Source organism: Pongo abelii, chromosome 7 (assembly GCF_028885655.2).
Source record: "Pongo abelii isolate AG06213 chromosome 7, NHGRI_mPonAbe1-v2.0_pri, whole genome shotgun sequence".
Lineage (NCBI taxonomy): Eukaryota > Metazoa > Chordata > Mammalia > Primates > Hominidae > Pongo > Pongo abelii.
Window position 1 is genome coordinate 29,076,826 of NC_071992.2, and position 257,777 is coordinate 29,334,602.

Consider the following 257,777-nt stretch of genomic DNA (forward strand, 5'->3'; position numbering starts at 1 on the left):
TCAGGGAAATCCAAGGGCCCTTTTCTGTATACATTCTTCCTGGATGATGAGTTCACTCACTCCTGTGGCTGCAGCCACTGCCTTAATGCCCGTTCCGATGTCCACTCCTGCGTCTCCAACCCTGCCTCTCCCTTTGTGCCTATTCAAAGTCTGCTCATCCTCCAAGGCCCAGCTCAGATTCTGCCTACTCCCCTAAGGCTCCTCCGAGGATTTCAGCTGACAGTGACCTGTCCCTCCTCTTGCCCTTGGAGACACTGCCTAAGGCTTAGTTCTTAATTGTACAGAACTCATCAAACTGTGGTCATGATGGGCCTCCAAAAACCTGTGATTAGATTTAGTCATTCCACAATGTATATCTATGTGAAAGCATCATGTCATACACAATACATATGTATAATTTTATCTGCCAACGTTCATATATAAATAAGATGTTTAACAACCAATTGGAATGGATGCCACTCATAGTGAAACTGCCTTTGCAAAGATTATGGCAGTGAGAGAAATCTACCATCACTAACTCCATTTTGCTTCTAACTTCATAAGCTAACTGCCCTGGGTGTAGGTCAAACTAACTATGGGAGGGATTCAGTTTAGTTTAACTTTTAAAGCAAGAATGATAACAGTTCCTTCCTGAAACTAACCCCCTCCTTGTTCAGGACCAAAACTGCCTTTGTGAAACTAATGAAGGGCCACAACATTAGAATCATGATAGGAGCCTGAACTCTGCATAGTTAAGTTATAACCAGCCATTGTTCCCTGGCTTGCTGACTGCTCAGAAGTCAAGTAGCTGGAGGTCACAGGATTTGTGACTTCCCCACTTGCCCCTATAGATAACATCACTATTGTAAAACCTAAGACTGGCCTTTGAAACATTTTCCAGACTTTTGCATTCAGGCAGACCAACGGACACCACCCCGACCTGAACCTGAGACTCGTGCCAAACAGCTGACTCAACAGGGCCTGTGACCCCCCACCCAGAAGCTGACTCAATGTGTGAAGACAATTCCAACACTACTATGATTTCATCCCCCATCCAGTTTGCAGCATCCCTTCCCTAGCCACCTGCCCACCAAATTATCCTTAAAAAACCCTAGCCTCCAAGCTCCTGGGGAGGTGAATTTGAGAACTATCTCCCATCCTGCTTCTGGGCTGCCTTGTGATAATTAAATCTTTTCTCTGCTGCCACACGCCTGCTGTCTCAGTGTATTGGCTTTATCTGTGCAGCAGGCAAGAAGAACCCACTGTACTATGGCAACCATGAAGTGAGGGTTTGAGGGGCCCTGTGGCACCAAGCTTGAATCCTGTAGTCTTTCTGGATTGTGGGGAGGCACAGAGACTCCCAGGGGAGGAGCTGCACAGCTGGAATGGCAAGGTCACCAGCCAAGCAGAAGGGACATTGGATGAATCAAGACCGACAATAGCTGTAAACCACTAGTTTGCCAACCCTGGCAATATACCAACTTGACATAATTCTGCCAATGACCAAAAATAATTGAAAATGAGGTTAAAGCTTATTAAATCTTTAAAAGAAAAAAAACCCAGGGAATGACTTGCTAAAATGTAGGGTCCAGGGCAACACCCTCAAAGGATACTATAACTCTGGGTGATTATTTCCATTCCCGAACACCCAAAGCAAAGAAATCTACACTTTAACAAGCTCTCAGAGGGATTCTGATGTGAATTGAAATTTTAAGAGCCATGACATGACTTTGGTACTTTCACGTGTGTCTCAACTGATTTGTCAACTCTTTCAGTGCAAGAATTGCTTTTTAATGCTTGGAAGCTAGCCCCATGCTGAGCGCATAATTAGAGTTTTCAGTTTTTAGTGTCAGGAGCTGGGGATTATTCCAGTTCTGGGGCTGTCTTGGATGTGGGTTTTAGTCTCCTGTATAATCTTCATCAGCCATCTCCACTCTCAGTCTTACATTCAGTGCTGCAGTAAAGTCCTCACAAATGAAGCTTCCAGATAAGACCCTCGACCTCTCTTTCAACAGAAATGCTGCTCCTAATCCCATCCTATATGGTAATTCTGGAGTAGTCACTGCCTGGACATGAAGATTAATAAATCTGATTTCTGTTTTCAAGGGACATCAAGTCTAAGAGATGAGAGGGATAGGTACATAAACAATTACACCATAATCTAAGCATATAAGAAATATAGAAACACTGGCAGAGTCAGGAAACTTAATATCTGGGCTGAGTTTAAAAAAATGAATAGTAATTAATTCAACCAGGCAGCTAAGAGCAAGCCTAGCAAGGGAACTGCATGGGCAAAGGATGGGAGTGTCAGTCAATGTGGTTTATCAGAGAATGAATGGCCAAGGGCAGGAGATGGATGAGAGAGAGCACTGGGAACAAGGCTTCCTCTTGGCCCTGGGTATTCCAGTGGGGAAATGCAGATGCTATGGGTAAATTTGTGAAAATAGACTCTTGAGCCCATCCAAGTGCTTGTCTCTGTTTGCTCAGAAAAAGTTGATTCTTGATGGAAAGGCCACAGCCTCTCTTGCTTTCTCAACCACAGCAGCTTCCTAAAGCCTCCTGTGCTGCAGCCTGGATGTCCTGGCTCTGTCTCCATGTTGATTCTAAGGCAGTAACCTTCAAAGGGTTTTGACAGTCACCTCCCATAAGAAATGCACTTTATGCTGCGATCAACACATACATACACAAAATATAAAATTGAAACACAATTTCCATGAAATAATGTCTCCATTATCACCTGTCATCCATTTTGATGTTTTGTTTTTCTATTCTAATCCACTTAAAAAAGAAAAGAAAGGTTGGGTGGGATCCACTAAGTTGATGTCAAGATCCAGTGAGTCACCACTCACAGCTTGAGAAACCCTATTCTGGGACTCAGATGCTAGTTTGGAGGTGTCAAGAAGCAGCACACTCCAGTGGCTAAGAATACGGACTCTGGGAGCAAACCGCCCAATTCAAGTCCCTGTTCTCCCATTTACTCCGTGTGTGACCTTGCCAAGTTACTTACCCTTTCTAGACCTCAATTTTTTTGTCTGCAAAATGGGATGATAAGAGTACCTACCTCCTACAGGTGGTGTGAAGATAAGTGAGATAATATAGATGTAAAAGTCCAGAAAAGTGCAGGACATCTAGTAAGTGCTGCCTAAGTTAGCTGCTGCCATCATCATCATTACCATCATCATCATTATCATCATCAACATCTTCATCTTTGATCCTCCTGTTATCTTATTTTAAAATAAAGCTAAATTATAGTACCACTAGTGAGAAGAAAGAAAAAAAGGCTATACCAAAGGGTTTATTTGCAAAGCTGTAAAAAACTACACAGTGTGCAGAGCAGAGTGGGAAGAGGTCCTGGGATCCAGTTAACACAGGCAGCCCCTGCACTCATGTTTGCAGGGGAAGGGAGGAGGAGAGTTTCTTTTCCAGCCATGGTTCAGTGTCCTGGAGACCAAGACTGCTGGGTCTGGATGCCTCCTTTGCCTTCTACTAGCAAACACTTTATTTCCTTGCTCGCATTTTCTAACCTACCTAGAATCTCAAACCCCCAAAGCATGGAGGACTTCTGCTATGGTGTGAATGTTGCTGTCTCCCCCAATTCACAGGTTGAATCCTAATCCCGACACTACAGAATTAAGAGATAGGGCCTTAAGAGGTGAGATCATGAGGACTCCACCTTCATGAATGGGATTAGTTCCTTAAAGAAAAGGCTCAAGGAAGCCCTTTTGCCCTTCCCTTCTGCCATGGGAGGATGCAGCAAAAAGGCATCATCTTTGAAGCAGATGGCAAGCCCTCACCAGACACTGAATCTGCTGGTGCCTTGATATTGGACTTCCCAGCCTCCAAAACTGTGAGCAATCAATTTCTGTTATCAATTACTTAGTCTAAGTTATTTTGTTATAGCAGTCTGAACAGTTGTGACTAAGACAACTTCCTTCTTGCAATGCATCTTGGGGACCATATTAGGATGTCAGTTCGTTGAAAGGAAGATTGAGTTTCTTTTCTCATCAATTTAGTGCATGCTATCCAATCAAGATTAGCCCACAGAGGGGATTTTAAAAAACAGAAGAGAAAACCTTTCAATTATGCCAAAGGCTGGCATGATTCAACCCACCTCACCCAGGCTCCAGATGCTTGAATGGCAGAATTAAGGAAGCAAAGGGGCATCTGCCATCAGATGGATGAAAGCCAGGTTTCAAGAACTTTTTAACAATTACCCAAAGGACACATTTGGGAAATAAAGAACTGGACACTTGGAGTCAATGTTTCATTGGTCATGATGATCAAAAAATGATGGTTCACACACACACATAGACCTCATCCCACCTGCTGCAGGGCGGAAGCAACACCTCTGGTCCTCACACCCCCTCTGGCTGGGTTCTCTGGTGCGCCCTGCAGCCACTGCCCCACCCAGGGCTCTGTCCTTCACCCTGAAGTTCTACTGCCCTGGTTTTCATCTCTCCTCAACATGGTGCCTGGAGGCTCAATGTCCAGGTAGAGATGTGAAAATCAGATCTGCGCCGGGCAGGGTTGCAACGTCCTTGAGTTCTTCTCCATCTCCCTTTCCCAAACTCTCTCCTCTCCCCTCTCCCACCCCATCATTGTTCCCCGGAAACAAATAGGATGGCTTCACTGGTCAATTCTTAACATGTACAAACACCAAAAGCAGAGGAAACGCCCCTTGGCCACCCCCCTCCCCCCAAACCCCAGTGCTGGGAGCGCAGCCGGCGGGCGAGGCTGCCTGGAACGTGGAGCTGCTGGAGCTGTCCGGCTGACCTGGAAAGTTCTTTGGCCTCTAGGCTTTACCTGGAGGCCTCTTCCTTCAGCTCCTTGTTTTTCCGTACCTCCTCGGCGTGCTTGTCCTGGAAAGGAAGGGAGGGAAAAGGGCAGGTCACACAAGGCTGCCCTGGGACAAAAAGGGAGGCCAAGGGGCAAGAGAACCAAAAGCAAAGAGTGGCCACCACAGGCAGTGAAGAGCTGTGTCTGCGAAGGCGTCCCGAGAGGGGGAGAAGGTGGCAGGTGAGGCTGGCAGGAGGCAGGGGGTGAGCCTACTGGTGCTGCCCCAGTGAGCTCAGGGTCCTGTGGGTGCCAAACTGTGGAAGGGGCCCACCTTACAGTGACCTGGGACCCCCTAGCCTCTCCCTCCCTCACCTCACAGGCCATTCTGTGGTTTGGATTAGATTGTATGGTTTGACTTAATATAAGGAGCTGCTGGGGGTAGTTTGTGCCAGAGGAGCAGGCAGAACAGACAGGCCTCACTGCAAGTATCCCCTACAAATCACATGCACCTGCCTACTGCTTCTAGTTATCATCCATCTCCTTTGCGAGAATTGCCTTAACCCTCTTGGTGAAAGATGAGGACTCTTTGATTTTCCTTTGTTATTATTTAAACAAAAATAGAGATGGGATCTTGCTATGTTGCCCAGGCTGTTCTCTAACTCCTGGCCTCAAATGACCCTCCCATCTCTGTCTCCCAAAGTGCTGGGATTATAGATGTGAGCCACTGTGCCCAGGTGTGGACTCTTAAAGTGCAAATCGACAGAAGAATTTTGAAAATGTTGCCCAACTCCAAAAAGTGGACTTTCTTACACCTATCATAAGAGAACCTTCTTTTATTTCACAGGGTAGTGCAGCCAAAAGATGGTATCTGCCTTCCAAGGCCCATCTGCAGGAGGATCTTGGCTGGCTTACTTCTCCAACCAGGCCTCAGTTCTCTGATCTTTAAAGAGAAGGGCATAGACAGGGGGTCTCTCACCCCTCAAGTTCTGTGATGTTTAGTGTTCACCTGCTCACTGTGCAGATTGCTGGGTTCTCTATTAGACGGTGACTTTCCTGTGGGCAGGGACCACATCTTCTCTTCTACTATGGTGCCTTACACACAGCAAGCGCTCAACAAATTTTGTCCCTCCCAGAGCCTGGCACTGTCACATCCAGATGACAGAATCATCCTGAAGTAGACCCGCTGAGGCACCCAGGTTTTCAGGATAAACTATAAACTACAAATCTGTCCCTGCAGACACCCTAGAACTTTCTGTGGCCTAGGAGTGAGGAGTGGTGTGCACAGGGCAGGGGTTCCCAAACTTTGGTCCGTATCAGCATGACCTAGGAAGCACCATCCCTAGACAGCCAGGGTTAGTGTTCTGGGGAATGATCCAAGAATCTGTATTTTTGAATTTTATACCAAGCGACGCTTGTACATGGGGTCAGTGACCCACACAAACACTGGCACGGCAGGCATTGTTGAAGGTGTCCCTGGCCTGGTGCACAGGTGGACAGGGCAGAAAACATACACCCAACTCTCACCCAACCTCCTGCCTCCACCAGTAGGTAAAGGGGAGTAGGGGCTGAGGTCCCAAAGGGATGCTGCCCCCTCAAATGTCTGCTCTGACCTCACACCTCTTTGAGTCTACCCAACCTCCACAACCATCACTCTACAATATGGACCTTTCCAGTCTCTCTGCCTCTGAATCTACCGATCTCTCTGCCTCTGAATCTACCTCCGTTCTTGGGTGAGCTCACTGGGCAGAGCCTGAGGTTCTGAACTCCCTTTCCTTGGCCTCCAAAGTCCCTCTTGATGACAAAAGGCTGGCAGGACAATCACAGGCTGGTCTCCCTGAACCACTTGGACTTGGAGCCAAAGAGCTGGGTGCTAGTCCTAGCTCCACTGCTTATTAGTTTCGTGACCCTGGGCAAGTCATTTGACCTTTGTTGACATGTTTTTCTCATCTGCAAAATAAGGATAACACCTGTCCAGCTTGCCTCAGGGACTCGTTGTGAGGACAGTGGTGAGAGGAAATGAAAGTATTTTGCAGAGTCTCTCAAGTGCTATATCCTGGGTCGAGCCTCAGTGATTTGTTTTGGGTCTGACCTCAGGGCCATGACCATCTTAGCCCAACCCCAGGTTTTTGTTAAGAGTTTGCTCCAAGTCATCCCTCCATAACTGGAGAAGCCTGAGGGCCGACCCAGATCACCTCCCTCCCATGTGACGCTTGGTGGAGGCCCTGCCAAGCTTTGCAGGCTGGTGCATCAGAGCACAGGGGCTGCCTCGTGCTGGCCAGCTCCAGGGCCTATGCAACATTCAGACAACTCGTGAAGAAACCAGATCCTTCTAGGACCTGTTGCCAAGGGCCTGAGACCCTAGGTGGATGGGCAGGAAGGAGCGGGGACCACGCTGCTCACCATGGGACGAGGCCACCGATCAGGTCCCGGGAGTCACCGCGCAGCAGGCGGTTCCTGGAAATAAAACACAGAGCTGGAGCTCTCCCAGGAGCTGCAGGAGAAACTGGGGCGGCCTTGAGACTCAGGAAATGAGGCCAGCATGTTCTTAGCAGAACGGGCCGGTATTCTGCTGACACACAGAACCAACCCTGGCCTCATGTTTCTCATATTTAGGTGACACCGTTCCATTTATTGACAAAAGGCAACATATTGGAAAGACCTGTGACTCACTGGGTCTGTGTCAAGAGGTTTAGAGAGAATCATGTTTCCTGCTCAGTGGGAATCTCAGCTCATCATACCTGTGACTTAGAGCCAAGAGCTCAAGAAAGCATCTTTCCTTCCATCGAATCAGTCCATTCAGGGATGAAGCTAGGAATGCATACCTGCTTGTCTATCTCTACTCCTTTGTATTAGACAGGCTTCTTCTAGAAAATCAGACATATACCCTCCCTAAGGCAATGAAGGATTTTAATTGTGTAACTGTGCAGAATATCCCCCAAGGAAACCCTGAGTCTGGTTCCTGTTTCTTGCCTCTGACTTCCCTGATCATCCCTCAGAACTCTCTAAGGATCCTGCCTAAGAAAAAGATCCTGATTTTTGCCCGAGGCTGCTTCCTCCCTGAGATGATCAGTAGGTCCCCACATACTTGCTGCAGAAGGAAAACAGGGTGTCCCAGGAACCTCCTCTCTAGCCAGGGACCCCTCACCTTCTCTTGCAGCCGTTCCAACATGGCGGCGAGGTGGGCCTCCCTGTTCTCCTTGTTGGATTCCATCTTCTGGGCCAGTTTTTCCTTAGCCATCTTGATGAAGTTGTTGTTTTCCTCAATGGCTTTTTGGATCACCTCTCTCTCATGTTCCCGTTTCTCTGCTAGGTGTTTCAGGAGCTCCGCTTCCTGGTACTGGGGAAGCATAAAGGCAGAAGGAGGCCCTTCACAGTGAGTGTGCCAGGGTTTATTTTCACCATTGTGGCTGAAAAGCTGCACACTCAGAACACTCACCTCCCTGGGCCTGGTCCCCAGCCCATTAGCAGGAAGCAAGGACACTTCCTAAATTCTCCCCACCACTTTCAGAGCCTTCCACATTCTTTGATTTTTTTCCCCAGCCTTTTCCTAAATACCTTCATGGCCCTTTTGTTCATTGCCATCATTCATTCATTCATTCATTCATTCACAAACACTAAATGATCTTATACTATGTGCCAGTCACTGGTCTAACAGCTTGGGGTAAAAAAAAGTCTCACAGAGATAGGACATATATAAATCACTAAAATCCAGACTAGTGTAGGCATATGCCCTAAGGTATAGACAGGATGCACTGAAGGAATTCACGATAGGGGATTATTTTCTTTTCGAACGATGAAGAAAAGTCACACGTAGAAGATGGCATCAGAATCAAGCCATGAGAATCCATAGAAGGCATCCCGGGCCTCGAGATGCACTACACCATGATCTTCTCTCCCTCCTTCAAGGAAGAAGCTCTTTCCTTAATTCCCCAGGCCTTCCCTAAATCCTTAGTATTTGTCAGTCTTATTTTTGCCACCGTGCATATAGGGCCACCTCTTGGAGGAACGTAGTGCAATGTCCTATCCCCCTAACCAAACTGTGAGCTGCAAGAGGCCAAGGGTGTTTAGTTCTTTGTTTCCCTCAATGGTGTCTCACTCTCCACCGCACACTCGGGAGATGTTCCCTAAATATTGCAGATTGGTGATGAGCTTACCCCCAGCTCAGGTCCACCACCTGTCTTCTCCACCTCCCTCCCCTTTATGCTGACAGGGAGGAAAGAAGGAAAGGGCAGCATTTACCTTCCTTCGCTCCTCAGCCGCTTCTAGTTTCTTCTGGATCTCTTCCAGGGATGGGTCTCGCCGCCTGGGCAGGGAGGCGTTGAACTCGGGCACCCCATCAAAGGAGGGTGGCTTCAGGATGACTTCAAAGGACTGGCCCGAGGTGCATTTGTTCAGCTCAATGACTTCCATGTCGGAAATGACGCACCAATTCAGGTCCACCGTGTCTGCTACAGAGGGCAGAGAAGGGGCTGCTCACGTCCTGAAGAATGCACAGACACCCAGCAAGCACGCGGCGCATGCACACGGGAGTAGGAGAGCTGGGGCCCCAAGCAAGCTGGAGACTGGGGTCTGGCTCAGTCCTGCAACCTAGTACCTAAGGGCAATGGCCTCTGACGGGGCTGAAGGAGTTTGTAGCAACCCTGAGGCTTCAGCCCGCAAGAGTAGGGGGCCCCAGGCAATGTGATTTCCTACGACACTGGCTGCTTTCGCCTTTGCTTCCCCCACCAGCCTCCTCTGACTGCTGAGCTGCTCAATTTATCCTCTGTGGTGACACGCAGGGGTGCGTTTCAGCCCCCGCCCACCCCCGGCCACTGCCCATCTGACGCTCGGCCTGCGGAATCCCTCCGCTGCCTCCCTCCTACCCTGCGCTCTTCTTTCTCTCCAGTCAGCACTGTCTTTCCGCTGGCTTTCATCCTTCCTCCTACACTGTCTCCCACACCAGCCTAGACAGAAAAAACCACCTCAGGTCATCCGAGCATGCCTGTTCCTTGGTGCCAGACCAAACCAAACCCATCCCTGCTTCTAACCAGGACATTAGGAGGTCACCTGGTCCCCGAGCACCCCTGGTGAGGACGTGGCCACCCAGTGCTCCCTGCTGGTGTCTTGGGGCTGTCCCGGCTACAGGCCCCACACAGCATGGCTGCTACAGAACCTCCTCTTCCCACCTCTAGACTCTCCCAGAGCATTCTCTACCCTTCCCAGAGGAGACCTGTTGACCTGGAAACTGACTCACATCGTCTCATCTTCTCTTCTGGTCTAGATGTTCCCCACAGGCAGAATCTCTGTCTGGCTCACCTTTGCATACCCCCCAGTCTCGATTTGCTGGATGCATGCACAGAGGTGACAAGATCGAGTGCACTCTGGGGGCGCCTGATGCAGACCTTCATGGCCTCGCCCTAGTGCTCAGGCTGGACCACTGCAGCTCAGACCCTCAGGCTCCTGTGATTTCATCGGCACTGGGAAGGAAACCGTCTCGGGAGGAGAGATTCACTGAACTGGGGTCGGGGTGCAGGACCCATGAGGACAGGACACAGGGATCCCCCTGCCCCTCACTTTCCTGGCTGAGCCTTCACTGACCTTCATATTTGTAGGACGACTTATTCAGGGGATCCGCCAGGAAGCAGGAGCAGAACAAGGACACCAGCGGGAGCTCCTTCATCTTCTCTTTGTAGGCTGCGGAAACACCCAGTCAGGTGAGGATGGTGCCTCTTTTAGCCTCAGAAGCCAGTGTGCCCGCGGGTCTGGGGCTCTGAGCAGCCCAGGGTTCCACAAAGGCACTCAAACCACTCAGACACACTCCAAGGCTGGGGATCCAGGCCTTTTGCCCTGAGCCCTACTGTTCAGGATCCCTGTGTGGGATTCGAATCCACTCCTATCTCCTATGGAAACCTAAGCCTTCCAGAGCATCAGATCCTTCTCCACAGTATGTCTCCTCCCCTTGCAGACCAGAAAGCAAAATGCCCTCATGGAAAGGTCCCAAGCACCAGTGCCTCAGCTCTCCATCCCCCAACATCTGCCCCAGGACATTCCGATTCTTTTTCTCCAGGACACAGGAGACCCACACTCCATTCTACTCCAAATACCTGGCAGCGCTGGCCTGCAGGGTTAAGGAGCTGGATAGGAGGGGACCGTCCTCACCACCATTCCTCTCGTCTGCCCCTCATAAGGTCAGGCTATGAGCCTTCTCTGACCTTTCCAACACAGTGCACAGAGCCTGGGGGTCACTGGTGTCCCCAAAAGCTGGAGCATATCCCCGCCACCCTCTAGTCTATCTGTGTTTGGGATGTCAGGGGCCAGAGCTGCCCTGGCTCCTGAAAGTCCCTCTCCTTACCGCCTTGGGGCCCGTGTGTCTGGCTGCTCAGGCTGCAGCCCTTAGCTGACCCCTAGCACAGCGCAGGTGTTCCCCCATCCTCATTCGCTTGTACAATTTTTTGTTGAGATGAGAGTCTCAATATGTTGCCCAGGCTGGACTCAAACTCCTGGGCTCAAGCGATCCTGATATTGGGGACTACAGGCATATGCCACTACACCTAGCTTCCTTTTACAGATTTGAAAATACGTGTAAATGCAAAAATAATATATAGGCATCATAAAAACTTTAAAAAAACACACACATATACAGATGAGCAAAGGAAGAAAATCTCAGCTGTGACACACCCCCCACCACTTGCTCAACTTGTCGCCTGTGGTGACAGGCAGTGGTGTGCCTCCCATCACTACCTGCACCCCCGCCACACACCCCGTGTGCCTCCTGCCAGCTGTGTGCTTCCCTGCTTCTGTGAGTCCATGTTGGGTGAGGACGGGGGGAATGGCCTATGCCCCATCACACATGGTTTTTGTACCTACCAGCAAGGGTCATGTTTCTGGGATCTGGTGGCTGAATCTAGCTGAAAGTTACAGAGTGGGTCTGTTACCAGCTCGGGACGCTGTCACCAACCTGAGAAAAGGGGAGGACAGGATTTTACCATCAATGGATTAGACAGGTTATTCTCATAAGAAAGGTCTTTATACACTGGGGAGGGAATCTCAGGGGTACCTCATTTGCTCTTCCTCCAGGCCCTCTCCCCACCAACTCTCCCTGGGGGTCCCCCACCCCGATCTCCCTCCCACATGACGCTAAACAAGCTCAGATTCCATGCACTAATGATACTTCATAATTGGCTTTCCAGTCTCAATCCCCACAGCACATGCAAGCATGGGTTTCCCAAAAACGTATGGATCAAGGGGTGCTCATCTGTCTCCCTCCATAGCTCAAGAACCTGGCCCAATTCAAGGGTTAGGGTGACAGGCAAATCCTCCTGCAGAATCAGCTGGGAGGCATTCATAAAATAACTGTGTGTCCTGAACTTCTCCCCGCACACGCCCCAGAAGTCTTTGGGCCAATTCTGATATGGGATGAGAGGGAATTGGACATAGGATGTTAACAGGCCTCTTCAGATAGCTCTCACCTTCCCTTTCCCAAGACGACTGACCTAAGCTGTGTTTGACCCTATTTAAGACAATCCGGGACACAGGAAAGAAAAACATTAAGGAATCATGTCGTCATCACAGGGCCAGCCAGCGCACCACCAGAAATCAGCATGAGGAATTGCTGTGGGACACAGAGATAGGGCTCCACACCCCCAGCATGAGCCAGGGAGCCTGGAAGGAGTCCCTGGTGTCGGTAGCACCTGAGCGGTGCCTTGAAGGATGAGTTAGAATCAGACAGGAGCTGGCAGGAGGGCATTCTGCAAGGGAACATCACAGCCAAGGGTCAGGGTGAGAACGCCGCTCAGTGTCCACGGGATCAGGTCAAGCTGGTTGACGCTAGATCAGAAAATGAGAAGAGGAGGGGGCGGGGCAGGAGACAAAACAGGAGAGTCAGGGAAGGAGCAGATCTGGGAGGATCAGAGGGGTGGAGGTGATGGGAGCCCATGAAGGCTACTACCAAGAGAGTGAGGAGCGGCCAGCAGTGAGTGGCCATTCTCAGGACCATTTGATCCTCGGTCACCCTCTGTGGTCACTGTGCCAGGGGAGGGTGGCGAGAGCCAGCAGGCTCACTGCCTGCATCCTCGCCAGCCAAAGAGACTGAGACCCACTTCAAGCCCCTTGCCTTTCTGTGCTGGCTGGGGACTGGCAGGAGGAGGCAATGGGGCAGTGAACTCAGCTCTGGCTTTAGGGCTAGACCAGTGTGGGGTCAAATACAAGCATCACCTCTCTTACCAGCTCTCACTAGTCTCTTTCTCCATCTTAATCCTGCACAGAGCTGTACAAATTAAATGAGAAAAACCCATGCGTAGCATCCAGCAGACAGGAAGCGCTGAATAAATGTTAGTCTCTTTGCCCTGTCTTTTGCATCAGGACAGCTATCAGGTGCCACATGCCTGCTTCAGAGCCATTACCTCTGGCCCCGCAAGTAAGGACTGTTGTTTCCATGTGCGGATGGGGAAACTGAGGTTCAGAGGGTTTATGTGCCTGCTCAGGGCGATGCAGCTAGCAAGTTAGAGTGCCCATTTGAACCGAGGTCCAGCTGGACTTAAAGTGCTTTGTTCTCCTTGTTCTTGTTGTTGTGCTTTGGAGCCAGAGGCCCCTGTCATTGCAGCACAATGGGTCTTCTCTCTGCAGAACTAAGCTGGTCCTGACGGCACCAGTGAGTCCCTGAACAGAGAGGCAGGCCTGGTGCCTGCATGCGACTTCCCTGATCATGACACCCCATCCCAGTCTCTGCTCATGGCCAGGCTGACTGACAAGTCACTGGCAGAGTGAGTAAGCCCTTGCCAGAGAGGCAGTGGCCTTGGACTTCTACCCGGGGAAAGGATCAGAAGTGGAAGCCCGAATAGGTGGAGGGGAGGCAGAGAGGGATGCCTGAGAAAGAAGGCAGACGGAGTAGGAGCAGACAGTTGGAGTCATGGAATGTGCCCCCAGCCTGAGCTAGAAATGATGATAGGACCCTGTGCTCAGGGGGCACTCGATACCCACCACATTATCCTAGTCTAACTTTGCATGAAGCTGGCTTAGACTGACAAGACAGGCATCATCAGCTTTGCTTTCAGATGAAGAACCTGGGGTTCAGAGAAGTTAAGACGCTTGCCTGAGGTCACACAGCTCTAAGGGTGCAGAGCTGGGTCTAGTCTCCAGGTCTCTCGACTTGTAACCTCTTCCATTGTAACCAGCGAAAGAACTACATACTCACTAATGCTTCCTCTATGGTCCTGAGGACTCACAGAAAGCCAGCCTGGCCTGGGGATATGAGTTAACTTTAAAATATGTGGTAAGCGCTTTCTACATGGAAGGAAATGGGCTAGGAGTTTTAGGAATGCAGAGAAGGTCAGAAAGCCAGAAGAGGAAAACCAGGGCAGGAAACGAGATGTTGTAGAGGGGGGCAGGGGTGTGCCTGGTCACGGTCAAAGGGTTTGCAATGGAGACCTCTCAGTGTTAAAAATGTGTGCTTACCGAGCAGCTGCTATGTGACAAACTCACTTTAATTTTCATAATAGCCTCGTAAGGTAGGAATTACTATCCCCATTTTATAGAGAATGAAATCGAGGCTCAGGGAAGCTAAGTGCCTTTTCAAGGCCATTCAATACAGTAGGTTAAATAATGTCCCCTACATGCATACATCCTCATCCTAACCCCTACAACCTATGAATGTGAGCTTATTCGGAAAAAAGGGCTTAATGAAGGATCTCAAGAAGAGATCATTCCTGCTTGCCTGAGAAAGCCTTAAACCCAATGGCAAGTGTCCTCATAAGACAGACTGAGAGAAAAGGCCATGTGCAGACGGAGGCAGAGATGGGAGTAAGGCAGCCACAAGCCAAGGAATCTTTGGGGCCGCCAGAACCTGCAAGAGACAAGGACAGATCCTCCCCTGGAGTCTTCAGCAGAGTTCAGTCCATTGACATCTCAGCTTTGAACTTCCCCTCCCGGTTAGTGTAATGTGATGCAGTAGCCCCGGGGAAACTAATGTCCTCAGGAAGTGACAAAGCCAGCGCTCAAACCCATGGTTTTTTTCACCTCAGGTACCAGCATTCATACATGGGCTGATTTGTTCCTGAAGATGATCTATTGGCCGGGCATGGTGCCTCGTGCTGTAATCCCAGCACTTTGGGAGGCTGAGGTGGGCGGATCACTTTGAGGTCAGCAGTTTGAGACCAGCCTGGCCAATGGTGAAACCCCATCTCTACTAAAAATACAAAAATTAGCCAGGCGTGGTGGTACATGCCTGTAATCTCAGCTACTAGGGAAGCTGAGGCAGGAGAATCACTTGAGCCTGGCAGGCGAAGGTTGCAGTGAGCCGAGATCGCGCTACTGAACTCCGGCCTGGGTGAGAGGGCGAGACTTTGTCTCAAAAAAAAAAAAAAAAAAGATGATCTATTTACTTGTGCCTGTGGGTCCATGGGGCCCTTATAAATCCTCATGCCAACAGTCACATCATTTCTTTTGCACTCAAGACCCAAAAGATATGCCCAGGGAACATTCTGAGAAAGGACACAGAAGATAAAAAGGTGGGAAGCAGAGGGCACAGCGATGGAAGGAGTCTGCCACTGGGTGGCGCCAGCCATGGCAGGAAACCCAACTTTATCCCTAATAACCTGTGGCATCTGCGCCCAGTGGTGCCGGTCACATGTGCCTCCCCAGCACCTGGCCTGGTTGTGTGATGCTAGGTTGTCTTGTGGGGTTTGTTAAATGGCCGTGGTCATGTTATGCCACAGCAAAATACAGCCTGTAATGGAGCGAGGGCCACCAAATGTCTCCTGGAACTGTCAAAGAAGGACAGTAAAGGTGTTATGCTCAAGGTCAGAGCCCACAGAGTGCCAGGGATTCAGGTGGCATGATGAAGATGAAGAGACAATAGAGGCCATAGGAAGCATGAGGCAAGGAATGCAAATCCTCAATGGGAGATTCTATCCGAGTCAGACAGCAGAGCAATGTAAGGCAAAACTCAGTGCAGAAGCAAACCTCCATCCCCATCCCTCAGAGGCTCCTTACGTGTTTTCTGTTAGGTGAAAGCCAATCCTAGCCCTTCGATTGCCCCTAAGGAAGACCAGGAAATTCATTGCACCCAGCAGCAACAAAGATCAAAGGAGCCCCAGACAGAAGGTCAATGTGGCAGTCATTCAGCCAATATCCAGAACCAGAGCTAGAGCTCAGGATGGCAGGCCCTCCAGCTCCTGCCTGGTGGTCACTGTCAAGCACCTCTGATGGACACAAACTGGTTGGTCAAGAGCCAAGGCCTCCCTGGGCAGCTGAGCCCCTGTGCTGGCAGGGATTGATCCAGTAGAGCAGGTAGAGACAGGACCCAATTTATTTATTTATTTATTTATTTATTTATTTATTTATTTAGTATATAATCCTGTGCCAAGCCCTCTGCTAGATCTTCAGATGGCAAAGGTTTGAGTGTGGCCTCATCCCAGACTGTGATGAGGTTACTATGCAATTGAGGTTCTGCAGTGCCTATCACCTTGCAATGACTTTGAACCTGACTATGTGCTGGGGATGTGGACTGGGTTTACTCAGGAACACAGGAGGCCCACTGGGCTGCATGCAGGGTGCAGTGGGACAGAATGCTAGAATAGGAACTGGAAGATTGCAGAGACCTCCGGACCAGTGAAGGACTTTGTGCTTTATCTCCCACCCAGTAGGAAGCCACCGACATATTTTGAATGAGGGGAGAAGACAGCAGTGATGCTGATAATAATAGCAATAATAACAACTACCATTCTTGGGCAGGAAAAGCACAGCTGTTATCTCATTTTTCTATTAGGTTCTTTGAGAATGAGGACATTGAATCTCAGCAGTTAAATAAATTATACCATCGTCACACAGGTAGGTAGCGGCAGAGCTGGGATTTGAGTCCTCATGTGTTTCATTGGAAAGCCTCTCTGTCTTTAGGTTCTGCTGAGAGTGTAAAAAGATTCATCTGGCAGCATTCGTTTGGGGAAAAATTAGGAGGGATGGGCTGGAAGCCAAATAGCAGTCTGGGTACAAAGTGTGGGTTGGACCTGCTGGATTGAGTTCCACTCTGGAGTTTTCACATCTCACCCAGCACTATTTTTCCATTTACAAACTGATCCATACATTTCTCCCAGCACCAGCATCTAAGAGTCTGTACAGAAAAGCAAGGAACCAGAGCTTTTTGTTGATGGCTTGAACCATTAGCATAATTGTTAAAAAAATAAATCAGTGAGTGATAACCCCCCCAAGCACAGAGCCAGCCATAAGGAAACACGGAATGAGTAAGTTTTGATTGGAGGCAGACGTGGCTGAGAGTGAAGTTGTAGGCTGTTGACTGAGGAGAGATCTCATGGTGTGATAGTGGGGAGAAAAAGGTGGTTAAAGTGAAGAGATCAGAGCTCTCGATTTCACCCAGAACATTTGAATGTCAGAGATGGAGAGAACAGGCAATCACAAGCCCATGGTTCTCAACTCAGTGCAGTCTCACTCCCGGGAACTACACGGGACTTTTCAATGGTCATGAGACTGAGGATGCATTTAGTGGGCAGGGGCTGGGGAGTCTAAATGTCTTGCATTGTACACATCAGTTCCACACAATAAACAACTGTCCCTTCCAAATTCCAATAGCCTCATTCCTGGGGACCAAAGATTCTGAGGTCACGCAGAGAACTCCTGGCAGAGATGGGATGGATTCCAGTGTCAATGCCCTTCTCCTTTATACTTGTTCCTTCTCTGCCCCTAAACACCATCCTGGATGAGAGGGGACAGCCCACATGGTCACCAGAGCCGCTCTGAATGAGAAGATGGATACACAGAAGGGAGACCCCAGCAGGACACTTTCATGCAACCCACACTTCCAGGCTTTCCATAATTCAGCTGATGTCCAGGGGGCAAACAGAAAAGCACCAAGTTCTCAGATGACACGTGTCCACCTACTGGGTGTATGCCTGACCTCTTAGTGCCTCTGACTGACCATACAACACAGTGAACAAGCATTTTATTGGTCACTGTAAGAAATGCCCCAAGAATGCTTGCAGGATGTGTCAAATTCCATCTGGACTATTTTTGAGGGATAAGCAGATAATGCATGTCCCAGTGGCTTGAACAGAGTTGTACCTGGCAAGGCTTTCAGAAGACAAATCTAGAAACTCTGGCCAAGAATCAGGATGAATACCTCATGGCTGTGGGGGCAATGAATTCTGACTAAGGTCCTCTAACCACAAGCAGTACAGGAAGGTGGTTCTTTAAATCTGTGCCCTATTGCCAATCTTCTTCAAAATCTAGTTGAGGTTATATATTTACCCAAAATTAGCTGCATAAGCTATCTAAATGCCACATTTATTTGCTTTGGGATGAATCATGTCAGCTCAGAACAGTGGCCCTGGTTATTTCATGCTGATCAAAAGGCTCTGATTGGCAGCCATGTGTCTTCTTCTGGTTTAAAATCAAAAGGAGATAAATTATTTTTTCATGAATGTGGTTTTCATTCTTTCTACAGTATTTATTGAGTATTTAATTATGTGCCAAGCCCTCTGCTAGATCCTAAAATAACCGCGGGAGTTTTTGTTGGTGGAAAAGTAAAACAGGTCCCTGGATGGGTATCTAGAGCCATTGGAGCCTTTGGAGGCTCTGCAGATGCTCTGCAGGCCTCAGCATGGTCTTCTGCGATAATGTGGGCCATGCCATAAAGGGAGGAGTGGGAATTAGAGAGCAGACCAAGAAGGAACCAGTGAGACCTACGGAGGGAAACTGGGCAAAACAGAACAGTGTGTGATTCACCGGGTCTGGGGAAACTGGCATTGTTTAATCACCTCTTAGGCTCTTGCTTCCAACAGCATCAAGAGGAAGAGATGATGGGGACCTGGACAAGGGCAACTCCCAGAGGGTGCCCAACAGGCATAGGCTTCTAGGAAATAAGCACCTATGACAAAAGCAGAACTCTGAAGGCCTGAATCCGAGGAGTCCTTCTTAGCACTAACAGCTATGTTGAGAGGCAAGTCAGAGAAGGAAAATTAAACTGGAAAAGTGACAGCCCCAAACAATCCACAATGATGGGATTTTCTGGGCAATTTTTATTTCCAATTTAATATATGCAGAAGCGGCCGGGTGTGATGGCTCATGCCTGTAATCCCAAAACTGTGGGAGGCCGAGGCAGGCAAATCACGAGGTCAGGAGTTCGAGACCAGCCTGGCCAACATGGTGAAACCCCGTCTCTACTAAAAATACAAACATTAGCCCAGCATGGTGGTGCATGCCTGTAGTCCCAGTCCCAGCTACTCGGGAGGCTATGGCAGGAGAATCACTTGAACACAGGAGGCGCAGGTTGCAGTGACCTGAGATCATGTCACTGCACTTCAGCCTGGGTGACAGAGTGAGACTTCATCTCAAAAAATAAATATATATATACACATATATTTATATATATATATGCAGAAGAATCAGCATCACAGAAGTCAAGTTCAGGGGCATGGACTTCCATTCTGGGCTGCTGGAGAGTGTGCGAGGCATGTAACCCAGGAATTCTGTGAGGTCCTGGGTTAAAAGCACATGAAGGCATCAATATATAGGGCAAGCCCTTTTAATCTTACTCCCAATAACAACAATGTGATTGAATATTGCTTTATGATTACATCTATAGGCATATGTGCATCTTATAAATAATGCTTTAATTACAAACATATTCACATTATATTTTAGAAATTCTATGTAACAGAAAAACAGAAAATAAATCCTTGTAGTCTTGCTACTTTATGCTATTGGCATTTTCGTCTAGGTTTTTTTCCCTCTGTCTACTATTTTTACATAAGCCAGGAACCAGGGATTTTACAAAAGCAAGGGAATCTACATTTTAAAAAAATTTTTTTAAAGGTAGAAATGGGGTCTCACTGTGTTGCCCAGGTTAGCCTCAAGCTCCTGTGCTTAAGTGATCCTCTGGCCTCAGTCTCCCAAAGTGCTAGAATGACAGGCATGAGCCACCGTGCCTGGCCAGGGCATACATATTTTATCATTTTATTCCCCACACCAAATCCTATACACACTTAATAGATCATCAGTTTAGGTAAGTGACTTGATTTGCCCAAAGTCATACAAGTAGAAAGTGGTAAACATGGTATTTGAATTGAAATCTTCTTATATCAAAGCTCATGCAATTTCTGATAAAGCTCCATGCTATGTCCTCATATCCAAGGCCACCCTAGATGTAGGTGCAATGGATGATTGCTGATGGCATGTGATTGAAGGGCAGGCAAATACCCCATATCAGCCTCCCTTCTATGGGTGCATTCCATGCTTAAAATTCTCACCATTATATCTATCCTTTGGCTCAGGCATTGCCTCAGAGAGTCCCTGTTAAAATGCACACACCTGACCTATCAAGTGTACTAAATTAACTCATTTTCATATCAGCAGAGGACAACCAATGGACCTTGTAGAAATTCCCAGAGGTCAAGCTCTCTGCCCATTCTGCAGTCCCAGAGTTAGTAGCGGCCATGGAGCTCTCTAGAGTTTTCATTCCTACCTCTTTTCAGAGGAGGAGACAGGGAGCCCAAGTGCCTTACCTGAGATTTCAGAGAGAACAGAGCCAAGCTTCTGGCCCACATTCAACTACGCTGAAAGAAATTCCTTATCTTTTGCAATATTGCTCTTGTTTTCTTTATTCTTTCATTCTCCAATGCTTTGTAAATTTTACATATTACTTTTAATTTTAGCTTTATGTTAAAATATTTTATGTCTATATTTCACTACATTAAGAATATTAAGAATAAAAGAGTATCTAATGATTTTATTTGTGTGAGATGAGAGGTTTAGCAACAAACCTCTCTGTACAAACCTGGTTTTGTCAGAATGATCTGGATTTTCAGTTCTGGATTATCGTTATTGAGTTCTTTCTTACATTATTCATCCAACAAATATTTATTGAGGATCTACTATGTGCATTATGCAAAGCACTAGGGATCCAGTGATGATCTTACAAACACATCCCCTAGCCTCAAGATGTTTGACATTTGCATTTAGCTTTATAAATATGCCAATTATAACTAGACAATGGCTCTAAATTCTGGTGTTTTCTTTGCTTATGACCATCATTGATATCATGTGATTTTTTTTTGTATATGATTTCTTTAATTTGATAATTTTTTTTGATTAGCTAGAGTACTTCTTGGAGTAATTGTTTTTCAGAAAGGAATTTTTTTTTTTTTTTTTTTTTTTTTTTTTTTTTGTTAAGATGGAGTCTTGCTCTGTCACCCAGGGTGGAGTTCAGTGGTGCAACCTTGGCTCACTGCAACCTCCGTCTCCTGGGTTCAAGCGATTCTCCTGCCTCAGCCTCCCGAGGAGCTGGAATTACATGCGTGCACCACCATGCCCAGCTAATTTTTGCATTTGCAGTAGAGATGAAATTTCACCATATTGGCCAGGCTGGTCTTGAATTCCTGACCTCAAGTGATTTGCCCACCTCAGCCATGTGGGCATCGTGTGAGCCATCATGCCCAGCCCATGGTATGTTTCTTAAGTCCTTATGCATCTGGTTTGATGGCAGATGCAGATGCTAGACAACCCTCTCCAGGATCAATAGTTGAATTGTGTTTGTGTTGTGGGCAGACAGAGCCTGCCTGAAAGGTGCTACTCCCTATCCAACTCTTTCCGCAGGCTCAGTGTGAATTTTTCTCCCTCTAGTCTGGCTGTCTAGGCACAGACTCCCACATGGTCCACTGACACTCTGCTCATCCTCCCCCTCTAGGTCTTTCATCCTAGATCCACGCTCAGCTCCTTTCTCTGGATTCATATTCTCCAGTTTGTTATCCAAACTCCTGAGTTGCCTAAAGCCCATCATGAATCAGGTCAACCAGCCCCAGGTTCCCAGCTTTTCTGATCTGTTCTGTTCTCCTGCCTCCTACCACCTGCCTCTGACAGCAGGATCCTAGGGGAGTGGACATGCAGCTCTCAGTTTTAACTGATGGAAAGGCCAGCAAGCTTTGGGCTTCGGTGGGGAGGGATAGGTATGCCTATGTGTGTGTAGGGGATGGAGTGGGAGCACTCATGTGTGTGTAGGGGGTGGGGTGGGAGTGCTCAGATATGGGGGTTCATGTGTGTGTAGGGGATGGAGTGGGAGCACTCACATGTGTGTGTAGGGGATGGAGTGGGAGCACGCACATGTGTGTGTAGGGGATGGAGTGGGAGCACGCACATGTGTGTGTAGGGGATGGAGTGGGAGCACACGCATGTGTGTGTAGGGGATGGAGTGGGAGCACTCACATGTGTGTGAAGGGGGTGGGGTGGGAGCACTCATATGTGTGTGTAGGGGATGGAGTGGGAGTGTTCAGATGTGGGGGTTCATGTGTGTGCATGCATATGTAGGTGGGAAGGGCGCAGGTGTGCATGTATTCATTTGTCTTCCTAGAGGGACTAGAGATGTAAAACTCTGGAAAAAAAAACAATTTTTAAATGGCAGGGAAGAATTTTTGGTATCCATCCCTCTCTAAAGAAAAACAGAAAAAGCAAACTTTCCCAGGCTGTCACATCTCTAAATATAGCAAATGCTAATTTAATAAGCAAATTGAATTATACATGATGCATGTTTATTTCTCAAGCTTAAAAAAATGGATTTGTTCCCCAAGTGGCATTACAAAAATTACACTTTACATGTTGTACAATTCCCCAAAATGTCTATCCCTCCTCCCACAAAAGAAGTTTCATTTCTCCCCATCCGTGTCAACAAAATCTCCGGGAACTCTATGTTTCCAGATGAGAATCTCCAGGTAAGTATGAAATAATATAAAGATATCAGAGGGGGCAGGGGAGACAATCTGAAGTGTTCTTGAAAAATTAAACCTTTCTTTGATTATTATCTTGATACTTAAATATCCTATTATTTAAAAGCAAGAACACAAAATATCTGAATTTTTCCAATCCTTCTATACAGTTGGTTTAATATAGACACAATTCTCCTCCTTTCTTTATCTCTCTCTTACCTTCCTAATTTATTTGCCCCATGTTCCTTTTTCCTGCTCAAGTACCCTATTTTCTGAACCTCAGTTTGTCAATCTTTGTTGCTCTATTTTAAAAGTTATCAATCAGCCCACATCCCCCTACAGGAAAAATGTAGTTAAAATGGCCTAGTCCAGTAAAACAAGATAGCCACTTGGACTTTGGGTTTCTTTTATTGAACCAAAGTGAAATCTAGCTATTAAGCAGCCATCCAAGCAAAAACGCAGGACACTTCTACCATCCCTCCACCTCTAGTCGACAACCTGGCCACTACGGACAGTATTAGACCAAACTTCTCCATCTTTGATAGGTCCTTTAGAATGAAGTAACTCACTAAAGAAGGACAGCTTCCCATAAAAAAAAAAATTTAGATTTAATTGCAACTTAAAGGCACTTATTTTTTACCTGGGAATAGGGACACACAGTGTACAACATGGATGAGGCTTGAGGACATTACACTCAGCAAAATAAGCCAATCACAAAAAGACAAGTACTGTATGATTCCACTTATCTGAGGTACCTAGAGGAGTTAAATTTATAGAGAAAGAATATAGGATGGAGTTTCCCAGGGGCTGGGGCACAGGAGAATGGGAAGTTAGTGTTTAATGGGTATGGAGTTTCAGTTTTGCAAGACGAAAAGAGTTCTGAAGATTGGATACACAACAATGTAAATCTTAATACTACTGATTTGTACACTTAAAAATAGAATGGCATATTTTATGTTATGTGTATTTACCACAGTTAAAAATTTAAAAAAAAGGTTGACTATCTATTGGGAGTTTTTCATAGGCTTGTAGTCTTAGGGTTAGGAGAGGTAATTAGAGGTCACTTAGCCTAATGTTTCTCAAACTTTTTTGACTGAAACTCACAAAAGGTGCTACATTTTATATTATGATCCAGTATGTATTTGTCATTATATGGACATATACACACATATGTGATTACGGATACAGACATATATGTACATTTGTACACACAAATATACACATAACTGATATGTAACTAAAGACAGCATAGGAAGCATTAATTATCCCATTAAATGAGATGTGCTCTAATTATTTTCTACTGTTATTTCATTTTATTAAAACAAAATACCATTTACAATCCATAAATTGATTTCACAATGTACTAACGGGTCTCAGCCTTCAGTTAAAACACTAACCTAGACCAATCCCTAACATAATGCAAAAATCTCCTCCAAAGCCTCCCTGCTGGGTGGCCATCCAACTTCTGCTTGAATGCCTTCAGTGATAGGGAACTCACTCCCTACAGGGCAGCATGCTCTATGGTAGACCCATCTAGCACTTACAGATCCTGCTCACTCCAAAGCTGTTCCAGGAGTGGCCTGGGTGGAGCTAAGAATGCCAGGAGGGCTGGGACCAGCTGACAGGTGCTCAGTGGTTTCCAAGAGGGGTGAAAGTACAGCTCCTAGCAGCAAAGCGGAGGGTTGGGGTGAGCCAGAGACTAGGGCAGCATTGCTGGGAGACTCTGGCTTCCTTCTGTGGAGCTGCTGATCAGACCTTTTCCCCTCTGCCTTCTCACTGCTCCAGCACTGTGATTATTTCCTCATCTGAAGGATGATCTCATTCCCCTAGCACCCGCCTGTGGGAGAGGTTTCCTCCCCCTGGGAGGCGGGGGCTCAGCCTCAGGTTGAGACAGATTCCCTCATCTTCCCTCTCAACCTCCCACCCATCCCTCGAGCCTCAGCAGGCCACCTCTGGCCATCTCACCTTGTATTCTTTTGGTCTTGAGACAAGGGTATCCCTTTCCAGGGTATTCAGACAAGGGTGCCTGAACATTCCTGACCTCTCCCTCCTACCCCCATACAAACACACACACACACACACACACACACACACACACACACACACACACAGTATTCTAGAGACCTGCTCATGTTCAGGACAACAAGACTCCACCACACCTGATTGTGTCTTCCTGGGAGAAATAAAACAAAGACAGCACCGCCACGTGGGGACAGCTGGCTGCTGGACATCAAAACCCTGAGTCCCAGGATGAGAAATGAATGATGCCTAAACTCCTGGCGAGCGTGGTGGGCTGAATAAGGAGGGGGGCTGGCCAGGGCCCCAGTCAACGACCAGGGCGTGGCAGTTCTGGGTGTCTGCAGTTTTCAGCTTTGGAGCCAGCCACCTCTGGCCAGGTAGGATTAGGCTGACCTCAGGGTGGGGCGGGGCCAAGAGGAGGTGATGATCTCATTGCATCCTTAGAACCAAGAGAAAAAAGTAACCCGTGCATAGAGCCGAAGGAAAAGATGGGTGATCAAAATGGGAATGGGAGACAAGAAAAGCTGTGTCTGAGGAAGAAAAGGTAAAAACACAGGAGAGCTTCCCACTTGAAAGGGATCTTCAGGTCACAGCCAGCTGCAGGGGCAACCAGACTCGGCACAAAACCTTTCTCCTTAAGCAACAAAACATGTTTATGCAGAAATAACTCACCGCAGCATCTGACAATTCCCACCCATCCTGCCTCTCCTGAGCTCTGGAATAAAAGTGGCACCCGGAGCCCACCCTCACCCCTTGGCCGAGCACCATTCTTTCTGCCTCACCCCCTTTCCCCCAAGATCTGACAAAGTTTAAATGATTGAGTAAAACCAAAGGTGACACAATAAGTGCTAGGCCCCTCGCTTCTCCCCACTGTAGCTGCTGTCTTGTTTTTTCTTTTGCCTGAAAAGCCTCAAATTAGTTGCATTTTATTTCTACTTACGTGCAGTCCAGTTAGAAGGGAGCTGCTCTCTTCCTCACTCCCTCAATTAGTGGTACCCTGGGCTTCTCTCAACATCAGCACCACTGCTCGCTCTCACCATGACATCACCTCCAAGCTCTGTGATTGGCCACCAGTGGGTTGCTTGGCAATTGGACAGTCTCCTCTGGTGGAGCAGGGATTGCCTGAGTGAGTAACTCTTAGCAGGCCAGGGAGTGAAAGATGATGTCAGACAAAGAGCCTGCTTTCTCTGCTGCCTGTGGAGCCGGAGAACCAGAGGGGTGAGGGCGGAGAGGAAGAAAGAAAGAGGGAGTGGTACAGGGAAGGTTGGGGAGAAGGCACAGCTTGTGAGCTGGGGGGTATAATGAATGATTTCCAGAATCTTTAGGTCCTTTAAATCTGGGGGTAAGAGAATATGGAATCCAGAGAAGAAATAAAAAAGAACAGATGAACCCTAAAAATAGCTTCCTGGAGGGCTTGGTGCCTGTTTCCAGCTCTGTCAGAAGGGCTGGTGGGTTTGAGTGATGACTCAGAAGACGGGGGGTTGCGGGGACTGCAAAAACCCCAGGATTGGGAGCTGATGAGGGCCCAGCACTGGAGTCTCTGGAGAGTAAGGCTTCCCTCTGGCCACCTTTGCAAAGGTATCAGCTACATCTCTGCTGACACTAGTGGGTCCTCACTACCCCTCCCATCTAGCCCTCCTGGGCCTTCCAGAGGGAGCCACAGGTAGGAAGATGGACTGGTCATTACACTGGTGATTCCTAAATATGGTGGATTTTTTAAATTTTTCAATAAGTTTTTGGGAAACAGGTGGTGTTTGGTTACATGAATAAGTTCTTTAGTGGTGATTTCTGAGATTTTGGTACACCATCACCCGAGCAGTGTACACTGTCCCCAGTGTGTAGTCTTTTATCCTTCACTCTCCTCCCACTCTTTCCCCCAAGTCTCCTAAGTCCATTGTATCATTCTTATGCCTTCGCACCCTCATAGCTTAGCTCCCACTTATGAGTGAGAACATATGATGTTTGGTTTTCCATTCCTGAGTTACTTCACTTAGAATAATGGTCTCCAATTCCACCCAGGTTGCTGCAAATGCCATTATTTCATTGCTTTTTATGGCTGAGTAGTATTCCATGGTGTGTGTGTGTGTGTGTGTGTGTGTGTGTGTATTACATTTTCTTTATCCACTTGTTAATTGGTGGGCACCTGGGCTGGTTCTATATTTTTGCAATTGTGAATCATGCTGCTATAAGCATGTATGTGCAAGTATCTTTTTTGTACAATAACTTCTTTTTCTCTGGGTAGCTACCCAGGAGTAGGATTGGTGGATCAAATGGTAGATTTACTTTCAGTTCTTTAAAAAATTTTTCACACTGTTTTCCATAGTGGTTGTACTAGTTTACATTTCCATACGGTGGAATCTTGAGGGGAGGTGACGGGTCAGCGATGGTGGCTTCTGTAGTTCTCTCAGGGAATGAGGGAGCCACTAACATAACCTTCACGGGCTGCTGCCCTCAGCCAGTGAGGTGGAGAGGGCAGGGTGAGGCAGGAGAGGAGCCAGGCAGCTGTGGAGTGAGACCCCCTCCTCCAGAACACCTCTCCAGATTAAAGCTCCCCAAGATGTGTCCATCATCCCCACATTCCACCGTCCAGCCTTGCCTCGTCTGTTCTTCTTGGAGGGGAGGGGTAATTTTTTTTCTTTTCTTTTTGAGACAGAGTCTCGCTCTGTCACCCAGGGTGGAGTGTAATGGCATGATCTCGGCTCACTGCAACCTCCACCTCCCAAATTCAAGAGATTCTCCTGCCTCAGCCTCCTGAGTCGCTGGGACTACAGGCACGCACCACCACACCTGGCTAATTTTTGTATTTTTAGTAGAGCTGGGGTTTCACCATATTGGTCAGGCTGGACTTGAACTCCTGACCTCGTGATCTGCCTGCCTCAGCCTCCCAAAGTGCTGGGATTATAGGCATGAGCCACCACGCCCGGGCGGGGGGGTGGGTAATTTTATTGTGGCCGAACATGTACAACATAACACTCACCATTTTCACTATTTTGAAGTGTACAGCTCACTGGCCTCATGTGCACACACATTGCTGTGTAGCCATCACAGCTTTCCATCTCCAGAACATTGGCATCTTCCCCAATATTCATATGTAACCAGTAAGCAATAACACCCCTTTCCAGCTAACCCCAAACTACTTTCTGTCTCTATGAATTTGCCTATTCTAGGCACCTCGTATCCATGAAATCAAACAGTATTGTCCTTTTGTATCTGGCTTCATTCTCTTGGCATGTCTTCAAGGAGCATCCATGTTGTAGCCTGTGTGATAATTCCATCACCTTGCTCCCCCCTCCTTTTTTTTTTTTTTTTTACAAAGTCTTGCTTTGTCATTGAGACTGGAGTGCAGTGATGTGATCATGGCTCACTACAACCTCTGCCTCCAAGACTCAAGTGATACTCCCACCTCAGCCTCCCCAGTAGCTGGGACTACAGGCATGCGCCACCACACCCAGCTAATTTTTTGTAGAATCAGGTTTTCACCATGTTGCCCAGGCAGGTCTCAAACTCCTGGGCTCCCACCTGCCTTGGCCTCCCAAAGTGCTGGGATTATAGGCATGAACCACCACGCCTGGCACCTCACCCTATTTTAGGAGGGTTTGTTCACCCTCTACCACCACGCCCCTATTGACTGAGAACATGAATAATGACAAAAGTTGCCTTGAATTCAGCCCATGCTTTTAAGTTATTATTTTAAAACTACAATAGCATCAACGAGCATTTGAAAATCATAGTTAATGCATGGATGTCACGTGTTCACCCTGCAGACTGTGCTGGGGATTAAGTAGATTCTCAAGCCCTGGCATGAACCCCTGACCTGCACCCCACTGCCAGGACCTGCAGGCTGGCATCTCACCACCGCACCCCGTGTGGTTCTCCAGGAGGCCCCATGTAGACACACATCTCCAAGCCCCCACTTCACATCAGGAGGGGAGGGCTCCAGTTAGGTTGCCAGCCCCTGGCCAAGGGGTGGCCAGGATGAGGAATGAGCCCTGACAGGCTTTGGGGTTTTCAAAGAACACCAGGGCTGAATCTATGGCATAATCCCTTCAGCAGGGCTGCAAGGACCGCAGGACGAACACTGTACTGTTTGACATTCAGTGAGTGTCATTGAACAACACACTTATCATTCATGCCACATGCCACCAACCCAGGACCCTCAGCCATCAAGCTGAGCCTTTTCAGAGGGAATCAGGACAACTAAGGATATCAGAAAGTCATTCCCTCAACATGTGGAGACAGGAGAGGCCACACTGCATACCAGGCTGGAATTTGGAGTCCAAGCAAACCCCAAATGCATGGCTGTCCTAGCTATGAAAGGGGCCTCTCTGTCCTCCCCTAGTATCTTCCCTCCCAGCCCTGAGAAGTCTGGAACTCCACAAATCTGCTGGCTCTGGAAAGTGAGGGATGGGGAGAGAAGGCAGTGGGTTGCCATGGTGATGGCAGCCAATCAGAGATCCTCTGCTGCTAGGGGAGGAGCAAGTTCGGTCTGAGTCCCCCTCACTGACTGTGAAGGAGGGTGGGGCTGGAACAGGGGGTGGGGGAGAAAGAAACAGGACATCACTGCCTGACAGCAGAGACCACGGTTGGGGAGAAGGGTCACGGGGAGGGCAGCTTTATTTCTAGGATTACCTAGTTTCCATTTGGTACTAGGCTGTGATGGTTACACACACACACACACACACACACTCAGTACATCTCACAACTGCCCTGTGAGAAAGGGATTACCCACCTCATTTATAAAAGAAACAGACTCCGATAGGAAAGGTAACCTCAAACAGCCTACCTGTTATGCAGCGAGGCCTGGATTTGAACTCTGGGGAACAGGATGCAGGAGACACTGGCAAGAGAGTGAGTAAGGTAAGCAAGGTAGAGCCATGGTCCCAAAGACCTACTGGGTGGGAGAGTCCCTGGGACTTCCCTGAGATGGCATAAAGCAATATGTTGATAAAACAAGAAACACAGTGATGGTAAGAAAATGTACCAAACAGCAAGTCAATAGAACAAAGGGTGAGGAGAGACCAAAATCAGAAAAGAAATCAGCAAGGCCAAAACTAGGAGGCTCAGAAGGACAGGATGGTGATCAGGGAGCAGGTGGAGGGGAAGGTGAGGTGGGCACTCTGTTCCTCACACCGCAATATGGAAAGCCCCTGTGAGCCTTGTTGAGAAAGATGGGCTGGCCCTGGACCTGCCAAGTCAACTTTGGGTTAGACCTGTTGCTTGTGATCAATCCACCCAAATGCTGGACTTTAGTCAAAGGGGCATGGGACCCACAACGCACAGATCAGCAACATCACCTCTGCAGACACCACCTCTCGCAGCCCAAGTTGCACTACAGCAACAATACTAGGATGGAGTGTGTGTGGCCATTCCCTGAATCCCCACGCATTGCCTGGCTGCACCACGTGGACCCGATTCCTATATCTCTGCCCAGGAATCCCAGGGCAGCCACTGCTTGGTGACTTGACTCACACTCACAGCCTCTCAGGCACAAAGGAAGGGGCCCCTGCCCTTCTCGGAGGTAGTTCTATCATAGGACCAGCTGGGAAGTCACTCTGGGGACCCTCATGGAGCCTGAGATCTCTTCCCAACCCTCGGAAAAAGTGGACCTAGTCTCACATGGGAATTCAGAATATCTAATCCATACATGCGTGCCTCTTCCACTCACACTGATGTGGTTTGTAAAAACTATAGAACATCAATGGGAATTTATCAATGGGAAATTGCAGTTTGTGGGATTTTCTTCTGTAGAATTTGTTGAATTGAACATTATCAGTTATTGACTTGAAACAAGTAAAAACATGTTTGCACTATGTCATTTTAAAAATGTGAACTCTGTTATTTCACCTGAAGAGTGGCTGTCCTGACTCACATGCTCTGGAGTCACTAGTGGCTTAGATTTTCCTTCAACCAATTAAAACACAAATCGATTCAATCAATTTGAATCCAAGCAAAGCCGGATTGCTAGAGCTGTTTGTTTATGCCCCTGATTAAATTTGTTAACTAAATTGTAATGGTGGTTAATATTTATGACCACAACATATGATGTTTATAGAAGCAATATTTATCAAGTGAGCTAAAACCTGTAAATCACTTAGAATAGTGCCTGGCACAAAGCATGGGCTCAGTACATTTTAGCTATTATTATGATGTCATTAAATACAAGAGCAGACTGTGAATGAGTCTTAGGTTTGCAAGTAACAGAAGCACATTCCAAGGTTGTTTATTTAAAAAAAAAGACAATTCATATTAAAATCTAACAGTAAAACAAATTTTAAATACTCACTAGGCACGGTGGCTCTCACCTATAATCCGAACACTTTGGGAGGCCAAAGGGGGAGGACTGCTGAGCCCAGGAGTTCAAGACCAGCCTGGGCAACATAGCGAGACCCCATCTCAACAATAACAAAAATATTTAACAAAAAAAAATTTAAAAAATTTGGTTCACAAAAACAAACAAAAGCCATTCAATCCAATTAGAAAAGGGGCAAAAGATATGAACAGATGTTTCACCAATGAGGATATACAGATAGCAAACATATGCATGACAAAATATTCAACATTACTATGATAAGGCAAGTGCAATTTAAGATCATGATGAGGCCTTAGTACACACCTGTGAAAAAAGCTAAAATAAAAAACAGTAGGCCAGGCGCAGTGAACTCACACCTGTAATCCCAGCACTTTGGGAGGTCAAGATGGGCTGGATCACTTGAGGTCAGGAGTATGAGACCAGCCTGGCCAACATGGCAAAACCCCATCTCTACTAAAAATAAAAAATTAACCAGGTGTGGTGGCACGTGCCTATAACCTCAACTAATTGGGAGGCTGAGGCAGGAGAATCGCTTGAAGCTAGGAGTCAGAGGTTGCAGTGAGCCAATATCATGCCACTGCACTCCAGCCTGAGAAACAGACAAGATTCAGTCTCAAAAAAAACAACAAACAACAAACAAACAAACAAAAAAACAGTAGTCCAAGCGTGGTGGTTCACACCTGTCATCCTGTCATCCCAGCACTTTGGGAGGCCTAGGAAGGCAGATCATTTGATCTCAGGAGTTCAAGACCAGCCTGGGCAACATAGTGAGACCCCTGTCTCTATTCATTAAAAGAAAAAACAATAGTGACAATACCAAATGCTGGTGAAAATGCACAGAAACTAGATAGCTCATGCATTGCTGGTGGCAATGGAAAATGGTACAGCCATTCTGGAAAGTCGTTTGGGGGTTTCTTAACTAAACATATACTTGCCAGATCACCAAGCAATTGCATTCCTAGGCATGATTCCAAGAGAAATGAAAATATATTCACACAAAAATCTGTACACAAATATTCATCACAGTTTTATTCATAATAACCCCAAACTGGAAACAACCAACATGTCCCTCAATAGGTGAATGGATAAACAAACTGTGGTTCCTCCGTACCATGGAATGCTATTTGGTAATAAAAAAGGATGAACTGCTGATACACACAGCAACTTGAGTGGATCTCAAGGGAATCACACTGAGAAAAAAAAAAAGCCAGTCTCAAAAGGTCACAAAGTGTATGATTCCATTGATAGAATATTCACAAAAGGACAAGATTATAGAGATGGAGAACAGACTGGTAGTTGCCAGGAGCTAGGAGTGGTGGAAAGAAGGAAGGATGACTCTAAAAGGGGTAGCAAAAAGAAAATCTTTGTGGGATGGAACAGTTGTGTGTCTTGATTGTGGTGGTAGTTACACCAGTCTACACGTGGGATAAAATGACACAGGACTGTAGACACACATTGCACCCATTTCCTGGTTTGATACAGTACCACAGTTATGTAAAGTGTAACCATGGGAGGAACTGAGTAGAGGGTAGGTGGGACCTCTCTATACTATCTTTGCAACTTCTTCTGAATCTGTAATTATTTCAAAATAAACAGTTACTAGAAAAGAAAAGGGGAGAAAAGGGGAGTTGGGAATTCTTTATTTAACCCAAAGCAGAGGGTTCCTCCCAAAAAAGAAGAGTCAGGAAAGCAATCATGAGTCAGTTCTTTCTTTCTCTCTCTCTCCCTCTTTTGTTCTCTCTCCCTCTTTCTCTCTCACCCTCTTTCTCCCTCTCCCTTTCTCTTTCCCTCTTTCTTTCTCTCTCCCTTTTTCTCTCTCTCCCTCTTTCTCTCTTGCTCTTTCTCTTTCTCTCCCTCTTTCTCTCTCTCCCTCTCTCTCTCCCTCTCTTTCTCTCTCTCCCTCTTTCTCTCTCCCTTTCTTTCTCTCTCTCCTTCTTTCTCTCTCTACCTCTTTCTCTCTCTCCCTTTCTCTCTCTCCCTCTTTCTCTCTCCCTCTCTTTCTCTCTCTCCCTTTCTCTCTCCCTCTTTCTCTCTCTCCCTCTTCCTCTCTCCATCTTTCACTCTCCCTCTCTTTCTCTCTCTCCCTTTCTCTCTCCCTCTTTCTCTCTCTCCCTCTTCCTCTCTCCCTCTTTCACTCTCTCCCTCTTTCTCTCTCCCTCTTTCTCTCTCCCTCTTTCTCTCTCCCTCTTTCTCTCTCTCCCTCTTTCTCTCTCCCTCTCTTTCTCTCTCTCCCTCTTTCTCTTTCCATTTCTCTCTCTCCCTCTTTCTCTCTCTCCCTCTTTCTCTCTCCCTCTTTCTCTCTTTCCCTTTCTTTCTCTCTCTCTCCCTCTTTCTCTCTCTTCCTCTTTCTCTCTCTTCCTCTTTCTCTCTCTCCCTTTCTTTCTCTTTCTCCTTCTCTCTCTCTCTCTCTCTCTTTATTTCTCTGCATCTGTCTCCTCTCTCTGCAAGGCTGCGTCATTCATCTTTGCAGACCACCTTCTGTGCTGCTCATGTGTGTGGCTGCCTCACAGCCATGAAGGATACCAGTGCTTTTTGGTGGTGCTAGCGTTTGTTGTAGTCGGGCCACACAGAGAAACCCATTAGCCCTCTCTTAGATTCAGTTTAAAGCTCTCAGGAAAACAAAATCCACTAACCCTGCCTGAGCCTGGAGTCCATGCCTCTTCCCATGGCAGTGGGGTCACACAGTACAGATATAACTGCCTCCGGGACTATGGTCACTTCCTCCTTTCTACACAGAGGTGAGGTCCTGATCCCAGGCAATGCCCCTTTCTCCTCCAGATCGGTCCCAGATGGATGGGTCTATAAAGCAAATGACAAAAACCCACCATCTATAGCCTACCTGATATAGAACACTGGGAGAAAGGCTGACCAGTAGCCATAAAGCTTTCCCACTTAAACACAAAGAAGGAAGGACCCTCAAGACAGCAGCCCCTGGGCAGGCTACTGGTGTTTAAACCACCTTTCCAAAAATTATACACTGAGAAAATGATGGCAGTGGGAGAGATCTGATCTAGCCAAACCCCATCTTGCCTTTGGCCTTCAAGCTGCCCTTAATTATTTCTGGGTTTAGGACAAGCTAACTTTAGGAGAGATTTAATTTATAGTTTAAATAATAATCAATAAATAATAAATAAAGTTTAATAATAGCCCTTCCCCAAAACTTTAGCCTTTGTAAAGTTAATGAGAGATCGCCAGGCTAGGAGGAGGAGAGGAGGCTGAATTCGGCTAAGGTGCAGACATAAACAACTGCCAGCCATTATTTTGGAGGTCACACGATATGCAATGTCCCCAGTCACTCCTGCAAGTAACATCACTATTGAAGAACCTAAGATTGGCCTTTTGAGATATCTCTTCAAGTTTTTTGCACGTTTGATGACCAGTGGCTCCATCTGGGCCCTCCAACTGCTCCTGTGGCCCCACCCAGTAGCAACTCAGTGTGCAGGAGGAACACTTCCCATGCCCCATGATTGCGCCCCCAACCAATCAGCAGCAACCACCCATTGCCTTGCTACCTCCACCCCTTCCTTCAAACTGTCTTTGATAAACCCTAGCCTCTAAATGCTCAGGAAGATTGATTTGAGTAATAACTCTGTCTCCCCCATGGCATGACAGGCCTCATGTCAATTAAACTCCATGGTCTCCATGAATTGGTTTTGTCTGTGCATTGGGAAGGAAGAACTCATCAGGTGGTTACAGTGTAAAGTGTGGACTGCCTCCCACGGGACACACGATGAAGCTTGTGGCCCCCTGCATGGTGACTCCAGCTGACACCCAAGAGAGTTCCTTGGTGAGCCAGTAAACCACTTTAGGCACTGCCCACAGGGATACTGTCCTTGTCCAGGGTCCTCCGGGCCCACCTCGGAAGGAGACTGAGAAGAAACTGACTGTGGTCATGTGATGTCTTCTGAAGGCAGCTGGCAGTCTTTGGGCTTGGCCCACAGCTTGCCTGAGGGATGAAGATGCCCTGTGTGTGGTTGGTTTGTGTTGATCTAAAGACCCTGTTCTCCAGGCTTGAGGTTTTTTTTTGGCAGCACAGCACCTATAAAACCTTAACTGGAAGCCTGTTGATTTAATTTAGGGAGACTGCATTTGTTGAAAGCTGTTTCTAGACAGCTTGTGAAGCTGAGCAGCTGAGCTGGGCCCTGCCTGTGGGGCTGCAGTTTCTTAGAAGGAAGCCCGAGGGCTCCGGTTCTCTGCTTAATGGATTTAGCCTTAGGGTGCGCAGGGCAGTTGAGAAAGTCCACCTTCACCTTGTTAGTTTGTAGATCATCCCAAACCTGGTTCCAAAGGGTGCTTCACAGTGGGAGGCACCCCCCATCTTGTCCAGCAAGAGGGTGCAGAAAAATGGACCGGAAGAAGTTTGGAAGATTCAGGGTTTCCCAGCTCCCCTGGCCTTTCCTGAATGTCCTTATTCCAAGTGCCAGAACCTCACTGTTTCATAATTGGTGCACCAAATTTAGTTCTCGATGTAGGTTGCTGCAGAGTGTAACTGCTGCAGCTCTGTAAGTCCTGTGATTAACTTCGAGAATTGACTCTAAGTGGTCTCAGATCCTATACTATGAGCAGAAAGGACTTCAGGAGCAGGGTTTGCATAACTGACCTAGTTTTCCTGTTTTTCCCATCCACTTTAAGCCCAACAGCCTCAGACTTGACCCCATGCACTTTACTGAAATCCCAGAGAGTAAACAGCATGGCCTGACATCCTTCAACATGGCCTTACAATCCCCTAAAGCCTCAGTCTCAGTAGAAAAACTGTCCAAGTTCCAAAAACCAGCAACACTGATTTCACCAGCTGTTTCTGTTTGTATATCACTGACAGGCAGCCAGCTTCCCCAGTCCTAGAATGATGGGATCCTATTGTCTCCATGCCCTGAAACGGGGCAGTTATGTGGTTTTGTGTGGCTTCATTTCCTAGTACCAGGTTGCATCTTATTTAGAGTTCATTTGGCTGCAAATTAACAGGAATCTACTCCAGATTACCATAAGCAAAAACAGGAAATTCATTCAGGTTTAGAAAGATATCACAAAGAAACCAACACAAAAAGACAGCTGGCTGGAACCAGGAATCAGCAGCAGCAGCAGCACCTGGGAAGTCTGTCTCTCTCTCTCTCTCTCTCTTTCTCTCGCCCCCACCTTATTCTGCATCTGCATCTCCCATCTCCAAGACAGACACCCTCTCTGCTTCCAAGCAGTGACCAGCCCACGATTATTGGGGTGACAGAGAGACAGACTAGCCTTCTCTTCATCCTGATTTCAGCATGTCCAGGCAAGAGAATCTGTCTGGCTCACTTTAGGTCAGGTGTGTTTGTCTGGTGCCAAGGATTTTGACCAGGGGGTGGGCTGCATTGTGCAAATCTGTATGGGGTAGGGGTCCTGTTCTGGGGGGAGGTTAATGGAGAGCCCAGCAGACACTCCACATGTGTGCTCCATCAGGGTCAGCAACTAACAAGCAAAAAATAATATTGTGTTCATTACAAAAATGCCTGAACCTAAGTTCATTGCCAGTGGTGGAACATTTTAATTGGGTTAGGCAAGCTGGGGATGGGAAAACGATTTCCCTTATGAGTATCCTGACCTCTAGCACTACAGCTGCCTCTCCCTACTGCAGAATCCCCAGGGGCTGAACATCCCTAGAGATGTCAGAGCAGGGTGTGAACAAATGAGTCTTTTAACATGGGTTGTCAAAAGGGCCAGAGACTGGGAGGGAAGGAAAGGGGGCCACCTTTTCTCCAGCTGTCCAATTCTATCTGCTGCATGCTTTTGTGTGCCGAAGGTGCTGGAAACAGGGAGCTGGAATCAGCTCTGGAGTCACCCTGCACATTCCCTCCCTGCTGCACTCAGGAGCACACAGAGATTGACGAGGAAGGGGCTGGACTGGCCCACCTTCCCCAGCCCCCTAGAATTTAGATTTAAGGACAGTAGGGACTTGCAAAATCATAAAGTAGGTTTTAAAAAGGGGTGGAATAGGAAGAAATGCATACAGTCCTCTGCGGCTGCTAAGAAAACGCTGCTGTGACTCTCATGCCTCTTCCTTTGTAGTTTAGGGTCAGCCTCATTCTGCTCAATGGGTTCAAAACCAATTTCAGACATACATACACCAAATTCAAGCACAGCAATTTTTTTTTTGAGACAGAGTCTCTTGCTCTGTTGCCCAGGCTGGAGTGCAGTGGCAGGATCACGCTCATTGCAGCCTCAACCTCCTGGGCTCACGCAAGCCTCCTGCCTCAGTCTCTCAAGTAGCTGGGACTAGAAGTGCACACCACCATGCCCAGCTAATTTTTGTATTTTTCTTTATTTTTTTTTTTTAGACAGAGTCTCGCTCTGTCTCCCAGGCTGGAGTGCAGTGGCATGATCTCGGCTCACTGCAAGCTGGGCCTCCCAGGTTCACGCCATTCTCCTGCCTCAGCCTCCCGAGTAGCTGGACTACAGGTGCCCACCACCACCCCCGGCGAATTTGTTGTATTTTTAGTAGAGATGGAGTTTCATCCTGTTAGCCAGGATGATCTTGATCTCCTGACCTCGCGATCTGCCCGCCTCGGCCTCCCAAAGTGCTGGGATTACAGGCGTGAGCCACCGCGCCCGGCCAATTTTTGTATTTTTTGTAGAGACAGGGTCCCACTTAGTTGCTTAGGCTAGTCTTCAACTCCTGGGTTAAAGTAATCCTCCTGCCTTGGCCTCCCGGAATGTTGGGACTATAGGGGTGAGCCACCATGCCTGGCCTGCCTGACTCTTCTTGTTTCACTCAGATAATAGAATATCCTTTTTTCAGTCCCCCAGACAGCTTCAGTTCAATGATCGATATGTCCCATGGAAACTTTCGACTTTGATGTTACCACTCTGGCCTCCCTCCAGCCTGGGCATGTTTGGGGCTGGGGTCAGCTCCTTTTTTCTGCCCCTCCTGCCCCATCTGCCAGAATGGGGATACAGGAGAAAGGGAGGAAAGTGAGGGAAAGAAAGGTCGTCCAAGGCTGTGATGGTCATGATGATGACCTTGGCATTCTCTGGGCATTGTAGGTGTTTAGAGCTTACTTTTCCCCTTGTAGCACTTTGGAGAGTTCTTCAAAGAGCCTCCCTCCACCTGACACCCATTTCTTATTTTCGTTTACTTAAAAAAATTTTTTTTAGAGACAGGGTCTCGCACTGTCATGCAGGCTAGAGTGCAGTGGTGTGATCATCACTTACTGCAGCCTCGAACTCCTGGCCTCAAGTGATCCTCCCACCTCAACCTCCCAAAGTGCTGGGATTACACACAAGCTACATCTGGTCCTCAGGGCATTGTCACATGCCCTTTGTGGCAGACTGGCAGACTGTCCCTGATGCAGCAGCCTCCCTTTCCTCTGCCATCAGAGCAGTCAGCCAAGCGTGGACTCTCTCTGTTGAATTCCTCAAGCAATGGTCAGATGGTGGTCCACTGTGACCTCCCAGCTCCAGGGGTCACATAGCAAGTATTCTGGTAGTTCATTCATGTTGGAGGAACAGAAAGACATGTCCTTCATTCTCCATGGCTGAGGAAGCTTGGGCTTAGGGTGGGAAGGAATTGGAATGCTGGGATTGGGAGGAAGGGTGGGAACACAGCATACCAACAACACCCTTGCCACGCCTATAATCCCAGCACTTTGGAAGGCCGAAGCAGGCAGATCACCTGAGGTCAGGAGTTCAAGACCAGCTTGGCCTACACGATGAAACCCCATCTCTACTAAAAATACAAAAATTAGCTGGGCTTGGTGGTGTGTGCCTGTAATCCCAGCTACTCGGGAGGCTGAAGTAGGAGAATCACTTGAACCCTGTAGGCAGAGGTTGCAGTGAGCCAAGATCGCGCCATTGCACTCCAGCCTGGGAGACAGAGTGAGACTCCTTCTCAAAAAAAAAGAAAAAAAATAAAAAAAGAAAAGAAAAGAAATCTGCCCTCTAACCTCAGCTCTGCCTTTGATTTTCCAACTTCTTATAGGCTGAAGGAGGGAAGTCCACTGAGGTTTGCAAAACAGGCTGTCAGCTTCCTTGAATACCCTACTTTGGGGTCCCACTCCTCACTTTAGACTGTAAGAGAGGTGGGCCCTGTTTTCTTAGAATCTTAGCCTGAAACAATAACAACAATAGCTGTTAGACACCGATTCTTGCACAGGCCAGGTCCTCTGGTAAGTTCTTAACAAAGATTTTCCACAATAAACCTATCTATCTGGTGGGAATGACTGTTACCAGTTTACAGATGAGGAAGCTGAGCCTCAGGGAGGTTAACTAACTTGGCCAAGGTCACATGGCTGTATGGTGGGGGCAAATGATGAACTGGAGTTTTCTGACTGCAAGACTCTATGTTGCGCTGGACCCAGGAGTAAATACTTTACGTCGCTTGATATTATGAAAGTAAAATCCACGGTTTTGTGTCAGCCTTCAGGGAGTGTACAGTCTAGATGGGGCAGACGTTACCCCATGCTCCTTCTTTTCTACTCATCCTGACTTCCTCCTCACAGGAAGCCCTGCCTTCCCCACTCCACCCCACTGCTCCTTTCAGTTCTTGAACTGAATGTTGTCCCTGCACTTGCACAATATATTTTACTCCCATTAGACTATGAGCTTCTCAAGTTCAAGGACCATGTCCTGTTATCCTCTTATCCTCTGCATGTATCTCAGTACCTGGCAGAGGCTCAAACACAGCGAAATGTGAGAAGTCATGAAAAAAGAAAAAAACATAAACAAACACATAAATAAACAGGAAACAGACTGCCCTTGGCTATCCCAACCTGGGCCTGAGGATTTGGCCGCAGAACATGATGTCCTAGGTGTTGTCTGGGATGGAGAAAGGCAGTGAGTTTCATGCTCCCAGACTGTAAGATGACGGGGCTGATCATATCAAAGGCCCCTTTCAAGGACGATCACCATAGCTCTTCAAAAGTCCAAAGAGAAGAAAGAAGGAAGACAGTGCATTGTCTCTGTCTGCTTCATTTTTTTCCTTGGACTGGGTGGAGCATTTCAACAGAAACCCATGTGCAGTGCAGGTATCAAGGATTCATCCAGCAGGTTCTGAGCCCAGAATGTAGGAAACATCCCAGGAAGAAGGAAACAAAGAAGAGTACTCTTGGGGACAAAAGCGGTAGATGGAGTTATTCTGCAGTAATATAGAATCAAACTTACTATTTCCTGGGTAATGCATCTCAAGTTTTGAACACTTATCCCCCAGATGAACTGTTAGAACCCAGACCACTGTAATTTAAGATCCACCTTCATGGACTCTGAGGGAGGTTATACAGGATTCTGTAGAGGAGGAGCCTACAGTGCTGAGGACCTATTTCATGTTGGGTCTCTGTTTCTTAGAGAGATTATGAAAATTGACCAGAATCAGAAAAAGGCATTGTCAAATTTCTTCCCCATCATGGTCCATTGACTTTGTTGTTGTGGGTTTATAACTTTACTAACATTGTTATGGTGTCTCAGAAAGAGGAGGGAAACCTGGGCGCAGTCTACCATCTTGGACAGAAGGGCCTAACATTTATTTTCCTCTTTAACACAGGAGTTTTCTTTCTAGGAATTTATCCTATTGAATAGGACTCCTAAAATACAATGTATATACAAGTGTGTAAGTGTGTCCATTGCAGTATTGCTTATAATAGTGACCTGGGGATTTTTTTTTTTTTTTTTTTTTTTTTTGAGATGGGGTGTTGCTTTGTCAACCAGGCTGGAGTGCAGTAGTGCAATCTCAGCTCACTGCCACCTCCACCTCCCAGGTTCAAGCGATTCTCCTGCCTCAGCCTCCCAAGGAGCTGGGATTACAGGCACATGTCACCATGCCCAGCTAATTTTTGTATTTTTAGTAGAGATGGGGTTTCACCATGTTGGCCAGGCTGGTCTCGAACTCCTGCCCTCAAGTGATCCACCTGCCTCAGCCTCCCAAAGTGCTGGGATTATAGGTGTGAGCCACTGTACCCAGACTTGTCCTGGAAATTTTAGAAGTCAATTATGATATACTCAGCACAAATCATTGGAGCCAGTAAAACTGATGCCATAGATTTCCATAAAGGAAAATGGTACACTTATGGAATGTCTATTTAGTTGAAAAGGTTTACAGCCACTAAATCCTATACATTTGAAGATATTTAATAGCAAAGAAAACAGTAAGTGAATAAAAAGGGCTACAAAAATGTAGTTTGATCTAATTTCTGTACAAATCTCCCACTTTTGAGTTTAAACATATAAAAAGAAACTGCATAAAAATGTTTAATAGTATTAACTCTGGATAGTGGAATTCTGGGTGATTCCTTATACGTATTTCTGAATCAACATACATTACTTTATGTATAAATATATGGTATATATTATATATGGTATATTATAATGTATATATGGTATATGGTATATTTTTATATATGGTTTATATAGTATGTATATTTAACAATACTTATATAGTTAAATATATTTATATAAATTATATATAAATTTATATATGGCACATGTAAATATATATTTGTATAAATTATATATAAATTTATATATGTATGTATGTAAATATATATACACCATGTAAAAATATATTTATATAGATTTAAGGTATATATGTGTATATATGTGCACATATACACACGTGTGTGTGTGTGTATATATATATATACACCTATATCTATAAAACCTGCCAGTCTGCTCTTACTCAGTTTACTTCCATTTCCACCTTCTTACTCCTCTGTCTGGCAAAGTACAGCCAAAGAGTTGAGGAGGGTTGTTTTTGTTGCCCCTATGGCTTAGGAAGAGTTAATTAACTCCTAATTAACGCATTAGACTGGGAGGAGCAACTGAGTTCAGATTGGATGACAGTGACATCATGCCAGTCACGGGAGCCAATAGCAACGCCCCTGCCGCTGAAGTTTCTTAAGCCCCGGATGCCTTAATGAGCCTCCTGCACCCGCTGCGTAGTAGTAGTTGCCGTTCTATACGCGGCCGGCTGAGCTCCGCGGGCGCCCGCCCTGCATACCCGGACCTTCTGGGCTGTGGCTAGCGGGGGCCCCTTCCCACTCTAGTTCCTCCCCCAGCCCCTCTCTTTCAGGGCGTCACCAGTTTCTCTCCGGGGAACTTCGCCACTTGTTTCTTAGCAGGTGACTGCTTCCTGCTAATGAGTCAAGGCGGCGACTTTCCTTTGTCCCCATATTTTTCTCTTCCTCTCTGTCAGCCCAGGGGTTACGCCCGCTTTCGCTTGTGGTGAGGCTTCCTCATAGCCTCGCAACTCTTAAAAGAAAACCCTGTGTCCAGGGCACCGAGAAGCACCTACTAAACCAAACCCAGCAGACTGGCGTTTTCATACCGCGACCCTTTCTCACTGTAAATGTCACGCTAAAACAGAAGAGGAGGAGGAGTCGGGGGGTGGGGGGTAGGGGTCAACAAACCTGTAAACAGCATCCAAAGATATCCATGGCTAACAATATCTAAAATATGATCGATTTACAAATTTGGCATCGCACTGACTACAGTTTTAGGTTTGGCTTTAGTCAAGTAAGCTTTTCCTCATGTCTGTAAATATTCTTGTTTTTTTAATTTTGTTTTTTAAGTGGCTTCGTTGCATTCCAGCATATGGAATAATGTACTGAACTCTTCCCCTATTGTTGGATATTTAGATTATGTTCGACTATTTTCTATTTTAAATAATTCCATGATGAACGATGGATCTTTTGTATATATTTTCTTGTCCTAATATCTGAATATTTCCTTAAGATAAATCTTAGTGAAATTATCATTTTGTTTTTCTAAAAATATTTTGCTTAACTTTTTTCTTGTTATTCCAAATTAAATAAAAATCCCTTTGTCTAATTTCAAAACCAGACCTCTAGGTATTTTGAGTTATGACTGTCTGCTTATTCTAATTAGTTTTTTAGATTTCAGTAAAGTTTTATAGTTCTGTTTTAAAATTTAACTCAAGGTAGTTTTATATTTCAGTTGCTATTATGAATGGAGTCTTATTTCCAGTATATTTTCTTCCTGGATATTGCTGATATCAAGAGTGTTCCTATTTATAAATTAATGTCATTTGAATTCACTTCACCAAGTCTTTTATTATCAATTGATTCTTTTGAGTTTCTAGGTAATCATTATGCCACCAAACTTTCAGTGTATATCAAAGAACTTGCCTTATGTATTTGATGGCTTTTTTTTTCCAGGAAAAAAGATCTCTTTATATCTCATTTTGCCCTTTTCCTTTGAATTCCTGCCTGAAATTATCACCATCCTGTTTTCTGTTTGGATCTGTTTTGTTAGAAACCAGACTCCTTGGTACTGTGATTCAGTTGGTCATTTAGTTTGAGATATTTTTTATCAGAAGCTGATTATAGGGTTTTTAAAATTTAATTTGAGAATCTTAGTTTTTAATAAGAATATTTAGATAATGTGTATCTGCTGGATAGCAATGATGACATTTTCTTTTATGACTATTTCATTTGTTGTCATTCTTTCTGCATAGACTTTTTTCCTTCTCTATTTTTTCATGTTTTGGAAGAAATGTATGCATGCTGTTTTAAAAGTCTCCTAGTGTTTTAGTGGTCCCTGAAAGCAATCTTTCAACATATACTTGTTTCAATATCAGAAATACATAATAAAACAATATTTTAAAAAACAATTCTGTTCCTTCCCACCTCTTTTCCTCCATATGGGGATTTAAGAAACTTTACTTCCCTTGCCTCCAAATTTTCTGGGTTTGGTTACTATAATCTGGGGTTATATAACATGATCACTGTTATTAAATTCTATTTAACATTATATATCATCTCTTCCAAGAACAACTTTTGACATTTGCAATATAACACATATTCAATCAAATTATTCCAAGTGGGGTTCATTTATGGCATATTTTCTGAATCCTTGCGTTTTGAAAATGTCATTTATTTTACCTTTGCACAACTTGTCTGGATATAAAATTCCAGATGATTCACAATCTTTGCTCAAAATCCTGTACATATTTTCCCATTATTTGTCTTTTGGCAAAGCAGACTGATTTTTATACCTTGGTAATTGCTAGGTTTTTGTTGTGTTGTTTTGCTTTGTAGTCCTGGATGTTATTATAATTTATTTTGTAGCCTATAATTCAAAGTATTTGCCGTGAATTTGTTTGGAATGTGACAAGCACTTCCAATCTTCAATTCTATCAGTCATTTCAGTTTTAATTTGTTCTTATTCTTTCTTATAATTTTTGTTAGACTTTAATCCTCCCCCTCCCCTCCCTCTCCTCCCCTTCCCTCTCCTCCTCTTTATTTTTCCCCTCTCCCTGTCTTCTGGCAATGTTTCTCAAATTTGTCTTCTATGTTGCTTACTCCATTTTTCTCAGTCTTGGTTACAGCTCTGTTCTTGACTGTCTCTTCTATGAGTTTCAAGTCCACTGTGATCTTCTCAGTTTCCTTGCAGTTTTGATCTCACTCACTCCCTTCTCATACTCAGCCTCCTGTCCTCTTCCTCCCTCTGTTCCTGCTTAAAGAGACGACTCCTTATTAAGGATGCCAAAGCTTCCTTCCAGGGACTGCAGATGGCCTTTTAAAGAGATTATTTTCTTCCACAGAATCTTCAGGATAATTCCTCCCCTTTGTTCTGTGGTATTTTGTCATGCCCCCATGTTGTTTTTATTTTATTTATGTTAAGAGACAGAGTCTCACTGTCACCCAGGCTGGAGTCCAGTGGTGTAATCACAGTTCACTGCAGCCTTGAACTCCTGGGCTCAAGAGATCCTCCCACCTCAGCCTCTCATGTAGCTGGGACTACAGACACACACCACCATGCCCAGCTAATTTTTTTTTTTTTTTTTTTTTTTTTTTTTGGAGACAGAGTGCAGTGGCGCTATCTTGGCTCACTGCAAGCTCCACCTCCAGGGTTCACACCATTCTCCTGCCTCAGCCTCCCAAGTATCTGGTGCCCGAGTGCCCGAGTGCCCGCCACCATGCCCGGCTAATTTTTTTGTATTTTTAGTAGAGACGGGGTTTCACCGTGTTAGCTAGGATGGTCTTGATCTCTTGACCTCGTGATCCACCCGGTTCGGCCTCCCAAAGTGCTGGGATTACAGGCATGAGCCAACGCGCCTGGCCCATGCCCAGCTAATTTTTTAAAAATTTTTTGGAAAGACAGGGTCTCCCTTGTTGCCCAGGTTGGTCTGGAATGCCTGGGCTCAAGTGATCCTCCCTCCTTGGCCCTCCCAAGGTGTTGGCATTACAGGCATGAGCCAGTGCACCCAGCCTGTTGTTTTTAATTAATAGACTCAACACCAAAGGAGGTGAAATCTAAATCCTAGATTCCCTCAGCTCCATATAAAACCCACACAAGAGATGAGACGGGTACAACGAACAGCAGTTGGGGTAACCCAGCTGCCAGCACCCTCCCAGCCTCCCTCAGCATCAAAGCGGGTGGCTCTGCTGTCTGGAGGCAAAAATCTTCTATGCCTATAGCACTCCTGAAACTATGAAAATGAGGATGACAAAAACACAGAACAATAAACTACAAACCCACATACACACCGGAAAAGGTGCTTCCTATCCCTGCCACACCGTCCTGTAGGAATTCCACCTCCCAGGATGCACCATGTTGCCACTAGTTCCCCCTTCTCTCTGCCCAGTTGCTTCCTGGAGCTTGCAGTCGCTACGATGGTGCTGTAGGATGAAGGACAGAAGAAAACAGGATTCCTGGTCACTTCAAAAAGCAGCTGGAGAACAGTAAAGAGTTAGGACATGTCAGAAAACTCCCTTAATTAAAATAATGCCCTGATGCTCAGGAGAATGGCTAGATCTCACAGCTCAATTTTTGTTTCTGTGAACTTCGAAAATCTGAGACAGGTCTCAGTTAATTTAAAAGCTTATTTTGCCAAGGTTGAGGATGTGCGCCTGTGACACAGCCTCAAGAGGTCCTGACGACATGTGCCCAAGGTGATCAGGGCACAGCTTGGTTTTATCCATTTTAGGGAGCTATAAGACATCAATCAGTGTATGGAAGGTGTACATTGGTTCTGTCTGGAAAGGCGGGACAACTCAAGCAGGGAGGGGGCTTCCCGGTCACGGGTAGATGAGAGAAAAACAGCTGCATTCTTTTGAGTTTCTGATTAGCCTCTCCAAAGTAGGCAATCAGATACGCATTTATCTCAGTGAGCAGAGGGATGACTTTGAATGGAGTGTGAGGCAGGTTGGCCGTAAGCACTTTCCAGCTAGACTTTTCCCTTTAGCTTGGTGATTTGGGGGCCCCAATATTTATTTCCCTTTCACATTTCCCAAATTCACTTTCTCCCTGGGGGTTGATTCAATTGTTTAGGCATTCACTCAACAAATATCAAGCTCAGTAAGTGCCCCTGTCACATGCTGCAGATGTTCCTGGAGCCCCAGAGTGGGAGTCCTCCCTTAATTCCTACAGCTGAGACCCAGCTCTCAGAGAGCAAAAGGGCATGCTGCAAGGAGTAACCCAGGAGCACGACTCTGCAGCACCCAGACCACCTCTTTGGACCCCAAAGGTCCAACATCGGAAACTCAGTGGCGTCTGATCCTCAGGGTGTAGACGTGGGAGAGGGAGGAAGGGACAAAGCAGCTTTTGATGTGTCTGGGTGGCTGCTGGAACTCAGGCTCCATGGGCTTCATAGTTAGGGGAAATCCTCCCCAATTTCTGCCAGTAGGCTGGTCATCCATCACTTTTTATTGGTCATCGGTGTTTTCGTCTTTGCTTCTGTCTTCCCTGGTACTGGGCAAAGCCATGCTGGGGGCTGCAGGCTGTATGCCGCCTTAAACGAGTCGATGTGTTACTTTCCATCCCCCTTATACCTGAATTCGGGGTCTTTTGGCACCACTGTTCAACGTATTTGTATTTGCATCTGTTAACGCCGCCTTCCTTTGGTTGCACTTCTGCCTCTATTCACTCCTCATAGGTCTTTAACCTGAATCCTCAGCCCCCCTCTAAAATGTGCCCGTGCCGCACGACTCCGTATCTCCCGTGCAGATCCTGCACTCCAGAGCTCTCTAATGGCCTTGAGCTCTCTAATGGCCTTCCCTGTGCTTCCACCCAATGTCCCCAAACACTGCACTGACCTCACCACGCCACAGTGACCAGCACCAGTCATTCAGGCCAGAAACCTGGCAGCCCCCTTTCTTCACCCGGTCCAGTCTGTACACGGTCTGCCTGGTAATCCCACCTCCTCCAGGATTTCTAATCGCCCACTTCTCCCCACACCCCCTGCCTTACCCCCACACCCCCATCTTAGTTCAGCCCCTCATCAACTGAACTGCCTGGATTATACCACATTTACTGCTGCAAACCCAGAAGTTTTGAGATCTAGGGACAGTAACACCAGGAGACTAGGGTCTGAGGTTCAGCTCTGTCACTGATTAGTCCTGTGACCTTGAACAAGCCCCCTGACCTTTTTTTTAAGCCTATCTCACACAGTGCTCAGGTAGTAGGGATTAAAATAGAGCCTACATGAGATGCTTTATTAAGTAAACAAGGGAGGTTTCGCACGCCCATAGCCAACTTAAGAGGGGGTAGAGAGTAAAAAGCACCAATATTTGTTGAGCCCCAAGTATGTGCCATACCCCAGTTGGGACACTGCTCACACACCACCTCCCTCCATCCTCAGGGCTCCACACTGCTGCCTATCCAGAGAACAGGGGAAGATACAGATTCATGTCCCTAGAAGGGGGCTGTATGCAACCTGGCTGCCCAGACCCTCCAACTCGTTTCCATGTGCCTTTATGTTCCTCCTGGGTCCACATTGTTCCCAGACTGTCTGTTCTCTGAACTGTTATGCAAATCCCAGCTAGTCCAGTATCCATAGAAACCAGAATCTCCCATCTTCCTCAGCTTATTCCCTGGCAGAAGAATCCCACCCAGGTGACACCCACAAACAAGGACAAACAGCACCCCAGAGAAGGGGAGCTTCCCCCTGCCCTGGGCCATCAGACTTCAGTACTTATTGTTTAGTAGTTCCTGAAGGCATTTGTCAGGTCCTCCAGTCATGGCTGGGAGAAGGAGTGAGTGGCACAGGCCAGTTACAAGCAGCTGCATTTTCGTTTTGAATTCTGGAAGGGAGATGCTGTAATCCCAGCATCTCACATCGCTAACAATCATTTTTGTCCAACCCAAATAGCTCCACTGCTACTGGAAGTTAAGGTCACCTTCACAGTGGACATGAGTCAGTATTTGTCGTCATCTTTAATCTCATATATACAAGTACATATGTCATCTCTGGAACATAATGACATGATTTCATTGTGCATAATCAATTACTAATTTTATGAACATTTTTTAAAGATCTCACTCCTCTCCAGAATAACCTTTCTTATGCCTAAAACATCATGACTCATTAGTCTTTTTTTTTTTTTTGCTAGGGTCAAAACATGAGACAAAAGTTTCTGCTCCCAATCCCAGGTTCTGGAATACTGGCCGGCAGCAGCACCCTTGAGTCAGCAATCCCTACTGCGCACAAGACATAGGCTTTTGCTAGTGACATAAATTATGAATCACAGGATGCTAGAATTGGAATGACCTGGAAAACACATGCAAATGCCCACATTTCCCTGTTTACAGAAAAATACTTCAATGGCTGTATCAGTCCTGCAGCTATTTAAATAGCAGAGCCAGGTAAGACAACAGTAAACTCTCAACTGTGCCAGATCCTCTTCTAAGTTTTTCACACATTTGCTCATTTAACCTCATATCCACCCTATGAGGTAGGAACTCTTACTATCTTCATTTTCCTCACGATGAAACTAAGGCACAGAGAGGTTAAGTAACTCCCCCAAGGTCACACAGTGGTTGAGTCAGGGTTTAGGTCCAGGTTGTCCAATCTGGTATCCCAGCCTCTTAACCACTAGAAACCTTTGTAAGGGTTCTAGTGAATTGAGATTTTAAAAATGTACATTGAGGCTGGGCACAGTGGCTCATGCCTGTAATCCCACCACTTTGGGAAGCCAAGGTGGGTGGATCACCTGAGGTCAGAGATTTGAGATCAGCCTGGCGAAACCCCATCGCTACTGAAAATACAAAAATTAGCCAGGTGTGGTGGCACATGCATCCCAGCTACTCAGGAGGCTGAGGCAGGAGAATTGCTCGAATCCAGAAGGCGGAGGTTGCAGTGAGCTGAGATCACACCACTGCACTTCAGCCTGGGCGACATGTATATTGAGGTCTCAGGTTTAAGGTTTCTGCTTGGCTTTTTCTCTTTGTTTTAAAACCTTAAGGTGAAATATTTAAACACGAACAAAAAGTAAAATCTATCCACTGAATGGACTGCATGAAAACAGCTGTACAAACCTCCCCCTTGAGAGAAAAGGATTTTAATAACATCTTTGGGGTTTTTGCCTCTTGGTTGGGTTGCTTAGGGATGAGAGCTAGAGTTGTCTGCTCTACATTATAATGTATTGGGGTGAACAGAATATACCCATCAACAGGATATGTGCTATGCATAAAATATCTCTGGGAAGATTAAAAAAACTAGTAGTATATGTCACCTACCAGGGAGGTTGCTGAGTGTTTGGGCAGAAGAAGGAGACAGACTGTTCTAGTACATTTTGTACCTTTGGAATTCACAGCCATGTAAATGGATTATCTAATCAAACAACACAAATTAAAGACAGGCTCCTGCTTGTCTTGTTGTGAGTATGTTGCATGCCTGTACTTACTGCTTTGAATCCTATTTTTTTGGTTCTTACAACATAACCATTTTCTCATGCTACTGAAAGTTTTTCATGAACATGAGTTTTATGCAAACATTCTTGTTAAAAATCTGAAGAAATCGGAGGACTCCCAAAACAGGTAACTTCAATTTCTCAATCTCTCACTTTTCTTTGGGATTTGTCATTATTGGGAATCACAATTTCTACATTCAGAATCTCCCATTTCTGAAGAATTCACCAAAGTGTATCAATCCTATCCTAGGTTTAGAACACAATACTTGGCATTTTTACCGTCATTTTCTTCATCGAATCCCCACAAGTGCCTGAGGTAGATATTATCATCTTCGTTCTGTGTGAGGGAGCAAAGGCTCAGGAGATTCGGGCAGCCCAGAAACCACAGGGCTTGCATCTGGATCCAGAATCTGGACTGTGGGCTTCATGCCACTTTCTCCTTACCAAAATGCCACCAGTTGGTCTGTGGCACTTTCAAAGGCAGCTTTCCTGCCCCACAGTGCACGTCTCTAACCATACATGCACTCAACAATCATTTATTTATTTTTTATTTTTATTATTTTTTTTTTGAGATAGAGTTTCACTCTTGTTGCCCAGGGTGGAGTGCAATGGCACAATCTCGGCTCACTGCAACCTCCGCCTCCTGGGTTCAAGCGATTCTCCTTCCTCAGCCTCCCAAGTAGCTGGGATTACAGGCATGCGCCACCACGCATGGCTAACTTTGTATTTAGTAGAGACAGAGTTTCACCATGTTGGTCAGGCTGGCCTCAAACTCCCAACCTCAGGTGATCCACCCATCTCGGCCTCCCAAAGTGCTGGGATTACAGGCATGAGCCACCGCACGCGGCCTCAACAATCATTTATTATGGTCCAGCAACATCCACAGATTTGGGACCTGAAAGAGGAAGATGACATGCTTCCTGCACTCCCAGGTCTGCAAGCAGAAAAGACAGCAAGGTGCTCTTCCACAAAACAGGTGGCATGCAGTGGCAGCCCAGGGAGCCCCGGGCAGGTCTGGGAAGGCACCTCTGAGCTGAGAAGGGGGACTGAGGGACAATAAAGGGAGGGCGACAGGCACTGCAGGCAGGAGGAACAATGGGACCCCGCACCCAGGAAGACGGGACAGGGTCTTTGTAAACAGTAGTGACTGTGGTAGCAGAAGTCAGCCGGGGAGGGGTCTCGAATATCACTCTGGAGCTGGGAAAACTCCCGCCACTGCCCCATTACTCACCACAAGGGTCACGAAAGACTTCCACTGTTGTGATATTGAGCAATCAAATACTGTTGAGAGAAATTTCATCCCCCACAAGCAAGAGGAAGCAAAAAAGGAACTGGGCCCTGTGCACCTAATTCTGACCAACTGATACCTGGTGGCTGATGTGGACATGACTGGGAGCCTGGAGGTTACTGAGGCTCTTGTGTGCTCTGAGACTCCAGTTTCTGAGGTGCTCACGCTGCTCAGACATTCAGGAGGTGGGGAGGGGCCCCACTTCTATAGATGAGGAAATAAGCTCAGGCAGGCGGTGTGTGCCCCAGGAGATATCACGTAAAGCGGCAGAGCCAATAGGATCAGGAGAGCCAGAGCAACCAAGGTCAGCACATTCCAGTGACAACGGGCCCCTGGCGAGGACAGGTGGCCTGTTTCAAGGGTAACAGGAGCCTGGTCCGGCTGGAGCCATGTGTGACGGGACTGAGAAGACTCCGGGTATAAAGGCAGAGCACAGTGACAACATGCCCTGAGAGCTGCCCTGGAGAAATGCACTGCAGTGGGTTGGAAATGGGGTCCCTCCAGGTGACGGGAACATGAACGATGGTGCATGTGGAATGGATGCAAAAGTGGGAGAAACTGGAGAACGGGGGCCTTCCCAGGGAGCTGCTGCTTTGAGCCTGGACACAGTAATGAGAAGGAGAGTGACAGAGGGTGAGTGGAAGGCAAGGGCAGGAGAGGGGCTTCAGGGAAGAATTAATGAACTCATGGACTAGGGCTTCCTGCCAACAGAACAACTGCTCCATCCCTGAGCCAAAACCCAGAACTTACATGGACCTAAGGGCAGTATCAAAAGTGCGATTTCTAGGATACATGTACAACAAAAGAAAAAATAAATAAAAACTGGACATCATCAAAATTAAAAGCTTTAGTATTTCAAAGGACATCATCAAGGAAATGAAACAGCTCACGGAGAAAAATGTTATAATCATATACCAGTCAAAGGGACTTGTGCCAGGCTATAAAAGGACTCTTAGAACTCAATAATGAAAAGACAAATAACCCAATTAAAAAATGAGCAAGTGATCTAAAGATAGCTGTCCTAAGAAGATATGCAAATGGCCAATAAGCTCATGAAAAGATGCTCAATATCATTCGCCATCAGGGAAATGCAAACCAAAATCACAATGAGATGCCGCATTACCCCTACTAGGATGGCGAAGTTAAAAGATAGATAATAAAAAGCACTGAGGGATGTGGAGTCATCAGAACCCTCATGCCCTGTTGATGGGATAGAAGATTGTGTCACCACACTGGAAAACAGTTTGGGAGTCCCTTAAGGGTTCAACAGAGTTCCCATATGATCCAGCAAATCTGCTCCCAGGCATATACCAAAGAGAAATGAAAACATATCTCCACACAAAAACTCATACACAAAAGTTCCTAGCAGCATTATGTATAATAGTCAAGAAGTAGAAACAATCCAAATGTCCACCAATCGATGCATGATAAATAAAATGTAGTACTACCATTCCATACAATGGAATATTACCCGATGAAAAAATAAAGTTGAACACATGCTACAACATGAACTTTGCTTATAAGAACATTAAAAAGAAAATGCCAAAAGAAAAATGAGTTTTAGCTCAAATATTTTTTTAAGAGGCCTAGCCTGCTCAAATTATCCTGTTAAAAAAAAAAAAAAAAAAACTCTTCCCATATCTAAGGTGAAAATAAAAAACATTTTTAAAAGTTTAATATAAAGAATGAAATAATTTCAGGTCAAGTTTATTATACAGAAATTATATTAATGGGTGGGATAAATACTTTACAGGAGAGGGTCACACTCTCAGATGCTTTGGCTCCCAAAGGGCTTGGAGCTTTTGTGAGGCTGAGCATCTTCCAACCAGGTGCATGCACTGTTTGCCAACATCCTCGCCACGCCCAATCCAGCCCCTTCACACACTGACATCGCCTACCTGGGCCCTCCTTGTGGCCGTAAGTTTTATCTAACCAGTGTACACAACATATTTATAACCAATTAATAGGTGTGAGTCATGATTTGTTTAAAATGTCAGCTTTTGTGAACTGAAGGGGATGGGCAGAAGGCAAGATGCTGTTCTTGGTCAGGAATGTGACCCAGATTTTAACACTGCTCCTAGGAAAAGAAAATATTTCCTTTTATGATGTCACTTCCTGGAACATGATGACGATTAAAAACTCTCTTCAGATATGTGGGAGAAAAAACAAGCCCAGGGAAAAGTCTGCAGGCATGGTGGAGGAAGAAATTAGGGATGAAATCGCAAGTAGCAGAGCAAGCATGACCAGGCTGAAGTCAGCAGAGACAAGAGGGCAGCGAGGCCCAGCCTCCTCTTCCCTCTCCCACAGCGTTTAGGGCCACGTCCATGGTGCCACCCCTCTCCTTTCTTCCCAACTGAAAAGGGTGCCCTCTTTCCTTCCTTTCTGCAGACGCTGATGAGAATTAACCGGAGGAATTTCCTCCACAGCAGCTATAACAGGACATCCTCATCCAGTCCTCCTATCTCATTTCCTGGTGGGGAAACGGGCCTGGCAAGGAAATAGGCCAAAACCATGATTTAAAAAATGTTGTGTTTAAGTGCTCTGGAACCCTGTGTTCAGAAGAAATTGTGCAAGGATAGATCAATCAGAGCTGATCTGATGGAGACAGGGGATCCAGCCACACAGAGGCCTTGCATTAACTGTATTTCCTGTACTCTTGATGCTCTGGTATCTGGGGCCTCGCTGACCTGGACAGACTGATCCTCCCAGGCTAGCCAATCCCCCAATCCCTAGAGATGGCAAGCATCTGGCTGAAAGCATGCCTTTCCTATGGAAACCAACTAATCTGGAGCGATGGCACCAGCTGCCTCCTTCACATGGCTCTCCCAGGGCCGTCACACCCCAGGCCAACATTCACCTGTCCTGACTATCCCGGGGCCAGGTATCAGACAAAAAGGGCAGCCCCTATCCTGAGACCCACTGAAATTACTCAAGCCAGCTACCCTTAAACCTGTCTCCCCTGCTTACTCTGCCTTGCCCATTTCCTCCTGAGGAAACCAGAGGAAGTCTCTTGCCCACATATTCCCCTCCCTCCTTCCGCCTTCTGACCCACCGTGGGGCTTTCCTATGTGGCCCCTCCCCTCGGAACCCTAAGTAACAAACTCTCCTTTCCATGGCAGTCCCCTCCTCATCCAATGGCTTTACCACACCTGGATGAGATGGTTTTCAACAGGCCCATTCTAGAAGTAAACATTATTCCCAGAAATCCTGGAATGGGGATTCAGAAAATTCACATTGTGGAGGTGCCACAACTCGGGAGAGCCTGGCCAGCGAGGTGCCACCCGAATAGCTCCTGACCGTGGGCACAGAAGGGACCAAACATGGAGAGAGGCACAGTCTGGAGTCATGGAAAAGGACCAGGCGGGACAAGAGGAAGAGCCTGGCAAGGAGGCAGGGGTGCAATAGTGCCCAAGCAGTGTGGGCATTAGGAAGAGGGCAGAAAGAAAACAGTGCTGTGGCACAAGACCAGGGCAGCCCCGGGCCAGCTCAGCCATCCAGTTCTTCCTTGACACTGATGTGCAAGGGGCAGATGCGCAAAGGCTCTGGAGGCCCAGCGCCCCGCGCACCCCCCAGGTAGAAGTAGGGGCGAACCTCCCCAAAGCGGGCGTGGAAGGTGTATAGGTGGCAGTGGCGCTCCGCATCATAGAAAGACAGCTCGCCCTCCTCACACTCCAGCTCCACACGCAGGCGGCGTGGGATAGCCAGGACCAGGGGCGACGTGGCTGGGTCCGAGGTCACGCAGTGGTCCCCCTCCACGCCCTGTGTGCGGCAGACATACCAGAAGCCCGAGCGTGTGTCGTGGTAGCAGCTGTGCGAGTGGCCCTCAGCACCCGAGTCCTGGCGCACACGTACCACGCCCACCCGCCAGCTCTGCAGCCCCCCAAGGGCCACCTCCCAGGCGTGCGAGCCCTGCGAGAAGACACGGGAGCCCAGCAGGCAGGGCGCCGAGGAGAAGCGTTCCGGGTTCTCCACCTGCACGCGGTAGCCGTGATTGGTGACGCTGGTGAGGTCGTCAGAGACGGAGAGCCAGCCGGCTGCGGTGTTGGGGTCAAAGCTGAAGGGTACTATGAGCAGAGGCGGAAATGGGGAATCAGCAAACCTGAGGTCCCTTAGGCCACACGTGGATATCTCCAGCCCCACAAACCAACTACTGTGTCCCACGTGGCCCCAAGTCCATGCAAGGAGTGGCCCAGGGCTGGAGCGGTGGCAGGGGTTGGGCTGTATCCCCCAGAAGATATGCAGCAGTCCCAACCCCTGGTACCTCCGAGTGTGACCTTATTTGGGAATGGGGTGGTTGTACATGTATTAGTTAAGATGAAGACTGGAGGAGGGTCCCCAATCCAATATGACCCGTGTCCTTATAATAAAGAGGAGACAGACACAGATACACAGGGGAGAATGCTGTGTGATGATGGAGGTGAGGATCAAAGTGCTGAGGGGGAGCCAATAAGGCCAAGAATGGCCAGGAGACACCAGGAGACGGAAGAGGAAATGAAGACTCTCCTCTACAGGTTTCAGAGGGGGCCTGGTCCTGCCAACATCTGGATTTTGGATTTCTAGCCTCCAGAACTGTAAGAGAGTCAACTTCTGTCATTTTCCAGTTTGCAGTCCTTCGTTATGGCAGCCACAGGAACTCATACAGGCAGAGACTCTTAACACTCACACGACCAAGGGATGTTAGGACAGCATGGCCCATTCCCTGAGTCAGTGATATTCCTCCCTGTAAAACCAGGACACTGTGGCTCATGTGGGCTGCAGTCGCCTTGGGAGAGGCGATCCCAGATGCAGGAGGTCTTTTATCATACAAAACACAGTTCTGAATAGACAAGAAAGCCAGTTTCCCTCTCTGAAGAAGGGACCAAGTGTCAGGGCCCTGAGAGAAGGCATTCTACCGGGAGGGTTGGAGGTGTTGGGCAGACTGGAAAAGACCAGGGTACAGGAACCTGCCTGCGAGGGACTGGCAGAGGATCAGCTGAGAGAGGAGGGGAGCTCTGAGGAGGTGGGAGGTGGGCCCGGCAGAGACCAGCCCTGGTGCCTCTTTGCTAACACGAAGGGCTTCCACCCATGCTTGGGACACCTGCCTGCACCCCTGCTCACCACATTCCACAGATGCAAGCATCTTCTTCCAGACGCGGTACTGCAGGGAGCCCAGGTACTTGCAGACATCGATAAGCATGCCGGGCTGGACTGGCTCTGGCTCCATGGTGCAGAAGAGTCTGGAAAAGTACAATGGGTGTGGTGGGCAGGGCCAGAGCCATGCAACCTGGGCCAAACTGGGCCAACTGGAAACCAGCAATAGGACTCATTCCCTTCCCTCAGGCCCAAGTTTCCTGGCCACCTTCCCCAAGACAAGACTGGACTGGGCCATGATGGGAGATGGGCCAAGGCCAAAAGGGCTGCTACCTCCCTTCACCATTCAATCCGAGGGCTCACCCTGCCCCAACTAGGAGAAATACAAACAGGAGGTTCTCCAACATGGCTGCCATCCTTGCAGGCAGAAATCACACATACACATCCGGCTCACGGGATGTCTGAGTTGGAAGGGACCCTAAGAATGCTCTAGTCCAACAATCCCAAGATGTCCTCTGGCCTTTGCTTGCACACTGCCAGTGGGAAGTGAGCACAGGGAACTCATTCCCTCCAAAAGCACTCTATTCCATCTTTGGACAGCTCTGACTGGGAAACAGCTTTTCCTCATTCATCCCTGTGAACCCAACAACCATCAACACAAACCACCATGGCCTAAGGCTCTCAGAGGGAGGGGGCTGATCAAGAAAGAAGCCTGACATTGAGTGGCCCCGAGAAATGCAAGCCACATGCAAGACAGTGTTCTCCTTCCCTGCACAGCAGGTGGGGACCCTCCACACTCAGGAGAACAACACTGCCCCAGAGCCAACTGGAACTGGATACTGTGAGAGGGCTCTCTCCACCTGGCCATTGTCCACCTCTCCCTCTAAAACCAGGGCCAGCAGCTCATATAGGCTGGTGCACCCAGCTGGCTGTTACCTGCTTGCCCCGGGGCCACTGGAGTTTGCACCCCTGGTATTTCTGCCGACTCTTCCCCTCCCCTCCACCAGCTTTGGCAACTTACCGGCGTTTTCGGCTCTTGTGTTTCTGAAAAAAAATAAAAATAAAGAATAACAACACAGAGACACAGATGTAGAGGAAATGTATACGTTTCTGACCTCAAAAGAAGTCATGCATTCCACGGATCATAAGTCTTAATAGTGTCAAGATGTTAACAATAACATCCCTGCTGTGATTTGAACATATTATCCAAAACTTCATGTGTTAAACACTGAATCCCCAATGCAACAGTGTTGGGAGATAAGGCCTAAAAAGAGGTGACTGGGTCATGAGGGCAGAGCCCTCACAAATGGATTAATATCATTATTGTGAAGTGGTTTAGTTGTCATGAGACTGAGTTGCTATAAAGCAATGAGCAACTACTCTGTCTTACACTCATTTCCTCCTTCTGCCATGAGATGACCCACACCAAATGCCAGAGCCATCATGCTCCTGGACTTCCTGGCCTCACCCAGAACACTGAGCTGAATAAACTTGTATTGTTTTATAATTTACCCAGTCTGTGATATTCTGTCACAGCAACAGAAAACATAAGAAGAGACTCCTTAAGTTGATCTAGTGATTCAGTACAATCCCTTATCCTAGCTGGCTTCTTTGCAGAAACTAAAAAACTGATCCTAAAATTCACACGAAATTTCAAGGGACCCAGAATAGCCAAAACCATCTTGAAAAAGAACATTGGAAGACTCATAATCTCCAATTTCAAGACTTACTACAAATCAACAGTAATCAAGATAGTATGGTACTAATATAAAAACAGGTGCTGAGATCAATGGAATAGAATTGAAAGTTTCCAACAAATGGTACTGGGAAAACTGTATGTTGACATGCAAAAAAAAAAAAAAAAATGAAGTTGGACTAACTCTTACTATACCATATACAAAAAAAAAACTCAAAATGCATCAAAGACCCACATGAACAGCTAAAACCGATAAAGAACTTATATCTAGACTATATAAAGAACTCTTACAACTCAACAATAAAAAGACAACCCACATTAAAAATGGGCAAAGGATCTGAATAGACATTTGTCCAAGGAAGATCTACTAATGATCAAAAAGCCCATGAAAAGATGTTCCAGGTCATTAGCCATCAGGGATGTGATGACATGCAATACACAAGGAGATCGCACTTCACACCTATAAGGATGGTTATAATTTTTAAAAAAACAAATTTTGGCAAAAATATGGAGAAACTGGAATCCACATACACTCCTGATGGGAATATAAAATGATACAGCTGCTCTGAATAGTGGCCTGGCCGTTCTTCCAATAGTTAAACCTAGAGTTACCATTTGATCCAGCAAATCTACTCCCAGACATATTTCCAAGAAAAATGAAAACATGTCCACATAAAAATTGCTACCTGAATGTTTACAGTCATATTATTCATAATAGCCAAAATAGAAACAACCCAAATGACCACTGTCTTAGTTCATTTTGTGTTGCTGTAACAAAATACCACAGACTGGGTAAATACACAATAGTTTATTTCACTTGTGGTTCTGAAGCTGGGAAGTCCAAGAGCATGGCACCAGCATCTGATGAGAGCCCTCATGCTGTGTCATCCCATGGCAGAAGGAAGAAGGGCAAGAGACCACACATAAGACCAGGAGCAAGAGAGCAAGAGGGGCCCAAACTCACTTTTATAACAAGCCCACTCTCTCAATAACTAACCCACTCTGCCAGTAACAACATTAACCCATTCATGAGGGCTCTCATGACCCAATCACTTCTTATTAGGCTCCACCACGCAACACTGTTGCATTGGGGATTAAGTTTGTAACACGTAAATTTTGGGGAACATATTTAAACCACAGCAACCACCAACTGATAAATCATAAATAAAATGTAATATAGCCATGTGCAACGTAACGATGTTTCAGTCAACAAGGAACCACATATATGACTATGGTCCCATGAGATTATATCACTGTATTTTTACTGTACTTTTTCTATGTTTAGATACACAAATACTTAATAGTGGGCTCCAGTTGCCTACAGTATTCAGTACAGCAACATGCTGTACAGGTCTGTAGCCTAGGAGCAAAAGGCTATTCCATATAATCTAGGTGTGCAGTAGGCTACACCATGTAGGCTTGTGTAAGCACACTCCATGACATTTGCATAATGAAGAAACTGCCTAATAATACATTTCTCAGAACATATCCCCATCACTAAGCAGTGCATGATTGTATATCTATGCCATGGAATATTATTTGGCCATAAAAAATAATGAAGTACTGATAGATGCTACAACATGAATGATGTTTCAAAATATGCTGACTGAAAGAAGGCAGTCACAAAAGGTTACATGTTATATAATTCCATGCATTTGGAATGTCTAGAATAGGTAAATCTATATAGATAGTATGTAGATTAGGGGTTGCCAGGGGCTGCTAATTCTAGTAATTACCACTCTGTTAGACTCAATTTAGGTAGCAGTTTTTATGTGGGAGGAGGAACTGGGGAGTGACAGCTAAAGCAGGGCTGCTTTTGGAGGCATGAAATGTTCTAAAATTGTCTTGATGGTTGCACAACTCTGTATATACTAAAAATCACTGAGTGGTACGTTTTAAATGGGTGAATTGTTTAGCATGTAAATTATAATTCAATAAAGTTGTTAATAAAAAATAAAAAGGAGTCACAAACCAAAATCATCCGTGAAAGCACCCTGGGTACTGGGCAGACAATACTCCCAATTCCCTAAACAGAATCCTCAAGACACACAGCTTTTAGATCCCACAAAATGATTTTTCTTTTTCTTTTTTTTTTTTCTTCATTTTTCTTTTTAGAGACAGCTCTGAACACAGAATGATCTCATAATCAGGGACATTTTGGAGACAGGAGACTTCATGGTTCCAGGCTTTGAGTGAGGTGGAAAACTCCTAAAGGACCCACCCAGGAGATGACACTGCCCGAACAGATAACTGTCCCTGTCGCCTCCCACTCTGATCTACAGCGACACCCCTTCCACAGCAGTCAGCTGTTTTCCAGGTACAGGAGACACCTCTCCACCCTGGCCAGTTTACAGACCAGCTTTCAAGCCCAGAAATTTCCCTGTAGGAAATTTGTAAGGACCAATGGCTCACGGGGAGGAAATAAATCAATACAAGGAAGAAAAAATGAATAATATTGTTTTTTTTTAAAGAGAGAATGGAATCATCCTTTTCTTAAGAAGACAGAAAGCCAAGGCATTATATTTAAATAAAAAATTTAAATACGTGAATGTTTTTAAAAGAATTCATTTTGTTAAAAGGTAGAGACAGGAAAAAAACGAGAGTAAGAGAGAGGGCAAGAGAAAGGAAGAAAGAAGAGACAGGAGCTGGGCACAGTGGTGCGCCGTAGTCCAAGTACCTGGGAGGCCAAGGTGGAAGCATCACTTGAGGCCAGGGATTCAAGACCAGCTTGGGCAACATAGTGAGACCCCCTCACCCCTACCTGACTGTTAAATGAAAAACATTAGCTGGGCATGGTGGCTCGTGCCTGTAGTCCCAGCTACTCAGGAGGCTAAGGAGAGAGGATCACTTGAGCCCATAACTTTGAGGTTACACTGAGCTATAATCACCCACTGTACTCCAGCCTGGGTGACAGAGCAAGACCCTGTCTCTAAAAAAAAGAAGAGTGAGGAAGAAATAAGAGGGTTTCAAGGAACTCCGCCCTGATAAGTCTTTTTAGTTTCATTACACAAGCAGAGCAGGTCACTTGTGAGCTCCTCCAGGCCAATACCCAGGAAGCTCCAGGTAGATGAGGTTGGCCAGGGCTGGTGGGCTATGGCTCCCAGCTGGTCCCGGAACATCTGGCCCTGTCACTGAATCCAGACGCTGAGCTCCTTACCATGAGAAAAGAAACGTCGTCCTCCTTCATCTCCATCTGCAGTCGCTCGATCTCATGTGCCAGCACCTCTGTCTCCTCTGTGAGCTGCTTCATCTTCTCATCGGCCAGAAGTTGCTTCTGCCTTGTCTCCTCGGCCATGGCATCCAGAATGGCCTGCTCCTCCACTCTCAAGAACTCGCGAAGCTTATCAAACTCCTGCCGGATCCGGCCTTCCAGCCATGCAGCCTCCACCTACAGAAGACAGCAGGAGGGATTCAGGGGTCAGATGTGGAGAGAACATCCATAGCCCAGCAACTTTCCCATTTTTAGCAAAGGAACTTTATGTTCAAATAAATCATGTATAGAACCCCTACAGATAAAATATCAACATAATAGTTTATAAGCACAAATTTCTAAGTTCAGATTTCAAATGGGAAAGTCCAACAACCTAATACTAGATTGTTTTGACAGGGTTTTTAAAAATAAAATCAGAGCTTATATAGACGGCAACTGTAGTACTATAATCTCATCTACATACAATGTTCAGTTCCTTCTTTAGGTTGCACCATAACAAGGGAAGTCCTGAATCATAGAAATGAATGGCTACAAATAGCAATGATTTTTTTTTAAGTATTTACCTTCCAATCTTAGGACTTAAAATTGTCTGATCCAGAGGCTTTACCAAAAGAGCAGTAGGAAGCATTCATTTTAAAACAATCATTAAAATAATATACACACTCCAAATCACAACCACAAAAAGTTTGTTTTTTTTTTTTATTTTTGAGACTGAGTCTCGCTCTTTCACCTAGGCTGGAGTGCAGTGGTGTGATCTTGGCTCACTGCAACCTCTGCCTCCTGGGTTCAAGCAATTTTCCCTGCCTCAGCCTCCAAAATAGCTGGGACTACAGGCAGACGCCACCACGCCCAGCTAATTTTTGTATTTTTTAATAGAGATGGGGTTTTGCCATGTTGGTCAGGCTAGTCTCGAACTCCTGACTTAAGATGATCCGCCCACCTCGGCCTCCCAAAGTGCTGGGATTACAAGCGTGAGCCACCGTGCCCAGCCTCACAAAAAGTTTTTTAAAAGGGAAGATAAAACCATAAATGTACTTAAAGAAAAAGCAAATAAATATTTCTCAGCTTGGAACAAGAAAGACATTCCTTGGCACAGTATGAAACTGAGAAGCCTCGAAGAAAGAATGAGATAACTGAATACACAGAAAAATAAGAGGTGTGTATGGCAACAGATTATCATAAAGTTAAACACAAAAATACAATTCCATGGCAACTGTTAGAAAAACCATTCAAAATGTGTGCTGTGGCAATGGCAGGTTAGTAATCTCATCTTTGGAATGAAAGTTAAATATAGATGCTCCTCAACTTATGATGGGGTTACATCCCAATAAACCCATCATAAGTTGAAAAATAGTTAAGTCAAAGCAATGAATACACCTAACCTACTAAAAACATCATAGGTTAGCCTAGCCTACCTTAAACGTGCCCAGGACACTCACATTAGCCTACACTTGGGCAGAATCATCCAACACAAAGCCTATGTCATAATAAAGCACTGAGTGTCTCATGTAATTTATTGAATACTGTACTGAAGGGGAAAAACAGAATGGTTGTATGGGTACTCAAAGTACAGTTTCTACTGAATGCATATTGCTTTCGTACCACAGTAAAGTCAAAAAATCGTAAGCCAGGGACTGTTTGTATGTTTACAGCTCTGAAAATATATGAAAAGGATTCACTGAAAAAATGAAAATGGCCAAAAAAATTGAAAATGATCCACTGAAAAAGAAATGACAAACTAGGAAATATATTTGCAACATTTATGACAAACGGCTATTATTCTTAATGTACAAAGCACTCTTACAAATCCACTAAGAGAAAAGACAAATATTCCAAGGGAAAAAAAGAATGTGAATTAAAATTCACAGAAGAAGCATAAATGGCTATTATGCTTGTGAAAAGATGTACAAACTTACCAATAATCAAAGAAATGCAAATGAGGACAAACAGCATGGTTAACCTATCAGGCTGAAAAGACTGATAATGTCTGCATTGGAGAGAGTAGAATCCAGGGTGATTCTCTTTTTTTTTTTTTTTTTTTTCCACATTTAAGTTCCAGGATACATGTGCAGGACATGCAGGTTTGTTACATAGGTAAATGTGCGCCATGGTGGTCTGCTGCACCTGTTAACCCATCACCTAGGTATTAAGCCCCGCATGCATTAGCTATTTATCCTGATGCTCTCCTCTCCCCAGTAATTCTTATCACACAAAAACATCAAGAACACAGCATGGCAGGAAAAACCAGCAAGTGCAAGGTCAACTCCTGCCCACTCACCATGGGTAATCACGGCCTCACTGTAAAGGAACAAACACCAGAACTTTCACTTTTCTCATCGACCTGATTAACTGAATTTAATAGAAAAAGTATTAATCAGGCTGGAATCCTAGGGGCTTCCCATGTGACCTCATTACCCTCAGCCTCAGCAAAAAAGCTCAGGACTCCGACACTCCCTGGGATGCGCAGGCAATGCCACCACACGGACAGACAGATACTCCCTAAGTATCCCCAACCCAGTCCTGTACAAGGCAAGCCAGTCATATGGCTTTAGTCACAAAAGGAAATCAAGTAAGAGAACAATGATAAAGCTACATGACTCCACCATGACTACTGGAAAAACAACTCAACAAACTCCAGCAGCAGCAGGTTCGTAATCGCTATTTGGAGTTGGAATTTCAACATGTATTTATGGCTCTGACATCAGATGACAAAATAACCTACTGAAAAAAGTGAAAACTCTCTCTCACCAGTTTGTTGGTCTATTAGACATCAGAAATGTTAATGACTTGTCTCTGTTAGGCACTTATATGCATTATCTGATCTAAATTTTTTTTTAAAAATCCTAGTAAAAGGGAATTGCCCTCTTTTTACAGAGGAGGGGATTAGCTTGGAGGGGGTTGAGGGATTTGCTGGGGAACTGGGCTTAAATTTGGAAATAGGTCTGCTTTGCGGTTACTGCCCTGGTGCCCAGTGTGTCACATAATCCTTTCTTCCACACTGTTCCACCAGCTCTGTGGCTCAGGGTAAACTCCACAGCCAGATGTTAATGAGGCTCTTTCCTGGGACTAATCCTCACCTATGGACACATGGTGGAGGGGACCGCAGGCTCCTGAGGACAGCGCCCAGCAACCTGGACCAGGCATGGCTCAGCTGTGACTAAGATGAGTCTAACAGAGTGGTAATTACTAGAAGCAACCACTTCAGAAAGCCAAAGACCAGAGCCAAGATCAACAGTCAGAAACAAGGTTGCCAATCCACACAGGACCTGGAAGAAGAGAGAGTGCCAGGCAGAACAACCAGAATGCGGACAGAGGGAGCCCATTCATTCATTTGATTAACAGTTATTGGTCACCTACCCACTTCACTCATTCAATCAACAAACATTTTTATTGGTCACCTATTGTGTGCCAAGAACTCCTCTAGATAACTGGCAATAGTGTGCCCCGTTTTCATTACATTTCGACAGGAGGGGATAAAAAGCAAATAGAAAACAAAAGGTAATTACAGGTAATGAAGTGTCATCAAGAAAATAAACCAGGAAATTATGCCATCGAGTAAAAGAGGAGGATGATCAGGAAAAGCTTCTTTAAGGGAACATCTGAGCTGAGATTTTAATGGCAAAGATGCTGGGCGTGTGTTCTGGGGAGAAGACTTAGTTTGCTTAAGGGACAGAAAGAAGGTGAGGCAGAGAAGTAAATGGGGTTGAGGATAGGCAGAGTCAGGCGATGGCCTTGGAGGCCATGGTAAGGAATCTGGGTGGTACTGAGGGTGACTGGAAGCCACTGGCAGTTTTAAGCAGAGGAGAGGCACAGCTGGTGTTTTTCTCTAAACGATCACCCCAGTCCATGGAAAGGAGAATGCACAAGAATGAAAGCATGAGGCCCAGGCAGGAGGCCCAGTGAAAGACGATGATGACCTGGACCAGAGGGTGGAGGGTTTTACAGAAATAATGTACTTTGGAGATAGGGGAATAGGACTGCTGATGGAGTGGATGTGGGAACTGAAAGAAAACAAGAAATTACATGAGTCCCAGGTCATCATTGAACACACAGGTGGCGGTGATACGATGCATGTGCCATAGTGCAGATGGTGTTGGTAGCTTTTTAAGTCACTCCTGTGGCTGCTGGCATGACCACACCTGGGTCTTTAGAGGGGCCAAGGCAGAGAAGCCACAGTCAGCATCCAGGACGTGGCTGCACAGGACCATCAGAGGTAAGGCAGCCCACCTCTACCCAGCGGGTTATGTGAGCCAAAGCCACGGCTGACACATCTTCACTCCTCCCCCCGACTGCCCTGAGTGGACCCAATCTTCCCACTTGGCCCCATCGTTCGCTCACCTGATTGTGCTTGGCGATGGCCTCGTAGGAGCGCCGCATGGCCCAGAAGGCCTTGGCCTTCTCCCGCAGCGCATGCTCCATGTTCCTGCACTTGGCCTGACGTGGGAATGAGAGAGAGGGAGAAAGACAGGTTAGGGCTGGAGGCTGGGCAGATAGGGCAGACACATCACAGTTACAACTGGGACTCCACTTCAACACAAGTGTAACTCAACTGCATTTGCCGAACCCCATCCACGCCAAGTGCTCTGGGCACAAATGGTAAGTAGGGTCCTGATCCTGAATCAGGGATAAAGGGCCTGCAGACATCCTCTAGCCCAGCCTGGTACAGACTGGGAGATGGGGCTGAGAAGAAGCAAGCTGCTCTCTCTCATGTTGGTCACAGCACAGGCCAGAAGAGTGTCCCATGTGGGCCAAAAGCTGGTTCATGCTGGGTCTGAATCCCTGAGCTGTGTGGATAACTGCAGAGAGTGTGGTCACAGGTTCCCTTTGCAATTTCCTAAACTGAATGGGTCTGCAATCTCTAACGTGAGGCGACTGACAACGGGGGTGGAGCCAGTCATTTCCCACGGGGTTCAGTTGCCTCCCATGAGGCCTTACCTCAACATGCCCAACATGCCCCTCCATACCCCTCCTGTATCCTGACATTCTAACACTGCTTGTATCGCACGGAATACTTTAATCAGCAGGCACAAATACTTTTTCTTTAGTAGTTTTTGTTTCTTAAACTTTAATGATTATTTCTTATGTCCTTGGACAACTTGAAGAACCACTAGAGTGTTTTAGGTTGGATTCCTGCCTCTTGTATCTTAGGCCTATCACTTTTTCTCCCTCATTATCCTTTTCGATCTACATTCTCAGAAAGCTTCTCAAGTTTTTTCTTAAGAAAAATAATTCAAATAATTATAAATGGTTATCATTTATTCAGCACTTACTCTGTGCCAGGGACTACACCAATTACTTGAGAAATTATGTCATTTAATCATTACTTCTCCCTAGTAGATAAGTTATATTATTGGCCCCATTTATAGATGAGAAAGTGAGGCACAGAAGGGAAATGACCAGCCCAAGGGCACACAGCTAGTATGTGGAAGGACGTGAACCTGGACAGCTACGGAGGCAGCTGCCGAGACAGCACCCAGTGATCCCTCCCTCCTGTGAGATGAGAGTGTTTTAAGCTGCTAAATGTTGGGGTGACTGGTTATGCAGCAACAAATTATACAGATGTGTCCCCCAAAGCCTCATTCCCATCTGGACCCGATTTAGATGACAAATCTGGACTTTGGGCTGATGCTATAAAGCGATGAGATGTTTGGGGAGCTTGGGAGAGGGCCAGTGCATTTTGCATGTGGGAGGGACATGACTCCTTATGGGGCAAAGGGCAGATTCAGGCAGGCAGCCTCTAAAGTGGCCCCAATGACCCTCGCCTCCCGGTACTCATGCCCTTGTGAAATCCCCTCCTCTGTGGGCTAGTGACTTGCTTCTAACCAAAAGAATGTGGCAAGTGATACTAAGTCACCTCTGAGGTTAGGTGACAAAGGCTGTGCACACCCTGCCTTGCTCTCTCTAGCTTGCTCACTGGGATGGTAGCCAGCTGCCCATGTGGTAATTTGCCCTGGGAGTGATGGCTGGGGCAAGAAACTGAGAGTGGCTTCTGACCTACAGCCAGTGAGGGACTCAGGCTCTCAGGCCAACAGCCCGTGAAGACCTGAATCCTGCCAACAACTACACATGTGAGTGTAAATAAGGATCCTGCCCTAGCTGAGCCTTTAGATGAGACCACAGCTCCGTACCTACAGCCCCTCATGACAGACCTTGAGGCAGAGGCACCTAGAGCTAAGGCAGGCCCAATTCCTGACGCACAGAAAATCAAAGATAATAAATGTTTGTTTTAAGGCACTAAGTTTTGGGCAATTTGCTAGGAAATAGAGAACTAGCCCATTGGTTAGAACTAGCCCACAGAACCCTGACTGCAGCCCCTCATGAGACACCTTGAGGCAGAGGCACCCAGAGCTAAGGCAGGCCCAATTCCTAACCCAAAGAAACTCAAAGATAATTAATGTTTGTTTTAAGGCACTAAGTTTTGGGGCAATTTGCTAGGAAATAGAGAACTAGCCCATTGGTCCCACTCAGTAGCCCATTCCTTTAAGTCTTACACTACAGAAAACAAAATGGTTACTGATTTCATTTTCTGTAGTTCTGTTTTATTTTCAACTCATTTTGATCTTTTCATCTTAAGTGACAATATTTAAGATTTTTAAACGTTGTTTTCTGTAGTATATCATCTCTAATTTGCATGAGTGCCCCCACGAAATCACTGAAATGTCATTCTAATGTTTTATTTTATACAATGAGATTTTTGATACAAAATCATGTAATAGAGTTCAAAAGGAAAATTTAGTGATTTGCCAAATTAGTTAAGTGACAGGAGTGAAGCAGCTGTCCATACGCATTACCCAAAGGTGTGCAGGCCCCAAAACAACACAGTTCAGCCCCTGCCCTTCAACCCTGGCCCTTAGGAATTTATGGGACAATAAGGATGGGAAGGGGATAGTCCCTTGATCTTCTCAAACTTTTCAATCACTTAGAGAGTTCTGGTTTCCTTCAGAAAAGACCAATCCTAAAATGGCCCTTCTCTGAGATGTCAGCTGATGAGACTAACCAACAATTATATTACTATTGCTAGCAAGCAGTTACTATTAAGCATGCACTAGACACAAGGCACTAAATTATGCACTTTACAAACATTCTATTTAATTCAATTATTTAATTCGAATTCTCCCTATAAGGTTAAGCACTGTGAGTCCCATTATACAGAGGATCAAGTTAGACCCAGAGGAGGTAACCCTCTTGTACATGTCTCCTGGGGACACATGGGAACTCGTTTCTCCATAATATATTCCTGGGGATAAAACTGCTGGGCCACCAGATGTGTCTTCACTTTAGTAGGTAATGCCAAACTGTTTTCCAAAGCAGTGGTACCAATTTTTACAGCAAGAGCAATGTTAATAGAAAATGTTTATTGACCACTTCGATGTTTATTTTTAAGTACTCAGTAAAGTACTGTCCATTTTTCCATTGCGTTGCCTGCCATTTTCCTAACTGGTTTGTGGGAATTTATTATACATACACAATGTATGTCCTTGATTAGTTAGAGGTGTAATGGATATTTTCTACTTCATCATTTATCTTTCCTAATTGAAATATGGCCAAATTTATTAGTCTTTTCCTTTCGGATTAGTACACTAGTTTTAAGAAACACCTCCCTACAATGAGATCACAAAAACAACTGTATTATTTCCTCAAAGCTTTATAGCTTTGTATTATTATTGTACAGCTCTGTATTATTTTCTCAAAGCTTTATAGCTTTCCTTTCACATTTAGGTCTGATGTGGATACCTGGAGTTTATTTTTGTACATAGTGTGACCAGGTAGCTCATTGACTCAGCACCATTGTTTAAAAAGACCATCACTGCTCACTGGTCTACAGAGCCACCTCTGTCTTAAATCAAACACAGATCTGTTTCTTGGTTCTCTCCATATGTTTCTCTGGCCCATCTCTTTATCCTTGTGCCGACATCACACAGCCATAATTTCTGTAGCTGTAAAAAAAAAAAAGAGGATTTCTGATAGGTTTCTCTTCAAGAATGTCTTGGCAATTTTTGGCCCTTTGAGGGTCATATAAATTTTAGAATCTGTGAAGTTACATAAAAATAATCATGTTGAGATTTAGATTAGTACAATATTGTCTCTATAGATCAATTTGGGGAAAACTGAAAGGCTTAAATACTGACTCTACTAATCCACGAACATAATATATGTCACCAGTTACTTAATGTTCTTTGATAGCTCTCAATGAAGTATATTTTTCCCTATCAGAGTTTTGCATATCTTTTGTTAATTTCTTCCCAGATATCTTATTTTTTATATTATTGTAAACATATTTTTAAATTTAAAAAACCCAAAACAGTGTCCCCCTCTGTCACCGAGGCTGCAGTGCAGTAGTAGTGCAATCATAGCTCACTGCAGCCTCTTGTGCTCAAGTGATCCTCCCACCACCTCAGCCTCCCAAGTAGCTGGGACTACAAGCATACACCACCACACCTGGCTAATTTGTTTTAACTTTTTATAGAGACAGGCCAGACTATGTTGTGCAAGCTGGTCTGAAACTCCTAGGCTCAAACGATCCTCCTGCCTTAGCCTCCCAAAGTGCTGGGATTACAGGTGTAAAACTCCATGCCTATATTTTATTTTCTATTTGCTAGTGATACATAGAAATACAACTGGTTTTGCATCTTGATTTTGGATTCAGCATTCACCTAAACTTATTAATACTCATGATTTCACTGTAGAATCTTTATTTTCTACACATAGAAATCTCAGTGCAAAAATATGCAACCATATTATCTACACATGCTAGTTTTGCTTCCCTTCTTTCCAAACCTTACATCTTTTATTTATAATTCTCAGCTTACTTCATTGACAAGGCTATCCTGCACAAAACTGAATAGAGTTGGTCATAATGGGCATTCCTGTCTTTTTCTCGATCTCAATAAGAAAGCTTTCAATGTGTTGCCATTAAATGTGATATTTGCTCTAAGTTTTTTTGCTAGATATCCTTAATCAAACTAATAAAATTCCTTCCATTCCTAGTTTCCTGTTTTTTTATCACAAAAAGATAGTAAATTTTATCAAATGTTTTTTCACCGAGTGAGATAATTATATTAAGCAACACAGAATTAAGTTTCGTTTTCTTATTCCGTCAGATCAACTTTTCATTTAACTGGAGCATTTAACACATAATTACCGATATGTTTGCATTTAAATCTGCCACCTTGTTCTCAGCTATTTGTCTTGCTTATTCTATTTTTCATCTTCTTCCTTTCCTTTTTTAAAATTTACTACACATTTTTTATTCCATTTTCCCCTTCTGTCCATCTAGTGGTTAACCTAGGAAATATGACATGCAAGAAGTGTGAATTTGAATGCATCTAAACAATATTATTTTGTTTGCTTTTGGTATTAATTTTAACCCTAAATATGCTTGGATTACAAATAGAACTACCACTCATGGGGCCTGCCTGTAGCCCAAGGAGCACATGAATGAGCAGAGATGGGCAGTAGCAGGGGCCCACGACAGATCTGGAGCATCCCCCAGCCCAAGCTCAGGAGAGCAAACAAGCTTCGATGTTAGCATCACATTATAACATTAAAGATTTTATTTTAATTTTATTTTATTTTATTTTATTTTATTTTTTTGAGATGGAGTCTCACTCTTGCAGTCCAGGCTAGAGTGTAGTGGCGCAATTTTGGCTCACTGCAACCTCTGTCTCCCAGATTCAAGTAATTCTCTTGCCTCAGCCTCCCAAGTAGCTGGGATTACAAGTGCCTGCCACCGTGCCCAGCTAATTTTTGTATTTTTAGTAGAGACAGGGTTTCACCATGTTGGCCAGGCTGGTCTTGAACTCCTGATCTCAGGTGATCTGCCCGCCTTGGCCTCCCAAAGTGCTGGGATTACAGGTGTGAGCCCCCGCGTCCGGCCTACGTTAAAGATTAGTTATAAACACACATAAAATAGGTTTTTATTCATACTAAAGGATCCAGAATGTGATCATACAGACTACATAATTTCCCAAAAATGACAAGTTGATTCCTTAAGCAACAAATTTCAATTGCATATTGAAGACCTTAAGCACTTTACAAAATCAGGTTACCCACAATTTTCATTAATAGGACAGGTGCTCTGTGGTATAGCTGGAAGCAGGAAGGTAGGGGCGAGGGAAAGAATGAGTATCACTGCACAAGATATTCACAGCCCCTTTGCAAGGACTTACCGAAGTGCTAGAGTTGCATTTAAAACCAGCTCTGTCTGGCCCCAGCCAGGTTTTGTCTTGTGAGACTCGATACACACTGTTGCTCTGCCTGGTTCCCACCTGCTTCCTTCCCCCAACTAACCCAACATCACCTTGAAAACTCGGTTCTAATACCCCTCATTTCCTCCAGGAAGCCCCCGATCTTGCCAGCTCAGGTTCCATTCCAGGGCCTCACAGCACCCTGGCCACCTCTGTCTCAGCACTCACTATCCAGGGTAATAGCTTCTCTTTCCTGAGGGCAAGTCTTAACCTCCAGGTCCTCTCTACCTCGCATAGTGGTGCTCGGTACACTTCTGCAGAAGGAATGCTTGCTCTGCAAGGTGAGAGACTTTGTTTTGTCCCCTGCATGTCCAATTCCCTGCACAAAGTAGATGTTCAGTTAACCACCTGCCCAGTCAACGAGTACATGGAATGCCTGTGTTTTTTCTGCTATACCACCTTGCCTCCTGGACTGAAGATTAGGAGGGCTGGTTTGGAGCCTTGTCTTTGTCACTACTCACTGGTGAGTTGGTAAAAAGTTCCTTCTTTCTTCGGCTATCAGGCTCCTCACCTTAAAAATGAAGGCAGAGAAGTCTCTACAGTCTCTCAAATTTCACCATTTGTTTTCAGGCAGATTGATGTAGCAGCCAAGAGTTCTGGCACCTGGCTGTCCAGGTTCAAATCCCAGCACTTCCACCTAGTAGCAGGTGATCTTGAACATATTCCTTCACTTCTCTGCACCTCCATTTCCTCATCTGGATAAGAGGGATAAAAAATACTACCAAGCTCAAAGGACTGCTGTGAGGACTCCACGAATCAATCCCTGTAAGATGCTCACATGAGAGTGGCAGGCACATGCTGTGCATTCCGCATAGCTCTTAAGTGCCACCTACATGCCAGGTAACCTAACTCTCCTGCTGAATATGGTCCAGGTTTCATAAATGAACAGCAAAAATGCATGGAGCTTTCTTATGCAACTCCAACTCAGTCTCCTAGATCTGTCTTTCCCCTTTGTGTTCAGACCTCGTTCCAAAGCAGGTGTCTGCCATGGAGCCCACTGCTGGAGGCCATCACTCAGGAGCCTCAGCATGCAGGGTCTAGTGAGACACCCCCCACTGCCCCCCACTTCCAATACCACTGTGCACAGGCCTGGACAAGCAAGCAACAAACAATGTCCTCTGGTGCAACCGAAGAGCTGGTAAGTCCTCACCTAAAAGCTGGGGATCAGGATGGAGGTGAGTGGTTAGGAAATGGGGAAAAGCATTGGAAGGGGGAAGACCTGGAATGTGGCTTAAGAGGTATCGAGAGTACCCTCAGGTTAGATCCAGCCAGATGGACTCTAAGATGTTGACGCCAGAAGGGGAGAGAGGGCAGGAGCTGGGACAGGGAGAGGCTGGTGGCAAAGAATGCTCATCATGCCAGTCCTGCAGGATGGATAAGACAAGGGCCTGGACAAGGCAGCTCAGCACAGGGCTGCTGTTGAAGATGCAAGCTGGAGAGTGCTGGACTGGGAGGCAGGAAACCTGAGCTCTGATCCTAGAACTTTATTTATTTATTTATTTATTTATTTATTTAAGAGACAGGGTCTCACACTGTTGCCCAGGCTGGAGTGCAGTGGCCCAGTCATAGCTCACTGCAGCCTCGAATGCCCAGCCTCAAGCAATCCTCCCATCTCAGCCCCTCGAGTAGCTGGGACTACAGGTATGTGCAACCACACCCAGCTAATTTTTTTCTGCTTTGGTGCAGGATCTTGAACTCCTGGCCTCAAGCAATCCTCCTGCTTCAGCCTCCCCAAGCACTGGGATTACAGGCACGAAACACACTGGCCTTGATCCACTTCTCATTACTGAGATGTAACCATTTCCTCACAGATGTAACCATTCCGTCACAATGGAATGACACACGGTCTGTGTCTGAGGATGTTTTCATTTAATGGTAACCTAAACCAAACCTAAGACAATCCTACTCCAAGTCACGACATAAACAGCTCTGACACATGCTTTCAGTTCACAACTTCAGCACCAGCATTCGTATTTTATTTTATTTTCTTTTTTTTTTTTTTTTTTTTTTTGAGACAGAGTCTTGCTCTGTTGTCCAGGATAGAGGGCAGTGGCATGATCTCGGCTCACTGCAACCTCCATCTCCCGGGTTTAAGCGATTCTCCTGCCTCAGCCTCCCAAGTAGCTGGGATTACAGGTACCTGCCACCATGCCTGGTTAATTTTTGCATTTTTAGTAGAGATGGGGTTTCACCATACTGGCCAGGCTGGTCTCGAACTCCTGACCTCGTGATCTGCCCGCCTTGGCCTCCCAAAGTGCTGGGATTACAGGCATAAGCCACCACGCCTGACCACCATTCGTATTTTCTTAACAGCTTATTTGATATCAAGACATACGACTTTCATCGTCTTGTCCTGATGTGGAAAGAAGAGAAATACACATAGCAGGTAAAGAATGTGCCTGACCCAAATGAAGGCCAATCCCGTAACAAGAAAGCTCCAGAGCTCTTCACAGAAATTTGGGTGGATTAAGAAGTCACTTGGAACAGAGTAATGGGAGAATCAGAAGTATCTTGGCCAGGAGTAGAGATTTTGTTCCACCAAAATAAAACTTTAGAATTAATATTTTAAGTGGAATGTTATTGATTATAGTTTTATATTCAATCTGTTCACTTCCTTTGGTTTTATTGCTTATATGTGGCGTGAGCAAGTGCTATTTATACCAGGTTTGCGTTCGTATGCATGTAAATAGTAACATAATTTAACTCTCACTGCAGGACTATTTTTTCCTTTAAGAATGCATACTTGTTCAAGTTTGAGAAACGCCACACTAGGATTTCTGAAGGTCCTTCTAAGCACTGTTCCTTGTTACAGTTCTGCTGAAAGCATGATGCCAGGCTCCCAAATCTCATCAGTCCTTCCATCATGCACCACTGCACCTACGACAAAAATCCCAGCTCCTTAGCAGGGCCCTCTGTGTCCTGTGGGATCTGTACTGCAGTCCCTCGTCCCCACGTGAAACATCTCTCAGTCACTGCACACCCCCACGCTGTGCCCCGCCGCCACACCCCCGCCACACACACACACTGCTTGCCGCCCCTCAATCAGCTCCTCTCAGCGAAATCACTTCCTTGGAGACTCCTTCCCACGCCCCACCAAACAAGAGCAGCCTCCCTCTTACAATCTCCCACCACATCCTGTACTGTCCTTCACAGGAACGTCGAGCTGAAACTATGTAATTATTAGTGAGATGATACAACCACGCCCACAAAGGCAAGGTCTAGGACTGTCCGGTCCTGTCCTGGACACGCAGTACTGGCACACAACCAGTACCTTCTGCCATCCCTGACAGAGGTCAACTCAAACCCCTAACACACAGTCAGCTGCCCACTGAAGTCTGAGATGAGAGAAACCTCTCTCAAAGTCCAGGACCAGTGTGTGAACTGAACAAGGCTCCAGGTGATCTTTAGAGCTACTTGCTCTGTGACTTTGGACAAGTTTCTTACCCTCTCTATGATTCTATCATTGTCTATAAAATGGGGATAACAGTACCTAACTGTAGCAAGCTGAATAATTATTTCCCCCAAAAGATGTCCCCATTCTAATCCCCAGAATCTAGTATGGCAAAAGGCATTGTGCAGATGATTAAATTAAGGATCTTGCTGTGGGGAGGTTATCCTGGATTACCTGGGTGGGCCCAATGTCATCACAGGGTCCTTATGAGAGGGAGGTAGTAGAATTGGTCAGAGGGAGGTAGTAGAACTGGTCAAAGAAGTCAAAGTGACAACGGACGCAGAATGGAATGACACACTTCAGAGCTGGAAGAAAGGGCCTCTGCAAGCTGGAGAAGGCAAGGAAATAAATTCTCCCTGGAGCCTCCAAAAGGAATGTAGCCCTACAGACACCTCGATTTTAGGACTTCTGACCTCCAGAACCATAAGAGAACAAACTTGTGCTATTTTAAACCACCACATTTATTACGCAGTAACAGGAAACACAGGACCTGAAAATAAGTTTTTGTGAGCATTAAATTTGTTGACGTGTGAACACTGAAAAGCATCTAGCACACAGTGAGCACTGAAATGTGTTAGCTGGGATGATTTTGACTTTGCTGTTCCTCACATGGTTAGCAAAGTAATCTTTTTCTAAAACACACATCCCATCACAAACTCCCCTGTTTAGAATCTTTCAGAGCTCCCCACAGCACACAATGGAAAACCCCCTCAGCAAGGCACACAGCTTCTTACCCAGTCCCTTCTTACCAAGTGGTGGAGGGAATCTTCCCATACCGCTCCCCCATAACCACCTACCTTGAATCACACAGAACTACATCTTGTCTATTGACTGTCTATGCCCCTTGCTCAAATAAGAATTCCATGAAGCTAAGAAGAGGCCACAGCACACAACAGCCATCAGTACCCATTTGTCTAGTAAATGAGTGATTTGCACCCTGCATCAGGCTGACCACACTTGGCTCTCATTCTTCTCAGATCCATTTGGGACTAGACTACTCAGCCCCTGACATCATCCTGAGTGTCCACTATTGACACCATCATTCTTCTGCTAAAACCCCCAGCTGCTCTTCACAGCAAGGGTGAGCCACAGGCCTCCTGGATCCTCCTGCACGTCCCTCCTCATTCTAACTACACTTAAATTCCCTCGATGCCTGGAAAGTCAGGCTTTCCCACTTCTGGACCCTTCCAAATGCTGCTGCCTCTATCTGAAATACCCTCTTTCACCTGGCTAACACCTCCTCTTCCCTCGGGTCTCTGCTGGAAGCTCCTTGAGGCTGGAAATGGTCTATCTTGTCTCCTGCAGTATCCCTGGGACCTTGCAGTACAAGGCATCTGCTGGCGTGTGGCTCTCTGCTCTTGAATCCTGGCTTGGCCCCAGCCTGGGGGCTCTGCCTGGGTGTTCTCAGCCTTGACCCCTGCCCATCTCCTGATCAGCACCTCGGCCAGCCAAATAGGGATCAGTCATGACCTGAACCATGATCCCTCCTTTACCTGGGCCTCAGACCCCTGGCTGGCCAGCACTTATTCCAGCTGTCCCAAATCAGGATCTGCCACTTCTGCCAGTGGAAACAGGAAAAGCATTGACATGGACCCATGTTAAGCAAAAAAGATGACAGGAGTAACAGGGTTACTCATTGAGACATGCGTACTGACAGCATCCTTATGTGTCCAGAATTGATGCGTTCTTGGTCTCTCACTGACTTCAAGAATGAAGCTGCGGACCCTCGCGGTGAGTGTTACAGCTCTTAAGGTGGCACGTCTGCAGTTTGTTCCTTCTGATGTTCAGATGTGTTCGGAGTTTCTTCCTTCTGGTGGGTTCGTAGTCTCGCTGGCTCAGGAGTGAAGCTGCAGACCTTTGCGGTGAGTGTTACCGCTCTTAAGGCAGCGCGTCTGGAGTTGTTCGTTCTTCCTGGTGGGCTCGTGGTCTCGCTGGGTTCAGGAGTGTAGCTGCAGATCTTCGCGGTGACTGTTACAGCTCATAAAAGCAGCGTGGCCCCAAAGAGTGAGCAGTAGCAAGATTTATTGCAAAGAGCGAAGGAACAAAGCTTCCACAGTGTGGAAGGGGACCCCAGCGGGTTGCCAATGCTGGCTCAGGCAGCCTGCTTTTATTCTCTTATCTGGCCCCACCCACATCCTGCTGATTGGTAGAGCTGAGTGGCCTGATTTGACAGGGTGCTGATTGGTGCGTTTACAATCCCTGAGCTAGATACAAAGGTTCTCCATGTCCCCATCAGATTAGCTAGATACAGAGTTTAGACACACAGGCTCTCCAAGGCCCCACCAGAGCAGCTAGATACAGAGTGTCGATTGGTGCACTCACAGACCTTGAGCTAAACACAGAGTGCCGATTGGTGTGTTTACAATCCCTGAGCTAGACATAAAGGTTCTCCAAGGCCCCACCAGGGCAGCTAGCTACAGTGTCGATTGGTGCACTCACAGACCTTGAGCTAAATACAGAGTGCCGATTGGTGTGTTTACAATCCCTGAGCTAGATATAAAGACTCACCACGTCCTCACCAGACTCAGGAGCCCAGCTGGCTTCACCTAGTGGATCCCGCACCGGGGCTGCAGGTTGAGCTGCCTGCCAGTCCCGCGCCGTGTGCTGGCACTCCTCAGCCCTTGGGTGGTCGATGGGACTGGGCGCCATGGAGCAGGGGGCGGCGCTCGTCGGGGAGGCTCGGGCTGCACAGGAACCCACGGAGGCGAGGGAAGGCTCAGGCATGGCAGGCTGCAGTCCCGAGGCCTGCCCCGCGGGAAAGCAGCTAAGGCCCGGCGAGAAATCGAGCGCAGCGCCGGTGGACTGGCACTGCTGGGGGACCCAGTATACCCTCCACAGCCGCTGGCCCGGGTGCTAAGTCCCTCATTGCTCGGGGCCGGCAGGGCCGGCCGGCTGCTCCAAGTGCGGGGCCCGCCAAGCTCACGCCCACCCGGAACTCCAGCTGGCCCACAAGCACCGCACGCAACCCCGGTTCCTGCTCGCGCCTCTCCCTCCACACCTCCCTGCAAGCTGAGGGAGTGGGCTCCGGCCATGACCAGCCCAGAAAGGGGCTCCCACAGTGCAGCGGTGGGCTGAAGGCCTCCTCAAGTGCCGCCAAAATGGTAGTCCAGGCAGAGGAGGTGCCGAGAGCGAGCGAGGGCTGTGAGGACTGCCAGCACGGTGTCACCTCTCACTTACATTCCCCTTCAATTAAACTTTGTCAAATGCATTTGGAGCGGAACAGACTTCTGTATTTAAAAAGGTATTGCAAAAAAAGAAGGCAGGGCCACAGAGGGGCCCAGAAACCAGGCAAAGGGGACTCGGGCAGCTCCTCCTCTCCAGTCCATGCAGCTTCGGGCCAGCTACCCAGAGTTCTCCCAATTGGGGCTCTGACTCATGCATTAGCAGGTGATGAAATAAATTCAATGTTTCACATTCTGGGTAATTTTTAAAAGAAACAGAGGCCAGGCGGAGTGGCTCACCCTGTAATCCCAGTAGTTTGGGAGGCAGAGGAGGGCAGATCACTTGAAGCCAGGAGTTCCAGACCAGCCTGGCCAACATGGTGAAACCCTGTCTCTACTAGAAATTAAAAAAAAAAAAAAAAAAATTAGCCAGGCGTGTGGGTACATGCCTGTAATCTCAGCTACTCGGGAGGCTGAGGCACCAGAATCGCTTGAACCCAGGAGGCGGAAGTTGCAGTGAGCTGAGAGCACACCACTGCACTCTAGCCTGGGCGACAGAGGTCTCAAAACAAACAAACAAACAAACAAAAACAAAAGGAAGTAACAGAAAATACCAGAGTGCCATGGACATGTTCAGAAAACTTTTGTTTCAACTGATACATATGTTCTGGGTCACAAGGGAAAATGTATTGCTTCCTGTGGGCTAAGATTAAACGTTTTGGAAAATGCTGAGTTAGACTAACCCTTATTTTCTGTTCATTTTTCCTTCCTATATCAAAGAATTCTCCATGTTAGTTTTGCCCTGTAAGTTGCTCCTGGGTTTATGTATAGCCACTAGAACTCTAGATATGGAGATGCTGGTTTATAAACCAGAATAGGCCAGCCAGCCAGGGTCAGAGGCCTCTCCCCCAAATAATACAAACCGTGGGATCAGCTTGGCAAGTAGGTGACTGGTTTGGGGGAAATCTTAAGGCTCCACACCCCTGGCCAGGTCTGTGGCTCCTCCTCCACTTCTAAATTGAGTGTGCCAAGCTACAGGGCTCGTGGGCTGCACCCACATCCGTGCCGCTTAAATGGACCTGGGCCACACCCGGCTGGCACAAGGAGTGCATGGCCTGGACCCTTCAGAAGCAAGTGTCGCTGTCTTGGGAACATCATGTAACCTCGTCTCACTTTCCGTTCGCATTCTCTTCTCCCAGCACGGGCCCCTGGGCCGACCTTGAAGAAGCGGCCAGCCCTGGGAACCTGGGTCGGAGAGGTGGGGTCCTGCATGCTGGGAGCGAGACGCGGACACACTGGGCTCTGGCAGACAGGAGGGGCGGGAGCCGCAGAGCCAAGGGGTTCCGGGTTCCAGACCCGGCTCGGCCGCCTCGTGCAAATCGCTGCTCTTACCCGAAAGTCGTGGGCAGTGTCCTTCACCGGCTGCACGCGGTGCCCCTGGTGTCGGGGGTCTGCCTGGCAGGAGCAGCACAGCAGCTCCTTGTCCTCGAGGCAGAAGAGGCTGAGCTGTCCGCGGTGCAGGCGGCAGACGCGCGAGAAGCGGTAGCTGGTCCAGCGCGCGCCCTCAGCCTCCTCGCGCAGCAGCTTCTCCACCAGGTTGTTGAGGGTGTGGTTGGTGCGCAGGTCAGCGGGTGACGCCCGGTCTTTGCACACCGGGCAGGTGGGCGACACCTGCACCTCCCAGCAGCGGCTCACGCACCCGCGGCAGAAGTTGTGGCCGCAGCGCAGAGTGACTGCGTCGCGGAAGGGGTCGTAGCAGACGGCGCAGAGCAACTCCTCCTTGAAGGAGCGGGAAGGCCCGGGGGACACGTCGGGGCTCCGCTCCATGGCACGGGCAGCCGGCTCGGGCGCCCGGAACTTTTGCTCCGGCCCCTCCCACCCGCCTGGCTGCCAGCGCCCGCGACCCGAGTGCTGGGAATCGCCCAGTCCCTTCCCCTAGAACGCTGAGAGACAGCGGCGCTGGCCAATCGTGCGGGGGGGAAGGCGAGGGGGGGAGGGGGGCGTCCGGAGGAGCCCCACCCACTTCCGGTGTGCACGGGAAATCCTGGGAGAGTGGGGCGGGCCTTGTGCCAGCAGTTCCCGCCTCCTCAGGTCTGGGCGGGTCCGTGGCCGGGATAGCACGGAAGGGTCTCCCAGGCGGCGCAGTAGGGCTTCCGTGTCACTGGAAACCTACTTCCGGCTGGAAATGGGAAAAGGAGCCTCTTCCTTAACCAATCCCGGGGAACCTCAGGCTCGCGGATGGGAGAAACCAGAGATCCCAACTTCCTGCTTCCGAAGCAGTGGCTGGGTCTTAAAGCACCGTGAGTGCAATCACCACTTAAGTTTGCAGCGCCTGTTTGAGGACTTATGCCACTCTTGCATTAGTCGTTTACTTATTTTGGCCAGTCTTCTTCTGGCCCACCGCGGTAAGGAGAAACAAGAGAGGGGAGGCGGCAGAAGAGCTCCGAGAAAACCTGATTCTTGTCCTGTGGTTGAAAAAGTGAACAGGTCATCATGTTTCAAAGTCCATTTACTCATGAGTACAATGGCTGTAATATCTCTGTTTCCATGAAATGTGAGGATAAAGTGAAATAAATCTGGAAAGTGCTCATGACAAGCACTGTTTCAATGGGCAAATGCCCATTAAAACAGTGAAATTGAGGACTTCTGCAAAATTTAGCTGAGATAACTAGAGTTCATGCTCAATTCTTGCCAGGTACAGTAGGCCTGGATGGTTCCTTCAAATCTTCATTCCTACTTCAGTTTGATCACTTTACAGCCTCCAGATGCAGAATACTTTTCACACGATGCACTTTCATTCCTTTTCTATTGGGAGACAATTCACATGTGTCATGTTCCTGCATGTCTTGAGAGAGCAAGAGGCACTGACTGCCTTTTTCCGACTATGTTTTCAAGGATGTTTCTGCATTGAATAGCCCTGGAAGACAGAATTCTTGTCTCTCCAAAGATGTGGCAGACTTATTCCCAATTATAAGATATGTGAGTTTCCTAAACCTGGGGCCCCTCTCCTGTAATGCAACGTGCTGTGGCCTTCATCACATAGTCTTGCAAGAATTAGGGCTCAGAAAATGGCCCAATGACAATACTGTGACTACTATTATTGCTGTTAGTATTGTCCTTTGTCTCTGTCCCAGGAGTTTCATCTTTTACTAGTATTCATGAAATTTTGGCATGCAAACTTGTTAGTGTTGAAACTCAGAAAATAATACCCCAAAATGGCCTCAAAAGCAGAAATTTTTCTCTGCCCTCCTATCTCAGTCCCCCAAGGATAGCCATAGAAATTAGAATTCCTTTTCCCCAAGGCAGGTCATAGAAACCAGAACCCCTTTTTCCTAAAGCCAGTCTTGAAACCTTAAAATATTACTCTTTCTCTCTGCCTTTCTGTGGAAAAACTGGCCATAAAGAAATTATCTGACCTACCTTGTTTGACTGTAGGCCATAAGATCCCGATTCCGGAGAGGGTCCTACCCCATACCTGTTAGGGGTAGAAGGTGTCTGAGTTAACAGCAGTGAATCTGTATGGGTCTGCAGCAACCTCAATTCTTGCCGCCTTAGAAGAATTAGACTGAGGGGCACGATATGGTTTGGCTGTGTCCCCACCCCAAATCTCATCTTGAATTGTAATCCCCATAATTCCCACGTGTCAAGGGATAGACCAGGTGGAGGTAATTGAATCACGGGGGTGGTTTCCCCCATGCTATGCTACTGATAGTGAGTTCTCACGAGATCTGATGGTTTTGTTAAGTGTTTGGTAATTCCTCCTGTGTTCATTCTCCTTCCTGCAGCCTTGCAAAGGAGGTGTCTTGCTTCGCCTTCACCTTCCACTGTGATTGTAAGTTTTCTGAGGCCTTCCCAGCCATGCGGAACTGAGTCAAGTAAACCTCTTTCCTTTATAAATTACCCAGTCGGTCTAAGGCAGTTCTTTATAGCAATGTGAAAATGGACTAATACAAGGCATAAGGCAGAAAAAGAAACTGAGGCAAGTTTCAGAGCAAGAGTGGAAGTTTAAAAAGTTTGGGACAGGAAAGGAAGTACACTTGGAAGAGACCCAAGCAGGCAACTTGAGGGACAAGTGTGGCATTTAACCCTGATCCTGGGACTTCATATGCTGGGCCACTTCTGGAGTCTTGCTGCCCTCTCCCTTCATTCTTCCCTCAGTGTGAGCTGCCCGAATGCACAGTGCCCTCCCTATGCTTGGGAGGTGAGCATGCACCATGTGCTTAGGAATTTGTACACATGCCCATCTGAGGCTTTCTTCCCTTTTCCAGTGGAATGCCCCCGGAAGGTCATACTCCACTCTTTTGTCTCTTAATGTGCATGCCCAAGCTCGCTCACCCAATTTCTGAAATTTTATTGGAAGCTGATCACCAATCTCAAGTGTTTTTATCTGTTTGGGAAATTGCCTATGCCTAGCACCTGCTTTAATATCAATTAACATCAATTAACACTTTAGTGACAGCTGTGGACCATCAGGGACTTGTCTCTCTCTCTCTGGCCCATCTGCCAAATTATCCATTTTAGAAAGGCAGTGTGATAACTGCAAAACCATCACCTGGCATTCTTGCTTGAGGGAACTGGGGAGGGTAGAGTCCTCTCATGCCCTGCTCATGCCTGTCTGACTACCTGTAACATACCCGGAAGGAAGAAATGCGTGTTCGTAGAGGCCAAGAAAAATCTAGACAGACAGGCCTAGGTTCCCCACTCAGTTTATTAACATTAGCTCATACCCTTTTGTCCAATCATATTTCTACACAGCTACTCATACTTTGCTGAGCCTAAGCATGAAAATGAGCCATTTCCCCTGTATCTTTAGGTCTTCATTCTGAAGGCTCCCATGTCACGTAAAACTATGATCAGGCCAGGCATGGCGGATCGGGCCAGGTGCCGGTGGTGGCTCACACCTGTAACCCCAGCACTTTGGGAGGTCGAAGAAGGCCTTGAGCTCACAAGTTCAAAACCAACCTAGGCAACATAGCAAAACCCCGTCTCTGCAAAAAATACAACGAGCGCGTGTGGTGGTGTGCATCTATAGCGTGAGGCAGGAAAATAGGGTCTGGAGGCAGAGAACATAAGGCCAATTCACACTTCAGCTGCGACAGCAAATATCCTCCCCATAGGGCGTAGGCCAAGTAAATGACTTTGTAACTTTACCTCATCCTCTCCATTTACATAGGGCGTACCCCAAGTAACCAATGGAGTCCTCTAGAGGGTATTTAAACTCCCAAAAGTTCTGTAATGGGGCCTTTGAGCCCCTATGCTCAGGCCGGTTCCCACACTGTGAAGTGTACTTTCATTTTCCATAAAACCCTTCATGCCTTCCCTGCTTAGTTGATGCGTTTTTTCCAATTCTTTGTTCAAGATGCCAAGAACCTGGACACCCTCCACCATTAACAGTCCCAGCTACTCTGGAGGCTGAGGTGGGAGAATCGCTTGAATCCGGGAGGTGGCAGTGAGTCAAGATTGTGCCAGTGCACTCCAGCCCAGGTGACAGAGCCAGACCCTGTCTCAAAAAAATAAATTTCTATCCCTTTCCTCTTCTTAACCTTTTTGTCAGTGATTTGCAGTGAAACTTCAAGGGGCGAAGGAGATGTTTTCCCTTGGCCCACACATTAGCTTGCAAGTAGGGTAAAATCTCAGACCTTTAAAGTTCTTAACAATTTCCTTCCACACTTTTCCTCAGCATAGTCCTTTCCTCACAATGACAAGGGATGAATACCACTAACTCTAATTGCCTTCAGTGTTTCTTAAATGTGGTTCATGGTTCTCCTGCAATTACCTGGGGAGTTTTCTAAAAGCAGTTTCCTGGGCCCACTTTAATCTACTCATCTCTCTTGTGGAAAGTGAGGCCCAGGAATCTTCATTTTCGCTTGCATGCTAGGTGATTCTGAGGTGCAAGAAAGTTTGAAAGCAATTATCCTAGATCTATTCACCCAACAATTTGTTGGGTCTCCAGCTATGGTTAGTGGTTCAAAAATTAACCTTAGAGGCAATATCCAAAAAAGCCACAAGATGGGGCTAACAACGCTACACTCCAGATAGCCCTCTCCCCTCCCCCAATGCAGAATCTCATGTCGTCTCATTCTCTTTCATTGTGTTCTCTTATCTATGTGTCCCAGTTGTGTTGTGAATCGACATGTGTTGTTGTCTATGTGTTTCATTCTGTTCTTACCTGATCTTTCTTATTTTGTTGGTTTTTTTTTTTTTCTCATATTCTGAATGCGGCCACAAATCAAAAACAAGAAGGAAGAGTAGAAATTGTATCCTTTAAACTACAATACAAAGGTTAACATTAAACCAATAAGGCTCTTCAATCATTCTGGAAATCCAGAAAGGACTTAGTTCTAGTCCAAGCTCCACCACTACCCAGGGGCAGGACCTGGGGCATATTATTTCACTTTTCTAACTTGCTTTTCCTCCACTATAAAAGAAAAGATGGAACTAATTGCTCCAAGTTCTGACCAACTTAGACACTCTGAAATTGTTTTATTCTTTGCATATGGTGGGGGGGTGGGTAAGGGTGACTAAGACTTAGCCAGAGACCAGGAAAGAGAAATCTTGGTGACTAGAACCAATCTGTCACCAATTTATATTTCTCCTTTCAATACAAACGACCTTATTCAGAGGTCTTTATTGATGTTCAAGTCCTATGTATACTAGCTAATCTTCTGCAAGTGCTTACTCAAAAGTTCTCATAATCTCTAATTTCCTGCATCCCACCTCCCAAATGCCCTGCCAAGCACTGCCAGATTTCCAAACCCCTTGCCATCACCATATAAATTTGTGTAAGGAATGACTTTTTAAATTGTTAAGAAAATAAATTCCCAGGTGCAGAGAGTAAAGGAGGAAATTGCCTTGGTTTTTCTTTTTGAAACAGTGAACTAGAAAGTGGCTACTGCAAATAAAGGCAGAGATTGTTAGATTACATAAAAAGGCAAGACTCAACTATACGCTGGCTACAAGGAACTTACTTTAAATGTAAGCATACAGATTGAACTAACAGGATGGAAAAAGATATGCCACGCTAATGCTAATAAAAAGAAAGCTGGTATGACTATGTTAATATCAGACAAAGTAGATTTCAGATAACAAAATATTGCGATAAGGACAATAGTTGCTAAATAAAGTCAGCCACAGGGCTGGCAGCTGCATCTTCAGAAACAGGCATCCTGGCACTGCAGACATGATTGACCTTGTTCATCAGTAAATCTTTGAGGAAATCACTGTAGTCCGATGTACCTTTCCTGAGGCCTAAACTACAGAAACAAGGAGGGTGGGAGTTCTCAGTTGATCTGAATAATGCAGGGAGAACTTCTGTGAGAAATAGTGTTTAATCCAAGTAACTAGGGAAACACTGAGGGTGGTAAACTGCCTGCCTCTGGGTCATATTTGACTGCAAACATCTTTTATTTGACCTATACTTTTTTCTGTCTGTATCATTTATGATCTTTTAAGCTACATATAGATAAAATGCAACATCAAATGATTTAAGCCATGAGGGGGTGGATTATCTCACGTACCAGGAAATCTGGAGGCAAAAGGCATCCACTGTTGATTATGTCAGTGACTTTAGATTCATCCTCTCTCTGGTCAGCCTATGGCTTCCTTTTGGTTGGAAAATGACTGCAGCAACTCCAGCATCTTATCCTGATATGAACCAATGTCCAGAAATGAAATAAGGCCATTTCTCCCTGTATGTCTCATTTTTAGAGCTAAGAAACCTTTCTTAAAACCTTCCAGAATACTCCCTTGCATCTTATTGGCCAGAACTGGGTCACATGTTCACTTCCAAATTCATCACTGGCAAGGGGAATAAGACCGTCATGATTGACTTGAGATAATCAGAATTTACCTGAATCATGTGATGAAGGCGATTACCTGAGATACATTAGGGGCTCTGCTGTTTATTATAAAAGAGAGAAATTTTTCCATTCGATAGGCAGTGACCTAGGCAATATTATGTCTTCCAGTCCATGAACACAGGATGCCTTTTCCATTTCCTTATGCCTTCTATTATTTCTTTCACCAATATTTTGTAGTTCTCATCATTCAAGACTTTTGCCTCCCTGGTTAAGTTTATTTCCGAGTATCTTATTTTTGATGTCATTGTAAATGGAATTGTTTTTTCTTAACTTCCTTTGCAGATAGTTCACTGTCTGCCTTTGCGTTTTGAAAAAAGGAGGATCTGGCTTCATTAAGCTTACTTTTCTGCATGGCAATAGACTTTTGAGCTGAATAGCAGCTGCTCCCTGTAGGAGGGACATTTGTTCTCCCATTTGCCACAGTTCCTATCCAGCCAGCTTCCCTCATATTCCCTGCTTGGCCCCTGTAGGCATTTCGGCTTTCGACCTCTTGTTTAGATCATCCACATGAAGTTACACATTGCTGCAATTCATTATAAAGACACTGGAGTGGTACAGGAATAGACAGCCAACTTGGCAACTGGACACAACACAAAGCTGATTTTCCATGTTCCTCAAATTTATATTGAAGCACTCAATTATTTTATTGGAAACATTTTGGATGGGAATATTTCAGAAATATATTTTGTGTTTTTTTTCTCTAAAGCATGCAGAATGTAATATAAATCATACCTCATGATGCACCAAAATAGACAATAATACTCTACTGTGCTGGCTAATAAAGTAATAGGAGTTAATGAAGTATGCAGGTTTGTTTGTCTCTGTCCTGTAAATGGCCACAGATGCTTGTGTTTTGAGGGCTCTTGCACATGCTAGGCATTTTTTTCCTATCTAGAAGTTCTTCTTGCTTCTAACAATGCATTTGCCTGCAGCAATCTGCTTTCACTTGCTAGTTGATGTTTCCTGCACATGGTGGGCTGGGACCAGATCAACACGCTTGTTAAAATTATGGAATTCGACACTGGCAAGCAAGGTTTGGGCAGTCACTCAATGCTTCAGAGCTTATCCATGGGATGTCGGGGACCAGATGAGCCCACTCACAGATGGGAGTTAGGGGTTCAGAGCCAAGAAGACCGAAGTCATAGAGCTGATTCAGAGTTGGCAGGGCATCAGGGCAGTCTCCTTTTCCAGGCAGCCACTCTTTCTAGAAGCAGTCTGCAGGCCAGCCCTGCAGCGACCTGGGGAGTTCTGGAAATCCTGAAGCGTGCCCAATAGCTGGGGAAACCATGTGTCCTCTGTGGCAACCGTGTGTCCTTTGTGGCAATGAGGCTTTCTCTGCATGGTTTTGTTTGTTTGTTTTTGTGACAGAGTATTGCTCTATTGCCCAGGCTGGAATATAGCGGCATGACCTCGGCTTACTGCACCCTCCGCCTCCAGGGTTCAAGCAATTCTTCTGCCTCAGCCTCCGGAGTAGCTGGAATTACAGGTATGCACCATCACACCCAGCTAATTTTTGTATTTTTAGTAGACACGGGGTTTCACCATGTCGGTCAGCTGGTCTCGAACTCCTGACCTCAAGTGATCTGCCCGCCTCAGCCTCCCAAAGTGCTGGGATTACAGGCGTGAGCCACTGCGCCTGGCCTTGCATGTTGTTCTTTAATGGAACAATTAAAAACGCTCCTCTGTGTTTTCCATCCTTCCAAAAATTGACCCAAATCAATTTTTCAATGGTTTAACTATGCCTTTATTTTTCCCAAAGAGATTCACATTAGATTATTTCCAGGAGCCCTTTTTTATCCTCTGTGGAAAGATCTTATTTTGTTCATTTATTTTAACTTTTTCATTATGTGCATTTTCAAATGCACTCAATATTTTAGAGAGAACAGTATAATTAACCCCCACATACCATCATTCAGCTTGCATTATTATCAGCTTTGCTATTTTCGTTTTATCTCTCCCCTCTACAGATTTTTTTGTTTTTGATGGGGGAGGTGGAATATTTTAAAGCAACCTTTTTTTTTTTTTAGGAACCCATTTAAAAAAGTTATAACAGGGCCGGGCATGGTGGCTCATGCCTGTAATCCCAGCACTTTGGGAGGCTGAGGCGGGCGGATCACGAGGTCAGGAGATCGAGACTGTCCGGGTTAACATGGTGAAACCCCGTCTCTACTAAAAATACAAAAAAATTAGCCAGGCCTGGTGGCGGGCACCTGTAGTCCCAGCTACTCGGGAGGCTGAGACAGGAGAATGGCATGAACCTGGGAGGCGCAGCTTGTAGTGAGCCAAGATTGCGTCACTGCACTCTAGCCTGGGTGACAGAGCAAGACTCTGTCTCAAAAAAAAAAAAAAAAAAATTACAACAGGACATAATATCCATTAATGGTCAGTTATGAGCTATAGCAATAGCAAGGAAATGCACATGTATTTCTAGTTTTTCTAACAATCCCATAAGGTAAATTAATCCCATTTTATACATGAGAAAATTTAGGTTCTGCCTTGACTTGTATCTAAAAGAAAATAGGATAAATGGTGGTGTATTAGCTAGGATGCTCTGAAGAAAAGAAAAACACTGCTTATTTCTCTGTACTCTCATGTACCACTCAACAGTCACGCCTGATGCTGGATGTACAGGAGTTTCTCCACACCAAAAACTGATTCGCCAGTGAACACCAGCTGGTGAGACAGCCAGGTGGGAAGGGTCCCCAGAGAAACTCCAGTCAGCCTGTATACTGGGAGGAGTGTGCACTGGAGTGGAGCCACAGAAGTTCCTGCTGTTTGCAGTGGGGAGGAGCCTGGCCCCTCCTTTTCCTGGGTGGTACCTGCGATTCAAACTGTGAGGTAGGGAGCACATAGGGACTCTGGCTTTGTGAAGGGTCCCTGTTGCCATTTTTTTCCCTCTTCACCCAATAAAACCCTGCCTTACTCACCCTTCAAATTGTCTGTGAGCCTAATCTTTCATGGCCATGAGACAAGGACCCCATCTTTAGCTAAACTAAGGAAAAGTCCCACAACAGTGAGTGTTCCATAATTCAGCTAAATTCAGACACTATCTACCTGGAGACAGCATCAGATCCCACAGGCTAAGGGCTCAGTCCCACAAGACTGCCCCAACTCCCCACTCTTCCACCCCGCTCCAGCTTCAGATGCCAGTAGCAAGTCCCAGGTTGTGGCCTGTGATTCCGACTGACGGGCTATACATCAGGGTTCCCATGACCCCTCCTTAGGTTTGATTAATCTGCTAGAGTGGCTCACAAAGCTCAGAGAAACACTTTTCTTTCTTTTGTCCGTTATTAAAAAGGATATTGTGAAGGATACAGATGAGCAGCCAAAGGGAAGAGATGCACAGGGTGAGGTCTGTGGGAAGTGGCGTGGAGCTTCATGCCTTCCCTTAAAGTGCCACCCTTTGAGAACCTCTGCAAGTTCAGCTCTGAACCATGTTCTTTTGAGTTTTTAGGGAGTCTTCTTTATGTAGGCATGACTGATTACAGTATTGGCCATGGGTGATCAACTCAACCTTCAGCCCCTTTCCTTCCCCAAGTTTTAGGGGTAGCGCTGAAAGTTCAGCCTTCACATCATGCCTCAGTCTTTCTGATGACCAGCCCTCATCCTGAAGATATCTAAGGGATCTAAGATATCTAAGCCACCAGGCATCTCATTGGCATACAAAAGGCAATTTTTTTTTTTTTTTTTTGAGACAGGGTGTTGCTCTGTTGCCCAGGCTAAATTCATCCAGTGGTGCAATCATAGCTCATTGCATCCTCAGTCTCCTGGGCTCAAGCAATCCTCTTGCGTCAGCCTCCCAAGTAGCTAAAACTACAGGTGCATACCACCATGCCCAGCTAATTTTTGTATTTTTTTGTACAGATGAAGTCTTGCCATGTTGGCCAGGCTGGTCTTGAACTCCTGGCCTCAAGCAATCCTCCCGCCTCAGCCTCCCAAAATGTTTGGATTATAGGCATGAGCCACCATGCCTGGCCTCAAAAAAACATTCTTAACACCCTAGAAATTCCAAGGGTTTTAGAAGTTGTGTGCATGGTCAGAGACCAAATATATATTTCTTATTATGTCATAATATCACCAATGCAGTTCAGGCTATGGTAACAGAAAGACCAAAATGAAGTAACCCAAGCAACTTAAATTTCTTTCTCATGTAAAAGTTAAACTAGGTTCAGACTATGTCCAGGGTAAGCATGGTGGCTGGATGGTATTAGGTACCCAGATTCTTAACATCAGAGACCGGGTGGCTGTTCCAGGTTTCATTGTCAGGTGGTGGTGGAAAAGATAGAGTGGGAAATATTGGAGGATGTGCTCATTCCCTTGAAGGGCGTGATTCTGGAGTTGCATGCATAGCTTCTACTCTTCAACCATTGCGGAGAACTTAATCACATGGTCGCACCTGGTCACACCTGCAAGGGGTACTGGGAAATGTAGCCTTCATTTTGGGCAGGCTGTGACCATCTGAAAGTCAGGGATTCCATTATTAAGGAAAGAAAAGAGAAAGTTCTTTTTAAGTTGAGGGCATGATTTTGAGTTCCATTCAAGCCATACTCAACTTATTTTGGCCTCAACTGTGGCCCACTTGGTAAACATAGTGATGTCTGGTTAAATTAGAGGTAGACATCCCTTGGTGATGTAGTACCTTTTTAGTACTTGTACCTGTAAGTTTTCCTTTGTCCCTTTTTTTTTTTAAATGGAATATCACTGTGTCGCCCACGCTGGAGTGCAGTGGCATAATTACAGCTCACTGTAACCTCTGCCTCCCGGGTTCAAGCGATTCTCCTGCCTCAGCCCCACCACAGAGCTGGGACTACAGGCATACACCACTATGCCCAGCTAGCTTTTGTATTTGTCCGTTTTTTTTGTTAGAAAACTTACAACCATACTATTCTTTTAAAATAAAATTTATTCTACATAATAGTAAATTTACATGATGTAATTTAAATTCCATCATTTACAATGGAGAGATGCCAGTTACGTAATATCGCAGCCCTGCCAATGATGGGTTTGATTCAGTCCTGCTCTTTACCACCTGGGAGGCTGTGAATAATTTATTTACCTTCTCCAAGCTTCCTTTTCCTTTCCACAAACCAGGAATAGGACTAGCTACTTCATAGACAGTTGTGAAGACAAGCTAGACGACAGATGAAAGTTCTTGGCACAGAGTGAACACTTGATAAATTGTATGGCATATATGTATGTACTATCTCCCCATGAAGCTTACTTTAATTGCTATCATTTCTAAAAATTATAGCCATAGAATTTTTCATAGCATTTGTACACCTATCACTTAATTTGGGCTTCACAATACCCTGGGAAACAGGTAGAACAGATAATACTTATTTTTCTACTTTTCTAGATTAGGAAATATAAGCTCAGAAAGATGGATTCGCATTTCCAAAGTCACAACCTCTTCCCTCTTGACTGTATCCTTCCTATGAGCATTGAAACCTCCTCTACTGGCTATCATCCTAAATGACAAATCAGTCCTCTTTCAACCCATGACCCTCTCCAATACCCCTTTGTCTCAATTGCCCTTGGCAGTCAAGCTTTCCAGGACTCATCAGCACATGCCGCCTCTCTGTCTTCACTTTCAGTTTACTTATCAGCCCACCCCACTTGACCTTTGGTTCTTCATTCATTTGCTCCTGGTAAGAGCTTCACTTGAAGTCCTCTGCTGTCTCTGACTCTTGCCTTAGACAAGCTTATCCATTCTTGTGGTTTCAAATGCCATCCCGAAAGTTAATCACCAGCTCAACCACCTTTGTGATCTCCAGTTAGTGAAAAGATAAGAAAAGAGAACCTGAACTGGGATGGGTCAATAGGACAGGAAAGAAAACGAGGAATAGGAAAAATGTTTGTGGGGATTCCCAGGACTTAGAGATTGGAGATTGCATGGCTGCGGGGTAAGGAGGGAGAGGGAGAGTCAAAGGTGACTGCTCTTTTGTTGACATTCACGGGGAGGGCTGGAATGGTTCTTGTTTGAAGAGCAAGATGAGCCAAGGTTATAGACCTGAGTTTGGGGTAAGAGTGGAACATCCAAATGGAAGAGTCCAGCAGCTGAAAGGACATTTGTTCAAAGGCCTTTTTCATTACAGTTTTCTCCTTCTTCTGATCCAGGTACACATCCCCCTGACACCCCCACAATTAGGGCCTCCCACATGGCACTTGGTCAGCTTGAGATACAGAAGTAGAAGGGAAATATTTTTCTTTTCTAACTGGTGTAGATCATTATTGCAACCTATGCCATATGGACAGCATCGCCATGGATAGTGTCTTTTAGGGATTTCCATGGAATTTGAGGGCTCCTGAGGCATTTCTGATGGGTTTTTTTAAAAGGCTGTAACAGGCAGAAATGTATGACCTTGTCACCTGAGTTGCTCGTACATGACACTGGACAGAACCTAGGGAGACCTGATGGCAGAGTTGGCCATCCAAGAGAGTTTCTCAATGTCTTTTTCATTTAAAAACCTATGGGTTTATGATTCTATGAGGTAGATTTGAGAGATTTTTTTTTTAAGTGCTGAAGAATTCAACAACCTCTGAAAACTCACCTTTCCCAGAATTGGTCCCAGCAAGATAAGATTGTAGTTCATTTATGTGGCCACACAGGGGCAGCACACACAAACTCACCTTTTCTTAAACAGGTCTTGATTGTCTTTGCTTTTAGTTCCCACTGCCACCTTCTAGTACAGACTCTCAACAACTCACCCAGGTATCTAACTTTCTTGCCACTCGGCCTTCATCACTTCATTTCCAAGTGCAAGAATACGGAGGGGACACCCACTGCCAGATGCCCTCTGACCATGTCCTTGCCATGTAGTCAATTACCTGCCTCCTCATGCCCACACCTTCCCTGCTAACTTCAGTTTACCTCTGTCTGACTTGCCTCTCCCATCCCTGGCCAAGTTCTCCCACCTGGCCACCTTCTGACCTGCTGACCGCTGTGTAGTCACCAAGATTACCTCCAAGACGCTGAGTGCTGGAAACGTGACAAATCTGTGAATAGCACTAACGGGAAGGGGTGGGGGGCTCCAGCTGTCAAGGCTGGCAGTGCCCATCAATGGGTTGTGAGCGCTATGCTGGGCAGGTGGGCCCTAGCTGCAGAGAGTCTGATCTTCAGTGGACCCAGAGTGGCATCCAGCCAATAGCTATGGGTAGTCCACCAATTATACTTTGAGAAACATTAACTTCCTCGCTTTGTTAACTTATCTAAGTCTCCAGTTTTTTTTTTCAGAAATGGGAAGGAGTCAGTGCAATCTTAGAAACTGAGTGCTTCCTCAGCATAACTCCAGGGGGCGCCATTCTCAGAAAGTACATTGTGAATAGCATCCTCTAGAATTGTGCAACAGGGCAGCCCTGGGAATCAGATTCCAATCCTGCACAGGACACAGAATAAAGAAGCTTGGGACACAGGCTCTGGAGAGGACATTATAGGATGAGGGTGATGCTGAGTACACTCCACCTTTTTGACCTTATGCCAAGTCCAGGTCACTTCCTCCTCCTACTCAGGAGCAAGTCTGGAGTTTTCCTAGGGATAGGGAAGAAGTGTTGCTAAGTGCCCTTGAGTGCCTGCTCACATATCACCGGTCTGAGGAAAGAGGGGACCAGCCTCTGGGCGGGGCCCCTGGAAGGGGCTGTCCAGCATCTCTAACTATTCTTGTGCTGTCCTCACACCCTACTTAGTCACAGCTCAGGGACCTGGTCTTCTGTGTTCAGGGACCTGGACTGGTTCTGCCAAAATCCCTGGTGGTATTTATGATTTTTCATGCCTGCAAAGGGACTGGGGCCACTTTAGGACATGGAGAGATTAGGACACAGGTGCTCAGAGTACCATGTAGATAACATCTCCCACTGCAGGGGGTCTTGTGAGAACCAGCCTGAGAAGTTGGTTTCCTCGGCCCGCCCTGCGCCCCCGCCCCTCCGCCTCCCCCCAGCACACACTGTTTGGCCTCCAAAAGGCTGCAGGTGGAGTGGGCAGAGGATGGAGGGGTATTAGGAACTGGGGAGTTAACAGCTCACAAGGGGCACATAATATCCGAGGATCCCATTTGCGGCCGGGGGAATGGCAGAGATCGCCCCCCAGGTCTGCCCGGCACTCAGGGAATTGGTGGCAGCGTCTATTTCAGAGTTTATGGTAAGAGGCTGGAGCAGGCACACACAGACAACACACCCCACCCTTTAAGGAAGTGGGGAGGAGAGCAGCAGGGGTGTGGTTAACAACTCAGAGGAGGAGGGAGAATCTAACCTGTCAGCCCTTTTACTCAGCCACAGCCTCCGGAGCCGTTGCACACCTACCTGCCCGGCCAACTTACCTGTACTTGCCGCCGTCCCTCCCGGCTCACCTGGCGGGGCCCGAGGAGCAGTCACTGGAGTCCGCGCCTCCCTGGGTGAGTCCCTCCCGCGAGCCAGGGCTGAGCGCTGCGCCCGGCAGAAGTTGGAGGCTTGACCGGGTGGCAGGGGTTGGGGACGACAATTCCGGGATCCTGGGCACCTGAGCTGGGAGTTCCCGGAGAAACGGCCAGACCCAGGAAATCGGAGCCGTGGGTGCTGTGCACACGCCCGGAGCTCGCCAGCCTTCTGCGGGGAAGAGGGGTTCTATTTTTGGAGTAAATTTGACACTATAGGGTGTTTCTCCCTCTTTGTCCTCTCAACATATTCAGACAGGGGAGGCTGGGGGAGGCTAGGGATGACGGTGTGAGGACACAGCCAGACTGCTGCCTCTAAAGGTCAGGTTAGGGAGCCACGGGGTTTCAGCTCCTGCCTCAGACCTCTGCCTGCTCCTGCCCCGGCTCCCCGCTCCCTCCCGGACCCTTCCGCAGCCCCTGGGGTCATAGTCTCACCCCCAGCCCACCCTAACTCTCCTGCAGCCACTCCTTGCACCTGAGAGGTCATCTTCTGAATCAAGCCCTGGCTGGAGGAAAGCAGGGGTGCTCTGGGCCACAGGGGAGCTCGTGTGTGTGTGTGCGTGTATGTGTGTGTAGTTAACACTGGCCACTCTGGTTCCTTGAGAAGCTGCCTCCTGAGTGCCACTTAAGGGTTAAGTTCGGAGCTGCCTCTGCCTGCTGTCAGGCTGCGCGTGGGCACCGCTTTGGGTGGGTGAGCGTGGAGCGGCATATGGGTGATGTTCTGCAAGCCCTGCCACCTGCCCTAAGCCTCGACCACATGACACCGGCGTCTCCCTATACCCCAAACTGGGAGCAAAATCCAAGTCCGCTCATTTAAGGGGCCAGCGGAAGGACAAGAGCAGAAAGTTGTGCCTAGAGGTGGCTTTAGCCAGAAGGAACTCGGAAGCTGCGCTGTGGTTGGGTCTGAGCCCACTGGGGCAGTGCACGTGGCATGACCCGGTGGTGGGTGCTGGGAGGCCCCTTCACGTGGGATGCTCTCTGTTCACCCCGAGTGCTGTTGCTGAAGGCCCTGTCTTTCACAACCACTCTGGGGGAGGGGGAGGAGGACACTGATGAAAAAGTGACTAAAGACAGAAGGGAGGAAGGAAGTAGTCACATTGGAGAGCCCCAGCATTGGCGGGACAGTCTGCAGTCATTCATTCAGGAGGCACTCACTGGCTTCCCACCTGCGGCCAGGTGCAGGTGCAAGGTGTGGGGACAAGGTGAGTGTGGCATGGCCTCTGCTCACCAGGGCAGTGTGGGATACAGGGTGGTTGAGGGAGGGCTGCCAGGGGAAGGTGCAGGGTACTGTCCAACCCTGCAGTAGAGGGCTGTGGGGGGAGCCAGTCAGCAATGGCCAGGAGGGCGTCCTGGCAGAAGTGACTTCAAGTTGAGAGCTGAAGGATGACTAGAAATTAGCTCAAGAGAAGAGGGGAAAGAACAGCAAGTGCAGAGACTGGAGGCTAAAAGCAGCAGGAGGCTGGAAGCAGCGGGAGGCATCCAGGAAAATGAAAGTAGCTGGGCTTGTTGGGAGCCTAGAGCGTGCAGGGGCGAGGGGAAGCCGCAGGGGTGAGTGGAGACTGCTCTAGAAGGCTTTGGAAGGCCTGCCAGGCTGCCATGGCAACTTCTGTTGGAGCAACACTTGGGACCTGGAGCCAGGCAGGAGACTTCCCAGCAGGAAGGGGTTGCCAGATTTAGCCAATAAAAGCACGGGACACTCAGATTTGAATTTCAGATAAGCACTCAATGGTTTTTTTTTTTCAATACAAATATGTCTCATGAACTACATGGAACATACTTATACTCAAACATTATTCACTGTTTCTCTGAAATTCACATTTAACTGGGTGTCCTGTATTTATCTGGCAGCCGTACTCTAGGAGAAGCTGAGGTTGGCGCAATGCTGGGAAGTAAAGGCTGGAAACTGCCCAGGCACTCTGAGAACAGTCTCAGGTCCATCTTGTAACCATTCCTCCTGGATTTTATTTTTGAGCTCATTCACTGATTGACCCTATTATTTAAAAAACAAAAAATCAATTCCTTGGTCAGTTTATTCATCTATACAGGTGAATAAATAGTACCTCATTCTACTGAATGGTACCTCAGAAGAAACAACATTAAATCCAGACAGATCTGGGTTCAAATCCATGTAGACCAGTGAGCTTCTCTGACCCTCAGAATCCTCTTTTCTGAAACGAGGGCAGGAGTATCTGTTTGTGCAGGTGGTTGGGAGGATCCCTGATAATGTATGTAAATTGCCTAGTGAGTACTAAAGGAAACACGGTACATATTGAATTTTGCAACACCTTCACAGGGGTGAGCAAAGCAACAGCCACAGAGCGCTTGGATTCATTTACTTCCGCAAGTGAGCACTTGGAGGTCTCAGGTGAAATACATAGTAGGGTTCATGCTTCCAGTGAGAACTCACGGGGTTAGCCCTTGGGTTGGGGACAGAGTCTGCATTATGTTTTTAGCTTTGCTACTCCCTTCCCATATGACCTGCTTCAAGGGGTGGAGATATAACACTCTTCTTGAGGGATGGTGGGTGGGCAGAGAGTGACTCAAAGTAGAATTAACTGAAGGGAAATGTGAATGAATTAAAGTAGAGAATCCAGATAAAATATTCAGCGCAGACAAATGCGCCATGAAATTTGGCTGTCATGATTCCCAGTTTTAGGATGAGTTCCTTATTAGAAAAGTAGCGCTGAGAGATAGAGGAAGTGAAGGTGCCTTGTGAACTGGATTTTGACTTTATTGGGAGCATTTGTAACAACAAATTAGGGTCCTCCTAAAAGGGAACCTAGAGGAAGTTAAGAATTCGTTAAGAGAAAGAGGAAATGGAAAGTGTGTTTCCTTTGCGGGAACGGCTAGGTTAAAAATGGTCCTTCTTTCCAGTGGCTAAATCTCCCCATCCCCCTGTGATAAACATTTTGTCCCCAGGCCCTTGGATTGTTTGCCCAGGTGGTGTTGAGAGAGACCCTATGGCGTGAGATGGATAGAGGTGTTCCACTGATGTTCAAATGAGCCTGCACTTGGACATGTGTCTTGAGTATTTGCAAGATCAAGGTTATGATAAGTCCTACATAAAAAGACACGTGTCATTCCCTGAGGATAGCTGTAGAGCCCATGCACATTCTTGGAAACAGCATTCCACATTGAGTGAACCTTGATGTGAGTGCAGTTTGGGGACCAAGCAGGTCGTTCAGAAGGCATAGCCCTTCTCATAACTCTAGCCAGGATGCACCTAATTCATTCTAGACTAGGCAGTGTCCAACTTAGAGAAGATCTTCAAGGAAGGAGCCCTTGTGTGCAACCTTTTTTTTTTTTTTTTTTTTTTGAGATGGAGTCTCACTCTGTCACCCAGGCTGGAGTGCAGTGGCGCGATCTCAGCTCACTGCAACCTTCGCCTCCCGGGTTCAAGTGATTCTCCTGCCTCAGCCTCCCGAGTAGCTGGGACTACAGGCACGCACCACCACGTCCAACTAATTTTTGTATTTTTGGTAGAGACGGGGTTTCACCATGTTGGCCAGGAGGGTCTCGATTTCTTGACCTCATGATCTGCCCGCCTCAGACTCCCAAAGTGCTGGGATTACAGGTGTGAGCCACTGCGTCTGGCTATATGCAACCTTTCTAGCATCATGCATCCTTCAGAGACACAAACTCCCACCTGTGTCAGCCTGAGTCTTCCCATTGCAGCTCCGGCCATGTTTCATCGTGCAGAGGACCCTAGAGAAAGTCCAAGTACCTTGGCACTTAGCTCTCCATAGTGACGACAGTAGCTCCATGTGCCCCAAATACTGCTAGGACAAAGGAAACTGATGGTGAGGCTAGGGAGGGGAGGGAGGCTACCCTGGGGCTACCCCGCATGGTAGGTCACTCAGTCTCTAGTTTCCCCTGCCTGGGACCCATATGTCTCAGGACCATATGACCCTGGCCTCCCAGGTAAATGGCCACATCGGGGCATGGAGTAGAGGTGCAGAGCTGGGACGTGCCTGGGGCTGAAAGTGTGGTGATGAAGATAAGTTTTGCTGGCTTGAGGATGAAGAGTTTTCTTGTAGAGTACGGGTCAGTTCCAGGGTTAAGGAGAAAGAGCAGGGATAGTGGTGACTCTGCAACACTGATATGCCTTATCTGTCCAAGCCGTCGGATGGTCAAGAGCTCAGGCTCAGAGTCAGTCTGCCTGGGTTCCAGCCCAGGTTTGGTACCCCCTGAGTGACCTTAGGTAGGTGAGTTAACCCTAGCTTCCTATCTGCAAGATGGAGACAATAACAGGGCTTTGGGTGAGGGTGGCATGAGGTAGTGTACATTAGAGAGATATTCAAAATACAGCTACTAAAACCTGAGTAGAGATCAAACAGAACAGACACCACCATTACTCTGAGCAGTGTCAGAGAGGCCCCCTTCCATGCCAGGCTCACCCCGTCAGTGCATCTTGTGGAGTCTGGGGGTGGAAGAAACAGGCCTTTGGAGGGCTGTAGCATGGACATTTCCAATGAGGATGGACTATTTCGATATTTCAACAACCCAGATGCACCCGCTTAATAATAGCGTCTTATGTACCCACTTAATAATAACAGCGTCAAAGTACAATACAACATTCAGTCCCATAATTAGGCAGATGATATGCATCCTATAAGTATGAGCTCTCTGGTGTCTTTACACGTATGGCCATATCTGAACTGGCGGGGCAGCACCATTTATTTTTCCAGAGGTTAAAGGTCCTCTTCTGCGAGGCATCAGGCAGCTTCCCCTGAGCACTGTCTCACAAGCATACATCAGGTATTCAATGATGTTTGTTTCTGCCTAGCCCCACTCTCAGTTCACTGTGTTTTGGGAACAGCCAGCCCTCATTAACTTTTTAGACAGCAAAGAGACTGTCTACGAATGCCCAGCTGGCACTGAAGTCCAGATGGTCATTTAAAGTGTTCAGAGAGCTGACAGGCAGGAGAAAATGGTGGCTTCACTTTCTGGGCCTCCTAACTCTGTGTACAAAGCTGCAAGCTGTGCGAGGGGGTGGCAGAGGGGGAGGGGACAGCTTTTTGAGTCACTCTGCTATTTCTCAAGGAATAATTATTACTCATGGTGACAGTTTATTAAGAAGAGCAGACTTGAGGCTGCATGTTCCGACGCACTTTTCACCCAGATGCAACGGGCAGGTTGGTGTGAATGCGGAGTTTAATTTTCAGGAGACCCTCCAGGTAGGCCACAGGCAGCCTGCAGGGGTGGACACTGCTCTGAGTTTCATGGTCTTCGTGTCCTCTTACCTTTTCCCAGCACTAAGGTGGTTGCTGCTTTTATGAGGCAGCCAGTTAGTGTGACTAAAACCAAGATCAGCAATGGCCAATACCTGCGGGAGGCAAGCCTTCCCGTTTCCTAGCTTGGCTATGTTCACTAACATCTTCCCCCTCTCCAGTTCTCTCTCTTCCTTTTATGTTCTGAAATCCACCCACACAGAATCTGGCAAGATCACTCACTAGAGACGGGGGGCTCAAAGAATCCACCTTGCCTAGGGTTTAGAGCTCGGTACTGGGTTTAATTCGCATCTCCTGCATTTGTCTTCCTTTAAATTGGACCAATTCTCCCACAATTGTGGGGGCAGACCCCCTTTTAATGCCCTTTCTTTCTTGAGGGCCTTGCACCTGATTCTGTGAGAACCTGCTGCCCACAAGCCATAGCAGTCCCACTGGTGCATATGGGGGTGATTGATGGGGAGGGGTGTACTGGGAATTCTGACCTGAGTTTGGGTTTTGCTCTTCTGGGGGTTCCCTTCTCACCTGGGACAGAATGGCCCCTATGGTGGTTCTGACCACTTGGAGGACCATCATTTTCTGGTTTCTTATTTATTTTATTTATTTATTTTTTTTTGAGACGAGGTCTCACTTGGGTGCAGGGGCATGAGCCAAGACTGCAGGCACATGCCACCACCCCTGGCTTATTTTCTTTCTACAACCTCCACCTCCCGGGTTCAAGAGATTCTCCAGCCTCAGCTTCCCGAGTAGCTGAGATGACAGGCACCCGCCATCATCCCTGGCTAATTCTTTTATTTTTAGTAGAAATGGGGTTTCACCATATTGGCCAGGCTGGTCTCAAACTCCTGACCTCAGGTGATCCACTCCCCTCAGGCTCCCAAAGTGCTGGGATTACTGGCGTGAGCCACCACACCCGGCCCATTTTCTGATTTCTAAATTAATGTACTATGTCCATCCCACTGCTCTGGGAACCTCAAGTGCTTTTCTGTGTTCTCTGGGAGTATTTGGAGTCAAAACCCAACTCCTCTCACCCAGCTCGATGTACACAGTCCCCGCCCCCAGGTCCCACCCCAGGTAGGTTATGAGAGATCTGATGCTGCTGCACTTTGCACCTCTGCAGAGGCTCTCGGCAGCATCCGGTCACATCCTCTCTGCTATTTAGGCAGATGTTTGGTGCTGGCAGACAGCGGTGCCAACCAAGACAGCTGCAAGTGGCTCACTGCAAGCTTGAATCCCAGCCCCCAGCTCATTACAGGCAGAAGGTCAGGCAGTTTTTCAGCCTGGGCAAGAGGAAAGAGAGTCAGAGGGCAGGAGGCCTGGGCTTTGGTGTAGATTCTCTCACCTGTTAACTGGGGTACATTGGCTAAATCTCTTTCGTCTTCAAGCCTTCCTTTTCTCATTTGAAGATGAAGAATTGGTATTGCCTCCCTAATAGGGTAATGGAGGGAAATACCTGACTGTGTGAAAATCCCCCACAAAACATCACAGGCATTGTCCCAGGAAAAGTGATGAATTTGGGATCAGAACGTGATGAGTTTGACTCTCGACTCTGTCATACTCTGCCTGTCTGACATCGCCAAATGATAGAACCTCTCTGAGCCTTACTTTGCTTATTTGTAATTTGTTCTGGGCACTTGTTGAATGTTTCTCCCCATCACCCCCTTTACTCTCAGGGTATAGTTTTTCTTCCCCCAATTTTTTTATCTCATTTTGAGACAGAATCTCACTCTGTTGCTCAGGCTGGCGTACAGTGGTGCGATCACACCTCACTGCCACCTTGACCTCTCAGGCTCAAGCAATCCTCCGGCCTCAGCCTCCTGAGTAGCTGGGGCCACAGGCACATGCCACCACACCTGGCTAATTTTTAAAATTTTTGTAGAGACGATGTCTTGCTATGTTGCCCAGGCTGGTGTTGAACACCTGAGCTCAAGCAATTCTGCTTCGGCCTCCCAGAGTGTTGGGATTACAGGCATGAACCACCACTTCTTCCCCCTAATTTGAGGAATTATATCTGTCCTCACAAAGTTTATAGTGTGGTAGGGGAGGCAATACATGAAGATAAAGAACTGTAAGATATTTATTTAACTCTGAGTTACTTAAAGGTAAATAATGTGCCATAAAAGAGGCACGAAGTGCTATGAGATTGCAGGGCAGAGATTCCTTCTGGCTATGGACTCTGGGAATGCTTCCTGGAGGAGATGGTATTTGGCAAAGCTCTGAAAGGATACACAGGATACACTGTAGGAACTTGAGATGGTGGCTGTAGTCAAAGAAGAGTATAAATAACAGCAGAGAGATGGAGAGGTGTGGTTTGAGTGACTCATTTTGGGTGGAACCAAGAGTGGCAAAAGGCAATCAGAGTTGGGGGTGGAACAGAAGATAAGGCTTGGACAAGGAGGCCAACGTGTTTGGGAGTTATTCTGGAAGTCCCAGACAGCCATGGGGCTTTATTCTGAAGGCAGTAGGAGCTGTTGACCATGCTGACTTCGGTGGAGGTGCGAGGGTCAGATTCTGGTGTGTAGAGTGGATGAGAGTGAAGAGAGCTTGAATTCGCAAGGGAGCAGATAAGAGAGTGTTGTAATAGTTCAGGCCTCACACATCTGAATAAATTGCGTAACTCAGATGCTTTGCGGTCCTGTGGAGCATGCAGGCATCCCCTGGAGGCTTCTACTTTCTCTGAGTTGAAATTGGTTCTTTGATGAATTTGAGAGATATAGAACTTATGAGAACATCCGTGAGAAACCCACCATTCCTCTTCACCTCTGTCTTCCATATTCTTGATTCTCAGCCTGGCCGCTTCCCCCTGGGCCTCCCCTCTGCTAGGAGTGTGTTAAATGCCAAGCCTGTCTCAACCTCTATCTGGCAGCACCTTGAAGTATCAAGTCAGGAATATGCACTTAGATCCACAGGCCCCTTCTCCAACATGTCTCTGGTGACCATCCAGATGTGATGATTCCCAGGACCCTCCCTCCCTCCCTTAGCCCTCGCTTCTAAGAGTCTGTAAGATATTCCCACTTGAGGAGCTTGTCTTCTTAAATGCTGTATCTCAGAAATTAAACTCCTCCTTTTCTCACGCCAAACCATCTCTTCCTCCTGGCTGCTCTCCTCTTCATGGGGTTGTTCATCTCCCACACACTCAGGTCAGAAACCTTGCTATTGCCTCCCCTCTTTCCACGCCTCCACTTTTTTCTGCTCATGTCTTGCCCATCACTCAATCTTGCAGATTCTTTCTTCATGCCTTTCATTCCTTCCTTCCTGTTTCTATGGCCCCTACTCTGACCCAAATCATATTACCTAATATTGCTTCATATTTTTACCCAAGAGCCTCATCCTATCTCTGGTTCCCTTGGAAGCTCCCGAATGCCTGCAGGCAAATCCAGCCCCCTTAAATTTACCATTCAGTGCCTCCCATAATCCAACCTTGATCTGCTCTTCTAACTAAACTTTCCCCATACCCAAATGAAGCCCCAGCCAGCCTGGTGTGCTCCCCAGTCTCCGGCAAGCCTCTGCTCAAGTCCTGTGTCCTGTTTGGAATGCCAGCCCCATGCACTTCACCAGTCCTACTTACTCCTTTAAGGCTCAGTTGGTGACCCACCCTTTTGGAGGACATCTGAGCTCCCCATGGCAGCTTCTGGGCTTTGCATCCTGGGATCTCCCAGAATCTATTTTTCAACCTGATGCTACATTCCTCCAGAGCAGGGAGATGCCTTTTATTTTGTTCTTCTTCCTTATACCGTCAAATTCCAAGGATAGAAAATTGCATTTCCCTGGGCCTGTGAAAAGGGATCCCTCCCTCCCTGCACACTCATGCCTGGCTCACAGGGAGTGAGCCAGACAGCGCTTCCTCATTCCCCGCAGTGGGTGTCGCAACAGCCAGTTGCAACTAGAATAGGGGCCACATCCCAAGTCTCTTGAATTCTTGCCCTGTGGTTAGGATGCCCTTCTTGCCTGTCCTGAAGGTGGAGATTTCCTACAGCCCAGAGAGAGGGAGTCAGCAGTGTAGGGCAGGAACTCCACTATTTCTTTATTAAACCACTCCTAACTCTCACTAATCTCTGTGAGTCTTGCCTTTCCCTTTTCTCTCCTCCTCCTGCTGTTGAGTACAACTAGGCTAGGCTGAATGAGAGGAGAAAGACGGGGAGGAGGAAAGAAGTTAGGCAGGCTTGGCAGAGGGTGCAATGCTCTGGGAAAACGGGAGAGATTTACAAGGCAGAGATTAACAATTTTTAGTAACTTGGACTTTGACCTCCAGTGTACACAGACATAGCCATGGCTGCTGGACTCTGAGCTTTGTGGCCGTGGAAAGCTTGAGATTTGCAAACACTTGGTCGACAATCACCTCGTTTATCTGCATTGTCACCAGTGCAGCCTCTGAGCCCTCTCCCCGTCTTTACTTGACCCTGTATAGAAAAACGCTTTCAGAGCCAAGTGCGGTGGCTCATGCCTGTAATCCCAGCACTTCGGGAGGCCGAGGCGGGCCGAGGTGGGCAGATCACCTGAAGTTGGGAGTTTGAGACCAGCCTGACCAACATGGAGAAACCTCGTCTCTACTAAAAATAAAAAATTAGCCGGGCATGGTGGCGCAGGCCTGTAATCCCAGCTACCTGAGAAGCTGAGGCAGGAGAATGGCTTGAACCCAGTAGATGGAGGTTGCAGTGAGCCAAGATCGTGCCATTACACTCCAGCCTAGCTGGGCAAAAGAGCAAAACACTGTCTCAAAAAAAAAAAAAAAAAAAGAGAAAAGAAAAATGCTTTCTGCACCCAACACTGAACACTCAGCCCCAGCCTGTGTTCATGCCCTGGGGGTCCCTGGAAGAGGGCACAGGAACTGCCCTGAGCCTAGGAGCCCTGGGCTGGTCGCTGCCTCCTTCATATCCCACCACATGCTATGGGGTGGGTCCCCTGGGTAAGCCTCCTGTTTTTTATTTGTATGTGCAATCAGGGGGTTGTGGGACTTTTTAGCAAAGCTTTCTTCAAAACAGATCTTAGGCAAGAGCCCAATATAAACCAGGCAAAAATATTCCTGTCCAGGGTTGAAGTGAGAAGGTGAGGTACCTACCAGGCCCTTGAGTCCCCTCCACGGATCTCCTGAGGTGCAGGTCATCTGGAATTCTTTCCGGGTCTCAGGCTTGTGAGGTGCTCGTTGTGTATGTGTCATGGGAGCTGGAGAATGGCTGTAGGTGCAAATGGATTTGGAAAAGAACAATCTCAAAGTCTGAAGTCCAGCCTGGGGCATGGCAGGTTTATGTATGTGTGAGTGGTGGGAGGGGCTGTAGATTTGAACTCCCTGAAAGAAGATGTGTGATTCTCACCAAGGAGCAAATGCGTATGTTTCTGAAGGAAAGTTCATTGCTATCATCTGACTCTCCAAGGCACCTGTGACCCCAAAAGATTAAGGACATCTCTTATAAGATATTATCATCCGTTCTATAAACCTTTCATAAAAATGCCCTCAAACTTGAGCTCCTTTTTAATTCAGACAAACTAGGCCATAAGCCCTGTTGAGGAAAGAACCATATCTGTATGGAGAGTCACTGTTACATCCCAAGGACACAGCCTGGTGCCTGACACACAGCTGGCATTGGGTACGTACAATGTGTGCCTGACATAAGGCAGCTCTGTTCTCCCAATAAGGAGGGCTGCTAAAAAAAAAATTAAAAAGCTTATTTTCATATGTAAACTTTGTAGGATAATGTTGAATAGATTATTTTAGCGATACATTTTCAATCACATGCTAATAACAATACATTAACTTAAATACTGCTTTCCCCCAACTCTCCCAGTTTAGGAAATGTTGTAACTGTTCACTCCCATCTCTGACATCAGTGTCCTTCTTGTCACCAGAACCCTTTCTGCATCAGCTCTTCATGTTCTGCGCACATCATAGTCCCTGTGGTCTAAAGAGAGTTGGCTGTTTCATATTGATCCAAAAGGAGTTTATTTACTTATTTACTTATTTTTTATTTTTGAGACGGAGTCTCTCTCTGTCACCCAAGCCGGAGTGCACTGGCACGATCTCAGCTCACTGCACCCTCTGCCTTCTGGATTCAAGCGATTCTTCTGCCTCAGCCCTGCATCCCCACCACCCCTGCCCCCCGCCACCGCCAGTTTATTTTTTAATAACTGCTAATTGATACTTATTGATGAATAGTAGTTTTTTGAGATACAGTTCACATACCATAAAATTCACCTTTTAAAAACGTGCAATTCAACGATTTGTAGTACATTCACAGAGTTGTGCAACCGTCACCCCTTTTTTTTTTTTTTTTTTTTTTTTTTTTTGACAAGAGTCTTGTTCTGTTGCCCAGGCTGGAGTGAATGGCATGATATCAGCTCACTGCAACCTCTCCCTCCTGGGTTCAAGTGATTCTCCTGCCTCAGCCTCCCAAGTAGCTGGAATTACAGGCACCTGCCATCATGCCTGGCTAGTTTTTGTATTTTTTAGTAGAGATGGGGTTTCACTATGTTGGCCAGGCTGGTCTTGAACTCCTAGCTCAAGTGATCCACCCACGTTGGCCTCCTAAAGTACCGAGATTACAGGCGTGAGCTACCGCACCTGGCCCTCCATCACTGCTATCTAATTGCAGAACATTCTCGTCACTCCAAAAAGAAACCCCTGTACCATAAGCAGTCACACCCTGTTCTCCACTCCCCCGTCCCCTGGCAAGACTAGTCTACTTTCTATTTTTATGGATCTGCCTTTTCTGGTCATTCCATATAAATGGAATCGTACAACACTGTGGCCTTTTGTGACGGCTGCTTTCACTTAGCACAATGTTTTGAAACTTCATCCATGTTGTAACATCTATTAGTACTTCGTTTCGTTTTGATTGATATTTATTGATGAGTAACATTTTGTTGTATGGATATGCTATATTTTGTTTATCTCTTCATTAGTTAGTAAACATTTGGGCTGTTTCCGCTTTTTGACCATTGTAAGTACTGCTGCTATAAACATTCACATACAAGTTTTTTTGTGGACATATGTTTTCATTTCTCTGAGCTATAGACTTAAGAGTGGAGTTGATGGGTCCTGTGATAACTCTGTTTAACATTTTGAGGAACTGCTGAATGGTTTTTCACAGCAGCTGCCTCATTTTTTATTCCCATCAGCAGTACTTGTTGGTTCTAATACCTCCACGTTCTTGCCAACACTTGTTGTTGTCTGTAATTTCGATGTTAGCTATCCCAGTGTGGATGAAGTAGTATCTTACTGTGGTTTTCGGTTGCATTTCCCTGATAATTAATGATGGTGAACATCTTTTCATGTTCTTGTTGGCCATTTGTACGTCTTCTTGGGAAAAAATGTCTGTTCAAATCCTTTATAAAGTATTTATTTTTTATGTCAACAATATAACCACTCAGTACACTGCTTTTTAGACAATGATCTTTTAAAGGTTTGTTTACAACATTTACCGCTTGAAATTTTAAGGTTATGCCCTCAAGAAAAATTGCAGAGGGAGCTAAGCTATGAAGATGCAAAGGCATAAGAATTATACAATGGACTTTGGAATCGAGGACAATGGAATCGAGGGAAAGGGTGGGAGCGGGGTGAGGGATAAAAGACAAATTGGATACAATATATACTGCTCCAGTGGCATGAGTCCATCAAAATCTCAGAAATCACCACTAAAGAACTTATTTATGTAACCAAACACCACCTGTTCCCCAAAAACGTATGGAAAGAAAGAAAGAAAAAAATTTTAAAAAGAAAAATTGCTGAATCTATATTATAGTATGGTGGTTGCTTTTCATAAAAACCAATTCTTTTAAGTAACCTTTGTAAGCATCCCAAACTAGCCTTGATTGGAGTGCTAATACTTTTCCCCAACAGTATATTGTTGTTCAAAATAAGATAATTGAGAAAGCAACCCATAACATGAAAGATTCTGTAAGGGCTTGGATATAAACTTTCTCCTTTCCGACAGATAATTTGGGAAGGTAGAGAGCTTTACCTCCTATTCAAGCAAATGTGATATTTAAAAATAAGTAGATGGATGAATGGACAATGGACTCATGAATGAATGAACAAAAGAAGAAATGCAAGCAAGTAAACCAATCAAGCAACCACACCAATCTTTCCCTCTTTATTTAGGATTTTCTAATCCCCACTTAGTAAATCAGCCTTGGTCTTTAATTTACATTTTATGGAACCATATATAAAATTGTTTAAAAAACAAGTTTGCAGTTACAGATTGGAAACAAGACACTGTATTTTCTGTCACCTGGAATATCTTTATCATCTTCCTTTAAAATGGGAAGAAACTAAGGCTGCGCAGGGTCCTGGAGGCAGTTGAGAAACTCAGACATCAAGTGATGTGATTGCAGGCCGTGGTCCAGAGTTGTAAGTCACCAGAGTGGGACCTTTAGGCTTGTGACCTGATAACAAGGATTTTCTTGGGCTGGCCCCCCAGCTCTTCATTGCTCTTTCCATCAGCACAAAGGTTTCTGGGTTGCTGGTGTTTTGTGGGTGACCCTGGAAGTCTCTCCTTCTACCTTCTCTGGGGTGAGACAGTCTGATCCATCTCAGAGGCCACACTCACCACCTACTGCACAGAGACACAGCCCCCTCCCCATACTTTACCATTGGTCCTTTCTTAAGAAAATGTGTGAGCTGGCAAATGGTACTCTGGAGTTTGGGGTAAGAGAGAGAAAGAGGAAGACTATCGGGCAAGAAGATAAGAAAGGAAGCTGTGGCCTGACATGGGCACAGAGACATGAGCGAAAGCTTGAGAGATGACCTTTAAAGGCTCAGACCCCGGAAAGGGAAGAAGTTGGGACAATGGAAAGACTGGCAGAGTGGTAACATAGCAGGCAGGCTCTGGCGTAGCTGACTCTGGAGTGTGTATGGTTGGAGTTGGGGATCAGGGGGTCAGGGACAGTACACAGCAATGTGGACATACATGGCCTGGACTCCTTTCCTTTACTGATGGTGGTTGACAGGTTCAGAATTAGGAGTTCAGGTCAGCATCTATGTGAGAAGCATCCAGATCCCTTCCGTAGAATTTTAGTCCATTCCTGGCAGGATCCCAGTGTTTCCGGTGACAGTGACACCTAGTCCTTTCTTCTGTGCCTGTCGGTCAGGACGGAGTCTCACCTATCCTAGCAGGTGGCTGTTTTCCTTTCGGCTTTAAACATCTGCAAGGAATGAGTCTATGTGCTTCCTTGAAGTCATGTTTCCTATTTTTGAGAATGTAGAATTGGTGGCTTTGACATGGTGAACCTAAAGCCCAGCTCCACATCACTTAGCACCTGCTATGGGCCAGGTACCATGCAAGGCATGAGTGGTTTCGGAGGTGAACAAGGGGTACTATTCTCAAGATGAAACAGTAATTCAGGCAGCCACAGTGAGACCAGATGTTCTGCATGACAGTGGAGCAGATACCATGGAGGCAGGAAGGCCAGAGCTACCAAATTTACCAAGAGGAGGCCCAAAAGGCTTCATAGTGAGGTGGTGCTGGGAAGGATTTTGAAGAAGTTAGGAGTGTGCCAGGCAAAGGGTGGTGAAGTGAGGTGCTTTACAGGTTGAGAGCACAGCATATGTAAAGATAAGAAGGCACTGAAGAAATGGGGCCTGTTTGGGAAGCTGGGAACATCTCAGGGTGTCTGGATCTAGCAGGAGCACGGTGCAGATAAGGCGGGAATGCTATAGAGACCCTTGATCCAGGTGGCTTAGTGTTGGACATCATTCTCCAGTGACAGGAAGCAATAGGATAGATATGATAGGATAGGATAGACAGTTGCAGGAATTTTTAAGCAGGGAAGAGAGTCAGATTTTTGTTTAAAGAGGACTTTGGCCCCAGGCCACAGGAGATCTTGCACCAAGCATGGAGAAGCCTTGGCTGGGCATGGGCAGACAGGCATTTCTGGGGAGTGGCCAGGGCTGCAGGCAGGGCTGAGCTGGTGCAGCAAGTGGGAGGTGCCAGCCCTCCAGGGGCATGGCCCAGGCTGCCAACTGCTGCTCGGGCATTGAAGCTGTCCACACTGGCCGCTGGCCAGCAGGGCTGGTGAAGGAAGAACCCACTTCCTGCCTCTTGCTGCTGTTTGCGTATGTACAGTGGGGAGGGGGGCAGACAGAAAAGACAGGGCTTGGCCAGGTGGGTAAGAACCAGCCAGCTGTCATCAAGAGGTGCAGTGGGAGAGATGGATGAAGGGGATACCTACCTGGAGAGCAAGGGGGTGGCCTGGCAGCTATTTTTGCCCCAACAGTTGGGCTCAGCTATTCCATCGGGATGATGACCCACAGAGGATGTTCAGGACTAGAAGGTGCTGTAGTAGAGGGAAGGGCATCCTCACGTTCTACCTCCCCGGGTGCCCCTCCTCCCAGAGCTCTTGGCTGTACCATCCGTTTATGCCTGGCACATGATTTCTTGAGATAAAATTATTTTTCACAAGTACATGCATTGCTAAATGGGATGAAGGAAAGGCGGGCCCCCATCTCGTGCCCCTTTGTCTCCCAGTCATAATCTAGCAAATGTCAGTATACAGAGCTCACACTCCAGAAACATTTTTTCAGATGCGGAGAAGTTTTAAGGAAAAGATCATCAAGGAAAAAGTGCTTGTTTTGGGATGGTCTCTGATACCTGTGGAAAAGAGGGGCATCAGAGAGATTCAGATAAGAACAAGATGCACAAAAGCTCATCCACTCCCAAAAGAGCTGAGTGAGTGGAGGACTCCCTGGCCCCAGGATGCAGCCACTTCAGTGGAGGGTGTTCCGAGGGAAGGTGTGTGTCATGACCAAGGCGGGCAGTCCTTGGACTCACTGCAGCCCTTCAGCATAGCATGGAGTCAGTGGCATCAGAATCACTTGCAGGGCTGTGGGGTTTTTTTATGTGTTTTTTGTTTCTGACAGGGTCTTGCTCTGTTGCCCAGCCTCCAGTACAATAGCGCAGTCATACCTCAATGCAGCTTCTACCTCCCAGGCTAAGCAATCTCCTCCACCTCAGCCTCCCTAGTAGCTGGGACTACAGGCACCCACCATTACACTCAGCTAATTTTAAAATATTTTTTGTAGAGACAGAGTCTTGCTCTGTTGCCCAGGCTGGTCTTGAACCCCTGGGGTCAAGTGATCCTCCTGTCTTATCCTCGCAAAGTGCTGGGATTACACAGGTATGATCCACCTCACCTGGCTGCAGGGCTTTCAAACTGGGCTCCAACTCCATAGTTTCTGCCACAGTGCATCTGGGGAGAGCAAGAATTGTACTTCCCACAGGGTTGCAAGTGATGTGGATGCTGCTGGCCTGGGAACCCCACTCTGAGAACCACTGCAGTGGAGGTCCCCCACAGGGATGTACCCTCAAGCATCTTTGCAATTCCGTTCCTTAAGGGTGTGTATCAGAACCCCCTACTCCACAGGTGAGATTTTGAGACACTTCTGTGCCTGTCTGCTGTTGTGCCCAGGCAGTCATTTCTTCTTCTCTTTGGCTTTGCTTTACTTTGTTCCTTTTTTTTTTTTCCTGAGACAGGGTCTCACTCTCTTGCCCATGCTGGAGTGCAGCAGTGTAATTATAGCTCACTGCAGTCTCAACCTCCCAGGCTCAAATGATCCTCCCACCTCAGCCTCCCGAGAAGCCACTGAGCCCAGCCTGCTTTGTTCTTAATGCTTCAAAAATAGTTTTGGTGCCCACCCTGGTTGAAACTACGACTATGTTTCCTTTCCTGCTCACAGCACCCTGATGACTTGGTTGGCTTCCCCAGTTTTTTGTCTTCGTTCCCGGTGTTCTCAAAGGCAAGACTGCCTCTCCCAGGCTTCCTAAATTCCCACCTCTCAGATTCCTTCGAACCCTCCCCCTGTGCCACCTCTGCCGTGCGCTTCTCCCAGCACCGACCGTTCATCCCGTCCGTGCTCCTCTGATCCCACAGTCTTCTTCCTGACTCTGTTAGGACTTTCCTTCCGCCTTATTTTATCATTCATTGGATGTGTGCCTTCCCCACTTAGACTATAGTCCTGAGGATGGAGTCCTGGCACCTGTATCCCCCCTCAGTGGGTCACATAGAAGACGTGTTCCATCCATATCTGCTGTATTGCAGTGAGAAGGGCCTGAAAAACAAACCAAAGCAAACCGAGACCTGTTTACATTGGCCCTTGCTGGACACCAGCTCTCGAAACGCACTTACCAAGGCCTGGGTGATGGGGAGGGGGAGGCGTTTGTGAAGCCACCCCTGAGCTGATGTGGCCAAGTGCCAGGGTCCGATGTGCTCATCAGCCTTGAAAATAATTTGATTACTAATCAGCATCGCTCAGGGAACTACCACCCCCAGAGCTGTATTAAGAATGTTTTCCTCAGGCAAAAAATATGTGGGCCTTGACATCCAAGTCAGCCTCAGGAATTTCATTTTATGATTGATCCTTCTTTGTTTGTTGTTTGTTTGTTTATTTTTTGTTCGTTCTTGTACATCTTCCAGATCCACCTTCTTCTGGATCTCTCAGTTGACATACAGCCAAGCCCTCCCACTGCTCCCTTGCCCTCTCAAATCACTTCCAGACATGGTTCCTCTTCCTCAAGCCTGACTCAAGGTCTTGCTCTTTTACTTTGTTACGAAAGTCACAAATGACTTTGAAATGAAGCCACTGGTGTTTTCCAGGCACATGAAGTCCCCTGACCTGGGGACCCCATATAGTCCCCAAAGCTCTGCAGTGTTCCACATACCTGTCTGGGAATGACTGCCCTTTGCTGCTTTTTTATACCTGTCTAATGACACCTCACCCTGGAGGGGATGCCCAGCTCACAGAATGCACCTTCAGCCAGTCTCAGCCCAATGCCACAGAGGTGCCCTTGACAACCCCATTCAACCTTTACCTTATTCATTCACTGTTACCATGTCACCTGCCTTCTGGCCTTTCTCCTTTAAAAAAATGTTTTTCGCCAGGCGTGGTGGCTCATGCCTGTCATCCCAGCACTTTTGGAGGCTGAGGCAGGCGGATCACGAGGTCAGGAGATTTGAGAGCATCCTGGTTAACATGGTGAAACCCTGTCTCTACTAAAAATACAAAAAATCAGCCAGGTGTGGTGGTGGGTGCCTGTAGTCCCAGCTACTTGGGAGGCTGAGGCAGGAGAATGGTGCGAACCCAGGAGGCGGAGCTTGCAGTGAGCCGAGATCATGCCACTGCACTCCAGCCTGGGCGACAGAGCGAGACTCCATCTCAAAAAAATAAATAAATAAATAATAAAAAAATAAAAATTTTTTCATCAGTGCTGTAACTAAAGGAAAATGTACTAAGTTTGGAGAAAGGACTCCTAGACTCAGTTCCTGCCTGTATTTTACTCTTCATGGAAATGGCACACCCCTCAGCCCATGTATTTGTGCGCCCTCTCCCACTTCTCTCTCCCCAAGACATCCCCTCCCCAGCATGAGGTTGGAACTGATATTATTGCTCTTTTAAATTTGGAGCAATATGTCTCCCCATGGAGAAGGATGAATATCTGGTTTGCACACAATTATTCACGCTATATCAGCAAGGCAGGTCCCAAGGGTTAGGAGCTAGGGCTTCTCAAGGTGTGGCCCCTCTACTTCCCAGCCACGTGACCTCAGCACCTTCTGACCCCTCCCATCCTCAGCTTTCCTGCATGCTGAAGGGTGACAACCCCAGTGTTTTCCTTAAGGGATGCAAAGATTAAAAGGAGATCATACACGTACGTATATAAAGCACTTAGCATTCATTGGTGTGCTGCATGTAATAAGTATTCAATCCATGTAGCTGTTACTTGTATTGATGGCATATGTTACTAGAAGACAGAAATATAGATAACTAAGGTCACCCAGGACCCCACCCCTCATCCGCTTGATGGCACTTGGCAGGAACTTCAGCCCCTCAGCCTGGGGTTCCCTTGGTCTGTTACACCAGGTGTAAACTCACTTCCCTCTGCTTCTGCCACCTCTGTACTGTTGCGTCTTGTTTGGCTACATCACTCCAGGACACACAACTCAGCCCCTTCACCAATGACCCCAAGAAGTCTCAGACCATACAGAACACTTATGATTTTTCCTGGAGGAAGGAAGGAGGGAGGAAGAAGAGTATTAGGGAGAGAGGCCAGGCGCGGTGGCTCATACCTGTAATCCCAGCACTTTGGGAGGCCAAGGCGGGTGGATCACTTGAGGTCAGGAGTTTGAGGCCAGCATGGCAAAACCTCATCTCTGCTAAAAATATAAAAATTAGCCAGCCATGGTGGTGGGCACCTGTAATCCCAGCTACTCAGGAGGCTGAAGCAGGAAAATCGCTTGAACCCAGGAGCCGGAGGTTGCACTAAGCCAAGATGGCACCACCGCACTCCAGCCTGGGAGACAGTGAGACTCTGTCTCAAAAAGTGTTAGGGATAGGGTCAGATCATGGGGGCATTCCCATTCCACTACTTCTTTGGCCTCCTCCTTGCTTTTATTTCTCCCTTTTCCCAGAGCAATGAACAGATTATACCACCCCAGCTTCCTCGGGCCTCATCTTCTAACTGCAATGATTTAGTGAGCACATGTTTCTAAATAGTTTTCTTCTTAGGAGGACTTCTGCTACCATCTCCTCTTCATCTTTTATATGTTTAAACACATGCCACATCCTTGGGGCAGAGCTGCCCATGTTGACATCTGGGCCACAGTGAGGACCTGCCTGTCCCTGGGGAATGTTGGGGCTTCTCTGAGTGAGGGGCTTAGCGGCCTGGAGAACAACATCTATTGGAGAATCCCCCTGATTCCCCTGCAAAGGCAAGCTGAGCCAGGAGTGGGGTGTGGATGATTCTGTTTGTGAATTCTGGGAAGTACTTGCCTTCCCCAGCCTGCAGATATGACATTTGGATGATGGGACCCAGTAACCTATTTGTGAAGAACTTCTATACTGACTTTCTGATCAAAGGAGGAGATGAGAGGTAGGCAGCTTCTATGACACACGGGTGATTCCAGGCATGGAAAACACACAAAACCTATGACATTAATGGGAAGGCGAGTCAGGTGAAAATGTGTATACATGCCCCAGATCCAGCAGCTGCCATGGAGGAGACCAGGACCTCATGATACTGGAGGCCACAGTGAGGGGTTGGGGCCATGGTGACGAACTTAGAGGAGCAGGAGATGCTCACACCACTGGCTGCAAAGTGACTGAGGCTGTCTGAGACACCAGACCAAAGGTGTCCAAACTCCTTGCTCCCCAAAAAAAGATTCATGTCTCACCCCTCTGCCAGAAGAGCTGTTTCTCCTACTCAGATGTTCCTCATTCCCTCTTGCAATTTTGAAGTTAAGGAGAAGCTGATTCAGCTTACAAGTCTGGTTGCTCAGGACTATGGCATATGTTACAGGTAGTTCGCCCTCTTTGAGCTACAGTTTTCCATTTGCAGATGGGGAAGAGCTCATAAAAGAGGTTATGTGGATCCATGTTTTCACTCTGTTTTCTTAAAAGTACTTGCTTTCTTTGCAGGGTGCTGTAATCCTAGCACTTGGGAGGCTGAGGTAGGCAGATCGTTTGAACTAGGAGTTCAAGACTAGCCTGGGCAACATGACGAGACCCTGTCTCCACAAAAAAAAAAAAAAAATACAAAATACAAAAATTAGCCTGGTGTGGTGGCACACACCTGTAGTCCCAGCTACTCAGGGGGCTGAGGTGGGAGGATTTTTTGAGCCCAGGAGGTTGAAGGCTACAGTGAGCCGTGATTGTGCCACTGCACTCCAGCCTGGGCAACAGAGGCAGACACTGTCTTGAAAGAGAAATAAAAGTTGCTTTCTGCTCTTCATGCTGCTGCAAGTGATGGAGAAAGTGACGAGCAGTCTCCTTTCATCACAGAAAAATGGAACATCACAAAGGACCAGAAATATCCCCATTGAACAACAAATTATTTGGGGGAAAAGTGGGGCAGACCACTAAAAGTCATCCAGCTCAAACTCCTCATGGAGAAAGGTCATCTTTTCCTTGAGCACCTGTTGGGAATATTTCATCCCAACACCTCATTCCAATTGTTGGATAACTCATGGCTGGAAGGTTCTTTCTTTCACTGAGCCAAACTGTCTGAAACTCACGCTCCTTTGGTGCTGAACTGCACTTGGCAATAGCACAGAGTGATGACTGTTTTGCAGTTTGACAGCCCTCAGTGATAGGGAGCTACCCACCCTATTATCCCTTGATCTAGGCTTAACATCAAGAGTTACTTCTCCTCTTCTTTGCATGAGGTGGGTTTTCAGATGTCGTGCCTTTCTGGCTCTCCATTTCTGGATCAGTGATTCTGTTGCCATCTTAAAAAGTCATGGCTAGGCTGGACACTGTGGCTTATGCCTGTAATCCAAGCACTTTGGGAGGCCAGAGCAGGTGGATCACTTGAGGTCAGGAGTTCGAGACCAGTCTGGCCAACATGGTGAAACCCCATCTCTACTAAAAAAAAAAAAAAAATTAACCAAGCATGGTGGCATGTGCCTGTAATCCCAGCTACTTGGGAGGCTGAGGCAGGAGAATCGCTTGAATCCAGGAGGCAGAGGTTGCAGTGAGCCGAGATCCACCCGCCTCGGCCTCCCAAAATGTTGGGATTACAGGAATGAGCCACTGTACCTGGCCATTCTTATGTTAGTTTGCTCAACTATCATCAGAAAGTACCACAGACTGGGCAGCTTCAACAACGTAGATTTATTTTCTCCCAGTTCTGGAGGCTGGAAGTCCAACATCAAAGTGTCAGCAGGGCTAGTTTCTTCTGAGTCCTCTCTATTTGGCTTGCAAATGCCGTCTGTTGCCTGTGTCCTCACATGGTCATCCCTCTGTGTGCGTCTGTGTCTTAATCTCTTCCTCTTATAAAGACACCAGCCATACTGGATTAGGGCCCACCCTAATGGTCCCATTATAATCACCACTTTAAAGACTGCATCTCTAAATACAGTCCCATTATGAAGTACTGGGGGTTAGGACTTCAACATAGGAATTTTGGGGGACACAATTCAGCCAGAACATTCTATCTTAGCATCATCCAGCCAAGCTGACTTTACCTAGTCTCTGCAATCACTATATCTCTACCTCTCATGCATTTGACCCCACTACTTCTTGCCTTCCTCCCCTGCTTCTCTTTCAAAGCTGCTCTTCCAAGAAGCTCTCATGCCAAGCAGGTGTCCAGTCTGTTTAAACACCCACAGAGATGGGGAGCTCCTTCTCTCTGAAGCAGCCCATTCTTCTGGCTTCAACAGCATCATACCCTAGCAATGTGGACCTGGAGAGGCCTCATGTTTCACAAACCCAAGGTGCTTTTCAATTCAGATAAAACAATCTCCAGATAAATAAAACGACCTCCAGATAAAATGAGAACCGAGTAACATATGGGAAAAAACAGAAATATCCCCAAAGTTGAAAACCAGTGAAACTGGATGCCTAAAGTCTGTCTACTCTCAGATACTCTTCTTGGGGAGCAGCTTTGAGCCAAATCTGGCCCTTTTCCTATGTTACAAATACTCAAATGTTTCTTTGCTTGTTTCCAGCCATGCGGGAGTACCGTGGTCTCTGCCCTGTTTCCTCTGCATGACAGGACTCTCCTAAATTTCACTTGCCAAGACCCCTTGGTCAAAGTAAAATCAACAGAACCCCCTTTTCTTCCCACTCTGCTTTCCAGCTCTTCCCGGCGTGCACACACACCTCCTGGAACTCCAGCCTTGTGCATCATCTTGATGCCGTCGCCTAGTAACGATATGCTTAGCAACCGGTAAGGGAAGTGCGATCACACCTCCCAGCACTGTATGTGAAGCACTGCAGACAATACAAACAGTTCCCTGGTTCTCTTTGCAGCTAGATGAAGGTAGTTGTCAGAGGTGGCCAGCATTATGCTCCAGAGATAGTGGCTCATCATCCGGGGGCCCAAATTGGTTGTTGCTTGGCTTCTACTTGGCATTGGGCAATATCTTTGTGGGGGCGGCTGGGTAGGTGGTTCTTGAAGGGCCGGATCTCTCTGCTTGCACTTGTTCTCAGGATGCCCGTCATGCAGGCTGGGCAGCTTGCAGAATCCTCTCTACTCCCACGCAGCCCTGCCGTGTACCAAGCCACATCCCCCCGCATCCCAAGTCATTCCCCACTGCCTCTTGCATTTGGAGGCTCTTCTTCTGTGCCCTGGCACTGCGCAGGCCTCCACCTTGCAGCCGACCTGTCCTCCCGGTACCCATGCCTCTGTCTTTCCAACACCCCATCAGGCATGTTTCTCCCTCATCACTATCTCTCACATTTCTGTGCATCTCAGCCTCAGACCACTGGGTCTGATGCCAAACAGAGGGGACTGAGGCCTGCTTCCTGCTCTCTTCTGGTGTCCTTATTAGAAATTGGATCATTGTGACTTAACTAAAGTTTCCAGGGTGTCATGTTGCACCCAGAAAACAACAGAGAAGGCCAGAGAGTCTAGAGTCTAAAAGTGTATTTCCAATCCCAGATCCCTTTTTCTGTTTGTTTTTTGGTCTTAACTGTATGACTTAGGTCAAGTTTCTTTAACCTCTTTAAGTCTTAATTTTCTAGAGGGGTTGGAATATTTGCCTCACAGGGCTAGGATGACAATTACATAAAGTACAAATAGAACCCCGTAATAAACCGCATGGCATACAGTCAGAGAACCCATTAAATATCCTCTTCCTGTCCTTCCATCTCTGCCTCTTTGTTCTTCCTTTCAAACCTCAAGCTAAAGCCAGTTTTGGAGTTGGATTCTCAGAAGGCAGCACAGTGCATTGGCAGGAATGCGGGGCAGGGGGTGAAGACCTCAGCTCTGATCCTGGGCCCCACCCCCAACAGCCCCGAGATTCCTTTCATTCCCCTGTAAAATGGAGCAAAGAGCACCTGGCATGTCTCATGCAAAGAGTTGCTATAAAACTCAAAGGAAATAATATTTATCAATATCCTGTACACATTTCGAGATGTTTTACAAATTTTAGAATAATTTTCTCGGACAAACCTGGTCCCATTTTTGCACCTGTAAAATGAAATGAGATTCCAAAATACCTAAAACCCCTTTAAATCCTAATATAGTGACAAACTGAGAGGTGATAGTTGCTTGCCCATCAAGGGCCACCCTAGACAGGACAGACTCCTTCATCACAGGCAGTCTTTGTCCTAAAGTTGTCAGGATAGATTGCAGCAATACTTCCACTCTCTCTTCACAGGGGCTCCTTGACCAAGGTGGCTGGTTATCACCCAGTCAAGACCTCAGCCCAGTAACATTCTGCAGGCTTCTCATCCTAGCATGGAAATGTATATAACTCTGTTCTTTCAGTAAGGAAAACAAATGAGTCAGAGCATACTCAAAGCATGATAAAGGTACGGGGAAGCAATCGCTGGTGTAGGTGTTTGAACTTTATGTCATGGATACTTCCATGGTGGCTGTGAGTTTAGTAGCAGCCTAAAAGACAGTAGAATTTGCAAATGGAGGATACATTAAGCAAGAAATTTAAAAAGGCGTAATGTAAGTCACAGTAAGTCAAACAGCAGAGGGACAAACAAATAGAATTTGGATGTTATTGAAACCTTGAAGGTTGGGAGTCTGGCCAAGGATGAGCCAGAGACATTTGCATTCTCTTCTGAGAGACTTCCCCCAGGCAATTATAGGGTCTCCAAATAACAGATCATCTCAGCAGATAAGATAGGAGATTCAGAGCTCTCAAAGCTCTGGATTTGTCTGGAAGGTCTATTTCAATAACCTTTGGGGAGAGGGGTGCAACCCCACTCAGGGACCTTGCTGTTACAATTCTCCAGTCCCGTGACTTCAGGGTAAAGATAAGTAGAGCCTCCTGTTAATAAGTGGTGGAACTCCTGCTTCATAATAAAGTTGCAAGAGGTCGGACATAACACAAGTGCGAACTGTTAACCCCAGTTGTAACTAACTTTTAAAAAATATAGGTATTTGGGGCTGGGCAAGGTGGCTCATGCCTGTAATCCCAGCACTTTGGGAGGCCAAGGCAGGTCATCACCTGAGGTTAGGAGTTCAAGACCACTCTGGCCAACATGGTGAAACCCCATCTCTACTAAAAATACAAAAATTAGGGTGTTGGTGGCACATGCCTGTAATCCCAGCCACTTGAGAGGCTGAGGCAGGAGAATTGCTTGAACCCGGAAGGCAAAGGTTGCAGTGAGCCAAGATCACATCAGTGCATTCCAGCCTGGGGGACAGGGAGAGTCCCCATCTCAAAAAAAAAAAAAAAAAAAAAAATATATATATATATATGTACTTGGAGCAGGCACAGTGGTACACACCTGTAGTCTGTAGTCCCAGCTACTCAGGAGGCTAAGGTGGGAGGATCACTTAAGCCCAGAAGTTCCAGGCGGCAATGAGCTATAATTATACCATTGCACTCCAGTCTGGGTGACAGAGCAAGACCCTGTCTCTAAAAATGAAATATATATATATATATATATTTCACAAGGAGCAGTGGGATTTAATCTATGTTCTTCCTGGACCCATAGAATAGAAAGTCATGGAATCAAGGACTATTAAGCCGATAGGAACCGTAATAACCACCGGGTCCAATCCCTTTAATCACAGGTGAGAAAATGGTCTCCAAGATGTTAGAAGTGATTAATTTGGGATTGTAGAAATGTTTCATTTGCCTTTAAAATAAAAATACAAAAATAAGAAAGCACAAAAGTGACTTACCTAAGGTTCCACAGCCACACAGACAAAGAATTTGTCTAGACCCTGAATCTGTTGACTTCCATCCCTCTACTGGTCCCAATGGATTCCATCTGAGGCTAGAACTGAGTTTCCAAAAATATCCTTTACCAAAAAAAAAAAAAGAAAAAAAAAGTGTACTAATGCCTCCAACTAGTCTTTGCAATGTAAAACTTTCCATTTTCAACATTTCACAATCTCCAGGATAATTTCATCAACATTATCTTTTGAATAAAACATAGACTTATTTATGGGGAAACGTTACACCTAAAATGTCAGCAGTCAGCAAATCTCTCAAAACACACCTGGTTATGTAGGGTTAAAACTGCCCGTTGAAGGGCAATGTGAAAATGGAACCTCTGTTTGACTTTCGTAACCCACTTCCCATGTAGCCCATCCACTTGAGGGAAAGAGAAACTGCTAATGGGATGGTAAAAGCAGTTTGAATGCCATCCCCCGCAGAAGCTCCTGTCTACAGCTTTTGTTCCCATGGTCTCTTCAATAAATATGACTCAGGCTGCTGTTTGGGCTTCACTTCCTCTGGGCAGGGAGCTGACAGCAGCAGCTCTGCTGTGCCCATCATGGTTGACTCAGGGGACCCACGGTGGGGGGGCTGCCTGTCCTCTCCCCAGCTGACCAAACACCCTTCTGCTCTTCCAAGCACTGCTGTCCCTGACTCATCCAGCTTTCAAAGTTCTCACCAATTCATAAGACTGGTGGCTCCCCATCACCCCATTACTTTTTCTAAAACAGTGCTGCGCACGTATCTTGATAAGCTGCCAAAGTGCTTTTTTCACCCACCTACTCACCTATAGAATTCATAGTCTCCAGTGTAGGCATGACGCATGGAAGGCCAAGGAAAGGCCAACATGTGTTCCTGCAAAAAACAAAAGCAAAAGACAGGAAAAGCCTCCCTGTGAGGTGAGAAGAAACCATCTCACCTCTTCTAAATGCTTGTTGGAGCAAGACCACAATCTACTTAACGTCTTCAGGGGTGGAGGGGGGCAGTCATCTGGGCCAGCCTACACTTGTAAACTTCTTTTTGCTATAGAATCAGCTATGAAAGGAGCTTTCACTTATTTGGATGCACATTATTTGATATGGTTTGGCTGTGTCTCCACCCAAATCTCATCTTGAATTCTCACGTGTTGTGGGAGGGACCCGGTGGGAGGTAATTGAATCATGGGGGTGGGTCTTTCCAACACTGTTCTCATGATGGTGAACATGTCTCATGAGATCTGATGGTTTTGAAAAACGGAAGTCTCCCTGCACAAGCTCTTTTTGCCTGTTGCCATCCATGTAAGACGTGACTTGCTCCTCCTTGCCTTCTGCCATAATTGTGAGGCTTCCCTAGCCACATGGAACTGTAAGTTCAATTAAACCTCTTTCTTTTGTAAATTGCCCAGTCTCAGTTATGTCTTTATCAGCAGTGTGAAAATGGACTAATACATTATTATTCTAAACTCAAGGGGATGGATTCTAGAACAAGAACTGTAGCATTTTACATAATAAGAACAGTTACAAAGGATTGAATAAGGAGTATGGGGGTCTCCTTCACCTAAGCCAGCCCAGGCTACAGTCACCTAAAGGATACAGAGAAGTGGAGAACCACATTTTCACGGGACTGCTCATCTAGTCTTGGGATTAAAGGGGATTAATTGCAAAAATATTTAGTTAGCAATCCAAAAATATTTGTTTAGCATCCACTACAGAAGAGACCCAGAAGATTTATGGTATAAGTTTGCCATAAGCTACATATCAGTTGGGCTGTTAATGTTGGGGGCTGTGTTTTTCTCCAATACTCAAGGGCAGTAGGGGGTGGATGGGGAGATACCACATCAGGCTAGTCAGTCACCCTCGGCTTTGAGATGGCACTCCTTGTCCAAGAAAGTGCTGTTTTTTGCTAGGATATCTCAGATGCAGGGTGCATTGCTTACCAATCTGCTGTGGAATTTTCTTCTCCTTGTCCTTTCTTCATATGGGATAGGAAAGGCCCAGCTTGGCCTAACTATGCCCTCACATGCTGATCTGTGAGTATGAGTAAACACAGCTCCTAACTCATTCACTCATGCGTGCTCGCTGTCTCTTTAACACACACACACATTGATCCTGTGGTCGCCATAGCACAGCCCTATATCTACCTAGTAATGGCAGACCAAGACAGCACTTGAGCAGATGAGGCAACTAGGGTAGGGCTGTTCCCAGGGGAGGCTGTTCAGGAGGCACAATTTCTACTGCTTGGCTGCATGAAGGTTAATAGCCTGGAGCACCAACTCCATAAACCTTATCAGTCACTTAGACCTGACTATGGGGTGGCTTTGTAAGATGTTTCCCAAGAGCAGGGGAAAAAGAGCATCAGCAGAAATGGGCCTGCTATTGAATATGAAGCAGGAAAAGGCAGGTGTCACACCCCTGTTTATTGTCCCAGCACTCTTTTAGTTGCAGATGACAGAAACCCAAAAGAGAGGATTCACCTTGGCTCACATACCCAAATTAGGGGAAGATCCAGGAAGCAGCTGAACTCAGGTGTGGTGGGAACCAGGACCTCATCCCAGAACCTCAGGACTCTCTGGGTCTGCCCCTCTGCCTCTGCTTCTGTCTCTCACATCTCTGGCTGTCATTACATGTTGGCTTAATTCTTTCAGAACAACTTGTGCCAAAAGAAAGGAACTTGGTGGCTAATGGTGTCTGAGCTCCCAGCCATAGCCCCATCACCCAGAGAAAAGCCCTTTTCCCCAAGCTAAAGTTTAAAAAATGCCAAAGAAGAACTCTGATTAGTTTGGCTAAGATCGTGTGTCCATTTCTGGACTAACCCCCACAGCCAAAAGGGTGGGGTACTGTGTTTGCTTCCTCTTGATTAGTGTGCCCCATCCTGTGGTCCAGGCCAGGACGGGGAGGAAGAGGAGATGGTGCTCTGTGATGAGCCGTCTCCACTAGCACACAAGGCTGGCCTGGGAGGAGGAATAGTCTCACAAAGAAAGCCAGTGAAATTCTCCCAAGCAGGGAAAGGAGACATTGCAGACAGATGAAACAATTGAGGTCCCCTGCAATCTATGTGCAAGCAGTTTGTGATTTGTGGCCGGCAGGTATGTTGACTGTTGGGAGGACTGTTAAACTTGGAAAACAGCAGAAAATAGTGACATCCGAAGTGCTTGAAAAATGGCAGCGTGTAATTAGTTATAGCTGGGAACAAAATAAAACTTTGCAGAAAGAACAGGTAGTGAGGGTGTGAAGTATATGTCAATAAATCATTTACATACCGCTGGGCTGTTTGACGATTGTTATTCTGTGAAGGTAACTGAGCTTGCCTTCCTTGTCTCATTGGCCTGCTTGTAGGATCTCACCAACCAATTTGTGTGTTTGCTCCTTGTTCTGTCTCTCCTGGGCTGGAACCCAATGTCAATATTAGGGATGGTCTTCCGACGGAATCATCCCTGATTTTCAAGGATGATATTTTTATTATACTGCTTATGTCTAGAGCTGAAAAACCACCTTGCTCTTCAGTCTTGAGGGAATGATGTTCTTACAGTAAACAACTCTTTTTGATTCTGCCTCTTAACACCCCAGACTATACTTTGTTCTTATTCAAAAGGAGCATTAGCTCTGATACTCTGCTACAGGCTGTCTAATAACAACCTCCCAAAGATGTCCACGTCCTAATCCCAGAACTTGTGCGTGTGCTACCTTACATGCCAAAGAGACTTTGCAGATGCAATTAAGTTAAGGATAGTGGGTTGGGGAGATTACCTTGGATTATCCGGTTGGACCTGGTGTTATCACAAGGGTCCTTTTAAGAGAGAGGCAGGAAGGTCAGAGTAAGAGAAGGCAGTGCAACAACAGAAGCAGAAGTCAGAAAGAGGGAGGGAAGAGAGAGAGAAGAGAGAAAAGGGAGAGATTGTAAGGCACTATGCGGCTGGTTTTGAAGATGGAGGAAGGAACCGTGAGCCAAATAATGTCGCAGCCTCTAGGAGCTGGAAAAGACAAGAAGAAGGATTCTCCCCTAGCACCCCAGAAAGAAGTCAACCCTGCTGGCACCTTGGTTTTAGGACTTCTGACCACCAGAATGGTAAGATAAATTAGTGTTGTTTTAAGCCACTAAATCGGTGGTAATTTGTTACAGCAATAGTAGGCAACCAATACAGCTACCTTTCTGGAGAGCAACTTGGCAGCATGTACTAGGAAATATAAGAGTGTATTCCTTCTGACTCAGTAATTCTAGCTCTAGGTTTCTCTCCTAGCGAAATAATCAGATCTGTAGAAATACACTTATACATTAAGAAGTTTGAGGCCATTCCTGGTGGCTCATGCCTGTAATCCCAGCACTTTGGGAGGCCGAAGCCAGCGAATCACAAGGTCAGGAGTTTGAGACCAGCCTGGCCAACATAGTGAAACCCTGTCTCTACTAAAAATACAAACAATTAGCTGGGCATGGTGGCAGGCACCTGTAATCTCAGCTACTTGGGAGGCTGAGGCAAGAGAATTGCTTGAACCCGGGAGGCAGAGGTCGCAGTGAGCCAAGATCATGCCATTGTACTCCAGCCCAGGCGACAGTGCAAGACTGTCTCAAAAAAAAAAAAAAAAAAAGTTCCAGTATTATCTAGAATACTAGAATAGTAACACCTTGGAGCCATCTGAGAGCCCTACTGGTGGCCTTATCTATATTATAATTATAACATTGTTCAAGTAAGAAAACATGGCCCCCTTAGTGATGACAGTCCCTCTCTATGTGGCTTCCAGCAATGTGTTATGATCACAGGTTGGGGTGGCCTGTATTAGGAAAAGACTGTGATGACAGCTTTGCTGTTGATCTATTGATTCAACAAATGCTTACTGACCATGTTGGGCCCTGGGCTGAGGGCAAAGAGTAAAGGACGTCTATGGGATTATAAGGAAGCTGCAAGAGTCTGGCCAGGGAGATGGTTATCAATGCAAAGACTTCACCGAAAAGTTGGTGTTTTACTTAAAACTTGAAGGATTGATAAGAATGAACTGCAGCTGAAAAGCCAATGAATTCATGGAATGCAGTATAGATCCTCGCTGCTCACCAGGAATTCTGAAGGCTCTGCAGCCTGAAGCAGGGCTAGCCCTCTTGTCAAAGAGCTGCAGTCAATAGTGGAAAAACGTAAACAATGCAAATGTCCTTTAATGGGAGACTGGTATATTCATACCATGAAATACTACTCAGCAATGAAAATGAACAAACTATTGACACGGGCAACGACCTGGATGGATCTCAAGGGTATTATGCTGAATGAAGAAAATGTTCATCTCAAAAAGTCGCATACTGTATGATTCCATTGACATCAGATCCTTTAAGAGATAAAACTGTAGAGATGGAGAACAAACTATGGGTTGTGGAGATGGGTGGTGGCATGAATGTGTCTAAAAGGGGTAACCCAAGGAAGTCTTTTCATGGTGATGAAACAGTTCTGTATCTTGACTGTGGTGATGGTCTCATGAGTGTGTTCACAGGATGAAATTGCATAGAACTACATACATACCACACACACCCACACATACGAATGAATCCATGTAAAAAAAATAACGAAAATGGGATCAGGTCTGTAGTTCAGTCACAGTATTATATGAATGTCAGTTTCCTGGTTTTGATATTATTATTATCCTACAAGGTGTTCCCATTAGGGGAAGATGAGTCAAGGGTACTCAGGACTCTGTGTGCTATTTGTACAACTTCCTTTGAGTCTATAATTCTTTCAAAATAAAAAGTACAAAAAATAGCGACAAATTAAAATTCCTCTGACACTTCTTCTGTCTCCAGGAATTTTCTCACCACTTGTATGGTTCCAGAGCCACTTCAGTTGGTGTTTAAATATTAATCCCTCATGGTCCTCACATCATTTCCAGGGGTCTTCTCATGATCTTGTAGGATAGGGAGGTAACCAGCAACTGACAGACAGCAGAGGAGAATGGGAAATTCATTTTCTTGCAAATCTCCAGTGCAGGGAGCCACCCCGTGCCTGCCGTCGTTTCCCTTAACTGCTATCAGGAGCATCATTTCCCAACCACCAGCTTTGAAGGAAATTGGGTCTCTTGTTGTGAAACTGGGCTTTCTTCTCTCTCCTTTGTCAACTCTGAATGAGAGAGGGGAAATGGGTCAGGTTAGAGAGAGGAGATGCCTTTTTTGAAGAGGAGATCTGAGTGAGATAAAGATATAGATAGCCAAGAGTAAGTGAGATAACAGAGTAGGTGCTCTGGCATAATAGAAAATGCACAGGCTTGGAATTACAGCTGCATTCATTCATTCATCTGATATTTATCAAGTGCCTAATCTGTGCCAGGCAGTTTTACATACTAGGGATATGGAGTGAAAATATGGTCCCTGGCCTCATGGAGATTATGTCAGATGACTACAATTTAGACTGTATAGCTCCCCAGTCATGTGACCTCTGAAAAGTTACTGAATATCTTTGAAGCTCGGTTTCTACTCTGCAAATTGGGGTTACTAGTAGTAATTGGGGTAACCAAGCCAACCTCATTGGATTTCTATGAGGTTGCATAAGAAGGTTTACTTAGTTCTTAGCACAATGTCTTAAACGTAGTAGATGTTCCCTTTTTCTCATTAGTTCTCTTCATCCTCACTCTTTGCTACCCTCCTTGGTAGATTCGTTAGAACCATCTAAATTCCCCCAGGGCAGAACAGGGCTGTGGACATAGCTCTGCACTGTAGGTTCAGCTGAGTTAAGCCATCCTCAGTTGAGCTGACTGCTACACAGTTTTGTAGCACTCAGGCCAAATGAAACCATGAAGAAGAAAAGAAGCAATTCTTTTTGCATTTCTGTCCATTTTTGCTTTATATTTTTAATTCTCTGTGTTTTGGTGCATATAAGCTTATGATTGTAACTTCTTGGCAAATTTTTCCTTTTTAACATGATTCCTCATAATCATATTTTTAATGTTTTTCTTCAAATCTTATTTGGTATTTTGTATATCAGTATCAACTTTCACTTAGTAACTGATTTATATTTTTCTGTCTCTTTATTTTTAACTTTTGATGTCTTAATGTTTTTAGGTTTGCTTCTTGTAAACTACAGATAGCTGGATTTTTAAAAAATTAAGTCTAAGCGTCTTTGTCTTTTAACAGGCAATTTAAGCTTCTTTATTTATTAAGACTTCTAATATATTTAGTATATGTATACTACATTATTTTGTTTGCCACGCTTCATCTTTGCCTTTTCTCACCTCTTGCTTTTCACTGTATTGATTACGTGTTTATTATTTTCTCCTTTTGTAGCCTATTGGCTTAGAAGTTATATATTAGGTTTCTATTATTTTAATGGAAATAATAGGTTAAAAATAAAACCTAATAATGGGTTTCTATTATTTTAATTTTTTAACACATACTTGAATTTAAGGTCTAACATTAATCAATATCATTATCCTCCTCACCAAATTGGAAGGATTTTATGGCACTTTGACTCTAATCTTTCTCTTCTTATGTCCCAAACTGTTGTCCACTGGTATTATAGTGCTATCTTCTTTTCAACATCTCCCCTCCCCATTTTAGCCATTAGGATTATTATCTTGGACTTTGCATACCTTCTTTTTTTCCTATTTAGATATTGCAAATATATATATTTTTGAAACATAGTCTTGCTCTGTCACCCAGGCTGGAGTGCAGTGGCGCGATCTTAGCTCACTGAAACCTCCACCTCCCAGGTTCAAGTGATTCTCCTGCCACAGCCTCCCGAGTAGCTGGGACTACAGGCACGCGCCACAATACCTGGTTAATTTTTTGTATTTTTAGTAGAGAAGGGGTTTCACCATATTGGCCAGGCTGGTCTCAAACTCCTGACCTCAAGCGATCTGCCTTCCTCAGCCTCCCAAAGTGCTGGGATTACAGGCATGAGCCACTGCGCCTGGCCTTGCAAATATACTTTTTATTGTCTTAAGTTGTTCCACTTACTTCAGTTCTTGATTTTCTAATCTATAATGTGCATCTGCTGCCCATTTCTCAAGGTGGGTTGTTTGGTTGTATGGATCGTCACTGTGAATTGGGGCAGGAGGAGCAGGGTATTTATGTGTTTTTGCTTATGGAAATGCCCTCCAGAGTTCTGCTTTTTCCTCTGCTTGAATCACTTGTCACCATCTCTGGATTTGTTTTTATTTTAATTACTTGGAATAGAATTCCCACTGCACGTAAGTAGAATGACACAGGTTTTGGGTTTTACTTTCTTTCTTTCTCTCTCTCTATCTTTCTTTCTTTCTTTCCTGGGACCCAGACAGAGGTCAAGCTTCTTCCTGCCCACGGCTGGTGAACAGTGTTTCTAGTGCCCACCTCGTAGTCAGGATGGTATTTGCTGTGTTAGTCTCTGCCTCACAAGGGTCTGGAGCCTGAAGACATCACCCTGCACGAAGGTTAAACCCCAGGCCCCAGCTCCTGGGCTAACATCCTCTGATACCCAGGTGGCCTCCATAGCTTTAGTGCCCACACACTGCTTTAGATTTTTCCGGATATTTCTGACACCTGAGAGTTTCTTCTTTACCACTTGGATGTGATTAAGATGTCTTTGTTATGGTTTATTCAGCATGCCATGCATATGAAGGGGGAAGGGCCCAGTAGACATTAGGTCTGTCTATTACAGCAACTGAAAAATCATACATCCCCATGTTCTCACATTGGCAAAAGCTCACTTTCATTTATTCAGTCAACAAATGTCACTGAGTCAACTAGAATCTAGGGCTAGGGTGATGCATAAAGAGACACAGTCCTCCCTGACCTCCCAGAACTTAACACCCAGAATGGGAAGTGGGCTGGAATCAGACAGCCCAAGGAATCCATGTGCGATGCCGGCAAGCGCCGCAGAGAAGGAAGGGCGTGTGATGGGAGATGGCTGATGCTCAGAGGAGGCCTGGCCCAGGCAGGGGTCAGGGAGGGACAGAGACAGGGAGCTGTCACAGAGGCCAGAGGACAGCCCAAGAGCATTCAGTGTTTCTGGTGCCCTCCCTCCTTCCAGGTTTCTCCCTCCTTCCAGCCCCGTTCCTCCACCATGGAAGCCAATGTGACTGTGAGCTAGCTGGCTCCTGATCCGGTGGCAGAACCCCATGGTGATGCAATCATAAAGGGTTGGGGGTGGGTGAGAGGGCAGGATTTCCCGGGGTACGATGCCCCAATACACTGTGAACCATCAAATGACACGTATATTCTGTGAACTTTTGAAAAAGGATGGGAAAGACTTCTGTGCAAACATTGCACCTGGGATCTTTTCACTAGCAAGATGGGGAGAAAAAGCCAAAACTGCATTTCTCTCGCCCTCTGGGTCTAGATGTCGGGATTTCTTCTTCCAGATGACAGCCAGGAAGGGCCCCCAGTTATTCTCTAAATAAAACGTGTTGGTCTTTCGAATGGTCAGCGGGGTGATGTAGGGAAGGGTGGGTAGGATTTGTGCTTTTTTGTTGGTATAATGTTGTTAAGGGGTACAAGTGAGAGTGATTTTGTTACATGGGATACATTGCATGGTGGTAAAGTCTGGGCTTGTAGTGCAACCATCACCCAAATACTGTATATTGTACCCATTAAGTAATTTCTTATCCCTCACCGCCTTCCCACCCTCCTGAGCCTCCAAAGTCTATTATTCTACACTCTATGTCCATATGTACAAATTATTTAGCTCCAGATTTAGCTTTTTATTTCTTTTTTTGTTTCCTTTTTGTTTATTTGATATAGGGTCTTGCTCTTTGCCCAGGCTGGAGTGCAGTGGTACGATCATAGCTCACTACAGCCTCAAACTCCTAAGCTCAGGTGATTCTCCCATCTTAGCCTCCCGAGTAGCTGGGACCACAGGCATGCACCACCGTGCCTGCCTAATTTTTTATTTTACTTTTTGTACAGATGGGGTCTCACTTTGTTGCTCCAGCTGTTCTTGAACTCCTGGCCTCAAGCAATGCTCCCACTTTAGCCTCCCAAAGTGCTGGGATTACAGGCATGAGCCACCGCAGCTGGCCTGGATTTGGCTCTTTAAAGGAAAGAGCGAGCCCTGGACTGGGCAGGGTGGGAAAATGGCCCCAGCTCTCCCTCTGACTTCAGGGAGGGACCTTGGGTAGGGGGCTTATGGGCTCCAGGCACCTTCTCTGTAAAATTAGGTCATACTAAGGGAGCTGGAGGGCCCTTCTCTTTCTGGTATCCAAGGTGGTCTCCCCAGGGGTGGTGGTTGTGGCTGAGGCCCACTGCCTGCTTTTCTGGTGCTCTCAATGAAGTACGGTCCTGGGGTCCTCTGTATGTGGATGGACTGGGCTGTGAAGTCTATCCGCCCCCTTGCTCCCCTCCACACCCACACACTGCTCTTCACTGATAACCCCGATGATGCGGACAGCCTCCCTCAGGAATTTTTCTCATCCTCCTATTCATCATTTCAGTCAGCCCTGCCCCGTGTGCCAGGCAAGCATACTCTATGTGTTCGAAAGTGACGCGCCGAGCGTGCCCTGTCTGATGTTTACTAACCAACCTGACTGGGTCTGTGGGTGACAAGGGCAGGCCCCATTTCCCTTGGATCTTCCTTTTATGGACACAAATCACTGACCTGTCTGGGCAGGCCTGCTGTAATCCAGGTCTGGCCCTGAGCCTCCTGTCATTTTGCTGACCCAGTTCATCATCCTGGAGGCAGGGCTTGAGTTGAAAAGTTAGAGCCTCAGGGCATCACCAGGAGCCTGCACTTTCCGGGGCCTCCCCTTCTCCCTCCCCTAGGCTGACCTGTCCTCCCCTCTCCACTTCCTGGGCATGACTCACAGGCAGGCCCTATCGGCATGGCAGGTATGTGTCATTTCCTTATGCTGGTGAGACCCAGACTTTCAGTGTTAGCACCCCCACACTGTGGCTCTTCTAGCCTGATGGAGAAGGGGTAAGGGTTTCTAAAGTCGTTGACCTAGGGATTTACTGTTGGGATGAATTTCTCACCTGGGGGAGGTGTTCTGTTTTTGCTGAGAGATGACTGTGGGGAGCAGGGTTCTCTGTTCCTCTGACACTATTCATCCTCCTTCCCGACACCTGTGGGCCTTTAGCAAAGCAACACCCCACCCCCACCTTCACCCTGACCCCAGCAGTGTTTTCTTTCCCCCCACCAAGACTTCCTTGGGGCCCTCTGGCCTTGCCAAACCCCCTTGGTAGCAGCCTCCCCTTCCAGCAGAGACAGGAGGGACCCAGACTCGGGAGCCTGTCTCTGAGAGACAGGTGCAGGCAAAGAGCCGTTACCATGCAAAATCTAGAACTGTTCACATGTGAAATCTAGAACTTCTCCCACACGAAATCTAGAAGTGCTCCCACACGAAATCTAGAACTGCTCCTGCGTGAAATCTAGAACTGCTCCCACGCGAAATCTAGACCTGCTCCCACGCAAAATCTAGAACCACTCCCATGCAAAATCTTGAACTGCTGGGTGGAAATGAGGTTCAGTAGGTGCGGCAGTGTCACCTCTCTGGAGCATCTTCCCAAGTCTTTATGACAAACAGGGATACCCTCATGGCCAGAGTCAGCTGGGAATTTTTGTGGAAGCAGCTCCTTGGATAGCATCACTCCTGTTCTTGTCATGGTGGAAAATGAGTAAAAACTCAGGATATCCCACTGGCCCTGGGCAAATTCCCTCATTGGAGTAGGGACTAGGATAAGGGCCAGCCCATCTTGTCAGGCCAGGGCACTTCTGTGGTCTTCAGCCCAGTTCTGAGGGCCCCTCTTGAACCAGCTTTTGGGAAGCTTTGAGGGAGAGAGGGGAGCCAGAGATGACGTCTTGTGAGAAGTGTTTGGAGGAACTGAGGCAGGTCCAGGGAAGGCCTGGGAGAGCAGAGGAGCTGTTTTCCACTAGTGAAAGGTCAGGAGGTGGAAGTGAGATGGGTTTTGTTCTGTGCATCTCCATGAGCAGGCCCAGGAAGTTACAGAAAAGTAGATTTGGGATGAATATAAAGGAAGGCTTTTTAATAATTAGAGCTCTGAGCAATGGGACAGGTTGCAGAAATGTTGAGATAGTGAGTTTCTCATCACTAGAAGAATTCAAGCAGGAAGTGGGCAAGAGGGAGTGCCTGCATGGTCTGGGATACAGGGCATGGACTCTGACTGCTCTTGCTGCTCTGAGCCTCTGTGATTCTGATTTGGGTCTACCGCTGCCCTTCTTGCAAGTCCTCCTTTTTCTCATCATGGACCTCCACCCCGGAGCCCCGCAGAGGCTCAGGGGCTCACCCGTGTCCTGTCTGAGTAGGCTGCATGATGACTATTGACTGGCTGAAGCCCCAGAAATACCTGCCATGTGCTGGGCTGTGACAGTCACTTGGCGTTCCTGGGACATGTTCATGTGAATTCTCACTGGCGGCTTCACCCACCCCCAGTCCTGTGGGCCACGATTACTCTCCCACGTGCAGGAGATGAGGAAGTGAGGAAATACCCAGGGCACTGCAGGGCTAAGATTAGACCAGGGCCCGGCCGCCTGTCTTGACACATGCGCACAAGCAGCTCCCCCAAGTTAAGAGCCTGTGTACCAGCTGAGTCCCAGGGCCCAGGGCTCTCCACACACTCTACATACAAACACCTGGCAAGGAGTCCTCACAACAGCGCTGAAACAGCTGCATCAGCGTCCCCGTTTTACAGAGAAAGAAGCCAGGGTTCAGGATAGTTAGAAATAAGTCTGTGCATGACTAGCAAGGGATAGAGCTGTGGCTTGTGCTCAGCTCTGCCCTTTGTGCCACTGACTGCCACCAGAGGCTGTAAGCTGCCTTCCATGCGATGCACCCCAGGCAGCTCAGAGAATGCACCTCAGGGGCTTCAGCCAGGGCAGTTCGGTTCCATACTCCTGGGTGAATGATGGCCTCCTCCAAGAATTCCAGGTCCTATGCTAAATACAACTGGGAAAAAAGTGCGTAACGCACCATTTCCAGCTTACCAGAAACCTAGAGCCCCAAAGGGTAAACATAGCACATTTACAATAAGCAAGATGTGCTGAAAAGGGAACAGCAGCCGTGAAGAAAAGCTTCCTGACAGAGGTGAAACTTGAGGTGGGCTTTACCAAGAGGAGCCTTAGATAGGCAGAGATATGGAGATGTGGGGCGGGGAGACATTACGCTCAGCACTGCAGGGACTGAACAGAATTTTGCCATGAATTCTTGAGCTACAGTGAAGCAAGCATTATTGACTTTCCCACTTTGTCTGCCTGCATATGAGTGATCCCAGAACCTTCCAGCCCCACCTTCTCATCCTGACTTGATGAGTGGCCCCACTGACGTCCAATTGACGGGAGAAGATTGTAGGCAATATTCGCTCTTCTTCTAACTGGCTGTCAATTCCTGTGGATTCCACCTTGGGACATCTTCCTTCATCTACTCCTTTTTCCTCATTATCGCCCCCATCTTGAGTAAGACACTACTTCTTGCCAAAATCAATGCATTTGTCACTCGATGTTGCCCCAGGGTTTCTTCCTGCAAATCTGTCCTATGCATAGCTGTGGGTAGTCACCTCTGTAAACCTTGACACTTCTGGTGACATCTTCAGCAAGCCTCAGGTGTTCCTGTAGTTTTGCCCATATGCATTCTAAGTTTTTCTGACAGCTTTCAACCCACGTCTTCTTGTTTGCAAACCTATCCAGCCTGGAAGGTCCAACTCATGTCCTGCCTTTCCCGTGAGGTGAAATTAACTTTCTTCACCCGTGCTGCTCCCCAGACATAATTTCATGTCCCCTTCTCTTGCGCTAACCACACTGTGCTGCGTGGTATTATTTGGTGGCGATATCTGTCTCCCCAACTTGGCTGTAAGTCCCTGGATCACTACTTACTCCTTTTGTACTCTCTCTCGTCTGCCAATCTGGTGGGTACTCAAAGGTGTTTGTTGAATTGATTGTAGTCACAATTCCCGCAGTTCTTCCCTAGCCCGAGGGAAGGCAGGAGACCCATGACACCTTAACCTTGGCCTCTTTCTTTGGAAAAAGAAAGAATTTAGCAAGACAGGGACCTGCATAAGCCTTGGTTTCTTTCCTCTGCAATATGGCAAAGTCCTGTATGTTTCTTTGAGAGACAGTGTGGTGTACTGGTTAAGGAAATAGGAAACAGATCTGCCATTTCCTACTTCTGTGGCACTGAGAGAGTTCCTTTAATCTCCCATGCCTCAGTTTCCCCATATGTAACATGGTAGGAGAATGATAATACCAACTGCTTTGCTTTGTTTTGCGGATTAAGTGAGTTAACATTTGTCACCACTCATTAAAAATACCCCAAAGATATTTATTATTTTAAGGTTATTATGAGTAGTAGCCTGTGCTCCCTCCTAGAAGGCAAAATGCACACACCTTAAAGCTAGGAGGGCCTGAGATGACCCTGGTGATGAGGACTGTTCCAGCCAGACGTTGCTGGTAATTTACCTTCCTTTCAAAGGCTGTAAAACTGCTCCTGGGTTATGAAATAAACCAATTAAGGACTTCGGACTTAGCCAGTCCTGACAGAAGCATTTCAAACAGAACCACTAATCATACGTGATGTTTTTATTGTTTTCTGTTGACACTGCCGCAGAAACATGAGGCTTCTGGCAGCCAGCCCTGGCACACCTGCCTCATCTCTTCGTGACACCATGTTTCAAAGAAGCTTCCTTGTCAAATAGGAGAAGGTGACCCACCTGTGCTACTTCCTGTGATTGACAGGAAGTTCTGAAACCCAAAGAAGCAAATCATGGCTCTCGGGTCTTGGGGTGGCACAAGTCACTAGAAAATCTCACTCCATTGCTGATCCTAGAATTAGTTCAGCTGCCCTGAGGACAGATCCACCCCAGTACCTCCCACCCCTTCCATCTCTCCATCCCCCAGGGGGAGGCTGTCTACTTCTTTTGGGGCTTTGGACTAATCCCCCCAGTTCCCATCTTCTGAGGTTTTGTGCTAACCTTGCTTGTCTCCTATGTGTACAAAGCAATCACCCAGGCGACATCCACCTTCTAGATTTGGGTGCCCAGGGTTCATGTGGTGCCATGTTGGCCTTTGCCTAATTAATTTTAGGAAGTCTTTCCACCAGCCAGATCATGGTCTGCCAAAAATCCTATGGAGTCAGTTCTAGGCAGAAGCTGAGCAGGCATCTGGGCATGGCAACAACTTCTAGCCTCTTCCTCTTACCACTTGGCCTCTTGCTCCCAGGCAGGTATTTCCTGAGCCAGGGTTCCTGTGCAGGTCAGTCTTTACAATATGCAAATTTCTTGTGACCCAGACCATTTCCCCCCAAGGGAGGCAGGAAGTCCCTTTTGAAATTTCTGAGCACACACAACAGAGTCTGGGAGAGGACCAGCTCTGAGACTCCCACTCAAGCATGTCAAGGGGTGTTTGTGGCTGTGTGGCTGTGTGTGGAGAGCAGAGGGCGATGCTGGGCTGGGGCAGGGGAGGGTGCAGAGGAGAGGGTGTGGGGGAGGGAGGAGCTGCAGCCTCAGACACAGAATTGGACTGAGAAAAGAGGATGCGGCAGAGGAGGAGGCCGAATGTGGTGGCTCGGCTGGCATTGGAATGCTTAATGTGAGGAGGTAGAAGGTGCCTGAGACCAGGGTCTCTGGAGTTCTAGAAAAGCCTGGGCCTCTTCCATGTTTGGAGTCGCTCTGGATTAAGAAAGAAGAAGAAGAGACAGAAATAGCCAAATAGGGCAGCAAACATTATGATGTCGTTTAAATGTTTACTTTCACCAATTAATAGTTTTAAACACACATGCACACACGCCACACACACACACTGACTGCATGAATGGACTCATTTGGAAATAGTGTCAAGGGCTCTTTGTCCTGTGAGGCCTGAGCCCAGTGGCCATCCTGGTTTTGGGAGCAGCCCTGCCTGAGAGACCCTCCAGTGGGCATGGTGGCAGCTGGAGGGTATTCCGGGCTGTTGAACAAAAAGTCCAGAAAGTCCATCTGGACTTGTCCTGCTGGGGATGGTGAGGGACTGAACAGCCCAGGTGCGGGGTGTCTGGGCTTGCCCACCTGTCCATGTTCAGCCAAGTGTCCATTTCAACAAGGAAGAAGGTGACAGGCCTCCAGGATGATGGCCTCTCTCCTCAGTCACCCTAGGTCAGTCCCCAGCAAATGCAGTGGGGCCTTGATGGGGAAAGTCCTTTCAGGGTTTGTATCAATTTCTTTGCATTGCTGTAACAGAATATCGGAGGCTGGGTAATTCATAAAGAAAAGAGGCTTAATTGGCTCATGATTCTGCAAGCTGTACAAGCATAGCACCAACATCAGCTTGGCTTCTGGTGAGGCCTCAGGAAGCTTCCAATCATGGCGGAAGGGAAGAGGAGCTAGCGTCTCAAATGGCAAGATAGAAGCAGGGGAGGTGCCAGCATCCTTTTTAAACATCCAGATCTCACATGAACTCATTAAACTCATTACATGGGGAAGGCACCATGCCATTCATAAAGGATCCACCACATGACCCAAACACCTCCCAGCAGGCCCCACCTCCCACACTGGGAATCACATTTCAACATAAAATTGGAGGGAACAAACATCTAAACCATATCAGGGTCTCTTTGATTCCACAAGAGCCAGGGTATAAAGCAGGCCTCACAAAGCCGGGTACAAAGCAGGAATAGGGTGCTGTGGAGTCAGGCCCAGGCTGGCCTGCTTTGGAGATGGGATGGGCCTCTACGGGCCCAAACCCATGCTGCCCTTGTTAGCAGATGCCAGATAGCCTAGGACTGTCCTTTCTCTCTGCTGTGGAGTGAGTGCATGACGGACGGGTGGCTCCTATTAGAGCTGATGCTTACATGGGTGAGGGAGGGGAACAGCTATGTCCCCAAATATCCTGCTCTCTTTGCTTTCCTTCCACTGATGAGGACTCCCTCCTTGACCGAACCTTAAGCAGCCTCCTCTGAGCCCTCTTTTTGGCTCCCCCGCTCCCACTCCTTGGCCTGCTAAGCTCCAGAAAGTCCAGCAAGAACGACCCCCTCACCCCCTACCCCGCCACCATTGCTACCTAACCAAATTCCCCTTGGTATTCGTCCCTCCACTGACTCTCTCACCTTGCCCACTGGCTGTAAATCCCCAGCTATTCCCCTTGTGGTCGGAATTGAGTTCAATCTCCCTCCCCTATTGGAATAGTCTTGGCCCTATTGCAATAACTTGGAAACAAGGCTTCCTGCCTGATTAACTTCACCTGGTGTGATTTTGCTCCTGCTTACATGTGCAAGCACACACAAGCTCTTAACACAGACACTTAGCAAACCCTCTGCTTCCATCCCATTGTCTCATTATCTCTTCTGCTCCCAGCAACATTGCTTGAAAAGGATATTCAGGTCCAGGGAGAAGGAAGCCATCTGTCCCACTTGGCCATGGAGCTTCTGTCCAGGAACACTGACCACTCTTGCTGGGGCCTGGAGTGACGGCAGGGCCACACTCTGCTCATGTGCCTGCCCTGGGCCCCGGAGACCCTGGAAAGAAGAACTAGGGCTGCCTTGGGCTAGGAAGGAGGAAGCAGGGGCAGGCAGGGTGGAAGTGGAAAGAGACCCAGGAGTGTCTCCCCTCTCAGGATCTCTCTCACTCCAGCCCTTGTGAAGGGCTGTTCTAACCTTGTTCCCTCAACAGCAGTCTCTGTCATCAGAGGCATTTCTCAGCATCTCTATTTTGGAGCTGCAGCTGGTTGCTTCTCAGAATAAACAGAGTTGTGATATTATGTTGAAAGCAGAATGGAATAACATCTCTTCCTTATGCCCTCCCTCTTCCCCATGTTTTCCAACCTCCACTTCCCTCTTCTTAAAGGCCTTGCCCTAAGACCTCTTCCTCCACACCCCCTGCCCTACAGCTTATCTTCTACCCTCTTATAACCACAGGATCCCTTCACTGGCATGTAGGGGGACCTGAGATGACCAGGCCCTGTGCTGGGCCTGGGGGCTCCAGGGGTTTCTATCTGCAAAGAACCCAATGCCAAGTGACACAGGAGTTCATGTATTAAGAACTTAAGGCTTAGTGTGGTGACTCATGCCTATAATTCCAGCACTTTGGGAGGCCGAGGAGGGTGGATCACCTGAGGTCAGGAGTTTGAGACCAGCCTGGCCAACATAGTAAAACCCCATCTCTACTAAAAATACAAAAATTAGCCAGGCGTGGTGGTGGGTGCCTGTTGTCCCAGCTACTGGGGAGGCTGAGGCAGGAGAATTGCTTGAATCCAGGAGGCAGAGGATGCAGTAAGCCGAGATCATGCCACTGCACTTCAGCCTGGGTGGCAGAGTGAGACTCCATCTCAAAAACAAAAGAACTTAAGTCAAGGCTGAGTGTGGTAGCTCATGCCCGTAATCCCAGCACTTTGAGAAGTCAAGGCAGGTGGATCACCTGAGGGCAGGAGTTTGAGACCAGCCTGGCCAACATGGCAAAACCCCCTCTCTACTAAAAATATAGAAAAACTAGCCAAGCATGGTGGCGTGTGCCTGTAATCCCAGCTACTCGGGAGGCTGAGGCAGGAGACTAGCTTGAGCTTAGGAGGTGGAGGTTGCAGTGAGCTGAGATCACACCACTGCACTCCAGTCTGGGTGACAGAGTGAGACTCCATCTCAAAAAAGAAAGAAAGAGCTTAAGTCAGAGATTATCAGAGCTGGTCCAGCATTCTGCTTCAATGACGCAGCTGAGGTCTCCATTGAGGATGTGTTGGGCTCAGGGTCTCAGAGCTCCTGGGAGTTCAGGTAGGAGCCATAACACTCTGTGCAGTTTTCCTCGTACCTGGCTATATCATTATCAGAACAGCTGTGTTGTATTGAAATCAGTGAAAGGGAGCTTGATGCTGCAAGAGACAGAGAAATCAGACCATTGTTTGTCTTGGACAAAGCAGATGTGCACTACCCAGTGGATTTATGGAATGAGATGGCTTCTAGGAAGAACAAGGCAATCAGAGATGCTTTCCGGATACCAGAGGGTGGGAAGGTTTAATCATTAAGGAGCAAATGAAGAGACTTGTGTATGTGGCCACATTCGAGGCCAAGTTATTAGCTTACTCTTTTGTAAACCTGTAAGTCTGACAGTTTGTGAAGGCCCGGGCATATCGCTCACCTCCTCTGTGGTCTATCCAGAGCCCTTCCGTTACGGCCTTCATCCTTTCCCCCTCTTGTCCCTTACCTGTGGTTGGTATGATTTCCCTTTTGCAAAATGTCCCTGACTCCACTCACCACCCACCATCTATCTGCTGATCTGCTGTGTATTTTCATCCACATGAGACTCAAGAGCAATGCAGAATTCAAGGTCAGGGAGTTGCTGGAAACTGGGCATGTTGCCTCACGACCTTCTTCTACCCAGGCCCAAGTGTGGTCAGCCTTATCTTGCTCTGTGGTCTCACTTCTCAGCCTGTGCATCAGACCTTTTTCCCCTGTTACCTGAAAGCAACTCTATGATGAAAAGAGGATGATCTGAGACTTCAATGGGTTTCCTCTCTTGGTTTGCTCTTATTTTTAAAGAGAAAACTGTGGTGAGACTCTCGAGTTAGTCTTTTTAGTTTATTTTTATTTTTTTTTTGAGGCAGAGCTGCCCAGGCTGGAGGGCAGTGGTACAGTCTCGGCTTACTGCAGCCTCTGCCTCCCGGGTTCAAACGATCCTTCCACCTCAGCCTCCCAAGCAGATGGGGCTACAGGTGCTCGCCACCACACCTAGCTAATTTTTATATTTTTAGTAGAGACTGGGTTTTGCTATGTTGGCCAGGTTGGTCTCAAACTCCTGGCCTCAAGTGATCCACCCGCCTCAGCCTCCCAAATGCTGGGATTATAGGCATGAGCCACCACACCTGGCCCCAGGTTAGTCTTTATAAGCCCCAGTGGAATGTCCAGGAGTAAAGCTGTCAGCCTGGGGGTAGCTTGGGCTTGCTGAGCATTGAGGGAGCTACACGGAGGGCATTCTTGCCGGCTGAGGGAGTTGTGTTGTGAATGCCAAGGTCAGGGGCTGGAGGCAGGCCTGGTTCTTCCATGCACACTGGGAATGGGTGTAGGGTGAAGAATGTGAGTTTTGAACTCAAGGGACTTGGAGGTATGTCTCAGCTCTACCATTTCTTAGCTCTGTTACCTTGGGCTGGTTATTTATTGTTCTTGAGATTCCATTTTCTCATCTGTAATATGGGAATATAAACAGAATCTCTTTTTATTTTATATATATATATTTTTTGAGACAGAGTCTCACTCTGTCATCCAGGCTGGAGTGCAGTGGCACAATCTTGGCTCACTGCAACCTCCGCCCTCTGACTTCAAGCAATTCTCCTGCCTCGGCATCCCGAGTAGCTGGAATTACGGGCATGTACCACCATGCCCTGCTAATTTTTGTATGTTTAGTAGAGATAGGATTTCACCATGTTGGCCAGGCTGGTCTCGAACTCCTGACCTCAGGTGGTCTGCCTACCTTGGCCCTTCAAAGTGCTGAGATTTCAGGCATTAGCCACCATGCCCGGCCAACAGAATCTACTTTTTTTTTTTTTTGTCTTTTTTTTTTTTTTTATTATACTTTAGGTTTTATGGCACATGTGCGCAATGTGCAGGTAAGTTACATATGTATACATGTGCCATGCTGGTGCGCTGCACCCACTAACTCGTCATCTAGCATTAGGTATATCTCCCAATGCTATCCCTCCCCCGTCCCCCCACCCCACAACAGTCCCCGAAGTGTGATGTTCCCCTTCCTGTGTCCATGTGTTCTCATTGTTCAATTCCCACCTATGAGTGAGAATATGCGGTGTTTGGTTTTTTGTTCTTGCGATAGTTTACTGAGAACGATGATTTCCAATTTCATCCATGTCCCTACAAAGGACATGAACTCATCATTTTTTATGGCTGCATAGTATTCCATGGTGTATATGTGCCACATTTTCTTAATCCAGTCTATCATTGTTGGACATTTGGGTTGGTTCCAAGTCTTTGCTATTGTGAATAATGCTGCAATAAACATACGTGTGCATGTGTCCTTATAGCAGCATGATTTATAGTCCTTTGGGTATATACCCAGTAATGGGATGGCTGGGTCGAATGGAATTTCTAGTTCTAGATCCCTGAGGAATCGCCACACTGACTTCCACAAGGGTTGAACTAGTTTACAGTCCCACCAACAGTGTAAAAGTGTTCCTATTTCTCCACATCCTCTCCAGCACCTGTTGTTTCCTGACTTTTTAGTGATTGCCATTCTAACTGGTGTGAGATGGTATCTCATTGTGGTTTTGATTTGCATTTCTCTGATGGCCAGTGATGGTGAGCATTTTTTCATGTGTTTTTTGGCTGCATAAATGTCGTCTTTTGAGAAGTGTCCAACAGAATCTATTTTAAAGAAGAGTTCATTTCTTGATTTCAGGAATAATCTGCGGAGCACTTTGTCTCTGCCAGGCACCAATCCAGGCAGAGGCGCATGGCCTGGGAAGTACCAATATGACGTTTGAGCTAGGGACACTCATATGTACTGCAAGGGGAACAGGGTGTTATGTGGATTGCATAAAAAAGCATATATGCATTGCTTAACCCCATGCCTGATACATACAAAGCACTCGATAAACAGTAGTTGGTATTGTTATTATATTCAACGCTAGAAATGTGATATAAATGTGGTCAGTGAGCCAGATGAGGAGCTTTCATTTGATAAAATCTTCAGTTTCTTCCTCAAAGGTGTAACTGTCTTTTGATCAAAAGGAGTGTATTAGTCCAAGTTCCCCAGAGAAACAGAACAGACAAGATGTAGAGATGTCTATAAAGAGATTTATTGTAAGGAATTGGCACACAGGAGTATGGAGACTGGCTAGTCCCAAGATCTGCAGTCGGTAGGCTCAAGACCCAGGAAGAGTTAATGTTTCAGTTTGATTCTAAAGGCAAGAAGAAGCTGGCGTCCCAGTTGGAGGGCCCTCAGGCAGGAGGAATTCCCTCTTACTCAGCAGAGGGGTCAGCCTTTTGTTCTATTTAGGCCTTCAACTGGTTGGATGAGGCCCATTCTCATTAGGGAGGTCAATCCACTTTACTCAGTCTACCAACTCAAAAGCTAATCTCATGCAAAAGCACCCTGACAGACTCACCCAGAATAATGTTCAACCAAATATCTGGGTACTCCATAGCCCAGTCAAGTTGACACAGAAAATTAACCACCACAGGGAGCAATGGCCAGAGGACATCATAGTTGAGACAGCCTAGAGGAGAGCTGAGGACACCTGAGCTGTGCTGGCAACCACCCTGTTCTGGAGGGAAGGGTAACCCTAGCTGAGGTTGTGACAGAGGATGCAAACTAGTGGTCCTGGAACTTGATCCAGTCCAAAGATGTGTTTTTGTTAGCTTATACTGTTTTGTAAATCTGCACTAGCATTTAAAGATTAGAGAGTTCATATACAAAGTCTAAATTTCCACATAGACATTTCCAAAGTCTATGTGGCCACTTCAAGTCTTCTCTTGAAAGACTAGAAGTGGCCACATAGAGGTCAAGCATCCATTCTCATAAGGCAAGCATCAGCTGAACCCAAGCCACAGCTGCCCCCTTAGCCCAGATACCCACTGTCCTATTGGCTTAGGCTCCACCAGCCATGCCTGATGGGCTTCACTCATGCACATTACCACTGCTGCTGCTTTAGGAGAAAAGATACCCAGGCCTAAACATCAGGGCCCTGCCCCTGCCACAGTGGAGATCCCATGGCAGCAGCATGCTGTGTTCTGTCTGTGGGAGCACAGCAGGGAGGCAGCATGAGTCTGTGTTCAAAGCACACATTAGACATCTTACTCCCTAGCCCCTGCACAGACTTCTCCAACAAGCTGCTGTCTAAAGTGTTCTCCGTGACCAGAGTCTTCGCATAGTTCTTTGCGTGGGGAGGGGACTTGGGTAGTGGTGGGAAAACTCTGCCCCCTCCAACTCGAAAGTAGCTAAACAATTGGAGAGAATTGGCCTTGGGCAAGCAGCTAGGAGAGGACCCGTTGCTCCTCCCTGCCTCTATATTGTGTAAGTTTATCCCAACATTTAAAACTTAGAGCTGGGTGTGGTGGCACACACCTATAGTTCTAGCTACTTGGGGGGCTGAGGCAGGAGAATCACTTGAGGCCAGAAGTTGGAGGTTACAATGAGCTATGATCACACTACCGCACTCTAGCCTGGGTGACACAGCAAGACTCTGTCTCTAAAATAATTTTTTTTTAAAAAAATTGGAGATTTCACATTAAAACTCTCATGAAAAACCAGCAGTGGTCATATGGAGGTCAGGCATCTTTTCAGGGCAGGGTGGCTTCTCCTTCTGGTTTAAAGCAGGAGAGGCCCTGAGAGAAGAGCCTTGGGATGGGATCTTCTAGAGCCACAGAATAGTGAAAAATACGCCTCTTGAACAAGAGGTGTTTAGGTGGGAGAAGAAAAGCCTCTAGGGAACCCAGAGCACTGCTTGTAAAAAGCTGAGGAGACATCAAAAGGAGGAGGGATTGAACCAACCCTGCATGTCCCCAGAGGGCAGAAGTCCAAGCAGAGACAACAGCAGTGAGAAAGCAGGCTTGCGGTGAGTATAATGTAGGGTTTACCACAAAGGAGAGCTCCTTGGAAGTGGGAACGCCGATACATAGGTGGTAAATCCTGAGGCTGAGGGGCAGCAGGGGCTGCACATTGGGGCTTCTAAGTCTTTTTCATGTGCAGTGCACATAGACAATAGAAGTATTTGCAGGGCACACAAAGTAGACTGGTGGGGATTTGAAACCCCAAAGGGGACTGCATTTAAGCCTAAAGGTTCAAACCATGGCTGGCCTGTTTTGAGGATACTTGGGATTTGTTTTAATCCCGTATAGTAAGACATGCAGATGCAGAGATGACTGTCATGAAGGAAGAAGTTCGCATTCACAGACTCCTCACAACAGGAGTCCCAGCACACCATACAGGGCCCCGTGGGGCAGCACAGGTGGGTCAGGAGGCAGAGAGAGTGAGAAAAAATGTAAGCAGGAGCATTTCTTGTGATTTCCGTGGGAAGGAACATGAAACAGCATAGCAGGTTTAGGATTGGCTCATGTGAATAATTTCAGCAGGCTCTGGGCTCTCGAATAGGCACTGTCCCCAGTTACCTGGTACCTACTCTGGGGTGATTAGGACAGATGGATAGTGGCCTCCAGTGTGAGTGTGACAGGAGGTGGTTGCGAGTGTGGGCTCTGGATGGGTTGGTTTGCATATATGAAAGGCAGCTGTCAGAAACTGGCTGGCCCTGGGGGAAGCAGTCCCTCCAGGGTCAGTGGGACCCCATGTCAAAGCATCAAATGTAGAAACCAGAAAATGTGGTTATTACAAAGCCTGGCCCACATGCCCTTGAGGGCTGAGGAGATCAGTTTGCCCAGGTGCACCAGATGTGAAGCACTGCACTACGTGATGTCTGCAATTCCTTTCAGCCCTGAGATGCTGTAAATCTAATAGCATAGTGAGCTGGAAATGACTTGAGAGTCCAGCCTTATCTCCTCTTTGAACAGAGGGGACATGAGTCCAAAGAGCTGAACCAACTTGATTAGTCTCCTGATGGATTATAAAGTGGGGACTGGAAATCAAGGCCTTCCCACCATCCTGTGAGGCTGGAAGGGGCTGATGGGAGGACACGACATCTTCACCCATGTGATCTCACAATCACGAGGAGGACATGGGCTCAGGAGTGCCCAGGCTGCAGCATAGGGAGTTTCTGGGGCAGAAGGAAGATGTGGGCTGTAGCACAGTCCCTGCCAGACCAGTGAGGCCCTCCCAAGTCCCCTTACCCTGTCCTTCACACGTAGGGAACTCAGAGCCTAAGGTCTTAGAGCCAGGATGTAGCCTGGGATGAGGAGACCTCATATCTGGTCTCAGCTTTGCCCTGAACCAAGTGTCTGACTTGGGCAGTCACCCTTCCCAATGGTGTATCACCCAACTCTGGTATCACCCTTCCCAACGGTCATCCAGTCATTTCCAAAGCATGCCATCATCATTTCTGTTCAAATAAATATCCCTTTGCCCCACCCACTAGTTCTGACCTGTAGGTCCAGGGCAGAACATATGTGTTTCCCTTGAGGAACATCCAGGTCCTAGAATCCACCAGAGACTTCCAGTGTTAAATCCTACAATGCTCTGATTGACTGCCTCCTGGTCATAAGCTACTAGGTAGTGAAGGGCTGAGAACCAGACCCCACGTTTCCTGCCTCTGGGGGCCGTGTTCTTTCCCTGTCCCCTGTGCCTCTCCCCCAGTGGGCACCTCCCTCCTCCCCAGTTATGCACAGGTGCCCTCAGCTATATAGAAGCGTGCCATGTCCACTCATGTCTGGTTTAGTATTCTGCCTGTACGACCTGTTTGTTCTCAGAAGAGCCGTGGGCTGCACTGGTGAGCAGGGTACCCTGTGTTCTGGAGCCTTCATTCCCCTCACCAGGCACACGGCCATGCAATTAGGCACTTGACACATGATGCCAATGTTGACAGCCAATAATAGAACCCAAGAGTGGGAGGTTAGTCTGCTCAGCCGTGCTGTGAGATGAAGAGGTTTGTGGTTGCCACCTCAGCTCGAGGCTGAGCAGAGACCAGAGCTCAGAGTGGACCAAGCATCAGACAGGAGCCCCAGGTGTGGGCTGTAAAGCCATGGGAGAGAGTCCAGGGGTGCTTGACCGTCAAAGCCCATTCAGGTCTAAAGTCCTCAGAACCCAAGACCTAGACCCAGACAGCAGGGAGCTGTAGAGTGGGTTCAGGCCAGGCCAATCCAGGCAGGACCAATAGGCTTGGCTGCCCCCACCCCAACTAGTGCCATTGGCCCTTCTGGGAGGGAGCAGTCTTTGGAGACTTCTGGTGATCATCACTGGTGTCAGCAGATCTTGTCCAAATTGATTCCTGTGGGCTTCTTGAGGTTGGGACTAAAATGTGTCTGAGCAGCAGGTGGGCCTGGACTGGAATGATCTTGAACCATGCAAACCCTCATGTTTCTTTTTGTCAGAGGCGTGTGAGCCAGAGCAACTCCATCTTAAACAGGAGCTAGGTAAAATGAGGCTGAGACCTATTGTGTTGCATTCCCAGATGATTAAGGCATTCTAAGTCACAGGGTGAGATAGGAAGTCAGCACAAGATACAGGTCATAAAGACCTTGCTGATAAAACAGGTTACAGTAAAGAAGCCAGCCAAAACCTACCAAAATCAAGATGGCGACGAGAGTATCCTCTGGTCATCCTCACTGCTACACTCCCACCAGTGCCATGACAGTTTACAAATGCCATAGAAATGTCAGGAAATTACCCTGATCAAAAATTTCTGGTCTAAAAAGGGGAGGCATGAATAATCCACCGTTTGTTTAGCATGTCATCAAGAAATAACTGTAAAAATGGGCAAACAGCAGCCTTCAGGACTGCTGTGTCTATGGAGTAGCCATTCTCTTATTCCTTTATTTTCTTAATAAACTTGCTTTCACTTTATGGACTCGCCCTCAATTCTTTCTTGTGTGAGATTCAAGGAACTTCTCTTGGGGTCTGGATCGGGACCCCTTTCGTATAACATTTTCACTCCTGCATTTAGAACCAGAGACTCGCTGTACAAAGTGGGAGTGAAGAGGGTGCAACTCATGTCTCACAGCTCCAGAGGCAGAGCTGCCCCCTGCGGGTAAAAGGTGTAGAAAAATTCCTTTAACATATCCTAGGAAAGACCTCTTTGGTACTGAAAACCAACCAGAAATGGAATAGATAGGTTGTTTTTGCCAAAAGGGGCCCCTGTCATTGAAATATGCAGATGCTTGAAGGAACCAGAGGAACTTGGGTGATCTGTGATCACGGCCAACACTCAGCGTTGGGGATGTGTAGTTTGCCACATACATGACAGATATTATTTTTATTCACGTTCACAACAGTTCTGGGAAAGATAGTGCTAACATGCCCAATTTTATGGGCGAGTACACTGAGATTCAGGGAGGTAACAGGATTTGTCCCAGATGATTTGACTGGGCCAGGACAGAGCTCCAGAAATGTGCTTGTTTCATGCCAGTGTGATAAGAACTTTGCGCACCTGGCATCCTTCTTTGGCTGCCATGGGGAGGTCTTAGTTCTAGTCCTGATTCTGTCTCTGGCTGAGTGTGGTCTTAACCCTTTCTGAGCCAGTGTCTCCTTCCTGTAAAGGGGCCAGGGCCACCTCCGGAGTGAGGAGAGAAGACAAAGAGCTAGTACTCTGTGAGCTCTCTGTCACATGCACTGCCTGTGTCACAGGAGGGTATTTTTACTGAAGGGTGCCATTACATTAAAATGGAGACTCCATTTCTAAACAGGTGGGCACATTAGCTCTAGCTGGAAGGAGCCTCTCCCAAGAGCACAGTTCACAGGTAAAGATCAGGTGTTGGGTGCAGGTGGAGAAGGTTCTGGAAAATGTAAACCTCCCCCCCTACTTAACACTATTCCTGGCGTCACCTGCATAGTCAGTCCTCAAGGGATTACTTGAAAGCTAGCACACCCCAGGGCATTTACTTTGGGGAAGGGAACATCCCTACCTTCGGTTCCCTCACTTGTAAAAACGAAGGAAGTAAAAACAAATTATCTGACATTCCCTTTAGCTCTGGTTCCTGCCATTGGTGAGTTTACAATCTTAGTTGTTACTTTTCTCTTTTATCAATATCTCCTTCTATCTTTTTCTTTCTTTTCTGCTTTTCTCTCCCTCACCTTTTCTTCCCTCCACTGTCTCATATCTCCCTCAACAACCAAGGTCTCTCCTTGTAGCTAACGAGTTTAGCTCCCAGAATTATAGGCCAAGACAATGATCCTGGAAGCATCAAATCTAGTCCAGGGCTTTAGTCCAGACCTTAAGGAATCCTGGGCTATGGTGAGGGATTCAGGGGGGTTCTGCAAATATGCAAGTATTTTCAGCCAAACAATGAAGAAATAAACCACTTCAGGAGCTGAACAATCACTTTAAACAGTATGAAATATTCATATGCAAGACTGTTGGAAGAACATCCCTCTCACCTAATCCCCTCACCTAATCCCCTCACTTTTTAGATGAGAAAAGCTGAGGTCGGATAGATAAGGTGATGTCTCCAAGAGTGTCGCTCTGGGGTTGAAGTTGCATGTGATTCAAAAGAGTATAAAATCTTACAGCTTATCCGTGTGTGTGTGTGTGTGTCTGTGTGTGTCTGTGTGTGTGTACACAAGGCAATCAGAACATTCTGTCAATAGAAGCAGAAAAGTAGAACTTGGTTCCTTCTGGGGCTCCTGAAAACTGGGGTGTAGACATAACCCCCACACTCCACTCCCACCTGCTTCATCTTATCCCCCACCCCAAGTGGAGCTAGGGGAGAGCAGCACACAGTTCCCCTCCTCGCTGGCTGTCTCCTCCCTGCTGCCTCTTGTCTGCGGTGAGGCTGTGGAGAAGTGGGTTGCTGTTCTTTTTTCTGACTTCCTGTGTGCTTCAGAAACCTCAATGAACAAAGAGCTAAAGGAAGAAAGGGCCCCGGCACCGTTATGCCAAACATAGACTCACATCCGACATGGGGGAGCTGGATGCCCGATTTTTATAGAGATGAAACCCAGGATTCAGGATTCCAACTGCCCTGTTCCCAACGTGGCTGCATGGGGAATGTCAGTGCTTGGGAGCTGGAAGTAGGTTGCAGGCTTCTCATTCTTTTCAGGGTTAGGTCTAATGTATTTAAAGAGGTAGCCAAAGTGAGTCTTTAGATGTATCATGGAAATCAAACCAACATTAAAAGGGAACATTTAATTTCCTCTCTGCAACCACTGTTTTTTTGTTTGCTTTTGGAGACAGGGTCTCATTCTGTCGCCCAGGCTGGAGTGCAATGGCACAGTCATAGCTCACTGAGCTTTGAACTCCTAGGCCACCTCACCCACCTGGGTAGCTGGGACTACAGTCACATGCCACCATGCTGGGGTCTTTTTAAAAATTTTTTGTAGAGATAGGAGTCTTGCCTGTGGCCCAGGCTGGTCTCAAACTTCTGGGCTCAAGTGATCTACCTACCTCGGCCTCCCAAAGTGCTAGGATTACAGGTGTGAGCCACCACACCTGGCCTACCACAACTGTTTTAATTTCTCTGTTTTCCCTCGGTGTACAACTCAGCTGTAACCATAGGAGCACATTTCCATAGATAATTTGCATATAATCTCTGGAGTCTTCATAGTCCCTTAATTGAATATGCCTAAGTAGTCTCCTTATTCCTTACCTTTTAGCATGCACAAGTTAATTTACAAGTGAGTCTCTCCATCCAGGTGAGAACAGCATCGCAGGGAAAAATCTGTGCCTTTTTTTTTTTTTTTTTTTTGAGATGGAATCTAAAAAAACTGGACCGCAATGGCATGATCTTGGCTCACTGCAACCTCTGCCTCCTGGGCTCGAGCGATTCTCCCACCTCAGCCTCTCGAGTAGCTGGGATTACAGGCTCTCATCACCATGCCCAGCTAATTTTTTTGTATTTTAGTAGAGACGCGGTTTCACCATGTTGCCCAGGGTGGTTTCGAACTCCTGAGCTCAGTCAATCTGCCCGCCTTGGCCTCCCAAAGTGCCGGGATTACAGGCGTGAGCCACTGCACCTGGCCCTGTGCTTTTTTGATGTTGTTTTTGTTGTGTATTATTGTTTGGATGACACATTGCTGAGCTTTCTGTCCATAAGCTCCTGTTCTCAGGGACTTGCTACTCACATCATGATCCACAGGAGACTCTCGGGGTCAGGTCTTTCTCTGCCCAGCCCTGGCTTCCTGGTGCTGTGTTCATGTCTGATTTTGGATCCCTGAGACCTTTTTCTCCTACCTTTCTTCTGAAAGGATAACAGTCATTTTGTGACCTTGCTCAGGAAATTTTCAGCTGGGTTTTCCCTTTGTATTTTATTTGATGTTTTTAACCAGGGAGGAAAACTCCTGCTACCATGTGAGTTGTGCTGGGGAGACTTGCCAGAGAAGAGCTGCCTGCAGGGGGATTTCTCGCTACCGCATTCAGGGTTTCCCTACTTTGGAAGCCTCGTGGCTGGAGTTTTAAAGGCCAAAGTTCCCCCCAAATTTTCTGAACGCTGAATGATTGAAAACACCTATTTTTTTTTTTTTCGCTTTTTACCCAAGCACCTATTTCCCAATAAAGGGCTTGGGTAAATACAAGAAACTAAAACTGAAACTACAACTCTGCTCTAAAATAAGAGACAAGAGACTCAGAGACACCCAGGAAGGGCCTGCGTTTGAGACTTGTCACTCCCTGAGACCCATCGTGGCACCAAACGTTTGCCAAGCTCCGCCCTGGGAGGGAGGCCTGCAGCCTGGGAACTGGGAGACCTGGGTCCCAATGCAGAGGCCTCACCATGTAGTGAGTCTCTCTTGATTCAGTTCTCACAATGAGTTGAGGGCCAAGCCAGCCATTCTTCAGCCTCACCGGGTGGGTACCAGAATCACCTGAGATGTTAGGAGGGTGGGGAAAGAGGGAGGTGTTGGTCAAAGGGGACAAAGTTATTTATATAGAATGAATAAGTCCCGGAGATCTAATGCACAGCATGGTGACTGTACCTAAGCATGCTGTATTACATACTTCAGATTGGCTAAGAGAGTCGATTTTTTAAATTTTAGTAATTTTTTAAATTTATGCATAATAACTGTACATATTTATGGGGTACAGAATGATATTTGAATACATGTATACTCTGTGTAATAATCAAATCAGAGTAATTACCATATTCATCATGGAAAGCATTTATCATTTCTTTGTGTTGGGAACATCCAAAATCCTCTCTTCTATTTAAAAATATACAATAAATTATTGACTCTAGTCACCCTACAGGGCTACAGAACATTAGCACTTAGTCCTCCTATCTAGCTTTAATTTGGTATCCATTAACCAACCTCTCTCCATCCACCTTCCACCCTTCCCTTCTTAGCCTCTTATAACCACGATTCTGTCTACTTCTGTGAGCTCAACTTTTTTAGCTCCCACCTATGGGTGAGAAAACATAGCATTTCTCTTTCTGTGCCTGACTTATTTCACTTAACATAACATCCTCCAGGTTCATCCATGTTGTTGTGAATGACAAGATTTTGTTCTTTTTCATGGCTAAATAGCACTCCATCTGTTGATGGGCACTTCGGTTGATTTCCTATTTTGGCTATTGTGAGTAGTGCTGCAATCAATGTGGACGTGCAGATATCTCTTCGACATAATGATTTAATTTCCTTTGGAAAAATCCCTAGTAGTGGGATTGCTAGATCATATGGTAGTTCTAGTTCTATTTGTAGTTTTTTTGAGGAATCTCCATACGGTTCTCCGTAACGGTTATACTAATTTACATTCCCACCAATAGCGTTTAGGAGTTCTCTTTTCTCAACATCCTCACCAGCATTTGTTATTTTTTGTCTTTTTGATAATAGCCATTCTAACTGGGTGAGATGCTATCTCATTGTAGTTTTGATTCATATTTCCCTTATGATTAGTGATATTGAGCATATTTTCATTTATCTGTTGGCCATTTCTATGTCTTCTTTGTTTTTCTGAGACGGAGTCTTGCTCTGTTGCCCAGGCTGGAGTGCAGTGGTGCCATCTCGGCTCACTGCAGCCTTTGCCTCCCGGATTCCAACGATTCTCGTGCCTCAGCCGTTGGAGTAGCTGGGATTACAGGTGCGCCACCATGCCCAGCTAATTTTTGAATTTTTAGCAGAGAGGGGCTTTCCCCATGTTGGCCAGGCTGGTCTTGAACTCCTGACCGCAAGTGATCTGTCCACCTTGGCCTTCCAAAGTGCTGGGATTACAGGTGTGAGCCACTACACCTGGTTGTATGTCTTCTTTTGAGAAATGTCCTTTCAGATACTTTGCTCATTAAAAAAAAATTATTATTATTTTACCATTGAGTTGTTTGAGTTCCTCATGTATCCTGGATATCAGTCCCTTGTTGGATGAACAGTTTTCACATATTTTCTCCCATTCTACAGGTTGCCTGGTCCACTCTGTCAGTTGTTTCCTTTGCTGTGCAGAAGCTTTTAGCTTGATACAATCTCATTTGTCATTGGGAGGTCAAGACAGAGGATTGCTTGAGGCCAGGAGTTCAAGATAAGCCTGGGCAACATAGTGAGATGCTGTCTCTATTTTTTTTTTTAAGTCCCATGTGCCCATTGCTTCTGTTACCTGTGTTTTTGAAGTCCTGCCTGCAAAATATTTGCCCAGACCAATGTCCTGAAGAATTTACCCTGCTTTCTTCTGGTAGTTTTACAGTTTTGAATCTCACATTTTAGTCCTTATTCTGAGTTGATTTCGTGTATAGTGAGAGATAGAGATCTAGTTTCATTCTTCTGCATATGGTTATTCAGATTTTTCAGCACCATTTATTGAAAACACTGTCTTTTTCCCAATGTATGTTCTTGGCATCTTTGTTGAAAATCAGTTAGCTATAAATATGTGGATTTATTTCTGGGTTCTTTATTCTGTTTCATTTGACTGTATGTCTGCTTTTATATCAGTACCATGCTATTTTTGTTACTTTAGCTTTGTAGTATTTTTGCAATCAGGTAGTGTGATGCCTCCAGCTTTGCTCTTTTTGCTCAGAATTGCTTTGGCTATTTGGCGTCTTTTTTGATTCTACATGAACTTTAAGATTGTCTTTTCTATTATATTTCTGTGAAGAATGTCATTGGTCTTTTGATGGGGGTTGCATAGAATTTGTAGAGCGCTTTAGGTAGTATGGTCATTTTAACAATATTAATTCTTCCAATCCATGAACATGGAACATTTTTCCATTTTGTGTGTGTGTCCTCTTCTAATTCTTCCCACCCCCTCACCCCCCCAAACACACACCGAGACAGAGTCTTGTTCTGTCACCCAGGCTGGAGTGCCGTGGTGCAATCTTGGCTCACTGCAACTTCCGCTTCCTGGGTTCAAGCAATTCTCCTGTCTCAGCCTCCCAAGTATCTGGGATTACAGGCACATGCCACCACGCCTGGATAATTTTTGTATTTTTAGTAGAGACGGGGTGTCACCATGTTGGCCAGGCTGGTCTCGAAATGGCTGGTCTCGAGCTCCTGACCTCGTGATCTGCCCACCTCGACCTCCCAAAGTGCTGGGATTACAGGCGTGAGCCACCACGCCTGGCCTCCTCTATTTCTTTCATCAGTGTTTTATAGTTTTATAGTTTCCATAAAGGTCTTTCTTGGTTAAAAAATATAAATATCCTCTCATTAAATTTATTCCCAGTTATTTTATTATGATTTTTGTAGCTATTATAAATGAGATTGTTTAGTTTTGTTTTAGATAAGGTCTCACTCTGTTGCCCAGGCTGGAGTACATTGGCACCATCATAGCTCACTGCAGCCTTGACCTCCTGGGCTCAACTGATCCTCCCACCTCAACCTTCTGAGTAGCTGGGGCCACAGGTGTGCATCACCACACCTGGCTAATTTTTTTTTTTTTCTTTGAGACAGAGTTTCACTCTTGTTGCCCAGGCTGGAGTGCAATGGTGTGATCTCGGCTCACCACAACCTTCGCCTCCCAGGTTCAAGCGATTCTCCTGCCTCAGCCTCCCGAGTAGCTGGGATTACAGGCATGAGCCACCATGCCCAGCTAATTTTTTGTATTTTTAGTAGAGACAGGGTTTCTCCATGTTGGTCAGGCTGATCTCAAACTCCCGACCTCAGGTGATCCTCCTGCCTCCGCCTCCCAAAGTGCTGGGATTATAGGCATGAGCCACCATGACCGGCCCAACACCTGGCAAATTTTTAAATGTTTTGCAGAAACATGGTCTCCCTATTTGTGCAGGCTGGTCTCAAACTCCTGGACTCAAGCAGTCCTCCTGCCTCAGCCTCCCAAAATGTTGGGATGACAGGCATGAGCCACTGTGCCCAGCCAAGATTACTTTTTCTATTTCTTTTTTAGCTAGTTGGTTATAGGTATACAGAAACACTACTGGTTTTTATATGTTGATTTTATATCCTGCAACTTTACCGAATTTGTTTATCAACTCTAAACAATTTTTGGTGGAGTCTTAGGTGTTTCTTTATATAAAATCATGTCATCTGCAAAGAGGAACAATTTGACTTCCTCTTTTCCAACTTGAATGCCTTTCATTTCTTTCTCTTGCCTAATTGCACCGATTAGGACTTCCTAGAGAATAGATCTTAAGTGTTTTCACTACAAACACAAGAAAAGGTAATTGTGTGGAGATGAATATGCTAATTAGCTTGACTGTAATAATCAACTTGCTATACAGCTCAAATATATACAATTTCAGTTAAAAGTATTTTATAAAGAATCACCTGAGATGTTATTGAGAAATACAGATGGCTAGGCCCCAACCCCCATGGTCTCCATGCACTAGGTCAGGTTAACGCTTAGAGATATTTATACTATATATTCCAGCGATGCCAACATGCATGTAAACAGGGTGAAGAACCCAGGGACCAAGTGCTGTCTGAGGTTGTTTCTCATCTAACAGCAACGTTTTACCATTAGAACTCAGAGCCCCAGAGGACCTTACTCAGGGGGTGTCTATGGAATGAGGCCTCCTTCTTAGGTAGGTCTGTACTCTGAATTATATCCAGAATCTTCATCACTGCAGGGCATAGCGGTAAAGAGCCCACACCTGTAGCCCCTTCTGACTCCGCTCAAATCACAGTTCTGCTCTCTGCTTGCTGTGTGGCCTTTGGGAAGTTACTTTGCTCAGCCTCAGAGACCTCATCCATGAGATAGGGGGTAATGGTACCTACCTTTTGGGTTTTTCTTAGGATGGACTGGGCTCATTGTGCATGGAAAGTGCTAGCCCAGGGTTGGGCTAGGGAAGCACTCTGTTACCTGCTGCTGTTTCTCAGAAATGACCCCTTTGGCATGGAGAGCTGGAGGAAGAGGATGTGTGCTCAAGGTCTCAGGGCTGCAGAGGAAATCATGATCATGGGGTGGCAAAGGACCTCAAGGCACTGCCAGACACTCCGGGCTCTTGTAGAACTGTTGAGAGTTGGTGATAACTTTTTGTAATCCTAGGCATCTCTTCTCTTGTCACATTTTATTGAGATATCTGTCTATCCTATTTAACCCAAGCCTGATTTTGGATAGGATCCAGAAATCTAGGTGAATTTCAGGGGCCTAGTTGCTTCCTCATTTAGCTTGGTGATAAGAAGATCAGCCCCTCTCTGTGGGCCATGTGGAGAGTACAGAAAATAAAACTGTATCAGGGCCGGGCGCAGTGGCTCATGCCTGTAATCCCAGCACTTTGAGAGGCTGAGGTGAGCTGATCACTTGAGGCCAGGAGTTCAAGACCAGCCTGGCCAACATGGTGAAACCCCCTCTCTACTAAAAATACAAAAGTTAGCTGGGTATGGAGGCGGGCACCTGTAATCCCAGCTATTCGGGAGGCTGAGGCATGAGAATCACTTGAACCGGGGAGGCAGAGTTTGCAGTGAACCAAGATCATGTCACTGCACTCCAGCCTGGGCGACAAAGTGAGATTCCGTCTCAAAAAAAAAGACTGTATCCGAGGAGGAGCTAGAGATTGATGCATAGGAGAGAGGTCCAGTTTTTATCCTTGTGCAATAGACTTTACACATTTCTAAAATATATTTAACCAAAATAACAATATTATAACCAATGTAACTTAAGATCTTTAACTGCACGCAGTTCTAAATGTGGACTGTGTTTTTATGTAGTTCTAATCAGTATGTAAATTTCATTCTCTGTCACTTAACATTTTTATATAAATCTTTTCATGCACTACTCATATTTTTATCATAGTTTATCATTATTGCTAGTGCTCCGACTTCCCCCTGAGCATTTTGTTTTGATTCTCATTATTTCACTACTATAAATAGTACAGCTAGGAACATCTTTGTGCAAATGCTTCACACCCCTCGCCTTGGATAGATGCGGTATGTTTCCCAACGTTGGGTAGCAAGATCAACACATGTGAGTTATTTTGTATTTAACTTCCTTGCTTCAGAAAGCCAGTTCTGAGTAACTGGCAATTGTACTAGTTCATTTCAAGTCCATGAACATAAGTTTTTCTTTTTTTCCCCTAGGTAACTTGGCTTGTTTAATAGGTTTATGGTGGTTCCTTAAAGTTGTTTTTATTAGCATTTTCAACTGCTGAGGGCTTTTCTGTCTATTTTTAATTTTCTCAAGTCTTTTCACACACAGGTGGCATCCTGTTTGCTTGAAGGGGCATTAAAATTGCTGTTTTATCCAATTTGCATTAAAATGAAAGCTAAATACATCTACAGATAGGGGCTCGGTCATGTTTAATGGTTTTGAGATCTGTTTACATAAAGCAAATGTTTGGCGTATACCAGGTTTGCAAAGAGTGGCAGACTAGGGGGTTGGCAGGTGAAGCTTGTTCAAGAGGATGGTTTTGTTGGTTTTAAGGTGGTGAAAGATGGGAGGCTACATCTGTACAGTTAGACTTGGATTTATACTTTCTAGTTAAAGTACCTGAGTTTTTTTTTAAATCACCTACTTTTTTTCTATTTATTACATGTATCATAAAATATACCTTAATCAAGTCCTACATATCCATGACTATATACATATTAACATGTCAAAAGTCTGCATTCCTTTCCATACATGTATGAGGAATTTGTGTTTGAGCAGAATTCTGGGGCTACATCAGAAAAGCAGGTTCATCTGGGCTGTACTCTTTGGCACAGAAATAAGCTTGATGTGTGGAGACCAAGCTCAGATCAGGGGTGGAGGGAAGGTTGGGGGGCACTCACTGCTGGCATGTAGGCTGTGGACTGTGTTTGTTGGGCTACAGTGGGAAATTGGAGCTCTGATCTTATCTCTACTACTGAAGAAAGGGGACCCCAGGCAAGCTGCTCAGTCAGTCGCTTTTCCTCATCCTCAGAATGGGAGAGCAGCCTGCCTTGGGAGATATCAGTGAGGTAGCAAGGGTGCAAATGCCATGAAGGGAGATTCAGCGTGTGATATGCAAATGTGAAGCTCCTCTTCCTCTGGCTGTTACCTTTCTTCTTAACGTTGACTTGGATGAAGGAGTCAGATCCATCTTTCACTGGACAGTCCTACAAACGTTCAAAACCAGCAATCCATCCTGCGTTCCCATAACTCACTCTCTCTTTGGTTTTAGGGGTCTGCACCATGTGATAGGGCTTTGATGAATGCCCTTGCCCTAGAAGACGGCCTCTCAAACCCCAGGCCCTCAGCTTTCACTGCTAAGGTGGGATCGTGTGTGCAGAGCCCAGAGGGAAATCACCATAGTTTCTTAGGGGTTTTCTGGTAATCCCAACACTACATTAACTTTTTTTGGCAGCCACATCATAGTGACTAACAGTGAATTTACAGTTAGCCTAAATCCTATTTTTTAATCCATCCACTGCTAAACCACATCTTTCTCATCCTAGACTGGGGAAGACTTTTTTTTTTAAATCTACATGAAGAATGGCTCATTTATCCCACTTCACAAGTTGCGTTTTGTTAAACTTGGCATGACTTACCAGCCTGTGAGGATTTCAAGAACTTTTTTTGATCCTCTGTTAAAGCCATAATCTCTCCCAATCCTGTGCTCAACTTGATGCTTCTTATTTAATAACCACAAGCTCCTTCATACCCAATTAAAAGGTGTGAGCGGGAACAATTAAAACAGCAGTCTGCCATCCAGGTTAATGCAGACATTTGATTAGCAGTCTTTAGAAGAAACCATTTGACCAGCTAGGAATTCACCTGCTATCATCTGACCTCCTTGTTAACCTCTCAAGAAAATGGGGAAGAACTCAGACAAATTGAAGCATTGATTCGTCATGGTACCAAATTTCTCTGCTCAACAACCAACTTTGTAACCCACTCAGAGAGGGACATGAGATTTGCAGGAGTTGGAGGTTGAGAGGGAAGGAAAAAGCTGAGATCATGATTTGAAGAGGAGAAGTTGGAGGATGACTTAGTTTGGGGTTAAAGATGACAAAGTGTGGTTTTGAAAATAACAACTTTCAGAGGACTGGAGAGTAAGAGAAAAGAAGCTTTTGGGAGGAAAGGGCACATGGTAAGATGCTATGCCTCCATGCACCTTGTACATTGTTGTCTTGAAGTGCTGGGTGGTGCCACCACTTCAGGCAACAAGTGGGACATCAAGGGTCAGAGGTGGCTTGAGGCCAGGGACCCTGAGATCTGCCCTTTTTGCCCAGAGTCTGTCACTGTTCAGACAGTGGTGTGCTGGAACCAACTCTCACAAGCCAATGGCATCCATTTCTCCCCAACTCCCCTTTCAGTGCCATCATGCTGGTAGCTTGGAATCGGCCACAACGGAAGTATTTACACCAGAGAAATTGGCAAGTGCTACAAATCAAGGCATCCTTCTCTCAGATTGCCAGTGGCCACACACACAGCAGGCACTTATTCTCGCTGCCCCTGTGGCCTCCCAGCTCACACCTGTGCTGTATCCTTGTGCCAGATTTATATTTTTAAAATGAAAATCTGCTTTTCCATGGATGATGTTCAAAAATTTCTTAGCAGATTGCCACCTTCTGGTCTCATTTCCCAACAACCCCTCATCCACCCTCTTCACCAGCCCTACAGGCAGCATGTCATGGGGTTTCCTGATCTTTCTGGGTCACTTTTTCCTGAGATCCTGAGGCCAGTAGGCAGGTTCTCTTCTGTGATCCTCTGGTCCCACGCTTAGAGTTCTATTAGAGACCGTAGCAGGCTGTGGCTGTTTTTGTGTGTTTTGTTCTGTTTTATCTTTTTTCTTTTTACTGGATTATGATCTAATAGATGGGGACCTTCTTCCCTCTTCTGTTTATCTTCATAGCTCTAGGTCTGCTATGGCTCCTGAAACATAGGAAGGCAGAGAGAGGAGGGAAGGAAGGAAAGAAGGAAAGAAGAAAGGAGGGAGGGAGGGAAGGAAAAAAGGAAGGAAGACAGGAGGGAAGACAGGAAGACACTCTAGCCAAAAGGCATTCATGACCTGGCAAGTAAGGAGCAAGATGAGTATGGTTTTTGAAGAACTGAGAGAAGCGTGGAGCCCAGAAGTCAAATAGGAGATAAGAAAAATCTGGCTAGCTGCAGGGATCAAAGGCTTGAGGGGAAGAGAGGTTCCCTTAGCAAGAAAGCACAGGGTAATGCATCCCTGTTGCTCCCCTCCTGCCCTGCAAAACCCCCCAAGTCAGCTGGCCTCTGGGCTGGCAGGAGCTGGCAACAGAGGGACTCCCAGTGGGTAATGGGTGCGGGGGTGGGAAGCTGAAAACGTGGTAAAGTCTCAACAAATGCTTTTTGAATTACATTCAATTATAGCTGGCAATAATCACAACCTTTCTGGTTCTTTCCTCCGCAAGGTAATGGGGAGAAAGGCTTGGAGAGGAGGGAGGTGATTTAGCAAATGCTGGACTGGAGGGCCCTGGAGCAGGCAGGATGCTGGCCCTGCGGGAACTAAGGGCTGAGAGGGCTCCAGCTGGGGAGGGGGCACTGTGAGGAGCCAGCAGGGCTCAGCCTTGCCCAGAAACTTAGGACCAGCTCCCTGAGACTGCAAGGTCATTGCCAATTAGTTAAGTGGCTGCACTCAGCAGGCCTTTGGGATAGGAAAGGCCTGCGTTCTCCATCTTGTTGATGTGGAAACAGCAAGGGGAAGTGACTCAGAGGCGGAGTGGAAATAAAGTGTGTGTCTCGTGACATTCTGACTTCTGCTAGATCCAAAGGGCTGTGCTTGACTGTCTCCTGGGAAGCTTCCTTCCACGGACAGGCGCCTGTGGTGCTCTCGGGACAGGCAATGGGGCTGTGCAGGAGCAGAGGAGAGGGAGGCGTGATCTGTGGAGGTAGGGCAGGTGCATGGAGGAAGGCAGGGCTGGGTGAAAAGGCAGCCTGGGGGCACAGAGTACTGGAGGTAGAAGGGGCTGCCACAGCCACCTGATCCTGCACTTGGAGGTCAGTTTAGATTTTTTAAAAGTAAGGTTTAAAGTCTAGACATGGTGGCTCATACCTGTAATCCCAGCACTTTGGGAGGTTGAGGAGGAAGGATCACTTGAGGCCAGGAGTTCAAGACCAGCCTGGGCAACATAGAGAAACTCTATCTCTATACAAAATAAAAATAAAAAATTGAACTAGGCATGGGTGGCATGTACCTGTAGTCCCAGCTACTTGGGAGGCCAAAGCAGGAGGATCACCTGAGTCCAGGAGTTTGAGGCTGTAGTGAGCTATGATCACATCCCTGAACTCCAGCCTGAACAACAGAGCAAGCCCTTATCTCTAAAAAATAATAATAATTAAAATTAAATTTCAAAATTAAAAAGTGGGTCTTAGTATTATGTTTCTAATTCTCTCTTCTGCCAAGTCACAAACACTTAAAAAATGGATATGCCAAAGAGTTTACAGAAGTAATGGAAGTAACCTCTGATCCTTCAGAAAATTCTACAGGATAAGTAATAGTGACCTCATGCCCCAATGGAGGAAACTGAGGCCTACAGAGATTATCTTGTCCAGATCAGACAACGGGTCCATGGCAGAGACTTAAGGCTGCCATGTTGCCACACTCAAGTAATGGCCCAGTTGTGTGGCTTACCAGCCCTGAAGAGAGTGGTTTAAACCCAGGTTTGAATGAGTTAGATGTACACGCCTTCTCCCTGACATCATACAGCCTTTCTGAGTAATGGTCCCTTTTCCATCCACACTCTCTCAAATCAGGAACAGAACCTTTTTTTTTTTGTCTTGAGGTAGAGTTTCACTCTTTTCCCCCAGGCTGGAGTGCAATGGTGCAATCTCGGCTCACTGCAAGCTCTGTCTCCCAGGTTCAAGGGATTCTTTTGTCTCAGCCTCCCAAGTAGCTCGGATTACAGGCACGCACCACCACACCCAACTAATTTTTGTGTTTTTAGTAGAGAAGGGGTTTCACCATGTTGATCAGGCTGATCTCGAACTCCTGACTTCAAGTGATCTGCCCACCTCAGCCTCCCAAAGTGCTAGGATTATAGTCGTGAGCCACTGCACCCAGCCAGGAACGGAACTTTCGGTCCTCAAGACCATGCATTTTATGTTTGGGACTCTCAGCATCCCCTCTGGTGTCTGCCTCCCCAAGAGGCTAAGCTGTTTACTGAACACAACATGTGTAACATTACCCTACAATGTTTTCAAGGGCAAGAGTTAAGTTTTCCTGTGATATTTATTGCTGTAACCCTAGCATCTCTGTGCCAGGGGCACAGTACTAGGTACAGTTACAACCTGGTGCATCTGGAGGGGACTTAAATGCTGCTTCAGTTCCCCCTCCTGCAGGCAGATCAATGTCTTGCCATTCAGGAAGCGTATACTTTATTTTCTTCCTGAAGATCTTAAGAACTCAGAGATTGTCCATCCTCCTGTAGTACCCTTTGCAGATTTTGGCCAAGAAGTTCTTACAGCCAATCAGAACTTTTCCTATTTTAATTTGAGCCCATTTCCTTGTGTTTGTTATTCTTTGACTTTGATTGTGGCAGATTTGGGGGCCAGGAGGCAAACCGAAGCCCAGGATGGCTCAGAGCCAGGGTTTTCACTGGTGCCACAGGATGTAGTCTCCTCTGACTCTGCTCCAAGGGTCTGGGGCAGACCAGGAAGCAGGGAGGATGGAATGCCAGGGCTTGGAGAGCCAGGAAGGAGGTCTGGAGAAAGGGCCAGAGGTTTTGGCTCATGAGTTGAGCATTAGAGGATTTTTTGATCATTAAAGGCCAGAGATAGGCTATTGACAAGTAGTTCAAATAATCAGACGATATTTAGAGGCATGAACAAGTTCTGTCATCAAGAAGAGGAGCTGGAGTCAGCAGATTGTTCTCATCTCTTCTGAACTCAGCATTCAGTGGTGATGTGCATTGGTACCTGAAGGTCAGTCATGGTGGGAATTTTTACACTATGGAAATTGGCAAGTTCTACAAAGCAGAGCTTTTTTTTTTTTTTTTTTTTTTCTGGAGCACTACTGACAGGAGGAGCAAGATACAGGGAATACAGGTCATCAGACAAGATTTTGGAAAAAAGGCAAGTGAAAATAGTCATGATGGTAGAGCCTTTCACTGGTGTCCCGCTTTATTGCTTACGAGGAACTTTCACTTATATTTTCTCACTTCATCCTCACCACGCTTCTATGAGGAAAACAGGGTAGGCAGCATTACCCTACTATATAGGGGACGAAAATGAGTCTGGGAGAGGTAAAGTTACTTGCACAAGATTTTAGAGCCAGTCAGAAAATGAGCTGGGAGCAGAACACAGGCAGGGTGAGCGCAAGGGAAGATGGCATGGAATTGAGAGCTGTGTTCTCCCAAGAACCTGAAAAGGGGTGGTGGATGCCTTCCTTTCAGGGAACCGTTCATTTACTTTGCTTCAAAGAGTTCTGAGTGTTCATTACAGATCTGTGTCTACAGATCAGAGTTTTGGGTGCACTTGAGGAAGTTGCCATGTGTCAATAGAGACATGGGCACCACCTTCCTGGGCCTGAGGCTTTTGATCAAACCTATGTTCTACTGTTGAGTCCATCCAGGACCTCTCAAGACAAAGTCCTGGCACAAGAAGGATGATTATCTCTAAGCCAGGAGAGGTTCTGGATTCTTTACTGACGAGGAATGTTCGATGCTAATTGTCATCTTTATCTTTCATGGAGTTTGTGCCGACCTTAGGGGATTTCACCTTCTTCCAAGGGAGCTGGGGAAGTGGGAGAAATTGTGGGTTTTGATTCAAACTTGCTTTGGGATCTATGTTTGCTACTTAGCAGGCATGAATCCTTGACCAAATGGCTTAGACCTTTTTGAGTGTGTCACCATCTGTAAAATGGCCATCTTCACTCCTGCCCACCTCCCAGGATTGGGCAGCAGATTGTTGTGCAAAGCACTTGTGTTTCTGTATAGATTTTTAAATTGTAATTACTTTTGGAATGAGCATCCACAACAGAAGTTTCTGCTGCAAAGGGCTAAAGGGAGAACTGAGGAACTTGCATCAGGCTGAAGGTAGAGGTAGATTCTGGGTGACAGAAATGACTTTGCTGAAATATTTCACCTTGAGCTATGTTGGTGACTGCAGTTAGTGGCTCTTGAACCAGGGGCCAAGGGAGACTGATGAAGATAAGACACCAGAGTCCTCCAAGCACGCTGATGATGTGTCTGGGTGGGCTGCATTGGGTCTGATGTACAGTGTGAATCTTTCTCTTTGGTCAGGACCGATATGGGAGTTGGCTCCTGAGTGGGCTAGACCCTGCCCAGCCAGGCTGCGGAATGGGAGGACAACTATCCGGGTGTGGTTTCTCATTGCTACATTTTTTTCTTAATAGACTATTTTTAGAGAAGTTTTTGGTTCACAGCAAAATTGAGCCGAAAGTGCAGAGTGTTCCCACATGCACCCTGCCCTGACACAAGCACTGCTTCCCCAACTATCAACATCCCACACCCCCCAGAGTGGCGCATTTGTCACAGTCCATGAACCTGCATAGACACATCATGATCGCCAAAGATGTCCAGGGGCCTCAGGGCCATAGGCTCACTAGATACAGTAGATCCTGAAGCTGGGACCTGCTGCATGTGTGGTGCTTCCATAGCTGCATATACAGTCACCTGTCACTTAAGGATGAGGCTGCGTTCTCAGAAATGCGTCATTAGGCAGTTGTGTGAACATCAGAGTACTTACAGAAACCTAGATGCTACAGTCTACTACACACCCGGACTATTGCTCCTACAGACCTGTACAGCAGATTACTGTACTGAATACTGCAGGTAATTATAACACAATTGAGGGTATAAATACCCTAGATCCCTCACTCGCTGGGTTGGGTACATTCTGTCCTGGTTCCTAGAGTTTCCAGCAGGATTAAATGGCAGTTGCCCAAGTGATCACTTACTTGATCACTCTTTTTGACTGTTTTCCCTTCCGTATCATCATTGCTCTGGTTTACTTACACAAACTTAGATGGTACAGCCTGGACTATATGGTATAGCACATGGCTCCTACAACCCTATACAGCAAGTTACTGTACTGAATGCTGTAGGCAATTGTAACACAATGGTAGGTATTTGTGTATCTAAACATAGAAAAGATACAGTAAAAATACAGTGTAAAAGATAAAAAATGGTGCACCTGTCTAGGGCACTTACAGTGAATGGAGCTTGCAGGACTGAAAGTTGCTCTCGGAATCTGCGAGTGAGTGTGAGTGAATGTGATGGCACAGGACATTGCTATGCACTACTGTAGACTTTATAAACACAGTGTACTTAGGCTACACTAAATTTATTTTTTAAAACTGTATTTCTTTAGTAATATATTAACCTTAGCTTACTGTAATGTTTTTACTTTATAAACTTTTTTTAAAGCTTGTTGATGCTTTTGTATAATACTTAGCTTAAAACACATGTGCGTTGTACAACTGTACAAAAATATTTTCTTTCTTTATATCCTTATTCTATAAGCTTTCCATTTCTAAAGATTTTTATTTTTTATTTTTTTACTTTTTAAACTTTTTCATTAACAACAAAGACACAAACACACACATTAGCATAACCCTACACAAGATCAGGACATCAATATCACTGTCTTCCACCTCCACATCTCATCCCACTGGAAGCTCTTCAGAGGCAGTAACAGATATGGAGCTGTCATCGCCTATGAGAGTAATGTCTTCTTCTGGATACCTCCTGAAGGACCTGGCTGAGGGTGCTTTACAGTTAACTTTTTTTTTTTAAAGTAGAAGGAGTATACTCTAAAATAATGATAAAAAGTATAGTAGAGGAAGTACATAAACCAGTCACATAATCTTTATTATCATTATCAAGTATTATGTACCACCCATAATTGTATGTGCTAGACTTCTCTATTCCTGGCAGTGTGGAGGGTTTGTTTATACCAGTGTCACCACAAACACATGAGTCATGCATTGCGCTGTGACCTTACCACTGTTATGATGTCACTAGGTGAGAGGAATTTTTCAGCTCCATTCCACTCTTCGGGGACCACCATCTTATATGCGGTCCACCATTGCCTGAAATATGATTAGATATGCCATATTGTGCTGTGTGAGTATATTTGCCTGTTGTCTCTCTGACTAGAGTGTGTGCTCTTTAGGGAAAGGCATGCTTTTCTCATCTTCATACCCTGTAGCAGGGCTGCCACTGTTCCCTCCTGTGTCCCCTGGGCCCTGCCATTTCAGTACAATCCTCTCTTCTACCCACCTGCTGCCAGCTCTGCACTTCTGTGCCTGAGGACTTTCTCAGCTCTCCCTTGTGCAGAACTGGCTGGATGTGCTGGAACAATGACTGTAAGAGTGGTGTATAAATACCCCAGATCCCTCCCTCTCTGGGTGGGGTCCATTCTTTCCTGGCTCCTAGAGTTCCCAGCAGGATTAAACTGTGGTTGCGCAAGCAATAACTCACTTGATCACTCTTTTTAGCTGTTTTCCCCTCCCTGTCATCATTTCTCTGATGTTTCCTGGGGTTACCTCTCAAACGACTTCCCCCTGGATTCCTTGTTGAAGGTCGGGGATCTGGGATACATCTTCACTACATAGCAGAGTATTGACACACAGGTCATGTCCAGCAGATGTTTGTTGGAAAATATCTGTTGGAAAATATTTGTTGGAAAGTATCTGTCTAGAATAGACAGATACTTCTAGAATATATATATATATCTTTTAGATAAGAATATATATATCTTAAAGCAGATTGCATACTCTTCTCTCCATAGGTCTCATGCCACATTTTGCTGCCCTTGTGGACTCTGAGCTTGGTGCTGCCTGTTGTCTGCCTGCCCCTGACCTGAAGGACATGCCCAGCTCCTTCTCTCATCCTTGCCTCTCTTTTGCATCTTCATAATACATATTCACTTTTTAAAAAAGGAATGGCTCTTTGAAGCTAATGGCTATCTAAATCTTTCTTTTCTATTGTCCAGCACAGTGTGAATAAATAAAAACAGGCTATGATTCCACTTTTCAAATATGTGACTCCATGTTCATGTTTTAACATTGCCAACTCCATCATTTTGCCCCCAACTCCTTGTCAAGGAATTTCCCTCCCTCTAAAATCACAGTCTCTTCTTAGAAAGGGGATATTTTTCTTTAAGAAGGGGTTTCAGGATAAGAGCTAAGCTCGTTCTAGAACAGTGGTTTCCAACCCAGGCCAAACATTAGAAAAGTCCTGGGAAACGAATATGTCAATGCTCAGCCCAGACCAATTTGACAGCAGTCTCTGAGGATAGGGCTTGGTTTAGGGTTTCTGAAAGCTTCCCAAGTGATTATGTGGAGCTAAGGCTGATGCCACCCATCTAGAGCCAGAACGTCCACTTCTTCCTTTGGGCATTCCCTGCTTTAGATCAGTGGGAGATAAACCCTACTCTACTGAGTTGTATTGGATCTAGAGGCCAGGACCAATGTTGCTGATTCAAGGTGAACCACAGATTCCTAGCATTCTTATCATCTACATCTGTGTCAATCCTGGCTGTCAGCAGAACTGGGCTGGGTTTTCTAGAGTCCCAGCTCAGCTCCTTCCCACATGCAGCACGCCCTTCCCAGCGCTGGGCAGAGCGCTGTTCCTCTTGAATCCTCCTGCATGTGATGAGTGATGTCTATGTGATGAGCTCCTGTCGGACGGAAGCCTCCTACCCTGAAAGTTTTTGTTGGCAGCTGAGGATGGGGGTGGACAGCATCAGTTGACAGCCTGGCCCTCCACCTGGGCCCTTTCCTGACTTCTCCATTCCCATTCCCTCGGGGCCACTTGTTCTCCAGTCTGTTTCTTCTCGGATTTTCCCCCTTGTCCCTGTTCCTCTCCTGCTATTTTCTACTGTCTCGCTCTTTGCTTTTTCTGCTTAGCTGTGCCTTCGAACCAAGCTGTGACCGCCTCCTCTCACAGCTGCCTTTGCTAAGGGTGGGCCCCTTGCCTGGGTGCCAGGGTGGAGGGAGGAATGGGTCAGAGAGAGGGGCTTCCAGGAGACAGAGCTCATACCCCTTGGAGCCCCAAGTCTGGGTTTCATACCTGGATGCTTCTGCAACTTGCCCCTTTCTGCTGCAGCTTTCGCAGTCAAGAGAGCCAGGTGCCTTACAGGGGAGCTTTTGGGAATGGGAGAATATATAGCATTTGTGTCTGTCTTGGAGCTCGGTGGGTGCTGTCCCTGGGGCATGAGGTATGTGGGCCTGTGTGGGGCTCTTTCAGGGCTGACCCTCTGCTGTCTCTGCAGGACTGCGATGTGCCGGTCTTAGCTGCTGCCTGAGAGGATGTCTGGGGTGTCTGAGCCCCTGAGCCGAGTAAAGTTGGGCACATTACGCCGGCCTGAAGGCCCTGCAGAGCCCATGGTGGTGGTACCAGTAGATGTGGAAAAGGAAGACGTGCGTATCCTCAAGGTCTGCTTCTATAGCAACAGCTTCAATCCTGGGAAGAACTTCAAACTGGTCAAATGCACTGTCCAGACGGAGATCCGGGTAAGTGTGAAGGCGTCTGCTCTGTCCATCTGTCTGTCCCTCTGTCTTCTTCCTGGGCAGCTGAGCAGCTCTCCTGCAGCCTCGCAGCTCTCCCATATCCACCCCTGGGTGGAAGAGGTGAGGTGGCATCAGAGAGATGTGCTCAGCCTGCATCACCAGGCCTTCTCTCCAGATGTTCGCATACTACTTCTGTAGGAGCCTGGGAAACACATGTTGTAGCCTTTGCTTGAACCCCAGATCATTTGTTTCGCCTCTGATTCAATTCATTTCAATTTATTAAGTATTTAGGATACTTGAAGCTCTGCAAGAGACTTAAAAGCTCGTATCCTCAAAGAGTTTACACTCTGATGAAATAGGAATTAGAGATACACAAGTGATTGCATTAAAAATAGAACAAAACTGGTATAAGACTTGTGTGCTGAGCATGTAGAGGAACGCACTGGTGGGGCACTTAGAGGATGATAATGAAGTAGAGGTGCTTTGAGCCAGGTGGAGGGTTAACAGGTGCCCCGCCTGGCAACACGTCCTTTTGCTCACTCCTACCCAGAATCACAACATCTGTTTTGCAGGTCCAGGTACCCACCTTCATCAGGGCACCTGGACACCAGGATGCCAGTTCACCTTAACCAAATATATATGAGATTGTCATCATAAGCAGAGCTCTAACATGCTGAACTAATTTCAGTCATCTACATTTATTGAACAATTACTGTGTGGAGCCTGGGCCAATCCCTGTACACACATTATTCCATTAAATCTTCCCAGCATCCCCATGAGTAGATACACTGAGGACATACCTTTCCTCTGCCCAGAGCACCTCTTTCTGATGATGGGAGGGAAATCCAGATTGGTTCTCAGGTTGCTTGGTGGGTTATTTGAACAAAGGAAGCAAGAACTTTTGGAAAAGCTAATCAGGTCTGAGGACATGGGATGAGCCATCTCCAGCTCATAGCCAACCCTTCCCATGTCCTGAAAGCCAGTGTCCCCAAACTCCATGAATGTTTCCTTTGGTTAGTACTGCTGTGCCCTGGCCACATCATCCTGGCTGCCTTCCGTCTGCTATAGCACACGCTGTGCTTCCACACACCAGAGCAGAGTGTAATTGATTATGTCACTGTCATGGCCAGTTATCACCATTGATTACAGTTTGATTGGCTCTCTCTGTTTCCTGTAACTGATTTGATTAGGGCCTTGTTTGCTCATCTTTCTGATATAGAGGCACAATTGTGTCCTGAGAGTAAGCCCTGGTCATCTTCCTCCAGGAGGATATTTTCCTCTCTCTTTATCCACTTCGTGAGTCTTCCTTTGGGTATATCATTTTTGCAAAGAGCTGATGCCATCCACTGTGAATTTTACTAGTTTAATTTTCAGACGTTAACCTGATTTCCAAGTTTAGGGGGGAGCACCTTATTCTTTTGTGCTGAAAAACAGAGAGCAGCTGGTTAGTTCATATTAGGACATGTTCCATGGAGTCAGCAGTGAAAAGGGTCCTGAAAAAGAGGTAGGATTTAAAGCAGTGACACTGGGGACAGGAAGAGGCTTTCCAAGAGTGGGGAACAGCATGTCAAAAGGCAGGGAGGCCTCTGAACAGTAAGTAGTTCAGTTTGACTGGAGTATGGATTATATTTAGAAAAGTATCTAAAATCTAGATCAAAAAGGAAAGTTGACAGCAGAGAATGAAGGGCCTAGAATATCAGGCAGAGAAATTTGGAAATGGACAGGCACTAGGGAACAACACATATTTTTAAGCAGGGGCAAGATGTTCCTGGAGTTGTATGATATACCCTGCTGGGTGTTTAAGGGATGAAAGTAACACAACAGGCCTATGGAGAAGGCAATGAGACCTAGGCTTAAGAAGAATGACTTGAGGCATTATCTGGGGTCGGTGGGGAACAGAGGTGGAGAACACAAGTGACTGACTTCCAGGAATATGTCCAAGCCTTCTGATTTTTCCTGCTTCCAATGTCTCCTGCAGGCAAAATGCCACCTGCTTATTGCAAATAGCTGAGGGTTTAAAGCCACCTAGACTTCTAGCCAAGTCCTGCTCCATCCTTACTGGTTGTGTGGCCTGGGACCTAATGATTAACTGATCTAGGCTTCAGTCTCCTCACCTGGGGATCATTCTGTAAGGATTGGAGATGGTGGAGGAGAAGCACAAAGCACATAGCAGTGCCCATAACTGGAGGCTATTAATTGTGTGGGTATTAGGTTATTACCCAGCTCAGGAATCTCTAAGGGCCTCTAATTGCCCAGAGAATAAAGTGCAAATTGTTTTCTTTTGGTGTCTATCCAGGTATCTGTCTTATTTTCAAATAAAGAAGTAATATGATCAGATTTGTGTTCTAAAACAGCAACATGGTGTTCTGCAAGATGTTAAGAAGTGTGCCTTCGGGAAGGGAATGTGTGGTCAAAAAGATTGGGAAATGTTTGGTTAAACAATTCTGAACAGATTCTTTTGCAGTAAAACTTCTCAGAACCTTAAATAGGCTGATATGCCTGGTAAATCACTAAGAAGGGCCACAGAGGTGATATTTTCTTAAATAAACAATTTCTTATTTTCCTAAAAAACCCTCCTTTTAAACCACTAGATCTCTGGACAATCATTTAGGGAACTTTTTCCCCTAAACTCTGACAGCAGAGAAAAAAGGATTTAATTTAAAAAAAAACAAAAAAAAACAAAAAAAAAAACCTGGCAAATGGGAGATGGGTTAGGAGTCTGTGGTCATACTGCAAAAGGAAAATGATGAGGACCTGAACTAAGGGAATGGTGTTGGGAATAGAGATAAATCAACATAATTGAGTACATCTAAGGAAGAGTCAATAGAATTTGATGATTAACTAGATATAGGGAGGAAAAGAAAGGAAGGAGAGAAGGATGACTCAAGCTTTCACTTGGGCGACTAAATGGGTGTTGGTACTATTCATTGAGATCCAAACAGAGAAAGGGAGGGCGTTCTGAGATTTCAGCTTTACATGTGTTGTGTTTAAAGTGTTTATGAAACACCCCCATGGAGGAACATGGGTCTGGAGCTCAGGAGGGAGAAAGAATCTAGAGACAAGATTTGGGTGTCATTATGCAATGGATGCCACGCAAATGGGTAGGATCACCCACAAGGAGTGAATAGAACAGAAGAAAAACAGATCCAGCACGAGGTCAGGCGTTCAAGACCAGCCTGGCCAACATAGTGAAACCCCATCTCTACTAAAAATCCAAAAAATTAGCTGGGCGTGGTGGTGTGCACCTGTAATCCTAGCTGCTCAGGAGGCTGAGGCAAGACAATCACTTGAACCTGGGAGGTGGAGGTTGCAGTGAGCTGAGATCACACCATTGCACTCCAGCCCAGGCGACAGTGTGAGATTCCATCTCAAAAAACAAACAAAGAGATCCAAGTGGGAAACCTGGAGGAAATCGACTTCTAAAAGGCTGATACAGAAAGAGCAGCCAATGAAGGAAAAACAAGAATCAGTCAAGAGAATGAGGAGAACAAGAGCAAGAGAACCAGAAGAACCAGGAGAACAGAATCTGAGGAGCCCAAGGCAGAGGGGGCTTTAAGGAAACAGTGACTGGCAGTGTCAGATGCTCAGAAAGGACAGCAGATAAGGTTAGAAATAAGTGCATGGCTTTAGCAGCAGGTGCCAGGAATCATCTTTGTTTGGGCAATTTTAGTGGAAAAATGGGGGCAGAACACATTGTGCAATGAATTACAGTGGAGACAGTGAGTATAAGTAACATTTAAGAGAGGTTTTGACCAAGAAGGAAAAGAAAGAAGGGAAAGCTAAAGGAGCAGTGTTCACTGCGGAGGGAACAGCATGTGTAAAGGTCCTGAAGTGGGAAGGCACATAGCGGGTTTGAGACTAAGAATTGCTTAAGTTTGGCTATTTAAACCATGTTAACCATTTTGGTTTTCATCCTATCTCTTATGGGAAGCCACTGATATAATTTAAACCTACGAGTGACATGAGATTGTGCTTTTTAAAGATCACTTGGGTTACATAATGGAAAATGCATTGGAGGAAGGCAGGAATGGATGTGGGGAAATGTTATGTGGCTATTACATTGAATCAAATGAGAGATGACAGTAGCTTAAATTAAGATTATAGCCATGGAGATAATGATGGTGATGGTAATGGTGAGTGGTGATGGTGATGGTGAGTGGTGATGGTGATGGTGATGGTGAGTGATGATGGTGATGGTGATGGTGAGTGGTGATGGTGATGGTGACAGTAGTGGTGATGGTAGTGATGATGATGGCAGTTGTGGTGATTGCAGGTAGCACTTTGGAAAGCAATAATATGCATCATCATATTGACTTCTCAAAAGAACCCAATAAAGCACAAACTATTATTACTTCCACTTCATATATAAGGAAACTAAGCACAGAGGATTTAATCAAATTGCCAGTAAGGGGTGAAGCCTATTTTTAAACCTAGGCAATGCCCTTCCAAAGCCTGCACTCTTAACCACTGTGATCAATGGAGAGAAGTGATTATAATCCATAGAATTAAGGAGATGAAAGGCTTTTGTGATGACAGGAGATTCATGAATGAGGAAGAGGGAGGTGTGAAGAATGGCAGCCCTGGTCTGGGTGGTCAGGGTCCCATTCCCTAAGATGAAAAACAGTGGAGGAGAAATCCACTGGGGAGTGGGGAGTTCACATACCCAGTTTTGGACCTGTGGAGTACAATTGAGACACATTAACATCTTCATATGGAAATGCTGAGTAGATCCTTGAATACATAATTCTGGAGGAGGGAGCCAGGTTGGTCGTAGACACTTGAGTGAGGTCAATCCAACCATCCGGTGGTTGAAGCATGGCTGTGGTGGTTGAAGCATGGCTGTGAATGAGATCATTTGGGAAAGGGTTCTGAATTACTCCATCGTCCACTCCACAAATGTTTGTTGGATTCTCCCATGTGCCTGGCACCATGGTAGCATGGCCTAGGGCATTAGCATATCCCAAAACACAGGTGTACTCCCTGCTTTCATAGGGCTTCCTGGCCAAGGGTGAGACTGACATGGACTCACACTAACGAATGAACCTTCTCAATCTGAAGCATATGCTCCTACAGGAAAACATAGGTCTTGTGAGACCTATGTTGTGAGAACAGGTCACCATCATCATCTCCATGGCTACAACCTTAATTTAAGCTACTGTCGTCACTCATTTGATTCACTGTAATAGCCACATAACATCTCCATCCATTCTTGCCTTTCTCCAATGTATTTTCCGTTATGTATCCCAAGTTATCTCTAAAAAGCACAATCTTATGTCACTCCAAGGTTGTGAGAGCAGGACTGGATTTACATGCAGAGGAACAGCTTTGCTGTGTAGTGCCTGTTTGGGGATGCAGTGTCCAGGTGGGAGTCCAAGCCCAACTTCCTTGTCTGGGACCCTCTTGGAGCAGCCCTTCTTCTCTCTGCTTCCTGACTTCTTTATGCAGTCCCCTTTCCTAGTATGGCTTTATCCTTTGATGGATTTTTCTACTTCCATCTTTGTATCTTCCTTTCCTCATTTTCCCAGTACTCAGAATGCTGCCAGCCCTTTCAAATTTGCCAAGCACATGTCCTTCCCCAAGAACACTTCTGAGATCCTGACACCCCCACATAGCAGTGTCTGATCAAATGGAAGCAGTAGCGAATTGCCCTGAACAGTCCACATGGCAACACATTTCCAAAACACAGTTACTCCATGCATATTTGCTGATTTCATGTTTTGGTCTTTATTCTCTACTTTTTTTTCTGCAGATGTAGTAGGTTCATGGTGATTTCTCCATGTTGTAAAAAGCTTTGTGAATAAGCGCTGGCCCCTGTGCCTAGGACCTAAAATAAATTAGGCAGGTGTTGCAGAGAACAATGAGAAATTGATTTTGCTCTTCTGGATTTTCTATTTCCTTTTTGTTTGATATTCATAGGAAATTGTGTTTGTTTAGGAGATCTGAATTTCTGGAGCAAGCAGAGGCTCATATCATTATATTTTTCTCTAACGTGCTAATTTGCTTGTCTGGGAAAAGGGGTAAGATGACACTCTGAAAACAACTGGCAGAGCGGCACCCAGGCATGCCCACACAGGGCGGCTCTCTTTGGCTCTCGCTGCTGCTGCTGCTACTCCTCCTCCTCCTCTTCTTCTTTCTTCTTTGTTCTTCTTTCTTCTCTCTTCTTTCTTTTTTCTTCTTTCTTCTCTCTTCTTTCTTTTTTCTTCTTCTTTCTCCCTTCTTTCTTTCTTCCTTTTCTTCTCTTCCTCCTCCTCCTCTTTCTCCTTCTCCTTCTCTGCCTCCTCTTCCTCCTACTTCTCCTCCTCCTCTCTCTGTCTCTGTCTCTCCGTCTTTTCCCTCTCCTTTCTCTTCTTTTCAAGCCATATGTCCTGATTTGTCTCATCCCCAGTTTCCATACATTGTCCAGGGATGACTATCCGCAGTGCCCCTGCCAGTCTCAAATGTATCATGATATGGGTGATAATGACACGATAATGATATGGTCACCTTCGTCTAAGGCCCTGCTCTCTCCTCTCTCTGCCTGGCACACTGACCGGCTGGCTCATGGTGTTTTCTCCGTCTGGCTTCCTCCAGTTGACCCACTCTTTTCATGTGCTCATCTCTGCCTATCACGAGACCATCTTTTCTCACCCAGGAAGGCATTGAGCAGAAGAAGAGGTATTCATCTGGGGTATGGTGTTGTTCAGAGGTGCCGATGGAGCCCTCCATCCAAAGCCCTCTCTCTCAGCCAGTTTCTACCAAGCTGGAAACCTGGGTTCAAGATTCATCCTTGTTTTGTCCTGAAGCATCACCCCACTCAGAATTCACATTCACATCCTCAGGAGGGGCAGAGGCTGCAGCCATCCTGTGCCCTCCCCACCCAGTCTGGATGCATCCCTCCCACCCGCAGCAGGGACTCCAGGTTGCAGGGGTGGCCTTGGGCATTGCTTGCCTGGTGCATGAGGAAGGCTGTCCAGTTCCGAATGCAGCCTGGTCCACACACAACTGTCCTCACCACCACCCGCTGCATTCAGTGATCATACAATCCCTTCTAGAAATCCCCACAGGCAGACTGCAGATGTCAGAACCCATTACTTTCCCCTTCGCACCTTACACCCATCACAAACTCATCCCAGTTAGCTTTGAGTTTAATCTATTGTTACTCAAGCAGACACAGGGTGCACAGGGTGTTATGGACTGGATATTTATGTCCCCTCACTCCCAAATCCATATGCTGATGCCCTAACACCAAGTGTAATGGTATTTGAAGGTAGGGGTATTGAAAGGTAATTGGGCTTAGGTGAGGTCATGAGAGTGGGGGCCCTATAATGGGATTAGTGTCCTTATAAAAGAGGAAGAGGCTAGATTCCTCTCCCTCTCCCCCTCCCTCCCTTCCTCTCTCTGTCTTCCTCTCTCTGTCTCTCTCTCTCTCTCTCTCTGTCTCTCTCTCTCAGCCATGTGAGGACAGAAGGAGAAGGTGTTCTTCTGTAAATGAGGAAGCTCGCACTGGGAACCAAATCTGCTGTACCTTGATCTTAGACTCCCAGCTCTAGAGCTGTTTAGAAATAAACGCTTGTTGTTTAAGGAGCCCAGTCAGGGTGATTTGTTAGAGCAGCTCAAGATGACTGGGACACAGGCCAGCAGTTCCCAGTGCCTGGAAGAGCAGTCTCTGGCACACAGGCCATTGGCTCAGGTTCTCTGTATCTGGAACAGTCTCTGTCACCCTCCTTCAGATGCTGCTAGAGTAGGGCCCAAGGTCACAGTGCAAGAGGTAGGGAGGGGGAGGTTACTTGTCCTGGTAAGTTGCCATTTTTGAAAGAAAGGTTACCCTAGAGAGAATAAAATGGAAGCACACAAGGCTAGTCTCCCATGCATGAAAATAGTCCCTGAAAAAGAGGAAAGGGTTCAACCAGGAAACCACAACCCAGTGCCACGATATTTAAAAAGGTATATTCACAAGGACTTTCTGCACCCCCTCCCTGTTTCCTGTGTGCTCTGCAGGCCGTCCTGCCCCCACACAGACACCTACAGAGGCCAGCACAAGGTAGACACGCAGGTTCCGGGCCTTTGTGGATCTCCACGCCCACATTCATTGCATCCACAAATTTGCAGTCAGGTGCCTGGGCTTTCGTTTCTATTTTTAATCTGGTAGTTGCATTGCTGAATGTCCTTGTTAGAGACTTTTATCACCTCAAAATGAATGCTTTCAGGGTGTTAAGTTATGCTCACTTGTATTATTTTGTTCTTCAATCACTTTTTTTGGAATGATCCCTTACATGTGTTGCAAATTCAGAATGTATATAACCAGTGTATCAGTTTTCTATGGCTGCCATTGCAAATTATCACAAACCTGGTGGCTTACAATAGAAATGATTCTCTCACAGTTCTGGAGGCCAGAAGTCCTAAATCAAGGTGTCAGCAGGGACTCAGTTCTCCTGAAGGCTCTAGGGGAGGACCTCTTCTTGCCTGTCCCAGCTTCTGGTGGCTCTAGGCATTTGCAGCTTGTGGATACCTCACTCCAACTTCTGCTTCCATCTTCACATGGCCTTCTCCTCTCTCTGGGTCTCTTTTCTGTATCTTTTACAAGGATGCTTATCATTGGATTTGGGGCCACTCAGTCCAGAGTGATCTCATCTTGAGATCCTTAACTTAATTACATTTGCAAAGCCCCCCATATTTTTTTTTCCAAATGAGGTCACATTCACAGATTCTGGGGTTAGGACTTGGACATATCTTTTGGGGGCCACCATTCAACCCGTTATGACCTTCAATTCAGATCATAGTATCTGTCACTGGTACCGCCATTCAGGCACACACAGACCAGTGTACCCAGATGTACAGCAGTGAGTGGGCCTTTTGTCCATTTAAAAGCTTTAATTATGTCATTTTGGGGTATGTGCAGAAGAAAATAGAGGCTCACCGAATATGTGAGTCAGCTCTTCTCCCCCGGAGCCATTCCACACCTCCTGGAAGTCGGCATCAGGAGATGTGTAGGGGCCCTTTATAGTTGGCACATTATCATGGTTCTCACGATGATTGGGGCTGGGGCTTGGCATTTGCTGGGTGGGCCGTTGCCATGGGTGAACAGTCCCATACAACAAAGAATCCTCCTGCCCCAAGTGCCAGTGGTACCCTGTTGAGATTCACTGATGTGAATTAGGAAGCATTATGGTACCATGAATGCTCTGAACCCAGTCCCCATGTGAAAAATAAAACTTTACCTGTCATGTTGAAGCGACACCTGCCCCTTCTTCTCTGAGGCAGACACTGCATGTCACCCGGAAGAATCGTATAGTAACTGCTTTAAAAGACACTTTAGTAGGGGGGCTTTGTGGGGGAAAAAATCTATGAAAGCCACCTGGTACTCTCCCAGCTGATCTTTACTGTTCTTCATCCCTCCTCAATCTCAGTGTGGCATCAAGAACCCTTCCTACAGTTTATGGGTAAATCAGAATTTTTGACAGAACGGCCTCATTTTTAACAGGACATTTTTATTTTTCAGAGACACTTATATTCTGCTCAATATAGCGAGCAGAAAGAAAAGGCCTTTTAAAGAAAAGGCCTTTTGTTCCCTTTTCAGCCTTTTTTCTGCCTTCTCAGAGCTCTACTTCCCGTCTTCACACACAGCAGAAGGTGCAAGGGAAGAGCCTGCTATCCAGGCCCTGGGAACATAAAACCCTTCATGAGTCTCTTGCTCCAAGCAGAAGGAAGTCATTTTTCTTTGCATTGTTCATCCTGGTCACTGGCATGGCCGGATCAGCCGTGGTCATGACCTGATCATCCTATGAGGCTCCTTGATTTCACTTCACCCACCTGCTGCTGGTGCTGGTTCCAGCTCACAAAGGGCCTCAGATCCCTTTCTTCAGGGATTGCTTCCTTCAACCGCCTGTACCCTTCTATAGGGCTCAGCCTTTGGAAGCCTTTAGAGCCACTACTGGACAGTTGCTCCCAGGAGGTGGGTCTCCCCAAATGCCAGTTCCCACCCAGTCAGGGGAGTCAGAGGCACCTGTGGCCCAAGGACCCCAGACTCCATTTCCAGCTCACATCTTCATGTCTTAATTCTAGACTTCTTGGGTTAATCAACTCCTCAGGTTGACTTGACCCTTGAGCCATGTTCATCCTTCCCCCCTTGCCCATCACAATGCTAGCTACCGTTTTTTGAGCACCTGCTCTGCACCTACCATTGTGCTAAGCTCTTACGTGTCTGTAACCCACATAAAGCCAGCCAGTTGTTCTGACCTTGAAGCCAGTCTCAGTACAGCATCACATTCCAACATATATTAGTCTTCCATCTAAAAATAACTGGAAATCCATTTAAATCTTTACTGTAATCTCTTTGAGGGAGAGAACTGTTGGGGCTCAGAAAATAATACCCCCAAATGAAGGCCTCAGCAGCAGCCTCAGAAGCAAAAGTTTTTCTCTGACTTTCTCACGCCCCCTGTCTCTCAGCCCCACTCTCCCCCGAGGCACCATAGAAACTAGGATTGTCTTCCCAAAGGTGGGTCATAGAAACCAGAACCTCTTTTCCCCCACAGAAATCCGGCCATAAAACCTAAAAATATTCCATGTAAAAACGGGCCATAAAGAAATTATCTGACCTACATTGTTTGACTATAGGTCATAAGGCCTTGATTCCAGAGAGGGTCTGCCCTGCACCCAGCAGGAAGGAACACTGCTCAGAGAGGCCAAGAAGAATCTAGACAGACAGGCCTGTCTGGGTTTCCCCACTTAGCCTGTTAACATTAGATCAGACCCTTCTCCTCCAATCATATTTCTACATGACTGTCCATTGTTTGCTAAACCTAAGCATAAAAATGGACAATTTCTCCTCTATTCGGGTCTTCATTCTGAAGGTACCTGTGTATGCATATTAAGTAAATTTGTATGCCTTTTCTCCTTTAATCAATCTTCCTCACTTCAGTGATTTTTTCAGTGAACCTTTAAGAAGCCAAAAGCCTTGGCCTCCACAGGGGATATCACTGGGGGATCGCTGTCCAGATAGGTAGTAAAATTTATTAAAATTCTCATAACCATATACCAATTAAAAGTAAAACAACTGTCTGTGTCTGTCTAATCCAAGGTCAGACGTGGAGCATTGTTTTAGCTCTAACAGGTCAATGTCTGTATTAGTCTCCTAGGTCTGCTGTAACAAAGCACCACAAACAGAGTGATGTGAAACAACAGAAAGGTATTGTCTCACAGTTCTGGAGGCTAGAAATTCAAGATCAAGGTGTCAGCAGGGCCGTGCTCCCTGTGAAGTCCATAGGGGAACCCGTCCTTGCCTCTCCCTGGCTGGTGATTTGCCATTGGTCTTTGACACTCCTTGGCCTGCAGCTGCATCACTCAAATCTTGCACCATCTCCCCGTGTGCATGTCTCTCTCTGCGTTCACATTTCTCCCTTTTTTAAGGACACCAGTCATTTTAGATGACAGCCCACCTGAATGACCTCATTTTAACTTGATTAGTCTGTAAACACCCTATAAAGTCCCGTGCTAAGGCACTAGAGGTTAAGACTTCAACATATCTTTTTGGGGAACCACAATTCCACCCATAATGGTATCTTACTAGATAGATGTGTAAAGTTTTTTGGAATCCAGGGGAAGAAACAAAAACCTTATGACAGGGAGTCAGGGAAGGCTTCCCAGGGGCCCTCATAGTGCTCACTGGGCTTTAAAGCATAACTGGGAGCTCACCAGGAGGAAAGGACAGGGGAGAGAGGGGAGCCAGGGGTCCCCCAGGCAGGAAGAATTAAATGTGTTCAGCACAGAGAAAAGCAAGAGCATGCTGTGTTGGGGGAAGAAAGAGAGCAACTTTGGAGACCAGGCACAGAGCACATTGTGGGTACAAAGGGGATGGGACTGGAAAGAACATGTGGGAAAAAACCCCAAAGGGAGGTTTACACCTTGTGTTCATTAGTTTGGGTCTTATCTGATTGTACAGAAAATGAGGAACCAATGAGGGATTTTCCACCAAAATCACCTGCATTGATTTTGTCCTCAACCTCAGAGTGACACCTTCTTAAATAAAATTTAAGCAAGACTTATTTTTATTTTTGAGACAGTTTTGCTCTTGTGACCCAGGCTGAAGTGCAATGGTGCGATCTCAGCTCACTGCAACCTCCGCCTCCCGGGTTCAAGTGATTGTCCTTCCTCAGCCTCCCAAGTAGCTGGGATTACAGGCATGCACCACCATGCCAGGCTAATTTTTGTATTTTTAGTAGAGGCAGGGTTTCACCATGTTGACCAGGCTAGTCTCGAACTCCTGACCTCAGGTGATCCTCCTGCCTCAGCCTCCCAAAGGGCTGGGATTACAAGTGTGAGCCACCATGCCTGGCCTAAGACTTTTTTTCAACAAAAGCTTAAGTGTAGTTTATTTATTAAAATGTTAATTATAGTCATCTTACTAAAACAAACAAACAAAAAAGAATACTTTGAAAAGAGTAAGGAGGGTGAATTGAATTAAGCCTGGGAAGCAGTTTGCAGGCCACTGTCCCAGGTGGGGTTCCTGGGAAGCAGACCTGGGTGGGAGGCTTGCACTGGAGGAAGCATGTTGATGGGAGCTCCCAAGGCACAGAGCTAGTGGGAGGGAAGAAAGCAGGATGGGGCAGAGGAAAAAGTTGGGCTGCGATGCAGCCACAGCAAAGGTCTCAGCCCATTTCACTGGAGGCTTAGAGCCCAGAAGAGCTGTCCCAAATCAGGATGAAAGGACATAGGTATTATGACCTTGTGTTGACCAGTCACTCGATATGGATGGCTCCTAGGAAGGGTGTGACCTTAGGCAAAGGCCACTCTTTGAGTGAGAGCAATCCTGGTGGAGGACAGTGGGGGACTCAGCTGTCATGTTGTCTTCAAAAACCCAGCCACTAACATCAAGCATGTTTAATAAGCTTATTAAGAGAAAAGCCAAAAAGATTAGGTATTTTATTAGAAATAGGTGAGCCTGAGAAAATAGTGAGACAATAGAGATCACTGAAGAAAGTTATAAATGAATGAGCACTGACAAAAGAGAAGGAAAGTGAGCTGAGTAATTAATTCATTCAACCACCTTTTCCTTTTTGGAAGTAGATTATCCAGAGCACAGAGACAAGCCATCCGGTCCTGTTGCTTCTTTGTTTCTGACCTATAGGAAGAAAGGCCAGAGAATAGGAAGAGAGGCAAAGGTAGTTTGAAGTCTTTACACTATTTGATAAAGCAACTAAATCAGTGTTAGCCAAGCAGGAGGAAAAGCTATAGACATTTTAATGTTTGCAAGAAAGCATTCAAAGGCTCTTAATAACCAGGTTGTGAGCCATGGGCAGTTGGAGAGCCTGGAAGCCCTCCTGTGGGAAGAAGCAAAGATCTTCCTGTAGCAAAAAAGAGTCCTGGGCTTACCTAAATAGCAACTGATAAAATTAAGACAGTTTTTAAAAATCATGACACATATGGCAATCTAGTGAATAGATAATCATTATATACTGTCATTTTTTAAAAGTGATTTATTAATAGAGAAAGAAATATTGACTCAGTGGTAGTGGTCAAGGAGCTCTGGATGGAGTGCTGATCTTGCTGCCCCCACTGTTTGCTTGAGAAGTTGTTTACATATTAGAATGATAGAGAAGAGGATTCAGGCTGAGGAAGGTAGGGCTCGTGCAAGAGCCAATGCAGGTGAGAGCATGTCAAATCTCAGCACTTAGCTTTCTGTTACCCCAATCTGGCCACCCCCCTGAATTCACACCATACCTTTCCTCCTACCTATGAAATGTAAGAAGCTCCTTGAGGCAAGGGCCTGTGTGTGTGCACGAGAGCCCCTAGCTCTGTTTTGCATAGTGAGTATGTCATAGTTGCTGATGGTTTGAATGAAGAAGCCATTCTGCAGCTTAACATGATGAGGCTGGAGGGCTGCAGAGAGGGGACTGTGGCTCAGGGAGCTTGTCATCCTGTTGGAAGTACATGTCAAAATTGGGTTCTCACCCTCGTTTGTATGACTCCGAAGTTAGAGCTCTATCTGTGTCACTCATGGTCAAAACCTTGTTTCCCCCACCTTCTGTGTGCCTAAAGGATTGGCACACATTGCAAGGCAGTCCTGCCACAATGCACTTCTAGAGTTAACTCAGACTTCACAGGCTAAGGGTGTATCCTCCACAAGACTCCAACCCCTCACACCCCAATTGCAAGCTCCAGGATTCCTAGGCCATTCACACTTCTGACCAATTGGCTACAAGTTTGGGGGTTTCCGCCATCCCAGCAGGTTCAACAGTTTCCTAAAACAACTCACAGAATGCAGGAAAGTGCTATCCTTACAGTTTTATCATATAAATGAGAGCCAGCCAAATGAAGAAACATAGAGGACAGGTCTGAGGGGCCCCAAACAGGAAGGTTTCATATCCTCAGAAGGCTTTGCCCTCCAGACACACCAACAAGATGTGCATCACCAACCAGGAAGTTCACCTGAGCTTTGGTGTCCAAGAATTTATTAGGCCTTATTATACAGGCATGGTTGATTGATTGATTGGTTGATGGAATCACTGGCCACATAATTGGACTCAATCTCCAGCTCCCCTTCCCTCCCTGGAGGTCAGGCTGACACCATGTGGCTCAAAGCTTCAACTCTCTGATTGCCCGGTTAGTCTTTCCAGCATTGCAGCCCCCATCCTGAGGCTAGCAGGGACCCACCGTGAATCACCTCATTAGTGTAGATTCAGGTGTAGTCTGAGGAACCCACAGTGAAGGACAAAGGCCATCCTAACTCTTGGGAAATTCCAAGGGTTTAAACACCCCCTCTGCAGAACCAAGAACAAAAACTCATCGAATTCTTTATGATACACCATCAGTAACCAGCAGTGGTGACATTGGTGGCAGGTGCTCCCTGTCCCCCAAGAACTTCAGGTTTGCCCCCCAGGAAAGAATGCACCACTGGTAAGAATCTGCCCAGCACCAGGCACCTCCCAAATAGCACATTTCAGGCTTAGAAAGCTCCCAAGGTCTTCCTTCCCTGAAGCTGAAATCTATCTTCCTATGAGGATATGTTGGGTGAAGAGTCTCTTAATGAATTTCAACCCCGAGGACCTCGAGTTAAACTTTCCTCCACCATGTCTACAACAGAAATTGGTTGCTTCTTAGAAGGAAATCTGAAAAAAAAAAATTGTGCAAGCAGAGTCCTGGAGAGTTTCACCAACTAGAATCATTAGCTGGATTTAGTCTGACCCCTCTCAGAGACTATGGGTGGGGGAGAAGCTGCAAGGCCGTGTCTGGCCTGATACAAATCTTATTCAACCCCTTGATATGGTGCGTTTACTTCTCATGTGGCTGGGAATCTCCCTCACCAGAGTCCCTTCTTTTTATTTTGAAATTATTTCATACTTTTTAAAAAGTTGGAAAAAAAAAAAGCAAAGCTAAGGACTCCCATATAGCTTTCTCCCAGATCCTCAATGGTTTAAATTTATCATTTTCTGTATTACCAGCTCAGTCTCTTCATAAGCAGACATACATGCATACACATACACAACTGTGCCCATTATCATTATTCTTTTTTCTGAACTATTTGAGAGCAAGTTGCAGCATTGCTGCCCCATCAGCAGAATGCTCCAGGGTTTATCTCCCCAAACAGGGACATTCTCCTACAGAAGATGTGCTGCATGCATCTAAATCAGGAAGTCAGCGTTGCTATAACACTACCTTCCACACCATAGATGCCATCCAGATTTTACCAACTGTCCCAGCAGTGTCTGTTTTTCCTGTCTGATCCAGGAGCACATATTGCACTTAGCTGTCATATCCCTTTAGTCTCCTTCAATCTGGGAGAGTTCCTAAATCCAAAAGAGTACAGGCCTTTTGTTCTATAGGTCCCTGAGGAGGCTCCTCATCCTGGGTCTGTGATCTCATGACTAGATCAGGCCACAGACTTATGGCAGAAAGATCTCAGCAACCTTGCTGCTCTCTTCTTGGTGCATCGAGACAGGAAGCCCACTGTGCTTACCTGTTCCACCACTAGGGATGTAAACCATGATGATCGGTTGTTTGTATCTGCCAGGTTTTTTTGTGCATTTGATTAGTACATTCTGAGGCTGAATGCACTGAGACCATGTCAATATCCTATTCATCATCAAACCTCCACCCTCCAGCTTCATCACCCATTGATGAATCCTGCCTGAATCAACCAACACTGAGTTCGTTGCCAAATGGTGACTTTCTATTTCCATCCTTTCTTCTACATTTATTTCTTGGCATTCTACACAAGGAAGAGTATTTTCTTCTTCCCCAATTATTTATCTGTCTTAGATTCTATTTTATTTGGCAGGATGTAACTCATTCCTATCATATATTTTAATACTTAAGTTATCCTAGATGTGGCCCATGTGAGTTCCTTCAGGCTAATTCTGATTTGTTGTTATGTGTCCCCAATGTTCTCTAAACACTTTGTTTTTATATGGCACAAAATAACGTTCCAGGCACATCTTGTACTTTTCCTCCTAGCGCTGGAATCAGCCATTTCTGCAAGGAGCTTTGGATTCTTTAAGTGGAGAAGGATATTTGAAAACTGCAACTTGGTGCTGGCGTGTGCAATCACTATGGGCTGTCACTGCTTCTTTTTTTTTTTTTTTTTGAGACAGTCTCGCTCTGTTGCCCAGGCTGGAGTTCAATGGCGCAATCTCTGCTCACTGCAAGTTCACGCCTCAGCCTCCCAAGTAGCTGGGACTACAGGCATCCGCCACCACACCCGGCTAATTTTTTTGTATTTTTTAGTAGAGATGGGGTTTCACCATGTTAACCAGGATGGTCTCGATCTCCTGACCTCGTGATCCGCCCACCTCGGCCTCCCAAAGTGTTGGGATTACAGGTGTGAGCCACTGTGCCCGGCCGGGCTGTCACTCCTTCTAAGTCCTTTCCATAAATGAAGCTCAATTTCTCTCTCTCTCTCTCTCTCTGTGTGTATGTGTGTGGTTTGTGTATCTCTTTCTATCTATAAAACCATGAGTCACATCTGTACTTCCAATTCCAATCCCTCACCTCCAAAGATTTCAAAAATGATGAGATAGGTTGGCTAGACTCTCTAGGCTCCCCATCTCCATAAGAGTTTCCCATTATCCTCAATACATTTACTTCTTTGCTCACTCCCCCTGTTTGGTTACTTCTTTGCTTACTCCCCCTGTTTGGTTCTTTGCTCACTCCCCGTTTGGTTACAATCTCCTAATCACTCCAACCATCTCTTTTGGCCCAACTCCTTTGACCCCTGACCCTGCCACCACCTCCAAAGGAAGGAAAAAGAAAAGAAGATAGAAAGGTAGAGAAAGAGAAAAATAGAATGAATTTTGCTTTGTTTTCCCAGTCTGGTTTACAGAGCACCAGTCTGTGTAGGAGACTGCTGTGTCAAAATAAGGCTAATATTTTGTTGTTTGGGGGGCTATTTTTTTTGTTTGTTTGTTTTTTAGTATTTACCTTGGGCCAAGCACCGTTTTACAGAGTTTTATCTAATTTAATCCTCATAAAAGCATTCCAAATTGGTACTATTATTTTGTCCATATTCTAGATGAGAAAACCAAATCCAGAGAACTTTAGTATGTACCCACGCATATCCAGCTGGGTGGTGGTGGTGGGTAGATGGGGCATTGCTGCAGCCTGGCACCAGGGCTTGTGCTCCTGGCTGTTGCTAGTCTGCATTTCAGTTATCCATGACTTAAAAGGTGCTCTCTGCTCCCCAACTCTCTCCCATTTGCAGAGAACACAGACTTGTTAATAAAATAGCACAAATATTTCAAAAATAATGGGATAGCTTGGCTAGACTAATCTTTCTCCAGATAACAATGATGAAATCTGGACAAAATATAAAAGGCAACTCTCTGCAAGCACTGGTGAATGCCCATAGCAAGCACAAACTAAAAGGAAACCTGCTCTTGAGAGCTAAACTGTGATGAATGAGATCTGCAAGTTTGTGGCTTTTTGCCTGAGAGAACTTTCCAGTCTGGAAGAGGGCTCCAGGGGCAAAAATCTGCAGCCTGACTAGCTTAAAGTGTCCGAGGATACAATATGAGATTGGCAGAGCAGCAAGAAGATTAGCAGAAAATCATGGAGAGAGTAAGCCCCAAAATAAAACATTAATTTTTAAAAATAATTTATAGAAGCAAATTTCTAAAATTTATAAATTTGAAATTTATAAACAACTTAGAAATAAATTTAACAAAAGACCTGTACAATATATATGTTGAAAATGATAAAACGTTACTAAAAGAAAATAAAGAAGACGTAAATAAATAGAGAGATATACCATGTTCATGTATTACAGGCATCAATGCTGTTAAGATGCCAATTCTGGCCAGGTGCAGTGGTTCATGCCTATAATCCCAACACTTTGCAAAGCCAAGGTAGGAGGATCACTTGAGGCCCAAGAGTTCAAGTCCAGCCTGGTCAACATAGCATGACCCAAACTCTATAAAAATTTAAACATTAAAAAAAATGCCAGTTCTCTCCCATTAAGCTATAGATTTAACACAGTCCCACTCATAATGCAGCAGACTTTTTAAAAAGAAAGTGGCCAGCTGATTCTAACATTTATGTGGACATGCAAAGACCTAGCCCAATAATCTAGGGGATGGGGAACAGCAGAAGACTTAACCCTATTTGACTTCAAGATCTCATGTAAAGCTACAGTAATGCAGACAGTGTGGTTGACGTTGGTACAGTATAGACAAAGATCAATAGAAAAGAAATGAGAGTTCAGAAATAAATCTAGATGGCCAAATGATTTTTGACAAAGAAAAGCAATTCATTTGGGAAGGGAAAGTCAACAACCAATGCTGAACAACCATAGATCTATATTTTTGAAAATGAATACCATATACAAAAATTAATTCACAATAGATCACAAAACTAAAAATTAAAACTATGAAGCTTATAAAAGAAAACACAGAATATCTTCATGACCTGGAGGCAGGCAAAGATTTCTTAGGATACAGAAAACGCTAACCATGAAAGAAAATTTTGACAAGTTAGACTCTGTCAGAAGACATTGATTAGGCAATGCAGAATAGGCACACTACAGACCTGGAGAAAATATTCATAAAATACATCATACAAAATACTTTTATCTAGAATGTATAAAAGTCTCATACAACTCTCCTGCAAATCAAAACACAACAGAAAAAATGGGGAAAAGATTCAAACAACCACTTTAAAAAGGAAGGTATATGAATGGCTTATAAACACATGAAAACGTGTTCAATATCATTAGTCATCAGAGAGATGCAAATTACAAGCACAATGAGACACTACGCACCCACTGAGATGGCTAATATTAAAAAGACTGACAACACCAAATGTTAGTGAAGATGTGGTGTAACAGAAGTCTCATGTCACAGGAGAAATATAAAATGGAATAATCCTGACAGTTGCTCATAAAGTCAGACATACATCTATCTTTGATCCAGCAATTCCTCTTCTCAGCATTTATCCACAGGAAATCACAACATATATTCACAAAAATATTTGCACATTAATGTTCATAGTAGTTCAATTCACAATAGCCAAAAATTAGAAATAGTCCAGGTGTTTGGAAGCAGAGGACCGAATCAACATGTTGTGATTCATTTACAAAGTAGAACATTACCAATCGATAAATAGGAACGAATTTCTGATATATGCAACAACATGATGGATCTCAGACATTATGCTGAGTGAAAAAAGACACAAAAAAAGTGTATGCTAAATGATTCCATTTATATGAGGTTCTAGAACAGGCAAAACCAATTGAAAGTGGTGGGGGTAGGGTAAGGTTGTCTGGAGAGGTGGGAGGGAGTGGGCCATGAGGGTGGACTGAGAAGGGATATGGGGGAGTTTTCTGGGGATCTGGAAAGTTCTATACCTTAATTGGTATGTGGGTTACACAGTTGTATTCATGTGTCAAAATTGTATAGCTACAATTTATGCATTTCAATGTATATAAATTTTACATTTAAAGAAGAACTGTAAAAAAATAATAGTTGAGTCACTGTTGGGGAGTGGGTGGTGATATCGATGAAGCAAGAAGGCAGAAGGTTGGTAATTGTTGAGGCTGGGTGATGCATACATGGGGGTTTATTATACTCTTCTGTTTACTTTGTATATGTTTGAGATTTTTGATAATCAACAGCACAGGGGTTCTAGCCCTGAGGAAATTAGATATTAGCCAAGTAGGTTTCAGCTGGAGCAGGAGAGGACTGTAAGTTCAAAAGCACCAGTGGTGGGGGCTCCAGGAGGGACTTGGGAGTGACGCGGGGGCTCTGAGTAATGCATTATTCAGGATGACAGTGGACAGAGCAGGGCAGAAGATCAGGGACAGGAGAAATGGGTAGAGAGGATGACAAAATGGTTGACTTCACGGGCTTGCACTCCTCCCCCAACCAGATGTCCCTCTCACTGTAGGAGTGCCACTGATCCCAGTCTTCATCCCCTCCAGGGCTTCAATTCTGATTCCTGCACTGGTTAGTTACAACTGCTCACAGGTGCATTCCGTGCCTCTGTTTCCCCATCTATCTCATAGAGCAGTCATCACCCTCTGTGCCAGGCATTTTCTTTCCTAATGGGGAAGGGATTTTTCAGGCTGAGGGTCTTCTAGTTTCACAACTCCCTGGAGTCCAGAAGGGCTAGCAAGAGGCAGTTAGCCCGAGACAGATGGGTGCCCAGGCAAGCAAATAACTGGGCATTCCTTCAAACCAGGATTATCTAAATATTAGCATGACATTTTCCTAGTGGAGAGAGAAAGAAATTTATTTACTTCTGAGAAAAATAATATGCCTCCTTCTTTTCATTCCAATTAAGGAACTGATTACAGTTGATTGACTAAATTAGAAACTGTCTTGGGAGGCATGTTAAGAAAATGTAAAATCTAAATAATCAAGTGCCTCTCCTCTTTTTGGTTTGACAGCAACCTATTATGCATTATTTGGTCTTTAGGCTGATGTAGGCTTGGTGGCATGCACATTGCAGACATATCCAACAGAGATAGGTTGGTGCCTTCGGGTTTTTAAATTTATATCCCAGAGGACTCTCTGCTCTGTCAGGAGTGAGCTCAATTCACCAACAATATGTGGAACTACATGAGAAACCTGAGTTAAAATGGCACCAAAGTCCGGGCACGGTGGCTCACGCCTGTAATCCCAGCACTTTGGGAGGCCAAGGCAGGCAGATCACTTGAGGTCACGAGTTTGAGACCAGCCTGGCAAACATGATAAAACCCCATCTCTACTAAAAATACAAAAATTATCCAGGCGTGGTGGTGCATACCTGTAGTCCCAGCTACTCAGGAGGATGAGGCAGGAGAATGGCTTGAACCTGGGAGGCAGAGGTTGCAGTGAGCCGAGATCACATCACTACACTCTAGCCTGGGTGACAGAGCGAGACTCCATCTCAAGAAAAAAAAAATGGCACCAAAGTGATTTCAGAACTAGGCAGGGCCTTACAGATGGACTTCTAGGCTGCTGCCCGGTTGGCCCACCTGTTAATCCATCTCTGGCTCTAGGTCAGGAAGCTGTGGCATCAGGCTGGGAGACAGGCAGTCTGTTAACCTCTGGTTAACAAGAAAGCAGGAACAAGAGGGCACCTGGTTTCTTGCCAGCACTCATTTCTTGTGTCCCTGCTCATGTGGGGATTGTGGCACTTAATCCTTCCAAGTGAATCTTGTCCTTATCTTCTCCAGCCCCACCACTCCATGAATCAGCTTGGCCTAGTAGAAATCCTCAGAGTCTAGTGTCCCAGGATTCCAAATCCCAGTTTAATTCTGTGGGTTGTGGGACTTATATTAGTTTCTCCATCAGCCACACAGGATGGTAACACCTGCTTCCCTGTGTTGTGTGGATTCAATGAAATCATGTCTGCAAAGGGCCTAGCAGTGCCTGGTGCAGGAGCTCAGCGATGCTGGCTAAATTACAAACCACTCAGAAGGTCTGCTGTTCACATGGTGGATGTTCCGTAATTATTAATTGGTTAGATTGTAATGAGGTGCAGAAGCAAATTTTTGGTATTCTCTGCCTCTTTGCATTTTCTCCTTCACTTCTGCTCTCTCGGTTCCTCTATCTCTGCCTCATTTCACCGATTTGTCAATTTATCAGATAGAGCCCATTGTGTACAAATCTTCCCCTAAGTGCTAGAGAATCAGAGACAAATCGAACATGAAGACAGCATCCCACCCTAGAGAATCACACTTTTCGGGTCTCTGTGAGAATTATGGGAGCCCAAAGGTGGACACCCCTGAGTCATGCCTCTCTCTTCTCCTCTGCAGGAGATCATCACCTCCATCCTGCTGAGCGGGCGGATCGGGCCCAACATCCAGTTGGCTGAGTGCTATGGGCTAAGGCTGAAGCACATGAAGTCCGATGAGATCCACTGGCTGCACCCACAGATGACGGTGGGTGAGGTGCAGGACAAGTATGAGTGTCTGCACGTGGAAGCCGAGTGGAGGTAGGAGTGGATTCCTGGGCTCTGGAAGTGGGAAGGAGAGGAATTTAGGGTGGGGAGGCCCTGGGAGTTCCTCCCTTAGAGCACTCCCCTGCCTCAGAAACTTCTAGCAAACCTAAGTGGCATTCTAGGCTTAGTCTTCCTCCAGTATCAAGTGTATGTATTTTCCAGGACCTAACCTGGGCTTCATAGACTATCCCCATCCCAGAGCAGACACCTAAAGATAACCCTAAACGGGATGCTGACAGTGCTAGGGGAAAAGAGAGACAGAAGGGTGGGGAGGATGGAAAGCCCAGGTCCAGGGCTAGCCTGTGAACCTAAGAGAAACAGCTGCCATGAGAGAGAAAGGTGGAGAGTCAGGGATAGCTCAGACTACCACCTGCCAGCCACCTCCCTGTTTATGGTCCCCTGCCCAACCACAGAGGAGGGAAAGAGAAAAACCAGCCCTGAATGAGTGGCCACAAGACTCATGGGCAGCCATTCCCTTTGCACTGGGGGATGGGCTTGTTTCTGCCCTTGGGGTCCTACTCCTTTCTTCAGCCACCAGCTTCTCTGTGTCAACCAGAGCCTCAATGTCCTGTTGCAGGTATGACCTTCAAATACGCTACTTGCCGGAAGACTTCATGGAAAGCCTGAAGGAGGACAGGACCACACTGCTCTATTTTTACCAACAGGTAAAAAGTGCTTTATCTTCTTGCCCCGAGGCTCCCTTTGCACCTTAAATGCCAAGCATGAACCATTCTCTCCTAGGGAGATGGAAAGACAAAGCCCAGATTATGGAGGGCCCAGGCTAGGAAGCTTCTCTTGAAGAAGGTCCTTGGTCTATGGTCAGCGGCTCCAACCCTGCTTTTCTCTCAGTATTTAAGCACTGGCTAAACCGCCCATGTGCTCCCAGCTCCTCTTGGACTTTTCTGGTGGCCCAGGAGACCTGGCTAGTGAAGCAGCGAGAGTGGGTCCAAGATGAATCCTGCAGTGCTTACTACGCAGCTCTGCAGACTGTTGTCCACTAATCTAGCTCTGCCATTCACTAATCTGATAGCCTGGGAGACCTCATTTACTTGCATGAAGCTGTTTCCTCTGCTATAAAATTATTATGGGAGTCATAATAATAACACCTACTTTATAGGGTTGTTGTAGGGACCAAATGGTATCACTGGCTGCTAAATTGACTCTCCAAAGAAAAATTCCCTTACATGTAGCACTTACCTATTTATTTATTTATTTATTTATTTATTTATTTATTTATTTATTATTTCAATGGGTTTTTTGGGAGAACAGGTGGTGTTGGTTACATGAATAATTTCTTTAATGGTGATTTCTGAGATGTTGGTGCACCCATCACCCAAGCAGTGTACACTGTACCTAATGTGTAGTCTTTTATCCTTCACCCCTTCCCACTCTTTCCCCACAGTCCCCAAAGTCATTCTTAGGCCTTTGTATCATCGTGGTTAGCTCACACTTATGAGTGAGAACATACAATGTTGGTTTTCCATTCCGGAGTTAATTTACTTAGAATAATGGTCTCCAACTCCATCCAGGTTGCTGTAAATGCCATTATTTCATTCATTTTTATGGCACTTGCCAGTTTCTATGGTGTAAATGCCACCCCCCTCCTCAGCCTATTTCAAACTACCAATAGGATACCTACTTGGCTTACAAAACTTCTGAAAACTTAATAACCAGCTCTTAGCAGCTATTTTGAGCATCTCAAACTTCCTGGACAGAATGCGTATGGAGTGCCAAGCTCAGCACCAGGTGCAGAGCAAAGCACAGCATCAGCAGGAGTGGCCATTGTTGTTTTCTGTCTGGTCTTAGTTCCTTCCAAGATCTCCCTCCTGGTTTGCTAGAGACTGAGCTAGACTTTTCTTGGCCTGTGAATGACATTTATCACTACTTACCAGCAGGGCTTTGGATACATTAGTGACTCCTTGCAAAATCTCAGTTTCCTTCTATCCAAAATGGGGGGCGGGGAGGGGAATCTGAACTTCCTGCCTATGGAGCAGGGAGAGAATGCCTGTAAAAGCACCTCAAAAACCTCACAGGCTTGGCCTGTGGAGGCACAAGCACCCCTTCCCCTCGTGCTCTCCATCCCTGCTCCATGCTTGTTTGTGGTGGGGTGGGTGGCTATCACTCAGGGAGGCAGAATGAGGCCCTTCATCTTCTGAGGCCTCTGTGCAGGGAAGTGGGAGGTGAAGGTGCAAGTCTAATGCTTGAACTTTCTCCCCACCAGCTCCGGAACGACTACATGCAGCGCTATGCCAGCAAGGTCAGCGAGGGCATGGCCCTGCAGCTGGGCTGCCTGGAGCTCAGGTATGTGGCCTTGAGGCCTCTGCCGGGAGGGCACTGTGCTGAGCTCTGGGCCGGCCCGGCCTTTCCCCATGTCCAAGATGGGAAGCAGGAATGAGTGTGTGGGAGCCAGGAAGGGGAGAGGTGGTGACCAGCAGCAGGTGAGGCTCTGAGGGGCTGGGTGTTGGGTCCTCAGGATGGCAGGGGTAGGGGGGCCAGCCCCCTCCCTAGTCTCACTCTCCTGGCTTCCATTGCTGCCACTGCTCTTGCCTGCAGGCTGCTGGCTTCTTCCATCTGTCAACCACTTTTGCTGCTGTTCAAGCGATTCAGCAGATGTTTCTTGAGCACCAGACTAGGATCTGGGGGACATTCGAGCCTAGAGATGTCTATCTGTGTTGCCCATTGCTGTATCCCCATCTCCAGTAGGCACTTGATCAATATGTGTAGAATTAGTGCATCATCCAGAGAGGCCCTCACACTTCCATGTTGGGGAGGTGACAGATGTGTATACAATTAATCATAATACGAGGCAGAATGAGGATGGCACCAACTTCCATGTAGGAGCCATTCATCCTGTCCGAGAGCATCAGCAAGAGGGTATCTGAATTGCCACTGGAAGGAGGAGAAAGATTTCAATCAGCAGAGAACAGGGGTCAGGGGAGATACACTCCAGGCTCAGGGATCAGTGGAAGGAAAAGCATAGACTGGAGAATTGTGAGCTTGGAGGGATAAGTTGGGGCTGATGGTGGAAGACACCATCGGGACAATATCAGTCCAATGATATCATTAGAATGACATTGTTAGAATGATAGTCTAAAAAAACAGGCCTTATTCTTGGCTGCCAGGAGGTCATTGCCATTCAGGACTGAGGAGGGTGATGTGGCTGACCTGTGCTCTAGCCCTGTCTTGACCAGGGCAGCGCCATTGAGTTTCACCATCCCCTGCCTCTTCACCCTCTCCTTCCCTTCTCTCTACCCCTTCTCTGTCTTAGAGCGGTGGTTTTAACATCTGCTTGCGAATCAAAATCACCTGGGAGCTTAATAAACCGAGATGTCCTGGCCCTACCCTTGGGAGATTTGATTTGGCAGGCCTGGGTGGGACCTTATCCTAGGCGTTTTTGACCAGCCCCCCAGGTGACCTGAATGCCATTAGACATATGGGTTGATGGGAGGACTTTCATGGTGACTGCCAGGGAAATCGTTGACCAAGGATTACTTCCTGTTTTCTGGAACTGCATTTCCAGAGCCTTATCTGTGACCTCATGGTTAATAGAGAGTAGAACTCTGCTGCCACTTCTACGGAGCTGGCTGGGGCACACTGGGGAATTCTGGCCCCATTGTGATTCTCAGTCAGAGAGAATGCTGAGGAGTCCTCCAGTGGGGGCGGTGGGATGGGAAAGGGAGAGTCCCACTTTGATTTCAGCATCTGAGGCTGTTGGTATTAGCGACAGAATAGGTCAAGGGCAGCTTCGAGGGCTTCACATTTCGTGACTTTGTCTCAAGAAGCAAGGGAGCATTCAAGTCTTCTGTACAGAGGAGGCCTGTGGTCCCTGCAGCTGCTTAGAAGGCAGCCCAGCTCACTGCCATTAGTAATAATCATGATAGCTCAGTGCTGGCAGACCAGGGGCAGTCTGCAAAGTTTATTTTATTATCTGTGCCTTTTATCCCTTCTCAGACTACTCGGCTCCTATGACTTGCATTACATCCTGTACTGTCTCATCTTCCCCTCTAAAATTAGACAAGTCGAAAAAGCTTATCTTTACCTTTTTATTTATGGATCTCATACCTGGGATGCTAGCATCACTTTGAGACACCTATCACTTGTCACCTGTCAAGCAGTCATCACTTAGTTGTAAAACAGCACCACAAAGACCCATTAACATTCTATTTTATTTTATTATATCCTCCAATCATCCCCAAACTATTACTGGTGGTGGCCTAAGCTCCAGGCACTGCACTAATGTATTGGAGGACAGGGCGAGGCATCCGACATGACTCCCGTAGGTAGTATTGTCAAGAGTGTGACTGCTGATATCTGCTATAACCAATGCAGGATGATTCTAAAAGCCACACTTGTTTTGTGCAAGAAACGTATTGTTTCACATCTCCTGAGTGTGAGGAACAGAGTCAGAGAGATGTTCCTATTCTTACTGGTTGACCATTGAAATGCCGGGTGTATGATATCAGGGAGAGGATATGGAAAACACCTATTTTGTAAACCGAATAGAAGATTTGCAGGTCTAATAATTTTTAAAGTTGAATGCAGTTGTTTGTTATGATGAGCCATTTTAAAGTCAAGTTACAACTATTTCTCACCCAGAGAGAATTGGACACACTTCGAAAAATCAGGCCATAAGGCAGAATTTTCTAGGGCTGTGGCTCTTGCCTAAAAATGTCCCAGAGTGTGGGGCTACCTACAAATCACGGGCAATAATCCCTTGTCCTATTAACATCATTGATTAGGTCACCTGCCTATAGATGTACAGCATCTCCAGGAAAAAAAATTGTATCATTTCCTAGCTTAAAAAAGAGGTATGATGTATGCCTGAGATATGAGATTAGTGAAATGAATCCTCCGTGGAGTCATGTGTTTCCTGTGTTACCCTCTCTCTGCCCGGATTCCTTCATCTGTAAAATAGGAATGATAGTAGTAACATTATAGTAATGTTGTGTTACTATAAAACACATTATGTTACTATATAACATTTGTTATACTATATAACATATATGTGTTACTATATAACATATATATGCTACTATATAACATATGCTACTATATAACATATATATGCTACTATATAATATGTATGTTATGTTACTATTGTATAGTATTGCATAGTATACTATAGTATACTATTGTATAGTATTATATGGTATTGCATACTATACAATAGTAACATAACAAACCTTGCAGGGTTGTTACAAAGAATAAATGAGTTAATATATTTAAAGTACTTTAGAGCAATGACAGGGACCAAAGTATTCAATAATTATTTATTATATTTTACTTACTTTTTTCTCTTTACCCTTCTTTTGTTTATTTTGCAGGGTTGTTACAAAGAATAAATGAGTTAATATATTTAAAGTACTTTAGAGCAATGACAGGGACCAAAGTATTCAATAATTATTTATTTTATTTTACTTACTTTTTTCTCTTTACCCTTCTTTTGTTTATTTATTTTGAATAGACTTTATTTTTTAGAGAAGTTTTAGGTTCTCAGCAAAATTGAGCAGAAGGTACAGAGTTCCTATATACCCCCTTCCCCACACATGCACAGCCTCCCCCACTATCAACATTCTCCACCAGAATTCCCCACCAAAGTTGTGCATTTGTTACAGTTGATGAGCCTACATTGACACATCATTATTACCTAAAACCTGTAGTTTACATTAGGGTTCACTCTTGGTATTGTATGTTCTATGGGTTTGGCTAAATGAATAATGACCTATATCTACCATTATAGTATTACACAGAGTAGTTTTACTGCCCTAAAATTTGTCCATGCTCCACCTGTCCATCCCTCCTTCCCTCTAACCCTGGCAACAATTGATCATTTTATTGTTGCCATAGTTTTGCCTTTTCCAGAATCTCATATAGTTGGAATGATACCTAGTTAATTTTACTCATTTATTGGAGGTACTTTATAAATGCCAAATGTTTGATCTAAATCGTGCCTCTAAATTAAAGTTTGGAATTCAGGGCCTCTATGCTAGAAATCAGTACCTGCCCAGTTGGAGGAACCAAATAACTTCTCCCCCTTGATCTGAGACACCTAGGACCATTGTCCACCCCCAGCAGAGCCCTAAAACAACAGCAACAACAACTACAACAAAACAGAGTGAATATGTAACCCCAGATTAGTTAAGTAACTGATAATAAATAAAGATTAGAGAAACAACACAGAGCTTGCTTTGTTTCAAAAGGCATCTTGGCTTGTAGTTAATTTCTATTGATGTTTAGAAGAAAAAAGTAACCAACTGGATTTGGTTTAGTTATTTCCTTATTTTCTGCTGTCCTTACCTGGGTATCAGTCATAGGCCTGTATCTGATTATAGACTCCACCGCTGTCCACCTGGTGTTAGCTACTCAAAATTGCAGGCTTGAGCTGGAAGGACCAGTCAGGCACTAGAGGGCACTCAAGGTAGGCACAGCCTCACTCAGTGATGGTGGTCCAGGCATATTTGGGAGACGTGGGTGCCCCTGGAGAGCAGCTGAGATGGGACTCAACACAGAGAATTGGGAAGCTACCTTGCTAGGGAGAGCAGCGTCTCCCTTGAGTGATGGTTACTAGTTCTCCCAGACATTCCCAAGATGTTCAGTTGCTCCAAATGTTAGAAACACCCCGATTGTGGCACACCTGAGTGATTGGACAGTTTTGTCAATGGTGACTATATAAATGATCTTCGATGCCTGAGAGAAGGGCCATTTGGGACACAGGGAGTGGGCTAAGCAAGCTGGATTCAGGAGATTGGGGTGACCTTGATGTGCTAGCTGAGCTTCCTTTACCCTAATAAAACATTTTTCCATTCACTACCACCTTGATCATGCTAAAATGCTCTTTTTTTATGTGACTTAATTGTTCAGTGTTAATTTCAAAATGTGTTTACCCTTTCATTTAGCTAACCCTGTTTTTAAAATTTAATATTTAAATATCCCAGTCTTCCAAATTCTTTCTTCACAAGTCTCGAAGTTCATTTATTCATTCGACAACAGATCATAAGCCTGGAGTGGCTTTAGGAGACCACTCTTCTTCGTGGCTGGGAAGCAGATCTCACCCCATGGGTGGGTGATGCATCCCTCCTGCTTGGCACAGTCTTCTCATTTCCCTTTTCAGCGCAGTAAACTCTTCTATCTTCTGGCACCTTTAGAAAATGTACTGAGCCTGTGTTACCTGCTTGTCCTCTACATACATAGGAAACCTCAGCGTGAGCCTATGAGGTGTCAATTACAAGCAGTGTGACCATCTGCTCTTCCCATCAAGCCAGCCTAAGGGTCTCTTCATCTTGAAGCCTTTTCTGCCCCATCCTGACCCCCTCCAGCCTCCTTTGCAAAACCACCGTACTTGCACACAGGTCTGTGAGGCAATGACATGTCCCTGCGCACCAGATTGTGAAAATCTGTCAAATCCGTAGAGCAAGAATGGGTGCTGCCTTTGCCTGGCACATAAGAGCTCAATACACAGTTGAATAAATGGATAACTGAAAGAACTGAAATCTTCTTCCTCAGTGGACCTTTGCCAACATTTATTCTGTTAGAATTAAATAGTTGTGTACAGCAAGCCAATGTGTTCAGTTACCTAGGTGTATATTTTATGGCTCACTCAACCCAGGGGAACTGTAGATGACCAAGCTGCCTATAATCACCCTGAGGCTTCTTATTAATGTGGAGGTTGAGCAGGTAACACTGGCTTGAAATGTTTTCTGAAGCTGCCGTGGTCAATCGCATGGAATTTTGGGATCTTAACTGCAGGTACTCTTCAGGTGGGAGGAGGAAGAGGAGGAGGAGCTTCCATCCAGGGGAGAATCCTGGGTAGGCTTCTCATGTCCTATACCTCAGAGGCCCCCAACCTTTTGGGCACCAGGGACCAGTTTCGTGGAAGACAATTTTTCCATGGACCCTGGTTGGGGTGGGGGATGGTTTCAGGATGATTCAAGCACATTACATTTATTGTGTACTTTATTTCTATTATTATTACATTGTAATATATAATAAAATAAATATACAACTCACCATAATGTAGAATCAGTGGGAGCCCTAAGCTTGTTTTTCTGCAACTAGACAGTCCATCTGGATGTGATAGGAGACAGTGACTGATATCAAGCATTAGATTCTCATAAGGAACGTGAAACCTAGATCCCTCACATACATGGTTCACACTCCTATGAGAATCTAATGCCACCACTGATCTGACAGGAGATGGAGCTCAGACAATATAGAAAGTGATGGGAGACAGCTGTAAATACAGATGAAACTTCAGTCACTCACCCACTGCTCACATCCTGCTCTGTGGCCAGCTTCCTAACAGGCCAGTACCGGTCCATGGTCCAGGGGTTAGGGACCTTTGCTATACCTGAATGTCATTCCTATCTGCCAGTCTTCTGGTTTCCAATTCCACACATCTGTCCTTAGCAAGAACATCCCATCTCAGGCACCATTGCTTACCTCCCTCTGTCAGACACTCAGTACAGAGAAGTAAAGGTAGGGAAGAACCCATCTTCTTAGTGTTCTAAGTTCTCTTCTTGGATCAAATTCCCAGGGTTTTCTAGCCTCACTACTAGTGACATTTGGGGCTGGATACTTCTTTGTTAGGGGGGATTGGGGGTGGGCTTCCTGTACATTGAAGGATGTTTAGCAGTATCCCTAGTCTCTACCCACTTGATGCTGGTAGCACCACCAACCACCTACTCCAACTAGGTGTGATAACCAAAACTATCTCCGGACATTGCCCAGTGTTTCAGGCTGGGGCACAGAGTGCAAAATTGGGATCATATTTCTTAAGAGGTAATTACTTATTTTGCTTGATAATATATTCAAAGACACCATTTATTAAAAATTATTAAGGATATAGCGTTTTACGTTTTACATTTTTATTGGATATTTCCTCTATGATTTCATGCCTTGAGTGTCTTCTTTTTAATTTTTTTGAGACGGAGTTTCACTCTTGTCACCCATGCTGGAGTGTAATGGTGCAATCTCGGCTCACTGCAACCTCTGCCTCCCGGGTTCAAGTGATTCTCCTGCCTCAGCCTCCCAAGTAGCTGGGACTACAGGTGTGCGCCACCACGCCTGGCTAATTTTTGTGTTTTTAGTAGAGACAGGGTTTCACCATGTTGGCCAGGATGGTCTCAATCTCTTGACCTTGTGATTTTCCCACCTCGACCTCCCTAAGTGCTGGGATTACAGTCATGAGCCACCACACTGCCTAACCTTCCTATTTTCTAAACACAGAGAACTGTCTAAAAGTCATTGCTTTTGAATCATAAGTTACTTCCCTCACTCTGCTTATATTATTAGTTGCACAAAACTTTTACCAGATATTTATAAGGATGCCTGAATTAAAGGAACACTGAATGACTTTAATATAAGATCAGGAGTAGGATAATGGCTGCCACAGTCAATGAAATTACTAGACACAGTGACCCAGACAGGGGAAGGAGGCTGGCACATGTGAGGACATTAGCTATTTGGTCTCAGCTTAAGCCACAATTGCATAAAAGTATTTATCAAGGCATACATTTTTAGGGGAAATGAGACTTAAAGAATATGAGTAAAATATTAATAGCTGCCTCCTCTGGTAAGACTATGAATAATTTTATTTTCTTCTGTAAATCCTAAAGTTTGTATATGTACAGTGGTACATTTAACAAGTATCTAAATGAACACACAAACATACACACATATAATATCTCAGAGATAGCAAATAAGTGAAAAGGAAATCACAAGAGCCTCCCAGGACCTGCAGGTGAAGGTCAGTGTTCCTAGGCTCATCATTCAAGCATTGGCTGCCTTGGGCCTTTGTTCTTAGAGGCCACAGATGGAGCCACCATCTTCCTCCTCAGCCCAGTATCTGCCCATTCCTAGAGTGAGTTTCCTAGGATGCAAGGCTGGAGTCTTTTCTTGGAATGACATTTGTGGAGTTTCCTTTTCCTCACAGGTCAAAATACTAAATTTTATGACTCTCCTAACTTCCTTTCTCCTGATGATACCCACGTATGGCAGGGGAAGGGGGCTTCTAGTGGCATGAGGTGCCCTGGTCCTGGCTGCCTCATTCTCCAGCCTTCAGCCTCCCTCTCCACCACCTATTTCTCCAGGCGGTTCTTCAAGGATATGCCCCACAATGCACTTGACAAGAAGTCCAACTTCGAGCTCCTAGAGTAAGTTCTGGGATCACCCAACTCCCCTCCCTTCCTGTCCTTCCATGTGTACTTTTCCTCCTCACCCTCTCCTCCACCCATCGCCAGACCAGAGCCACACAGAGCCCGTCCCCAGGTCCTAAAGCCCTCTCACCTCTTCCTGATTGGCCCTCAGTCCTGGGGTGGGGGTGAGAGGGGGTCACATGCTGCCTTTTTCTTCCTTCTTGCAGAAAGGAAGTGGGGCTGGACTTGTTTTTCCCAAAGCAGATGCAGGAGAACTTAAAGGTGAGGAAACCAATGGGCGAGGACCTCTTCGTGCTGATTCCCAAGACTAGAGTGTAAGGGATGAGGCTGGGGCTGGGAATACTCAGAGAAGCCAGAGCATCTGCACAGCCTTGGGCATTTGGACACAGGACCACTAAATGCACCCAGGGATCCTCTCTGGGGCTGGGGATCCAACTGTGACATGCCTGGGCTCTGGCTCCACATCGAGGCCTTATCAGCTCTGTGGCCCCAGTACTGGGAAGCTACCCCTTGCCCCCTCCACCTCCTTCATAGGGTTATGGGGAGTCTCCCTTGAGACAATGGGTATGTGTTTTAGGTCATAGATCACAGCTGCTTTTGGGGCAAAGGCCCTGGGGATCATTTTTGAGCAGCGGGCAGTCTCTCAGCGAGACGCTAAGGGAAGGAGTGAGACCTGGGAGGAGCAGGCATTGCTTACACTGCCCATCCCCTCCCCCAGCCCAAACAGTTCCGGAAGATGATCCAGCAGACCTTCCAGCAGTACGCCTCGCTCAGGGAGGAGGAGTGCGTCATGAAGTTCTTCAACACTCTCGCGGGCTTCGCCAACATCGACCAGGAGACCTACCGCTGCGAACTCATTGTAATGGCGGGCTCTCTTGATCCTCCCCCTGACCTGGATTCCAGGCATCTCGGGAAAGGGGGCCAGGAGGGGGCAGGGAGAGGCTGCAATCGCTGCAGATTCTCAGGCAGCAGGGCCTCACTGACCTGCCGTCGGTGGAAGTCACAAGCATCCCCTTGCCTGAAGCAGGCACTGAAATGTTGGCCTCCAGCTCTGGGAGGTGGGCAGGACAGGCAAGGTGTCAGGAGGGGAAAATCCATATGGCCAGGGTTTCGGTGAGAAGGAGCTGGAGACCCAGGAAACAGTGGCTTGTGTCTAGCTTAGGGAGCTTTTCTTCAAGTTTCTGAAGAATGGGGAGGACAGCTCTGGGACAACAGTCCACTCTCCTTTTATTCCAGCAAGGATGGAACATTACTGTGGACCTGGTCATTGGCCCTAAAGGGATCCGCCAGCTGACTAGTCAGGACGCAAAGGTAGAGAGACCGGGGGCAGCCCCACCCAGCCCCAGGCGGGGAGGTCTTCCCCTCTCTGCTGCCTCCCGCCCTGTCTGCCCCTTCAGTTCTTCTTGCCCCTGTTGCTGAGAGCAGAGTTCTTCTAAGGCCATGCCCTGGCGTGAGCAGCAGTGGAGAGCATTTAGAGATGGCAGCATGGGGCAGATGGCCCTTTACATCCCTGTGACTGTCATCTGAACAGAGGTGGTGGGAGAAGGAGACAAGGCCTCTATGATTACTCGCAGAGCTCAGCAGTGTTGCTCTTTCAGTGACAAGATAAGGCATGATTCCCTTGGAAGTCAGGGGACCTGGGTCCAGTCCTGGCTCCACTGCCAGCTTGGCACATGATGTTGAGCAAGTCCTGGCTTTTCTCTAGACCTCATTTTCTCCTTGGCATAGGGAGGGGCTTGGTTTACATCAAGCTTGTGGTCCCAGGATGGCTTTGAAAGCAGCCCACCACAAATTCATAAACTTTCTTAAAACATGTTGAGATTTTTTGCACGATTTTTTTTTTACCCTCATCAAGCAGTGTTAGTGTATTTTATGTGTGGCCCAAGACAATTCTTCTTCCAATGTGGCCCAGGGAAGCCAAAAGATTGGACACCCCTGAACTAGAGGATCCTTCTAGCCTTAATAGTCTTTGATTCTCTCTTCATCTCCCAGAGAAACTCCCAGTTCCTTCTCACCCCAGCTCCCCAATACTGACCAATCTGCATGGCCCAGTCCTGGTAGTGGGATGGTCTGAAGCTCCCCCTTCTTTTCCCACAGCCCACCTGCCTGGCCGAGTTCAAGCAGATCAGGTCCATCAGGTGCCTCCCACTGGAGGAGGGCCAGGCAGTACTTCAGCTGGGCATTGAAGGTGCCCCCCAGGTGAGTGTCTCTGGGCACCTGGCAGCTCTGCAGGGGGTATAATGGCAGATTGGGAGCTCTTGCTCAGACCAAAAGTCTGTGACACGCAGGAGGCCAGGAGCTTCCTGGCTTTGGGGATCATGTTAAGAAAACTGCACCAAGTTCTTAGACAAAAGGTACCAGGATGATGATAAATTGTAGGAAAATTTGGGAAACAATTTTTTTAATGTCAGGAAAGAAATTGGGAAGGTTTTCAGGTAGTGGAATGTTCAAGGTGACCAGAAATCAGGTATAAATCACAGGCCTAAGTTATACCAAGAGAACAATGATGCGGACATCAAGACCTCAAAAACATGGGGGTTTTTTGTTTTGCTTTTTGTTTGTTTGTTTGTTTGTTTTTGCGGTAAAACACCCAGAGAGACCTCAGGCTGCAGAGCGTTCATCTCTCTCTCCTTTCACCCATCTGTGCCCTGCCCCATTGCCTCCCCTTCCTCTTTCTTTCTTTCTTTCTTTTTTTTAGACAAAGTCTCACTCTGTCACCCAGGCTACAGTGCAGTGGTGCAATCTCAGCTCACTGTAACCTCCACCTCCAGAGTTCAAGAGATTCTCCTGCCTCAGCCTCCTGAGGAGCTGGGACCACAGGTGCATGCCACAAGGCCCGACTAATATTTGTACTTTTAGTAGACACAGGGTTTCGCCATGTTGGCCAGGCTGGTCTCAAACTCCTGACCTCAGGTGATCTGCCTGCCTCAGCCTCCTAAAGTGCTGGGATTATAGGCATGAGCCACTGCGCCCAGCCCCCTCTTCCATTTTCTCAGTTTCTGCTTCTATTTATTGAGCACCTGCTAGGTACCAGGCATCATGCTGTGTGCTCAGAGGCCAAAATAAGTGAGGCCTGGGCGTACAGGTGAAAGGGGTGACAGAGTGCAGTCTGGACTCCAGGGCAGGGCCCCAGGAGAGGTGCAGACAGCATTGGCATCCAGGCAAGGGTTGTGGCAGGGGTCCTGCCGTCTCTTCTCCAGCCCTGGGGGTGGTCTCTAGCCAAGGCTCTGGGGTCTCACCCTTGGCTGGTCTCTGCTCCTCAGGCCTTGTCCATCAAAACCTCGTCCCTAGCAGAGGCTGAGAACATGGCTGACCTCATAGACGGCTACTGCCGGCTGCAGGGGGAACACCAAGGCTCTCTCATCATCCATCCTAGGAAAGGTGGGTTCTATTTAAAGGTAAAGTGGCTGGACCATGGGTGGCAGCACACCCAAGTCCCCAGAGGCGGAGTGGCAGAAGCTAAACCACTGATGGATAAGTGAATGAGGAGGCTTCCTCCACAGCCCAGCGGGAAGCTTCCAATGGGCCCATCTTAGGCTTTAAGCCCTGGCCGGTCCACCTACCCACAGCCCTGCTAATCAAGACCCACATAGAGGCAGCTTCTGGAGGAGAGGTGTTTTAGCCCCAGCAAGCTCAAAGCCATTGCTAGAAGAAGGCTGGTCCCGCCTGTGTGTGTCTCCGTCTTGGGTCAGATTCAGGAAGCAGGGGTCACAGCTGGAGCACGTGAAATCTGGCCTGAGGCAACCTCCAAGGAGGATTCCAGTTCTGGCCCAAGGCCTCCCTAGCTCCCAGGCTAGGAGAGAATGGAATTAGGGGCTGGGGTGGGAGGAGAGTCCCTTGTAGGAATAGTGAGGAGGTCAGTCACCCACCCAGGCCCCTGTGTCCCCAGCTCCAACCTCCTCCTTCTTCCTCTCTTCCTAGATGGTGAGAAGCGGAACAGCCTGCCCCAGATCCCCATGCTGTGAGTACAATGTGGTGCAGAGGACAGGGCCCTGAGCTCAGCCTGTGCTGCTGAGAGGAAGAAGAATAAACCAGGAGTCCCCACCTCCATAGTTTCTGGCTTTCAGGCCCAGGAGAACCCTGGAAAAAGGATGATCTTTCCCTCCCAGTAAATACCTGCAGGAATATTCCTATGCCTTCATGCCACCTGGTGTTATCCTGGGGGGTCGCTGCTGTCCCCCAACTCCAGCCCCCAGCAGCCTGGGCTGTGCTCCCAGGTCATTGCTAATCTGGACAGACTACTTCTCCACAGGGGGCAGGAGGAGAGGGCGGGCTAAGGCTGCCCAGGGGAACATTACCAGGCTCTGAGCTCACCTGGCTTCTGCTCTCTCACCTCCTACAGAAACCTGGAGGCCCGGCGGTCCCACCTCTCAGAGAGCTGCAGCATAGGTGAGCTGCCTGCTGCATCCTCTACCTGCTCCAGTTGCCTCCTGTCTGCTTGCTCCGCACTGCTTGCTCTCATGACATTGCCGAGGGTTTCCTCCAAGTTACCGAAAAACAATCCTCCCCCATAACTTCTCATTGATGGCTTTAAAATATCATGAATTGTGGCTGGGTGCAGTGGCTCACGCCTGTAATCCCAGCACTTTGGGAGGCCAAGGTGGGTGGATCATGAGGTCAAGAAATCAAGACCATCCTGACCAACATGTTGACACCCCATCTGTACTAAAAATACAAAAATTAGATGGACATGGTGGCATGTGCCTGTAGTCCCAGCTACTTGGGAGGCTGAGGCAGGAAAATAGCTTGAACCCGGGAGGCAGATGTTGCACTGAGCTGAGATCGCACCACTGCACTCCAGCCTGTCGATCCAGCAAGACTCTATCTCAAAAAAAAATCATGAATAGTAACCACTAGTGTGTACTGAGTACTTAGTACATGGCTTAGGCAGCTTGGGCTGCCATAACAAAATACCATAGACTGGGTAGCTTAGAACCAGATACTGTATTGCTCACAGTTCTAGAGGCTGGAAGTCCAAGATCAAGGTGCTGGCTGAGTCTGCATCTGGTGAGGGCTTTCATCCTCATTTGCAGATAGCTGTCCTTTCACTGTGGGCTCATGTGATGAAGAGAGAGTTCTGGCCTCTCTTCTTCTGTGTATATGGGCACAGATCACATTATGGGGGCTCCACACTCAGGACTGCACCACCTCCCAAAGGCCCCACCTCCTAATCCCATCGCATTGGGAGTTAGGGCTTCAACAAACGAATTTGGGAAGTACACAAACATCCAGTCCTTAATGGTATTAAACATGCAACAGGTATTATTTGATTCAATCTTTATAGCATCCCCCAGTATTCATTTCATAGAAGGGAAAACTGAGATTAAGGGAGATTAACCAACTTGCCCTAAACAATGCAAGTTGGGAAGCAGAGAGCAGGGAGTTCAGCCAAGGTGCCCTGGGCTCTGTGGCCACTCTAAAATCTGGGCTGGGAGCCTGGGACATGCCTGGCCTCTCCTCCTACCCGCTTGGGCTCCACTGGCCTCCAGTGGGGAGCCCCACACCTGATTCCTGGCGGTGCCCACCAAGGGCATCTTGTCCACGGCTGAGCCTCTTCCTGTTGTTCCAGAGTCAGACATCTACGCAGAGATTCCTGATGAAACCCTGCGAAGGACTGGAGGTAGGTTCTCGACCCCACCACAGCGACCGCAGTCAAGGCCCTGTGAAATGACGTGGCAAGGACTCTGGTGACGCCACAGGGAACACTGTTTTCCTCCTTTATTCCTCCCTTTGTGCTAGACTTAGACAGTGGCAAACCTGAGATGCCTTGGATTTGAAAGCTGAGATTTTTTTTTCTCTCCCTATACTGATTGACCTTTTGTGTGCCCATGGAGCTGTGCGGGGATTCTAGTAACGTGGACCTGGGACCCAGCCTTCAGAGGGAGCAGGGTGATAGCTCTTCCCTGGGTCTGAGACAGTGGAACATTCTAGACCCCCATTTCCCCAGCCCAGCCCCTGGATCTTGGCTGAGGTGTTATAGATATGGTGACGCCTGGCTTTAGAGCCTGCAGACACTCAGGTTCCCTACTGGATACCACTGATCTCTGTGATCTGCGACTGTTTTCTCTGTCTGTGCAGGTCCACAGTATGGCATTGCCCGTGAAGATGTGGTCCTGAATCGTATTCTTGGGGAAGGCTTTTTTGGGGAGGTCTATGAAGGTCTCTACACAAATCACGTGAGTTCCAGGATCTTCCCTTACACTCCTCTTCCACGTGTCTGTAGGGTGAGACAGGGCTCGTATCTGAGCAGGTTGGAGTTGGCACAGCCTTCATCCACTTGGGGCCCCTTGTCCCTAAGGGCCCCTTGTCCACTGGGCATGGTGGTATTTATTAAATACTCAAAGAGTGGTGGAGACAAGAGTCATTTCCAAGAAGAGTAGCAAAATACCAGGGGTGGAGATATAGGCAGAACCTGGAGAAGGGTCAGTATTCTTGGTGGGAGAATACAAAGGGGGACGGGGGATAAAGACAGTTCTGAGAAAAGGTGAGGCAGGATCTGGAGTTAGTGTCAAGGCCAGTGATGGGGCAGGGCAAGGCTGACCGCTGTGCTCATGCTTCTAGCAGGCCCAGGGGAAAAAAGAAAGAGGCAGTAAGAATGAAAAATCCAATGAGAGAGAGAGAAAGGCCCCGCCCCCCCAGGCATGATAATGGCCTACAGGTGCTTCTGGCTTTGGGCAGGTCACACGGCCCCTCAGTCTCAGTGTCCTCATCTGGATGGCCAGGGGCTTGACTCATTTGACCACTACAGCCCTTTTCAGTTCTAACAGACCCTGATCAAGAAGAAGGGGAGTGGAGAAGGAGAGGAGAGGAAGACAGAGGGGAGAAGAAGAGAGACATAGGAGAAAGGGGCCTTTCCTGGCAGCGGAGTCTGCAGGAGGCCGTGGGGAGGCCAGGAGGGAACATTCTGCTGAGCGCTGGGCTGGACCAAGGGGTCCTGAACACACTCTTGTTACAGAAAGGGGAGAAAATCAATGTAGCTGTCAAGACCTGCAAGAAAGACTGCACTCTGGACAACAAGGAGAAGTTCATGAGCGAGGCAGGTAGGGACCCCTGAGACCAACCAGGCCTCCAAGATGGGAGGGGCTTGGGCCTGGGAAGAGAGGGGTGAACAGTGCAGGGACCCATGTTGGAGAAGGGTTCCCCGTCCTCCCAGCTAGAAGAGCAAGGGCCTTTTCTGAATTGGACCTTTGAGCCGCTCCACCTGTCCCTCTTGCCCCACCGCACTGCAGTGATCATGAAGAACCTCGACCACCCGCACATCGTGAAGCTGATTGGCATCATTGAAGAGGAGCCCACCTGGATCATCATGGAATTGTATCCCTACGGGGAGGTGAGCTGGAGGACCCTGCGATGACAACTGGGCTGCAGCATGGGGGGCATTCAGAGCACAGCCCATTCCTCCCAGCTTCCTGGCTTCTGTGTTCCACTGAAATAAGCCAGAGGCCTTGTTTGTCAAGGAAATTGCTGGAACATTTTGCCAGCTTTGGGTTTGTCTCCCACTGCCCCCAGGGAAGGGTCAGGGGTTGCCAGCACCCTGGTCCCCTGGCTCCGTACTGGGACCAACCAGGGGTCTTGATGGCACCTCCCCATTCCCGTAGCTGGGCCACTACCTGGAGCGGAACAAGAACTCCCTGAAGGTGCTCACCCTCGTGCTGTACTCACTGCAGATATGCAAAGCCATGGCCTACCTGGAGAGCATCAACTGCGTGCACAGGTAGGGGTGGAGGGAGCGGCCAGTGGTATGGAAGCCAGGCCTTCACCAGATCCTCAAGGCATCTGGGTAGAAGCAGGGCTTGTGGGTGACACAGAGCAGTGTTGGAATCCCAGCATTGGCCCAGCAGCTTAGAGCACTTGAGCAACCTCTCTGACCCTGTGTCCTCATCTGTAAAGTTGCAGGCACTGTATGTACCTCATGGGGTTGTTACGAGTAACTCTGAAGTCCAAGGTGTCTTTCTATATCTCAAGACTTTCTAGCCCCTCCCCTGTGAGTGCCAGGAAATGGCCCCCAAACTTGCTCAGAGCTTGCTCACCTCCAGCTCACTAGCTTGGTGGCACATGGCCCAGGAAGAAGGGACTGGGCTGGAGCAGGGCCAGGAAGATCCTGGGGTCCTAGCCCAGACATCACGCTGGTAGCCAACACCCCTGGGCTGCCGAGTCCAAGCCTCCCTGTGACTGTGGAGTTGGCCCCTGCTCTACCTGGCTTTGTTCCCATTCCCTGCCATGAGAACCTGACCCCCAAGGGAGTCAGTGGTTGGGCATTACCCACCATTGACATTGGATCTGTGGCCTTGTGCCTGATTCTATGGAAAGCCACATCAGGGGATAAAACCCTGCATTCATTCATTCATTCATTCATTCATCCAACAAGTACTATGGAACACCTCTCAGTGCCAGGCAGTGACCTAGGCTCTGGGACAAAGTTGTGACGAAAACAAGCAAAACTCTTTTTCCTCATGAAGCTTACTTTCTAGCATGAGGGTCAAACTGGAGACATCAATTGTCAGGACAAAAGTGGTGGGAGGATAGATTTGTTTCTTTTGTTTGTTTATTTGAAGTGGCCATGCTTTTAAGTCATCATTTCAGCTATAAAAACAAACACTAGAGTGGAGCCTGCCTGTGAGAAGCAAGCAGGCAAACTAGTTTGGGGTTGGGAGTGATGGCAAGAACACAGGGTAGACTGAGTCAGCAGTGCATCTCCTGGGAGGAATGAGAGCTCAGCTCTGGAGTGGCCTCCCTGGGCGACACTCTTTTCCACTGGTGAGCTGCTGGGCAAATTCCTTCAGCTCCCTGGGTCCGGTCTCCTCCCCTGCACCAGGGGGGTCTGAGGGTCTCTATGTCATGACTCAGGGTGTGTGAAGCTCTCGTGCGATCCTGGTAACCTAAGTGCCCCATCAGAGTTAGCTGTGCTGCCGCTGCCACTCCTGCTATACCAAAGACCTAACCAGTCCTGTGGAAATGCAGATGAGAGAGAATACCTGTGTTCAGGGAAGTGGTTGGAGTTTATCCTTGAAGAATCACCAGGTGACAGCCTCCCTGGCATGGGGGACAGTGTAGGCAACAGCACAGAAGTGGAGTGTAGCAGATGCCAGGAATCCGAGCCAGGCTTCAAGCTGGAGATGCATGAAGGGGTGATGGGAGACAGAGCCCAACAGCAAGAGGGGAGGAGATGGCAAAGCACCTGTACGTGTTGGGGTGCAGAGGGGCCAGCTGGGCTCCCACCTGAGCTGTGCTATAGCAAGACCACTCGGTGGGGGCAGTGACCCACAGAAGCTGCCTGATTCTGCTGTGGAGGCCGAGTCCCTGGCTTAGACTCTTGGTCTTTTTTTCCATCTGTCTGTCCATCTCTCTGTTCCTGCTCCCATGGGGGTGGGCAGTGCCTCATCCTGGTCTTGATGCCCTTCTTCCAGGGACATTGCTGTCCGGAACATCCTGGTGGCCTCCCCTGAGTGTGTGAAGCTGGGGGACTTTGGTCTTTCCCGGTACATTGAGGACGAGGACTATTACAAAGGTGAGGGGGCTTCCCAGCCTCTGCATTGGCATTGGAGGGGTAGCTGAAGCCAAAAATTCCAGAAGAAGGAAGTCTACAGCTGGACAGCCCAGGCTAAGGGTCTTCAGAAAGTAGGATGTATTTCTGGATAATTCTGATCTTTCTTCCCTAAAAATCAACCTCTTTGCCCACCCAAAGCCTCTGTGACTCGTCTCCCCATCAAATGGATGTCCCCAGAGTCCATTAACTTCCGACGCTTCACGACAGCCAGTGACGTCTGGATGTTCGGTGAGTGCTGATTTGGGAGGGCATGAAAAAGGGTTCAGATTCTCATCTCTGAATCAGGCTAAGGGGGTGGGTGCAGGGAGCAGGTGTCTGACCTCCACCCTCCATTCCCAGGGTTGTATTTTGCTGTGGCCACTGAGAAGTCTCAGAGGTGGGGAGGCCAGTAGGGGTAGGAAGGGGAGTGACCCAGGCTAAGGACTGGCCTGGGCTGTGCAGGCTCATCTTCCTGGAAGAGGCTCTTGTGACAGGTGTGCTCCACCTACCAGCCCCAGAAACTAAGACGAAACTCTGTGACTTATTCTGAGAGAGGTACAGGAAGGAGAGAGAGCAAAGGCAGGTGTAGAGAGACAGCCCCTTACGGAACACCTCCTGCAGACCATCTCACTTAGTGCTCCCACAGTCAACCCTGTAGAATATTATTATTACTCTCATTTTCCTGTTAAGAAAACTGAGGCTCAGATGAGTCAGGAGCCTGCCCTCAATCACACAGGCACCAAGTGTTGGTGCGAGGCTTCCAATTCTAGCTTTACTAAGGAGTGGCTCCCCTCCCTCCTAAGAGAAGACACTTGTGGTCCCAATGACATGCCATGACTGCCACCTCTTGATCCTGCAGCACCCTGACAGGGGTCTAGGGAGCAAGGCCTTAGGTCACTTACTGCAGATGTAGGTCATTTGTCCCTCGGGCAGACCACCGTAGTAGGCAGGACCCCAGGGTGCTGGAGGGGGAGGAAGGACCACAGGAGCTGCTCCTGGCCGAGACTGAGTGCTAATGGCGATGGTGTTTCTGGGTGGGAGGGACTGGTCTCCCCTACCCAGGGCCTGATGCTCCCTTCCACCCCAGCTGTGTGCATGTGGGAGATCCTGAGCTTTGGGAAGCAGCCCTTCTTCTGGCTGGAGAACAAGGATGTCATCGGGGTGCTGGAGAAAGGGGACCGGCTGCCCAAGCCTGACCTCTGTCCACCGGTCCTTTATACCCTCATGACCCGCTGCTGGGACTACGACCCCAGTGACCGGCCCCGCTTCACCGAGCTGGTGTGCAGCCTCAGGTGAGCGTGGAGTGTGGGCTGTGGGCTGGGGCCCCACCCGGCTGCACCGGGGAGCAAGACCAGCACACAGAGAGGTTTGCACCACATCTCCCTAAACAAGACGGGCCAGGGTCAAGGACGGGAGGCTGAAGCCAGGTTCACTGTCAGATATGAGCTCAGACATAAGGCAGCCCTGGGGAAGCCTGACTCATCTGGGCATCTGTCAACACAGAGCACAGAGCCTTGTTCAAAGGATGTGCTCAGAAAATATTTTCTAGGTTAGACTCAAAAGCCTGAGCCAGACTCTCATCAAAGTGCCTATGATCTTTGTGATGTTGAGGCATCCTACCTGCTTTCCTCTCACCTTGTCTCTCGACTTTGATCTTTCCTCCCAGATAGCAAGGAAGGGAGTGATCTTTGACCTGTTATCAAGACTATGACCCAGGGGCCACCTCTCCCTTCTGAATGGGGGATAAGGGACCTGAGGGCCCGTCGGTGCCCAGGAGCCATGATTCCCTAGGTCTGGGGATGTCACTGGGGAAGAAGGTCATCTGTTTCAGAGGTTCAGGGTCCTCCAGTTTTCTTGGTGGCAAGCCTGCCATTAGCCCTCCTGTGGGATATCTGACTTCTTTTGGTTTCCTCTGGGGTGGGAGTCAGTAAGCATTTTCTATGAAGGGCCAAATAGTAAATATTTGGGGCTTTGCTGTTTATGCAAGTCTCTGCCAAAACTGCTAACTCTCTTAGCTCAAAAACAGCCATAGACAATACATCAATGAATGGGTGTAGCTGGGCTCCAGTGAAACACCATTTTGGATGCTGAAATTTGAATTTCAAATAATTTTCATGTGTCATGAAATATTTTTTGTCTTTTAATTTTTTTCAGTCATTGAAACAATGTGAAAACCATTCTTCATTTAGGGCCATACAAAAATAGATGAAAGGCCAGATTTGCCCTCTGGGCGCTTTTTTGCTGAACCCTATTTTAGGGAGTCTGGAACTTAATTGACTTGAAAAATATTTTTAATACTGTATTTTAATACTGATTTTAAATACTGTAGTCAACATGCCTTGTTTGAGTTTAGGGCAAGAAAACAGTCCCTGAAAACTGCCTGGTGGGGAGGCACCCCGGGGGATGCCAGCAATGCCCAGGCCAGGGGCACTGGGGGCGACCCTGCATGTTTTCTGTGGAGCAGGGCCTTCAGCATCATCTGCAAAACCTCTGGCTTAAAAGGCCTCTCTGTTCCTGTCTGTCCCTTCAGTGAGCCTCCCAGTTAATTCTAGACTCCTCTGTTGGTCCCTTGTATGGGAGGTTTGAGAAGCCAAAGGGCTGCAGGATAAAAGTATTTGAAGGGTGTAATTTGGGAGGGTAAAAGCCTTGGGGGGATGGAGCTGGGAGTCCTGATCACTCTGTGGCCTTGAGAGCCACAGGGAGCTGTGCAGGTGCCTCTCCTGGGCTGAGAGGTGTTTCCGTCATCTCCTGGGCTGAGAGGTGTTCCCATCAGAGGCATTGGCCAGACCTCCGCTGCAAGTGGAGGTGGGAACAGGTTTCTGGTGTGATCTGGAAAACACTGAAAGACTCAGAAGACCCCAGGTTGCTTCCTCAGACTACCACCTGACACTTCCTCCTTAGAGTTCAGAAGGGATTTGATCAGTGTTTCCTAACCGTTCCAGGGAGGAAAGGCCCTTTTAATGTCAAACTTTGAGTGTCTCTGTGTAACAATAGTTATATTTTTAAAATCTTTTGCTGAACAAAATGTAGTGGGCTATATAATGCATTTTGATTATACATAATTAAATATATACACACTTGAAAATATAATATTAAGTGTCACATTTCAGTAGTATATAATACTTGCTACCCATATGAACATGTGGATTCATGGGCAGTAATAATTCCAGAGTCCTCTGGGGTCTGTGATTCCAGGTTATGAGCACTGGATTGGGTAAGAAAGGTGAGAGGCGCGCACATGGCTAGCCTGAGAGTGAACCCACATGCCTCTTTAGCACACGCCAGGGATGCGCTGGGGGATGTTTCATGAGAAATAGGAGATGTTGATTCTAGGCCAGGGCCATGAAGTTGGCTGGGACTTTGGAAATCTACATAGGGGTTTGGTGCCAATCACAAGCCCAGGAGGGCAAAAGGCCTGAGGAGTGGGGCTGCAGTCAGGCTCCCGCTGCGTGTTTGGGCTGGGACTGGCTCACCAAGGATGCTTTTCCACCTTGGATCCATTCCTGTGATGCTCCCAACCTCAGTGTGGCCTCAGGGCCCATATCCAAGCCTGTCTCAGGGGGCTCTCCCCAGGCCACTCTGCAGTGGAGATCGAAACGGAAATGGGACCTAGCAGCCTTGCCCAGGCCTCTCTGGGCCTCCACGGAGTACAAAGAGGAGCCCCAAGGAGCATCTCACTTTGACCTTGTTTCTCTCCTTATCTGACCTGACTCCCTGCAGTGACGTTTATCAGATGGAGAAAGACATTGTCATGGAGCAAGAGAGGAATGCTCGCTACCGAACCCCCAAAATCTTGGAGCCCACAACCTTCCAGGAACCCCCACCCAAGGTAAGCCAAGCCATGGCCTCATAAGTCCTGTGCGTCAAAGCAAAGCCAGGTCCCTGTCTGATCCATGTCCCCCTTACTGCACAGGCAGGATGCCCCTACAGCCCTCTCTCAGTCCTTCACCCAGCATCCACCATCACTGTCAGCGTGTCACATCAGTTCCCTGGCAGGTGGACTTGGAGATAGCATCCACCTTGTGGGATAGCTGGGTCAAGAATCATTCCTCAAAGGTGTCCCCTGAGGGGCTGGGCTTCTCTTCTAGGTGTTTTCTTAGGAACAAATGAGATCCCCCTGAGGACACATGGATGGGAAGTATCCTGGGTCTTTTAGGTCCAGTCCCTACATCTATACACCCCATGGCCACCCTGAGCTCAGGAGCCAGGCAGGGCCCTGCTGCCATTAGGTGGGTGGGTCTGAGAGGCCATGCCTGTCTTAGTCAACTGGAGCTGCTGCAACAAAAGACCACAGACCAAGTGGCTTAAACAGTAGATGTATATCTCTCACAGTTCTGGAGGCTGGGAAGTCCAAGATCAAGGTGTTGGTGTCTTGTGAGGGCTCTCTGTCTGGCTTACAGACAACCACCTTCTCACTGTTTTTACCTGGCAGACACAGAGTGGTCTTTCTTTCTCTTCTTATAAGGGCACTAATCCCATCATGGGCTCCATCCTCATAACCTCATCTGACCCTAATTACCTCCAAAAACCTGCACTTCCTTAATGCTATCACATTGGGGGTTCAGGCTTCAACATGCAAATTGAAAAGGGGGACAAATATTCAGTCCATAACAATGTCTGATCCCATCAAAGGCCTTTTCTCACTTGTCCCTCTTGCCTGGCATGTCCCACCCCTCCCCACGGGCCTGGCTCAGTGTTCATCTCCTCCATGCAGCTTCTGTGAATGCCCAAGCCCCTGGTGAGCTCCTACCTCTGCATGCCTGTGGCTCTGGAGCTCTGACTTGGCGGGTGCTCCCACATATAGGGAGGCGACACATGCACCAATCATTAACCCTCCAATTAGCCATAGCCCCAGGAGGGCAGTGAGGTGGCTTCTTTGTACCTTCCACCACTCAGTAGATGATCATTGCTCAATAAATGGATGCAAAATGAGTTTCATGACAGCTTTGTCCCTCAACTTTCCTTCCTTTGGAACAAGCCTGAGGTGTCTTTGACCTGATGTTCCCCTTGGTGAGTTGTGTTCACTCAAGGAGAGGGACAGAGACTGACCCATCTGTGTTCTCTCTCCAGCCCAGCCGACCTAAGTACAGACCCCCTCCACAAACCAACCTCCTGGCTCCAAAACTACAGTTCCAGGTAAAGATAGAACCAGAGGACAGGAACTTCAGGTCTACCTCTCATCCAGGTCCTGAAACTACATTCTTGTGCCTTAGAGGAGCAGCAGTCACCCACTTGGGTGATGGAGATGGCCTTGGTTGACTCTTCTTTGGCACCCAGAACAGAATGCAGACTCAGATCACAAGAATTAAAATGCAGTTCTCCCAGGCTGTGCTCAGCTAAGACCTGCCTTAAGCCCCATCCCTCTGTCTACAGCATCTGCTTCTTTGTGTGCCTGCCTGCTGCTCTCTCCCCACATGTAAGGCCTCCCTGGCCTCCTTCCCGAAGGAATCCCAGGGAATATTTCCCAGCAAATGGAGTGGCTCCATGGGACTCCCCAAAGAGGCCCCATCCAGAACCTGGGTGGCCATTGAAGAGACAGCAGGGTTTTACCTGAGCTTTCTCCCAGCTCCATTATCCCCAACCATGACTCTTTCCCAGGCTGTGCGTCCCTGACCCTGAACATCTCTGTTCTATGTCTGTCTTGCCTCTAGGAGAGAGGGAGTCCAGTCTCCTCTTATTTCTTCTCTTGCATCCCCCAGCTCAGAGCCACTGCTCAAAAATTGATCCCCTCAACCACCAGAAATAATGTCCATTTAGTTGGTGCCCTTTATAGAAAGGCGGTGTCCCATGGTCCTATATCTGTTCTCAAGGAAATGCCTGAGTGCCAGAACAAGACCATCTAAGGACTAATAGATAAATCCTCTTCATGTGAAGAGAAAGCCTGATTCAGAAGATGGAAAAATCGTTCTGAAAAAAAAGAAATATACCCATATGCAATATTTAAAACAGGAAGTTAGGTGGAGTGGCACACACCTGTAGTCCCAGCTACTAAGGAGGGTGAGATGGGAGGATTCATTGAGCTCAGGAGTTTGAGACCAGCCTGGGCAATATAATGAGACCCCATCTCTAAAAACAAAGAGTAATACAATAAAATTGCAATATACTTATTTTTTAATTAAAAAAAAATTCAAGGCAGGCATGGTGGCATGCATCTGTAGTCCCAGCTATGTGGGAGGCTGAGGCAAGAGGATCGCTTGAGGCCAAGAGTTTAAGGCTGCAGTGAGCTGTGATCATACCACTGCATCCCAGCCTGGGCAACAGAGCAAGAGCCTGTCTGAATTTTTAAAAAATAATTCATACATATCTCTATAAATTGGTATGTTAACCACATCAGTCAGTTTGTAATGCAACTGAAACATAACTGTTTTCTGAAAAGTCCTGTAGGAAGAGCCCTGGTCTCAGTGGGTCAGTAACCAGCATGGACCCCACTGTGTGCAGAGCATCTTGGGGGAACGTTGGATGAATGAGAGGCTGTGCTGCTCCACCATCTCTCTCGGAGAAATGGAAGGCCCACGTCATGTTCTTTATTAACTCCTGGAGAGCAAGCCCCAACCCCTGTGGTGCTCATGCATGGTTTCTTTGTGCTCGTGTTTATAGCAGCGAATTGTCTACTTTCTCGCTTTGTCCCGTGCCTTGTGCTTCTTTGCTCTTCCTGAATAGGTTCCCGAGGGTCTGTGTGCCAGCTCTCCTACACTCACCAGCCCTATGGAGTATCCATCTCCCGTTAACTCACTGCACACCCCACCTCTCCACCGGCACAATGTCTTCAAACGCCACAGCATGCGGGTAAGAGGGCTCTGCATGCTGGTCCCTGCCCGGACTGAGGAGGCTGCTGGAGGGAGGTGGCTGGGGACACTGGAAACCCCACGTCCTCAGCTCAGGAGGGCCCTCCCTGCTCACATGCACCAGTCAGGCCACCGAGGTGGGACTCTGTGACTTCCTTCCCTTTGCAAACATATCAGAGGCTGGCGGCCACACCAGGCCCTGCTCTGGAGGACACCAGCTGGACCTAACCTGCCCTTGGCCATGCTGGTGCTATGGCTAGAGATGTACAAATCTCTCCCTCTCCTGAGCCCCAGGAGTAGGGGGATCCGTGGCAGCATGGAGGCTCCTAGGCAGGGCACAGCACAGCTTAGTGGTGCTGGAGAGTATCCTTCCTAACTGATAGCTTTGGGTGTGAAATCTCTCGTCAGCCAAAGGAAAGGCTTCCTTGTGGCTGCTCCCCCTTCTGCTTTTGTTCAGGCTGCTGCTGGGTGAGAAGGAGTTTAGGGCTAGTGGGAATACAGTCTCATTAACTGGCTAGAGCAGGGACCTAAGCCAGCTCCCTTGTCAGCTCTTTGTCACAGGGGATTGTTAACTGCTGGTGAAGCCCGGAGTGCTTCATGGCTGGCTTCTGATTGTCAGGTCTTGTGTGAAAAAGACACTTTTGTTTATAACCAGATGCCCACTGGTCACCAACCACCTTCTTCCATACAAATGGCCCCTAGTGGTCACTTGCCACGAACACTTGATCTATTTTACTAAACCAACTAAAACACTTGTTTTAGCTCTAACTCTGCATGCATGCATAGTATTTCAGGCTCACTAAACATAACTAAAAATTTTTTTGAAAAAAATTAGATGTTTATCATAATATATTTGGAAGATGTAGGCAAGTATGCTGATATTACTTTCATGCCATTATGCTTAATTTAGTAGAATTTTGAAATGAGCATGATAACTTAGAATTCCAGGCACTAAGATTTTTTGTGAAATCAATTTTCCTCCGACCTACCTCGTTTTTCTCTTTTATATTAATTTAACCAATTTCTGTCTTTGCATGTGCTTAACAATAATAAAACTACATTTTTAAGCATGTGCTATAATTTAGGCTGTGTTCGGTTCCTCCACCCTCCTGCCTTTGACTCTCTATTCATAATTGATTGTTTTAGTAAGTTTTGCTTTAAATTGTGTTATTTTAGAAAGAAGCTATTTTGCACATTTGAGGGGTAGCATTGCCTTCGTCCAATTCCTGCTTCTCCACAAGGACCTTGTTCAGTTCCATAAAGAGATTGTGCAGTAGGAAAAAAGACCTTTTGTATCAGGGCTTTAGAAGTAATTGCCATAAGAAAAATCTGCCTAAAAGAACATAATGAGCATGTCTTTAAATAAACAAACCCAAAAAAGTTAAAAATATAAGCTCCATTTTATGACACAGATCAGAAACACTGAGAAAGTCTCTTCCAGGTAGAATGCTGAGAAGGTATAATAGGCTCATCACAAAGCATTTGGAAGCATTTAACAAAAATTCAGAGGTGGTGTTCCCAGAAAAACAGTTTTTCTACTGAGTGGCTCTATAGCCTGACTCATCAGGGAGTCTGTGGGTTGCCATACCAGCATTGGGATGGCAGCAATCTCTCTCTTGAAGACCTCACAATTGAGCTTTAAAAATAATACAATTCAAGGCCAGGCGTGGTGGCTCACGCCTGTAATCCCAGCATTTTGGGAGGCCGAGGTGGGTGGATCACTTGATGTCAGGAGTCTGAGACCAGCCTGGCCATCATGGCGAAACCGCATCTCTACTAAAAATACCAAAAATTAGTCAGCTGTGGTAGTGTGCACCTGTAATCCTAGCTTCTCAGGAGGCTGAGGCAGGAGATCACTTGAACCTGGGAGGCAGAGCTTGCAGTGAGCCGAGATCACGCCACTGCACTCCAACCTGGGCAACAGAGCAAAACCCTGTCTCAAAAATAAATAAAAATAAATAAAATAAAAATAATACAATTCAATAAACAGTAGGGCTTGCTGTGATTGCTGGACGCTGTCCTCAGTGCTGAAGGGGGGAGGCTCTGCTTTCAAAGCGCTTACAGTTGACCAGAAGGATCAGACCAGGTGCACACTTACCTGTAATGCAAGCCAGAAGGTTGTGGGTACCACAAAGTGGGAGTTCAGAGAGAAGGATAACCCTTTCCAGCTTCTATTTAAAAGCTGGGCCTTGAAAGATGGGAAAGATGCGGACAGGAGGAAACTGAGATTCAGGGAATGGAAGAGGCAGAGGCTTCAGTAGGAGCCAAGACTGAGTGGTGGGAAACCACAGGACAAGTGCAAGAACTGTTGGACTACAGCAGGAAGGGTACTTGTGGATGTGGAAATAAAGCCAACAGATGGGTCATAGCCAGATTGTGGAAGGTGTCACAACTTACAAGAGTCATTTTAAAACACCGTGAGTACCCAATTCCTTTTAAGACTAGAATGTAATTAGCAATGTAAGTATCCATTACCTAATAAGAATATTGGAGGTGCATTTCAGCAAAACCAACCCCAAAGAGATTCCATTTTTTTCAGTGTTCATTTTTCTTCTTGAGTTTTATTATGAAATTGGAAGGCATCAGGATGTCTCCTAATCTGTGTTTGTTAAAATACGTGGTACGATCAGGCCTGGGGCATGCTAGGCATTTTAGTGGTGGAATCTTCTGTCAACACTTATAAACTTACAAATACTTACAAATACTTGTAGAATTTTATTGATTCTAGTAGCTCATCCCACTGGTACTTACCATACTCTTCCTTAACCCATACATTTTTCTCACATCCAGAAATCCCTAACTCTATATTTAGAGCTTTTGACACTTAGTTCCTGTTTGTCACTATTTGTCAACGGCCTGGGGCAGCCATGCCATTGTGTCTGCAGGTGTTGACATTTAACTGGGGATTTTTATGGTCTTAAAATGTCCTCATTTTTGAGTATCAGCCTCTGATCAACAAAACCTGTTTTATTTTTATCAATTCCATGATTATAAAATGTTCTTATATGCTGGAATTTGTTTTCCTAAAATAAGGTCTAGCTCAGTGGCTCTCAGCTAAGTTATTTTCCCTCTGAGAGGACATTTGACAAAGTCTGGTGGCATTTTTGTTACAACTAGGGAGGTGCTATAGGCATGTATTGTGGGGAGGCCAGAGATGCTGCTAAGCATCCTACAATGCACAGGAAATTGCCCTGGAAATAAGGACTTGTCTGGCTCCAAATGTCAATAGTGCTGAGGTTGAGGAGCCCTGGTCTAACTAGTATTTACTTAACCCCATGAGAATAAGAACATCGTATAGTTTAAAATCACTGTCCTCCCAGCACCCAGCCCTGCCACATAGTAGTTGCTTAATAAATAATTGTTGAATAGATTAATGAATAAAGAATATTTCAGCAAGAAACCTAACTTGTGGGGAAACGTGTGTTTAGAAATTGAGGTTAGTAATTGAAGCTCAGTGTGCACTAAGTAAAACATCCCAATATAACCACTTTTAAACCATATTGTAATATTCAAGGGTGTTTTGTAGGGCTTAGTGAGGAAACTCTTTTAAGAGGCTTGGTAGGAATTATTGCTTGCTAAAAGTAGATAGAGATAATTGTTAGCATCTTCTGCAAGTGATTTATATGCAAATGACCACTTCAAAGGCAAGGAACTGAGGGACCTGCCAGCTTAGATGTCACAGAAGAATCCTGCCCTAGCAAAGGCAACTCCTGGGCTTTGTGCAATCAAGAGGATGCCAATAATATTCCTCCTCCATCTGTCCAGGAGGCCAGGGTCCCCATGTGCAGCACAACAAGAGCAAAATAGTTTAGAGGCACTGAGCAGATATTTATACAAACGAACCGTGGGGGAAGATTGAAGGAAAATAGGAAGACATGCAATACTTTCTGTTTAGGCACTAGCAGCTAAAATTATGAATAGGTCCAAAGCCCCAGAGGTAAGTTAAAGCAAGAGTTAAATTACTAGATCTAGGGAGAGGAAGCATTTATCTTCTCTCTATCAAGCTATATTTCTTTGAATTTTGTTTTTCATTTTATCTATTAGTTCATGAATTTCTTCTAATCATTGGTTAAATAACTCAAGCTATGATTGCATTTATCTTATCTCTATAGAGCTGTATTTCATGAACATTTGTTCCTTATTTTATCCCTTAGCTCATGCATTTCTCCTAACATTTAGTTAAATAACCCAAGCTATTATCTTAATAAAGAGTATGTCTTAATAGGAAGGCATGGTTGGTGGGTGCATGCTGTTGCTTGTTCTCTCAGGCTCTGCTCATTCATGGACACACATGGGACTGCACACCATGAGGCTAGAGGCAGCACCCCTGTGTCTCGAAGCTTCCAGACGTGCCATCTTGATCCTTAGGTGGAGATAGCATCAGAAGGGTGTGATGCTCTCCAGCTAAGCAAAGCCAGCCCCTTGGAAACCCTTTGGATGCTTTTAGTAGATTTTAAAATAGATTTTAATAGACTTTAATAGATTTTCTTTTTAAAATATATTAAATGACAACAACCATCACAAACACTGAGATAATAGTAGGGCAGTCACTTGATAAAATATCATGAGCAGATCGTGTAATCATTTGAATACAGCGCACGTTGAGCAATGGGTTCTCGGGTTTGGTATCACATTGCAATGCAGATACATGCTCGGGGCTGACACCCGGTAACTGTCTGCACATATAGCTCTGGGTTTAAGAACAAACTTAGGAGAAAAAAGCAGCTGGCCAGGCCAAGGCTTGCAGCTGCCATGAGGTTCTTCAGAGGACTGTCCTTCCCTGAGTCTGAGAGCAGGGCTCATTGCATCCTCTCCCTTCTCTCTGCCGTCCTCCCAGGAGGAGGATTTCATCCGACCCAGCAGCCGAGAAGAGGCCCAGCAGCTGTGGGAGGCTGAAAAGATCAAAATGCGGCAAATCCTGGACAAACAGCAGAAGCAGATGGTGGAGGACTACCAGTGGCTCAAGCAGGAGGAGAAGTCCCTGGTGAGCACACCAGGAAGGATGTCGGTGCTCTGCACCCATCTGTGTCCTATTCTATCTCCCCAGGTGGCTGGGGCAAGGGTCCCCTGCATTCTTGGTGCTTTCTTTCAGCTCCAGAATTCTAAGTCCTTCGCTCTTGTTTCTTCCTCTGCAGGACCCCATGGTTTATATGAATGATAAGTCCCCATTGGTGAGTCACAAGGAGAGGCAGCCTCCTTCATGCCACGGCCTGGGAAGGCCTCACCCACCATAGGACGCCCCCTGACTTGCTCCTACCCCCAGGCCTGCCCAGCTCCTCCTCAGTGGCTTTCCATGTTGGGAGGGTGTCTTTTCCTTTTCTGCCAACCCCTACATGGCCTTTTTCCTGAACTCTCCTGTGATTGTGCCCTTAGCGCTGTCTGTGGCCCTTCCCAGGGCCCCTCGGCCTCCCAGAAAGGTCACTTTGGGTCACGAGCTGCTCCCAGAAGCACCCCCGACCCCATGGCTGTAATCTCTAAACACACAGTGGAGGGACTGGGGAATGGGTAACCAGGGAGGGAGTTGTCTCCAGAGCCACATGAGTGACATTCCTGTTCTCTTTCCTCCTTCCTCCAGACGCCAGAGAAGGAGGTCGGCTACAGTGAGTGTTCCCGCCCTTCTTTGGGGGGTTTCCTCTTGGCACCTTGTGCAGAGCCACCATCCTTGCCCACCACCCAGGACAGGGAGCTGCAGTCTGTCTGCATTCCCTGCAGCATCGGCCATGATTTAATTCAGAGCATGTGGGGCAGGCCAGCTTCCCCTCCGCTCCCTCCACCCCATTCCTCTCCCTGCCCAGCACCCTGCCGTTCTCTCTCTCAACAGCCACATCCTCAGGCCCCTCCTCAGATCATCCCCCTCCTGCATTAGTTTGGAGGAGTTGGGAATTCTCTCTTCCTTATTTCCTGCTCTGTCAGAGGCTCCTGTGGGAAAAGTTAAGCAGTGCCACCTGCCTCTCCCAGTTCAGATTCATCTTCTGTAGGCCTGAGGGACAGAGGAGAGAAAGTGGGAGGGGCAGCTGAGCCCTCAGGCTCTCTCCAGAAGACCCTGTTGCAGGCAGGGAGGGAAGAGCCAGAAGTAAGCCTGGGACATGCAGGGGTGGTATTGAGGAGGAGGATGATGACAGCAGTCACAGAGAACTGGACACAAGTCAGGCATGGGCCTGGGACCATTTATTATCTTCTGAGGCACAGGGTGGTTATGTAACTTGTCCAAAGTCACACAGCTAATAATTGGCAAAGTTCAGATTTGAACCCAAGCCTTCTGACTTTAGGGTCCCTTCTGAGCTCACCCTCTTATCTTACAAATGAAAATGAAGGCTCTGGGAGTGTGAGCTGCCTGGGGTGGTCACAGAGCTCTTTGGTGGCAGAGGTGAGAATAGAAGGCCAGGTGTGATGGCTCACACCTGTAATCCCAGCACTTTGGGAAGATGAGGTGGGAGGGTCACTTGAGCCCAGGAGTTTGAGACTAGCTTGGGCAACATAGCAAGACCCCATCTCTACAAAAAATTAAGAAAATTAGGCGTGGTGATGCATGCCTGCAAGCCCAGCTGCTCAGGAGGCCGAGGCAGGAGGATTGCCTGAGCCTAGAAGGGTGAGCTGTGATCACACCACTGTGCTCCAGCCTCGGTGCAAGCCCTGCCTCAAAAAAAACAAAGTGTGCTGAGTGGACTTGTGTGTGTCTTTGCTCTTCAAAGTGGGAGTGCATAGCATGTTTCTGCTGCAATTTTGCTTCCTTCAGCCCCAACACTCTGGGAAAACCATTAGAGAATCCACACAAATTTACCCCATGAGCTGCGTCTCCCCAGGGCGGGGGCACCACAGACACCTGCTGGCTTCAGAGAGAGAGGCTTCTTCCTTTCAGATCACCCAGTACTGTTCCTCAGGCCTGGTGTCCATCAGGCAGGAAGCCCAAGCCAGAGCTGGGGCACCACTGCAATCCCACCATCTTGCTGGGACTTTGCCTTTTTCTTCCTATAAAAGGGACAACAGTGCTGTCCTTGACCACTGAAAAACCAGGGAGACCAGGAGGTTCCTTCCCCTGCCCGCTTCCTGGATTCAGAGTTAATTTCCCTGAAGTCTTCTGGTGGTAGAGGGGAGGGGGCTCATTTGATGTCAGCAGGTACGAAGGGAAGGGTTGGAGTGCTGAGAACTGCCCCCAACTTGCTGCTCTTTTTATTGCAGTGGAGTTCACCGGGCCTCCACAGAAGCCCCCGAGGCTGGGCGCACAGGTATGTGTTGGCTCTGCTGAAACTGATAAATGAGAGTGAGAGTTGCACAAGACTGAAGACCATGGACTATGAAAGCTTCACAGTTCTCAGATAGAATCCAGTTCAGTGTCCTCATGATACAGATGAAGCCCAGGGTTAGGGGGCGGGTGGTGGGGCGGGGGTGGTGGTGGCGGGGTGCTTTGCCTGAGGCCACACAGCGAATTCACGAAAAAGCAAGAGGAAGAACCAATCTCCCACCCTCCATCCCCCTCCCAGACTTGGAGTAGAGCTCCCTGGCCCAGCTTCAGGGAAAGGGGTGTGGGCTTCCTCCCTCTTCTGAGCCTCCTCGCTTGGTTTCCAGCACCCATTGTCCTTACAGCCATCTGGGGTGGTGCTGGCTTTCTTTCCTCTGGAACAGTGGTTCTCAGCCTTGGGCGTCCATTAAAATCACCCAAGGAGCTTTGAAACTCTCTGCACAGGCCAGGTGCAGTGGCTCACACCTATAATCCCAGCACCCTGGGAGGCCACAGCAGGAGCATCTCTGGAGCCCAGGAGTTCAAGACCAGCCTGGGCAATGTAGCAAGAACCCATCTTTACCAAAATTTTTTTTAAAAGATTAGCTGGACTTGGTGGCATGTCTGCTACTCAGGAGACTGAGGCAGGAGGATTGCTTGAACCCAGGAGATCAAGGCAGCAGTGAGCTATGACTGTGCCATTATACTCCAGCCTGGGCAACAGAGTGAGACCCTGTCTCTTCAAAGAAAAAAAGCCTGCCTGCACCCTATGTCCAGGTGGTGGTTCTAATAGTCTGTTGTGAGGCTACCACTAGTATTCTGTTAAGGCTCCCTGGCTGGAAACTGCCCCAGAAGTGGACAGGGGCAATGCACCCTGGGACAGGGCACGATTATTCTAAAGAAGAGTCCTTTCAAATCGGGCTGGTGGTGGAGTTGGCCGCAGTAGTGCCTGCCCAGGAGAGAATCTTGCGGTGCCCCTGGCTCTCCCCCACTCACTGGCCACCTGCGTCTTCCCCTCAGTCCATCCAGCCCACAGCTAACCTGGACCGGACCGATGACTTGGTGTACCTCAATGTCATGGAGCTGGTGCGGGCCGTGCTGGAGCTCAAGAATGAGCTCTGTCAGCTGCCCCCCGAGGGCTACGTGGTGGTGGTGAAGGTGAGAGCAGGGCTGGGTTGGGGAGGTGGAGGCGGCTCAACTCCGCCCTGGAAGGAAGGGGGACTGCGCTTCCTGTTGGCTGGCCCAGCAGATCCTCTTAGAGCAAGCTGGGCCAGGGCCGCTCACGGGGGGCAAGCACCACCCCAGGAAAGCTCTCCCCAGGGGAAACCTGGCTCTCTCTAATAGCCAGGAGTGGCAGCCATCCTGCCCCTTTCTCTCCCTAGAATGTGGGGCTGACCCTGCGGAAGCTCATCGGGAGCGTGGACGATCTCCTGCCTTCCTTGCCGTCGTCTTCACGGACAGAGGTGAGCGTCCCATCCCAGACAGCGCCATAGGCTGTCGCTTTGCTCCTGCACCCCCACCTGTTCCTGCTTATGCTTCCATCAGAGGCTCATGAGGGCTGCCTGGGCAACCTCATGTCTGTCCACTGAGTCCCCACCAGGTGAGTTCTATGTGGCTTATCCCATCAACTACCACCAGAGGGCTGAGAGGGCACCCAGGGACCTGGCCAGAGGCTAGCGGGGATTTCCTAGTTCAGGTCTCCAGATGATGGCAGTGAATTCTTTCTGAGCTTATGCTAAAGGGGACACACCTTCCTTTCCTCCCTCCTTTTATCGTTTGTCTGGTTGCCTTGCCGTCTGTGTTAAGATTAACATGGATGTGTCATAGAAATAGCACTTAAGTTTTATTTAATTATTTAATCTGATTTTCTTTATTTAAATGAGAAACAATCACTGAAAATCAAAACAAGAGTCTTGGTGCTTCACGAGATGGTACCTGTGGTAGGGAAAGTAAAGGCCCCCAAAGATGTCCACATCCTAAGCCCTGGCACCTGGAAACATGCCACCTTCCCTGGCAAAAGAGACTTTGCAAATGTGATAAAGTTAAGGACCTTGAGATTGGAAGATTGTTCTCAGTTATCAGACTGGGCCCAGTGTTGTCACAGGGATCCCGGGATCAGGGGTCCTGATCTTACAGGGATCTCTGTGACAACACTGGCTGGGTGTAGCAACTCACATCTATAGTGTCAACCCTTTGGGAGGCCAAGGCAGGTGAATTGCTTGAGCTCCAGAGTTTGAGACCAGCCTGGTCAACATGGCAAAACCATACAAAAATTAGCTGGGCATGGTGGCCTATGCCTGTAGTCCCAGCTGCTCAGAAGGCTGAGGTGGGAGGATAGACTGAGCCTGGGAGGTGGAGGCTGCAATGAGCCGTGGTCATACCACTGCACTCCAGCCTGGGTAACAGCGACACCCTATCTCAAAATAATAAATAAAATAAGAGGGAGGCAGTGTGTGACAAGAGACACATGGTCAGAGTGACAGACGTGATGGATAAAGGAGGCTGCAGGCCAAGGAAGGCGGCAGCCTGTCAGAGCTGGAGAAGGCAGGGAACAGGTCTCCTCTGGAGCCTCCAGGAAGAACCAGCCCTGTGGCCACCTTGACTTTAGCTCAGTTGGACCCACTTCAGACTTCTGCCCTTCAGAACTATAAGACAATAAATCTGTGTCGTTTTGCACCACTAAATTTCTGGTAATTTGTTGCCAAAGCCATAGGCACACAATACAGTGCCATGGGACATTTGTTGGTTGTCCGTTTGGAGCCCTTTGATCCCCTGCCTCCCAGCGGCCAGCCCTGTGGCACAGATGACTACCACATCCTGCCACTGTCCCTACTGTTGGCTGCCTAAGGAAGGAGAAGGCAGGAGAGTTTGGGCCAATTTCTGGCCTCTCTCTCAGGGGCAGTGACAACACATACAGGAGCCCTAGGTGGGGCTGTGGGGCTGTCTTGTCTCATTTAAGAGCTCCTTACCCTTGGGATGCCAACCCATTCATTCATCTACTTCATTTGTAAATAACTCTTGAGCACCAGCTATGAACAGGCACACCTCATTTTATTGCACTTTGCTTTAATTGCACTTCCCAGATATTTCATTTTTTACAAATTGAACATTTGTGGCAACCCTACAATGAGCAAGCCTATTGGTGCCATTTTTCCAACAGCACATGCTCACTTTGTGTCTCTGTCACATTTTGGTAATTCTCACAATATTTCAAACTTTTTCATTATGACTATAACTGCTATGGTTGGTAATTGGTAATTGGTGATCAGCAATGTTAGTATTGTAATCGTTTTGAGGGGCCATCATAAACTGTGCCCACATAAGACTTATCAATAAATGTTGTGTGTGTTCTGACTGCTCCTCTGACCATCCATTTCCCTATCCTCTCCTTGGGCCTCCCTTTTCCCTGGGACACAACAATATTGAAATTAGACCAATTAATAACCCTACAGTGGTCTCTGCATGTTCAAGTAAAAGGAAGAGTCGCCCACCTCTCACTTTAAATCAAAAGCTAGAAATGATTAAGCTGAGTGAGGAAGCCGTGTTGAAAACCAAGATAGGCCAAAAGATAGGCCTCTTCTGCCAGTTAGCCACGTTGTGAATGCAAAGGAAAAGTTAGCTACTCCAGTGAACACATGAATGGTAAGAAAGTGAAACAGCCTTATTGCTGATATGGAGAAAGTTGGAGTGGTCTGGATAGAAGATCAAGCCAGCCACAACATCCCCTTATGCCAAAACCTAATCCAGAGCAAGCCCTTCAATTCTATGAAGGCTGAGAGAGGTTCAGGAAGTTGCAGAAGAAAAGTTGGAAGCTAGCAGGTGTTGGTTCATGAGGCTCAAGGAAAGAAATCACCTCTGTAACATAAAAGTGAAGGTGAAGGAGCAAGTGCTGATGGAGAAGCTGCAAGTCCTCTAGAAGACCCAGCTAAGATCATTGATGAAGATGGCTCCACTAAACCACAGATTTTTCAATGTAGATGAACAACTTTCTGTTGGAAGCAGATGCCATCTAGGACTTTCATAGCTAGAGGAGAAGTCAATGCCTGGCTTCAAAGCTTCAAAGGACAGGTTGACTCTCTTGTTAGGGGCTAATGCCGGTTGAAGCCAGTGCTCATTGGCCATTCGGAAAATTTTAGGACCCTTAAGAATTAAGCTAAATCTACTGTTGAGGTTTACTACTCAGAAAAAAAAGATTATCTTCAAATATTACTACTCATTGACAGTGCATCTACTCAAGATGGAGATATAGGAGGAGATTAATGTTTTCACTGCATCCATTCTACAGCCCATCGATCAAGGAGTAATTTCTACTTTCAACTTCTATTATTTAAGAAATACATTTCTAAGGCCATAGCTGCCATAGACAGTGATTTCTCTTATGGATCTGGCCAAAGTTCATTGAAAATATTTTGGAAAGGATTTACCATTCTAGATAATATTAGGAACATTTGTGATTCATGGGAAGAGGTCAAAATATCATTGACCATTTGGAAGAAGTTGATTCCAACCCCATGGATGATTTTGAGGGGTTCACGCCTTCAGTGGATGGCTGGGTGCAGTGGCTCACACCTATAATCTCAGCACTATGGGAGGCCAAGGTCGGAGGATCACCTGAGGTCAGGAGTTCGAGACCAGCCTGGCCAACATGGTGAAACCCCATCTCTACTAAAAATACAAAAATTAGCCAGGCATAATGGCAGGTGCCTGTAATCCCAGCTACTCGGGGGGCTGAAGTCGGAGAATTGTTGGAACCCAGGAGGCGGGCATTGCAGTGAGTTGAAATTACACCACTGCACTCCAGCCTGGGCGACAGGAGCAAAACTCAGTCTCAAAAAAAAAAAAAAAAAAAAGATCAGATTCGCATTTTAGAAAGTATGAGGGGATGTTTCCATGAAGGGACATGAAGGGACAGTCAGGCTGGGCTTACACAGGGTCGGCTGGGTTCTGAGATGTCTGTGATGTCAGTCCTTGCAGACCTGACTCGACCCTGCACAGGGTGTTGCATTCAGCCCACTCCTAGGTCTGATTTGCTTCCAGGGAACTTCTGATTGCCTTGGCCAGCATGCAGGTGGACACCTCTGTGGCTTCCGTATCCTCCAGGCACAGACTTTGTGGCCTCTCAACCTGTCCTGTGTGATCTTCCTACAGATCGAGGGCACCCAGAAACTGCTCAACAAAGACCTAGCAGAGCTCATCAACAAGATGCGGCTGGCGCAGCAGAACGCCGTGACTTCCCTGAGTGAGGAGTGCAAGAGGCAGATGCTGACGGCTTCACACACCCTGGCCGTGGACGCCAAGAACCTGCTCGACGCTGTGGACCAGGCCAAGGTTCTGGCCAATCTGGCCCACCCACCTGCAGAGTGACGGAGGGTGGGGGCCACCTGCCTGCATCTTCCGCCCCTGCCTGCCATGTACCTCCCCTGCCTTGCTGTTGGTCATGTGGGTCTTCCAGGGGGAAGGCCAAGGGGAGTCACCTTCCCTTGCCACTTTGCACGACCCCCTCTCCCCACCCCTACCCCAGGCTGTACTGCTCAGGCTGCAGCTGGACAGAGGGGACTCTGGGCTATGGACACAGGGTGAGGGTGACAAAGATGGCTCAGAGGGGACACTGCTGCTGCCTGGCCACTCCTCCCTAAGCCAGCCTGGTCCATGCAGGGGGCTCCTGGGGGTGGGGGTGTGTCACGTGGTGCCCCTAGCTTTATATAAGGACGTGGCAGGCCGATTTGGGAACCAAGCTATTCCTTTCCTTCCTCTTCGGCCCTCAGATGTCCCTTGATGCACAGAGAAGCTGGGGAGGAGCTTTGTTTTGGGGGTCAGGCAGCCAGTGAGATGAGGGATGGACCTGGCGTTCTTGTACAGTGTATATTGAAATTTATTTAATGTGAGTTTGGTCTGGACTGGCAGCATGTGCCCTCCTGAGGGAGGACCTGGGGCACAGTCCAAGAACAAGCTAACTGGGAGTCCAGGCACAGGATGCTGTGTTGCCAACAAACCAAGCAGCAGAGGGAAGAAGCAGAGAGATGCGGCCAAGATAGGACCTTGGGCCAAATCCGCTGTCTTCCTGCCCCTCTTTCTCTTTCTTCCTTTACTTTCCCTTTCTTTCTTCTTTTCCCTCTTTTCTTACTCTTCCTCTTTCTCTCCCCAACCCCCATTCTCATCTGCACCCTTCTTTTCTCGCGTGTTTGCATAAACATTCTTTTAACTTCTTTCTATTTGACTTGTGGTTGAATTAAAATTGTCCCATTTGCTTTGCGGTTTGTTTTGTTTGTTTGACCTGCCCTTTGGGGGAGAATGGGGACTGTGAGCCAAGCCCTGGAAGAAACCGATTGTGTTCATGTTGGACAGAGATCAAGGGCTGTCCAGCGCTGGTCATCGGCCAAGGAGGTTTGAACGGTGATACCCGGCAGTGGGTCAGGGGTGTGCGCTGGCCCCTTTGCCCTTGCAGGGACAGTAGGGGGCAACTTTCCAGGAGGGACCCAGAGCAGTCCCCTCCATGGCCACATGAGGAATGCCGTGTCATTTCTCTCTTAGTGGGCCCCCAAACCACCCAGGCTCTGGAGGGGCTTGGGTGACAGACACTGGCAATGTTGAAGTGTGGCTGGCGAGGAGGGGGTCGCACGGTTGAGTGAGCAGTAGGTGCAGTTTTATTTAATCTCTTTATTCACATGCAAGATGGATGGGAGACATGGATAACAGGAGTGAACATCACTGTCTCAGGAGAGTGGGTCTGGGAGCCTGGACCTGAGAGCTCCGAGGCCTCCGGAGAGCGAGTGGGAGGAGAGGGGAGGCTGGGGGCTGCATGCACACGAGTAGACAGGAGCCAGAGACCGGATGTGCCATGAGCAGGGGGGTTGTGAGAGAGAAGTGAGGCCTGGCAGGGCCTGGGCCAGGGCGTCACAGCCAGGCCAGTTTCCCCTGGGAGTGTCAGGGAGAGACATTTTGGGGTTTGGGAGGAGGGGACCCCTAGGACCAAAAGGAAACTGGAAGCTCGCCCCGCTCGGCTTCCTGCCTGGAGCCTCCATGCTGTCCCGAGAACCGAATGCCCACATCTGTTAGCTGCCAAGGTCCCACCCTCCAGTCTGGACAGAGTTGGGGAGAGGTCTGGTGCCCGATCCCAGGAGCAGCAGCTCGGCCTGGGATCCTAGGTGCAGCCTCAGACTTTGGGGTGGTGCGTTGCATTCCAAGGTGCACACACAGGCTGCTCTGAAGGGTTCAGAGCAGGTCAACACACCTCAGGGCTCTGGGAGAGACGAGGCAGGCTGATAAGGGACGGGACCACAGCTTTGCCATCTACACAACAGTCCTGGGGCCCAAACAATCCAGCTTGCTCCCCTCAACCACTCAGAACAAACGCCTTAAGGGCTGACCCCACTCACCTGGCGCTGTGCTAGGTGCTGGGGGTGGGAAAAATAACAGGCAGAGTCCCTGCCTTTGAGAAGTTCAGAATCAAAGGAACTAAAGGCAAAGATCTTCAACTCCCAAGTGAGGCCTCCTCCTGATGGAGCCAGGCACAGGGAACAGGGTTCTTGGGGAGGGAAGGAGGGGTGGAGGGAGGGAGGACAGGCTGAATGAGATGAGTTTGAGGTGGGTCAGGAGCGGCTCAGGATGGTCTTTCTTGTTTGCCCGCTGCACGTGTAGGGACATATGGAGCCCCTGCAGGCCGTGGCTCTCAGCTCTGCCAGACCTCCTGGGGGCCGGCTGGTGCAGAGCCATTTTGCAGCAAGGAAGGGAGAGGAATGACGTCAAGGAGAAGCCGGGAGGCTCAAATGTGCTTCCAGATGGATGGAATAGCCCGGCCACCTATATCCAACCATCCATCCCTCACCTGTAGGGAAGATCTGCCCTGTACCTCCACCTCAGGTGCAGGCCCTGCCTCCTGCTTCCTCCCCTTCTGGAAGAGCCCTTATTACTCCCCTGCTGGACCGTACAGCTCAGCACCCTGCAAACTCAGACAGACTCCAAACTTCAACCCCAGCCTGGCTTAGAGAGACCCCACGTGGCTCTCCAACCTCCCACTTCATCTGGCTGTTATCCCTGGCACTTTGGGCTCATTTCCAAATCTAAACATTGTCCAGAGCCCTTCCACCTCCAAGGAACCCTCCCCTTTGCCCCCATGGCCCCTCCTTTGAGGTCCGCATTCCCTTCCTCATCACCCTGGCCCCACTGTCCCCCTGGTTGACCCTTCTGTCACTTAGGGTATGCACTGCTCCTCCAGGAGAATCTTACTCTGCCCCACTCGGTCACTACACTATTGTGACCTTCTGCAGAGCTTCCCTAGCTCTTCCATATCCAAAACTGGGCTTTGCACCCAGCAGGCTCTCAGCCCTGGTACAATAATGTTAAGCTGGATGGAAGCCTGCAATGCCTGGGTCAGTGTCCAGACTCCGCGGAGAGACACCTGCTCACCCCAAAGGGGACACCAGAGGCAGCTGCAGCAGAGATGGTCAAAAGATGGTCAGCGGGGGTGCCCTAGGAGCCAACTCGAGGGAGGTGCAGTCAGATCATTCCAGCTAGGAACGGAGGCAGAAAGAGGCCGATGGTCCCCAGGAAGCAGACGATGATAAACAGCCAGAGGAAGATCCTGTCGATGACCATGGCAACGTACTTCCAGTCCTCCTTCACCTGTGGGGAAGACAGCACACAGTGACAGGGGCCAGGCCTGGGAAAGGGATGTGTTCCCCCAAGGCACAGCCCCTGCACAGATGGCCACTGGTGGCAGCAGCAACTGCCCCACAGAGACCTTGGGGAGCAAAGGTCAGCGCAGGGAGTGGGGTGGGTGGAGGGGAGGCACGGGCTGTTTCAAGGCTCCAGTAAGCTCCACTGATGATTCCCCTCCCGTCCCAGCCCCTCCACATGCCCAGACCTGTCCATATTATGCTCCCAGACTATAGGTAAAGGAGGCTAGAGGGACGCAAGGAGGCGGCAGGACCACCCAGGGGCATGGGCCTTTCTAGGGGGTCTGCAGTGACTTCAGTGCAACACCAGACTTTGCTGCTCACAGGTTGCCTCCTCACCCACCTGCTGGAGCTGGGGAGAGGGAAACAGGCGAAGGTGGCTGGGGACCCCAGGCAGGCTGGGGGTGGGGCGGGGGCTTTGTAGAACTTGGGCTCACAGCCCAGACAAGGGAGCCTGGATTCTCCACTGCTCCGGGATGACATCATGATTAATTTTCTTGTCTGTTCATCAAGGCTACTCAGTAATAACCTCCCAGCCTTTCATCCTTCCCTAGGCTGAGAAGAATTTTGTGCTAGAGTAGTGGCCTGCTCACATAACAATGGCAGACAGGGGCTGGGGCAGGGGTCAGGGTGGGGCCAATGCCATGGCAGGGGCGGAGGAGCGGAATCCACCTGGCACAACCAGGAATCTGCAGGGTTTGTGGTTGAAGAGTGAAGTTTGCAAGATCCTCAGGAGCCCATGAACAAAGAGGCGGAGGAAGAGGCCATCCAAGACAAAAGACAAAGGCTGACGCTGCAGCAGCTGAGTTTCTGGGACTCTCCTGAAATGCTCCCCCTGCCTGCCGCCACCTCCAAGGCAATGGTGGGATCTGGCGGCCTGAGGGAGGCACGGGGTTCAGCATCTGGGGTCCTCCCTCTCTGGCTCTCAGGATCCCTGTTAGGCTGAGCTGCTCATGCCTGACTCTGTGGTGTGTAACCTGCCACCTGCCAATAAATGTCCTCAAAGCGGCCAGCTACATGTGCTCTCTTGCTATTTATTCCATACTTCTAAGGACCATGACTGAGGGAAGTGGGCCTTCACGAGAGGGGCCTGGGCTGCCCAAGCTCACACTCTGCAGTGAGGTGGTTCCCCGCTAAGTTGGTGGGGCCACCCAGGCTGGTCCCTCTCCCAACCCCAACGCACCGAAGAGTCGGCATCCTCAGACCGCAGGTGGTCGGCAATGTAGTGCACGCCTTCCAGTGCCTTCTGCATGCGGGGTGATAGCAGCAGCTCACCCTCCTGCAGCAGAGCCTCAGCCTTGGGAACTGAGGCCCCAGAGTGCAGGTGGCCGTGGCTGCAGAGGGTGCCCACAGAGGGGGCCACATGACCTGCACATGCCCATCTGTCCTCCTCCTCCACCGCCACCTCCCTCTCCTCAGCATCCACGTTGCTCTCCAGCCAGTGATAAGAGGGGCTGAGCTTCAGGCGTGGGGCGTGGCAGAGCTCCAAGGGTGGTGGGGGCCGGTTCATCAGAAGCCACCGGGGCACACAGCCCAGAAGGGCCCCCCGCACCCAGCGGGGCATGGTGTGGGTGCTGGGGGAGCGGTGGTGCACATTGAGCACGAAGACGGTGATGACGATGGACAGGGTGACGAAGATCATGGTGAACAGCAGGTACTCGCCGATAAGCGGGATGACCAGCGAGGTGGACGGGATGATCTCGGTGATGAGCAGCAGGAAGACGGTGAGTGACAGCAGCACCGAAATGCACAGCGTGATCTTCTCGCCGCAGTCGGAGGGCAGGTAGAAGACCAGCACAGTGAGGCAGGAGATGAGCAGGCAGGGGATGATGAGGTTGATGGTGTAGAAGAGCGGGAGCCGCCGGATGACGAAGGCGTAAGTGACGTCGGGGTAGATCTCGGCGCAGCAATCGTACTTCTTGCTGTTGTAGGTGCCCGTGGCATTGACGATGGCCCACTCACCGCTCTCCCAGTAGCCCTTCAGGTCCACCGTCTGCTCCATCTGCTCCAGGTCGATCTTGGCCTTGTCATAAGTCCAGGAGCCAAACTTCATCTTGCAGTTCTGCTGGTCGAAGGGGAAGAAGGTGACGTCGATGCTGCAGGAGCTCTTGTAGATGGCCGGGGGCACCCAGTGCACAGTGCCCGTGGAGAAGAGGTGGGCCTTGGTCATGTGGGTCACTGCAAACTCCCCATCTGCACTGGGGAGAGGAGAGGAGCTGGGGAGACCCCTGCATACCCACCTGCCTGAGCCAGGCTACTCAGACAGGTGGCAGCAGGGGAACCCCAAGAACAAAGTCAGACCCGGCCACACTGGCGGGGTTTATTTACGCAAGTGTGTAAGTCTCCCCCGGCACGCACATTTATAGCCACTGAGCTGTCTTGTCAATGACTACCTTTTTAAATACAAAAGGAGGAATTGTGAGGAATAGAAGGAAGTACCAAGAAGTCTAAAAACAACCACTAATAACATTTTAATGATATATATGTATATATATATAATGTAAAACGATTATATATACATAATCTATCAATATATGACAATCATATATATTTGTGATCATGGGGTATATGTTGTTTGATTGCCTATTTTTATTCATTTAATATTTTATTTTATTTGCAGTAAGGAAAGAATTGAATAGACACAAAGCAAGCCATGCCACGGGGGAGAAGGAGATAGCATTCAAAGCATCTCTTCCAAAGTTCATGCGTTAGGGGTTTCTCAAAGGCAGTTTTGGGGAAGGGGTGGGTGTGGCCAGGTGCTTGCTACTGATTGGCTGGGTGGAGATGACATCACAGTGGGTCAAAGCTGTCCTCCTGCGAGCTGAACATTTAATTTATTAGAGTGATATCTATGAGTCTGTTTTTCTTCCCTAGCAGATGATGAGTTGGCCCCTCAGGAGGGCGATCCCTTTGCACCTAGGATCATCCTTGCTCAGAAGAGACCTAACAACTTTGCAGGTGAAGATACTACCTTGAATGTATCCATTTAACATGCGTTTTTGAGCCCCTCATCCACTAGGTCCTGTACCAGAGCTGGGCAGAAGAGGAATATGAGAAAGGTCCCTGCCTTTAAGGAGCCATGAGGAGATGAGACGTCTCCAGGAACCACTGCAACATCAGGGAGGCAGTTGGCAACGCTAGGAGGGCGGTCTGGTTGCTCCCGGACCCTTTGGGGAAAACTCCCTTCTGGGAGATGGGTGGGGTCATCGAGAAGCCTGCCATTTGCAAAAGGCCTTGACTGATGGTAGAATTTGGCTGAGAAATGGGCAGAGAGCCTTCCAGTAGAGGGTTGCACAAGGACAGAGTGTGAATCAGGGGTATCGTGGGACTAGGCATTCAAGGACCCACAAGGAGTCTGGGGACACTGGAATAGTGGTGACCAGTCAGGCAGCACTTCCTGGAAGCCTCAGCCCCTGATTCCACCAGGAGGTGGCTCGGTGGGCTCCCGCTCTAGTCTTTAACCATCCTCCCTCCCCTTCTAATTCCCACAGTCAATCCTAAAATCCAAGAAATCAGAAGAGTGCTTGGGAACAGGGGGCTTTTTTCCCCCATGGAGTAGTTCCATGGTAGAGATATGGGCAGGCTGGAAATAGGAACTTTGAAAGGGAGTAACAAATACATTGAGACAAAAGTTTTAAAAAAATTTTTTTTGAGGCGGAGTCTCACTCTGTCATTGGGCTGGAGTGCAGAGGAGTGATCTCGGCTCACTACAACCTCTGCCTCCCAGGTTCAAGCAATTCTCCTGCCTCAGCCTCCCAAGTAGCTGGGACTACAGGTGCACACCACCACGACCGGCTAATTTTTGTACTTTTAGTAGAGACCGGGTTTCACCATGTTGGCCAGGATGGTCTCAATCTCTTGACCTCGTGATCCACCCACCTCAGCCTCCCAAAGTACTGGGATTACAGGCGTGAGCCACCGCGCGCAGGCAAAAACAAAAAATTTTTAAAGCATTTTGTTTATCACAAACAATGACCACTAGATGGCAACATGTGCTCATTTGGGGGGAGGAACCTTGCAAACTCTTTGATGCCTTCCTGTTAACCTTGAGTGGGGTATCTGGGTGGAGGGCACCCTTCTCTAAACGTCAGCAAGACTTCAGCTTGGAATTTTGTCTCCCCAGAAAATTTCTTGTAATAAATCAGGTAACACTGGCTGAAGTCTTATTGGATAATCGTCAAACTCGAAGTCATAGCTGATGTAGGACTTCGCTCCTGACCTCTGCCACATCTACAGGAAGCAGAAACTAGAAGGATCCTGGGTGCCAGCTATGAGACACAGAGATATGACAGGGTGGGGAGTTCGGGAGTCCTGCAGCAGCTGCAAACACTAGGCACCTGCTGCGTGAGAGCTGCCAATGTAAGAACCCAGGATGAACACGTGTTCACCAAAATGGCTTAGGTGAAAGGGCTTAGTTCTGACCAGAACTGGACAGTGTAAAAAAAAATATGACCCATCTGAAGACACAAAATCCAGAAATGGGTTGTTTTTCCTTTTCTTTCATGCTTTAAAAATAGCATTTCCAAAGTAGGATCAAATGAATTGGGAAATGCTGGGCTAGGTGCGTGTCTTTGCTGCAGAACTTCTAGTAACATTTTTAAAAACGCTATTGTGCTCTGCCGTTTTCCAAAGGACTTCAGTGGGGATGGGGGTGGGTGTTATGACATACAATGTTATCCAAAATTACTTGACCACAGAACCCTTTTTCATACCTATTTATAACTCAAAGAAGCCATGCTCCTTACAGCCCCACCTTAGAAAACATTTTTAGATGAACATAACACCAAATATCTTTTCATTTTAACTTCTTTACTTCTAAGGGAAGAATTGCCTGATACCAAACACAGAAATGAAATTATAGATGTCTATCTATTCCATCAAAATATTTTTTATTAATTTATTTTTTCCACTGGGGCTCTCTTTAGACTCCTCTGCCTTCTATTAACTTCTTGTCATTGTGGTCAAAGATTACTCCTTTTTAGTCTTGAAGACAACTACAAAATAACATGATTGGGAAAAAGGAAACTGCATACCAAGTGAGCACATGCCCTTTGAAGGTGCTGGCCTGATGCTGCCTGCCTGTCTGAACAACACTGCCACCCCTCACAACTCCAACCCCAAGGTGTTGTTTTTTGAGCCTGCACCAAATTTTTCAAAGAATACTCAGTATTGACAAATCTCTGTCCCTCTAGCACATTACCAGGCACCGATACCTAAAAGGTGCTCAGCTGCCATTCATTTTGGTGTAGAGTGAGGACAAAAGGAAAGAAATGAAGGAATAAAGAGGGAGGTAAGGGAGACATACTTAGCACAGCAGTTGAGAAGGAGGCGAGGAAGCTGACACCAGGGGTGCCCCTCCCAAGGCCATGGACCCGGCCCCTGCAAGTTGGCCTCCCCTCATCCCCCCAGGACCCCAGTGGCTTCCTACTTGTTGTAGAGGACAATGTCGGGGATCCAGATCATCTCAGAAGGGACCCTGAGAGATGTGATGTTGCCAAAATCAGCGGGGTTCCAGCGCAGTTTGTAGTCGCTCCACTCCTGTGTGTGGGGAGGGAGTTGTGTCAACCTCGCTTCCAGGGAGCAGCCTAGGGCAAAGCTAGCACACCCTGGGGATGCCCAGAATTGAGCCAAGCAGCCCCCTTGGAGCAGCCAGGGCTCCCCACCAGCCCAGAATAGTGGAGGGAGCTGCAGTGCTGGGAACGGGCTCTGAGCAAGTAACCAACCTTCTCGCTTTGCCTGGACTTTAGTACAAGGTCCCAGGCACATGAAGTTCACCCTTGTCCTGCCTCTAGTCCTCGTTCTGCCAATCCCTGGCTGGATGACCTTGGTGGGCCACCTCACTCATCTCTAGTGAAGTCTCTCATTTTTAGTGCATCACAGTTTATGGTTTGTTTTATGCTCTCCATCTAGGAAAAGCCTCCACGCGAGAACCAAGCAGGGAATGCAGAGCAGGTGAAAGTATCTCCCCATTTAGCAGACGAGCAAACTGAGGACCCAGAGACAGGAAAATCAACCTGCCAGAGGCATACAGTGAGGCAGGGGTGTCACCCAGGGACCTTCAAACTGCACTCCCAAGTGCCCCACAGGGCCCCACCCCTGCCTCCACCGACGCAGGTCCAACTCAGTCCCCCTGCCTCCATCAGGTTCGTATTCTCTCCGTAGTCCATCTGTCAAGTTTTCAGGTCCAACCAACATTTTGAGGCACCCACACCAAATTGGGGTACATTAATCCTCCCAGGCATGTGGCAGTAGGTTGTGTTATCCTCATTTTGCAGATGAGGAAACTGAGGCTCTGAGAGGTTATGTAGCTCATCCAGTATCACAAGCTAATCAGAGGCATTGCTGACTGGCCTCAAACTCCAGTACTCCTTCCTTGCCCTGCCACCCCAACCCTGAAGCCCAGGTGACCAGCCCATGGGGACAACTGTGGCAACCCAGGTTCTAGGCCTGCCTCCCTGCACACACACACACCGCATGACTGGGTAGCTTCCAAGTTCCTGCTTCCCTCTGGCCTTCAGCTGTAACATCTGTAAAGATGAGATGAGTGACCCCCTAATAGCTCCTGGGTTACAGCATCAGAGGGAGGAAAGCCTCCGACCTAAACGGGATCTGTGCGCCCTTTCCTGAGTCTAACTGGGCTCTATGACTGTCTTGACCAGTAGTATACAACAAGATCAATGCTGGCCCAGTTTCTTTTACTCCCTGTCTCTTGAGACTCTCACTCTGGAATCCCTGAACCACCAGGCAAGATGTCTGACTCCCCTGCTGGAGAGACTCTGAGGGTGCCTGAAGGGGGCGAAGGGCCCATCTGAGTCCAGCCTTCCAGAACCTTCCAGCACCTTCCAGAGCCTTCCAGACATCCCTGCTAAGGGACAGATGTGTGAATTAAGCTGTCTCAGACCCTCCAGACCAGATGAACCCTCACTCAAATATCACAAAGTAACCCTAGTGGTCACCACATGAAGCAGAAGAAACCACCCAAACTCCTGGCCATAAAGCCATGAGATACAGTGAGCTGGGAGCTCCTGTGAGCCTGTAAGTTTGGGGGTATTTGGGTGGTAGTATAGATATTAAGCACTCAGCGTTCTCCCATAGGAGGAGCCTGGGCCTCGGAGTCAGGCACAGCTGGGCCCACTTTTCCAGCCCAGCTGCTCTCTGCTTCGTGATCTCCTGAGCTGTAAAATGGGCAGAATGAACCCCCCGTGGGGCTTTGGGGAGGATTCCGAAGTAGCAGGGATGAACAGATGCCTGCTCCCAGGAAAGCACCACTTGGCTTTCTAGTGCCTGAGGCTATGTTCCCAGGCACTAGACTCCAGTCTAGCCACCAACAGCGCAGGCCCTGTGGGAAAAGTCGGCTTTGGGAACATTCCACGTGGCATCTGCTTGGTAAACTAAGTTCAGAGTCTTGCTGTTCCTTGGTCTTTCACTAGCGAAGAAGTCCTGGAGGGGTCTGGGGTCCATGGATTCCCAGTCCCCACCGCGTGGACTGGAGGAGGGGCCCTCACCTGTTTTAGCCAGACGTTGGTGGTCATCATTTGGTTCTTCTCATCCTGGCCCAAAGAGAGAGAGAGGAGCAATTAAATGGGTGGGCCCAGCCCCAGAAAACAGGGTGGAGTGGGATGGGCTGTTTTCAGACCCTCTGATAGGACACCCCAAGCCCAGCCTGCCCGCCACCCACTCTGAAACCTGCCACCCTTACTCAGATTCTCCAGGGTCACACAGGCACTGCTGCCAATCAGTGCCCTCCTAGGAGGGAGCTCCAGAGCTGGGAGAGGGGAGAGTGTAGCCACCCTGGGAAGAGCCATCCCCACCCCCACCCCAAGTCACTGCTGTGCGTGAGGGCAAGGATGGGGTAGAGGAAGGATCAGGGGGAAAGCGGTGGGTGGTCTGGGATCTCCTTCCTCGGGGCCAGCGGTGGGAAGACAGGCGCACCACATCGATGAGCTGAGCGATGGACAGTCCGAAGCGCACAATCACCACGTCTGAAGTGTTGGGCACTGGGCGCGCCCAGCGGTTGTAGCCCCGGAAGAGGTGTTTGAAGAGCCGGTCCTCAGCCTCAGTATGCGAGCCTCCCTGCGGCAATGCCGTGGGACTGGGAGAAGAAAGTGGGTCTCCAGGAGCCCCGGGAGGTGGGCGCTTAGCTTCCTCTCCACCTGCCACCAAATCAGAGCCACTCAGCCTCACTGAGCCTCAGTTTGCTCGTCTGTAAAATGGAGATGCTTATCCAGAACCTATCTCAAAACATTGTTGAAGATGGCAGATAATGTCTATCGGAGCTGAGCACAGCATGAGCAGGCTGCAGGGTCGCAGCTTAGGGAAGGTCAGATGTTTTGTGATGTTAGAGAAGAAAAGAGTGAGAACTAGTGCTGCAGGTGGCAAGGGGAAGGGGCAGAGGCAGGGAAGTGGGGAAACTTGAATCTAGAGACAAGATTCAGCCCCGTATGGAGGAGTGCCAGGGGGACAGGGAAGTGGAAGAGAGGCCTGGTCTACATTGGGGGCTGCAGGGAGAAGGGCTCTGGCATTGCAGTGAGCCTGGCCAGGGTAAGCAGTCTCCCGTTCCCACCCACTTGTCTGATGAACCATTAATGCTAACAGGGAAATGGACTGCTTTGGGAACCTCCCCAACTTTTTCTTAAACCATGGGCATTTGCCACTTCCTATCAGATAAACAAAGCTTTTCGAAATGTTTCTATGGCATCGCTCATGTCAATTTTCACTGTGTTCAGCAAACACAGTGCTGTCTGAGCACGTCGAGAACTACAGCTCCAAATCCCAGAAAAACGTGTCAGCACCATCTGGGACAGAAAGCGCTGTGTCCCGAGTGCCTGTATCCCGGATTCTGGTCACAAACTTTCGTTTAATCCTCACAATAGGCCTGGGAGGTACACAACACTATTTGTGTTTTGCAGCTGAGGACATTGAAGCTTGGGGACATTTAAGGTGACACAGATGCTAACGTCAGAGCTGTGACTGCCCCTCCACCTCTCCCAGTGGAACCAGCCACCCGGCTGATGGCCTCTGAAGTCCCCTGCAGCTTTGACGGTTGCAACACATCCACCTGCAGACTCCTTCCTACAGTTTGTGAGCCCACAGGCATGAGATGAAGTCTTACAATGACAGGTGACAAGCACTCACCTGCTGGGGTCAGAAGGAGCCACCACAGGCTGAACTTTGTGAAGGACAGGAACACAGGACAGGAGCGGCCCATGGCTTCCCCTGAGCATCAGGAGGTCAGGTCAGGGCTTTGCTGTGGGTTGCACCATGGACCATGTCCCCAGCAGAGCTGCTGCTGGATTCTGCGAGGATTCTGCTGGATTCTGCGAGGCTTCCTCTCACCACCAAACCTGAGCAAGCCCAAGAAAGGGCTCTTAGGGTCGTGCATCCTTGACATAGGCATATTTCTGTTTCTCGTGCTCCACACAGGCATGAAATGTGAGCAAAAGGCCCTCAGCAGGCCTCTCAGCTGTTAAGTGCTCCTGGGCTCTCCCTGGCTTATTGAGGAATCAGCCTCTTCCTCTTTCTCCAGAGTCAGCCAGTAGCTCTGCCCTAAGACCAGCCCTGACCTACTGGACAAAGGAGGGCACAGGATGGGACTGAGGTCCCCATTGCTTTGCCTCAGTGGTCATCTGTAAAATGCGGATAATCATACTGCAAGAGTGGTCAATAAAAGAATCAGGGTACTATTCAGAAGATCCAAAGGGTGGAAACAGCCTTTTGTCCAAACAAACGTCCATCAGCTGATAAATGGATGGACAAAAGGCAGTAAATCCTTACAACGGAACATGATTCCACCATAAAAAGGACTGAGGTGCTGACACTTGCTACAGCATGGAGGAACCTAGAAAGCATTGTGCAAAGTACCAGAAGCCAGTGGCAAAAAGCCATATACTGAAGGTGATATTGTAAAATATGTATTTGGTCTTCAATCCTATTTCCTGGAATACAACTCCTAAGATACTGGGAATCTCCAAAATGATGTCTTTTTGCATGACTGGTGGCTGGCAGCCCCTAGGCAGCTGCAGGATGGGGCTGGTCACAGGAAGACAAAGGCAGGCTTTAAAGGGTTGGGAATTTCAGCCCCACCCCTCAAACCTCCAGGGACAGGAGAGGAGATGAAGCTTAAGTTGATCGCCAATGGCCACTGGATTAATCAATCATGCTGCATAATGAAGCCTCCATAAAATCCCGAAAGGACAGGTTTTGAAGAGCTTCTAAATAGCAGAACATTGGAGGTTCCTGAGGAGTGATGAGCCCAGGGAGGGCATGGAAGCTCCGTGCCCCTTCCCAAACCTTGCCGTATGCATCTCGTCACCTGTATCTTACACTATCTCTTATAAGCTAGTAAACCAGTGTTTCCCTGAGTTCTGTGAGCCACTCTAGCAAGTTAGTTGAATCCAGGGAGGGGGCTATAAAACCCCAATTTATAGCCAGTGGGTTAGAAGCACAGGTAAAACAACCTAGGACTTGTGATCGGCATTGACATTGGGGGGCAGTGTTGGGGACTGAGCCCTTGACGTGTGGGATCTGAGCTGTCTCCAGATGGATGGTGTCTGAATTGAATTAGGAGGCACCCAGCTGATCTCTGCTGCAGAATTGACAGCTTGCTTGCGGGTGAGGCGAAATCCCCACATCTTTGGGGGTCACAGAAGTCTTCCGTGTTGATTGTTGTGGGGTGAGAGCAGAGAAAAACAGTTTGTGGTTTTTCCTACACATTGTATGATCCCATCGATATGGAATATGCATAATAGGCAAATCTATAGAGACAGAGCGTAGATGAGTGGTTGCAGGGGCGGCGGGAAGGAGGGATGGGAAGTGACTGCTTAATGATCACTGGGTTTCCCTTAGATGGGATAAGAGAGCTCTGGAACTAGACAGTGTGATGTTACACAGATGTGTGAATATACTAAAATTCACCAAATCGCATGCTTTAAATGGGGGAATTTTATGGTATTTGAATTATATCTCAAAAAAAAGTTATTATTAAAAAATAAACAAACACCTCGTGGATTAAGAAGCAGCAGCTACCCCTCTTGACTGTGGCGACAGTGATATTTGCCAAACATGGAGAATCAATACACAAAGGGTTCTAGTGACCAGAAGGACACAGATGTCAAAGATGTGGTAAATATAATGTTTCATATGAAATGAATGTTTCATAATTAAGAAAGTTGGGAAAAGCAGTATTTTAAAATATTATTTTATAGAGTATTTGATTTAAAATGTATATATATATATCACTAAAATAACATTATTGCCTTGAAAGCTTACACATTCAAATTAGCGTTTTTTGAAACAGCCCCCCTTATGGAGAGAAGAGCAAGGCCTCGTGTTCAGGGACACATCCTGTATGTGGCCTAGAGAGATAACAATGGCTCTCAGTACAGCTAGTGGGTGCAGGATTTCCTCTGGAAGGGTGAGAATGTTCTGGAACTAGATAGTGGTGATGGCTGCGCACTGTTCGAATTGTACTAAATGCCAATAATGATCAATTTTATGCTATGTGTATTTAGCCACAACTTTTAAAGAAAGAATAAGGGTTAAAGTGGCTTTAAAAATATAAACCAAGGGCTGGGCACAGTAGCTCATGCCTGTAATTCCAGCTCTTTTGGAGGCCAAGACGGAAGGAGTGTTTGAGCTCAGCAGTTCAAAACCAGCCTGGGCAACATAGTGAGACACCCCCCCCAGCCCCGTCTCTACAAAAAATTCAAAAATTAGCCGGGCATAGTGGCACATGCCTGTGATCTCAGCTACTGGGGAGGCTAAGAAGGGAGAGTCATGTGAACCTGGGGAAGTCAAGGCTGCAATGAGCTATGATCTTGCCACTGCACTCCAGCCTGGGCAACAGAGCAAGATCCCATCTCAAAAAGAAAATAAAAATAAAAGTAAACCACCGGGTATGAGAGAATCAGAATTATTATTCTTGAAGTTGCGAAACCACTTCTATCTGGTCATTCTCATCCCCCCGTCCACCCTGACGCAGCCTCTCAACAGTGTTTCTGGCATCACTAATCCTCCATCTCCCCCAGGGCCGGTTGCACCAGCCCATCCTAACCTCCTGGCAGGAGATGAGAGCAGGGCTGGCACTGGCAAATATGGCTTTGAGTCCTGGCCCCACCACTGACTGGTGATGATCTGTGAAAGGTCACTCAGTGCCCCTAGGATTTTGTCTTAAGATAAAGATTGGACACTTTCTGCCCTGTGGGAGGAGTGATGGGAGCAAACAGGATCGTTTGTGCCCATGAAAGTCCCCGGGGAACTGCAGAGGGCTGGTCAGGGAACAGGTTGCTCTTGTGGTTGTCAGGGACCATGACCCAGTGGCATTGCACAATGACAGTTTGTGGCAAGTAGGAGAAGAGGAATGTGTGAAGGATTTGATGTGAATTTCAATGTGTTGGAATTGCTGGCATATACTGACTATAGCACAGACACCAGAGTGGTTTGGGGGAAAAGGGCCCTCCTGCATCAATTTCCCCAGAAGGTTTCAATTCAAAGACTTGTTGGAAATAGAGGATTACATTTTTCTTCTGTTCCCTCAGGACAATATTGCCCCTGTCCACGAGCTGCCCTTATCCTCCGTGCAACCCTACACCCCATCCTGCACTGGGATTCCTCCCTTTGTCCCAGCTCTTAGAGGTTCCTGGTTCCTTCCTGGCTCTGAAAATCCCCAGCTGGCAGGTAGAAAAGGCTGGTGGTTCCCAGTATACGGAATGAGCTGCCCGAGAGAGCATCCCAAAGCTTTCCCAGAACGATGCCTCCAGGGGGAGAAGCAGGGAGTCCTGGCAGTGGGAAGCTTCTCCATAGATAGGCCTGGTACACACAGCCCCACTGGAGCTGCTCTGTTCACACAGCAAACCCTGCAGCATAACTGTCAAGAGCTCTCATTCAGGAGTGCAGCTTTATATAATGGGTAAACTCACATCGCCCTGCAAATTATGCAGAATGTTTGTACAGCACCCACCCCAGCCTGGGCATCCACAGCTTCTGTGGCTCGGGTGAACCACAGTGGCAGGGTCTGGGATTTCTGGCCCTCGAAGGTGCAGGGGCTTGTCCCCAGGGGACTTCCCCAAAGCAGACCATTGCAAAGGAAACAGCACAGCTAACTGATTTCCAGAGAGAGCTTTACCATCTTGCTGTTTTCTCTTTTAATCTCTTTTCTGCATACAAATAGATCACTTGTGTTATCTCCGGGCGCAGGAATTAGAGGTGATTATTATTCTTTTTGACAGTTTTCTGCATTTTCCAAATTTCCCACTATCAACATGTATTGGTCACTTAATATAAAAATAATTTTCAAGCGGGCAGCAATACCTGTGATGTGTTTTACACGCCCTCCCCTCATCTCACAGCAGCAGGAGCTCACCCAAACTGTGTAGATTTGACTCCACTCTTCCATAAGAATGCAGTGCAGTTCATCAATCAGCTGTGTTAAAAGTGGAAGCAACTCCGGTATCCAGCGACAGATGAATGGTTAAACAAATGTGCTCTATCCATACAGTGGAATATTTTTTATCCTTAAAAAGGACAGAAATTCTGACCCGTGCTACAACATGGATGAACCTTGAGGGCATTATGCTATGTAAAATAAGCCAGTTACAAAAAGACAAAGACATTATGATTCCATGTATAGGATGTTCCTAGAATAGTCAAATTCATAGAGACAGAAAGTAGAATGGTGGGTGCCAGGAGCTAGGGGGAGGGGAGTGAGGAGTTATTGTTAATGGGTGCAGAGTTTCATTTGGGATGATGAAAAAAATCTACAGATGGACAGTGGTGATGTCTACACAACAATGTGAATGTTCTTAAAACGATGAACTATATACAGTTAATAATGGTTACAGTGGTAAACTATGTTATGTATATTTTACCACAAAAATAATCTTTTTAAAGGTCAGCTGTGTTCATCTGGAATCACCTTAGGGCTGAGGCCTAGGAAATGGGATCGCCACATTGATCTGAAAGGTCAAATAGGGCTTTCAGAGAAAAGTGGAACTTCCTGTTGTGAGGTCACTCCTTAAGGGTGACCACTGTATCTTATTCACCTCTTCCCTCCAGCCCCAAGCACAGCCCCAGCTTACTTTGTGGGTTCCAGGTGTTCAGAGCTACCTGCGAAAGGTACCCAGGGCAGGAGGAGGACTCCAAGAGCCTGAGGAAGGAGACCAAGGCTTGTCACTTAATTTGGGGAGCAGCACTGCGTCAAACATTTGCACTCATAGTGTGGTTGTTTATCCTTTTCTTTGTTTATCTTTCCACTACCTCATTCATTTTGTTGTTGTTGTTTTTTTTTCATGCTTGGACTGTGAGAGAATGTACTACCTCATTCTTCATCAGGGCCAACAGTGTCCCAGGCACCAGGAACAGGGAACTGAGTGAGCTTGAGTAGAGAAGAACCAAAAGGAAGGAAAATGCTAGAGTCTCATCCACTCGTCCACCCCTAATGTGGGGCATGACTTTATTCATTTAGCCCCATTGCTTCCGAAGACATCCAGGGAGGCCCCAAGTTCCCCGAGGCATCCTTTCCAGGCTTTTTACAACTCTCCACATTGGGAAGCTCTTCCCTGAGTCTGAATCTGCGTAAGCATCTGAGAGATGCTTGAGTTGAGTTGACTTGAGTTTAGAGACCCTAGTGTCGTCATCAGAGATTAAATCTCATTAATACCCAGGGGAAACTGCAGAGCAGGTGAAGTTTTTTCTCTGCTCTCCACAATCATTCAAACACCTGACAATCACAAAGGTGCCTTTCTGGTTCCTTGTCTCTTGTCTCTTTCATCCTTTCTACCCTGGAGGATTTAGGGTCCTCAAAGATCTCACGCCTTCCCCCATTTATCTGTGGCTCAGTGCCATCTAGAAGGTTCATTTGCTACTTAAAATAAAAGAGTTGTGACATTCCATTGCTTATGTCTACTTTCATACAGGCATGATGTTTTCGCTAGATATTAGAACACAGAGCTGATTTGGTGCAGGGAACGAGGATTTCAGAATCCCCCTTGATGTTAATTCCTAAAACGTCTTCCTAAGAACACTGTGCATTTATGTTGTTTTCAGGTTTATAAGGTACTTTTGCAGCTTTCACCTACTTGGGCCTCACGTGACCCCTAGGAGGGTGTGGGGAAGAGATATGATTATCCCTTTCATGTAAGTAAAAAAAAAAAAAAAACTGATGTTCAGAGAAGTTGACCAAAGTCATATAGATAAAAAGTGATAAAGCTGAGGTTCAAGCTAAGATCTTTAGCTTCAAAACTAGAATGCGATAAATTATAATGTGGTGTTAACTAGGGGGGCAATTTCGTATTAGCAATTCAGCCAGTACTCACTTGTGTTCCGTAGACCCTAGCACCCTGTCATTGCTAAGCCACCATCAGGACTGAGGTCTGTTGAGGACAAGTGAGGAGAAGGGACAGGCACCTCACTCCAAAGCTAGGCCCATCTGGATTCCCAGATTCTAGCAGTTTCCTCTAGTGCAGATTCACTTTCTCATCCAGCCAACCAATATCATAGTTGCAGATTCCAAAGCTATCATCTGTTTCACCTTTTAACCAAGTGCATTTTTTAAAAAGGAGATTTTTTTTTCTCCATTAGTGAGAATAGGAATCCAGGCAAGCTAAAATTGCATCATTTAGAGATCCAAGGAGAGCTACCCGGGAGCTCCCAGAAGAATGTGCAAATAAGATGCAGTGACTCTAAAGGATGTATTCCCAGCAAGATGCCTCAAATCTGCATCCCCTGTGATGAGCCCACTATATCATTTCATTTAATTTGTCACTGGAAACCAAAGGAGGAATTGTTCCAGGTGATTGACAGTAATTAGAGGGAATTTCCACCTCTGGTTAGGAAGATGTCAAAAGAAAAAGAGCTGCACACTTTGACCCTCTAAGTGGCTGGATTGGCAGATTTGGGGAAGGGGAGAGAGTGGGATGAGGTCCCTAATTGTAAAGTGGGTCTGGGTGAATGGGGTACACAGAGAAGCCTATGTAAAAGAGATTGCATATGTAAAGCGCTCGGACATCAGTGTCCCCACTGGGCTTGTGTCGCTGCTCACGTACACCAGTGCCAGGCCACCCCCACCCCACCCCCACACTCACTGCAGCATCTCTAGCCTGCCTGAATCCTGGTTCCATGGAGGTCAAGGTGATTTGAGCTCACTTCCCTGTCCATGGTTCTACTACTGCTGTTTTCAACTTCCCACCCACCAGTCCACATTCTCCTCTTTTTACTAACATTTCCTTCTCCCGAAAGGCTGCTTCCATCCCACCTGGTTCCTTTCTGCTGCCCAGAACCTCCCCAAGCATACAGGTCTCAGCTTTTTCACAACTGGCAACACTACACTCCCAAAGAAGCCCCTCCATTAGAGAAACCAGTACGATTTCTTCTTCCAAATAAATTTACTCAAGGTGCTTAGGGGCTAGAGAGTGTATTTCTAGCTTTTATATCTGTTTTGCTCAATCACAGAAGTTTAACACTCAAGGTTGGGTGGGATCTTGAAGGTCATCTGAACAACCACACCAGCTGATGGAGGAATCCACTTCACAAATGCGAGCCTTGGAACAAGCCCAGCTGTAAAGAACTTGAAGAACTTTGGAAGGTATTTACCTTCTAAGTCAGTAAATAGCATTGGTGTCTTTTAGCCCTTTTAAAGGACATAGACAATTTACAGAATGAATAAATAAATGAACAAAAGAATGGACAGCAGTAATAAAGACATAGGAGCAGATACAGTGTAATAAAGCCACTATTACTGAGACTGGGCTAACCGTCCTAGCCAGGAGGTGTTCATTGTCACCTGGCTGTGGACAGCCCCAGCAGGGACAACCAGGAGACTAAAATATTTCTAGGAGCAGGTGACATCCAGCATTCAGACACAACCCCCTCCTGAGTACCCAGAAACTGCTAGTATTTCTTTGACCCGACATCCACAATCTCTCCACATGCATGCCACCCTCAACATAAGCCTTGGGCACCTTTCTTACCTGTGGTTACAGAAGAAAACAGGTCATTGAAAGGATGCAGAGAACCAGCCTGGCTTGGAGATTCTGGGCAGCTGACAAAAGTCACCCCAGAAATAGAGTGGCAGGTACAGAAGAGAGCTCAGTCACTTCATTTCATGGTCAAACAGAGGCTGAAGAGTGAGGGTTTAGGAGACACCCTGTCGAGCAGAAGACTTACATGAGAAGCATTTGGCTTCCCGGGGACGGCTGGGCAAGCTCTGCAGAGAGGTGGGTTTTCCTGGGGCTGTCCAGCTCTGGCAGCCAGAGCGGCTTCATGCAGGTGCCACTGAGGACAGCCCAGGCAGCCCAGCACAAGCGATTCTGCAGGTGAAACCCAAGCCTGGCCCCAGGAGGGGATGAGGGCTCAGCACACAAGCACACAGGCTCACGCTGCTCTCTCTCTCTCTCTCTCTCTCACACACACACACATACACACACACACACACACACACACACACACACACACACAGCCTCTCTGGAGGGGAAGGAGGAGGAGCCTGTGACTCTCCAGCCTATGTCCGGTGGGGACAGATGCAGCTCTGCCCTCACTCTGTCCAGTCACCACGATGCTCACTTCCCTGCTCTCTGGACCCCTGGGCTCTAGGATCACTGCCTGGGGCCCCTGAGTGCACCCACAGGTTCTGAGTCCTGGGTCCTGGGTCTGTCTGTCAATACAGCTTCACTGTATGTGAATCCACTTCACAAATTCCAGCCTTGGAACAAGCCCAGCTGTAAAGAACTTGAAGAACCTTGGAATGTATTTACCTTCTAAGTCAGTAAATAGCATCGGAAAAATTGGAGTAAGGACAGAGCTGCCAGCCAGCCAGCCCACGGTTCTCTCTTTGCCCTCCTCCCCTGTGAGACCCCTCCCCCCACCACCCTAGAGGACCACTGGTCACTTGCACGGCCAGCCGGTGTGGCTGCTTCTCTATCATCCCCTCAGCCTCCTTGCAGGTGACCTTGCCTTTGATTTTCCGGTGAAGCCTCCTTTTCTCTAGCATCAGATCAGGACTCCTGTCTCCTTCCATGCATGGCGAATCCTGGCTCACTGTGATCTTGACATCACCCCATCTATTAACAGCCCGGGCTTTCTCAGACCCTCCCTCTCCTCCCCACTTGTTCCTTCCCTTCAGCCCCTAACTAAGCTCATCCCCCACCCTGAAATCACTCTTTGCTTTTGGCCTTTCCCTCAAGCTACTTGCTAGCTCATCTCCCTTATTTTGTTAAAAGCAAAGGCCCTGGACATGACCCAGCCACAGACTGCTGAGGTTGAATTTCTAGCTCTGCTCTTGAACAGCTGCATAATCCTGGACAGGCCTCTTCAGCTTCCTATGCCTCAGTTTCCTCAGATGTAAAAAGAGGGTGTGAACAATGGCTCCTGCCTCATAGGTTTACTATGAGGAGTCAATTAGCACAAATAAACACAAACACACACATGCATTGTGTGTACACATGTGCATGCGATTGCTAGCATTATCTTTTGAGAGAATTAAAAGACATAAAATACCAAAAAACCATAAACACTCATATTTCCACTATTCATAATTAATAAATGTTAATATTTTACCATATTTACATATATATAAAGTTAGATGTATACATTTTTCATCTGGAGACTGAAGGAAGGAAGGGAGGAAAGAAGGAAGGAAGGCAGGGAAGGAGAGAAGAAATAAGAAAAAAGAAAAAAGGAAAGGAAAGAAAAGAAAAGAAAAGAAAATCACAGCTTGTATCCATCGGGATTCTTGGTTGCAAGCAGTAAAAACCTACCAATTACTTTAAGTGGAGAATGGTTTTATTGAGGAACAACGGGTGGTTCACAGAAGCACCTAGAAAGCTGGAGGGGCTGCTTGGAGAGCAGGGAGAAGAGGAAAGCCTCTGCCCCACGGCCAGCGTGGTGGGTCTTTCTGCTACAGAGCTGCATGTGAACCTGGCACCGTCATGGGTGCCGCTGTCACCGCTGTCCCTGGAAGCAGGCGTCCCTGCTGCTGCGGCCACTGCCACAGTTAATTCTCCTCCAGCCCTGCTCCTTTGTGTCACTAGCTCTGCATATAAAGGTGGAAACAGATGCATCTGATTAAAGCATGTGCTCCCAAACCAGATGCCAGGAAGGCCAAGGAAGCAGGAATCTGAGGTTTTGAGCTTCTATGTGGAAGGTGGGCTCTGCCCATTTCAAGAGGGGGGACATTCTTGAAATATTTGAAAGTTGTTTCAATGCTGGAAAGCACCCCCCTCCCCGCCACCCGAAATCTAGCTCTTTGGCTCCTAACATCAGTGCACACTCGACTTTCCATCATCACACTTTGAAAAAAAATGTTTACACCTAATTGTCCTAAAATTTGCACCCAGAATTTGTTTTAATCAGGTTTGGTAAGACATGCAGACACAGAAGTGACTGTCATAAAGGAAGGAGTTTATACTCACAGATCCCTAGAAACAGGAGGGGTGGCACATCCCCGCAGGGCCACACAGAGCAGCACCAGAGAGTGTCAGGACGTGGAGGGCACAATGTGGGAAGCCTGGCCCCAAGCTTTCATGAGGTCTCCCTGGGAAAACCAGGGCAGTGCAAGGAAGCAGTTTGCAATGAGATAGTTTGAATAATCTTGGTGGGCTCTGGGCTATAGGGGTGGTCTCTAATTGCCCAGTACCTAGCTTTGAGGTGATTTAGGGCAGGAGGAATACTGGCTCGGTGTGTGAGAGTTAGACAAATGGTGCTGTTGGGGATACTGAGTCAAGATTAGGCAGAGGGCTTGTACTATAACTGTAGTGCACCTGCAAAAGCTGATTGCAGGGGAGATGTAACAGTTGACTGTTAGTTTGGCCGTGCATATAGTGGATGCCAAACATACAAATACAGAATCTAGCAGAATGCAACCATTCCTCACACAAGCAAAAAGCCTCCCCCTAACCCCATCCTAACTCCACAGGGATAGAACCCCAAGTCTCACCAGTGACCATCCAGCTCCAAGTCCAGCCTCCTGCTCTAATTCCTGACACAGATGCCATCTTGAAATTCTGTTTTCTATGGAATAAATGATAACGTTCACCCAAAACACACACATAGAAAGTAATGGGGTGGGCAGAATATGAAATAAATTAGCAAAGCCAGTAAGAAAATACAGACAGGTATAGTGCTCATTGTAGTAACAGATCATGAGGTTAGAGTAGGTATGTCTTGCTTTCCTCTCCAGCCATTCTCCAGAATAAGCACCTACTGTATTCCACAAAAGCCAGATGGCTGCCTTCTCAAGCATGTAACGCATTCACTACAATAAACTTGCCACCAAGTGAATAATTTGAACCTCTGGGCTCTGCCAGCACATCTAGAGACCAGGGTTTGCCACTGCTGCTGGGAAGATGAGCATTTGGGCCACATTGGGAACAGCTTCTGTAATCGGAATCACTTAAGTTTACAATGAACCACTGACATTCTATGAGACCCATCTACCTTAGGTAGCATTTGGAGATCATCAAAATTACCACTTCTGCATCCTTACAGCCTTTGCTGGTGGCCCTAATCCTTGGGATTCCTCTGGAGACATTGTATTAATTGCATTTATGGTTTTGTTAGGTAGGGGGCACTACACAGCTTCCTCTTGCTTCCTCCTTCAGCAGACAGATGATGGACGTGTGCCATTGATAGGTTTGGATTTGTGTTGCCACCTAAATCTCGTGTCAAATTGTAATCCCCAATGTTGGAGGTGGAGCGTGGTGGGAGGTGACTGGATCATAAGGGTGGATTTCTTCCTTGCTGTTCTCATGATAGTGAGTGAGTTCTCACAGGATCTGGTGTTTAAGAGACTGTAGAATCTCCCCCTTCTCTCTTCTTCCTTCTGTTGTAGAAATGTGAAGACATGCCTGCTTCCCCTTTGCTTTCTGCCATAACTGTAAGTTTCCTGAGGCCTCCCCAGCCATGCTTCCTGTACAGCCTGTAAACCGTGAGCCAATTAAGACTCTTTTCTTTATAAATTACCCAGTCTCAGGTATTTACAGCAATGTGAGGATGGACTAATACAGCCACATACTGAGAAGTTTCCCTAACTCTAACCTTGGGACCGAAGGTTCAAACCACTTCCCGCACTTTCCTGTAATTGAGATAATGGTTCTTCCTCACCAATGCACATCTCAAGGTCTTGGAAAAAGAAGTCTCTGATGAGTCCTTCCACATCAGGAGGAAGGCAAGCAGGTCATATATTAAGAAATCCATTCCAATATTCCTGTTCCTCCAAGTCTTCCATTACGTTGAACTAATTTCTGGTATCTCATCTTCACTTTGCATGGACTACCAGTTGAGCAAACTGTGAGTACTTTCTCCAGCTGTTCGACTTTGTAGACTAAACCCAAATCTTTAGAAAGCACACCCCTGTCAGCCAAACTCTATTTCAACTTTCTGTCCTTGGTCTAGTACCTCAAGAGTCCATTCCTGTGTATATTCACCAGATTGTGACCACAAACAAGCAGAATCTTGCAGACTTGGGGTGTGTTTTATGTTTCTTCTCAGGTTTTCCCATGCCCCACCTGACAGGACATGTGGAGATCTGACTCTAGTTGAAGTCTAGAGGCAGGGAGGGGGTGGATCATGAAGCAAACTGGTTTACCTGGGGTATGTGGTGTATCCTTCAGGCAAGGATGTGACAGGATTTTCAGCTTAGGCAGGAGCAGGCTCATCAGGCAGAGAAAGATAAACATTTTTCATTGATAAGGAAGGCTCCATGGCATTTATCATGGAAACCTTCCCAATTCTTTTTGTTGTTGTTGCTGTTGCTGTTGAGAAGGAGTTTCGTTCTTGCTGCCCAGGCTGGAGTGCCATGGTGCGATCTCGGCTCAGCACAACCTCTGCCTCCCGAGTTCAAGCGATTCTCCTGCCTCAGCCTCCCGAGTCGCTGGGATTACGGGCATGCGCCACAATATCCAACTAATTTTGTATTTTTAGTAGAGATGGAATTTCACCATGTTGGTCAGGCTGGTCTCAAACTCCCGATTTCAGGTGGTCTGCCAGCCCTGACCTCCCAAAGTGCTGGGATTACAGGCATGAGCCACCGCGCCCGGCCCCCCAATTCTTAAAGTCTCATTTCTTCCAGTCAGTGCTATGAACTAAGTGATGCAACAATTGGGCAAATCACAGGATTGAAATTTGAGCTTGAATTTTAGCACCTGGGAAGTTATGAATTAGTTGCCTCACCTCTGAATGCACTTTCAATATATCTCTTTAAGTGTTTCTCCTTCAAAGTGTGCACGATGTTATGCTTTCTCAGTAGAGAACAATGTAGAGACATTGCAGGAGGATGAGAGGGGGGGTCATTGCCGTTTCTGACACAGGTGGGGCAGTGGGACATTGCAGCCTCCCCATGGCTGTTACCTTTCTGAGGCCCTCTTGACATGGAAACAAGAGACCCACGTGATCTGCCTGCAGTTGACTGTGGCCAGAGGTCACGCGTGAGGAAGACTACAAAAGAACTCATTTAGGAAGAAGAGACTGGCCAAGATCACCAAAAGGGTGATTGTAGATAAGAAGAAGAGGTCCAAGGACCAACTTTTTATTTAGAGATTAGGACAATGATGAGCCTGCAAAGGAAATCAGGCAGGAGCAGCCTGGGGGAGAGGACGAAAGCCAAGCGAGAAAGGATCTCAGAAGCCAGGAAAGATGGCCTGCTAAGGAAGAGAGACGAGCAGCTGGGCCAAAGGCTGCTGATAGGTCAGGTGCCACGAGGACTTCCATTGACCTTTGGATTTAGCCAGGTAGAGGTTTTTTTGGGATGTTGGCAAGATGACTTTCAGCAAGGAATAAAGACAAAAGCATGATTTCAATGAGTTCATGGAGAATGGGCCAAGAAGGCTTAGTGATAAAAAGTAGGAACAACTCTCTCACAGACTTTCTCTTTAAAAGAGAGAAATACGATGGTAACTGGAGGGAAATGTGGGCTAAATATGTTATTTTTGTTGGTATGAGAATGAGATGATCCCATAGAGGAGTTAACCAACAACGTGGGAGATGGGGCATTGTTCTCTTGCCTACAGGCGCATCAAATCTAATGCCTCAGTAGAAAGCTGGCCTCGGCTAAGAGTGGTGGGGCCTGGACATTGTGGCAGCAGAGAATCTGCTTAGGTGCAGGTAGAGGGGTTGACAGGTGGCTGGGATCCAGTGGAAGTTTTCTGTTTGTCCCAATTTTCTCAAAGAAATAGGAAGAAAAGGTATTGGCTGAGAGTAAGGATAGGGGAGAGAGTATTGGAGATGCAAGCAGAGAAGGGAGCTTACATAGTCTTCTAGGAGATTAGGAGAGAAAACGGATTAGAGAAGAATAGTAGAATTAGTGGGTCTTCAGGGACAATTCAGGAGCTGTGATGAGGACCAAGAAGGACAGCTGCCTGTCCTTGCCCAGTGGCACAGGGGAGGAGGGGAGAGAACACTGAGCATTTGCAAAGACTGTGGTGGGAGCCGGGCATGAGGTAGCGGCCAGGCATGCAGTGGGGGCCAGGCGTGCAGTGGGGGCCAGGCATGCAGTGGGGACCAGGCATGCAGTGGGGACCAGGCATGCAGTGGGGGCCAGGCGTGCGGTGGGGGCCAGGCATGGTGGTTCACATCTGTCATCCCAACACTTTAGGAAGCCGAGGCAGGAGCTTGAAGCCAGGAGTTTGAGACCAGCCTGAGCAACAAGACCCCATCTCTACAAAAAATTTAAAAATTAGCCAAGCACAATGGCATGTGCTTGTAGTCTGAGCTATTCAGGAGGCTAAGGTGGGAGAATCGCTTAAGTTCAGGAGTTCGAGGTTACAGTGATGTAGGATTTTTCTTCTCAATCACTTTGCAAGCTGGGGACTTCTGGCCAGTGACACCCCACCCAGGCCCTGCTTGGCTAAGCTGGCGTGCCCCAGCTTGCCTGTGTTATAGCTTGTACCCATGTTTGGCGGTTCCCAAGCTCTTGTACTGCACGCAAAAAGAATGAAGATATGCTGGACATGGAAGGGTGAGAAGGGTGGAGAAGACTCTTATTGAGCAACGAAACAGCTTTCAGCAGAGAGAGGACATGGGGGTGGTCCCCCTACCCAAAGGTGGGAAAGTCCCTCATATGGCTGGGTCCGGGGCCTTTTATGGACTCAGGATGGGGAGTGCATGCTGATTGGTTTGTGAGTATGCAAAAAAGGTTAAAGTGAAGACACCACTCAAAGGTGGGCATGACAATGCAGAAAACAAATTAGGAAAGGTTAGGTATATGTCAAATAGGTGCAGGGTGGGAACAATCTGAGGAAAGTGTGCCAAACAGGAAGACAAATTCTCCATCCAATCTGGGGATTTAACTTGTAGTTTGGTGTTCAGGCTTTAAACTGTCTTCGGCTTGGAGGTGGGGCTTCACCAGAGACCTGCCCCTATCTGCCCAGGCGTTTGGCTGCCTCCTACTGCTCTCAATAGTGAGCTAGGATCATGCCAGTGCACTCCAGCCTGGGCAACACAGTGAGACCCCATCTCAAAAAAAAAAGAAAGCAGTTTCCTCAGGGGAGAGCCAGGTTTCGGGTACAGCAGGAGGGGAAGAGAATGGCAAAGAGGTTGAGGAAATGGTGAATTACGCTGATAATAAAACCAAGTTCCAGATGGCACAGTAGAAGGGTTTTTGGAGTTGCTGAAGAGTGAGAAGTGCCTACTCTGGCTGACTTAAGCACAGAATTTGAGGGCAGGATATCAGTGAGGGCCCCTGGGAGCTTGGAGAACTAAGCCTGGAAAACAAGAGCAAGGTCATTGCCAAACTCATAGCACAGAAATGGACTTGTGAAGACACCACTGCTGCAGTTGGGTGCTGAGGGCCTCGGGGCCTGCACCGTCCCTGCCAGCCAGGGACCCTGGCTGCTGCTGCTGCTGCCCTTGAAACTGCCGACCAACACCCTTCTCCTCTGGCCTGTTTCCTTCACCTGCTCCCACTGTAAAGGCTGGGTTGGTGCACCTGAGTTGCTGAATGGAGCTCACAGGCCTTCACTCTCACTTCCAGGCAGGCTGGGGAGTGGGCACAGGGCATTTCCAAATTCTGCAGTCGATGCAGTTCTTCCTTCTACCGACATTCATAAGGCAGGTATGCGTTATAGGGTTTTTATTACAACTACAGAGCTTCCTCTCGGTCATATAAGCAGAAAGGGGCTTATTATAGACATTAACAACACACAGAATCTCAGGGAGGACAAGAGATGCAGCTTTGGAAACTATATAGCCAAGAATAGCACAGTGACCGCAGGCCACACCTTGGTGCAATTTTAACAAAGCCACCGCTCTGCCCCAGCGTGGGCACCAAGTACACTCAGGACCAAAGCGGAGAAGCTCCATCACAGCCTCCCCAGGAAAACTAGATGCTGCTGCTTCTGCCTTCGCCGAAAGAAAGTTCCCGCTCACACAGCTGTGGCTTTGGGCTGCCCATCCCCATTCCCAAATCCCTGGTGAGTGTGCCCAATTGGCAGAGCCCGTGCACCTGGCCAGCATTAAGGAAGCCTGGGCAACATGTTGTTTGTGGGTTCTACTGTGAGAAGGTAGAACTCAAAACAGTAGTAGTTCTCAAACAGTGAGAACTATCAAAATAGAAGATGTTCAAAGGATGTTGTGTATCTCTGAAGCAGAACTTCATCACTGCCAGATGGAATTTTCTCTTCTTCTCTTCTCTTCTCTTTCTTTTGACAGAGTCTTGCTCTGTTGCCCAGGTTGTGAGTGCAGTGGCATGATCTTGGCTTACTGCAACCTCCGCCTCCCAGGTTCAAGCAATTCTTCTGCCTCAGCCTCCCAAGTAGCTGGGATTACAGGTGTGTGCCACTACACCCAGATAAGTTTCATATTTTTAATAGAGACGGGGTTTCCCCATGTTGGCCAGGCCGGTCTCCAACTCTTGACCTCGGGTGATCCACCCGCCTCAGCCTTCCAAAGTGCTGTGATTACAGGTGTGAGCCACCATGCCCGGCTGGAATTTTCTGTATGTAAGAAAAGGTTATAGATGTTAGGAAGCTGGAAAATGACAAATAAGAAAAATGGCAAGTAGCCACCACCACTATTCCCAATCTCATTCTTCTAATTGCTCCAGAAACCACCAGCCACCACTATTTGAATTCATTATTCCACTAAAATGGAAGATCCTTGACGGCCCCTATATTTGTCCAATTTATTTAACAATTGATCCCAAGTGCCTAGAACAGTGCCTGGCACATAGAAGGTGCTTGATACATATTTGTTGATGGAACGAAAGACACTCGTTCATTTGCTGCATTGAAAAAAAGACAAAACTTCAAGTGGTTTGTAGGTTTAGAAAACTGCCAGAGGTAGCTTTACTTTGAA

At 47.1% G+C, this 257,777-nt stretch overlaps 4 protein-coding genes and 1 long non-coding RNA gene across 22 annotated transcripts; 2 read left to right on the plus strand and 3 right to left on the minus strand.

The window, feature by feature from the left end:
* Positions 1-4,226: 4,226 nt before the first annotated feature.
* Positions 4,227-25,497, minus strand: STMN4 (stathmin 4). 4 transcript variants are annotated; one of them, XM_024250701.3, is made up of 8 exons: positions 25,399-25,497; positions 11,602-11,692; positions 10,333-10,428; positions 9,618-9,698; positions 8,995-9,203; positions 7,901-8,092; positions 7,156-7,209; positions 4,228-4,838 (listed from the first exon to the last, which is right to left on the minus strand). In XM_024250701.3, the coding sequence occupies exons 2-7, from the start codon at positions 11,612-11,614 to the stop codon at positions 7,189-7,191; spliced, it is 612 nt and encodes a 203-aa protein (XP_024106469.1). In that variant the 5' UTR covers positions 11,615-11,692; positions 25,399-25,497; the 3' UTR covers positions 4,228-4,838; positions 7,156-7,188.
* Positions 25,498-51,496: 25,999 nt separating this feature from the next.
* On the minus strand, positions 51,497-79,512 carry TRIM35 (tripartite motif containing 35). 2 transcript variants are annotated; one of them, XM_024250556.3, is made up of 6 exons: positions 78,896-79,512; positions 64,983-65,078; positions 60,591-60,821; positions 56,759-56,781; positions 55,765-55,883; positions 51,497-54,731 (listed from the first exon to the last, which is right to left on the minus strand). In XM_024250556.3, the coding sequence occupies exons 1-6, from the start codon at positions 79,328-79,330 to the stop codon at positions 54,154-54,156; spliced, it is 1,482 nt and encodes a 493-aa protein (XP_024106324.1). In that variant the 5' UTR covers positions 79,331-79,512; the 3' UTR covers positions 51,497-54,153.
* Positions 79,513-79,630: 118 nt separating this feature from the next.
* PTK2B (protein tyrosine kinase 2 beta) lies at positions 79,631-229,070 on the plus strand. 12 transcript variants are annotated; one of them, XM_063726353.1, is made up of 36 exons: positions 79,631-79,803; positions 80,399-80,482; positions 81,289-81,335; positions 86,751-86,848; positions 87,970-88,200; positions 93,628-93,749; positions 166,512-166,752; positions 188,954-189,132; positions 189,716-189,803; positions 191,360-191,439; positions 199,227-199,289; positions 199,499-199,553; positions 200,011-200,151; positions 200,529-200,603; positions 201,390-201,491; positions 202,556-202,673; positions 203,214-203,253; positions 203,635-203,681; positions 204,862-204,912; positions 205,371-205,468; positions 206,248-206,332; positions 206,522-206,622; positions 206,891-207,006; positions 208,700-208,800; positions 208,978-209,067; positions 209,906-210,110; positions 212,539-212,647; positions 213,889-213,954; positions 215,479-215,604; positions 220,441-220,587; positions 220,739-220,774; positions 221,179-221,203; positions 222,783-222,829; positions 223,843-223,980; positions 224,205-224,285; positions 227,971-229,070. In XM_063726353.1, the coding sequence occupies exons 7-36, from the start codon at positions 166,549-166,551 to the stop codon at positions 228,184-228,186; spliced, it is 3,030 nt and encodes a 1,009-aa protein (XP_063582423.1). In that variant the 5' UTR covers positions 79,631-79,803; positions 80,399-80,482; positions 81,289-81,335; positions 86,751-86,848; positions 87,970-88,200; positions 93,628-93,749; positions 166,512-166,548; the 3' UTR covers positions 228,187-229,070.
* A 336-nt stretch (positions 229,071-229,406) lies between these two features.
* Positions 229,407-240,709, minus strand: CHRNA2 (cholinergic receptor nicotinic alpha 2 subunit). 2 transcript variants are annotated; one of them, XM_054561370.2, is made up of 6 exons: positions 240,633-240,709; positions 239,430-239,650; positions 239,003-239,047; positions 236,926-237,035; positions 232,681-233,695; positions 229,407-231,444 (listed from the first exon to the last, which is right to left on the minus strand). In XM_054561370.2, the coding sequence occupies exons 1-6, from the start codon at positions 240,703-240,705 to the stop codon at positions 231,319-231,321; spliced, it is 1,590 nt and encodes a 529-aa protein (XP_054417345.2). In that variant the 5' UTR covers positions 240,706-240,709; the 3' UTR covers positions 229,407-231,318. The 2 variants fall into 2 exon arrangements, with proteins under 2 accessions (XP_054417345.2, XP_054417344.2); XM_054561369.2 differs by lacking the exons at positions 239,003-239,047; positions 239,430-239,650; positions 240,633-240,709 and having other exon boundaries at positions 232,681-233,690; positions 236,926-237,025.
* LOC134761916 (uncharacterized) lies at positions 234,290-241,857 on the plus strand. Of its 2 annotated transcripts, none has more exons than XR_010141078.1 (5): positions 234,290-234,455; positions 235,621-235,856; positions 236,465-236,619; positions 237,408-237,640; positions 240,407-241,857. It is a non-coding gene; the product is annotated as an uncharacterized LOC134761916 (long non-coding RNA). The 2 variants fall into 2 exon arrangements; XR_010141079.1 differs by having other exon boundaries at positions 234,308-234,455; positions 240,224-241,857.
* Positions 241,858-257,777: the final 15,920 nt, after the last annotated feature.

Excerpts from the sequence above, each read along its gene's own strand:
- STMN4 (XM_024250700.3), bottom strand. Across the intron at positions 9,204-9,617 it reads GAGAGAAAGAAGAGCGCAGG|CAGACACGGTGGACCTGAAT; the intron begins GTAGGAGGGAGG and ends TGCCCTCTGTAG. Across the intron at positions 8,093-8,994 it reads CGGCTGAGGAGCGAAGGAAG|TACCAGGAAGCGGAGCTCCT; the intron begins GTAAATGCTGCC and ends ATGCTTCCCCAG.
- TRIM35 (XM_024250556.3), bottom strand. The coding sequence starts at position 79,330 with ATGGAGCGGAGCCCCGACGTGTCCCCCGGGCCTTCCCGCTCCTTCAAG. Across the intron at positions 60,822-64,982 it reads CCATCGCCAAGCACAATCAG|GTGGAGGCTGCATGGCTGGA; the intron begins GTGAGCGAACGA and ends TGTCTTCTGTAG. Across the intron at positions 54,732-55,764 it reads GCTTGCATCTGTGGAATGTG|TACCCTTCAGCTTTGACCCC; the intron begins GTGAGCAGGGGT and ends CTCTGCTCATAG.
- CHRNA2 (XM_054561370.2), bottom strand. The coding sequence starts at position 240,705 with ATGGGCCGCTCCTGTCCTGTGTTCCTGTCCTTCACAAAGTTCAGCCTG. Across the intron at positions 237,036-239,002 it reads CCAACGTCTGGCTAAAACAG|GAGTGGAGCGACTACAAACT; the intron begins GTGAGGGCCCCT and ends CCCCACACACAG. Across the intron at positions 231,445-232,680 it reads CTGAGGATGCCGACTCTTCG|GTGAAGGAGGACTGGAAGTA; the intron begins GTGCGTTGGGGT and ends TCTTCCCCACAG.
- PTK2B (XM_063726355.1), top strand. The coding sequence starts at position 166,549 with ATGTCTGGGGTGTCTGAGCCCCTGAGCCGAGTAAAGTTGGGCACATTA. Across the intron at positions 203,682-204,861 it reads CTCAGAGAGCTGCAGCATAG|AGTCAGACATCTACGCAGAG; the intron begins GTGAGCTGCCTG and ends CTGTTGTTCCAG. Across the intron at positions 206,623-206,890 it reads AATTGTATCCCTACGGGGAG|CTGGGCCACTACCTGGAGCG; the intron begins GTGAGCTGGAGG and ends CCATTCCCGTAG.